Raw genomic sequence first — 272,295 nt, 5'->3', positions numbered from 1 at the left:
GGGGGACCTGGAAGTTTGACATATTACATATTAAAATCTGCAGGCAACTTTAGTCAAAATTTGAACCTGGACCAAATTGAAGTCATTTATAAGAGGACACAATTATCAGTTAAATATTTTATTTTGCCTTTTTGGGGAGTTTTGGGGGCCACACCAGCTGTACTCGGGGATGACTCCATGCTTTGAGCTCAGGGATCACTCCTGGCTGGGGTGTGCATGGAAGCGTCCAACCTGCTGTATTCTCCCTCCAGTCCTTGGACAGATACTTGCATACTTGGCTGTCTGTCAAATCAAAGCCGCTGCTGGGGGGTCCAGCTCATAGCTCACCGGTGACAGGCCTGCAGGTACGAGGCCTCTAGTTCCATCCCCAGCACTGGCCCACATACTTGTCTGGGATCTGGTGCAGCACAACCCAGGGTGTGAGCACGTAGGCAGGCACCCAAACCAGTGCACCCCCCAGGGAGCCCCAAGACTAAGTGTGGGAGCACTGCCACACCCTGATCATTTAGAGCACAGCCAAGGCAGGAAGAGGCAAGAGTGAACACAAACCGGCCCCGAGTCCAAACACTGGCAGGAAGCACGGGGAGGAAGACCCGAAACATTGGTAGGAAATGTTTCGGAACAGACGTGGATTGTACACAGATGCGTGGGGGGGGTCTGAATCTTTCAAATCCACAGACCTGGGAAATACTTCCGGAGCAGGAGCCGGGGTCAGCCCTGATGGGCGATGGCTCCAATCACACGTCCTTTGCGTGCAGGGTTGATCTTGAGGACTGGAGTCCCTTGAGCACTGCCGCAGTGACCCTGAGCATCACTTGCCATGGCTCAAAAAGCCAAAAGGAAAAGGAAGAGGTAGTTCTGAGGTAGGTAGAAACATCTTTTTTTTTTTTTTTTGGCTTTTTGGGTCACACCCAGCGATGCACAGGGGTTACTCCTGGCTTTGTGCGCTTTCCCCTGGGGATCTCTCCGGCCCGTGGAGAGACAGCAGTGGAAAGCGCTCCTAATTGGGTGGGTTCTGTGAGCGGTTCCGACCTGAAATAAAACTAGTGAGGATAATAAATAGGGGGCCCAAGACGACACATGCCGATCAAGGGCAACTTTATTAACTGCCACGCTGGTTTTATACTTTTCTTAGCAGGGGGTTGGTACATAAGTTGTCAATCATCAGGGAAGTGTCTTCTCAGACCAAATAAGGAAAGGTTCGGGGTGTATTAGGTGGGCTTACAACATTCTTCAAGAGTAGATTGAGAAATAGTGGGGAGAGGAAGGCAAGGGTTTATCTGGCAGGAGCATCTGGCAGGAGGAAGGCACAAGGTAGAGGAAGGTATTCTACTTTAGGGCTTTATGGGGTCTCTCAGTTAACTGCCCTGGGCTACTTTTACCTCTTGAGTTTGGCTATTTCCTTTGTCACAAGGGCACCTTTGCCTCAGGTCATGCAAAGCTGGTAATGGAATTTTCCGGTTTATCCAGGGTAAAGGTTTCGGGGTCCTCTTTTGTTCAGGGTCCTGAGCAGTCCCCAACAGCTTTGTGCTCAGGAATCACTCCTGGCGTGCTCAGGGGACTATATGAGATTCTGGGAATTGAACCTGGGTCAGCCACTTGCAAGGCAAAAGCCCTATCGCTTCAGCCCCTAGAAACATCTTTATGATAAAATTGTTAAGGGGAAAAGCATGGTACAGAGACGTGTAGAGGACATTTCTGTAAAATTGCAAACACTAGGACATATCACTCTGCATCGGGGTCCCCTGCACTGCTGGAAGCGACCCCTGGGCACAGGGCTACGAGGAGCCCCTAGAACTGCCAGGGGCAGCCCTGAAAGAAAATAATTGTAATCTTGGCCAGATTATGCGTAAATGCACACATAAACACATTTATACACACATATTTTTATAGGCTGGAGCGATAGCACAGTGGTTGGGCATTGGCCTTTCACGTGGCCGACCCATGTTCAATTCCTCCACCCCTCTCGGAGAGCCAGGCAAGCTACCAAGAGTATCGAGCCCACATGGCTGAACCTGGCAAGCTACCCCTGCGTATTGGATATGCCAAAAACAGTAACAATAAGTCTCTCAATGAGAGACGTTACTGGTGCCCGCTCAAACAAATCGATGAGCAACGGGATGACAGTGACAGTGACAGTCTTTTTATAGTTACATACACGCACAAGAGCACCAGTAAGCATTGGAGCAGGCATGGGAGGTGGTTGGAAAGATTCGAAATAATGGTGGTGGGAAGGTTTGATGGTGGTGGGTTTGGTGTTGAAATATTGAATGTAATAAATTCTTGTGGACAACTTTATGAAAATAAAATTAAAAATCAATAGAGAGGAAAAAGACATCATTTTAAATACACTATTTTTTATTATTTTAAATTTAAAAATTTATTGAATCACTGTGAGATGCAATTACAAAACTTTCATATTTGATAAGTACACTATTTCAAAGTAGAAAAATAAAGAAAACTGAGTTTCATAAAAAAAAAACACAAGTAAACTCAGATTTTTGTTTTTAATTTTCTATTTGTTTTTCTTTTGGGCCACACACGGCAATGCTCAGGGGTTACTCCTAGCAGTGCTCAGGGGACCATATGGGATGCCAGGGATCGAGCCCGGATTGGCCGTGTGCAAGGCAAATACTCTACCCGCTGTACTATCACTCTGACACCACGTTTCTGTATTATGAAACATCAACTCCACGTCTAAAAAGGAGAACCTGTTAACTGCAGAAGAAATTATGAATATCCTTCAATGGTGCATGACTGCAGTCTAAAAATCATTTTATGGGGGCCGGAGTAATAGAACAGTGGGGAGGGTGCTGTCCTCGGTTCTACCCCGGGCATCCCGTAGAGTCCCCCAAGCACCACCAGGAGTGATCCCTGAGTGCAGAGCTAGGAATAACAATTGAGCATCACTGGGGGTGGCCCCCAAACAAAACAAAAATCACGTAATGACTTGGAAAAGACTCCAACCCCAAATAAATAAGCGCAAGGCTCCTGACTACTAGTCCAGCTAGCCTTTACTGGACATGCCCACGAGCCACACAGTGGGACTCCCAGGGCCTGGCGGAGAGCAACGTCACCCTGCCCAGTTTTCCCAGGCTAGATGGAGGCAGAGGAGTATGGTCACATGGTGGAGTGCGGTGGCGAGGCGGGACTCGTATTTAATAGTTTTATTCTATTTTACTGGGGTATTGGGTGGGGCCATAGCTGGGGGTGCCTGGAGGCAGCTCCGGGTCCCTGGGGCCCTGACCCCTTTCCAGAGACCCTTTTACTTTTCCTTCTTCCTTGGGCACTGTTAGATGTTTCTGAATGCACAAGCAGGGGATGGAGAAATTTATTCATGGGGTGGGGAGGTCTGGGCCACACCTGGGGGTACTTGAGTTGGGAGGGGGGTCCCACCAGCTGGCGTGCAGGGAACTCTGCAGTGAGTGCCGTGGCCTTCCGAGGGCAGAACCCTGCAAACACACTAGGACAGATGTGGCCGTGTGCCAGCTCCCCAGAGGGAAGGCTGGTCCGGAGCACATGAAGGGCAAGGAGAGAATTCTTGGGGTGTGGGCTGAGTGAGGAAAACGCTCCCACAGTTCAGGATTAGACTGACCCAGAGACTCACGGAGACAGTCTAACTCGAACCCAGGCATTGGCAGGCAGGGAGGCCCCCCTGCCAATGCCTGCATCCGGGGCCCACCAGCTTTGCATCTGTTGCTGCTCCGCCTGGATCCAGCCCTCGGAGCACCGGGGTCCCACGGGGAGGTACGCCCCCCAAGGCCCCGCTCTCCCAGTCTCTGCAGAGACAAGAAGTACGAGACCTCCTCAGTTCGCATCTTGCGCCTTGCCTGGATGGTCAGTTTCCTGTGGGCCAGCACGTGGTGTACCAGTCCATGTGGCTCTGGGTGACTCCAGCCCTGCACAGGGACACACCGCCTCAGTGTCTCCGCCAAAGCCTGGCGGATAACCCCTGACCTAAATCAGCACATGTCTGGACAGACGTCACCTACAGGGTGGGCTCCAAACTTGTTCTGATCGTTCCGGCTGGGCCATAGGGCCACCAGCACCGGCTCCAAGGGGCTGATGCCTGCGGCCCAGCCTCCATGGGGAGGCCGTCACCCTCGTGAACTGGGATCTTCTAACAAGCATTTATCGTTTTGAAGCTGAGACAGGGCGTGTTCCTGTCATGTCAGGGGGCAGGACCTTTGTGTTTCTCTTCTGCTTATGGCCTTTGCTCGGTTTATCTGTGCTGCAGCCCAGCCTATTCATGACCTGGACCGTGTGACCTTCTCAAAGCTTCTCTTGACTCTGGCAAGAACTGGGGGAGAGGGGGCGGTGCGAGGGGAAGAACAGCTCACCCTAATTCAACATGGTATCCTGTGGCATACACAGAGACTAAAAAATGATAATTTGGGGGGACTAGAATGATAGCACAGCAGGTAGGGCGTTTGCCTTGCCCACGGCCGACCTGGGTTCGATCCCCGGCATCCCGTATGGCACCCCGAGCACTGCCAGGAGTGATTCCTGAATGCAGAGACAGGAGGAACCCCTGAGCATTGCTGGGTGTTACCCAAAAAGCAAAATAAATACATAAAAAATTTTAAAATATTTTTTTTTTTAAAAAAAGATAAATTTCCAGGCCAGGGAAGTCTGCAAGCCCTCCACGAGTGATTCCTGTGTGCAGAGCCAGGAATGGTCCAAAGAAGCAGTTTTAAAGCTGTTTAGCTGACATCTAATACATACACCCAAACATGTAACTATTGACGTGGCAGCCCGGTGAACTGTCACAGACAGAACACCCACTCAGTAACCCTCCCAGTGCTCCCATCCAGTGCTCACCGTTTACGGGTTCTTTTTCTTCTGTAACTTTTCTGTGTGGGTCGGTATCTTTGGCCTTAACACCAACTAATGTCACACACTGCACAGCTAACACTGCAGAGTGGAAATGAATGGAAGTTGGGGACTTTGTCAAGAGAGCGAGCGTTCCACATTTGGTCCTGGACACTGCAGAGTCCCAGCCAAGGGCTGGACGGTGGCGGGAGGAGATTCTGCGCAGGCAGGGCTCCCCCTGCTGGTGGCCAGCGGCTCCCGGGAAAGGGCCCGGGTCACTCTCCCTGGGGACTCCAGCTGGGCGGGCTGAGCAGCACAGAGGACAGGTCAGGCCTCACCCGCTCCCCACTGTTCTCCAACTCTCCAGGAAATCCAGCACCAGATAGGAGTCCACGAGAGCCAGGGGGCTGGGAAGGCGCAGTTCATCTCCCTCCCCGAACCCTCCCCACTTGCTTCTGCCCTCCGCCAAGGACCTCTGGGACGGTGCTGCGGCTAAAACCGTCTGAGGAGTGGACACTTCTTGGGGAGGGGGCGCGGCGAGCTGGCGGGCAACAGTAGGTAATGCCGAGTGAGAGGACGGCCTGGTGGACTCCCTCACTGTCCAGTGCATTCTGTGGACAGCCCCGGCCGGGCAGCGGGGGTGGAAATGCAGAGACGGACAAGTGATGGGCACTGCACATGGACGGGGCAGCCAGCCGGGGCTGGGAGCAGGGCAGGGCCAGATGGTGCACAGGAAACAGAACCACATGTCCCGCCGCCTCCCAGAACGTTGGGGCATCTATCCGGAGACCCAAGAAATGCAGGGGATAGGGGCTGGAGCGATAGCACAGCGGGTAGGGCGTTTGCCTTGCACGCGGCCGACCGGGGTTCGATTCCCAGCATCCCACAGGGTCCCCTGAGCACCGCCAGGAGTGATTCCTGAGTGCAGAGCCAGGAGTAACCCCTGTGCATCACCAGGTGTGACCCAAAAAGAAAAAAAAAAAGAAAGAAATGCAGGGGCTGAAGGCTCAGAGAGAACCACAGGGTGAGCTGAAGTCTGGTGCAGCAATAAAGCATCTCTGGTGCCGTGTGGGTGCTGGGCTGTGGCAGAACAGGAGCCGGGGCTCTTGAGTAGGGATGAGGGGCCTCCGCGGACAGTGAGGGACTAATGGGTCACCAAGGAGCATCTCCAGGCAGGAGGTGAAGGGTCACCCGCAGCGCGGTTGCAGGTCCGAGAACTCAGCCCTGGGAGGGGCTGGGGGCGTGGGGGCGGCGGGCTTGCACTTCGGGAAGTGCTGGCTAATGCCCTATCCTCTAACTGCTGTTCCTTGCTCTGCAGAAGATTTCTGTCACAGCTGGATCGTGTCCAGGGCCCCCCTCGTGTCGTGACTATTGAAACACAAACAGCACCTGCCCTGCAAACCTGAGGCTGCCCACGCACAACTGTGCGTAGGTGGTGCTGCACCCAGCGAGCACCGCCCCCACGGCGCACGCGTCTGAGCCTCCGAGCCCGAGGGCCGGGAGAACTGGCGTGCAGTGGACGCGCCTGGGGGCAACCCCAGGGACAGCGAGCACCACCGAGGGAGGCCCTGGGAGGCTGCAAATCCCGCTTGAACTTCAGGTCCTTTGGTCCTGCTGTGCTGGAGACAGCACAATTGTTTTTGGTTTTATACTCATTTAATTTTTCAGGCATGATTTCTCAATCATTGTGATAGGCCTTTTTTAAAAAAAAAATGTAGGAGTAATTGTTATTTATTCAGCTCTGGATTCAGCTGATTGAATTGGGAAAGAACTCCACAACAGCATCACATTTCTTATAGCAAACAGGGTGCCCCAACTCAATGCCATCAGGATTGTACCTGTGTGTGTGTGTGTGTGTGTGTGTGTGTGTGTGTGTGTGTGCGCGCACGTGCGCGCATGTGTGTGAGTACGTACATCTTTGGGGTGCCAGGGGGTCACAGTACCTCACTCCTACAGGCAGGTGCTGCCATCATTGAGCCACAAGCTGGTCCAAAAACTTAAAGTCTGGGGGGGGCGGGGCTGGAGAGCTAGTACAGCACATAGGACGTTTGCCTTGCACACAGCCAATCCGGGTTCAATCCCCGGCATCCCATATGGTCCCCAGAGCACTGCCAGGAAAAATTCCTGAGTGCAGATCCAGGAGTAACCCCTGAGCATTGCTGGTGTGACCCAAAAAAGCCAAAAGGGAAAAAAGAAGTTTTTGTTTTGTATTTTTGGGCAACACCTAGTTATGCTCATGGGGTACTCCTGGCTCTGCACTCAGAGATTACTCCAGGTGCTTGGGGGACCATATGGGATGCGGGGGTGGAACCAAGGTCAGCCATGTTCAAGGCTTACACTATAATTCTAGCTCCCCCCTAATTGGTTTTCAATTGGTGTTTTGGGGAGGCCACACCAGCAGTACTCAAGGTTTATTCCAGGCTCTGTTCAACCATTATTCCTGGCAGTGGATCCTATGTAGGATTGAATCTGGGAAACCACGTATAAGGCAAGCATCATACTCAGTTCATTACCTCTCCAGCCCCAGAAATAAAACTTTATTAAGGCCTTGGATTTCAATTCTATAGTTTTTAAAAATCAGAAAATTATCTTCCTATACATAATGGATGCCATTGAAGTATAATTTGATGGAATGAAGTCCCCTCTATTCCCTGTCATAACCTCCGAGCACCACATACGAGAAGAAAAAATACTGGGGCTAGAGAGAGAGCAAGCTTGGGGTTAAGGCACTTGCCATGCACACAGACAATCCGGGTTTGATATATGCCACCGCATCTGGTGCCGTGAACACCCAAAAGAAGGAAATGCTATTAAAGAAATTTTACAGCTACCATAGGTCTCTGATTAAGTGGCATTAGTATGTGCCTATAATTACTGGTCAGTTTCTTTCAGTTTTTTATATCCAAGACCCTCAGGGAAGCTCCTGCTATTTTCCATGGCTGGGAAAACCCTGTGTTATTGGTGTAAAGACAGGTCTGGCTCTTTGTTCCATAAGAGATCATGTGTTTAATAGCTTCTCTATGTCATCCTATGTCACGAGGTACCAGACCTACATAAAATGTCTTAAAGTTTCAGGTCACTCCAGGCTGGATAAATTAACTTCAGCATTCCCAAGAGGTTCTTTCAGTTGTGATTTTTTTTTGGGGGGTGGCGGGGGCAGAGGCATACTTGTGGTGCTCAGGGGTTATTCCTGGCTCTGTGCTCAGGAATGACCCCTGGCTCTGTGCTCAGGATGGCCAACTTCAGGAGACCCTATGTGGTTGGTGCTGGGGATGAAATCAGGCTGGCTGCACACAAGGCAAACACCTTATCTCCTGTACTATCTCTTTGTCTGCAGTTAGAGATTCGTACATTCCAACATTCCTGAGTAGTGAGCCACATTTTCAGAAAACATCTGACTAGAATGCTTACATTAAAATGAAATTTTGCCCTTTGGGAGCGAACAGTGGGAACAGATAGTACAGTGGGAAGGGCGCTTGCCTGCAGGTGGCTAACCCTGGTTCGATTTCTGGCATCCCCTATGGTCCTCCAAACCCACCAATGGTGACTCCTGAGTGCAGAGCCAGGAGTAACCCTTGAGCACAACTGGGTGTGGTCCCAAAACCCCCCCCAAAAAAAACAAGTTATGTACTTTTTTTTTTTTTGGTTTTTGGGTCACACCCGGCGATGCACAGGGGTTACTCCTGGCTCTTCACTCAGGAATTACCCCTGGCGGTGCTCAGGGGACCATATGGGATGCTGGGATTAGAACCAGGGTCGGCCGCGTGCAAGGCAAATGCCCTATCCGCTGTGCTATCGCTCCAGCCCCAAGTTATGTACTTTTTAATTTAATACCATAATGGGTAAAAATAAGGTAAATGAACATTTACCAAAACTGTACTTAGTATCTACTAAAAATCCTCCAAGAACTGTGTTAAGCCCTGAAAATGTTACCTATAGTCACATCCTCGTCCTGTGGAAATTTTTTGGTGGGGAGGTCAGGGGTGGTGGAGGGGACTCGGGCCATTCCCATATATTCAGGACTTACTCCTGGTTCTGTGCTCAGGGGTCACTCCTGGTGGTGCCTGGGGGACCATATGTGGTTGTTGCATGACATTGGTCTGTTCTTGCTCCTCCCACAGGGAGCTTAGGTTTAGTTACTCCCATCACAGTGCTCCCAGGGCACACTTAATTCCATCAGGCACTCATAATCCTATATTGCTTTTCTCTTTCCTTTATGTTCTTTGCATGGTTTGACAATGTTCTTTTTGTATAGACACAGGAAGACAGTTAATGCTATGCTTTTGTAACATGGGAGTTAATTGACTCTGAATAATACTTTACTCCTGGACATCCATCATATTTACTTGACTTACGCCACAGTTGCCCTTACTTCCTAACACCCCCCCCCACACACATACACACACACAAAGGAGGGTCCTGGCAAGGGACTTAGATGGACCTAGGGCAAGCAGTAAGCTACCCTGGCATTGAAAAGGGACAAGCTAAGTGCCATAAGAAATGCAAGTTAAGAGTATGGTCATGGAACAAACTGTCATAACCCCAAAAGAAGTAACTACTGGGATTAAGAAAGGCTAACCTGGTTGTTGTCAGGGATATATGGTGAGATGTCCCCAGGAAAAGCCACCCTTTAAGCTTAATAAATCTCTTTACTATCTTCAAGACTGGAGTGATAGCATAGTGGGCAGGGCATCTGCCTTGCATACAGCCGACCCAGGTTCAATTCCTCCATCCTGGGTTCGATTCCTCTGTCCCTCTCGGAGAGCCCAGCAAGCTACCAAGAGTATCTTGCCTGCATGGCAGAACCTGGCAAGCTACTCATGGTGTGTTAGATATGCCAAAAAGCAGTAACAAGTCTCACAATGGAGATGTTACTGGTGCCTGCTCGAGCAGATCGATGAGCAACAGGATGACAGTGACAGTAACAGTGACTGTGTTCATATACATTGACAAGAAACATTAGTAAGAAGCATATCGAATATGACTGTTTAAATGGATTACTAGTTGAGGAAAGGAGAAAGCAATATGCCCTTAAGATGGAATCCCACCCTTGAGCAGATCACCTAGTAATCTACAGTGCCAAACCCCCAAATGAGATTTTGTCCCTGAGTTAATCTCCTAGAGCTTCCACTGAAGAGGGGCTTTACATCTGTTTATTGTAATGTTCAATCACACCTATGTATACCCCGACCCTCTTCTATATAACTAATGCTGTGAAAAGAAACAATCTTGATTTTTTTGGTCATCTTTTTGTTCATTGCTGTTGGTTGGGAGAACGGTTCTCCTGGCAACCAAACACATGCGTCCCGAACCAGTTTGAACTCACATGGTGTTGGGGAATCAGAGTCGGGCTGGCCATGTGCGGGGCAAGTGCCCTACCCACTATACTGTCTCTTTGGCTTTGGATGTGATTTTTAACTGAAGGAGCATTTTCATATGGAAGTTTTGAAACATATATTTGGTCTTGATGCAGTTCATCTGGCAACTTTTTAAAAATTTTATTTTATTTTAATGAATCACCGCAAGACAGTTACAAACTTACAAACTTTTATGATTACATTTCAGTCATACAATGTTCAAGTACTTATCCGTCCCCCAGTGCCCATTCTCCACCACCAATGTTCCCAGTATCCCTCCTGCCACCCCACCCCGTCCCACCCCCTGCCTCTGTGGCAGGCACATTCTCTCTCTCTCTCTCTCTCTCTCTCTCTCTCTCTCTCTCTCTCTCTCTCTCTCTCTGTCTCTCTGTGTCCTTTTGGGTGTTATAGTTTTCACCTGGCAACTTCTAAGGGGAAAAAAATGCACATTTTCCTCTCTCAGCTTTTTTTCTGGGATACTCAAATATAGACAGCCCTGTCCCAACAGGGCTTTCAAGGCAATTGGAATTCCAACTCTCTTACTAGTATTCAGCATGGTAAAGGAGGAGAATCAGGACAAGCGGCTGAAATGTCTGAGCTTGTCACCCTCAAGATCACAGGGACGTTAATAGAGGACATATACCGAGTCCCACACAGTGGATGGCAGACATCACTAGGTTTGAAGCTGGAACTCCATAATTAACAGAACTTTCATCCCCCGAGTTACTAAGCCTCTGGCACGAGCAAAGAGAATCAGCAATGCTTTACCCAGGGCACACTACCTGCTTTATGTTTAACGACGCTGTACACTGACCATTTCCAGATCAGGCCTGTAGTTAAGTTGGACCAACTGAGTCACTGTCCAGTTAGAGGACTCTATCAAGCACTATGGGTGGGTTTCATCCTCTTCCTAGGGTTGGGCTAGAATCAGGTCGAATGCACATTTTTTTTGTGTGTTGCTATGTATACCCAGGACTTACTCCTGTCTCTGTGCTCAGGGATCACTCCTGAAGATGCTCGAGGGATCGAATTCCCTTCGGTCCTATGCCGGGCAAGACAGAAACTCGTCACCCACCCCTTGTGCTATCTCTGCGAGCCAAGCCCACTCAGCTGGGCAAAGCATCTCTCCCCAAAGCTGCCTGCAGAAGGCAGACGTGGAGCTGGGGGATTGGTGAGCAGAGATGCCCAGTGAGATGCAGAGAACTGGTCCTGCTGATGGAGGGGTGGGGCTCATGGCACCTGCACTTTCCCTGCTGCCATCCGCCACGCAAATGCAAAGAAAGACACCTAAAAGATCACCGGTTTAGGTTAAGCTGCCCAAATCTTTTCCCGTTTTTCCTTCAAGGTCGGCCGTGCATCCACTTCTCCACGCAGAGGGTCTGCCGGGTCTCCCCAGATTCCAAAGACCGCATGCCTGAGCACCGTGAGATTCGACGATGACGGGGTCCCTGGTCTGAGAGAACCGTGAACCCGAGGCCAGGAGTGGGAAGAGCAAATGGGGCGTCCAAATTCAAGTGTTTCCGATGCCAGCTGCAACCTCACCTTCCCGACCGAGGCCCTGTCCTGGCTTCTCTGCAGGTCCTGGACGACCCCCGGGAGGAGGGAGTGCGGTCTTAGGCTCCAGCAACCGAGGAGGCGCGATTCCGCGCCCGCCAAAGTACCACTCATCCCGCAGCCTCTCGAACCCTCCGGGTGACCGACGGAGACCCACGGAGAGGCGGCCAAGCCGCGGCAGCAGCTGTCACTCACCTGACAGCGAGCAGGAAGCGGACACGCCCCGCCGCGCTTCTCGGGCGCCGCAGCCGCCGCCGCCGCCGAGCCCGCGGGGGAGCGAGGAGAAAAACAGGAAATGACGCAGCCGCACGTGCTTCCGAGAAGGGCGGGCCTGCCGAGCCGGAGCGGGGCGCGGCCGGCGCCTGGCGCCTGCGCCGTGGCCGCCGGCCCCGCTGCCGAGTCACCGGGGTGGGCGGGGCGAGTGGAGGGGGGCGGGGCGCGCGCGCACGGCGCAGGCGCAGTGCTTCGCCGGAGGCGCGGGCCGCCCCCCCTCCCCGCCCCCCCGCCCGTCCCCGGCGCTGGTTTGGATCCGGGTCAGCCGGGCGCCGCGGTCGCGGAGAGGCGAGCCCGAGTGCGGGGACCGGGTCGGCGGCGCGCCGCCCGCTGCGTGGAGGTGAGTGTCCGGGCGCGGCGGGGAGGAGCCGCGGCCCCGCGCCTCGGCCCTGCGGGCGGTTTCCGCCCCCCGCGGGGGGACGCCCGGACGCGGCGGCGGCGGCGGCGGCGTCGCGGTGGCGCTCGCGGTCGGAGTCGCCGTCGCCGCGGCGTCCGGGGCCGCCGGCTGTCCGCGCCGGGCCCGGGCCTGGGCTCCGCGGGCCCTTCCCGCCTTCCCGCCGTCCCGCCTCGCCCCGCCGCCCGTCTCCCGCCGTCGCTTCCCCTTTCGGGCCGCCCTTTGCCCCTTCCCGCCCGTTCCCGCCCGTTCCCGCCCCGCCCCGCCACGACCCTCGGCCCCCCCGCCCCCCGGGCCGCGCCGCGGGAGTGACCGCGCCGGGCCGGGCGGACCCCCCTCCCGGGGCTCTGGACAGCTCCCCCGGGCTCGCCGGCCCGGCCCGGACAGCGGGCGGCGGAGAGCGGGGCCGCGGCCGCCCCCCCCCCCCGCGGCCGCGCGGGGTCCCCAAAGGCGGGGACGGGATTGTGATGCGGGGACGGGGGTCCTCGCGGCTCCCGGGCGCGGGTCTCAGTGCCGGGGGGCGTGGGCGAAGCGCCACGGCCCGGCCTCCTCTAGAGGTGCCCGTCGCTGGCCGGGCCGGAGGGAGCTTGAGAGGTCCCTCGGTGGAGGGGGCTTGGCACCGCGGCGGGACCGGTCCTGGGTCGAGAATCCCGGCTCTCAGGGACTTGGTGAATCGCGGTTGTTGAAGCGCAGTTCGTTTGAGTTTTTAAATTAAAAAAGAAAAAGTTTTTGTTTTGTTTTTCGTTGTTGCTGTTGCTGTCGTTTGGGGGTCACTCCGGCGATGCTCAGGGGCTCCTCCTGGCTCTGCACTCAGGAAGCGCTCCTCGTGGTGCCCGGGGGACCGTAAGGGATGCCCGGGGATCGAACCCGGGTCGTACCCGCTGGACTATTCGCTCCTCCTACTCCTAATAACACTTTTCTTTTTTTAAACCTGCAAGAGCTAAATGAGATCCTCGCACCTGCTGTCCTGCTGCCAGGGAGAACTAGAGTTCTCTGTCTCCCTGGTGGATGGGCTTAGAAATTGCCCCCGTTTTGAAAAGTTGGGGGAAATCCGAGGCGGGATTTGATTGTCTCTTGCGGTTTCACCCAAAACATCAGTCCACACAGTAACGGACCTAGAAGTGTTTGATCTAGGCTGGTTGGGTTTGAAGACGTTCACGGTGACAATGGCAAGCCCGTCTCCCCCACCCCCAGCGTTTGGAGGGGTGGGGGCTGCACCGGTCCAGCCGCGTGTCCAGCCGCGTGCGTGCGCCTCTGGATTTCAGTGAAGGGGCGGGGTGGGGGCGCACAATAAGCCTTTTGTGCAACAAGCCTCTTGTAAATACAAACATGTACGGATTTGATCTTAAGTTTGTGCTTCGGATTCACCTTTGCTCCAGGTCTCTAGACCTGAGAGTGATTAAAACGATGGATGTCTGGACACAGGTCCCGGGGAACTTAATTTATGGACATTGAGTCTGTAGCCAGATTTTAATTCTGGTCAGTCTTTATTTGTAAATAATCGTTCTTGTAATGTGTCAACAGGAATGCTAACCAAGTTTGCATTGACAGCACAGTGTCCCCTGTGACACTATTAGTGGATGATTGATTATTAGAAGTCGCTTATGTAGGTGCTTAAATGTAACCCGTAGGTGCTTAAATGTAACCCGTGAGTGCCTAAATGTAACCCCTAGGTGCCTGGAGGCAGCCTGTAGGTGCCTAAAGGTAACCTGAGAATTGCAGGAGACTCCAGTTCTTAAGGAGTAAGGCCCCCCGCTGTCGGGGAGTTTGGGAAGTGTGTGCGGAAGGGTGTTTCGCCCGTAGACCTCACCGGCGGGCCCGACCCCTGTGCGCTGACTTCCTGCGCATGTGTGAAGCGCTCCAGGGTTCGGGCGGTTTGTCCTGTGGTTTGACTCCAGGAGGAACCTGAGTGGTGGGCCCTCCATAACGTCAGGGAGGAAAACTCAGCCCTTAGCTCCACGGCGGAAGAATTTGTTTACAAGGCCCTCTGGCACCCGTTAGATACAGTGGGGCCCAGAAACACCCGCGCCTCGGGTCTGTGCTCCCCCCTGTCGGGCACATGACACGTAGGGGAGAGCTGGACTCCAGTCCCAAGGCTTAGAACAGGTCAGCTAGGGGGTGGATCGGGGATGCTCACGTTTGAGTTTCATAACCAGCAGCATCTGTGAGGAAACTTACATCCAAAAAAAAAAAAAAGAAATTTACGTTTCTTGTCTTTAGAAGGCAAAGTGAATGCTCTTCGAGCTCTTCGAATTCTTTCCGAGACTTAAAAGTTTTCCCAGAGAGGCATCCCCAGAATACCTGGTGAAGTGGGCCTGACCCCATGTGTTCTGCTATTGGGCCCGCAGGGTCACATTATAGCTGACATTGTGACCCCGGGCCCCCTGGTCTCACAATAACATCAGCCCACCAGGCCCAGATGTGAGCAAACAGGGAGTCAGAGGCCCTCAAGGGGAGGGGGGCTGGGGGGGTAGGGCAGCAAGTTAGAAATAAAGAAATGAAGTGAGTTCTTTGTGTCAAAAATGGTTTTACTTTTGTTGCACTTTTTATCCTTCTGATTGCCTCTGACATGTTTATTGATGCCGGTTTTTTACAATTCAGGATTTGGAAACTGATTTTTTTTTTAAATAGTTAAAAAAAACTATTTTAAATAGTGAAAAAATAGTTGAGTAGTTGAGAAAGCATTGGATCAAGAACCTTTAATGACAGACCCTTCCACTTTCATGCTTTTTTTTTTTTTGGTTGTTGTTTTTGGTTGATCCCCTTTCTCCCATTTCTTCTTCTTTTTTTAATATGAAAATTCTGGTGGAAGAAATAGGGGAAAGTTAAAAAAAATTTAATTAAAGTTTAGGTGATTCAGTGGAGATGATCTAAAGACATAACAGAATAATGTGTATTTTTCTTTATTTCCTATCACTGGACTTCCTTATCATTTTGATAGCAAGTATGGTTCATTTCTTTCAAGTTTATTTTCTTGTTGATAATTACAGTGTTCAGATCTTGAAAGTAAAAGCAATTCATGATATCAAGTCTTCACATTAAGGTGTGGAATAGTCAGCTATTGAAACGTTTTTGTAATATTCTCTAAAGCGTGTCTTCTTGAATTTGATCTGTGAGTCAGGAGTGCTCTGGAGAGATGGATCATGCGTCACACAGCTATAGTCAGTTGTTAGGGCTAGTTGGACACTAGCATTTTAAAGAGTCGGTGCCCTAGGGGGCACTTTCCCCCTTTCTGACAGAAAGATCTTTTTTCATTTTTCTAGACCTCTACCAGGCGTGCGTCCTCTTCCTGTTAAAAAGTTATACTTAAGCAGATTTGAGGCTTTAACCAAAGGTTTGCTCTTGAACTTGCCCGTTTTCACTTTCCCCATTTTATTTTTCAGTATCGACGGGAACTTCGGTAGTAGTGTAAAAACTTTCACAATGAAATCTGAAGCCAAAGATGGAGAGGAGGAGAGTCTTCAAACTGCTTTCAAGAAATTAAGAGTGGATGCATCAGGGTAATTAAATATTATATCATGTGGGAATTGTTTACTAAAGCCTTTACTGATAGAGGGCTCCTAGAATTTATTCCCAGAAGATGTAATTGCTAATTGTGTAACATTTTAGCAAATCCTACCAGCCATCCTTTTACTCACTCAAGAATGCTGCTGTTCTGTTAAATTTTGAAAAATAGCAACACATTTGTATTTCAGGATTGGACATTTCCCTTTCCCTTAACTTTGAATGGGGCTTCCCACCCTCCTCCTTTTTCATCAGCTATGACCATGCGGGGTCCCTTCGGGGATTTCCCATCCATCTTTAGGAAATCAGTGCTTTTCACTCCAGGCGAGTCAGCTCAATGCAGATCCATGCAGACATTGGCGATTTCATGGGTTCCGATTGCTGAGCCCGTCACTATGGAAACTGCTATTCATTAGGGTTCTGTCACGGAGATCAATAATCTTGAACCCTTTGGCCAAACTAATTAGAACACCTGCAGACCAGCTGCTGTCTGATGGTTAATATTTCACTCTTGCAAAATGTGCAGTGAAGATTCTTCTAGTCCCTATACTCTCTGCCCTAGACCAGAAGAAGTCTCAGGTTTTTTTTTTTTCCCCTCAGAAATAAGTACATTTGTTTTTGGCCGCACCTGGTGGTCCTCAGGGGGTCACTGTGGCATGGCGCAGACCGTGCAGTGTGGGGAATCCAGGCTGGGGCTCCTGCATCTCCTACATGCAAAGCATGTGCGTTCTTCCATTGAGCTTTCTCTCTGGCCCGAGAATAGTGACTTTCTGTTTTATTTATTTGTTTATTTTGAGCCACACCTGGTGATGCTCAGGGGCTCTTCATAAGTCTGTGGTCAGGGGTGACCCTGGGCGGCTATAGGGGCAGCACCAGCTGGGTTGGCCGCCTGCGTGTCAGCTGGCCTGTCTTCCGAACGCTTCTCGGGGCCTGGAGGAAAAGAAACGCTGGGAGGTCCCAGTAGAACGCCTCGCTAGTAATAATAACGACCCAGATTTATTGCCCGCTCTTCTAAGGACCCTGGGTATGTCCTCACTGTACCATAGGACTCACTTTACAGTTTAGGAGATAGAAGAACTGTATTCCAGATTTCATAGGAGCCATGTGCTAACTTTTACATTGATTAAAAATGGTAGAAAAGGGGGCTGGAGCAATAGCACATTGGGTAGGGCGTTCGCCTTGCATGCGGCTGACCTGGGTTTGATTCCCAGCATCCCATATGGTCCCCTGAGCACTGCCAGGAGTAATTCCTGAGTGCAAAGCCAGGAGTAACCCCTGTGCATCGCTGGGTGTGACCCAAAAAAAGCCAAAAAAAAAAAAGGTAGAAAAATACGGTAGGTTCAAAATTTCATTTTGTTCTGGAGCCAAATTACTAAAGTAATTTCAGTAGCTCTAAAAACTAGTTGGGATATTTTTTAAAGTTTTCAAAGATGTCTCTCTGTACAGTGTATGGTCAGATATATTTGTAGCATGTGTTCTGTGAAATTATGGAAAAAAGAAAGGGTTGTGGGGAACATTTGAGAAAACCTACGGAATAAGATTAGATGGGTGAGTCATTAGCATGACTCAGAGAATACTCTCGTGGTGTATATTTCTAGTTATTTCATATTGTTGCTGACTTACAAATGGGACATCTGAGATACTGACGCATACACTAACCAAGCCGTGCCAGGAATTTGGTGTGATCCTGTTGAGCAGGTTTTGGTTCCTAATGGTATTTGTCTTATTAGAATGATCTTGATGTATATGTTTTGTTGACAATATAAAGTAATACATAATGATACGGAAATTTATAAAAGTTAGGACAATTTACTATTGTAAACACTGTTAACAGCCGATCCCTCCATTTATAGCACCATACCTTTCCCCCCACCTAGTTGAGATCATAACTATCTATAGCTGAGTGTTCATGCTGTTCTATATTACGGGCATTTTCTCAGGTCCTTAAAAACTCTTCCTAGGGCCAGAGAGAATGCTCAGTGGGCTGTGCACATGCTCTGCATATAGCAGAGCGGGTCTAATCCCCAGGAATCTAGGGTCCCCCGAGCCCCACAGGGAGTGAGACCTCAGTACCGAACGAGGAGTAGCCAGCCCCGCAGCACCCTTGGGTGTGGCTGTCCCCACAAAAAATGCTTTGTATTTAATTGTTAATAAGTCCTTAATAGTCTATTGTGTAAATGTGCCAAAACTTTTATAATACAGTCTATTCTTTTATTAGGCATTTAGATTATTCACAGTTAAAAGGCAACTTTTATTTTAAATACGGATTTAAAAGTATTTTAAGTGATATTTCAGTGAACCTCTTTAGTAGTTTGTCTCGTTTTAAATCGTTATTATTAACAGTGTAGCATGTATCATAGGCTTGGTATAGGGTGTGTGTGTGTACACTGCAAAATATCTTGAATGATTTAATGTTAATACTGGTAAAATCTTTTTATCCCTCAATTTTTTTTCTTTTTTTTTTTGCTTTTTGGGTCACACCTGGTGATGCACAGGGGTTATTCCTGGCTCATGAACTCAGGAATTACTCCTGGCGGTGCTCGGGGGACCATATGGGATGCTGGGAATTGAACCCAGGTCAGCCGCATGCAAGGCAAACCCTACCCGCTGTGCTATTGCTCCAGCCCCTCCTTTTGAAATTTTTTAAAACCATCTTCTGTAGAACTCATTGTATAATTTTAAACTGTAAAGATTTAATTTGGTTATATTTAAGGTTTATTGTAAAATTAATATTTTTCTAAAAGTTTTTTTTTTTTTTTTGCTTTTTGGGTCACACCCGGCGATGCACAGGGGTCACTCCTGGCGGTGCTCGGGGGACCATATGGGATGCTGGGATTCGAACCCGGGTCGGCCGCGTGCAAGGCAAACGCCCTACCCGCTGTGCTATCACTCCAGCCCCTCTAAAAGTTTTATATTTGGAAATGCATACATTTTCAAGTCATACTGAGTTTTATAAAGTTTTGTTCCTAAACTGGTTTGCCCATATGAAATGACTGGTCAGCTCCATGAGCATTCGTCTTGGACATAGGGCCTGAGCTGCCCTAGATAAACAACCTAAAAGTCTATTTATAGACTGCTGCCAGTTATGTTTAAGAATCGTTCTTTGGGGGCTGGAGCGATAGCATAGCGGGTAGGGCGTTTGCCTTGCACACGGCCGACCTGGGTTCGATTCCCAGCATCCCATATGGTCCCCTGAGCACCGCCAGGAGTAATTCCTGAGTGCAGAGCCAGGAGTAACCCCTGTGCACTGCCAGGTGTGACCCAAAAAGCAAAAAAAAAAAAAAAAAAAAAAAAAAAAAAGAATCGTTCTTTGACTTAATGATTTTGTGACTGTGGACTTTAGGGAGCCTCTAATCTTGGTTTTAAAGTCAATTTTACACTAGCAGTACTTTTTAAGAAATCCAACTAGAAAGAAAAGCAAGGTATTCGTATCCGTTGTCTTCCCGTCGTGAGGACGGTGATCCCCGCTTCTCACGTGTGCCATGGCAGTGAGCTTTGTTCTGTCTGCAGGGCCATACCAGCTCTGTCCGTCGGAGAAGGCACGGGTGTCCGAGCGTCGGGCAGAACAGCAGCGGACGACGCCAAGCCCAAGACCACGTGCGCTTCGAAGGATAGTTGGCATGGGTAAGAGCTGCCTGTCCAGACGCCTTTTCTCCCCAGGTCGAAAAGTGCTGGGAGTTTCTTGCATGAGTGTCTGAGTAGAGTGGTCGATAATACAGACCCCAGGCCCGCTGATTACAAAGACTCATTCTTTGTGACGGTGATGTGTTCAGACATGCTGTGTGTATGGCCTGGCTCCAAGTCACTGTTTTAGAATTGATCCATGTGTTTCAGAAGAATGGGTCGAAGAATGGGTCTTTAATCATTCTGGGGTTCTGTGGACACAGCCATCCTGATCTCTCCATTAAATTAAGTCCTTAACTGTGTTACTTGAATCTATTTTCAAATAATTTTTTTTTTTTGGTCAGCTTGATCAAATTTTGATTAATTGAGAGTATATGAAATCTTCCCTCATGGAAAAGAATTTGCCTGTTTACCCCTTAAGTTATAATTTTTACCTTATTTTGAGGCAGTTGTTCACATAGCCTCGATTTGTACCAGTTTAGAATGTTTTCTTTCTGGTAAGCTGAGACTGTAATATATGACATACTTAGTCCTTTGTAAGGGCTGTTGTCACAAAGTTTATTTTGTCTAGAATCAGCGTAACTAACACACTTGTCTTTCAGTTAGTATTTGTGTTTCTGGGCCACACCGGGTGGTGCTCAGGAGTCACTCCTGTGGTGATTCGGGGTGACAGACAGTTGGCCGTAAGCAGGGCGGCACCTTAGCCCCTGTGTTGCTTCTCTGGCTCCTCCAGGTTTGAACGATGAATCTGAGTTTGGTGCCAGAGCTCTTGCTTTGCATTATGGGGCCCCCGGGTTGGTCTCTGGCACCGTAAGTATTAAAGAATATATATCTATATGCTTGTCTATATACAGGTCATGGATACACCTGTTTTTTATGTATTGGCAGTCATAGTTCTTGGCTGACAGTTACTTGCTATTAATAATCGAAGATATTCCTTACCTTCTGACTATATTGTTACATTGAAAAGGGTTTTTTTTTTAAGTCTATTGTAAATTATTGGTTCTTTTGACAATCATCTCGTTTGGGCTGGTACAGCAGGTACTTGCCTAGCATGCAGCTGACCAGGATTTTTTCCCCACCACCTTCTGGGGGCACCTCCGGGGGTCATTGATCCCTGAGCACAGAGCTAGGAGTAAGCCCTGAGACCTGCTTCCCAACAAGAAGCTGTTGCTGTTGTTTTTGCTTACTCTTCCTTTTTGCTGTAGTAGATCGAGATGTGGACTTTTCATTTGTCCTGTGTCTGCAGATCTCTGCTTTCATCACGAAAGTCTCTGCCGTCATCTCTTCAGATGTCATCTGCTCTCCATTCTTTGTTTTCTCCTTCAGAGACTAGACTTCTTGTTCTGTCTTACTTTGTCTTTTAATGTTTACGTTCTTATAAATTTTTAAAATGTATATGGACTCTGGAGGCCAGGCGACAGGGCCCCGGGGTAGTGTGTAGGAGAAACTCTGCCTTGCTTCCGGTGTCTGTTAGCGGCTACCTGGCTGGCGGAGGGTCTTAGGATGAGGCGATGGACCGGACCCAACTGCATGTTTTTTTATTTTTTATTTTTTTTATTTTTGGGTCACACCTGGCAGTGCTCAGGGGTTACTTCTGGCTCTGCTGAGGAATTACTCCTGGCGGTGCTCGGAGACCCTGTGGGATGCTGGGAATCTAACCCGGGTCAGCCGCATGCAAGGCAAACGCCCAACCCGCTGTGCTGTCACTCCAGCCCCCCAACTGCATGTAGAGGTGGACATGGTGCCCGAGTCCGTTTTTTCCTGCCACATAATACCCAGATCACAGCCTGCCCTGTCTTCTGCAGAAAGCCCAGCAGCTGCGGTAGGAGAGCTCCGTATGTAGCTGCGGCCAGTATGTGCCCCGGGCAGTGATGTGACACACAGCTGCTGGGTGGAGAGACGGCCTGCGGCTGCAGGGCCACCCCAGCCTGAGCTCAGGCCCCCGGGGCTAGCCGGAAGGAGCCTGTCTGTGCCACAGATCTGGCGGCTCAGTGACCCTTCCCTTAGCTGTTAGTGTGTGTGAGCATTCCATTTAGTCTCTTATTTGGAGGGGTTTTTATCTTGCTTTGGGGGCCATACCTGGTGGTGCTTAGGGCTTACTCCTGGGTCTACCCATAGGCACTCCTAGTGGTGCTTGGGGGACCACACTGGGTGCTGGGGATTGAACCCAGGTTGGCCTTGTGCAGGCAAACACCCTGCATGTTCTACTGCCACTCTGGCCCCTCATAGGTAGAGTTTTATTTCTTAACGTTTTATTTGGGTCTTTTTGTTTTGTTTTGTTATTATCTTAAAGTTCTTGGGTTTTTTTTTTTTTTTTGGGTTATGAACCTTTAACCTACATAGTGTTTTCGGTAATTTCCAAATTATGCAAACCTCAGAGATCAGTTCATCAGCTGTTAACAGTGAGAGAAAATGAGCCCTAAGTTTACCGCTCTGTGTGGTGATTGTGGCTGAGCGGCCGTTGATGGTGTCCACCTCATTGTGCCGCTGAGCTGCTGGACATCTCCAGTTCAAGGTGTCTGTGCTTCCCCCCAGGGCCGCTGCAGTGTCCCAAGTACTTGGACCCCATAACTCAGTTCCAAACTGCCCTTCCTCCCGTTTCTCTAGCCTGCTAGCGAGAGCCGTGTGTTTGAGACACGTACCCAGGCGGCTCACGAATGAAGGCCAGCACATCTGGTCAGGGGGAGCCTGAGGACCGTGGGCTTGTAGTCGGACCTGAGGCGAGCGTCCCGCTGCCACCTGTGCCCCGCGCCCTCATGCCTTCTTGTGCCTTCTGCCCTCAGGTCGACGCGGAAGTCGTCTCGAGGCGTCGTGAGAACGCAGCGGCGCCGGCGCTCCAAGTCTCCCGTCCTGCACCCTCCAAAGTTCATCCACTGCAGCCCCCTCGCTGCCCCCGGCGGCCAGCTCAAGCACAGGAGCCAGACAGACTCTGCCGATGGCAGCAGCGGGCTGGGCATCCCGGCGCCGAAGGAGTTCAGTGCCAGCGAGGGGCCCGCGGCACTCCAGGCCGGCCGCACCGGGCCCGCGGTGGAGCCTCTGCGAACTTCGGTTCCGAGGCTCCCGTCGGAGAGTCCGCAGGAGGACTGCCCCGCCGCCACCGACGGCTGCCGCGCGAGTCTCCGGGCCGGCGAGCTCTCTGACTTTCAGTCCGTCTCCAGGCTACACCAGGGCAAACCGTGTGCCTGCATGGGCGCCGAGTGCCAGTGCAGGCGGTGGCAGGACATGGAGGTGTACTCCTTCTCGGGCCTGCAGAGCGTGCCGCCCCTGGCCCCGGAGCGCCGGGCCGCGCTCGAGGACTACTCGCAGTCGCTGCACACCCGGACTCTGGCCGGCTCCCCGCGCTCCTGCTCCGAGCAGGCGCGCGTCTACGTGGACGACGTGACCATCGAGGACCTGTCGGGCTACATGGAATATTACTTGTATATTCCCAAGAAAATGTCCCACATGGCAGAAATGATGTACACCTGATAGCAGAGGAGCCGCTCAGTGCTTCCGACCAATGAAGGGTTGTCCGAGGCGGAGCTGACGGCCGACCTCGTGGCCGCTGTGTGAGAAGACACCTCCTGCTCACTGTGCTTGCAATAAAAACTTTCCTTGGCATCTCAGTACATCTCCGTTCTTTAAACTCCCCGCCGAGTTCTTACGTACCCGGCCGGGCAAGCAGGTGAAGTGTTCTGGGTGGGTGAAGCAGTCAGAACGACTGGACCGGTAGTGGTGGGTGTTCAGTTAAAAAACAAAAACCTTTGTGAAACAGTGCGCTCTCCAGGCTTGCTGACCATCTGGTAACCGGCGAAAACTAAATGCGGTTTTGTAACTGAGCATTGGTCATGCTGTGGTTGCCAGTGCAGGCTGTTCAGAGTTCCATGGTGACTGGAACCCGCTCCGGTTTGGTGTCAGGCTACTGTGTCTTCAGGGCTTCAATGTCCTCCACTGTTAAGCCAGAGATCCGAGGTCTAGACTCCGTATGAGTGAATTAGCCGGCCTGCCCTTGCCGGTGGAGAGTCACTGGTCCCCTGCAGCACCTTCCTGCACACTCTTGGGAAGCAGCAGCTCCAAGTGGGCTGCTCGGATGGCGGGAAGAGGCAGAGTGTTTGGAGCAAGGGGGCCAGTTGCCCCCCCCCCGCCCCTCGCAGCCAGCAGACGTGTTTCAGGTGCTGTAAAACTCCTGGCTCAGTTTTAACTGTCAGTGGTGGCTGTTGTCTCTGAGCTGCCACCCCTGCCTTCTGGCCAGCCATCTAAAAATTCCTTCGAGAGAAAAAACAAAACCTGTTTCCGCTGGTGGATGAATCCCAGCCCTTTGCAGGTGCCTCCATAGTGAATTCTGCACAAGCCACCAGCAGTTAAGTTCAGGACATTGTTGTCTTACCCACCAAATTTAGTGGAAATGTTAAAGCCATGTAAACATAATGTGAATAGCAAGTTTTTTTACTTGTATTTAAATTCCTAGGTAAGTTTCCCCCTCCTCCAGTTTTGTTTTTATGAAGTGGTTCATTAATTTATTACATTCAATTTTCCAACACCAATCCCACCACCATAACACTTACCACCACATTTTTTCGAACTTTCCCACCACCCAAATCTGCTCCAAAAGCAGGTCCTAGATAATATATTTTATATGGCTTGTTACGAATCATGCGTTCAAAATGATCCAAAAAAGTTTCCTTAGGGGAAAATGTGTGAAGACTGTTCTACAGTCTCTCCCTAGAGCCGTTTAGCCCTTGTATAAGAGGTTACTAATGTTGTTATTTGTTGAGCCTTGTGTGCTAGCATTTATTTATTTCCGGATGGAGCTTGATTACCTTCTACTTTAACTCCAAATGTGGTGTGCTGCTCTTGGTTCACGAGTGGGGTAGAGTATGAAGTCCTGCAGAGATGCGAACGCGGCCACGTGCTCCAAGGATTCTAAAATTTTAAATAGGGTGATACAGCTGGAGATGGCTTTGGGATCTGGAAGCATCCCTGCAGCTTGTTGCTCTCTTCTGAGATTTGTGAGTGTCTGAATCAGGGCCATTAATGAGCCTATATGGAGCCAGAGGCAGTTTGTGGGCGTGGCCACCAGACTCCGGGAAAGACAGGGAAATGGGGAGAGGTTGCCCATTTCCAAGGAGAGCCTGGAGCTTGCGGTCCCAAAAGCCTCCTACCGGGGTTTTTCAGCAGATCTATTCTCATGCTTGAGGGGCTCATCCCAAGCCTGTGAGATTGGCTGGGGGCATGGTGGCAATTGGGTTCTGGTTTTCGGCTGCCAGGGCTCTGCTGGGACCGGTGCTGGGCTCTGTGGGCCCCAGCGTGAGGTTCAGCCTGGTGCGGTGTCTGGAGACACCTCTCCCTGGGTAAGTTTTTAACTGAGTAATACATCGCATAAGCTGTAAAGATGATTTGGTTGTTTGTTGCAGTGCCCGGGGACCACTCCTGATAATGCCAGGGGTACCTGGAGTTGAACCCAGGACTTTATACACGGAGCATCAGTACTTTTCCCCCTGAGCCACACCCCCCCCCTGGGTGGGGAGGGCCGGTGTTTCTTGGCAAGAGGTCCCAACATCATCGGTAGGAGGCTTGTGGTTGGAAGCGGGAAGGCAGATTCCAGGAAAAGCCCTCCTGAGCGCAAGTCATGGAATGTCCCCAGCTATCAGTTGACTGTAGCTAAGGCTCGGATTTGGCAACATCTCAAGCTGTGGTCGGAGGGAGATTGAGAGCAAAAATGCCAGCCTCCCATCCCATCATTAGAAATGAACAGACTTCTTTCTTTCACTGTATCACTGTCATCCCGGTGTTCATCTATTTACTTGAGCAGGCGCCAGTAACGTCTCCATTCATCCCAGCCCTGAGATTTTAACAGCCTCTCCTTACTCATCTTTCCCAACGATTGGAGGCTTCTTTCAGGGTCAGGGAAATGAGACCTGTTATTGTTACTGTTTTTGGCATATCGAATACGCCACGGGGAGCTTGCCAGGCTACTTTCTTTAAAAAAACATTTTTATAGAGTTCTGGTTTCGTGGTTCCAATAGTGTTCACAGCTTGTTTGCTTTCGGGCCACACCCGGCAGTGCTCAGGCTGCCTGTTTCTCTGTGCTCAGGGTTGACCCCCCTCCTGGCAGCACATGGGCAGGGTGGGGTGGGTGTGGGGGGTGTCCACCTCCAACTTCCAGGATTGAACTGCGTATAAAGCAAGCACCTTACCCCCTGTACTGTCTGGCCCAGGAATGCAGTGTTCTGATCCGTTGAAAATCCTGCCCTGTGCCTCCGTCCACGGCTGTAACTTCCAGCGCAGTATCCATTAAGCGCCTCCGCGCCGGCCACACCTCCCAGGTGCCGGGAATAGAACTGGCTGGGGGAGAAGCTTGCCGTGCCACTTGGTGCGGTCAGAGATGCTCAAGTGCTCAGGTGACGCTAGAGCGGAGACCTCCAGGGAGTGAGGCAGTGAATTGTGCGGCCCGCGGAGGAAGGAGCCTTCCAGCCTGAGGGACAGCACGGACATCAGTGCAGCTGGAAGCAGCACAGGAGGCCCGGAAGCGGTGGAGCTGAGGCATGTCACGGAGAACCTTCTGGACCTTTTAGAGGCCCTGACTCATCCGTGAAATTAGGGGCAGTTTGGAGGGGGAGGAAAGAGCCCTGAGAGTTGTTCTTTTACTTATTTATCTTTTAAATATTTACTTATTTTTGCTTTTTGGGTCACACCTGGCGAAGCACAGGGGTTACTCCTGGCTCTGCACTCAGGAATTACTCCTGGTGGTGCTCAGAGGACCATATGGGATGCTGGGAATTGAACCCGGGTCGGCCGCATGCAAGGCAAACGTCCTACCCGCTGTGCTATTGCTCCAGCCCTGAGAGTTGCTCTTTTTGAGTGAGCCCAGCTTGTCGGGTGGGAGCTCCTAGCTGGTGAGGCAGGCAGGTGAGGAGACCCTGGGTCAGATCCGGCCACAGTTGCTGTAGCTGGGACACCTAGGAGTCCAGGAGAGAAGACGTATTCTGGAATTATTTTATTTTAGGGCTGGAGCGATCGCACAGCAGGCAGGGCATTTGCCTTGCATGCAGCCTCCCCAGATTAGATTCCTCTGTCCCTCTCGGAGAGCCCGGCAAGCTACCGAGAATATCACACCTGCATGGCAGAGCCTGGCAAGCTCCCCGTGGCGTATTCAATATGCCAAAAACAGTAACAACAAGTCTTACAACGGAGACGTTACCTGTGCCCGCTCAAGCAAATCAATGAACATTGGGACAACAGTGCAACAACAGTGCAGCGTGCTATTTTATTTTAATTTTTGCTTCTTGGGTCACACCCGGCACTGCACAGGGGTTACTCCTGGCTCTGCACTGAGGAATTACTCCCGGTGGTGCTCAGGGGACCATATCGGATGCCGGGGATGGAACCCAGGTCCTCCACGTGCATGGCAAACGCTCTATCTGCTGTACTATCGCTTCGGCCCTGGGAATTATTTTAAAGGTAGGGACAAAGGAGTTTGTTGATGAACGTAAGAGGAAGTCTGGAATTAAGGACCCCTCCAGAGGTTTTTGTTCTGGGTTAGGGGTCACACCAGGCAGTGCTCAGGGTCACTCTTGGCTCTGTTCTCAGAAGTCTCTCCTGGCAGTGCTCGGGAGGAGCCTATGCGGGTACTGGGATTGAACCCAGGCCAGGCAAACGCTCTGCCCTCTACAAACTCTCTCCCCTCCTTTCAGCCCCGTCCGAGGCTTCTGTTCTGTTTCTGTTTTTAAATAATCTGGGAATTGGTGCAGGAGCCGATGTTAGGGGAGACGGTGGTTTGCGTTTGCACCCGTCAGGACACTGAACTGTAAGGGGGAGAAGCACGGGTGGTCAGCCCCGGCTGGAGACTGCCGAGAGGGCGGCGGGGGCCTCGTAGCAGGGCGGGAAGGCCACTCCATGCCCTGGACTAGAAGACAGGCCCCAGGGAAGCAGGTGCAGGTCAGGAACCCATCAGTGGACAGAGCTGGGGATGTTCCCAAGCCCGGGGGGTGAGGAGGAAGCAGCAGGCGACAGGAGTGGCCAGTGAGGCAGGGAGGACTAAACAGGCCCCTCTGAGAGGGAAAGGCCCGGGCGGGCCCAGGTGAGAGCCCAGGCCCAGCCGCGTTGGCAGCTTTGGAGAGATGGAGAGTTTTCTCACACTATTGGGGAAAAACTTTCAAACAGTTTAGGGGAGAGCCAGCACGTCTGGGGCCGGGCAGGCACCTTCTAGATCTGCCTCCTCCTGGAGAAATGTCAGAGAAGGAAACAGAAACCGCCAGTGACGGCCCTTGTTCCTTTCCAAGCCCTTCATGAAAGCCGGGTCGGGAGCATGGGGCAGGAACCAGGCGCTATGGCCCTACACAGCCAGTAGCAACACCCCCCCCAAGCTGCTGTCACAAGAGGGCGCCCTTTCCCCAAACTACAGGGTTTGTAAGGCCTGGGCAAGCAGGGACCTGGCTCCCCACGCTCGGCCAGCGATGGCCAGCAACAAAATTTGCATGAGTGCACTCGAGCTTGTAAGAAATTACAGGGTGGGGCTGGAGCTATAGCACAGCAGGTAGGGCATTTGCCTTGCACGCGGCTGACCCGGGTTTGATTCCCAGCATCCCGTATGGTCCCCTGAGCACTGCCAGGAGTAATTCCTGAGTGCAGAGCCAGGAGTGACCCCTGTGCATAGCCGGGTGTGACCTGAAAGGCAAATTAAAAAAAAAAAAAGAAAGAAATCACAGGGCCTTTTCCCAATAATGTAGCACTGTAGCACTGCCTTCCTGTTGTCCATCAATTTGCTCGAGCGGGCACCAGTAATGTCTCCATTGTGAGGCTTGTTGTTACTGTGTTTGGCATATCAAATACGCCACAGGTAGCTTGCCAGGCTCTGCCGTGCGGGCGGGATACTCTCGGTAGCTTGCCGGGCTCTCCGAGAGGGACAGAGGAATTGAACCCGGGTCGGCCGCGTGCAAGGCAAACGCCCTACCCGCTGTGCTATCGCTCCAGTCCTTCCCAATAATGCAGCTCATCGATTTTCTTTGAAGGCCTGGGGGCATGGCTCCATATTAGAGCACCTTCCTGGCACCTGTGTGAAGCCCTGGCTTGATTTCCAACACTGCCGAGGAATAAATCATCTAGAACCGTAGGGGAATGTCGCAGAGTGGAGGGGGTGCTCCGGTGCCACGCCCTCCTCTCTACGGGGCCTTTCTCTCTTTCTCTCCCTTGGGGCCACGCCGGGCTCTGTGCTCCGGGCACCGTGTGCAGTGAGGGGATTCAAACCAGGGTCAGCTGCCTGGAAGGAAGTAGGGCCCTGCACCGCCTCTCCGGCCCCTCTCGGCCCCTCTTGCCTCTCCCTAGGCATGTCAGTTTGACAAGCAGCTGTCTCGTGAGAACGGCCCTGACCGCCGCTCCCGTTTACTCCGTGTCCACTGAGCCCAGCCCTTTACGGGTAGCTCGCCCAGTTCTCTGGTTGCCGCGTGCGCAGGGAGACAGCCCTTCCCTGACGCTAATTGAGATGGCTGCTTTTGAAGAATGGCTTTATTTTCACCTTGGGTTTGGGGCCCAACCTGGCAGTTCTTGAGGACGACCTCTGGCATGGCCCAGGGGTGCTGGGGGCAGGGCATCTGTGGTGCTCCGGGCCTCCCAGCCCCCCACCCCGGCCCCAAGACAGGGGCTTTCACAGGTGAGGGATTGGTGTCTCAGAGAAACCAGCACCTGGTCCCAGAGCGCTCAGCCCTGGACGGGCGGGACTGACACCTGATAACATTGCAAACTGCTCTCCGCCCGCTGCAGCCTAGGGTTAGTAAATGCTCGTAGGAAACTTTCCTAATTTAACAGCATGCCCTGGGCCTGGACCAGGGGAGAGTGAGATTTGTCTGAGGCAATTTTAAGAGAACGCCACTGCCCCAGTGTCTCAGGACAGACGCACCTGGTGTGGGGAGGGGTTCTGGACCGTGTCGGGAACCTTTTTCTTTTTTATGTTATTATTATTATTGTTATTGTTGTTGTTATTATTATTATTATTATTAGGCTTTTGGGGTCGTGCCCGGCAACGCTCAGCGTTCCTCACTCAGGAATTATTCCTGGGGATGCAGAGGATCGAACCCTGGTTGTCCTGTGCAAGGCAAACACCTTACCTGCTGTCCTAGCACTCCGGCCCCCAATGTTGGGAAGTTCTGGGGACGCCATGCGCCCTCCTTTGGGCAGGGAACCAGGGAACTGCTCCGGGCACCCGCCAGCTGGGAGGGGTGTCCCATCAGGACAAGCCCTAAGGCCCAGGACTCCGCTGGGGTGAAGGGGGAGGGCACCTCCGGTCCACTTTGGAAACAACAACAAAAGTTCTGCAGGGACTTGGTGGTCGGAACCGACTGGGAGCTGGAGCATGCCCGACAGGGTTAAGTCAGGTGACCGCGGGCTGATGTCTCCTGGGCCTTCTGGGCTCACTCTTTTGAGTGGTCTGTCCCCACAGACCATCTCTCTCTGTCTCTCTGTTTATGTCTCTGTCTCTTTGTTTCTTTCTATCTCTCTGTCTCTCTCTGTCTCTGTCTCTGTTTGTCTCTGACTCTATCTCTCTGTCTCTCTCTTTGTCTCTATCTCTCTGACTCTGTCTCTATCTCTCTGTCTCTCTCTGTCTCTCTCTGTCTGTGTCTGTGTCTCTGTCTCTCTCTCTCTCTCTCTCACACACACACACACACACACACACACACACACACACACACGCGTGCACATAAACACACACCCAGCCCTGCTGCCTCTTCTCAGCCCTGGCTGTCCCATAACTGCTCTAGCCTGTCCCAGCCTGTGCCCTTAGGAGCTGCCCAGCGCTGGCCGCACCTTCGCGTCCTGAGATTTCTCTGCCCCCACCGCGCCCACTGCCCCCAAATGTGCCCCAGCGGCAGGCCTCCCAAGGACAGCTCGGAAGGGCCCAGAGAGGGGACTCCGAAGCACGGACTCTTGAGGGTGTCCGAGACGGCCCTCCCGTTCAGGGCAAGGAGGGGGAGGGGCTGCCGGGGGTCTCGGCCGGGCCCCTGCAGGCTCTGCCTCCAGCTCTCCCCCCCCTCCCCAGGGCCCGCTGCCTCCGTCCCTTTCTCTCGAGGTCACCAGAGTCCTCCCTGGGGCTGGCAGGGTGCTGCCACCCCAGGCCCGATGGGGAGCCAGGGCCCCTCTAGGTCTGGCGGTTCCCTCTTCTCCCTCTGGCCCCTGGCCCCACCCCTGTGTCGGCTCCCCTGCTGCCCCACCCCCCACCCCCCACCCCCCCGCACCCCTGTCCCGGGCTCAGGGGACCCTGAGGCTGGAAGGACGCCTCTGCCCAGGGGAGGAGAAAGCCAGGGATGGCCCCAGCTGTTTGCCCTTGGCCCTCAGCCTGCCTTCCCGGCCCTCCTGACGTGCCGGGCTGGGACGCCCTGGCCCGGTTTGAAACACCCCTCCCGCCTGCAAGGAGGCTGGGCCGGCCGGGGGGTTATTTTGGGAGCAGCTTCTGAGCTCCAATGGCCTTGTTAGGGCAATGCTGACCTTTCCGTCGGGGGGGGGGGGGTGTGGGGGAGAGGGCAGGACTGGAGAGGGGGCGGGGCAGCGGCACGAGGCCCTGGACGGCCCCGCACACCCACGGAGTGGAGAGAAGGGGGCCAGCCGGCTGCAGGGACCCGGTCTCAGCCAGGGCCTGACCAAGGGAGCCGCTCCCCTCCCTGACATGCACTGGGCCCCCCCGCCACATGCCCCGGGCCGGTGCCACTGAAAGGGACCCTCCTCTTCGTCCATGACTTCATGGAAGCCGGGAGCCGGCAGCTCTGCGGGGACACGGACACGCTTCCCGCGGGCCCCCGGGGCATGGCACTGAGCCGGGGACCCCATGCCAACTCGCTTCCTGGGCTCTCCCCACTTCCGGCCCCCTCCTGCCGCCCCCTTCCCCAAGTGCAGTGGTGAGTGTGGGGGCCGCGCGCGTGCCCCGGGCGTGTCCCTGGCGCCCGCCAGCGCCCGCGCCCCAAGCTGGAGGGCCGCGAGGATGAGATGAGCGGGGGGCGCTTCGACTTTGACGATGGGGGCGCCTACTGCGGGGGCTGGGAGGCGGGCAAGGCCCACGGGCACGGGCTGTGCACGGGCCCCAAGGGCCAGGGCGAGTACTCGGGCTCCTGGAACTTCGGCTTCGAGGTGGCCGGGGTCTACACCTGGCCGAGCGGGAACACCTTTGAGGGACACTGGAGCCAGGGCAAGCGGCACGGGCTGGGCATAGAGACCAAGGGGCGCTGGCTCTACAAGGGCGAGTGGACGCACGGCTTCAAGGGACGCTACGGCACCCGGCAGAGCAGCAGCAGCGGCGCCAAGTACGAGGGCACCTGGAATAACGGCCTGCAGGATGGCTATGGCACGGAGACGTACGCCGACGGAGGTGAGGCCTGCGGGGTCCGCAGCGCTGGGCGGGGAGGGCAGGGCATGGGGGGGGCACTGGGAGGGGTGGAGAAGAGAACTCTCTGCCTGCGGGCGGGAGGTTCCGAACGTGCCACGGCAAGTGACCCTGCCTTGCTCTCGGCTTCCATTTTCTTGTTAGTGAGTGTCGGGGCCCAAATGGGGATATTGGACGGGTGGGCAGGATTGCTGCCTATGCATGCTTCCTCCATACCCTTCTAGTATGACTTGACCGCCATGGCAGCCGAGGAACGATCTTGCCGGTGCTCTTGGAGCAATTTGGGGTCTAACCCCCACTTTGTCCGTGAAATCGGTCTCAAAGAATGGATTGTGAAGTGACCATTCATTCATCTCTGCAGCACTCACTCTCCCTACACACACCCACTCCTCACCCGTCCATGTGGTCTTTTTATACTTATGCATCTATCCGCTCCATACCTACTCTTCCATCCTCATCCACTCACACACCCATCCACCCATCCCTCCATCCATGCAACCATCCATTCATCCACCCACCATCCATTTGTCCATCCATCCACCCACCTTTCTATTCATCTACCCGCCTCCTTACCCATCCATCTACCATCCACCCATCCAACCACCATGGATGAATCCATCCTTTCATTCATTCCCCTTTCCATCTGTTCATCCATCTACCCATCCATCCATCCATCCACCCATCCATCCATCCACCCACCATCCATCCATCCTTCATCCATCCACCATCCACCCATTGATCCTCCCAGCCAACCACTGGTCCACTCACCATGCATTCATCTACTCATTCCTAACCCACCCATCCATCCATCCATCCATCCATCCATCCATCCATCCATCTATCCATATTTCCACCATTCAGTGCCTGTTTCTATAGTACCTTCTATTTGTCAGTCATTGTAGAAAGGGTTAGATAAAAAGAAGAAATAAGATACAGCCATGACCTCAAGGACGTGTTTGTAGGACGTGTGTCAGAGGGCAGGCAGGTCTGCAGAGGAGGTTGGGAATGCTTCCGAGGGGTCAACACCAGCATTGGAGACAATCAAACGGGGAGGTCAAGCACTTGTCTTGCATGAGGCCAAATCCTGGTGTGATGCCCTGAACCACAAACTCCCCTGAGCATCTCTGGGAGAGACCCCGGAACACTGAGCTAGCAGTAGTCCCTGAGCACTGCCAGCTGTGGTCCCCTCCCAACCTGCTCCCAAAGAAGAGGTGAAAGCTGAGCTGGATCTTAGGGCATTGTGAGGGGGGTAGGAGGGAGGGGGAAGTGTGTAAAATACCTCAGAAGACCAAGAGGACTCCGTGGGTTAATGGGAAGGAGGAAGGGTCTGTGGTGAGCCAGCCCTGATCAGGGGCAGAGCAGACATCCTTGACCCGGTATAACAGGGAAACGGCACTGAATCTCAGCCTCAGTTTCCTCCCCATCAAATGTGGTGTTCTAGAATATCAGTGTTTGCTCAAAATTTGGTCCCTGGACAGAGAGACTTAGCATTATCTACCCACTAGTCAGACAGAAATGCAGATTTGGGGCCTCACCCAGATCTTTCAAATCAGAGGCTCTGAGAGCAGACCCAGAAATCTGTTTCAACAAGCTTATCCGGTGACGTTATTTTTGTCCGTGATCGTGTTGAAGAAGTATTATTGCTCTAATTCAGGGCCTTACAATCTACAGAGAGTGGGCCAAGCTGGCCAGCTGCCTGGATACATTTTTTTTTTTTTCAGTTTTGAGCTGGGAGAGGTTTTGCATTGTGAAATGTGCCGGGTATAATTCAAAGAAGAATATTCTTTGTGACCAGTGGACATTGTATTCAAGTCCTGACACAATATCCTGAAATTTTTGCCTAGGCCGGCCAAGTTTAAACTATTTTCTCTGTGACTTTCCAGAAAAAAAAAAAGTTCGATGGTTCCTGCTTTAAAGGGACGATTCCCTTTGTAGCACAGAACAGGATCGAAGCTCCCAGCCCGAGCCCTGCTGGGAAGGAGCTGGTGCAGGCCATTGAAAAGCAGGGCTCATTCATAATCGCTCGATTTGACGTCAGGATCCGTAGTACACAGGCGTGTATCAAGTCTCCCTCTGGGACGGAGGGCTGGAAGTGGGCAGTCTGGGGCTGGGCAGGAGCTGGGCCGGGGTCAGCAGCCGTCCGGACTGTGTCCCAGGATGGGCGGCTGGGAGGCGGGTGTCTGGATGTCAGGGAGGAGGGGTCCGTGTCATTTCTGGGGGGGGGGGGTCCTTGTGTGTGGCGTAGCCCAGGGCTGAGCAGTGCCGAGGATGAACTTGGGATCCACACTTCCTAATTTGTCGACCTTGAGCGTGGCTCCCGGAGGGTCAGCTAGGCTGGGCCAGGAGGAGCTCAGTGTCCGGCCAGGCCAGGCCACGGCTGACTGTCCAGCGCCCTGTGCGTCCCTCTTCTGCCCTCTCTGAACCCCAGGGTGGAAATTGGGGCCTGAAGGTCCCCAGGGGAGGTGAGGGGGGGATCCACTCATTCACGCCATTCCTATGACAACCCCCGCCCCACCGCCCCCAACTCTGAGTCGGATCCCATCCCACGGAGAGCACCAGGGCCAGTGAGCAAAGTGGAATCCGCAGGGATTCCCTCCCGGGGAAGGTGCTGGGAAGAAACTGGGAAGCCAAAGCGGGAAGAAGCTGGGAAGTGAAAGGAGCTGTCAATTTCCAGAAGCTTCTGGTGTTCCAAAGAGATAGGCGAGGGAGCAGTGGGGGAGAGTTCTGGATGGAATGTCAGAGAGGAGGGTGGGGAGGACGGGGAAGAGGCAGTGAGCACTCCCAGGAGATGCAGTGCTGCAAAGGCCCAGTGGCAGGAAACATCTGAGGATCGGCCAGGGGTGCGACAGGGATCCTGCAGGGGACAGCAGGGGCTGATATCAGAATTGTGGTCACTGGCCACATCCCATAGACTTTCTCCAGGCCTGCTCCAGAGCGTGTGGAGCCTGGAAAGCGCCCCCCGCCCCCCCCAACTTCTCTCCAAGCTCTCAGGGGGAGCCACTCTCCCAAATTAGACACCGCTGCTGGCTCGGAAAAAGTCTTTCGTCAATCTGTGGGTCCCCTGAGGGCCCGACTAAGGATCTACCCTTTGCTGGGGAGCCCTGAGGCCACAAGGACAAATAAAATCCTGTGATTGGGAGCAAGTCCCAAGGCCGCCCGAGTCTTTTGCCCTGGTCCTATTGTGTTATTTATTTTGTTTGGTTTGGGGGCCGCACTCCTGGCTCTGTGCTCAGGGATCACTCCTGGTAGGCTCGGGGGACTCTAGGGGGTGCCAGGGATCCAACCCAGGCTGGTCACGCGAGAGGCAAGCGCCCTACCCACTGGACTACCCCTCCAGCCCCCTCTCCTTGTTGCGTAATCTCCCAGGTGCCAGTGCTCACACCTCATGCAGGGTTTCGGATCAATATGCAATAAGGATTCATTTCTGAATCCTTATTGATTCATGCAGTAAATATTTGAGTGAAATTATTCTATTCTTATAATTCTATGATGGCTATTATTAGTATCTATCCTATTATTCATGGGCGTTTAGGACAGGGGGGAGTGTAGATGTGAGCAGAATCACATGGAAAATTGATCTGGAGGGTGGGCGCTTGGCAGGAGAGCGAAAGGGGACTAAGGGAACCAGAGGCCAACTGTTAGCCGGAGTAAATTTGGGAAGGCTTCCTGGAAGAAGTGGCAAGTGGGCTCTAAAGGATGGTGTGAACCGGGGAAGGGTGGGGATGAGGCCTGCAGGGGCAGGGGTTGGGGGAAGAACAGAGGCAAAAACTTGCTGTCCCTTCTAGTGACCAAGCTGAAATTTATATCTTAGCTCCCATGTCAAGAACCGTTAATCAAAGGATCAGTGAATTCCTTTCCTCCCCTCCCCGCCGGAACTTGCGGGCAGATGAGGCCAAACCAGCGAAGTGGAAGTTTCCCAAACTGGAGGCCTGGGCCCACTCACAGACGATAAAACCAACCCGGTGGTGCGGAACCTGCGTTTTCAAAATGACTGAGTCAAGTCAAACAGAGGAGAAGAGGAAAAAGCCCCTGTTTCATCGAGATAGATAACGCCTTGGTTCCTGGGATGTTTGTCCTGTGCAGGGTGCAGGCGTGTATGCATGTCACACGTGTGTCCGTGTCTGTCTAGACACACATGTGTTCGTGGGTCTGGCCTGATGGAAAATAATGGACTGCAGGTCATGGTAAAAAAAAAAAAGTTTGCCATCAGTGCAGCAAGCGCCTTTGCCAGGCTGCCCGGCCAACCTCTGCCTGGCCCCCCTCCTCTCTCTGCGCTCTTGCTTGGGGGCTCAGCTCCCCAGTTCTGTGGTGTGAAGGGGGTGGTCGGGGAGCTGCCACCTCCCCAGCCCTATTGTAAGTCTTGGCACCCCTCCCCCACCTATAGCCCTCATTCCGCCCGCCCGTGGCCATATATAGCCAAGCTAAAAATAGTGGCAGACTTAGAACTCCAAAGCCAGCATCCACTGACCCTGAAAGAGTGCCGGGCTGCCCCCATGGCAGTTCCCACCCCCGAGACCCCTGCATGGCACGGCACAAGGGCCGTGGCCTCTCCTGCTAGAGATTCTTGACCAGGGGGCCTGACCTCAGGGGCTCATAAATGCCCTGCAACTTCCGGCAAGATCAGAGCAGATGAACGATCTCTGTTCCCTGGGAGAAGTCGCCTCGCTAGCCAGCAGATTCTTCAAGTAATCTGGTGTTCAAATAAGTTCCAGAACCATCTGTCCACTTCGATAATCCCCGCCTCCAACTTGCAGTGGAAAAACCAGTCCCAGATGCACTCTTTTTATTTTCTGAGAAGCTAATAATAATAGTTAATGTGATAGGGTGCCTATGGTGTGCCAGGCGCTGTTCTTTTATTGGGGGGGAGGGGGGGAGGGGTCATTGAGCCATTCCCAGCGGTGTTCAGTTAGTTGCATACAAGGCAACTAAGTGCTGTAACCTTTATTTTTTTATCTCCTGCTCCCAGCCAGCTGCTGTCCTTAACATCCTCTAGCCCATGCTGTGTGTTGTTATTTTTTTTTTTTTTTTTGCTTTTTGGGTCACACCTGGCGATGCACAGGGGTTACTCCTGGCTCTGCACTCAGGAATTACCCCTGGCAGTGCTCAGGGGACCATATGGGATGCTGGGATTCGAACCCGGGTTGGCCGCGTGCAAGGCAAACGCCCTACCCGCTGTGCTATCACTCCAGCCCCGCTGTGTGTTGTTATTTGCCCCTTATAACCACTCTGTGTGGAAGTGCTGTGATTTTCCTATTTTATTTTTATTTTGCTTTTTGGGTCACACCCAGCAATGCAGAGGGGTTACTCCTGGCTCTGCACTACTCAGGAATTACTCCTGGCAGTGCTCAGGGGACCCTATGGGATGCTGGGAATCGAACCCGGGTCGGCCGCGTGCAAGGCAAACGCCCTACCCACTGTGCTATCACTCCAGCCCCGATTACCCTATTTTAGAGCCGAGGAAACTCAGATGATTTAACTATTCTCACTCCTGGATTGCTTAGCTCAGTAAGAGGTCGAGATAGGACTTGACTATAAATAGGATCATTAAATATCTCGTAGTATAAGGAGGTGTTTTGATAAAAGGGTACCCCTGAAAAGTAGTCAGGGCCAGCAACCTAATTTGTAGGACTCAGTACACACTGAAAATGCAGAGGCCCTGAGCCAGAGTGATAGGACAGCGGGGAGGGTGCTTGCCTTGCACGTGGTCCATCCGGGTTCAATCCCTGGCATTCCACATGGCCCCCCTGAGCACTGCCAGGAATAATTCCTGAGTGCAGAGTGACGAGTAAGCCCTGAGCCTCACCAGGTAGGAACCCGAACAAAAACAACAACAAAAAAAGGAAATACAGAGATGCCTTCTTGAAAACCATGAATACTTTCAAGAGAGGGACAGCAGAGACCAGGGGCTGGGCTAAGCACGAGACCTGGAGGAGTGGCATATGAAATACCCATCAGGTTAGCCTTGACAATAGCTTTTTTTGTTTGTTTACTTGCTTTTGCTAAACCAGGGAGTGAATTTATTTATTTTTCTTCTTCATTTTTTGCTTTTTTGGGTCATACCCGGTGATGCTCGGGGGTTACTCCTGGCTCTGCACTCAGGAATTACTCCTGGCGGTGCTCGGGGGACCCTATGGGATGCTGGGAATCGAACCCGGGTTGGCCGCATGCAAGGCAAACGCCCTCCCCGCTGTGCTATCTCTCAGGGAGTGAATTTAGGGCCTCCCACACGCCAGACATGTGCTCTAGTTCTGAACCACATCCGGAATCCTGACCTTGTAATCATTATTGCAGTGGTAACATTGTACTGTTACTATTAGAACAAGGATCACAGGGATTAACTGTGAATGAATCCTTACTGTATACGAGGCTCTCTGCTAAGACCGATGCACGCGGTTTGTTATTGGGCTTCCGGACACCTCTCTCATCTGCTTTCTGATTTTTATGATTCGATCTCACTCCAAGATGCACATTTCACATTGTAATTCTGTGAATACAGGCATAAATATAAAAACGAAGCAAATTATCACAAAACAAAGTTTCCCTTCCTCTACACTGTGTTTACCGCTTTGCTTCTATCCTGTTACTCTAGAATCACCATCCTATTTCTGTTGGTTTGGCTTTGGGGCCACATTCCCAGGTGTGCATAGACCTCACTCCTGGCTCTGCACTCAGGAATCATGCCTGGCAGTGCCATAGACAATGACTGGGGCTATAGGATGGCAGGAAACTCTGTAGGATGCCAGGGATCGAAACTGAGTTGGCTGCGTGCAAGGTGAGTGCCCTACCTGCTATACTATCTCTCTGACCCTAGGATCACCATTCTATCTTGTTCTCTTCATGTTTTATTGAGGAAATGAATGACTTAAATTACTAAACATCTATGTATTACAACCAATTTTTGCTAAATACTTAGAATAGAGCTTGGCACGTGACTAGTGATTTTATTATTGGCACGTGCCATGACGATAGATGACTTTTTTAAAAGTGATTAACTGTGAGTATTGGGTTAAACAATCTTCTGGGCTCTTCCGAAGCTCCTGCCCCAAGCTGATGATGGCTTAAGCTTGTTTTAGCCTGACTGACTCTACATATGTTTGCTAAAGGAATTTGTAAGGATAGAGGCTCAAGCAATAAATTGTTTCCCACTCTTGGGCTTGTGAGATGTGTTGCAGCAATATAACGTTCATATTGATTTGTTTATTTCTTCCTTAAAGAAATGCCTTTGATTTCTTTAAAAAAGGAAAAGGCTTTTTGAGGGGTGGAAGAGATAGCAGAGCAGGTACGGTAATTTCTTGACATGCAGTCAACCCAGGTTCAATCCCTGACAACCCATAATGATCCCCTAGGTTCTGCCAGGAGTGATCCCTGAGCACAGAGCCAGGAGTAAACCCTGAGCACAGCTGGGTGTGGCCAAAAACATTTTTTAAAACTTTTAATTTACTTTTTCCCCCTTTCATTGTTGTTGATTGAAGTACTAGCATTTACAATCACTGTGTCACTGTATCACTGTTGTTCGGTTGTTCATCGATTTGCTTGAGGGGACACCAGTAACGTCTCCATTGTGAGACTTGTTACTGTTTTTGGCATATCGAATATGCCACAGGGAGCTTGCCAGGCTCTGCCGTGTGGGTGGGATACTCTTGGTAGCTTGGCGGACTCTCTGAGAGGGACGGAGGAATCGAACCTGGGTCGGCCCTTGGTCATGAAAATAAGTTAGTTTGTGGATTTACAATATTGTTGATAATGGTTTCCTGTGTGTATAATTCCTAAACCATCCCCATCTCCAGGATACCCATCCCCCCTCACTGCATTGTCCCCCTCTCAACACCCCACCCCAAACTCAGTTTTGTGGATCAGTTCCCTGTGTTTCTTGTGGCGTTTCTCGGCCACCTTGCTGTGGCTTTAAGTCCCACCTAGGAGTGAGGTCACTCTGTAGCTAAGGGACGCCTGTTCTGTTTGGATGTGTTTGTGCCAATATCACGTTGCCTGGGATCCTAGAGTTTGATAGTAACGTTTTAAGTCGGAAAATCCTTCCAACTTTGCTTTTCTTGTTCAAGACTGCTTGGATGATTCCAGGCCATTTCCATTTCTGTCCACTCTGTAAAACCAACTTGTTGGAGTCTCTATAGTGGCCCCCCAGCGGGGGGATGGGGAGGGAGGGAATGTCTGTTGAAAAACGCATTTGAAGTGTTCATTGCCTTGGAAGGAACGGGCTTCTTCGTGGTAACTGGCTGTCCGATCTGTGAGCGTGGCTATCACCCACCATTATACAGGCTTGGAATTTCACTCATTCTAGAGTTTTCAGCTTCTTACACATCTCTTGTTGAATAAAATAGCCAAGATTTTTTTTATGATATTGTAAATGGCATTTGAATTTCCCAGCTGTCCATTGTGGGCTACAGACATGCCATTATTTTTGTGTGTTGCTTTTGATTTCTTTCAGCCAGCTAAATTCATTTTTAACCACTCGTGTTTTTGTTAGGTTCTTCAGATTGAAAGGGCACATCTTTTCATTTACGGTTCCCATTTTAAATTAGATAGGAAAAGGATTAAATGAGACGGAAATGAACTGTTATTACAAACCAGAGATCCTCTTCCCCAAAGGACACACACAGGGGCCTCCCAGACCTTGGTCCCGGCTTGGTTCACATGCCCACATGCTCCTTCTTAATTCTATCTGTGTGGGCACATCACATGACCCCTGAGTTTCCATGGCCCTTTTCCCGTAGGGATGTCAAAATCGCCCTGAAGACATAGTTGAAGGAATGAAATGAGAAAAACCCACAGAGAGCCCTAAGGCGACGCTCAAAACCGTGCAGTTCCCCAAGCTCTTCCCTCTGTGCTCCTGAGGGGAAACCAGCTGAGGGAGTCCAGTTATCCCCTGTCCAGGGGGAGGAGTGGGGATTTCAGCACGACGCCAGCTTTGGACCCGGGACTGGGGAGCAGCCACTCAGCCCCCACTTTGGTCCACTCAGCCCTGCCGAGTGCTGCCCGTGTCCGTGGCACCGGGCCGGGAGGGATTCCGTTTCCAGTGCGGCCTCAGCAGAATTCAACCTTCGTGTCCCAGTTCACAGCCAGGGGTCAGCCTGTCAGCCGGCAGGGCCCACCTGCCACCCAGGCCACTTCCTTGGCACCGTCCGGGACCCCAGGGGAACAGAGCGGACCCTCAGCGGGAGCGGGAAGTGGAGCATCAGTCTTCGTCGCTGGGTGGCTGTCTGCGGCGCCTGGCCAGCTGGCCACGGCCCCGCCCCGCCCCAGGCCGCCCTGTGGGGCTCGCTGCGCTCGAGGTGCCAGGACCTGCTGAGTCCCTGTCCCCAGCAGCTGTGGCCCGGGCCAACCCTTGCTGCCGCACCCTCGCGGGGGACGCCAAATCCCATTTCAGAGGACACTGGTGGAGGGTGGGGGTTGGGGCCAGGGGCACGGAGGGGGTTCCTGCCCTTCCCTCCAGTGCTCCCCCACCCCACCCCGACTGTCCCCTCCCCAGGCAGGGAGTGTACCCGTGCACTCTGCTCACCGCCGAGGGGCAGGCAGTGCAGTGGGGGGCACAGGCAGGCCTGGGGGCCGAGCAGCCCTGTGGGCAAGAGTCTCCACAGAGTATTGGGAGGGGGCACACCCCGCAGTGCTCGGGGATGACTGTGCCCTGGGCTCTGTGCTCAGGGATCGCTTCTGCAGGTGCTCGGGGGACCCCCTAGAAGGCCAGGGATCAAATTGGGATCCACATTCTTTGTATTTTTCTTTTGTTTCCCTTTTGGTTCATTTTACTGGAAGCACCATGATTTACAATACTGTGAAAGGTAGGGTTTCAGACACGGGAGGGGTGGGGTGGGTGTGGGGGAGGGGTGTGGAGGGGATTGTGGGAGGGAGGGGTGGGGAGGGTATGGGGAACAGGTGGGGAAGGGTATCACAAGAAGGAGGGATGCAGGGAGGTGTGGGGGAATAATGGGGGAGGGTATGGGGGAGGATATGGGGAGGGCATGGGGAGGGTGGGAAAGAGTATCACAGGAAGGAGGGAGGTGGAGAATATTGCAGGGGGAGGAATGGGGATGATACTGAGGGGAGAGATGGAGGTGGATACTGGGGGGAGAGATGGAGATGGATATTGCAGGGGGTGGAGAGATATGGGGGAGGATGGAGAAGGGTATCGTGGGGCAGGTACTTGCTGCAGGGGCAGGGGTCCAAGGCCCTTTGTTAGATCTGGCTTCTGCTTGGGTGAAACCCGGGACTCTAACGGTGATGTGGTTGACTTTGTCTGAAGTCCCGTGCAGCGGAGACTGGCCCAGGCCTTGCCTGAAGTGTGTGGGGCCCGGGCTCGGTCCCCGGCGCTGCTAGAGTGAGTCAGTAAACACGAGGAAGCTCTCCTGGCTGCCCCTGAGCAGGGCTGCGGCGAGGAGGGCCGGCAGGAAGGGGGAGCTGGGCCCAGGGGGGGCTTGTTGCCTCGCTGTGCCACCCCTGACAGGAGAAGCATGCGGCTGTCTTCTCTTTGGAAGGCGGCGCCAAGAGATTCTGCTGACGGGGGGCTGGAGCAATAGCACAGCAGGGAGTGCGTTTGCCTTGCACTCGGCCAACCCGGGTTCGATTCTCAGTATCCCATATGGTCCCCTGAGCACCGCCAGGAGTAATTCCTGAGTGCAGAGCCAGGAGTAACCCCTGTGCATTGCCAGGTGTGACCCAAAAAGCGAAAAAAAAAAAAAAAGATTCTGCTGATGGGCTGGACGGGGCTGCCGGGAAGGGGGGTCCGGTGTGGCTCTGAGCTACGGCCTGAGTCGCAGGTGGGACCGGACGAACTGAGAAAGGACCAGGTTGATGGGGGCAGTCAGGGGCCCACACGGGACCCGGGGTGGGATGTGAGATGCCTTTAGACAGGCACATGGCAGGGTGGCCTGCACAGCCGGGGGTCTCCTTCTGCACCCGAGCCTGGCCCCCTGAGCCCTCTCCCTGCCCCAGACTGAAACACCCTCATGTCCTGGGCCGGCACCAACCCAGGCCTGGCGAAGGGGCCCCGCAGGCGGCGCCTGTAAAGAGGCTATGTCTCCTGGTCCATCCCCTGCCTTTCGTGAAAGCTACGTGTGTGCGCGCGCACATGTACATGTATGTGTGCTTGTGTGCATGTGTGTGCATGTGTGTCCATGTGTGTGTGTGTGTGCACATGTGTGTGCATGTGTGCATGCGTGTGAGGGAGGGAAGGAGGGACAGAGAAAGGGAGAGAGTTTCCTCAGAGCCTGAGAGCTGGGTAGAATCTGTGACGCTGGGAAACTGTTGACTTCCCACTCCTGGAAAGAGGAATTTGAAGGCACGTTTAAAATGTGGAACGGAGACAGCTCCCCTGGAGCTCTCAGAGAAGCTGGCCAGGGGAAACTGAGGCTTCCTCTCTCAGTGGCGTGGCTGGACATGACGGGGCCCCGATGGACCCTGCCCAGCAGACAGAGCAGTGGGGCTCCCTGGCTTTCCCGACGGGCTGCTTCCTCGACAGGGCTGAGGGCCTCAGGTGAGCCGGAGCCCAGATTTCTTCCCTGCTCCCAGATTTAGGGAGACTGACCCCCCGGCTGGCTGGGAACTGTCCCAAGTTTAGAATGGAAACTGTCTCCTTGGGCAGTCCCTGCCTCAGATAAAACTGAGGTGCTGGGGCTGGAAAGATCCCCCACATCCCATAGGGTCCCCTACCTCCAGACTGCCAGGATTAATTCCTGAATGCAGGGCCAGGAGTGACCCTCTGAGCAGTATTGGGTGTTCTTTCCCCACTGCCCGCCATAAATACATAAATAAAATAAAAGGAAAAGGAATACTTAAAAACAAAACCCCAAACCCCAAACCTGACGTGTCGGCTTTCCTGAGATGCGCACCTGCCAAGGACTACCCCGGGCTGGGCCCTTGTGCGGCATTTCAGTCTTCACTGGACATGTGTCCACCCTGAGGCAGGGAGGCAGTAGAGCAAGACCATCCTGGCCCCAGCCCCGGGGACACACATTCTATTTAAAAAAAATTTTTTTAATGGATCACTGTGAGATAGTTATGGATTTACAAGATTTCGTGATTAGGTTTCAGTCACACAATGATCGAATGCCTCTCCCTCCACCATTCTCCACCACCAATGTTCCCACTATCCCTCCCCCGCCTCTGTGGTAGGCACATTCCCTTTTACTCTCTCTCTCCTTTAGGGTGTGTGGTTTGCAATGCAGGTATTAAGTTGGCCATCATGTTTGGGCTATAGTCTACTTTCAGCACGTATCTCCCATCCCGAGCGAGCCCTCCAAGCATCATTTATTTGGTGGTCCCTTCTCTATCTCAGCTGCTTTTTTCTTCAACATATCAGGCTGGCTTCCCAGCCATGGATCGATCCTCCTGGCCCTTATCTCTACTCTCCTTGGGTGTTAGTCTCCCATTCTGTTACTTTATATTCCACAAATGAGTGCAGTCCTCCTATGTCTGTCCCTCTCTCTCTCTGACTCATTTCACTTAGCATGATACTCTCCATGTTGATCCACTTACATGTTTCATGACTTCATCTTTTCTAACAGCTGCATAGTATTCCACTGGGGACACACAGTCTAACGGCAGAGGAGAGCTTCCGACAGTAAAATTGGCATCAGTTACAGAAAGGGGGAGACGTCAGGAATGGGTAGTGGGGGGGACTGGGCCAGCCCAGTAGTCAGGGACAGCATCCTTGAGGAAGGGGCTTTGCAGCTGAGTAGGAAAAATAGGGTCGGCAGGTAGCGGGGGAGCTGCCCTACGCCAGGCAGAAGAACCTGCACTCGGAAGCGGGTGCTAGCAGTCACCCACAACACCCCAAAGGAGAGAGAGAGAATAAAAGGGAATGCACCTGCAAAGAGGCAGGGGGCGTTGGGGGGGGGAAGGGTTACTGGGGACATTGGTGGCGGAGAATGGGCACTGGTGGAGGGATGTGTACGCGATCGTTGTAGGACTGAAACATAATTGCGAATGTTTGTAAGTCTGTAAGTGTATTTCATGGTGATTCATTAAAAATAAAAAATAATAATAATAAAAGAAAAAAGAAAAGGCTGGATCGCAGGCATTGAGAGCAGGTGAGTAACGTCAGTGAGGCCGGAGAGGGTGACTGGCCCGTCCTGAGGCTCTGGCGGGTCGCAGAGGGGAATGCGCGTTAGTCTTACAGTAGATGCTGTAGCCCTCCCAGCTCCTCTCAGGCACACGGTCCTCAGTCCCCCGGAAGTACGGGAGTGTTGGCTCTTAGCTGGGCCTCCGTCAGCCCCGGGGCGACCGGCCCCTGGCTTGATGCAGGAATGCAAGCACGCAACCTGCCTTGCTTCGCTTTGGGACAACTCTGAAGGACCACAGCAGCTCCAGGGAGCCCCCGAGGAGCAGCAGAGGCCTTGCTTGTGATGGTCCAACTTCTTCCTCGATCCCTGCTTCCTTCCCCCCCCCCCCCCCGCAGCTCCCCACATCACCGCCCCCCCAGGCCATCTCAATGGTAGTAGGTTTCCTAGGGACCCACGACAGCCTTGCTGTCTCTGGGTAGGAAGGGGGGTGACCTGTCGGATGTGCATCTAATAAAGAGATGCCAGGGACTCTGCCAAGGGTGGGCGGAATCTGGCCTCGGAGGAGGCCGAAGACTAGTGACCATGAGAGAGAACCGGAATGGCTGGAGGAAGATGAGGAGGCGTGGGGGAGGAAGCTCTGTTCAGATCCAAGCATCCCTGTCTCCATTGTTCCTTGCTGACTCCAAGGCACCTGGGGTGTTCGTTGGTAACCAAGCTAGAGGGGCCGGGGGAAGGTACTGGTTTGATTAGACGTACGCGCCTGCTCGGAGCGAGGGTGAGGCCGGCGTTGCCTGTGCTTATGGCCCTTGCCAGCCTTGTCCAAGTCCCCTGATCATTCCCAGAGTTTGAGGTGCTGAGTCCAGAGGTCACTGCCCTTCATTTTGGAGCACGTAGCAAGCACTGAGTTAGTAGGGGAGGGAGGGGATAGGGCTCCCCCGTCCTGGCCGAACAGAGGGGCCTGGCCCTGAGGGGAGTGAGCAGCTGGGGTCAGAGCAGTCATGAGGACTTAAAAAACTGGGGTGAGGGCAGTAATAGGGGACTCAGGACTCCTTGGCTCTAGGAAGCCAGAGCCAGGCGTGCAAGCCTGCCGGTGAGCTTAATGATGGGCGTAATTATTTGACAGTGTCTGGGAAAGGTGCTAGGAGTCACAGGGTGACATGGCATCGGGTGTTAGCACAGGAGGCAAGGGACAAGAAGTCGTCTTGGGGGGGCCCCCCCAGCAACAGCACAGCAGGGGGGGCGCATTTGCCTTGCATGTGGCCAACCTGGGTTTGATCCCTGAAATCCCATAGGGTCCCCCAAGCACCTCCAGGAGTAATTCCTGAGTGCAGAGCCTGGAATAAGCCCTGAGCATCACCGGGTGTGACCCAGAAAGAGGGAAAAAAAAAAGAAGAAGCAGAAGAAGTCATCTCAGATAATGACACACCAAAGCTTGAAATACCCATCAAAGTTGGCAGGGTGTGGACAGGGTGCATTGCTCGCCAAGGTGCCAAGGTGCCGGGCTGCGGGGTGGGGTGTGGGGTGGAGGGCTGGGCTGAGCCATGGCATCGTGATGTGGGAAGCGAGGGTGACACCAGGTTTGCCCCAAGGGGAGTCCAGGCAGGTGGCTGGGGCCCCCTCTCCGGCTTCAGGTTCCCTTGACCTGGGTCTCTGAGCTGTGGGAGCTGGGCAGGGCTGGGAGGCCAGGGTGGAGGCTCTGTCCGAGGGTGTGAGAGCTGAGAGCTGCCCTGGGTCCTCCCTCTGCTCCTCCAGCCTGTCTTAGAGAGCCAGGCGGGGCTCCTCCTCCTGGTGCTAGTCTGAGCCTAGTGATGAGTTTCCTAATATAGCCCGGCCATTTCCTTCCCAACGGGTGGCCAAGAGCTGCCCTCCTGTTGCAATCTCAGCTTTTCCTGGGCTTAAAGGGGCCACGTCAGCCCATCTCGCGCCAAACAGGAGGAAAAGGGAGACTGATGGATGGCATGTCACCAGCCCGTCCCACCCCGAGATCAGGTCTCGTCCCCGCAGCCTCAGTGTGCCACCGCCTCCTGGCCAGTGTGCTGTCCACAGTTATAGATGTCTTTCTTCCAAGGGGAGGGGAAGGGACATGGCTGGACAGGGGTGTGAGATTTGGCTCCAGGCGGATTCATTAGGCAAGTCCTCCCGCGAGTCTCACCAGGAACCTTTCACTACCTCCCTAGACATTTTCCTGGTCTGTCAGCAGGCGGCTGAGCCGGAGGAGGAGGTCGCTGGGGAGAGCCGCTGCTCGCTCTTTGCTCACTCGGGTCACCCTAGCTGCAGACTATCTGCCGTGGGCCAGAAGGTGGGAAGGCAGCAGGGAGTGAACAGGAACGCAAGCCCCACTTCCATGGCCTTCCGTGGTGGGGGGAGGACACTGACCAAGGGAAACCAAAGGGCCAGGGAGACGTTTGCCTTGCACACAGTGGTGGTTACCACACTGGTTTGCACCCCCGGCATCGCAGAGGGTCTCCTGAGCACCCCAGAGGGTCTCCAGGTGTGCAGCCCACTCTGCACCTGAAAGAAACACATGGATGCATATCTTTTTCTTTTTTTTTTTTTTTGGCTTTTTGGGTCACACCTGGCAATGCACAGGGGTTAGTCCCGGCTTCTGCACTCAGGAATTACTCTTGGCTGTGCTCAGGGGACCCATGGGATGCTGGGAATTGAACTCAGGTCGACTGTGTGCATGGCAAATGCCCTACCCGCTGTGCTATCGCTCTAGCCCCTGTATGCATGTCTTTATGTATACCTATCTTTGTGTAGACATATTCTCAACATGTATACTTTGTGCATGTTGTGCTGGCGTGAGCAAAAAGTAAACAGAGAGATAGAGAGCTACTGTGGAGCTACTGACTAGAGTCCTGGCATACCCAAGGTGCCAGGCAAATGCCAAGGAGACTCACTCATCAGGGACATGAGAGAGAGAGAGAGAGACAGAGACAGAGAGACAGAGAAAGAGAGAGAGAGAGAGAGAGTGTGCTCAAGATAGGATAGTGAGTTTATTAGAAGCTCAGTGCTGAGGACCCCATGTCAGAAGAGCAAGAGACTTGGTGCCCTGTTTGCTGAGAGGGTCTCTCTTTTATCCTCTAAGAGTGGGCTACATTTTACATCACTGTCACTGTATCACTGTCATCCCTTTGCTCATCGATTTGCTTGAGCGGGCACCAGTAATGTCTCCATTGTGAGACTTGTTGTTACTGTTTTTGGCATATTGAATATGCCATGGGTAGCTTGCCAGGCTCTGCTGTGCGGGTGGGATACTCTCGGTAGCTTGCCAGGCTCTCTGAGAGGGGCAGAGTAATTGAACCTGGGTTGGCCTCGTGCAAGGCAAACGCCCTACCCGATGTGCTATCGCTCCAGCCCATTACATTTTACATACCTTTTTTTTTTTTTTTATCAGTGAGACAGGAGATACAGAGATGATTAGTAAAAGATCAAACAATCAAAGCATCTTTTCCCTAGGGTATGGCCTTCAGGTGCCAAAAGGAAAACAGTTGGTGACAGTAGATCCCGCCCAGGTGGTGCCACCCTCGGGGGCCGTCTCCGCGCATTCCCGTATATTCCCGTATATTCCCGTAAATCTGGTAGCCTGGAGGGGTCCTCAAAGGAATGCTTCTTCCTCCCTTCTCTTGTTTAACGGAAGGTTCGCTTTTCTGTGTCCCAGTCCCCACTACATTTTCTTAGTTCCCATCACAATTTCAAAATTCTTATAACATTCAGTTTCTTTTTTTTTTTTTTTTTTTTTTTTTTTTTTTTTTGGGGGGGTCACACCCAGGAGTAACAGGGGTTACTCCTGGCTCATGCACTCAGGAATTACTCCTGGCGGTGCTCGGGGGACCATATGGGATGCTGGGATTCGAACCCGGGTCGGCCGCGTGCAAGGCAAACGCCCTACCCGCTGTGCTATTGCTCCAGCCCCAACATTCAGTTTCTTACTTAGCACGGCAGTGTACACAGATTAGGTGTCAGTGAGGAAAAATAAAGCAGAGAAAGGCGAGACCCCCTTGTCTCTGAGCCCCGAGAGGGAGGACCCAGTGCTCAGAGCAGGGCCGCGCCGGACTCGTTCCTCTGTTTCCGTGGCAAACCCACCGGCTCCCTCTCCTGTGAACAAGCCCCACTGAGCACACACACGCCACAGGAGAGTGAGGGGCTGAAGGGAGCCCCCAGCATTGTTCCTGAGCCCCGTCGGAGGGCAGGACTGGGGGCGGGGGAGAGGAAGACGGGGACCCTGAGATGGTCCTGGCTGCCAAGGTCACTGATTCCCAGCAGCTGGGTGGAGAACCTTCCAGGGTGTCACATGAGGCCATGCTGCTCACGAGCCGGGGACCAGGGCATGGGGAGCGCTGCCCCAGGAGATGGGGTGCTGGGCACTCTGAGGCCATCTGCCAGCCCCCGCTGGAGCTACTGACCAGAGTCCTGGCATTCCCAAGGTGCCAGGCAAATGCCAAGGTGACTCATCAGGGACACGACTAGGTCCGCCGCCACCTCAGAGAGCTTCTGTCCTCGCAGGGAGAAAAGGCCCGGGAATGAGTGAGTGACGGCAGGAGGAGGTGAGAGAGGCCGCAGGACACGAGTCCGACAGACGCCCTCAGGGCTCCCTGGGGCTGCGATTTCACACAGGCCTTGGGAGAAGGGTGCAGGGAGCCAGGGGAAGAGCCGGAGGCGGAGGGGACAGTGCCGGGGTGCCTCCACCAGCAGTCCTGTCTGGGCGGCTGGCGCCATGGGGGGCCAGGCTGGGAGGGCCCTTGGGAAGGGGCCAGCCCCTGTGCAGACCACCCCCTCTCTCCCCTACACATGAATGTGTCCCTGCACATTAGTGGCCACTGAGAAGCAGAGAAACTTCATGCCAGAGGCACAACGATGAAGATCCGGAGCCTTCTGGGGTGGTGCTGGAGGGGGCCAGGGGCCAGGGAGTGAGGGGGGAGGTGCATCAGGTGTGGCTGTGTGGGGCTGCGGGGTGGGGGAGGGGGCGCTGGGGAGAAGGCTGCACTTTCCAGGAGAATTTTTTTTTTTTTTTTTTTTTTTGCTTTTTGGGTCACACCCAGCGATGCACAGGGGTCACTCCTGGCTCATGCACTCAGGAATTACTCCTGGCAGTGCTCAGGGGACCATATGGGATGCTGGGATTCCAACCTGGGTCGGCCGCGTGCAAGGCAAACACCCTACCCGCTGTGCTATCGATCCAGCCCCTCGAGGAGAATTTCTACAGTTTGTTCCTGGAGAACTTTCTCTGACCTGTGGAGTGCAGGACCCTGCGGGACCCTCAGGAGCCGAGTCCTCTCCTGAGCGGAGCCCGCCTGGGTGTGGTATTGGCAGCTGAGCTGGTTCTTCCTCCGGAGGAGGGAGAGGGAGAGGGTTCAGTCTGAGCGGCTTTTTGGAAACAAAAAAGGGGGGAAGTGAGGGCTGGGGATGTGTTTCGGGGAGTCAGCAGGACCCAGTGGCAGTCGGGTGGGCACCAGGTGAGGCAGAGAAGGTCGGCCATGGAGCCTTGGGGTGAACAGCACGAAAGAGCGGGCAGAGGGGGCTGGAGGGATAGCACAGCGGGGAGGGCGTTTGCCTTGCACGCGGCCGACCCAGGTTCGATTCCCAGCATCCCATAGGGTCCCCTGAGCACTGCCAGGAGTGATTCCTGAGTGCAGAGCCAGGAGTAACCCCTGTGCATCGCCGGGTGTGACCCAAAAAGAAAAAAAAAAAGCGGGCGGGGAGGAGGCCCGGAAGCACTTTGATAGGTTGGTTTGTGCAGCTCAGACCCCTCACACCACACCGCACTCCCTGCTCCTTCATTAACCCTCAACCCGCCCGTGAGGTAGAAGGCCGTTATCAGCTCCATCGATCTTAGCTCCGCAGATGAGGAAACTGAGGCACGGAGAGGTGGAGGCACCAAGGTCACCAAGCCAGTGAAGCAAGAGGCAGGCTTGGGCCCGGCAGCCTGGCTGAATCCTAACTGCCACGCCACTGCTCCATAGCTGCCCGACAGCCCCTGACAGCGGGTCCCATCCCGGGCCCTGGCGCCCCCTCGCACTGGCCACCGTCCCTCACACGTGGTTGGTTCCACAGGCAACGCCACCTCCCTGGGTAGCACTCACTCCAGTCTCAGCGCACCATTGCACTCATATAACACTCAGTGCACCATTGCACACTCATTCATACTCAGTGCACCATTGCACACTCAGAGCACCACTGCACTCTCACACCCAGAGCACCATTGCACTCATTCACACTCTGCGCACCATCACACATTCAGTGCACCATCGCACTCATTCGCACCCAGCGCACCATCGCACACTTCAGAGCACACTTCCCCGTGGCTGCGGTCTTGCTGTTCCTGGTTTCAGCCACCCACAGTTTGAAAATATTGCCTCCAAGCTATTTTGGGAGAGGCTGTGTTCGTGGAAACTTCACTATAGTGGGCCCTTGTTTGCCAGGTGGGGCCACACCTGGTGGTGCTCAGGGGTCTCTCTCATCTCTGTACTTGGGGTCACTCTGGTGCTCGGGGGACCGTGAGGGGGACTGTGAGCATGTGCTCACGCTTGGAGCTGTCCCCGCCCTGTTCTGTCCGACTAGCTATTGCTGCTCTTCTCTCCCTGTGCCTCCCGCAGCAGCCTGACTCTGCCACAGGCCCGTGCAGACAGGAGCTTGGGGGTCTCCGGTGGTTTCGGGCATCCACTGGGACTCTGGGGTGTTCCCTGTGGAAAAGGGGGGACATGCTGCCCCTCAGAGTCACTGTACACACTGCCTCCACCCCGCACTTACCCGCTGCACGCTTGCCACCTCTCCTGTCCCCGAGCGGGGATGTTCCCTGGGTGGTCCTCGCTGGGCGGCCTTGCACACGCTCAGCCTCCTTCCCCACAGCCTGGCCAGCTCCTGCGACCCGCCCTGCCAGCTGTCTCGCACCCGCACTCAGTCTTGTCTTTGCGGGGACACGCTGGCCTTCAGTGCTCTCAGAAGCCCGAGGGACGCCCGTTGACACTTGGGATCTCCCCATCATCCGCTGTGCACACCCCCATGACGACACCTGCTGCCTTGCAGCCCCCCCCAATGCAGATGCTCCCTCCTTGCAGACACATTGTTTCACAATCGCACCTCCATTCATTCTCTCCTGGGAGTCAAAATCGGTGGGTGCTCCTTTAAATTCACCTTTAAACAGCCTCCCCTGGAGAGGGGGTGGGTGGAGAGAGCACAGAGTATGGAGCACATACCTGGCATGCCAGAGGCCCAATTCCATGTTGGCACCGCAGGGGCCCCTCCAGCACTGCGGGGTGACGCACCCGTAGCACTTACGTGGATCAGCGGGATAGTCTCCGGTTGTGAATCTAATCCTCCAGACACACCCCACAGAGATTACCTCGGGCCAGGCTTCCCCGTATAATACCATAATGACAGAAAAACAGCCTCATTCAGCCTCACCCTCTCTTGCCCCCAAAGCCCTCAGCGCAACCAGCAGTCATTAACGCACCATGCAGAGGGGTCCACCCTTGTCCTGCGGGGCCTGCGTAAGCCCGGCCGTGCCCGCAGCCTCTACCTCGCACAGTGCACTATTACGCGGGGGCCACTCACAGGACTCTTCCCATGGCGGGATCCACTCCTGGCTGGCCCACACCCATCCATCATCTGCTGCCCATCCTCCCACGCGTCCATCCATTCACCCATCCATCCATCTACCACCTACCCATATGCATTCACTAGCAGTTCAGCACCAGCCCGTCCGTCTGTCCATCCATCCATCCATGCATCCATCCATGCATCCATGCATCCATGCATCCATCCATCTATCCGTCCGTCAATCCTTCCGTCCGTCCCACTCCCACTCACCACCTCCCCCGCTTGGGCAGGTGCCACAGCCGGCCACGTGCAGGGATCCATTCTCACGGGGCTCTGGGTGGCAGATGGGGTGCCGGGGATGGAACCCGGGTGAGCCGCGTGCCAGGTGCCCCCCGCGGCTCCCGCCCCTGGCCTGACGCTGCCGTCCTCTCCCCGCCCCGCAGGCACCTACCAAGGCCAGTTCACCAACGGCATGCGCCATGGCTACGGAGTGCGCCAGAGCGTGCCGTACGGCATGGCTGTGGTGGTGCGCTCGCCGCTGCGCACGTCGCTCTCGTCCCTGCGCAGCGAGCACAGCAACGGCACGCTGTCCCCGGACTCGCCCGCCTCGCCCGCGCCCGACGGCCCCGCGCCGCCCGCGCCCTGCATCCCGCGCGGCGGCTTCGCGCTCAGCCTGCTGGCCGGCCCCGACGCGGCGCGCGCGCCCAAGGGGGGCCTGTTCCAGCGCGGGGCGCTACTCGGCCGGCTGGGGCGCAGCGAGTCCCGCGCGTCGCTGGGCAGCCAGCGCAGCCGGGTCAGCTTCCTCAAGAGCGAGCTGAGCTCGGGCGCCTCGGACGCCGCGTCCACCGGCAGCCTGGCCGAGGGCGCCGAGGGCGCGGACGACGCGGCGCCCTTCGACGCCGACATCGACGCCACCACCACCGAGACCTACATGGGCGAGTGGAAGAACGACAAGCGCTCGGGCTTCGGCGTGAGCGAGCGCTCCAGCGGCCTCCGCTACGAGGGCGAGTGGCTGGACAACCTGCGCCACGGCTACGGCTGCACCACGCTGCCCGACGGCCGCCGCGAGGAGGGCAAGTACCGCCACAACGCGCTGGTCAAGGGCACCAAGCGCCGCGTGCTGCCGCTCAAGAGCGGCAAGGTCCGGCAGAAGGTGGAGCACGCCGTGGAGGGCGCCCAGCGCGCCGCGGCCATCGCGCGCCAGAAGGCCGAGATCGCCGCATCCAGGTAGGACACGCGCCGCGCCGGGGCGGTGACGGGAGGGATGGCCCCGCGGCGGAAGGAAGGAAGGAAGGACTTTGAAGGACGGTCATCCAGGCCCTGACGCTTCCTGGATCCCCCAGGGACCCCCCCCCCCCGGGACCCCTGGACGGTTTGCTTAAAGAGACATGCCAGTGGCCCTTTCATCCGTCCCTACATGCAACCCCCTCACTCCACCATCCACGTTGTCCTTCCTACCACTGGGCGGAGTCCATCACCAGCCCCTCTACCCACCCCTTTATCTTCAGTCTTTGTGTGTCTGTGACAGCGGCCTGAACAACCTCACAGTCCCCCAACCATATCCTCACTGACTCTGTCTACCCATCAGCTCTCCAGTCTTTCACCCACCCAGCCATCCAGGTATCCACTCAACTGTTTCACCCATTCCAGGCTCACAGACAAATGCTCAGACGTACCTTCAGCCCCCTTCTGTCCCCCCTTCACTTGCCATCCACACCCACCCGGACAGCTTTGTTCACTCGCTTTCCTCCAGCTGCTTTCGTCACTCAGCCAGGCTTACATCTGCTGAAGCAACTTCTCTTCTCAGTTAACCAGGCATCTACCACCCATCCACCCATCTGCTGCCCACCCACCCACCCATCCACCCAACTACCATCTACCCATCGTGCATTTCACTGTCAATTTAGCACCAGCCCAACCATCTATCCATCCACCCATTCATCACCATGCATCCATCCATCCATTCCCCATCTGTCATCCACCCATCCCTCCATCCATTGATTCCTCCATCCCTCCATTCCCCACCCGTCATCATCCATCCATCCATCACCCATGCATCCATTCAATTCCCATCCATACATCATCCATCATCCATCCATCCTTTAGCCATCCATCCATCCATCCATTATTCATCTCTCCATCCATCCATTCCTCACCCATCATCATCCATCCATCACCCATGCATCCATCTATTCCCCATCCATCCATCATCCATCCATCCATCCATCCATTATCCAACCCTCTATAAAAATCCATCCATCCATCATCCACCCATCCATCCATTATCCATCCCTCCATTCATCCATCCCCCCATTCATCTATCCCCCATCCATCCATCGATACATCCATCATCCATCCATGCAACCACCTCCATCATCCAGCCATATTTCTCCCCAACAATTTATCCATTCAACCACTGTCCACTGTGCGACTCCCCTTTCATCCCTGCTCAAGCCCATCTAATGTCTTTTTTATTATCCTTCAGGAAAAGTTTTAATATCCCAAACATTTATTGCATCTGCTGTGTATATGACACTATTTCGAGTGACATGATTTCAAAATATCGATTGATTCACTCTCCTTGATGACCTTGTAAGATCAATACTATTTCTATTTCAACTTTACAGACATGCTAAGGCAGGGCTTAAAGAAACAAGGTGACTTGTCCCCAGTCCCTCAGACTGTGAGTGGCCCCACCCAAGGGGCTCCTACCCCCCTCACCTCATTTCTACTTCCCTTCTCTGGGCTCAAATTTGTACTCTGTGCTCATCATGCTGGTCTAAAATCACCTGCTGTTCTCCCTGTCAGTGGGTTTTGTGATGGTGGGAGTTCTGCAGGCGGTTCTATTGGGGCCTGGATAAGAGGCTCTGGCCTTGAGGTGTTCAGTGGGGAGCAGACGAGGGACTCTGTCGTCTTTTAGCACAAAGACTTGGGCAAATTGGTGAGTCTTTCCGGGCCCTGCTATTGCTCAGTACATTTGTTTTTCTGTTATTAGATCTAAGATCCAGGGAAGCCCGCCGATTTAGCAGAGCTGGTTTAGGACCAAGTGGTCGTGCCATGTATTATCCAAACCTCGTATGAGTAAAAGGGTATTATGATTGAAAGAGTGTACGCTTAAAGTTAAAACTTTTACGTTGGATGGGGCTGGAGCGATAGCATAACAGGTAGGGCGTTTGCCTTGCACGCGGCCAACCCGGGTTCGAATCCCAGCATCCCATATGGTCCCCTGAGCACCGCCAGGAGTAATTCCTGAGTGCAAAGCCAGGAGTAACCCCTGTGCATCGCCGGGTGTGACCCAAAAAGCAAAAAAAGAAAACTAAAAAACTTTTACATTGGAACACTTTTCTCTATATGTCTTATTTTTTATTTTTATTTCATTTTTTGGCCACATTCAGTAGTGCTCAGAGCTTACTCCTGTGTTCAGGGATCACCTTTGGTGGGGCTCAGGTCATATGTGGTGCCGGGGATCAAACCCTGGTCAGCCGTGTGCAAGATAAACATCCCATCCAGTGTATTATCTGTGGGCTCCAATTTTGGCTTTAAAATATGTTACAAAGACAGTGCAGAGAATTCCCACACTGCCGCTGATCCTTTTCTTTTTTTTTTCTTTTTGGGTCACATCTGGCGATACACAGGGGTCACTCCTGGCTCTGCACTCAGGAATTACCCCTGGCGGTGCTCAGGGGACCATATGGGGTGCTGGGAATTGAACCCGGGTCGGCCGCGCGCAAGGCAAACAAACGCCCTACCTGCTGTGCTATCGCTCCAGCCCCGATCCTTTTCTTTTAATGGTCTCGTCTTACATAATCTTTGTACTGTTGCCTCAACATTGCCTCATTACTATTGTATCCATTGGCTTTTGTATCCGTTTGCCTTGCATGCGGCCGATCCTGGATTCGATTCCTCCGTCCCTCTCGGAGAGCCCGGCAAGCTACCGAGAGTATCCCGCTCGCATAGCAGAGCCTGGCAAGCTACCCGTGGCATATTCGATAGGCCAAAAACAGTAACAAGTCTCATCATAGAGATGTTACTGGTGCCCCCTCGAGCAAATCAATGAGCAATGAGATGACAGCGCTACAGTGCTACTATTGTGTCGAATCCAAACATCAATTGAATTTTGCTAGTTTATCCGATTTTTTTTCCAGTTGTCTCTTTTTTCTGGTCCTGATGCCAGCCAGGGCCACGCCTGCACAAACCCTGGAACACCTCCCTGTGCCTCTTTGAGTCAGGCACTGACTCTCATGATCTCTCCCATCAAGCGGGATCAGTGCTCAGTCCTACTTCCCCGGGGAAACAGCCCCGCTCATACGCGTGTATGAAGCTGGACCCAGACTCACACCTTAGTCTGTCCAAAGCCACAGCCTCCGATCTTAGCTCCTCTGTGCCTGCTCACCTGAGAAATTCACCTCTTAGAAAACCCCCAAAGTATCTAGTCAGGGCTCAGGGTGGGGGTCAGGAAGTAGAGGGGCAGCAGAGAGACCAGCGGGGACGTGGGGAGGTTTGGGGTCCTGGGCACTCCAGCCACCTGCCTTCTCACGGTTTTGAATAAAGGCATGTGAGGGGGTGTGACTTAATATTAGGAGTCACACATACTGCGGATGAATCCGAGTGTCACCAAGAATCGACTTGCCTGGAGGGAAGGCTCTTTCCTTACACCTTGTGTCCCAAACTGGCATCTTCTGCACCTCTGCCCCCTCCCTCAACCCCCATTGCCAGTTTTGCTACATGCACCACCTCTGTGTTCCTTTGAAACCTGTCTCCAGAGTGACTTCCTTAGAAATCCCCGTGTTCTGGGGCCAGAGTGATAGGGCAGAGGGCAGGACGCTTGCCTTGCATGCGGCCGGCCTGAGGTTCGATCTCTGGCCTCACACCGTGGTCCCTCGAGCACTGCCAGGAGTGAGCCCTGAGCGCAGAGCCAGGAGTAGGCCCTGTACCTCCCTGGGTGTGGCCCCCAAATGAGCAAAAATTCCCTCTGGCCATCTGTCCATCAAATGCAAAGGAAGGTTTTCTAGTTACTGCAGGAAGCGGGGTGTGCTGTGGCAGGAAGTGTTTGAGTCGGGTCAGACTGGATTCCGGGGTGCTGAGCTAAGTCCTGCAAAAGAGGCAGGGGCTGTGGAGCCAGGACATGGCACAGGGCTTGGGGTTCGTGCCTTGCCCAGTTCTACCCCAGTGCCACGTGACCGCCCACCCCCACCCCAGACACTACCAGGAGCAGCCCTGGGGGCCACGGAGGTGGCCCTGGTGGCTTCCAACTCTGCACAGCCCAAGTAGCACCCCACCTTGAACTGCTGGCCTGACTGAGAGTCACTGGGGGGGTCCCAGGCCTCCTAAGTAATCCTTGGGTCCCACCATCCCCCAGTAAAAGAGACATTGGCAAGAAACAGGCAGAGAAAACATCGCGTGAGCGAGGCTTGTCCCGGGTGACCCAGCGCGGATGTGCGGCTGTTTCACGGGGTGACTCTGCACAGCGGGCACTGTTTCGGGGGCTCCCTCTGCTCTGCACACCCCCCTGGGGATCTCGAGCTGACCTGGGCTCGGGCTAAGGGAAGGGCTCGGTCATCACCCATGTTTGGGCCTGTTCTTTCATTTTTATTTCCAAACATTCTTCGCTGCTACGCGGATGGGTCTGGAGAGTATCATGCTGAGTGTGGTCAGACTGTTTTCCTTCACAAGCCTTTTGCTCCCAAGCCAGACTGCTGCCTGAGCACAGGCCGCCCCGGGGCTCCGAGGGCGTCAGCATCGTCCAGGGCAGGGGAGGGAGGACAGTTCTGGACACCCAGGGAGGCGAGAGGAGCAGAGCGCCATGCGTTATCCTAGCAGGCTTGGGAGGGTCCCTGCGGGGGCTGGGTGGTGGAGTCGGGAGGTGGGCAGCTAGAGAACAGGGAGAAGAGTCCCTCTGGCAGAGGCACGGGGTGAGACCCCAAGGGGTGGGGGTGCTGAGGCGGGGTGGGGTGGGGTGTCAGGAGGGACTTGGAACAGCCGGGCTCACCTGTTTCCCAATTGCCATTGGGTGCACGACGCTCAGCGTGTAGTTGAACCCACTCATCCAATTATTTTTTTTCTTTTTGGGTCACACCTGGTGATGCACAGGGGTTACTCCTGGCTTTGCACTCAGGAATTACTCCTGGCGGTGCTCAGGGGACCCTATGGGATGCTGGGAATCGAACCCGGGTCGGCCGCGTGCAAGGCAAATGCCCTCCCCACTGTGCTATCGCTCCAGCCCCTCACTCATCCAGTTCTAACTGTGGTGTCGAGACCTTGAAAAACATGCCCCGGGTCACAGCTCGGAAGGAGACCAGAGCTTCTGGGCCTGAGTCCAGGTTGCTAGTGTGAGGCCACAGGGCCACATCCCCTGCAGCGTGCTTCTCCTTGCTTGCTGCCTTTTCTTTCTTTTTTTTGTTAATATATATATATATACATATATATTATTTTATTTTATTTTATTGAATCACCGTAAGATAGTTACAAGCTTTCACGTTTGGGTTACAATCACACAATGATCAAACACCCATCCCTCCACCAGTGCACATTCCCCACCACCAATATCTCCAGTATACTCCTCCTTTCCCACCCTCTCCCTGCCTCCATGGCAGACAATATTCCTCATACTCTTTCTACTTTTGGGCATTATGGCTTGCAACACAGACACTGAGAGGTCATCAGGTTTGGTCCGTTATCTACTTTCTTTTCTTAAAATTTTTTGTTTGTTTTTTGCTTTTTGGGTCACACCTGGCCATGCACAGGGGTTACTCCTGGCTCTGCACTCAGGAATCACCCCTGGTGGTGCTCAGGGGACCATATGGGATTCTGGGAATCAAACCCGGGTCAGCCACTTGCAAGGCAAAAGCCCTACCCGATGTGCTATTGCTCCAGTCCCCTGTTATCTACTTTTGGCACACATCTCCCATTCCGATTGATTCCTCCAGCCATCATTTTTTTAAATTTTATTTATTTATTTATTTTTATTAGAGAATCATTTTTCTTGTTCACACACTCCGGAACACAGACTTGCTTAAGGAAATCTGCAACAACAAAGTGTGAAAAGGCTCAAGCCTCCTCCCCTCCTGCCCCCCTTTCCAGGGCTCACAGGAGAATTTCCCCTTCTTCCTTTCACTTATTTGGCTCCTCCAAGTAACCCCCCACCACCTCATATACTAGGGTTTACCTCCATGTCTTCTTCAGCTTATTTTGACATAATCGCTTTTGAGATCTCCCCGTCCTCTGCTAATTGATCCACTTCCTGCTTTCTTCTTGAGGTTTGTTGGTGGTGATCACACCCGGTGATGCTCAGGGTTACTCCTGGTTCTGCTCCTAGGAATTACTCCTGGCAGTGCTTGGGGGCCATATGGGACACCGGGGACCGAACTCAGGTCGATCACGCACAAGGCGGGCGCCCTCCCGGCTGTACTATTGCTCTTGCCCCCACCTTGTACTGCCTTTGTTTTGGGCAGAGTGGGTAAGGGGCCTACCTAAGCAGTGCTCAAGGCCGGCTCCTGGCTCTGTGCTCAGGGATCACTCCTGGCAGATAGAGGGCACCACGTGGGGTGCCAGGGATGGAGCTGGTGGGCAGTGAGCAAGGCAAGCGCCCTGTCCTCCGTGCTGTGTCCGGCCCTCCTGCCCGGTAACAGCCGAAGCCTCCCTCACGGCTGGAATATACGGTGAGTACTCGCACGGGACCCACCCCAGGGAGGCTGGAACTGTCCACAGTGTCTCGGTCACTCTGCGTGTTCTCGGCCAGGCCTTCCTGCTCCCGGTGCTCACCGCAGCGTGAGGCTCCTACACGCATCCAAAGGTCGCTGTTACTGTCCTCGGACCCTGGCCCTGAACTGTGTGTGCATCACTGGGAGGGTCCCAGGCCTCCTGAGTACTGCTTCCCCCCGCCCCCCCCCGTGCCCCCCAAGTCAAAGAGACATTGGCAGAGATGCCATCGCCTGATGCCATCTCTTGTCACTGGTTACCCAGAGTGGACCTGCAGCTGACTCACGGGTGACTCAGGGGTCCCTCTGCTCTGAACACCCCCGGGGACCTTGAGCCAGGCCTGGACTCCGTCTAAGGGAAGGTGCGGTAATCGCCCATGTTCAGTTACGGGCCGCCTCACCCGGGACCTTGTTCCACCTGCCCAAGCCCCTCGGGAATCTAGACCCCACCGACCTGCAGTTTGAGCAGGAACACACACGCACTATTGCTGCCCAGGGCTAAATTCTCTGGTCTTTCTCCAGACCAGCATGAATAAATAAACACACACACCAGAAAATGATGCCGGATTGCCCAGTCGAAAAGGATGTGCTTAAGAGCACTCTTAGCAGGAGCCCAGGTGAGCTCTGATGGATGGAGCCCGCTGACCCTCCCGGCCTCCCCCCAGTGGGGAACAGCGGGGTGTTCCATCACCCCACTGACCTCGTCAGCAGCCAGAGCCCCTAGAGTGACTCACACTTGCCTTCGTGCCAGTGTTTCTGCCTGGGTCCGGGGTTTCCGTGGAGGGGAGGCGAGGGGCTCAGTGAGCTGGAGTGTGTGCTTGATTGACGTGCAGGAAGCCCAGGTTGATGCCCGGAAGTGATGACCCGGAGCACTGCCGAGGTCACCTCCACACACAGAGCCTGCAGGGGCCCCTGAGCACTGCCCTTGCGGGCCTCTGTGAGGGGCTAACCCTACCACGTTGGTACAGTCCCGGCACCCAGACCCCTGCCCTCTGTCACGTCCCTTCCGGCCAGATGGATGGAGCCCTTTGCCCCCCAAGACCGAGGACTGGGGAGAATGGAATTTCCTGGGTGGTCACTCGGGATTCTGAGACACGGCCGGGGCAGCTGTGACCGAGGCGAGGGCTCTGGAGAGAGCAAAGCTCAGTCAGCGCCTGGGCAGCCGACGTCTAAACCATGGGGGCGGCGGGGTCGGGGGCCCGGCCTGCCGCCAAGGAGCACGGGCAGCTGGAAAAGGCCAGAGTGGGCGGCTCAGCCGGGGAGGACGCGGCCCGGGTGGAGGCAGGGAGGCCCTGGAGCAGGACAGAGACCCGGGGTCCAGGGCGGCAGGGATCAGACCACGGGGAGGAGCACACGGGAGCCCGGGACACACCGGCCGAGCCCCTCAGAGTGGAGAGACGAGCGTCTTCTCAGTGGTCAGCGCTGAAGGGCCCGGACTTGACTTGTCTTAATGACAATGGTGGCGGGAGCCTTGGGGGCAGGTAGGAGCTCCAGTCCTGAGCGAGTGACTCCCCGTAGCTGTTCTGCCCCCCCGTGTCCTGCCCGGTGGGGATCTAGCACCAAGCACGGGCTCCCAGGCGAATCCCCGGACACGCGTCATTCCTCTCATCCTCATGAGTGCGGGTGGTCCCAGAGCGACGCAGGCACAGATGCAGAGAGGAGCAACCCAGGGTCCCAAACGGCCGAAGCCTCTGGGCCCTGCCCCTGTGGGACTTTCCCGGGCGCTTGCTGCCAGCCTGATTCCTGCATCCCCCCTTGATGGAGGCCAGAGTCTCGCTGGACAGAAGGGTCGAGACTGTGTGTGAGAGTGTGTGAGTGTGTGTGTGAGAGAGAGTGTGTGAGTTTGTGAGCGTGTGAGTGTGTGAGTGTGTAAGTGTCTGAGTGTGAGGGTGTGAGTGTGTGTGAGAGAGTGTGTGAGTTTGTGAACGTGTGTCTGAGAGTGTGTGAGTGTGTGTGTGAGCGTGAATGTGTGTAAAAGAGTATGTGTCTGTGTATGTGTGGTGTGTAGTTCTGTATGTGGTATGTGAAATGTGTTTGTGTGGAGGTATGTGTGTGAGTGTGTGTAAGAGAGTATGTGTTTGTATGTGTGGTGTGTGAATGTGTGTGGTGCGTGAATACATGTGTACATGTGTGTGAATGAATGTGTGTAAGAGATTGTGCGTTTGTGTGTGTATGTGTGTAAGGGAGTGTGTTTGTGTGTGGTGTGTGAATGTGCATGAATGTTTGGATGTGTGTGAGTGAGTGTGCATAAGAGACTGTGTGAGTGAGTGTGTGTAAGGCAGTGTGTATGTGAGTGAATGTGTGTAAGAGAGTATTTGTATTTGGATGCTTGTGTGTTAGAGTGAATTCGTATCAGAGTGTCTTTGTGGATGTGTGGATGTGTGTGAGTGAATGTGTGTGTGTGAGTGTTTGCGTGTGTGAGCGACGTGACCATGTGTAAGAGAGTGTTTGCTTGTACTGGGCGTCTCCCCTGTCCTGGGGCTCCACTGCTGTCCAGGAAGCCGAGGTGGCCTCAGCGTCACCTGGGCCCTCTCCCGCAGACTCCGGTGCCCGTCCCCCTGGCATGTCCGTTTCACGCCCCTGGGGTTGGAGTTTCCTGAGCCCCGTGCGGCTTCCTGTCGCTTCCTCACTGCAGCGGGCGAGCCCCGCCCTGGGAGCCGAGTTAGGGGAAGCTTCTCTTCCGGGCCCTCAGCGGACCCCCGGCTCTCTGGGAGAGCCTCGGCCAAGGCGGGCTGGGAGTCAGCCTCCGCCTGGCTGCTGACCCTCTCTGATCCCCAGGGGTAGCTGAGTCCTCTCCTTTGTCTCCACTCCCTTCTGCCCGCACTGCCCGGCCCCTTGCAGAACCCCGAGGTTAGGGTCCCCTCGTGACTCTTCACCCCCCTCCTTCCCTCTGTCCCTCTCCGTGCAGGAGCTGGGCTGAGCTTTCAACAGCGTAACTTGGGGCCTGGGGAGATAGCTCGGAGGGCGGAGTGCCTGAGGACCCCGAGTCCAGTCCCTGACCCCCGGAGCTGGGCGGGGACAGCAGGAGGCGTCTGAGTAGTGCCCCGTGTGGCCCTGGCACCCCTGGGCCTGAGCACCATTACATCTCTAGGCACTGAGCCGCCCAGCCTGAGTGCCACCAGTGGCCGGCTGTCTGAGCATTGCTTGGAACACGCCCCCCCAGCCCCAAGTAAAACAAAAAGTGAAGTTTAAAGTGAGACGATGCTGCTGAGATGGAAGATTCTGGGGGTACCCAGCACCCGACAGGGAGATGGGGGAGATACAGGTCCAGGTGGTTGACTTTGGGGGTGATGCCAGAGCAGGAGGTGGGGAAGAGGAAGGGAGAAGGAGAAGGGAGAGCAAGGCAGGAAGAATGAGAACCTGTACAGGTGTGTGTAACTGACCAAGGTGGGCACCGGCAGTGGGCGTCTCTGCAGAGATTAGTCACTGTGTTAGCCGGGCTGCTTATATATACGGTGATGGCTGTGGGGGTAGGTAAGGCTGCCGGGGCTTCGGCAGAGTGGGGGACTCTCAACCTGCCCCCCCACCCCGAGGGGACCCCAGAATCTTCAGCTCAAAGACCAATGGACCTGTGAGTCTCATCTGCTTGGTGCCTCTTCTGAGATTAGCCAGGAGGCTGTGACCCCACTTCCTTTGGAAATAGCCCCCCGGTGTGTGTGTGGAGGATGGGGGAGCATTGCCCCTGAGCCATCTCCTCAGGCCGCTCTACCTTTGTTTAGTATTTTTATTATTAGTTATTACTTTATTTTCAGTTGTCCAAAAGTTCTCTAACCTTGCTCTGGCGGCGCAAAGCAAGGCCTCGGAGCGTTTCATAACGTTCTCGCAAGCGCTGCAGAAGCACCCTTGGTCTCCGGAGGCCCTGGCATGCAGGGGCCTTATGTTTAAGCGGGCTGGGACCTTCAGAAGTGCAGATCCCCACAGCTACGGGGACCCAGCTCCCCACCCCCCTCGCCGTCCATTAATCGAATATGCCACTACCAAGGGGAGAGTCAGGGAGTCGCTCCTACTCGCTCACCTTCCTTCTACAAAGGCCGCCCTCCTGGCTCTGCACCCGGAAGCAGGGAGTGGACATTTGGCCCCTTCCTGTCCTTACACACAGGGAGCGTCTGGGATGGACGACTCGGAGGATGAGGTCTTTCCTGTGACTGCCTCGGAGTCTAAGTTCTGATGGGGAAGAGGGAGGGAAACATCACTAGCATTTTCTACCTCCCCCCACCTCGATTTTCCATTCCACCTGCTCAGTCGCCGGTTCCGTCAGGCTTCTGCGGTCCACTAGGACGGCTTGGGCAGCTTCTAGAAAGTTCCGCCAGACAGGCCTGCGCCCTTGCCCTTTCCCCGTGGGTCAGGGTGCCTCTAGGAGGAATTCTCCCAGTGTGGGGACCCGCTCTGAAGTGCCCAGGGTGTTTGTCCCCCTGCTCTGTCCCTTCCGCCTCATACAGGGGGGGACGCTGCCTCTGTGGACATGCCTAGGACCTGCAGCGGGTCCCCGAGCCCTGTCGGTGTCCCTGGCCTTGTCCTTGGGAACAGAACTGTTCCCACATCCCCTGCGCGTGTGGCCTTTCCCATGGCCCCGCCGCGGGCAGCTGTTCTGACGTCTCTGTGGGAGAGGGACTGAGATCAAGGCCGCCCTTTGCAGCCAGACGGAAGAGTGAGCAGAGGGACAAGTGGGGACTCAGCCCCGAGGGGTGTAACGGGGCGAGGGTCCCGGGTGCCAGCCCTGACGAGCCCCCCTGCTCCAGGCTGCTCCCGTATACCCTCGGGTTTATTGCCACTCCACCGCCTCCGAAACCTCAACTCTCCTAACTGAGTTTATTTGTTTATTTGTTTTTGCCCAGCAGTGCTCAGGGCTTGCTCCTGGCTCTACACCCAGGGGCTCACTCCTGGCAGTACTCAGGGGACCCTAAGGGATGCCGGGGATCAAGCCAACCTGGGTCGGGCACATGCAGGGCAAACACCTACCTGCTGTACTGTCCCTCCCGCAGCTTAAGCTTATTTTTATAAGGGAACTTTAAACTCTCCGAAGTTTAAATGCTCATACCAGAGGAAGAGAAGTTAGGCAAAGCCCAAACCAGAGCCATCCACCCTCCCCCACCTCCCAGATGAGATCAAACACCAAGAAACCACCGGCCACCAACTGTCCCTTTGTGTCGTCCCAGAAAAGCTCAGCACGGGGCAGCCTCTCTGATCTGTGTAGGAGCGGACTGTCAGGGCCATGTTCGGGCCATTCCCACCCCGCAGGAGGCTTGCTGGTGCATGGCACTGGGCTGGCTGAAGTCACCTACGTCCCGTGATAAGCAGGGGAGAGGAATTCCTGGGGTCTAGGCAGCCGTTTCGAGCATGTTGTCTGGCGACGTGTTTTGTCCAGGCAGGAAAAGCTGGAACGCAGGGGCCTGCCTCGAGGAGACAGTTCGCCGTTCCGTGTGTCTAGACGTGTGCTAGGTGTAGACACCCCCCGAGCCTTCTCCCGCTGCCAGCATGGCAGCTCCAGCCCAGACTCGGCCGGGCCCCAATCTGCAGTGATGCTGGTCAGCCCACCCCCGTGCCCTTCAGGGCCGCCTCGTCCAGAGGCCTGCAGGGCCCGTGGGCTGGACCATCTGTGGAGCTTCTCTGTCCTCCTTGGGGCCCGGGTCTGGCTTCTGATCCCCCTGACGGCTGCCCTCAGGGACATGTTGATGGGTGGAAAGACGGGAGGGGGCGGGGCTGGAGAGCGGGGCAGCGCCCGGGTTCCGTGGGGCCATTGGGGTCAGGAACGCAGCAATGGGTTTGGCTTCTCCACGCCTGTACCCTCAGTCCCTCAGCTCAGTGTTCTTGGTGCTGGGGGCGCAGTCGTGGGCAACCCCGGAGGGGGACAGTGTCCAGCGATGGCACATCCTGTCCACTCTCTCACGTGTCCAGCTGGGACTGGAGGTGGGTCGCCGCTTCTGGTCATCCTGGAACCTGGTTCTTAAGGGGGGCAACATGCTTCCCGCACGCCTCCTCTCGCCTTTGCTGGGCCGGGCGCCCTGTCCCTCCAGGCCCACCCTCTCTCCGCGGGGCCTACCCCCAGGGTCACCTCCCTCGGCCCACACGCGACCGGACTCCCTTCACAGTCTCCGGTCTCTGTCTCAGTCTCCAGACCCCCCTCCCGGCCCCCCCCCCCCCGGGCCTTGCAGCCTAGCCCTTGAGGAAGGCCTGAACGCCTTTCCTTCCCCTCGGCCCTTGGCGCTGCCGTCTCGGTATAATCCATCCTGCGCATTATTCTCGGGAAGGCCAGATCCGTCCAGACGGTCAATGTGGGGCCCACTGTGTGCCAGGCAGGGGCCCCTGAGTTCTGGCACTCTCTGCTGGTGGGGACAGGAGTGGCTGTGTGCCCTGGGACCCGCCTGTGTGTTCCCTTTATTCACGTGACACGCTCCCTGGGCGCCCTAGACGAAGCCAAGACTGGACCTTCCTCTCTGCTCTGAGCCCTTGGCAGATAGGAACGCGGGTAATGCTCTGAACCCACGAACGTGGCGCTGGGTCCCCATGTCACCAATGGGGAAACAGAGGCACAGAGCTGTAAAGGGTACCCGGCCAGGAAGGAGCAGGGTTCAGCTGGACTCTAAGACCATCTGGCCCTGGGGACCCTGTGCCGTGCCACTCTAGGGTGTCTTCCTGGACCTGCTTTGAACTCCATATGTCCCCCAGACCCCCAGGGTTCGTGGCCTTGGCTCAGTCCTGATCGCTGTCACCTGGTTTGGGGGCAGGAAGACCGCGGAGCATCAAAATCCTCTCTGGGCCCTGGTCAAGTGTCTTCTGGGACCCCGGGGGTGAGTTTCCAGCCGGAGGCTGGCTGGGCCCCTCCCTGTGGTGTTCTGGCCCTAGCCAGGGTGGCAGCCGGGATGCCAGCGCCCCCCCCCCCAACCCCCGCCACCCCCCAGCAGATGCAGCTGCCTGGAATTCCTGCCCCGGGCTCCTTATCAGTAGCAGGGCTGGGCTGGGGGGAGGAGGGTGTCCGGGCACCGTGGCTGAGCCCCACCTGGGGAGGGGCCGGAGGCGGGGGGCGGGCTCAGGCGCCACGGGCTCAGCTGTCACATTCCTGCCGCTCCCGGAGCCTCTGGGGTGCCGTGTCCTTATTTAGGCAGGAGAGGTCTGCGCCTGGCTGGCAGGCCGGCTCACAGGCGGGCAGGGGGGAGGGGGGAGGGCACACCCGGAGGGAGCCGGCCTCTCCCAGGGCTGACGAGAGCCCGGGTCTGTGGCCCCAGAGTGGGGCGTCCCTTCTCAGCGGGGGGAGGAGGACTGAGTAATAACCAGGAACACAGAAGCTGCAGGGCTGGGGCCCACGTGTCTGTGAGCTCGGGTACCAAGCGCTGCCTGACCCCCCCCCCCCCCGATCTCGCTCCCCTGGCACCCAGTAGGTGCTTCTCCGTGTCCGGATGGGGTGCAGACGCCCTTCCCAGCCGCAGGGCGCTTGTTCCTCACCGTGGCAATCACCGTGGCACACGTGTTGTTCTCCCATTTTACAGAGGGTGCAACTGAGGCTCTGACTTGGAACACGTGGCTTGGCCGTGGGCGGGGGGCCGGGCTCTGCCCTCACAGTGACCAGGGGGCCGGGCTCTGCCCTCACGGTGACCAGGGCGTCCCTCCTGCTGTGGCCGGCTGTGTGGAACCAGCAGGTTCTCACTTGTAAAGTGGGGATGGGTAGAGGAGAGGGGTGTGGGGGTTCCCCGAGTGAGCAGCGCACTGGGGCGGGCACAGCAAGTCCTGCTGCTGCCTCAGGGGGCTTCTCTCCCCCCCGCGCTGGACGGGACCCACAGAGCATCGAGCTTTACTGGGGCAGGCTCTGTCCCGTCCCTGAGAAGATGACAGCTGGGGCTCTGGGGTTTGCCCCTGCCCTCGCCCCCCACGCCCACCCCGCCAAGAGTGGGGCGGTCCCCGCCCTGATCGCCTGGATCCCGAGACTCCCAGAGGCACCTGCCCTGGTCCCAGCCCTGGGCCCGTCTCTGTGGAGGACACGGGGGCTGCAGCGGGGAGCTCTGAGCAGACAGGCGTCTGCGTCGCGTCTTTGCTACCCGGGCACCTTCGGGCAAGCCACCCTGATGCCCAGGGCTCGCCCCCTGGTCTGCACACGAGGTGGCAACAGCGTTTGCTCCCCTAGGCCCGTGGCCCCAGGATTAACCCCGTGAGAAACCCCTGGACGGAGCCTGCCTCCTCCTCTCCCGTCTGTGGGGGCCCCAGGGCCCTGGTGACGGGGAACTGAACTCGCAATCTGCTCTGGCCTTGCTCTCCGCGCCTGCTGTTGATGTCACACGGGACGGGCGTTCCCCGGGACCCCCTCTGGGGCCCCTGCCCTTAGCAGAGAGCTGCGGAGGACCCTCAAGGCGGGAGCCCCCCTGGGAGGTCAGAGCAGCGGAACTCCGGCCCTCTGGGTGGGACTCGCGAAAGACAGCTGGAGGGAGGTGAAGTGACAGCCCGACGCAGCGGGTGGTGGCCGCAGAGAGCAGAGAAGCCGCAGCCCAGAGGAAGCAGGGGGGCGGCTGGGCTGCCCTCTTGGGTCCATCCTGCTCTGGCAGATACAACGTATCCAGCAGGCCGGTGCGGGGTGGGGCGGGGGGGGGGGCCGCCCTTCTGGCTGTGCGGCTGCCCCAGGTCCGCCCACGAGCCCACTTTCCGCCAGCCCCTGCCCTCGGCCTTCTTGGTCCATTGACTCCTTCAGTTGTTCTCTTGGCCATGTCACTGACTGTCCCCCAACACAGAAGCTCCGGGCGCGCCTCTTCCCTCACAATTCTGTGGAGCCTCTGGCCGAGGCGCGTGAGCTGCCATCCAGGAGGACAGCTGAAGGCGGTGCCCGGGGCTGCTGGCAGCGTCCAGCTTCTCGCCTGCTGTTGACTGGGGGCTCCCGGGTCTCACCCGCTGCTGTTGGCCGGGACTGACCGAGACGCTGCAGGAAGGCCCCCTGCTTCCCTCAGGAAGCGTTGGCGGGAACGCGGTGCCTCGGTGCTCCAGCCCGCGGCAGCAGTGCTCTCTCACCCTTGGGCCGGCCACTGTGCCCCGTCCACGCTCAAGGTCAGGAAAGCTGTGGTGGACACCAGGGGCCACTGCCGGGGACTGGCCCCAGGTGGATAGGTCTGAAGCAGGGGCACCGCTCAGGGGGTCAGAGAAAAGGCTCCGGGCTCACGGCCTCACGGACTGATTGCGGAACGACCTTCACCTACGATGGTTGTGCTCAGACCCAGGGATCCTCAGAAGGAGAAGAACAGCACTCTTGGGTCAGCTGCCTAGCTTCTCGGGGCGAGCATCTTTGTAACGGGCGTCCTCGGAGGGGCGATTCTTCCGGGAGAAAGAGCAGAGAGAGAGCAGAGATAGAGCAGAGAGAGAGCAGAGAGAGAGCAGAGAGAGAGAGCAGAGAGAGAGCAGAGAGAGAGCAGAGAGAGTGCAGAGAGAGAGCAGAGAGAGAGCAGAGAGAGAGCAGAGAGAGAGCAGAGAGAGAGCAGAGATAGAGCAGAGAGAGTGCAGAGATAGAGCAGAGAGAGAGAGCAGAGAGAGTGCAGAGAGAGAGCAGAGATAGAGCAGAGATAGAGCAGAGATAGAGCAGAGAGAGAGCAGAGAGAGAGCAGAGAGAGAGAGCAGAGAGAGAGAGCAGAGAGAGAGCAGAGAGAGAGCAGAGAGAGTGCAGAGAGAGAGCAGAGATAGAGCAGAGATAGAGCAGAGATAGAGCAGAGATAGAGCAGAGAGAGAGCAGAGAGAGAGCAGAGAGAGAGAGCAGAGAGAGAGCAGAGAGAGAGAGCAGAGAGAGTGCAGAGAGAGAGCAGAGAGAGAGCAGAGAGAGAGCAGAGAGAGAGCAGAGATAGAGCAGAGAGAGAGCAGAGAGAGAGCAGAGAGAGAGCAGAGAGAATGCAGAGAGAGAGCAGAGAGAGAGCAGAGAGAGAGCAGAGAGAGCAGAGAGAGAGCAGAGAGAATGCAGAGAGAGAGCAGAGAGAGAGCAGAGAGAGAGCAGAGAGAGCAGAGAGAGAGCAGAGAGAATGCAGAGAGAGAGCAGAGAGAGAGCAGAGAGAGAGCAGAGAGAGAGAGCAGAGAGAGAGCAGAGAGAGAGCAGAGAGAGAGAGCAGAGAGAGAGCAGAGAGAGAGCAGAGAGAGAGCAGAGAGAGAGCAGAGAGAGAGCAGAGAGAGCAGAGAGAGAGCAGAGAGAGAGCAGAGAGAGAGCAGAGAGAGAGCAGAGAGAGAGCAGAGAGAGCAGAGAGAGAGAGCAGAGAGAGAGCAGAGAGAGAGCAGAGAGAGAGCAGAGAGAGAGCAGAGAGAGAGCAGAGAGAGCAGAGAGAGAGCAGAGAGAGAGCAGAGAGAGAGAGCAGAGAGAGAGCAGAGAGAGCAGAGAGAGAGCAGAGAGAGAGCAGAGAGAGAGCAGAGAGAGAGCAGAGAGAGAGCAGAGAGAGCAGAGAGAGAGCAGAGAGAGAGCAGAGAGAGAGCAGAGAGAGAGCAGAGAGAGCAGAGAGAGAGCAGAGAGAGAGAGCAGAGAGAGAGCAGAGAGAGAGCAGAGAGAGAGCAGAGAGAGAGCAGAGAGAGAGAGCAGAGAGAGAGCAGAGAGAGCAGAGAGAGAGCAGAGAGAGAGAGCAGAGAGAGAGCAGAGAGAGAGAGCAGAGAGAGAGCAGAGAGAGAGCAGAGAGAGAGAGCAGAGAGAGAGCAGAGAGAGCAGAGAGAGAGCAGAGAGAGCAGAGAGAGAGCAGAGAGAGAGCAGAGAGAGAGCAGAGAGAGAGCAGAGAGAGCAGAGAGAGAGATCCCACCAGGGCTACATTCCGCCTTGGCGCCAGCGTTCTGGGTTCAGAGGTCCCAGAAGCCACGCATGCTGCCTTTCCACCTTTCCCCCCTGTCTTAACCCTTAGATTCCCTCCCTTCCCCTGCCCCCCCCCCCCACATACACACACGCACACACACTTTCTCAGAAGACGGGAATGCAGAGAGGTGAAGCATTGTGTTCTTGCAGCTCACCTGGGGTGTGTGTGTGTGTGTGTGTGTGTGTGTGTGTGTGTGTGTGTGTGTGTGTGTGTGTGTGTGTGTGTATGTGCGCTGAGCCCAGGGAGCCACGGCCTGCTGTGTCCGTTCACAGAGGCGCGCGTCACTGTGTCTGCAGCCCTGTTACGGAGTGGGGTGCCCGTGTGACTGGAGAGGAGGACTCGAGCTCGGACGTGTCTTCCCGGACTGGCCTTGGCGGCGGCTTTGAAGCACCGCACCGCGTCGTTCCTAAGAAGGGACGGTGGGGATGCCTGAAAAGGAGGTTTCCCCGAGCCGCCCCTGCCTCGCTGGCTCCGCGTGTCTGTGGGTCTGTGCGGGGGTGCGTGGGGCGGGGGGCGGGGAGAGCGGGTTGGGCCTGTGCAGGGGAGACGGAGAGAGGCATCCGACACAGAGGGGCCCCGTCCTCCATGGGGAGGAGGCTGTGCAGGGCCGGCCGGTGGGGCCCAGGCCGTTTCCCTGGCTGACCGGGAGCAGGCGTCTGGGGGCTCAGACGGGCCTGTGGCGGCTGGGGCGGGGGGGCTCGTGCAGGGCTGGCCTGAGCGCCCGGGCACGGGGCTGGCTCATGGTCCACCCCAGCCAGAGGGGAGGGGTGCGGGGCCAGGCTGACTAATTCCGGGGCCAGACACTCTGACGATGGCCAGCGACAGGCCCGTGAGGGTCTGGGCCGCCTTCCTCTCCTGCCCAGTGGGGTGTCATGGGGACGAAGTGAGACCAGGGGGGCGTTTTTACCCTCCTGCTGTGGCCCTATAGCGGGGGGCCGAAACCACCCTCCGGGTTGGCTTGCAGGGCTGGTGTGGCCGCCAGAGGCTGGGAGTGGGCTCGGGACGGCTGGTCCCTGCCGGAGGCTGAGCTGGGAGCCCCGAGGCTGGGTGGACAGGTCTTGTGGTGGCCACCAAGCCTTGACTCCAGCCCTGCCCCATCCCCACCCCTTCCCCATCTCTCTGCTTGGCTGCCCCCTCCTCACACCTCCCTGCCCCTCCTCTCCCGTTTCTAAGGATGCTTGCTCGAGATCAGAGCCTGCGGGGTAATCCCCACCACCCCCCTCAGCACGGCCTCTGAGCCCCTTCTGCCGTATAAGGCGGTGTTCACAGATCCCAGGATTAGGGCCTGGATAGGGGGCCGTTACCCAGCCGACCGCAGAGGTCAAGGACCTGGCATGTAGTTAGCTTGCAGGAAACGGCCACTCTGGGACCTTGGGCACTCCTGCTGGAATGAGCAGAACCTCCCAAACACACACACACACACACACACACACAGATGCACACACACAGACACACAGACACACATACATACACGTGCACACACACAGACACACAGACACAAACACACAGAGATGCACACATAGACACACACAGATACACACAGACAGAAACACACAGATGCAAACACACAGACACATATACATACAGATGCACACACAGACACACACAGATGCACACACAGACACACACAGATACACACAGACACATAGACACAAACACACACAGATGCACATACAGACACACACAGATACACACACAGACACAAACACACAGATGCATACACACAGACACACAGACACACATACATACAGATGCACACAGACACACACAGATGCACACACAGACACACAGATACACACACAGACACACATACATACAGATGCATACACAGACACACACAGATGCACACAGATGCACAACACAGACACACATACATACAGATACACACAGACACACACAGATGCACACACAGGTATACACAGATGCACACATATAGACACACAGACACAAACACACACAGATGCACACACAGACACACACAGATACACACACAGACACACAGACATAGACACACACAAACATACACGCACACACACACACACACGACCTGGAGGGCTGGCAGCTCTCCTCTCTAAGCAGAGGAGAAGGTCTCCGCAGGGTCGGGGCGGGGGGAGTATAGCACCTCCAGATTCAAAGCCCACCCTCCTCCCGTCAGCTGCAAGAAATCCCTTTCTACATTTTTCTAATTCTTGCCTAGGCCCAGTTCCGAGTGCCTGATGCCGTCCGCTCAGACTGTGACCCCACCCACACCACGGGCGGGACAGTTGGAGCCCCGGAAAGCGCCAGAGCTCAGAGACTCAGAAAACGTTACCCATGGAAAACAATTCTGATCACCCCCCCCCCAAGAAAAATAACAGCATACTTAAAACATGCTTCGTTTCCTTTTTTCTACAATAAAGACATAGATTTTTTTTTTTTTGCTTCAGGGACCTCTATCCAGCCCTCTACTATGTATTTGACATATTTATATTTGTAACGTGTGAGTTAAAAATTGAAAAGAAGAACATGAAGTTGAAGATTCTAAGTTGGGCTTCCCCAGCTCTTCGGCCTTGTTGGTTTTGCTCTTAAGACTCTTCACCTTGGGGCTGGAGCTAGAGCACAGCTGGGAGGGCGTTTGCCTTGCACGCAGCCGACCTGGGTTCGATCCGTGGCATCCCATATGTCCCCCAAGCACCGCCAGGAGTAATTCCTGAGCCTAGAGCCAGAAGGAACCCCTGAGCATCGCCGGGTGTGACCAAAAAAAAAACTCTTCACCTTAGACTTCCTCCCTGCAGTCTTCATCCTTCTGGGCAGGAACCAAATCTAGCTCGATGTCCCTCTAGTGACAGTGGACAAGCCACTGTCACTAATGTCACTGATGTCTCTCAGTGCCTCGGTTTCCTCATCTGTAAAATGGTGGTAGTGCCTTCCTCACCTAGGTTCTTTCCCATTTCCTCTACGGATGCAATGATCACAGATCAATATACATGAGTTAAAACTATAAAATACTTAGAAGAAAATATAGGCACAGGTATCACAAAGAAGTTCAAAGGCCCTGGGGCTGGAGTGATCATCAGATGCTCGAATTACTTGCGACCTCAACCCCATCTCAATCCTGGTGCTGCAGACAATCCCCCAAGCACGCCTAGAGTGACCCCTGATCACAGAGCCAGCCAGATGAGGCCCCCAAACCCAAACTAAAGACAACTCCCAGAATGGGGAAGAGATTTTGAAAATCACATATAGAAGCAACTCAGGTCTAGACTCTGTGAGGGAGTTTTACAACTCATTTATCAAAAGACCAAATGCCCAGTAAAAAAAAATAGGCCAAATACCGAATAGATCTTTCTCCTAAGAAGAAAGAAATGATGTCCAACCCCTAAGCCATCAGAGAAATGCCAGCCAGAACTGCATTAAGCACTGAGATGGCATCAGGTGTGCAAGTTAAAAAGATAAACATTTGGGGTCGGGGGTGACCTTCGGGTGGGGTGGGGGATGGAGTGGGAGGGAAACTGGAGACATTATTGATGGGAAATGTACACTGGTGAAGGGATGGGTGTTGGAACATTTTTTGACTGAAACCCAATCATGAACAACCTTGTAACTGTGTATCTCAGTGTGATTAAAAAAAAATTTTTTTTAATTGGGGGCTGGACAATTGGGGGGTGGGGGTGGCAGGACTCTTGCCTTGCGTGCACTGACCCAGGTTCAGTCCTTGGCACCATATATAGCCCCCAAGGCCTGCAGAAATGATCCCTGAGTGCAGAGTCAGGAATAAGCCCTGAGCACTGCTGGGTGTGCCCAGCCCCAGAAAAAAAAAAAAAAAGGACATTAGTAGGTGTTAGCGAGGACCCTCGTGCGTCCTTCCTGCGCTCCTGAGAGCATGGAATATGGTGTGGCCACCGCCCGCCCCTTCAGAACGGATCGGCGGTTCTCAAAAGTTTAAACATAGAGGACCGTCTGAGCCCCAGTTCCACGCCCAGGTCTGTACCCAGAGAACTGAAGCCATGCATCCGTACACAGCATGGCCCACACATGTTCCCGGCAGCCACATTCAGACGAGCTGGAAGGGCCGCCACCGTGGAAGAGGTGACGGCGTACGGCTCACCCTCACAGCACAGTGCTGTTGGCCGAGGTGGCTGTGTACGACTCAACCACAAAGTATGGTATTGTGGCCGATGAGAGGAGTGAAGTGTGGATCCGAGGGACCCGCTCCTGGGCGTCCTTTGAAATGTCTAAATGATATATCTTGACCTGGGTTCAGTCACCGACACCCCATAGGGCTGCCCTGAACCCAACCAGGAGTGATCCCCGAGCACAGAGCGAGGGGAAGCTCTGAGCACCGCTGAGTGTGGCCCCCAAACAGCAATAACACAATAAATCAAAGAAAAAGAAGGATATATAATGTATGGGTATTTTGTTTTGTTTTGGGGACACACCCGGCAGAGCTCAGAGCTTACTCCTGGCGCTGTGCTCAGGAAGTCCCTGGTGGGGCTTGGGGGACCAGATAGGATGCTGGGAACCAACCTAGGCTGGCCGCGTGCAAGGCCAGCGTCTTACCCTCTGTCCTATCCCTCTGGCCAAGGGCTCGGCTGAGGCTCAGTGCTTTCATAGGGTCTCATTTGAGACACCCCCCACCCCCGGCAACAATTTTGTGAGGTGAGTGTTATCACCCCCTTTTCTCAGCCAAGGACACCGAGACCGGAGAGCAGAGGTCAGAGGTCAGACACAGTCACCTCCGCCAACAATACGCACTGAGTGGGTGAGAGAGTCCTGGCCAGATGGGTTGATCTTGGGACGAGACAGGGGCCCAGAGGGGGCCCTCGCCTGCATCCTGTGGGGGGGGGGGGAGCAGGGGTCTTTCTCAGAGGCACTGTCTCGGGCAGTGGTTCCCCTCATTCCCTTGACCCCGAGTGTCCCGGGGGATGGTCTTGGCCCCCAGGAGCCGGAACCCAGCACCTGTTTTGGGGGGAGGGCAGTGCGGCAGCACCGAGCAGTCTGCTGCAGAAAGGCCATGCTCTGTGGCACTGCCCGGGCTGGCCAAAGGCCAGCGGACACTCTGCGCCCTGCCCAGGTCTCCTCACCCCGCAGGCACTCCTGAGTCGGAAGGATTTCTTTTTTCACTTCATTTATTTTTAGCTTCGCTGTTAATATGCCTTAAAATATTTTTCGAGGGCTGGAGCGATAGCACAGCGGGTAGGGCATTTGCCTGGCACGTGGCTGACCCGGGTTCGAATCCCAACATCCCATATGGTCCCCTGAGCACCGACAGGGGTAATTCCTGAGTGCAGAGCCAGGACTAACCCCTGTGCATCACCGGGTGTGACCCAAAAAGAAAAGGAAAAAATTATTTTTTGATGTATTAGAGAACCATGATTTTTTCCCCCCTAACTTTATTTAAATACCTTGGGAAATGGTGTCTTTTAATCTTATATAAATGCCACGCCACGAACAAGGTTGTTCATAATAGTTTCAGGTGTTGGGACTGGAGCAATAGCACAGCGGGTGGGGCGTTTGCCTTGCATGTGGCCGACCCGGGTTCGATTCCCAGCATCCCATATGGTCCCCCGAGCACTGCCAAGGGTGATTCCTGAGTGCAGATCCAGGAGTAACCCCTGAGCATTACCCGGTGTGACCCAAAAAGCAAAAAAAAAAAATACAGTTTCAAGCGTTCCCTGTTCCAGTGCCAACCCCGCCAACAGTGTCGTCTAAAGTCCACCAGTGTCCCCAGTTTCCCACCCAGCCCCAGGCCTGCCCCCTCCGTGGGCACAAAATAGTTTATTTTATATTGCTCGTTACAACAAAATAGTAAGTGGGTTTATTTTTAAAAAATAGTCCAGTAAAAGAAAAATTTGTGACAATCGTTCTCTCTTACAATAGCGTTATTCCAGCCATGGTTTTTGATAAAGAACCATGATTTGTAAAGTTATCCGAAAGTTGAGTTTTCGGCATACGATGTTCTGGCACTAATCCCAACTCCAGTGTCAATTTCCCTCCACAAGTTCCCCTGGCGTCCGCCATCCCCAAGCCCGGCCTGCCACCTTGATGGCACATTTTAAACTTGGGTGGTTGTCATTTGAATCTCGTGTTTTGGCTGTCGTTGACTGTGATTTGGAGATGCAGCTGTGTCACCCGCCTCCCTCCCGTCACTGACGGACCCAAGGCCCACGACCCTGTCCCCCGTTATTTCCCTTCCTTGTCTTCTGACTCCCCCTGTCACTCCACCCATTCCTTTATTTCTTTATTTAGAGCCTGGCAAGCTCCCCATGGCGTTTTGTATTCGATATGCCAAAACAGTAACAACAAGTCTCACATGGAGATGTTACTGGTGCCCGCTCGAGCAAATTGATGAGCAACCAGATGATACAGTGATTTATTGATTGATTGATTTATTGCTTTTTGGGTCACACCCAGCGATTCTCAGGGGTTACTCCCAGCTCCCTACTCAGCAATTACTCCTGGAAGTGCTTGGGGACCCTCTGGGATGCCGGGGATCAAACCTGGGTTGGCCATGTGCGAGGCAAACGCCCTCCCCGCTGTACTATCGCTCCGCCCCCCCCCCACACCCATCTCTTGAAAGCAAACAAAATCAGTTCTGGGATTTTTCTCTGAGCCAGGCGTATGTCTGTCTGCTCTGCCAAACCCCAATGGCCGTCCTGGTCCCGGCAGTCTTGCCAAGAGTCCCATGACCGCCCATCTGCAGACTCAGAACCCGGTTTGATGACGTCGGTGCTGTTCTTGTCCCTATGTCCCTGATAAGGAGGCCGGGCTAGGGCTGGCTCAAGGCTGGATGGGGCAGAGCCAGACCGTGCACCCCCCCACGCCCCCAGGCCATGTCCTGGAGCACCTGCCTTTGCCGAGAGGCCGCTCCACATGCCCTTCGAGGCTGTGAATGTGCCCCGGGCACTGGCGGTCCACAGTGGGTTTGGCTGTGTGTCCCCAGACAGCGGTGGGGCCGCGTGGCTGCTGGACCGTCTGAGTATGGGGCTGAAAGCTGGTCCACTTTCCAGCTGCTTGACCTTGAGGCAGGGATTTTGCCCCTCTGGGGTCATTTCGGGTCAGCATAGCCCAGAACTGGGCACAAAGAACTCACTAGCAGGTGGATATCACTGGGGGGGGTAGTTTTTTTGTTTTGGGGCCCCACCCTGAGTGCTCAGGAGTTATTTCTGGCTTTGCATTCAGGGATACTGCCTGATGGGCTTGGAGGGGCCACAGGGAATGCCAGAAATCGAACCCGGGTCAGCCACATACAAGGCAAATGCCCTACCCGTTGCACTATCTCTCTGGCCCCAGATATTACTGGGTTGTGTGTTTTTTTTAATTAGTATTATATCTGGCTGTGCTCTGGGGTCGCTTCTGGTGGTAATTGGGGAATCAGGTTCAGCCCAGGGATTGAACCCAGGCCCCCGACACGCGGAGCCTGCTCTCCCGCTTTGAGCCTGACCATCAGAGCAGAGAAGAGACAGTTGCTCAGTGAAGGCCTGAGAAACGGCCTGGCACACTTTCGTTCAGGACCGAGCGGTGCATATTTCTGGCCTTATGGGTCACCCAGTCTCTATAGCAACTATTTAAGATGCAAAACAAAAAAGCGTGTTGTGTTTCCGTGGGCTTTTATTTATGTGGACACTGAGATTTCGTGTCATTTCTTGTGTCAGAAAATATAACTCTTGTGTTTTCCCAGCCGTTCAGAGATATAAGAGCCATTCTTGGAGCAAGCGAGAGAGAGAGAGAGAGAGAGAGAGAGAGAGAGAGAGAGAGAGAGAGAGAGAGACAGACAGAGAAAGAGAAAGACACAGAGAGAGAAAGAGAGAGACAGAGAGACAGAGAGAGAGAAAGAGAGACACAGAGAGAAAGAGAAAGAGAAAGAGAGAAAGAGAGAGGGAGATAGAAAGAGACCGAGAGAGAAAGAGAGAGAGACAGAGAGAGAAAGAGAGAGAAAAAGAGAGAGAAAGAGAGAGAGGGAGATAGAGAGAGACAGAGAGAGACAGAGAGAAAGAGAGAGAAAGAGACAGAGAAAGAGACAGAGAGACAGAGAGAGACAGAGAGAAAGAGAGAGACAGAGAGAGAAAGAGAGAGAAAGGGAGAGAAAGAGAGAGAAAAAGAGAGAGAAAGAGAGAGACAGAGAGAGAAAGAGAGAGAAAAAGAGAGAGAAAGAGAGAGAGGGAGATAGAGAGAGACAGAGAGAGACAGAGAAAGAGAGAGAAAGAGACAGAGAGACAGAGACAGAGAGAGAGACAGAGAGAGACAGAGAGAGAGTGCATGATTGTGAACCAACTCAGGTTTGATCCCCGACACCACAAAAGGTTCCCCCAAGCCCTGCTGGGCGTAGGGGTGGTCCGGGTCCCTGAGTCCCAGCACCACAGAATCCAAACAGCACCATGTCCTTGGACATCCTCTTAGAACTGCTGGCACAGGTGGCTGAGATTTCTAGGAGGGGCCCCTGGGCCCCCTGAGCACTGCTTGGGGACTGCTCCCCGCTCTCCTGCAGAAACAAAGCCCAAAACACAAAACCAACCAACCAACCAGGCCACCGTTCTTAGCTCCCAGAAGGTGCAGAGTCAGGCTGGGGCTGGGCTTGCGGCCGGCCGGCTGAGGATGTCAGCTCCGCGGGGATTCCCGGAGGCCAGGCCTGCTCTGTACGGTGTGCGAGCAAAAGCGTCTAGCACGCATCGGCTCTTCCTCTAGCGCTGAGAGCTGAGAGAGCCAATGTGCAGAGGTGGGTTTTGCGCTGGCTTCTTTTGGCTGGGAGGCGGGAAGGAGGGATCTAGCTGGAGGCTGACAGAAGCGTAAAGCCACGAATAAGTACAGGGAGTGTGTGCCTCAGTTAGTGAGGCCAGCGGGTAGGGACAGCTGGTCAACCAGCTGAGCCCTGACAGTGGAGTTAGGGGAGGGGATGTGAGGGTGTCCACTGTGTGCTGCCCCCATCTCAGAACCACCTGCTGGAAAAATAACCTAGATGACTTCAAGAAGAGTGACTGAGCCCTGACCCTCTCCCTTCCCTTCCCCAGGAAACCCCCCCCCCCCACAACACACACACACACACATAACACACAAGGAAGTATGACCCAGGGATCTGAGGGAATCACAGAAGGGAAAGTTTCTGCACTTGCTTCCTCGCACCTCGACTCCAGGAGGGATCCTGGTGCTAGAGAGAAAACTCAAGGCTCCTCTGTGTGTGTGTGTGTGTGTGTGTGTGTGTGTGTGTGTGTGAGAGAGAGAGAGAGAGAGAGAGAGAGAGAGAGAGAGAGAGAGAGAGAAGGGGGGGAATAGGGAGGGAGAGAGGAGGCTGAGAACTGCCCCCCTGCAGAGCCAACTTTCGTATCCAACCCAGACTTTTCAAACTTTAGGCAGTAGTGGAAACATCTAGAAAGTTTATTAAGCAATTTCCTGGCATCATCCTCCAAAAATTTCTGGTTGATTTGGTTAGGTGGGGAGCCCGAGAATCTGCATATCAGGGGGCTGCGGGGAGGCACTGCAACAGTCGGACCCTCTCCCTATCCAGGCAGCCCGTCTGCCTGCGAGACCCCCTCCGGATGAGCTGGCCAAGGAACTCGAGAGCCTTGAAGGCTCTAAGTAAGTCTGAGTAATCAGGACTTCAGTTGGAGACGGTAGGACACCTGGCAGAGTTTGAGCAGGAGACGAGGCCACTGGACTCACGGGGTGGGCAGATTCTCCCAGTGGCCGTGCCCAGGACCCACTGTTGAGGGAGGCAGCCTGGATGCAGAGAGAAAGAGAGAGGGGTGCGTGGGCAGACTTTGGAGCCAGCTGTGGGGGAGTAGACTGGAAGGGAGAACCCTGGGGTTCCTGCATGGAGACTGGGGGTCTTCCCTGAAATTAGGGGTTCAGGAACGCAGAGAGAAGGGCTGGGAAGGGATTCAGTCGAGCCAGGCTAGTAAAGACGGCAGGGGCTGCCCTGCCCAGCACAGCCGTCCATGGTGCGCCTGGGGCCGGCACCCGTTGGACCCCTTGTTCTAGCTGCCCTGGGGGCTGGGGGCTGGGGGCTGGGGGGCTCCGTTGATTCTCTAGAATCTCCCGGGCTCAGCTGGGGGCTGCCTCTCCCGCCCGGGATTGTGTGTGCGTGGTGGCCTCCCAGTTCACTGGGAGGAAAATTCTCTGCTGCCATGACCAAAATAGGACATTGTCTCTGTTTGAAGGGGTGCCTGGCCCTTTCGTCCGTGCCCGCCCCCCTCTCCCCCCGACCTGGGTTTCAGGATCCAGGGAAAGCCCAGGACTTTGAGTCACATTCAGATCACCGGCTGTGACACAGGCTTCCGAGCCTACGGATGTGGATGTGTGTCTGACACCGGGCTTGGATGTCACGCTTGTCTTCTTCCTTCTCTGCCACGCCACCGTCATCGTCCCGAGCCGGGTGGTAACTTCGGTGTGCTTTAGGAAGCGGAGGGAGTTGGGGCCACTCCTGGCTCTGGACTCGGGGGCCGCATCTGGCTGTGCTCGGGAGACCCTGTGGTGCCGGCAGTTAGGCCTGGGTCTCCGTATAGAAAGCAGTGCCCAGGGGCTGGAGCCATAGCACAGCGGGGAGGGCGTTTGCCTTGCACGCAGCCGACCCGGGTTCGATTCCCAGCATCCCATAGGGTCCCCTGAGCACCGCCAGGAGTAATTCCTGAGTGTATGAGCCAGGAGTAACTCCTGTGCATTGCCAGGTGTGACCCAAAAAGAAAAAAAAAAAGAAGAAAGCAGTGCCCAGCCCGTGAGCCATCTCACCAGCGGGCGTGGGGAGTTTTGGCTGCCCCCTTGCATCCTGGAGAACGATGCCTAGCTGAGTCTTTTTTTTTTTTTTTTGCTGGGCCATGGCACACCTGGCCGTGCTCAGGGGCTGCTCTGGGCTTTGTGCTCTGTGCTCCAGAGCGTCTTCTGTGGTGCACAGGGGACCATGCAGCACCAGGGCTCAAACCCAGCCTCCCCCATGCAAACCCTCCGTCCCACTGAGCTTCATCTCTCCAGCCCCAGACACACTGACACTCCACTTTTCCCACCTGCAAAGTCAGGGGCAGTAACAACTGCCCTCCAGGCAGTATCGAGGCTGAGTGGGGTGTGCAGGGGAAGGGCCTGGCGTGGGGTCGGAGCTTAACAAATTTATCTTCCTTGTTGTGGGCACAGGTCTGTGCCGGAAACTGAGATGCAGCCATAAGCACGTGTGAGTACACACATGTGCGCGTGTGCACTCACACACACATGCACACACTTGTGTGCACACACATACACATGTGCGCACACATTCACACACATGCACACATACACATGCACACATACATGCATACACGCACATACACAAACCCATACATGTGCACACAAACATGTACACATACGTGCACACACAGGCACCAGGCTCTTTCCCCTCCTTGCACACGTCCCTCCCTCTACCTGATTTGCGGTCCTCTCCCCCACTCCTCTGGACCTAACTAGTTTTTCATTTAAACATCCCCCAGGAGACTGTCTGACCGCCTGCCTGCAGGAGTCACCTAGAGTTCCATGCTGGGCCGTATTTCTATTGCATTCTAGAATATTTGTTTGTGGAACTGCTCTCTCAGTTGCAGTCTGGGACCTTTTATTTACTGACTTGCTATTAAATTGTTCTGGCACTTTTATTTCCATTTTCATTGCAAGACCCTCCCGCTTGGCAGGGAAGGCAGGGACTGTCTGTCCTCAGCTCCTAGCTGGGCTCGGTGCATGCTTCAGAGTCTCATGCTCAGCATCTGAGTCCAGCTCTCAGAATGCCGACATCCATTTCCAACAATATCCGAGACTCCTCTCTTCATTGCAGCACAATTCACGGTCGCCAAGATAGGGAGCAGCCCAAGTGCCCACTGGTGGAGAGAGGATAAAGGTGTGGTTTCAACCCTCTGTGGAATACTACTCAGCTAGGAAAAGGATGCAGTTTTGCCATGTGTGACAGCATGGCTGAATCGTGAGGGAATGGGACTGATGAAATAAGTCAGGAAGAGAAAGTCAAATAATAACTGGGTGATATGGATCTTCTGCGGGATAGAGAGAAACAAAGTGAATAGACAAACCAAACAAAAACCTATAGGTGAGGTGGCTAGCCAGCAGGGAGAAGGGAGGGAGTGGAATGAGTTTAGGGGGTGCCGACCGCGTGGTGATGGAGAGTGAGGAGAATCCTGGGAAGGGTGTGGTAAGCTGTTTGTCTCTCCCCTCCCCCAGGAATGTTTTGTGATTTACAAAATCATTAATAGAGATGTTTCAGGCATACAGCATTCCAAACTGATCTCAACACCAACATCCCCTTCCCTCCACCAGTGCCCCCAGGTTCCCTCCGAGCCCCGAGCCTGCCCCCTCGGCAGGTATATTACACATTTATTTCATATTACGTGGTACAGTGAAACTTAAAGTAATGGCAAACAGAATTATCAGAAAATAAATCAAGAAAAGTCAGTTCGTGATGACGAACTGCTCTATGTATTTAACCTTTCTCAGTCTAGCCGAGGACAACAACGTGCCCCTTTACTGAGTGCCACGCTCAGTGCCACACGGTGGAAAGTTTCTTCTGTCCTTTAAAGAAGCTCTTTTCATGCTTCTTGCAAAACTGTTTCAAGGCCATGACTTCCCTAAGCTGTGTCCTGTCCCGTGAAACGCTGTGTTCCTTTAAATCTGAGTGCTGATCTAGCTGGGTAGAGTCTTCTTGGTGAGGCATCCATTTCAAGCCTGTAGCCTGTTGAGCAGCGCTGTCTTGAGTAGGCCGTGGTGTGGGTGGACCCTTAATATGGCTCGGGCTGTTGTGGCAGCAGCTGGGACCCCCCCCCCAGCAGGGAGGGGCTGTGCCTCCCGTGGAATTTACCCCCTGAAATGCCTTGGGCGCTGTCAACCAGTGTTCCTTCCACGAATAAGTAAATATGCGACTAAGTAAAATGTAAAGTTTGGACTTCCAAAAAAAAATTGAAGCCTAGCCCTGGTGTTGGCTGGCTCTGCAATTTAGCTCCTTAACCCATTTGTGTATCCGTGTAAAAGGGAGAAAACTAACATCCCAGACTCCCGGGCAACAAGACACCTTACTCCACCTCGCCATATAATTCCCTCAGAACCGCGCCTGGCCCCTCCTTTGGTGGGGTAGTTGGTATTTCAGTAGGTGCTTCTGTTCAGCAGAAAGAAACATCTCCCCCATTTCAGGGGGCTCCTCTGGTGCAATAAACACTCAGGGGTGCTGACGCAAACACGTGACATCCCATCGTCCAGTTGCATGTTCCGTCTTCCCTGTGGGCCATTCCGGGAGGGGGACTTGGCCCTGTGCAATAACCACACAGGGACCCAAGTTCCTCCCACTGCGGTGCCCAGGGTGGGGGTGCAAGAGTTTGGGGAGTCTGTGAATTCGGGTACGCCCTTGAAGCTGAGATGCAGATTCGGGTGCAGGTGGTTGAATGTAGGGGTGTGGGTTAGAGGTGCAGGACAGAATGGGGGCCCAGCAGACGAGCTGTGATCTTTCTTGGGGTCCCACCAGAGCCTGACTGGTATTGATTTGGCTCCTCTTGGGGCCTGAGGGGGCAGTTCCAGAGGCGGGAAGTGTCACCCGTCCTTGTGGAGGGTGGCCTTGGTTTGGGGGGCTATTGTGACATCTAGAACAAAGTGCTTCTGTTGGTAGCAGTTCTCGGGGACGGCCGTGAGCCGTAGTCGTCCATGCAGCGGCTGGAGTTGGGTGCCTTTGTCCAGTCAGGGGTGCTGGGCAGGATGCCCGAGTGACTTCAACAGATGCGGCAACTTCATCTTGGTTTCTATTTGCCTCAAACAGGAATTTATCATTTTCTTCAATGACACAAGTAGGCCATAAGCCACAGCGATAATAATCGTATACTGCAGGGCTGGAGAGTAAGTGGGTGAGGTGCTTGCTTTGTACACAGCTGACCCAGGTTTGATGCCCATATGGTTCTCCAAGCTCCCACAGGAATGATCCCTGAGCACAGAACCAGGAGTAAGCCCTGAGCACCAACGAGTGTGACTCCAAAACAAAACTATTCTGTGACTTTTCCCGTGTGTGTGTGTGTGTGTGTGTGTTTGTGTGTGTGTGTGTGTGGTGGATAGACCACACCCGACGGTGCTGAGGGCTTACTCCTGGCTCTGTGCTCAGGGGTCACTTCTGGCAGGCCTCAGGGGGGACCCTATGTAGTGCTAGGGACTGAACCCACCCCTGCTGTGCTCAAGGGAAGCACCTTGGCTGCTGTCGTATTTCTCCAGCCCAGGACTCTGCGACTATGTCACCAATGAAATCACAGATATTTTCATGTCCTACTAGAGCAGCAGTTTTGAAATATCCTTTACGTCAAATCTTTTCTCAAATGACGGTAATGAACCTTCTTGATACTTGGTAAACAAAGGGACGCTCATCATTGTACTAAACTGTCCTTTCAACTACTTTGGTAGCGGTGTCAATGCCCTTGTCTCCCTTTAGCCCTGTGTATTTTGTGCGTTTTAAGACATTTCTGGCAAAGGGATCAAGGCTACCCCAGACACAAAGAGTGTAAAACACAAAAGAGGTTGAATATCCTCTGCGTCTCCATTGTGTTCAGGGTAGGGGGGGTAAAGAGGGAGGGAGGGAGGGAGGGAGGGAGGGAGGGAGGGCATGGCGAGGGTGGGGAGGAGACAGAGGACTCCAGGAAGATTTGTTTTGTTTGTTTTGGGGTCAGACCCAGCAACGCTCAGGGGTCACTTCCGGCAGTGCCTGATGCTCTATATGGGCTGGCAGGGATCAAACCCAGGCCACCTGCATGCAGGGCAAGACCTTACCCACTGTACTCTCTCTCTGGCCCCTCCAGGGCTGATTTTAAATGGGTCAGACCCAGAAGTAGCAGATAAAAACCTCACATCTTCCCACAATGCACTGGCCAGGCCTCAGTCACGTGAGAGCACGCAGCTGCAAGGGAGGCTGGGAAATGTAGTCTCCTACGCGCACGGCAGGGAGAGGAACCCCCTGGGCCCCCCCGGGCTCAGACACACACTCACGGACAGGACTCCTCTGTCCCATCTGTCCCTCTGCAGGCTGGGGGGAGGGGAGGGGAAGGAATGGTCCTCGGGGATACTGAGTCTCTACCCTGTTGCCTCTCTAGGACGAGCCATGCCAGGGCCAAAGCCGAGGCAGCGGAACAGGCCGCCCTGGCTGCCAACCAGGAATCCAGCATCGCGAGGACGCTGGCGCGGGAGCTGGCTCCGGACTTCTACCAGCCAGGTGGGCCCCGCAGGGTGGGGCAGGGGTCCCCGGGTGGGCGTGGCGGCGGGGGAGGCGGGAGAGGCCCGGGATCTTTCCCTTCTGGGTGGGATTGGTGGTGGTGGTGGTTGGGCGAGGGCGTTGGGTAACACAACTGGAATCAAGAGACACTGAGACTCTCAGCGCTGGGGTGAGGCGTGAGTTTGTATGCCCACAAAGTCCCAGCTCACTGCTTCCCAGATGGGAGACCTCAAGCAACTTCTCGCAACACCAGAAACCTCAGTTTTCCAATCTGCAATATGGGGGTAAGAGTCATGCTTGCCTCCGGCGGGGGGCGGGGGCGGTGGAGGTTCTGGTGGAGGGGAGTGTAGCCTACGGCCAGGTCCACAGCAAGTTCTCTGCAACTGTGGGCTGTGGGCCCACGAGTAAGATTAAATTCCACTCAGCATGATGGGTGCTGGGGGTTAGAACCGGGCAGCCTCAGCTCTGGGCAGGAGTGGGGAGGGTGTAGAAAGGGGTGTTGTTGGGGAAGGCTGGGCCCGGGAGGGCGTGAGTTGAAGCCTGCAGGGCCCCACCACGCGCTCACCGGGTCAGCGGGTCTCAAACACGAGCCTGCCAGAGTTTCTGACTTGACGGGGCAGGGCTGGAGCCTGGGAATGCGCATTGCTGATAGGAAGCGGGAGCCTCGAGAACTGCGCCCACACTCGGACAACGGGTAGTGCTGGCCGGGGCCGGCGGATTCCGTGGAAAAGGCAAAGGCAAAGAAATAGCAGGCGGGCAGGGCCGGGCGCTCCCGGGCAGAACTCAGCCAGCAGGTCGGTGGAAATCAGGCTGTGGAGTAAGAAGAGATCCCGGCTGGCACCCGAGAGGGAGAGCCCCAGAGGGTGGGAGGTGGGGGTTCTTACAGTGGAGGGCTTTATGGTGAGTATAATCAGGCTTGCATTTGCTAAACAGAAAGACCCCAGGAAGCCTAAACTGAACACTTGGGCGCCAGGCGGCTGGGTGGGTGCCCGGGAGGGTGCTGTTTCCCAGTCCCGCGCGCCCCCTGCTGGTCCAGGAGGAGAGCGACAGGCTTCCCGACTTGCCTTGGGCTGGCAGCGCCAGACACCTGGTGTCACAGGCTCCCGAGCTCAGCTTATTTGTTTGCTTTTGATTTGCTTGGGGGCCACATCCAGCCATGCTCAGGGGTTACTCCTGGCTGTGCACTCAGGAACTACACCTAGCGGTGCTCTGGGGGACCCTAGGAGATGCTGGGGATCGAACCCCGGCTGGCCGCATGCAAGGCAAGAGCCCTACCTGCAGTGCTATCGCGCTGGCCCCCAATTTACATTCACTTTCTCAGTTAAGCCTTCCGGGAGTATCTGTGAGCGAGGCACGGCTGGGGCCGCTTTGCAGATATGGGAGAGGAAAGAGAGCACTGTCACTGGCAAGAGCATTTGCTCGCGAGACCCACTTGCCTGGTGCAGGTCCCGGCTCTGCACTCAGCTAGGCTGGATCTGGGCTGGAACCTGCCCGAGCCGCCCCCCAGCCTCTGTGAGGTGGAGATGAACAGCATCAGCCTCGTGACTCTCTTGGAAGTACTTAGACGAAGTGATGTTTGGAAAGTGCTGAGGTCCAGTGCTGGGCACACACGCAGTTGGGAGTGAAGGGATTGGAGCTGCTCGTACCCAGGCCCTACTGGGTCTGAACTCGGCCGGGGGGGGGGGGAAGTCAAAGACTTTACCAAGAGCAAAACGGTTGAAGCAAGAACAAATCAAATTTACTGAAGAACAATAGTGCTATTGCTGAGAGCACAGCGCGTAGGGCATTTGCCTTGCACGCGGCTGACCCGGGTTCAGTTCCTCCATCCCTCTCAGAGAGCCCAGCAAGCTACCGGGTATCCCACCTGCACGGCAGAGCCTGGCAAGCTCCCCGTGGCGTATTCGATATGCCAAAACCAGTAACAACAAGTCTCACAATGGAGACGTTACTGGTGCCCGCTCGAGCAAATCGATGAGCAATGGGATGATAGTGATACAGTGACAGTGAAAGAGCACTGTTTCGACTGACAATGGAGACCTCTAAGAAACAGCTTTCTCAAGGGGTGCTTTTTTGGGGCGGGGTGCACACTCAGTAATACTCAGAGGTTATTCCCAGCTCTGCACTCAGGAGTCACGTAGTGAGATGCTGGGGATTGAACCCAGGTTGGCCATATGCAAGGCAAACATACCCCACCCACTGTGCCATCTCTCGGCCCCTTGTGGGATGCTTTTGGCTGCGTGTCTGAGTTGCTTTAGGCAGGAATTGTCTGCTTTCTGGAGGTCCATCCCGGGAGGTGGTGAGCAGGAACACGTAGCCAATTAGGAAGAGGAAGTAAATTATAAAATAAGCCAAACCACATAAAAAAAGATGAGCACATAATTTGGATCATCTATGAAATGTTCTGAGCCTGTCATGTAGAGAGTAAAATGCACGTGAAATCACTTAAACTTATCCCGGTAGGGGGTAGCGGGGCCCATTGTGGGAATTGGGGTGACAGATGCATAGAATGTTTTGCAGGACCAAGTTGGGCAGGGGTATCTAGGCCAGTTTTAGGAACTGGGGGACAGACGGTGCATGGGCGGGGCCCCTGCAGTCTCTGTGGGGGAGCTGATGATCTAAGCAAGGCGGTGGTCTCGACGGCCAGGCCTTGGAGACGGGGTGGGCGAGCTAGGCGTTCAAAAAAAGCAAAACTTGGGAGTGTGTGGGGGGCAAACCCAGCCGTGCTCGGACTCAGTCCTGGCTCTGAGCCCAGGCATCACTGCTGCAGGGCTCCGGGGACCCCCTGGGCAGCCCGGGCTTAACCGCAGCCGGGCCACGCCAGGCTGCACGATCGCTCCGGCCCCGCAGACCAGGGGCGGGGGTCCCAGCCTCGACCTGTCGCCCCCCGCAGGTCCGGAGTACCAGAAGCGCCGGCTGCTGCAGGAGATCCTGGAGAACTCGGAGAGCCTGCTGGAGCCCCCCGAGCGGCCCCGCGAGCGGCCCCGCGAGAGCCCGCGCATGCACGAGCGCGCCGGGCTGCCCGCGTCGCCCCCCGCCACGCCCCCGCGGCCCCCGCGGCCCGGCGCGGCCGAGCCCGGACGGCGGAGCCCGGGCACCTGGAACGGGCCGCCGGGCGCAGGCGAGCTCATGGCCATCGAGGCGCTGCGGCCGCCGCCGCCGCCCGCCGCCGAGCCTGAGGTGGCGCTGTACCGCGGCTACCACAGCTACGCCGTGCGCACCGCGCCCGCGCCGCCCCCCGACGACGAACCCGCGCCCCCCACGCCCGAGCCCGCGCCCCCCGAGCCGCCCGCGCCCCCCGCGCCCGCGGCCCCCGCGCCCGAGCCCGCCGCCCGGCTGGAGCCCAAGCCCATCGTGCCCAGGGCCGAGCCCAGGGCCAGGGCCCGCCGGACAGAGGCGCGCGCGCCCGCCAAGGGGGGCGCCAAGAGGAGGGCGCGCAAGGAGGCGGCGCTCGGGCCAGACGCGCAGGAGGAGGTGGAGGAGGTGAGGCGGGGCGAGGCGGGTCTGGGAGGGAGGCGGGCCGGGGAGGTGAGGGGCGGGGCCTGGGAGGGGCGGGGAAGCCAGCCGGGTTGGTGAGGGGCGGGGCCTGGGAGGGGCAGAGAGGCGGGCCTGGGAGGTGAGGGGCGGGGCCTGGAGGGAGGCGGGGAGGGGCCTGGGAGGGAAGGGGCGGGCCTGGGAGGGAAGGGGCCTGGGAGGGGAGGCGGGACGGGGGCGTGTGGGGCGGGGCCTTGGAGGGGAGGGCGGGGCCTTGGAGGGGAGGGGAGGCGACATGGGGCCGGGGAGGGGTGGGCTAGGTTGCGGGGGAGATGAGGTGACGCAGGCAGGGCCAGGGAGGTGAGGGGCGGGGCCAAGGAGGTGAGGGGCCCTTTGGGCGGGGCCGGAGGAGGTGAGGCCTCCTCAGGGGTGGTGTCTGAAGGAGGTGAGGAGGGTCGGGGTCCCAAGGAGGTGAGACCCCCCCCAGGGCGAGGTATGGAAGAGGGGAGGGCCCCCCTAGGCGGGGTTGAGAGGAGGTGAGCCCCCCCCCCCCCGCCAGGGTGAGGTATGGAGGAGGGGCGGTCCCCCCAACCCTCCGGGGCAGGGTCCAGAGGAGGTGAGGCCCTGGGGGCGGGGGCGGGCAGCTGTGGGTCAGGGTGCCGGATGGAGCCCTGCACAGACCCTGCAGCCTCAGGCGCCCAAGGGCGTGCCAGGGCACTGGGGGGAGGGGTGATCGCCCCCACCCGGGCTGGGACATCTGGACTGGCCTCCACAGCAGCTGTGCTAGGGGTGAGCAGGGAGGGCTTCCAGAAGGTGGAGGAGGTGCCCGCGCTGGGGTCGGGGGTCAGTCAGCCCCTCTCCGCTGCTCGCAGGTGCCCAACACCGTCCTCATCTGCATGGTGATCCTGCTCAACATCGGCCTGGCCATCCTCTTCGTCCACCTCCTCACCTGACCTTCGCTGCCAGGTGCCACTGAGGGGAAGCAGGGGGGCACCCCAGCGGGCACCCCAGCGGGCCCCGGGCAGGGCGGGGTGGGGGGGAGGGCCTCCGCGGGGACGTGACAGAAGCTGCCTCTGCCTCTGCGCCCCCCAGTCACATTCTCACATGCTCCCTGTCACGCACACACACACACACTCACACTCACACTCACCACACACTCATGCTCTCACGCAAGCTCACACTCTCATACGCACACACACTTACATGTACCCTCACATACACAAACTCTTACTCCATCTCACACACAAACTCATACACTCATACACTCTCATACACGCCCTCTCACGCTCACACTTCGTCTCACACAGAAACTCACAAACGCTCAAACACGCTTGCACTTGCACCTTCTCACACTCACACACACACTGTCATGCAGCCTCTCACAAACACACACGAACCCTCACATGCACGGTCTCACACAAGCTCTCTCCCACACACTCCCACACACCCTCCCACACGCTCTCCCCCACACACACACTCCCACACACTCCCACACAAACCCTCCCACACACCCTCCCACACACCCTCCCACACACAACCCCTCCCACACCCTCCCACACACACACCCTCCCACACACCCTCCCCCCCCACACCCTCCCACACCCTCCCACACACACACCCTCCCACACCCTCCCCCCCACACACCCTCCCCCACACACACCCTCCCACACCCTCCCACACACACACCCTCCCACACACCCCCCACACAACCCCTCCCACACCCTCCCACACATTCCCCCACACACACCCTCCCACACACACACCCTCACACACACACACTCTCCCCCACACCCTCCCCCACACAAACTCTCTCCCCCACACAGACCCCCACACGGTCTCCGTCTCATCCACGAGCCCTCCCGCTGTTCGCACGCAGCCTGGCGCGGGTGGGGCTCTCGGGCGTGTCTAAGGCTGACCCGGCCCCCTTCTCCCCACAGCCCCGGAGCTCCTGCGGGGCCACCCAGCATGGACGTGGACCTGGCGCCTGGGACACACGGAGCCCTCAGGAGTCCCCGCGGAGGCACTCGGGCACCCCAGGAGTGGGAGATGCTGAGGCCGGGGGACGCTCTGCCCCTCCCCCACGCCCCTCCCCAGCCGCCTCGCCTGGTGCCCCCGCCCCTGGGCCGGCCTCCCCCGCAGCCAGCCGGGGACCCGCGGCAGTTGAGACGCGCGGACTCCGCTCACCGCACACACTCTGCCTTGCTTCCGGACGTCGGGGTGACGGGGACACGGGCCGGCCCGCTGCCCGGCCTCGGGGCTCCTGTCTCTGGCCCCGAGCCAGCCCGGGGGTCGGGACGGGGGGGGCGGGGCAGGGGCGGTCCTGCTTTGGGGTGCTCAGGCCGGTCTTCAGGGACGCCCAGGGCTGGCGAGAAGAAGCTGCTACTGTCCCGCCGGGTGGCCCCGGGCCCCAGCCAAGCCCCCCGCCGGCTGTGGCGTGACACGGGAGCCGCGGGGCTGCAGTGGGCCGGCGACCCCCCGGAGAGAAGGGACGCGTGCCCGCCAGGAGCCAGTGTTTGCGTGGAGCCTGCTGACCCGCGTCTGTTCCCCGCGGCTCTCGGCCCCGGGTGCTTGGCTGTCGGCCCGCCCGGGAAGGACAAAGGGACAGACTTCCGGGCCGGCCGTCCCCGCTTTCCCGGGGCCCGGGAGCTAAGCCCGGCTTCCCCAGGGCGCGGTGGGCTCTGCCCCTCCCCGCCCCCCCCCCCCCCCCCCGTCCCCCAACCCTGCCCCTTCGCTCAGGCTCTGCCCAGCCCTCACCGGCCCTTCTGCAGCGGGCAGCGTGGGGCCCGGCTCTGCATTTCTGTGGGGGCGTCTCCGGGCTCCGGGCGGGCATGGGGGGGTGACTGATCAGGGCTGCCGGGCCTCGCCTCTGAGGCCCTTGTCCCGCCGCTGTGCTGGGGCCTCGGCCTTTGGCCGCCAGCGCCCCTGGACTAGTCTGGGGGCTGGGGCTGGGCCGAGGGCGAGGGGGCCGCCGGCTGCAGGAATAAACGTGCATCCTCTCACGGGCTCGCGTCTGCGTTGTCTGGGAACTCGGGGCGGGCCCGGCTCCCGTTCCGGGCAGGGCTGAGGCTCAAAGGCCTGCTAGGGCAGAACTAACTTCCGGAAGCATCTCTGGAGATGCGTGAGGCAGGAGAAAGAGCCTCCCCTCCCCGCCCCGCTTTATTTTGGGGGCGGGGCACACCTGGCGATGCTCAGGCTTACTCCTGGCTCTGTGCTTGGGAATGACTCCTGGCAGTGCTCAGGAAACCACAGGGGGGACCGGGGATCGCACCCAGGTCGGCTGGATATGCAAGACAAGTGTCCTACCCACTGTGCTATTGCTCTGGCCCAAGCCTACCTTTTTTTTTTTTTTTTTTGCTTTTTGGGTCACACCCAGCAATGCACAGGAGTCACTCCTGGCTCATGCACTCAGGAATCACCCCTGGTAGTGCTCAGGGGACCATATGGGATGCTGGGATTTGAACCAGGGTCGGCCGCGTGCAAGGCAAACGCCTACCCGCTGTGCTAATGCTCCACCCCCCAAGCCTATCCTTTGAGGAGGGGTCTCCCTGGACTGTTCAACACTGAAGCGTGTTGCAAGAGACCCCGGGACTGGGGGCGTGTGTGTGTGTGTGTGTGTGTGTGTGTGTGTGAGAGAGAGAGAGAGAGAGAGAGAGGGAGAGCGCGAGAGCTCCGCTGAGAGCCTCTTGCATTTAGCCTGAGGCGGCACAGTGAGTCGGGCAGGCGGGGACCGTCCTCGGACCCTGCAGAGCTCAGAGAGGGCAAGAGCCACTCCCTGCGCCACACAGTGAGTCCACAGAGGCAGGGACCCAGGAGCCCTGGCTCTCTTCCCGGGGACTCACAGTCCTGACCATCGATCGGTTCAGCCTCAGCCCCTCTCTGTAGCGTCCCTTCTGCCGGGGAGCCCTGCGTCCCTGCCCCGCTGCGGTGTCGCTGTGCGGGCCTGAGGAACCCCGTCGCGGGTGGCCCTTAAGCCTCCCTGGCTGTGGCCCTCAAGCAATTAAAAATGGAGCGGGAGGTCAGCAGCCCACTCAGGGGGCTTATCTCAGTGTGTTGTTACGCTCCCACGTTATTGTTAGTGGCTCATCTCTCCCTACCTCAGGGATGAAGCTTTACCGTGGGGAAAATGTAGCGTCTATGCAGAGTGTGCAGCTACCTGCACCTGAGCATCCACGCCGGAGCTCGGGGACGGAGGGAGGGATGCTCCACTGGGCCGCAGTGCTCAGCCACGACCACTAGGCGGCGCCGCTGCTCCACCATATGTCCGCGCTCATCCGTTTTGCTGGCCCAGAGATGCTTGTATTAAAAAATTCATCCTCCGCCCTCTGTGGATGCGCTACCGTAATAACAGCTACTCTGAATCAAGCACTTACCATGTGCCGGGCCCTGCACTAAGCACTTCACACGCCCTAGTCCTCGTCATTATGCTCTGAAAACACAGATTTAGGAAGCTCAGGATTCAAAACTGTCTGTCTGCTCCGCTTCCGAGCTCGTCACCTTGGCCGTAGCCCCAGCACTTGGAGGCTGCAGTTGGCTGCAAGTTCTGGCCGGCCGCTGTCTCTAAACACATCGGATTCAAAGGCTGCCTGCTGGGGCCGCCTCCCCGAACCCTGTTGTCCCATCCTGGGTTGGCAAGTCCGTTTGATTTCCTTTTCTTTTTTCCTTTTTGGGTCACACCCAGCGACGCACAGGGGTTACTCCTGGCTTTGCACTCAGGAATTACTCCTGGCGGTGCTCAGGGGACCCTATGGGATGCTGGGAATCAAACCCGGGTTGGCCGTGTGCCAGGCAAATGCCCTTCCCGCTGTGCTATCGCTCCAACCCCCTGTCGGGTTCCTTTTCCAGGAGGAACCCTTTGGGGGGTGGACTTTGGGGGGTCTGAAGAGAAGTGTGGAGGTTTAGGAAGGCGCACAGCCACGGTGACTTGTGGCTCTGGCTCTGGAGTCACCCCCGAGACGCACGGAGGCAGCCCTGCCCCTCAGCTCCTGTCCCCAGCGTGTCGGGAATGTCCTGTGTGACTACCGTGGCCTTGATGTCCCTGGTGTGGGCCACGGACCCCCAGCAGAGTGAGGGAGGGTGTCCCGAGGCAGCCGCAAACCTCTTGCCTTCTGCCTGAGCCGTGGCCCGGGCATTGAACAGGCCTGGCCTTAGGGGGATTAGTCACTGGGCAGCTCTGTCTGCTGGGCACGGGCGGGTGAAGACAAGGATTCGCCCTGGGTGTGAGCATCGCTGCCTCCCTTGATGTTTGTCTCCGGGGGGGTCGAGGGTGCTGGGTCTCCGTGGGGGGCTGGAGGTGCTGTGCAAGTCCAACCCAGAGCTGTGGTCTGGGGCCTCAGCCCTCCGGGTGGGGGCGGGGGGTGGTGTCTCCCTGCCTTGGCCCACGTGTAAGAAACTTAGGCAGAAGGCAGATTTGGGGGCCACAGGGAGAGTTCAGGGGCTGACGAATGTGTGTGTGTGACATGTGAGTGTGTGCGGTGTCAGTCCCTGTGCTGTGCATATGTGTGTGTAGACGCCTGTGTCTGTGCAGTGTGGGGTGTGCTACATGCCTGTGGGCTGGCTGAAATGTGACTGTGGGGAGGTACGTGTGGGTACGTGTGGGAGCCTTGTGTGTGCATGGGCATGTGTGCGTGTACACAGGTGTTTTTGTGTGGGCACGTGTGCGAGGAATGTGCTCACGGGCACCTGTGTGTAGGGGTGTGCATTCATAGGCATGTGTGTGCAGTGGGGTGCGGCATGGGCACAAACGGGAGGTTGCTCAGCTGTCAGTGCTCCTGTAAAGGGGGCACATCACATTTCGGCTCATGAACTTGGGTGACCAGAAGAGGCCTCCTGCATGTTGCCCCTGGGGGCTGGGGGGGTCCTGGGCAGCCTCTGAGCAATCTTAGGCTGAGCCCCGCCTTCACGGGGGCCGGGGGAACTCGGCTTGTGCTGGGGTCACAGCATGTTTGGGGGGACAGTGGGAGCGGGAGGGGGACTGGGTCCCCGGGCCGGCATCACGCACAGGGGCCGCTGCCTGCAGGAGTGACCGGGCGCTGCCCTCGGTCAGGCCAGGACACGCTGGCCCCATCTGCGCTCAGACCAACAGCCCTGGGCTGGCTGGGGGCGGCCGGGGCGGGTCTGTGAGCACTCAGCACCAGCACTGCGGGAGAGAGCCAGCAGGCAGCCCCTGCTGCTCTGAGCCCCCGGCACCCCGATGCCCGAGGGGCCGGGCCTGCGGGCCTGAGGACTGGCTGCGGGGAAGCCGGCGTCAGTGAAAGAGCCTGAGGCTGCTGCCCACCCACCGGGCATGGTCAGCGCCACCCGGCCACTTCCGGGGAAACTGACAGAGCCGAGAGGGGGGCTTTGGCCCGGAGGGCCCCTGGGTGGCTGTCCTCGGGGGCCCCCAGGGAGACAGTTCGAGTAGCAGGGCCTGGAAGAGTTTGATTCCAGCCCTTCACAGGCCCCGCCCCCACCCCAATCAGAGGGAGAGAGCGGCCGGAGGCCCCCCCTGCACCGTTGTGGGTGGTCCCTGTGTTTTTAAAGAACTGAGGCGGGAGGCGGCAGTGGGCGAGCGGGCGGGCGGGCGGGAGCCCAGTCTTGGCAGGAGCTGGCGTTTAACTGCTGCTCCAGGAAATGGGAATTAACGAGGCGTGTGGATATTAACGAGGCCCACGTGGAAGCCGTGGGTATTAATAAGGCCCACGTGGAGACGATCCGGGCCAGCATGCTGGCAGGAGGCCTGGCTCTGGCGCCCCACGTGGAGGGCCAAGCACCGCGGCAGAGGGATGCGGCAGGGGCACCGTCAGGCCCCGGGCCCTGCGCCCCCAGCCCCGGAATCAGACGGCAGTGCCTTCCCTGCCCGGGAGTCAGATGGCAGCGCCTTCCCTGCCCGGGAGTCAGATGGCAGCGCCTTCCCAGCCCGGGAGTCAGATGGCAGCGCCTTCCCGCCCCGGGAGTCAGATGGCAGCGCCTTCCCAGCCCGGGAGTCAGATGGCAGCGCCTTCCCGCCCCGGGGAGTCAGATGGCAGCGCCTTCCCGCCCCAGGGAGTCAGATGGCAGCCCCTTCCCACCCCGGGAGTCAGATGGCGGCGCCTTCCCGGCCCGCACCGGCTGTCCCGGGCTGCTGCCTGGGCAGTCCCACCCTGCCTGGCTCTGAGCCCACGGGCAGTGGAGGGGCCAGCCTGGTCCTGTGGAACGTTCCACGGGATTCCTGAGCTGGGGTGCAGTCATGAGGGGTGGGGGGCAAGCGGGAACGGGGAAAGTCGGGCGTTGGGGCTGTCTGCGTGGACTCCAGGGGTGCTGCCTGCTCCAGGGTCGATCCCAGAGTCAAACAGGAACCGGGCCCCAAGCCCTCACTGTCGCGGTGTAGATTCCTGCCGGCTGACCTGACCGCGGCGTCCTCCCTCGCGCCTGCCTTTCCCCAGCTGTGTCCGGACCCACTGACTGGGCTCCACCCCCACCCCCCAAACACGGGGCGAGTGGAGTGACGGGGCCAGAGAGATGACACAGGCCCCGCGTGCAGGCGCCTCTGCCCCACCCCCGGCACTGCGGGGTCCCGAGCTCGCAGGAGTGAGCCCTGCGCACCCTGGGGACTGTGCCGGGCCCCGTGGGAGGTGCGCGGGCAGGAGGGACAGCACCCCACACCCACGTCCCTCCAGGCCAGCACCCACGCCGTCTGATCTCTCGGCCCAGAATTACTACTTTTTTTTTTTTCTTTTTGGGTCACACCCAGCGATGCTCAGGGGTTACTCCTGGCTTTGCACTCAAGAATTACTCCTGGCGGTGCTTGGGGACCATATGGGATGCCGGGGATCGAACCCGGGTCGGCCGCGTGCAAGGCAAACGCCCTATCCGCTGTGCTATTGCTCCGGCCCCAGAATTACTACTTTTTAAAAAAATTATTTTTTTTAATCGAATCACTGTGAAATGCAGTTGCAAGGTTGTTCGTGATTGGGTTTCAGTTACACAGGCTCCCGCTTGTGTTTCCCACCACTAGTGTCCCCAGTTTCCCCCCCAGTACCCACTTCCAGCCTGCCTCTGTTACAGCACTCCCTCCCTCCCGCCCTCCTTCTCCCTCCTCCCTCTCTCCTTCCCTCTCCCTCCCTCCCTCCCTCCCTCCCTCCCTCCTTCCCTCTTTCCCTCTCCCTCCCTCTCTCCTTCCCTCTCCGTCTCCCTTCCTCCCTCTTTCTCCCTCCCTCCCTCCCTCTCTCCTTCCCTCTCCCTCCCTCTCTGTCTCCCTTCCTCCCTCCCTCTCTCCCTCCCTCTCTCCTTCCCTCTCCCTCCCACCCTCTCTCCCTCCCTCTCTCCTTCCCTGTTCCTTCCACCCTCTCTCCCTCCCTCTCTCCTTCCCTCTCCCTCCCTCTCTCTCTCCCTCCCTCCCTCCGTCCCTCCCTCTCCCTCTCTCTCTTCCCCCTTCTCTCCCTCTCTCTCCTTCTCCCTCTCCTGTGAAGCCTCATCAAATGACATCAGGACATCAAGTGACATCAAGAGAAGAAGCAATTTCAATGGGCTTTCACTTGTATGAACACTTACTGAGACCCCCAGACTTCCCTGGGACTTGCCACATCACAACAAACAGCACCTCAGCCCTGGAGCCACAGCACTGGCAGGGGGTGGGGGGCACGGGTGGGCACCAGGACACACAGGGCCCTGACAGTCGCTCCCGGGATGAGCTGGGGGCCGCTCCACTGTGGAGACAGCTGGGGGTCCCACTCTCCACAGCTGGGAGGTCTCCACTCTACATAGCCGGGGGTCCCACTCTCCACAACGGGGGGTCTGCACTCTCTACAGTCAGGGGGGGTCCCCACTCTCCACAGCCTGGTGCGGGGGGGGGTTTCCACTCCACAGCTTTAGGAAGCTTCCAGAAGGCCTAGCGGACCCAGTGCAAGGAGGCTCAGACTCTGCCAACTTTTCCGGAGTTTTATTATAAAGACATCGGAGAGAAGCACTGGGCACTGAGACAGATCTTTGCTGGGGCCGGAAACAGCTGCAGACAACAAGAAGACCCCAACCCCTTCCCCATCACCCCAACCCCCCGCACGGGAGCCCCCTCCGCCTGCCCCGCTCCTGGGGGCAAGTCCCCCTGGGCCGTTGGGAAGCGACGGACACGGGCACGGGCCGGGGAGGCCGGGGGCGTCTCCCGCCAGGTCACACTGCAAAACCCAAACCACAGAGGCGCTAGGAGCCATAGAAAACGCTTCTCGCCGTTCGGGAAACTACATTTCTTCCCCCCACAAAATAATACAGAAGTCTTCAGCACAGTCTAAAAACACGGACTCTACACACACGGGCGGGCGGCCGCCTCCTCACGCTGGCCCCGGGCCTGGCTGTGCCCGGGCGGGCGGGCTCTGGGCTGGGGGTGGGGGGGTGTTGAGCTGGGGGGGCTGAGGCCGGGCGTCTGGGCCGAGGGGCAGATGACGGGGTGGTCGCGGGGCCTGGAGCAAGCGGGCGGGTTCTCGGGGGCGGGCGCTGGGCACCTCCTCGGAGTCCGGGGCTGGAGGGGCAGGAGCGTCCGTCCCCGGGCACGGGTTGCCCTCGCTCTCGGCTCCTGCCTCCCGCCTCCTGCCGGGCGGCGCTGCCCCCCCGGGGGTCCCGGCTCTGGGCAGCGCCCTTGCTGCGAGCCTCAGGGCCGAGAGCCGCCGCCTTAGGTGAGGTAGAGTGATTTCTCCCGGGGGAGCAGGCTGCGGAGAGAAGGCCGGGGTCAGGGCACCCGCACCCCACCCGCCCGCCTGCTGGGCGGACCCAAACCTCCTCCTGGCAACCCCCACACCGTGCATCCTCCTTCCTGGAGGGCCCCCGGCTCAGCCCTGCGCATGTCAAGCAGAACCCGAGCAGGGTGGGCACGTCTTATACGGGAAATATTTAGCGGGGTGGCGGGAGTGGGCTTGGGTGACGCCCAGCCGTGCTCAGGGGCTCCAGGGATGCTCGGGGCTTCGCCCTGACCCTCGAGGTTCCGGTCCCAGCACCCCCCCACTTCCTGCCTCTGCCCCCGCCCCCCATGCCCGGCCTGCCCCACACCCACCTGCAGGTGCTGACGCCACACTCCCCGCTGGGGTAACTGCTGTCCCAGTCTCCGCTGCTCGTGGGGTTCGCCGGGCCGGGGGAGCGGGACCCCGAGCTGCTGGGGAACTCCGGGAGGTGAGGAAAGTCCTGCAAGCAGGGAGGAGGCAGCCACTGAGGGAGAGCAGGGCTCCCCTGTGCCCCGGGTGTCTCTGCCTTAGACCGGGCCCCTCTGCCTGTCGATGGGATCTACCCGCCTCCCTGCTTCTCCTTTCTCTGCGGAACCCCAGCCCTGTCTTAGCTAACTGGGTCGTCAGGGCCTTTCCCTTGCTGAGCCTCAGTGCCTCCCATCTGTAAAATGGGCCCACTGGGCTGACTGAGGTCTTAGGTCCATATTCCAGCCGCCTCAGGGTCTCTGCGTCCAATGGGGTCACTAAGGCTTCTGGGTGAGCCAGGACCTCAGGCTGCCCTGGCAGAGGGGCCTCGGCCCCGTGACTGAGAGCTCAGGAACGGACAGGGCGCGAGGCAGGGGTGGGGGCTGGCCTTTCCCAAGACCCCAGAGGGTCCGTGCGCTCCTCATGGCAGCCAGACCCTGGGGCTAAACGTGGCAACTGAGGCGCAGAGAGGGAAGGGGCCCAGATGGGGGGCGCACAGCGCTGGGAGTCCCCGAGAGAAGTCCCAAGCTGCCACCTCCATCTCCAGGGGTCCCGCCCCCACCCCCGACTCACCTGGGGCCCTGGGGGCGACGGGCTCATCGCCAGCTGCACCTGGAGTGCCATGGGGGTGGGCAGGACTGGGGGCTGCGGGGCCGGGGACATGCTGACGGGGGGGCTGAGGAGGGCGCCCTGTGCGTGGGGGGCCAGGGGCAGCTGCTGGTGCAGCGGGGGGCTGAGCGGGAAGGAGGGGGGCGGCGGGGAGGCACTGAGGCCCGGCAACAGCGACTTGGAGCCGAGCGTCCGGGCGAGGCTGGCGGGAGAGGCCCCGCCACAGAAGGCCTGCAGCTCGGACGGCGTCAGGAAGGGCGCCAGGCCGGGCACGGCGTACATGGGCTGCTTCGGCGGCAGCATCTTGGCGGGCGGGTTGGCCTGGGCGCTCTTGGTCTCCCCCTGGTCTGGAGAGCTCTGGAAGGAGACACACGCACAAGCACACACACATGTGTGTACAGACACACAATGCATACATATGCATGCACATACACATGCGCACATACATGCATGCACATACACACGTATGCACGCACACATGCACGCACATATGCATGTACATGCACACAATGCATGCATGTGCAGACACATGCACATACACACATGTACACATATATACATGCACATGCATGCATGCACATATGTGCACACACACACACACACACACACACAAAGGCAGAGAGGCAGAGGTAGGGCCATGAGGCCAGGAAGGGTCTGTGACACTCCATGGGCTTGTGTTAATCAGGGTCCTTGTCCACTTGGTCTGACCAGCCCTGCTCTGAGCCCACGAGCCAGCAGGCCACCGTCCTGGGCTGGAGTGACGGTACAGAGGGCAGGCACGGGCCTTGCATTCGCTGACCTGGGTTCAATGCCCGGGCCCCCACGTGGTCTGTCAGGAGTGAGCCCTGAGCACTGCTGGGGGCCCCCAAGAATAAGCCCCAGCAGGCTGCCGTTCTGCCCCAGCTCCTTGGCCCTGCACGTGCCTTTGCCTGGCTCTCCCCTACGTCTGGACACTCGCTTAGCTGGACCCTTTCTGGCCCTGCCCGGATGCCAGGTCCTTTGTAACAACCCCAGGATGCGCCCTGGCCTCCCCCTGGCTGCTGCCCCGGCTGCAGTGGACAGAGGAGGCAGGCGGAGAGTGGGCAGGAAAGGCCACGGCTGAGACGGCAAGACTGGCTCCAGGCAAGTGGCCCCGGGTCCTGGGCACTGGCCAGAGCTCGATGCTAGGTGGCCCGGGGAGGGCCCAGCACACCCCTGGGAAGCGTCAGGGGGCCCTCCGCAGACTCGCCCACCGCTGGGTCCCCCGCCCCTGCTCCGTCCCTCCAGGATTACCTTGGAGACGAGGCTGGCCCTGTAGGCGGCCAGCGCCTTCAGATACTCCTTCTTGGCCGCTTCGGTTTTCCTCTTGTAGGCCTGAAAGATCCAAGACAGGGCGACGCTGAGAATGTTCCAGAGATGCAGCGCAGGGGCGTGAGGGAGGAGCTAGGCATGGGCGTGAGGGCAAGCGGGAGAAGGGCGAGGGCCAGTCTGGGGCTGCCCTCACTTGGGACTGTCGCCCCTACACACCAGTTCCTCCGTGGAGCTGTTCTTTGTCCTTGGTGGCACCTTCCCTCCCTCCCAGTCTCCCAGGTCAGCACCCAGCCCAGGGGTCGGGGAGACTGCACCAGGGGAAGGCATCTGTCACCATGCAGCTGCTTCCAAAGCGGCCCTGGTTCGATCCCCAGCATCACCTATAGTCCCCCGAGCACTGAGTCAGGAATAGGCCCTGAGCACCACCGGGTGTGGCCCCAAAACAACAACCACAACCCACTAAGAGACCAGGCCGGCAAGCCTGACTCATTCACGGTGTGCTAGTCGGATTCAGCTGGGTAACATCTTGACGTGGACTTTATTTTATCTTTGGATTCTTGGGTCCACCTGGCAGTGCTCAGGGATTACTCCTGGCCCTGTGCGCAGAGAGCACTCCTGGCCTGGCTTGGGGGAGGGCTGGGGATTGAACCCGGGTCTGCTGTGTGCAAGGCAAGTGCGCTACTCACTGTACTTTCTCTCTGGCCCCTGCCTTAGATTTTCTGAGCCGGCCTGCTATGTAGGAGGTCCTCCGTTGTAGGAACGCCCCCAGTTTGGGTTCCTTCTAATCAAGACCGCCCACTGTGACTTTGGGGATGGGATTTTGTGATTTTCTCCAGACAGTAGAACAGAATAGAATGAACAGAACTTTCTAGAATAGAAGTGGTGTGCGCAAGACTGGAAATGTGCTTATTCACTGCACCTCACTCTCTTGGGGCTCTGGGGACACTCCTGGTTACCAATGAGCAAGGCCAGCCTGCTGGGGGATTATATATATATAAACAATGTTGCCCCCACTGCTCTGGCTGAGGAATCCTGAGCATCTGGGACCTCCTGCACATCCTACTCCCAGAGGCAGAGCTGCTGCCTCAGTCCCCATGGCTGTCCCCTGCTGCCTCGGTCCCCATGGCTGCCCCCTGCTGCCTCGGTCCTCATGGCTGCTCCCTGCTGCCTCAGTCCCCATGGCTGCCCCCTGCTGCCTCAGTCCCCATGGCTGCTCCCTGCTGCCTCAGTCCCCATGGCTGCCTGCTGCTGCCTCAGTCCCCATGGCTGCCTGCTGCTGCCTCAGTCCCCATGGCTGCCTGCTGCTGCCTCGGTCCTCATGGCTGCCCCCTGCTGCCTCAGTCCCCATGACTGCCCCCTGCTGCCTCAGTCCCATGGCTGCTCCCTGCTGCCTCAGTCCCCATGGCTGCCCGCACACAAGTGAGTGAGCCGGGCCAAGAGAAGCAGCAACCATCCTGCTGGTCCCAAGTCGTGGGCTTTGACTTAGGAGCTCAGTCTACAGTGGCTGTTTGAAGCCAGACATTAACTTCTCGCACGTTGATAGGCATCTCAAAACCACAGGTATTCAGCATTACTGTTTTTTGCTTTTGTTTTTAATTTTTAAAATTTTATTGAATCACCGTGAGACAGTTACAAGCTTTCATGTTTGAGTTACAATCTCACCATGATCAAACACCCATCCCTCCACCAGTGCACATTCCCCACCACCAGTATTCCGGGTATACCCCCCCTTCCCCACCCTCCCCCTGCCTCCATGGCAGACAATATTCCCCATACTCTCTCTCTACTTTGGGCATTATGGCTTGCAACACAGACACTGAGAGGTCATCATGTTTGGTCCATTATCTACTTTCGGCATCAGCATTACTGTTTAAGTGCCAAGATGACACTGAGTCTAAACTTTCACAGATTTTTTTTGTTGCTGCTGATGTGTTTTTTTTTGTTTGTTTGTTTTGGCTACACTCTGTGATGCTCAGGGCTTCCTCCTGGCTCTATCCTCACTCCTGGCAGGCTCAGGGACCCCTACAGGGTGCTGAGGACCAAAACTGGGCGGGCCAAGTGCAAGGCAAGCACCCTACCTACTTTATGATCACTCTGGCCAATGAAGATTTTATTATTTTTTCCTTTGCTCTAAGTCCCAGAATTGGCTGCTGTTTTTGTTTGTTTTTAAAAGCTACGAGCAGTGCCACTTGGGAGTTCAGGGCTTCCACCCACAAGCTTAGGGGGCCACGCAGGGTTGGGGATCACTCCGGTCCTTTGAGTATTCTGCCCCTGACCAGCTTCGTGAGGCTTTAAAGAAACAAGTCGTTAGGCTGGGAATTTTTTGAGAGAAACATTATTTTTCTTACAATGTTCTCAAGACCATCTCCTTTGGTAATTAGTGTGTCAACTACTGGTATAAATAGAAATAAAATTCCTTACTATGTTAGAACAAACACAAGTGAGCAGACAGCCTTATGCTTAGCAGTGGAACCTGTGTGTGTGTGTGTGTGTGTGTGTGAGAGAGAGAGAGAGAGAGAGAGAGAGAGAGAGAGAGAGAGAGTAGGACAAATCAGGAGAAAAATATGTGACAAAACCATAAATCATCACCATTATTCACAAAAGTCATATAACTTTTTTTTTTAACCTGAAGACCCAGGAATTAATTGAAAAGTAATTAGATACTATCACAGAGCCAGGGGAATAGTTAACAAAATGAAATGAACATTAAAATATGTCAACCCCAATCTGCTGGAGAAACAGGGGCGGGGGAGCAGGTTCTGCAGGGAGGCTCCGGGGGAGGAGGGAGACCTGGTTCTTGGGTGGGAACAGGCACCCACCCGTGGGACTGAAACTGCCCAAACTGGGCTGGAGCAGCGGGACAGTGGGTCGGGCGCCTGCCTGTACGTGGCCAATGCAGGTTTGATCCTGGGTGCCACAGCAGGTCCTGCGGGCCTGCCGGGAGGGCTACTGTCCGTGAGCACAGAGCCAGGAGTAAGTCCTGAGCGGTGCTGGGTGTGGTCCCCAAACAAACAAACAAACAAACAAACAAATAAATAAATAAATAAATAAATAAATAAATAAAATGCAAAGCCACTGCCAGAAAGGGCAGTGTATGAGGTGGGTAAAAGTCATAAAACTCAGTAAGTGGAGCAGCGCAGGGGGCGGACGGTGGAGAGAGACGTCCAGGGATGGGGGGCCCCGAGGTCACTGACCTGGAGAGGAGACGCCCCAAACGCCTGCCCCCCCCCAAAAAAAACTGAGGTCTTCCTGGGGAGGGGACGGTACAGAGCAAGCCTCCCCAGCTGGAGTCCGTGTGGCAGGACGTGGCCTGCCCACATCCCAGGGAGTGGCCCCCTGGCCTGACTTGGCCCCTCTAGCTCTGCCACTCGAACCCCTGAGCCCCAGGGGGCTCGCCCACAGCCCATGCATGGCGGCTGCAAGTTCTGGAGAACTCAGGTCTTTGGAACATTCCTGCCGGCCGGCCCCGTGTCCACCCAGCACCCTCGCATCCCAGCCCCGGGGGGTCGGGGGTGTTGTGGGGGATCTAAGGCAGGACTCGGTCAACCCCGGATCCTGGCTCCCTGGGGAGGCCCGGCCCCCCCCACCCAGGGCTCACTGCCTTCAGGACTTCCGGAGGGTCGAGGCCGAGGCCGCCTTTCCCGGTCTCGCTCCCCGCAGCCCCCAGGCCCCCCAGCAGGCCGCGCATCTGCGTCCTGAGAGACGTGTGGCACTGTGGCACGTCCCCGGCCTCTCCCACGGCCGGGGAGGAAGGTGACGTTTCAGAGGCAGCAAGTCGACGGGGCTCGTGCTCTGTCTGAGCCTCCCGTCTGTCTCCCTCCCGCAGGGTGGAAGAGGGTCCCCTCGAGGGGTCCTGACGTCGGGCAGCCCACCGTGACCCCGTGACTGCCCCAGCCCCCGCTGGGCTAGCTGCCGCGCCCGTCCCCCAGGATCCGGCTAAACAGCGGCTTCCCGGCTCTTGGGGCAGAAGCGCTGTGCCCACGGCCTGCCAGCCGCCGGGCGCCCGTCCCTGCTCTCTGCTTCTCCCCAGCGCCCTGCTCCAACCCTCTGCCCCACCTGGGGGCTGGCCAGGCTCCGGAGGGATTGAGGCCTCACCTGACTCCCCACGGATGCCCGCGCCCCGTCCTGGGACCCCACGATACCCCCCACCTCCCCCAGCCCCATCACAACTGCAAGTTGACATTTCCTTGCAGGCTCTTGGCTCTAATACACTTCGCTGATTCCATTTCAACAAACAAGACCCGGGCTGAGCTTCCTGGGTTCGACTGATCGGGGTTCAAGTCCTGACTCACGGTGGTGACTTAGCCCGGAGGGAGGGGTCTCTGCTTCCTCTGAGCCTGGCTCAAACGGGAGGCCCAGAGAGGGTAGGGAGGCAGCCAAGGCCACACAGCTGACGGCTGCTCTTTCATCCCCCTGGAGAGACACCCCAGGAATACAGAGGTGGGGAGGAGGGGCAGCCGTCCCCCTGGAGAGACACCCCAGGAATACAGAGTGGGGGAGGAGGGGCAGCCGTCCCCCTGGAGAGACACCCCAGGAATACAGAGGTGGGGAGGGGGGCAGCCGGCCCGACTCCAGACTCTCGGAGCAGGGGGTGGGGACCAGATGAATGCAGTGGCTAATTTCCAGAAGGGGAGGTTAAGTCCCGTGCATGCAGCAGGGAGGGAGCAGTGGAACAGGCGGGATGGGGAGGGGGGGTGGGGGGGCTCCCGGCTGAGAGAGGAACAAGCCGAGGTCTCGGGCCAGGTCAACGGGCACTGAGTGTATGTTCCAGGCTCCGGGGCGGGGTGGGGACTCACCTGCTTCTGCTCCTCTCCCAAGCTGTCCCACATGGACGCCACGATTTTGGACACGTCCCCAAAGGTGGCGCTGGGGTTCTGCCCCTTGATGGCTGCCTGGGTGTCCCTGAAGAAGAGGGCGTAGGCGGACACGGGCTTCTGCGGCTCGTTGGGGTCCTTCTTCTTCTTCTTCTTTGGGTTCTTGGCCTTTTTCCCTGGGTCCGTGGAGGGTCTCTTCTCTCCCGAGATCTGCCCGGGGGAGGGGAGAGTCAGACAGCCCTAGAAGCCCAGGGCCACGTGCTGAAGAGCACTGTGCTCGGAGCAGGGGGCGGGGCGGGAGGGCTGGCCGGCCGCGGCCTCCACACGGGGCAGTTCAGGCCACGCACCGGGGCTGACCGTGTCCTCGGAGGGGAGGCCGAGGATGTAGATGCAAACACGCACTGTACACAGGCATGTGAGTGCATGGGCATACGTGGATTGGTGCATACACGCGATATGCGTGCACACACGCGCACACACATGCACACAGGGCCCAGGTAGGAGCCTAAGAATTAGCAGGCGCTGACGCTGACTCTAAGAACGATGAGAGGAACCAGCCACTGCCCTCCCCACCCCCCGCCAAGCCGGGACACCCTCACGGTCGGGGCCTTGGCCCTTCATTACTGTGTCCCCTGCAGACACAGTCATGTGTGTCTGCAGGGGACACTCGACTCACCACAGACTCAATCATGGGTGTCCGTCTCCCCCATTCAGGACCCACACAGACTGATACTGAATAATGCGCCAAAGAAAGGCGCCTTCTAGAAGGGCTGGCTAGGGCTGGGGATGGTAGGGGGGAGGAGGGTGTCAGTACTCAGTGCTCAGTGCTCAGGGCCACACCTAACATTGCTCAGGGTGCTACATGGGGTTTGAACTCAGGTCCGGCTGACCTGGCCCCTGGCCCCTCTTGTGGCCCAGGCTGTCCCCGACTGTGAGGGCCAGTGTCCTGCGCCACCCCTCAGCAGCCCTCTGGGGGCCAGTGAGGTGACAGTGGCGGTCACCGGAGCAGGGAGACTCCAGGCTAACGACTCCAGGGGTCGGGGGCGCCCCACAGATGCAGCACGGCGGGTCACTGGTGGGGCCCAGGGGCTTGGGGTCGAGGCCCTGATCCCGCGGGCAGATGAGGCTTCCTGCATCAAGAAGGGGCTGCGGCCACACAGCAGGAAATATGGACCCAGGGCAAGGGCCTCGCATCTCCGGGAGAGGGGCAGGGCCGAGCACGCAGGGGCACCGGAAACTCCCGAAGAGCCGCCGGAGGGAGGACATCGAGAACCCCTCGGCTTGCATCCTGGTCCCGTGGCTCTGTGGGCTCTGTGCCTCAGTTTCCCCCTCTGTCAGTCAGATCCCACGGCAGGACCGGGCTGGGGGTTGTATGGATTCCCACGGGCCAGGTCTTTCGGCAGGTTCTGCACATCTCTTAGCTTTTTGTTTTTTATTTTTGGCAGATGGGGGTGGCTTTTGGGTCACACCTGGGGGTTCTCGGGGCTTGCTCCTGGCTCTGCACTCAGACTCACTTCTGGCGGGGTTCGGGGGACCACGTGAAACACTGGGAATTGAACTTGGGTCGGCCACGTGCAGGGCCAACGCCCCCTATGGCCAGCGGTCCCCTCTCCCTAGCCTGCACCTGCTGGCGCTGCAGAGGGGGCGTCTCCCACCCGGGGGCGCTTCCCAGCAGGGGTAGAGGGGAAGGCAGAGCCTGGAGGTGGGAGGGTGGGGGGGGTGGGGGGAGGGCTCCGGACCCTGCTTCGTGCTGGTGGGGGCCGGGGCATGAAGGGCCAGTCTCGGCTCACAGGGGATGGGGGAGGGGCCGTTCCAGGCTTAGTGACGCCCCTGTAACCAGCGCCGCCCGCTGCCCAGATGTGTCCCCCACTGGACCCGCCCGAATATCTTCTCCAATAACGGCTGAAGAGGCCACGATGCGTCACCTGCCCCTCGGATTTGGCGTGGCACTGACCGTCAGGAACTGCACCTTGACTCAGCTCATCCGGACTTTCCTCGTGGGCCCCCAGCACGGCCCTCGGGGGGGGGGCTGCGGTACCCGGGTACCCAAGGCCACCGGGCACCAAGGGCAAGGATGCTCGGCCCCCCCTTCCCCTCACAAGCTTCAGGTCTCCCTGCAGGGCCCGGCCCGGCCCCCAGGGGGCGCCCTCGGGGCTCCCTCCCACCTACCTTGAAATGCGCTTCCGAGTCCTCCTCCTGGGTGGAGCTGGAGGGGGACGGGGTGGCGGACTTGCTCCCGGGGGGCGACGGGGAGCCGTGCGGGACGCTGCCGCGGAGGCGGCCCATCTGCGAGATGAGCTGCGACGGGCCGAGGGCGCCCACCGGGCCGGGGAGCACGGCCGGGCGGCCCAGCAGCGGCCCCGGCCGGCCCGCGTCGTAGCTGCCCAGGTCCGAGTGCACCATCTCCTGGATCTGCGGAGGGGCGGGGCGCGGGGGGTGAGCCAGGGCCCCCTAGGCCTGGTGCGGGGGTCAGGGGGGAGGGCGGTCTCTGGAGGGGCATGCATTGAGAAGGGGTCGCCCGCAGGGGTCTGCAGGGGACGCGCCTCTCTAAGGCACTTGCCCTGCGGCTGGCCTGCGCCCAGAAGGCCGCTGGGCACTGCTGGTGAGTCTTTTTATTTTCTTTTTGGGTCACACCCGGCGTTGCACAGGGGCTACTCCTGGCTCTGCACTCTGGAATCAGTCCTGGCGGTGCTCAGGGGACCCTATGGGATGCTGGGAATCGAACCCGTGTCAGCCGCGTGCAAGGCAAACGCCCTTCCCGCTGTGCTATCGCTCCAGCCCCAACTGCTGCTCAGTCTTAGCACAGCGGCGTGGACAGCTGCACGGGGGCCCTTTGGAGGTTGGGAGGGGGCGTCCCTCCTGGGGCATGATCGACCCCCCTCCCCCCAGCATGAGAGCCGAGAGAACCAGGGCTGGAAGCAGACAGTGACGGGGCTCCTGGTTCCCCCTTATGTGCTGGGGGGCCTCTGGCCAAGTGACTTAACCTCCCTGTGCTCCAGTTTCTTCGCCTGAAACAGTTCGGGCACTAACGGAATGTGCCTTCCGGGGAAGGATCCCGTGTGCCTGGTACCTGGTGAGCCCTTTCCGTGCGGGGTTGGGTGAACACAGAGGGTCAACGAGCCCCTTCATAGTGTTGCCTCCGCCCTCCCTGCAGGCCTAACAGCTGTCTGATGAACTACGCCTACCGTATTTTCTCCCTTTATGGGGGGGGGGTCCACAAATGGCACTGCTCAAGGTTCTTTCTCCCGGCAAGCCCTGGGGACCGTATGTGGCGGGCTGCAAGTGCCTTCACCCCTGTGTCAGTCCCCCACCCTCCGAGATTTTTAAACTGGTTATTTTTGAGATAGAAGAGACCCACTGGCTTTTACACGCCAACATTTCTCATACAATATGCGTATAGCACAGCGGGTAGGGCGTTTGTCTTGCATGCGGCTGGCCGACCCCGGTTCGATTCCTCCATCCCTCTCAGAGAGCCCGACAAGCTACCGAGAGTATCCCGCCCGCAAGGCAGAGCCTGGCAAGCTCCCCATGGCATATTCGATATGCCAAAAACAGTAACAACAAGTCTCACCATGGAGATGTTACTGGTGCCCGCTCGAGCAAATCGATGAGCAACAGGACAGGGCGACAGTGCTACAGTGCAGAGTACGTGATACCAGCCACTTGTCCACGCACACACATGAATTCAGGGAGAAGCATCGGTCAACACTCTGAATTCCTTCCATTCCTTCCACATCTGTGCTTATTTTCCATTTCTAATTCCTAAAGTTGAGTATCTGCTCTTCACTCATTTTCTTCATTAGATAACCTCATTGGTTTCCTGTTTTATTATGTGGGATTTTTTTCTCCTCAAAAAAAATAATCTCAAATTTATCAATACTATTCCTTTGTTTTCTAGTTCTCTGATGACTAATTTTGTCCAGTTTTTTTGTAGTTCTCTGATGACTAATTTTGTTAAGAACTTCTGAGTTTTAAAGATTTATTATCATTGCTTCCACCTCATTTTTGAAAAAAAAAAACAACTAAAAATTCCATAGGGGGTTGGAGCGATAGCACAGCAGGTAGGGCATTTGCCTTGCACGAGGCTGACCCGAGTTCGATTCCCAGCATCCCATATGGTCCCCCGAGCACCGCCAGGAGTAATTTCTGAGTGCATGAGCCAGGAGTATCCCTGTGCAATGCTGAATGTGACCAAACAAACAAACAAACAAACAAAAAATCAGAAGACACGATTGGAAAAATGCTCCCTGTTCAAGGAATGACAGAATTAACACTGTTAAAATGACTATTATACAGATTCTAGAAAGAGAGAGACAGACATAAAAAGACTGCACTCATTTGTGGAATATAAAGTAACAGAATGGGAGACTGATACCCAAGAATAGTAAAGGTAGGTACCGGGAGGATTACTACACAACTTGGAAACTGACCTCACATGCTGGGGAAAAGGCAGCTCAGGTAGAGAAGGGAGCACCAAGTAGAGGATGTTGGGAGGACCCATTCAGGTTGGAAGATGCAAACTGAAAGTAGACTATAGACCGAACATAATGGCCACTCAGTACCTCTATTGCAAACCACAACACCCAAAAGGAGAGAGAGAGCAAAAGGGAATTTCCTGCCACAGAGGTGGGGTGTTGTGGGGGGGACAAGGTGGGGGTGTGGGAGGGATGCTGGGACCATTGGTGGTGGAAAATGGGCAGTGGTGGAGGGATGGGCACTCGGCCATTGTATGACTAAAATGCAAGCATGGAAGTTTGTAAGTCTGTAACTGTACCTCACGGTGATTCACTAATAAAATAAACAAACAAACAAACAAACAAATAAATAAATGACTATTATACAGAGACTCAATGCAATTACTATCAAATTCCAATGGCATTCTCCAAGGGCATAAAACAAATACTTTTAATTTGGAACTATAAACTTCTTGAATAGCCAAAGTAACTCTGAGGGAAATAAAAAGAAGAGATATCAAACTGTTCTACAAAGGTATAGTATTAAAAACAGTGTGGTACTGGAATAAAATCAAACTCAGACCTGTGGACCAGAGTTGAGAGCCTAATAGTAACCCCCCTGCTGTATGGGCAGTTGGTTTCCAAGAAAGGAGCTGTGTGCACGAAGTGGAGGGGAAGAGCCTCCAAGAAACCATGTGGGGAAGACTGGCCCGTCACACAACAACAAAATGGGATTCCTACATCCCGTCACACACAAAAGCTAATTTCGTCAGGATTAAAGACCTGCATCTTAGACTCGATGCAGAAGCAACATTATGAAAACATGGGTATCGTTCTCCACAGAATGGCTTCAGTAGAATCACCAATGATTAAACTCCAGTGGCAGAGAAAAAGAAGCAAAACTAAACAAACGGGACCATCGAACACGAAAAAACTTCTAACTGCAAAAGCAGCTCTCTCCTAAAATAAAGATAGCTGGCAGAGTGGGAGAAAATATTTGCATACCGTGTATCTGTGAGCTGATAGCCAAGGTTGGTAAGGCATTTGTAAACACAGTGAACACCAATCCTCATCCAAAAATGAGGAGAGAGGCTGGAGCGATAGCACAGCATGTAGGGCGTATGCCTTGCATGTGGCTGATTGGGGTTCAATTCCCAGCATTCCATACGGTCCCCTGAGCACCACCAGGAGTGATTCCTGAGTGTAGAGCCAGGCGTAACCTCTGTGCAATGTCGGGTGTGACCCAAAAAGCAAAAAACAAAATAAAACAAAAAAAAAACCAACCCCCCCAAAACAAAAACAAACAAAAAAAATGGGGAGAGAAGTCGAAGAGACAGCTCTTCAAAGAAGACAGACAACCAATGGACACATGAAAAAAGTGTTCATTATCCCTGACCACCACTGATCAGAGAAATATCACTTAGAAATGCAGACATCACCTCACACCAGTGATAAGATCCAGCTTCCAGAGGTCTGGGAACAAGCAGTGCTGGTGAGCTGCAGGTTAAGGGCCTTATTCACTGTCGTGGGACTGGCATGGGGCAGCCTCCAGGAGGAGACAAACTGACCAATCAACCAACCTGTACCAGAACTGCCTTATGACCTAGTGATTTCGCAGCTTAGCATCTATCCAAAGAACATAAAAACATCGGTTCAAAATTTATTTGCACACCTATGCTCGCTGCAATGCTATTCACAATAGCACACATCTGGAAGGAATACAAATGTCCAACAACAGATAAATGGATAAAGAAATAAATATACGTATGTATGAAAAAACGCAGAGTCTCTTGCCTACGCGCCTGGCTGTCTTCCCCGGGGCCTCCTCGGAGGGGATGGGTTCCAGCTTCCCTCCCCGATCGAGCAGAGCTCCCGGCAGCCGAAGACCTCCAGAGCCTAGCCATAGCCATGCTCAAGGCCCCTCTCCACACATTCGGATGAGCCTCACGCATGAACGAACCGGCAGAGGAACCCAAGTGTGTGGGACCCGGGGCCGAGACCTCCAAGGCTGCTCGGATCGGGACTCGGCCTCCTCCGCCCAGATTCCCCATTTCCCAGTAGCTAGGCAGTCACACCCAGGGACTGCCCCGGGCGGGCGCGCTGTAATCCTGTCAATGGCCAGCATCCAGAGACTTAAAAGCAAGATCTGGGAAGCGCAGCCGAGAGATATCTTATAGCCTACTTCTCCCTCTGGGAGAACCTGGCAAGCTACCGAGAGTTTCCTGCCCACATGGGAGAGCCTCGCAAGGTCCTCATGGTGTATTCATATGCCAAAACCAGTAACAGTGATGGGTCTCATTCCCCTGACTCTGTAAGAGCCTCCAGTACGGCATCGTTGGAAGGACAAGTAGAGGGAGGCTTCTAAAATCTCAGGGCTTGGACGAATGGAGACGTTACTGAGTCTGCTCGAGAAATTCGACGATCAACGGGATGATGATGATAATGATGATGTATGAAAATACATAAATATATAAATATAAATATATATATAAGTTCTAAGGTTTCTTACACTGGGCTATAAGATAGATAATATCTTGCCCGAGGGCAGGGCGGGCGTGGGAAGGGTCCCAGGGCAGGGTGGGGTTCCTTACTGCTGGGCTGTAACTTCGAAAGCAGCAGGAGAAGTAGTACTGTTACACTGTTACTCTGGGAATAACAGAGTAACAGTGTAACTTTATAAATTAAATGTAAAAAACTGCTAAAGGTTTTGTTTGGGGAATCTGATATTGGTTTTCATCACAAAAATAAAAACATGGCAATTACATTTTCACTATGTGTTGAACTTTATTATAGCAAAGTGTCTTCATTTTGCCTTGAATTCAGTAGGGTCTGAGATGACGTTTACTTATCCTTTTCTCTGTGTGTATATATATATGTTTATATAAATATGTGTACAAATATTTGTTTTAATTTTTATAGGAATGTCTTCATTTCTAAGGAATTATTTTTTTACATTTCTTCTCATTTCCATGATTTAAGGTTATTAGGGTTAAATGTTGATGTTTGTGTTATGTTCAGCTCTAGAAAAATAGCTGAGATGTTTCCCTTTTTCATTCTTCCCTGAAACAGTAGTATAAATAATAAAGAACTCTTATTTTCCTTAGAGAGTTTCAAGATCTCTGAGATCCAGGACCTCTTGAAAGATTTATTTGTATGATATTTTCCAATAGCTAATGGTTCCTTTTCAGTTTTCATGCTCTGTTGGGTGGCTTAAGTAAGTTTTATATATACATAACATATTTATGCAATACATATATTTAGAAAACTTTCCATATTTTAACACAAATATTGTTCGGCTAGGATAATATATTAAATTATGATAAAAACATCATATGACTTTTAGTTAAATCCCCACTGTGACACTGTCATAGTGTGAAAGCGTGGTGCTATTTAGATTCCTTATCAAGGCTTGCATATTTTTAACTTCCTATCTAAAGATATTTTTAAAACACTAATTCGACAATTTTCCTGACCATTCATTAAATTCTGCTTTCCTCCCCATTAATGTCTACTTCAGAGAACATATATTTTCTACACAGTTTTCCAGATGAAACAGTTTATATTCACATTTTCTTTCATAATAGCAGAAGTTTCTGGGGCTGAAGTTCAAAAGGGTGATTTTGCCTTTGGGAACCCCAGGAAGCGTCTGAGTTTTGCAGGGACCCGGTGTTGGGTATTACTGCCCTCTAGTGGACAGTATGTCTCAGGGGTGCCTAGAGAGTCTACAGAGCACAGGTAGCTTCCCCCCCTCAACCCCCCCCACGCAGTTCATACACATGAACATGCTCCAAATACACCACACATACACACATGCACAAGCACATACTTACACATACATGCCCCCAACATACCACATACATACTCATGCATGTACACACAGCCCCAACATACCACACACACATGCAGAAGCACACACATGCACATACATGCCCCAACACACCACACACACACTCACGCATGTACACATGCACATAGCCCAATATATCACATACACACACAAGCACACACATGCACATACATGCCCCCAACACACCACACATACACACATGGACAAGCACACACATGCACATACATGCCCCCAACACACCACACATCACATACACACACTCACGCATGTACATATGCACACGGCCCCACCACACTACACATATACACACAAGCACACACATGCACATACATGCCCCCAACACATCACACATCACATAAACAGACACCCCCCCACTACACTCCAATACCAAGACCTCAGTAGGTTGAGGTTCAGAACAGCTGCTCTGACCGTGATCTGCTCCCCTGCCCGGGAGGAGCCTCATTGCCTCATATAAATATTTTTAAAAAGATCCCAGAGCTCGACCCGCTTTTCTCTTCCACCCGAATGCGCTCTGGAAGAACTGCCTTGCCCGCACACGTCCTTTTACGATTGTGGTTAGAGAACACGCCTCCGAGAATTTTATCCTTTGGACACTGAGTTTCCATCATGGCTTAGGATATGATCAATTTTTATAAAATTTTCATGGACACCTGAATAACGTTTGCCCTGTAATGGGCGTCACTCTGTGTCCCTGTGTCTCTTCAGCGCTGTTTGGCTGTTTCTGCTGTGGAATCCGGCATCCGAGGCCCCCTCGACTGTCCTCTGCTCTTCGGTCTTGTTACAGAATTCAAACAGTTTTTCTTCACTAGCCTTAAACTGATGAAGTTATTCATCCCCATCAATGGCCCAGGGACTCTATTTGTTCTGGCTTCTCCTTGTTCATAAAAAAAAAAAAAAAAAAAAAAAAAGCATCTTTGCTTTAACTAATGTTTCTGCTTCAAAGTTTAACTCTTTCTGTGACCATTATCACTCTATTAAAAAAATTTTTTTTTTGTTACGTGTCACTGTAGGTGTGAATCTTGTTAACAGGCTAGGGTAAGCGTTTGGTCCTGAGTTCTTAACATATTTTTATTACTGTATTAATCAAAAAGATACAGAGAAACAGACACAGTCAATTCTCTTTGAAGAGTCACTTTGCAAACAACCTAATTAAAGAGAGAGCAAAGGACTCGGATAGTCGTGACCGTGGGCAGGGGCCACTCCTGACAGTGCTCAGGAGATACTCTTGCCGAACGGCAGGCAAGCTCCCTAACCCCTGCACTATCTCTTTGGCCCTTGACTGTACATATGGATTTGGAGGGTGCAGTGGGGGACACTCCCTGCTGTGCTCGGGGTTCACTCTGTGGTACGGGGGATGGGAAACGCCAGTCTCCAGCATGCCACACATGCACGCGGCCCACCACGCTTCTCTCCGGACCCCCTGAATGACATTTTGAAAGCACGGGTCTTCAGGGAGTTGTAAGTCAGGCCCACAGTGGGCGCCCACCTCCTACAGCTTTGGGTCCTACACAGCAAAGCAAGAGCCGGGAAGTGCTGGTGACAGTGTGGAGAGAGCAGGGGAGCTGAGCACTGTGGAGAGAGCAGGGCAGCTGAGCACCATGGAGAGAGCAGGGCAGCTGAGCACTGTGGAGAGAGCAGGGCAGCCCTGAGCACTGTTGGTGGGAATGGAAACTGGAAAACGGGCAGAGGCCACTGCTGGGAGTTCCCGCCTCTAGGGGCCCACGAGAAGAGGTGAAATCATTGCCCAGACGGTGGCACCCAGAGGACCTCTGCCCCCTGCCTGGCATGAGCACAGCGGGCGGAGGACCCCGGAGGCCACTGCACTGGGTGAGGGAGGGCTGCTGGGGTGACACTGGACAGGCTCAGTCCCGTGTGGGGCCCAGAGAGGCCAGACTCGGGGGGATAGGGCGCAGGACGGTGGCTGCCCGGAGCAGCGGGGGCGGGGGGAACGGAGGAAGGTGGGCAGAGGGTCCAGGGATCAGCTTTGTGAGTCGAAGGGGCCCTGCGGACACGCACCAGGCGGCTGTGACGAGGTTCTGCTATTCCCACGGAATTGTGTCTCTTCTAGAAAACGTTTTGGAAAGTTGGGAATTTCCCATTTAAATCTATATAAGACCACCAGTTAGTGAGCCGTGAACAGCAAGTCAGGCAAGAAATAGGACGGCATGAAGTTGGGGGTGGGTGGGGAACGCTAGCTGCCTGAAGCTAAAACCCTCTCTAACAGTTTCTAACTGCTTCTAACTTCCGAAGTTAGAAACAAATGTAAAACGGTGCTTAAATACTTGCAACTTGGAGCCGGAGCGATAGTATAGCAGGTACTTGCCTTGCACACGGCTGACCGGGGGTTCAATTCCTGGCATCCCATAGGGTCCCCCGAGCACCGCCAGGAGTAATTCCTGAGTGCAGAACCAGGAGTAACCCCTGTGCATTGCCGGGTGTGACCCAAAAAGCAAAATAAATAAATAGAATGTTAAAAAATAGATTCACAACCAAAACATAGGGTCAAGGCAGGAAATACTTAAATTTCAACTTAAAATCATACAGTACATTTAAAACATAGAGTAGCATATAATTGAAATGATTTTTACCTGTAGAACCAAAAAAAAAAAAATAACTTCTGTCAATTGACATACCCAAATCTCTCTCTGCAGTTTAAGTACACTTGCACAGCAAAATTTGGTCACATTTGTTACTTAAATGATGGTAAGGGAGTGTGAGAACACGCTTTAGATGAAATCACCTGAAGATCTGAAACAAATTAACAACAACAAAAACCAAAACACCATCCCACAGGTGCTGGAGCCATAGCACAGCGGGTGGACGCTGGCTTGGCACGTGGCCAACCCGGGTTCCATCCCTGGCATCCCATAAGGTCCCCGAGCCCACCAGTAGCCGGGAGTAAGCCCTGAGCACAGCTGGGTGTGGCCCCAAACCAAACCCCAAAAGAAGGTATCCCGCAGAGCAGTGCTGAGGGCCGGGCGTGTGCCCCAGGAGATGGTGGTTCATTTCCGCTCCTTCGTTATGTAACATCCCGGGAAGGCAGTTCTCAGCCTCTGACTCCACCGTCACTCCGACCGGGTCCGAGCCTGCCTCCTTCCAGGCCTGCTCGACTTCCCGTCGACTCTCCTGCCTCTTGCAGGGGTGCTCTGGTCCCCCGCCCTCCCCGGCCTGAGGCGGTGCTTCCTGACGCTATTTCTGCATGTGGGCTGTGCTTGTGCCTTTATCTGATTTTGTCTGGGGCCGAGAAGGCTCCTCCAAGCCTGAGAAGTTTCCACTTTCCTCAGATAAGTGATATTTCCTGTCATTATTTCTTTGATGGTTGCCTCCTTCCTCCGAGGCTTTTACTTTTTCTTCTTTTTTAGAATTTCCTGTTGAACACACCCTGCCGCACTGGGCTCTATTCTTTCTCTTTTCAGTTCTAACTCTGCGCTCTTTGAACTCACCAGGTCGCTGGGGTGCAGGGTGCTCTCTGCTTACTTGCTCGGGGCTGATCCTGGCTCTGTGCTCGGGAGTCACCCCCCCCCCCAGGAAGTGAATCTCGGGCCACACGCCAAGCCAGCACCTCACTTACCTTCTGTTCTGTCACTCGGGCTCTATCCACCACTGTTTGTTTTTTTTTAGGTCACACCTGGCGATGCACAGGGGTCACTCCTGGCTCTGCACTCAGGAATTACCCCTGGCAGTGCTCAGGGGACCTTATGGGATGCTGGGAATCGAACCCAGGTTGACTGACCGCGTGCAAGGCAAATGTCCTCCCTGCTGTGCTATCGCTCCAGCCCCTATTCTTTTATTTTTTAAGTAAGATTTTATTATTGAATCACTGTGAGATAGACCTTACAAAGCTGTTCATGATTAGGTCTCAGTCATACAGTGCTCTAGCACCCGTCCCTCCGCCAGTGTCCACGTCCCAGCACCAGTGTCCCCAGGTTCCCTCCCATCACCCACCCCCAGGCCTGCCTGTATGGCAGGAACTTTTCTTCTCTCTGTCTCTCTCTGTCTCTCTGTCTCTCTGTCTCCCTGTCTCTCTCTGTCTCTCTGTCTCTCTGTCTTCCTGTCTCTCTCTGTCTCTCTATCTCTGTCTGTCTCTGTCCCTCTGTCTCCCTGTCTCTGTCTCTGTCTCTCTCTATCTCTGTCCCTCTGTCTCCCTGTCTCTGTCTCTGTCTCTCTGTCTCTGTCTCTCTCTCTCACTTTCCCTCTCTCTTGAGAATTGTGGGCTTTTTTTTTTTGCTTTTTGGGTCACACCCAGCAATGCTCAGGGGTCACTCCTGGCTCTGCATGCAGGAATTACTCCTGGCGGTGCTCAGGGGACCATATGGGATGCTGGGAATCGAACCTGGGTCGACCGCATGCAAGGCAAATGCCCTCCCCGCTGTGCTATCGCTCCAGCCCCAATTGTGGGCTTTTTATACTGAAAAGTAATCCTGTATATCCCTTTACCTATTTTTAACACCTGGTTCTTGTCCAGCGTGATCATTCCCAGCTATTATTGTCATCCTGGTCCCCTCTCTCTCTCACCTACCCTCTGCCCCCCACACCTGTGGTTGATTCTCACCACTGACCAGTTCTCCTGGTCCCGCCCACCACCATTTCTCCATTTCACATTTGAGAGGCAGGAGTTCTCCATTTCAATTTTTTTTTTCTCCTACGTGGCGGCTCTTGATCACTGACATTTGTCAAAGGGATTGTAAGACAAAAGCCAGCACTTCTACTCTGACAAGAGAACGGTGCTCGGTGCTCTCGGAGGGCGGGTGGGGGGAGAGAGGCTGGGCGTGGAGGAAGGTCTGGGCGGAGGCTGGACCTGCCTGTCCCCCTCTGTCAGGTGGGTGGCAGGCGTGGGGCCCTGTGGGCGTCTGTCTGCCGTGAATCCGGGGTAAACCCACAGCGCCTCCAGTGGGTATAGACCAAGTGGATTCACCCAACGAAGCAGGAGAGATCAGTGTCCTTCCACCCCTTGGAGCGGAAGCGCCGGCACTGCAGGTCTGGTCTGGGGTCTGGTCCCCTCGTTTTCCTTTCCCTCCCCCACCCCGGCGATGGCTCCCAGCTCTCAGCCCAGGCAGAGGTGGCTGGCCCCAGCCGGGGGACACAGTGGGTCCCGAGGCTGGGCTGTGGGGCCCCTCGGGCGTCTGCCTCCCCGGGAATGCACCGGGAGTGGGGCTGACAGTGGGCCGGGGGGCCGGGCCCCACATAAGGAACGGGTGACATGACCCACCCCCCACGGGGGCGCCCCCCGGGCTCCCCGGGAGAGAGAAGTCGGCGTCTTCCTCTCTGTAAGGTGAAAACTTAGATCCTGGTTCGCTGCCAGGGACACAGACTCATCAGATGACACACCCCAGGGGGGCTGTTGCCCCCTTCCCCCGGGAAGTGACCGGCCTCCGTGGAGGCTGCTTGGGAATTGCGGAGGACCCCACAATCCCGCTGCCCTGCACCCGCTGCTGATGGCCCAGGGCCACCTCCCTTCCTCGGGGCTGCAGCGACACCCCCAGTTGTCCAGAGTGTCCAGAGAGTCTCCAGTGAGGCCATGTCCTTGCCACCGCCCCCACCCTGCCCCCACCCCCTCCGCCGTCTTGGAGGCTCCCGGCCCCCCACCCCCCCCCCCGCCTCAGCCCCTTCCCCGGGGGGCACGTCCTCGCCCCTCCAGTAACAAGCTCACAAGCTCCGCCCTGGTCCCTGCGTCCTGGTACCACCCAGGACGATTCAATCCCCGGCATCCCATAGGGTCCCCCGAGCACTGCCAGGAGTAATTCCTGAGTGCAGAGCCAGGAGTAACCCCTGAGCATCGCCGGGTGTGACCCAAAAAGAAAAAGAAAAAAAAAAAGAAACCATGGATGTTTCAGAGATAGAAGAGAAGACAGCGGGGAGGTGCCAAAAAGAATGGACCAGAATGGCTGGGCCGGGCCGGGGAGGGGCGGTATCACACAGATGTTTGCCACAGCGGTTGGCCAGCCGGGGTAGGGCTCTCGCTGTCATAGTAACGCGAGAGCCACAGCCAGAGTGCGGCTGAACAGCGTGACGGGGCTCTGGGAAAATCCAATTTGTGAGAAGAGGCCGCGAGGGTGAGATTTTGCCTGGGGTCCCCGATGGCTGACCCGCCTGGGCGTCAGGGGCTGTGAGGGAAGCAGAAACAGGACAGAAACTCAGTTTGGGGACACACCCGGCAGTGCTCAGGGGTTACTCCTGGCTCTGCACTCGGGAATGACTCCTGGTGGTGCTCGGGGGACCCTATGGGATATCAGGGATCGAACCCAGGTCGGCCGAGTGCAAGACAAACGCCCTCCCTGCTGTCCTTTCATTCCAGCTGAGAAGCTGTTGTTTGTTTGTTTGTTTGTTTTAAATCCATAATTTCTGCCTCACGGGTGCTGCTCCGAGACCACATGTGCCCAGTGGTGGGAGAAAGGTGGGATTTCCCTCAGACATGGACGCTGGGGCCCAGGACGGTCATAGCAGCCCTGGAGCTCTCCGCTGTACACAGGAGACCTGGGGTTCCAGCCCGTGTCCCAGCCACCGGGCAGCCAGCCCTCTCCTGCTGGCCCTGGGGCCCCCTGCTCCAGGCCCTCTCTCAGCTGGCCCCTGCTGGCCCCCGGCAGGGCCCCTCTCAGCTGCACTGTCAGAGTGTCCAGGGCTGGGCTGGGCTCAGAGACCTGAAGCTGGCCAGTGTCCTCAGGCTCGGAGCTGTCACAGCTGTCTTGAGTCTTTCTTGTCTCCCCCAGGGGCCTGGGTCTTAGCTGCCGTCATCAGAACTCCTCAGGGTCATTTCACCGCCTACAGCTCTTGGTCCCAAGCCTGATCCCCACATTCATTCATTCATTCATTCATTCATTCATTCATTCACTCAACAACCCTCTCCCGGGCGGCTCTGTCAGAGTCTTGGGTCCCCTGTGGGAGACGGGCTGAGTAGACCCCGTGTGGAGCGCAGGGCCCTCGGGGGAGCAGGGAGACGCCTCACTTTCCTGAGAGCAGTGGGAGGGCCCAGAGAGGACTTCTCAGGGGCCTGGCGGGCGGGGAGCTTCTTCAGGAGAGTCTACACTGGCTCTGACAGGGAACGTCCGCAGAAACAGCCCTGGGCTCCGATGGTTCATTCTGCGTGTTACTTGGATAGGGAGGGTGGGCCGGGGCGTTTGGGCATCTGATCGAATTCCAGAACACCCTTCTGGCAGCAGCAGGGAGGGCTGAGGGTCACTTCTCCTGGGCTGGGCGGGCTAGTAGAGCGCCAGTGTGGACGGACTGTAAGGAATCGACGGAGCCAGAGGGGCTGAGGGAGGGAATTTTTGCCTTCCCGCCTGAGCGATGATGCTGGTCTTCTCCCCCGGGGCTGAATCCTACGCCATTAGCTCTCCTGGGTGTCTCAGACAAAATCTGGAGTACATCCAGGTTTCCTGGGGTCCAGGTTGGTGACTGAGATCTTGGAACTTCTCAGCACCAGAGAGATAAGTCCTTATAAGGATCTATTTACCCATCCATCGGTCCACCTGTTTGACTGCTCATTCACTGATCCATCCAAAAGTGCATCCATCACCCACCCATCCATCCACCCACCTATCCACCCATCCATCTATCCACCCACCTATCCACCCATACATCTATCCACCCACCCATCCATCCACCCACCTATCCACCCACCCATCTATCCACCCATCTATCCACCCACCCATCCATCCACCCACCCATCTATCCAAACATCTACCTATCCATTCGTTCACCCAAATGTGCATGCATCTATCCACACACCCATCCATCAATCCATCCATCCATCCATCCATCCAACCATCCATCCATTCAAATGTTGACCCATCATCCATCCATCCATCCATCCATCCATCCATCCATCCATCCATCCATCCACCATTACATTCATCCATCTGTCCGTCCATCCATCCATCCACCCACCCATCCACCCATCTTCCCACCCACCATTCCATCCATTTGTCTATCTATCCATCATCCATTCATCCACCATTACATTCGTCCATCTGTCCATCCATTCATCCATCATCCATTCATTCACCAATACATTCATCCATCTGTCCATCCATCCGTCCATCCACTCATCCATCCATCTACCCATCCATCCATCCATCCATCCATCCATCCATCCATCCATCCATCCATCCACCCACTGACCCTCTGGGGGACCCTGTAAGTGGCATGACGATGAACTTAAGTGGCCCACAGGCTGGCTCACAGGGGTAGGGGGAAGAAAGAGCAGAAGGTGGGGCTCAGAGCCAGCGTTTGGAAGAGGTGGGGGGATTATGTTACAGGCGCCAGGGTGCGAGCCCACCTCTGTGCCAGGCTGTCCTGAGCCCCCCGCAGCCCTGACTCAGGACCCTGAGCTGTGGGCCCCGAGAAGTGGGCAGGGGCGTGTCGGGGCATTCCCTGCTGCTGTAACGGGTGGCTGAGAGCAACACAAGCTCATGACCTCACCGTCCTCAGAAGCCCCAGACCAGCCCCCGGGGCCGACGCCGCGTGCCTGCAGGCTGCTTCCCCTGGGGGCTTCCGGGAGCAGTGTCCCCTGTCCTCCCCAGGGTGGACAGTGTCTAATTACTCCTTGCCTCGGGGTCCTGTTCACACGGCCCCTTCTCTCTCTGCTTCCACGTCACCTCCGCGACTCTGCTGTCCCACCCCTGACAGGGACTCCGGGTCACATCACTGCACCCACCCACACAACCCAGAATATCCCCCACCCAACCACTCAACCAGACTCAACCTGACTCAGCGGCCACGTCATCTCTGCCCAGCTAAGGCCACAGGTCCACAGGCTCTGGGGCTTAGGGCCAGTGCTCTCTTAAAAAGTGCCCTTTAGCCTCTGCCACCCCCAGTCAAAGTTCTGGGAAACCACAAACTGAGGCTCCCCCGGGGCCAACCCTCCGGGGGCACGCTGCCCTCTGCGTCCTCCACGGGTTCTGCATCAAATATTTGTCAGTGATCTCCTTCCTGGGAAAGTAAACATTCCGGTAGGAGAGCAAAGAAAACGCCCACGGAAGCCCTCCCGCGCCTCTCGTCCCGACGCCGACGCCCCGTCACTGAGGATGGCTAATAAACTTTCATGCTTGGCGGGAGATCCTTCGCACGCTGACAAATTTCTCCTGGAATTTGAGATGTCTTGTTCAGAGTAATCGCTGCCGTGCACAGGTGCCCAGCTGCTATTGCGAAATCAGTAAGCATTTAATTGAAACAAACGACTATAATAATAGGACATTATCCCTGCAGGCCCAACGCCATCCCGGTTTTAATTATTGAGTTAAGAGTCAGACTAATTTATCCTTTAAAGCAACAGCCCCATTCCCTGGTACACTGATCATCCTGTTAGGGAGATGACGGCACCAGCAGAGGGACGGGAAGGGAAAGCAATTTGCCCCCTTCCGGGCCGGTTCTGTCTTCATGGAAGGTTTGCAAACACGAGTTTGCAAACACTGAGGCTGGAGTTGTCTGGCAGTGGGCTGGACGTGTTGAGGGGGGTGTTGAGGGGGCGGGTGGGGAAGAAGGGGCGCCTGCTAGGACCCGGGTGGGTCTGTGGCTCTCCTCTCATTCCCCCCTCTCTGGGGTGCCAAGTCTCACAGCTCAGCTCCCTACCTCACTCCTAGCAGGCAGCTGGGTACTGAGCCACAGCACCCCTCCCCAGGGGTACTCTCCCCTTCTGCCCCTCTGCCCATCCCATTACCCACTTAATCCCACACACCCTCCTCTTCGCCATCCTCCGAAAACTTGAGCTGGCTCCGGGAACCTTCTCTTGGACCCTTCTCTTGCTCAGTGAGATTTTGCCCTGGGATGTGTTTTGATTGTTACAACCGGGAAATGCCCCTGGGGTGTCCTGGGGAGGTGCCAGGGCGGCTGCTAAAATTCCTACAAGGCCCAGGAGAGCACCACACCATTATATGGGCTGGAGCGATAGCACAGCGGTTGGGCGTTTGCCTTTCACGTGGTTGTGCCGTGTTCGATTCCTCCGCCCCTCTCGGAGAGCCCGACAAGCTACCGAGAGTATAGAGCCCGCGCAGCAGAGCCTGGCAAGCTACCCGTGGCGTATTGGATATGCCAAAAACAGTAACAATAAGTCTCACAATGAGAGACGTTACTGGTGCCCGCTCAAACAAATTGATGGGCAACGGGATGACAGTGACAGTGACAGTGACACACACACACACACACACACACACACACACATATAATATAGCACAGCCCCCTGGGCTGGAGTGGTAGCACAGCAGGTAGAACGTTTGCCTTGCACGCAGCCGACTCGGGTTCGATTCCTCCGTCCCTCTCGGAGAGCCCGGCAAGCTACTGAGAGTATCTCGCCCACAAGTCAGAGCCTGGCAAGCTCCCTGTGGCGTATTCGATATGCCAAAAACAAGTCTCACAATGGAGACGCTACTGGTGCCCGCTCGAGCAAATCGATGAGCAATAGGATGATGGTGATGCAGTGCTACAGCACAGCCCCCAAAGCGAAGAGCGTGGGGGACGAGGCCCCCAAAAGCCAGTGCTTGCCTCCATTCAGGACACCTCCCCACTCGCCCCTTCACTCCTTCCCCACTGGTTCCCCTCACCCCTTCCTGGTACTCCCACCTGCCCACCCCTGGGGTGGGGGGGCCGCAGCTGCTCTTCCTCCCACCTGCAAGTGCCCACCTGACCCAGGTTCCGCTGAGCGGTCAGGGCCGGGGCCCGGGTCTCTGCTTGTTCCCCAGCTGCACCCCCCTCTCAGGCCAGTGCCCCCACCCCCCAGCAGGAGGTGGGCGAGCGTCGTGGTGGGCCATCTCCCCAGGCCCGTCTTCCTCACCTCGAGGAGGGTCCCGGGGGTCCCCGAGGCCTCCACAGCCTTGGAGCAAGGAGCAATTTCACGGCTCCCCTTGACGAGGATAAAGGGAGGCCCGGCTCGCAGGTGAGTGCCATGCTGAGGGGGCTCCAGAGGAAACCAGCAGAGGGACCGACTCCCACCCAAGGGGCAAAGAGAACAGAACAGACAGAGGAAGGGCCGGCCCCCAGCCCAGCACCCCGGCCCCCGGCCCAGCCTGTGGGTTTCCCGGGCTCTAGACTTGGATTGAACACCCCCACCCCCTGCTTTCTTGGTCCTCCGGCTTGCAGAGGGCAGGTGAAGGGGTTCTCAGAGGGCAGGTGAAGGGGTTCTCAGCCGCCGGACCCACAGGAGACAGCTCCTAGACTGAATCTTCTCTTACACATACAGCACACATTAGCATGACATGTATATGCACACACACATAACATGTGCATACATATAACAACATGCATTCACATACAGATATTAAAATGCCTGTACATGCTTATATCCAACATGGTACCCCCGCATAGACATAGCCCCCATTTATGCACATATACAAACACACATGTGCTGTTGGCCTGTTGCTCTCTCCTGGACAACATGTCTCTGCATGGGCTGCTCCTGCCCCTCCAGCCGCATCATGGGGTCACCCCCATGTGCCTCCTGGCACATTCTCCCTTCCTTCAGGACCCCGGGACCCTCCTCGAGTGCCACATGCCTCACTGGAGGCCAGGTGGGCGGGGCCTTGAGACTGAACTGCACCTGCTCCCCTGTGGGGGTCTTCACCCAGTGCTCTGCTTACAGTGTTTCCTCTTTGAGTTTCTTTCTTGGGGGCCGCTCCAAGCAGTACTAAGGACGGGGTGTGTGTGGCGGGGGTCGGGGGTCCTGGCAATTCTTGGCCTGAGGGTGCGTGCTGCTGGCCAGGGTGCTGTGGCCACCCCAGCTGTTCTGAGGAGCTCTGGGGTCTGCCCTCGGCGATGCCTGGGGACCATGAATTGAACCTGGGCTGGCTGTGTGCCAGCCGTTGGTCCTAACTACTGCACCACCGCCTGCCATGTGTATGTGTGCATGTGTGCACACGTGTGTATATGTGCATGTGTTCAGTGAGTGCATATGTGCATATGTACATGTGTGCACAAATGTGTGTATGTACATGTGTGTGCATGCATGTGCATGTGTGCATGCATGTGCGTGTGTGCATGCGTGTGCATGTGTGTATGTGTGCATGTGCGTATGTATGTGTGCGTGTGTATGTATGTACATGTGTGTGCATGTGTGTGCGTGTGTGTGCATGTGTGTGTGCTTTTACTATTGCCACCTTGAAATTTTTTTTCTTTTTGGGTCACACCTGGCAATGCACAGGGGTTACTTCTGCCTCTGCACTCAGGAATCACTCCTGGTGGTGCTCAGGGGACCATATGGAATGCTGGGGATCGAACCCAGGTCAGCCGTATGCAGGGCAAACGCCCTCTCCGCTGTGCTATCGCTCCAGCCCACTATTGCCATTTTAGTTTTTGGCTCAAACCTACAGTTAGGAGCTACTCCAGCCCCAGTGCTCAGAGAAAGTGCTCTGAGTACTCTGGAAGTCTCACAGAAGTCCGCGGTGTCGGGGGTCAGCCCCAGTCCCCCCGCCCGCTGCCGAGCCTTCTCTTCGGCTCTGCTCACACGGGTGGGCGTCGCCCCTGGCTCTGGACTCCCCATCAGCTCCGCTGGCTCTCGGCACCATACGGGCCGTCTCGCGATGTCTGAGAGTGCGCAGCCTCTGCCTCGTGCCCTCCTGGGCGCTGGGGACCTGGGGACAGAGGGCAGGGCTGCCCAGCACAGGTCTCCAGGGGAGACGGTCACTGCTCAGGCCCCCGGAGTGGGCACTGCGGCTGAGAAGAGCGGTTACGTGTCACGAAGCGTCGCTGAGAAACCGCCCTGGAACCAGGGTTGGGTCCGGAACACGGGCAATGGACCCCCCTTTCCCAGGAGCGGTTCCGCTTCCACCGGGTACCTGCCCCCTGGAACTCCGCTGGAACCCCCCGGCGGACTGCACCCAACCCGGGGACAGCTGCCTCCCTCCCCCTTCCTGCTCTGCCTCACGGCCTCAGGGCTCAGCCCCCAGGGGGCTCCCCCTCACTCTGTCCCCAGTGACCCTGTGGTGGCCGTGCGGCTCCCCACAGGACAGGGCACCTCCTCTGCCCCTGCCTACCTCCCTGGGGCCAGCTCGGGCTGGGCAGGCCCCGCCCGGAGACTAGTGCAGTCAGGGCCCAACGGGGCTCCTGGGGCGGATGCCTTCAGTTCCTGGGTGTCCTCGCTGGCAGGGCTGCACACAGGGGCAAACAGGGGGTCGTGTTTGCATTTCCGAGCAATGTTGCAGCCCCCGCAGGCAGGAAGGGGAGAGACAGACCAGTTCAGAGGTCCCAGGACTGGCCCAGGCCCTCCCCGGGAATTGGGGCGGCAGAGCGTAGGTTGAGGGGGGCTCAGCCTGGCTCAGAGATTCTTGACGGCAGATGGCAGGACCCCCCACCCCCCCAGGAGCGGGAAACACAAGGGAAGGGGAGGGCTCGGCTCCCCGCCCCTCCCGTGACGCTCAGCACCCCACGTTCGGAATCAGCACACGTGCTAATTAAAACCATCTTTCCAAAGAATTTATTATAGGATATTCCGAGCTAATTATAAATTCTCGGAAGCCGATCCTGAGCAGTTTGCTAATGCGGCGTTGAAATCTCTTTGGCCACCCTCATTTAAATTATTCATCAGGCCCTGCAACAGTTGTGAACTGTAATTTAAACAGTCAGCTCATGAATATTCAATTAACACAACAAACACTGGCGTGTTTGACTGCTTTGCCGCTCAATATTTTGTATCCGCGCCCGTGTTTACATGTTTTTATGAACTCTCGGAGCATCGCGCTGAAGTCCCTGCTTAGGTGGAGGTGCAGGAGGCCCGAGGAGCCAGGAAAGGAGCAGGCGAGGCCCCCCACGGGCTTTCTCAGATGTGCTGGCAGCAGGGGTCAGGCGGGAAGGGCCCAGAGGGGGGGGGCTCTTCTGGCCAAAGAGGAAGTGGGGACCAGAGAGGGCAAAGACGGCTCCTGCACACACACAGCGGCCCCAGGGCCCAGACAGGACTTGGGAGACGGTGCCTGGGCTCAAACTTCCATAAACTAGTGACAGGGCCTGGGGCTGGCTTAGGGACACACGAGGGGACACGGAGACAGGCGGGCGTCTCCCGCAGCCGCACAGGGCCAGGGACCAACGTCAGGGCAATTGACTACGGTTCTCCCTGTAAAACTCAGGGCTCCAGGGGCTGGAGAGAGAGGACGGAGGGTCAGACTGACCCGGGCTCAGTCTCCTGGACCACACAGGGTCCCCCTAGCAGAGCCCGCTGTGCTCCCTGCGCTCAGAGCCATACATACGGCCCCTGAGCATCAGCCATCATGGCCTCAACCCAGCCCAAAGCCCAAACTCAAGAGTTCCAGCTCCCAAGCCAGGAGGCCCGAGGATACGTGTTCCCCCCCACCTCCGGCCACGAGCCTTCAGGCCCCACAGCTTGAATCAGCTGAAGTCTCTGCAAAGGGCTGACGTTCACCCTCGCGGACCTCCTCCGAGGCAGGCAGGAAGATGCCCATTTTACAGAGGAGAAGACAGAGGCCCAGAGGACGAGGGTGCTGGTCCCGGGTACAGCTCCTGTGACTCCTCCTCACACCCTCCGTCAGCCCCCCGGATCATGATTCACACCTCAGACGGAAGCCAATGCTGGAGTTTCCCGAGAGAGGAAGGTCCAAGTGTCTGTCGGTGAATGCGTGTTCCTCTTCGCGCAGGGACCTCCCTGTGATGAATGTTCTGCGGCTATGGGCGAGGAGAGACGGGCCCCGAGCTGGGGCGACCGGACAGTGGAGAGGGTACTTGATTGGCGCCTGGCCTACCTGGTTCGGTTCCTGACACCCCATATGGTCCCCTAAGCCCCGTCAGGAGTGATCCCCGAGCACTGAGTCAGGAGTAAGCCCTGAGCACTGCCAGGTGTGGTTCCTTCTCTCACACCCCCCAAAAGAAAACTCAAAAGGAATGTGGCCTCAAGTATGCACATGAAAATATCCTTTATGTGCTACAGAAGTCAGGGTGAGTCACGAACAAATGGACAATAATATACGAATAATAACAAACAAACATACATATGCAGATTGCATGTGTATCGTGCAGCAAGGCATGTCTCAGAAGGGACCGAGGGGACAGCAGGGGTCATGATGGTCATTTGTAGCCAGTGCAAATGAAATAATCTCTCATTTCTTCTTGCTTGTTTTGCTTATGTTTAACTTTTTAACAAGTAATTTTTATAAGTCCCATTTTAATTAAAAAAAAATCAACAAAGCTATGGGCTTTTTCTGGTTTGCTTGTCTTGTTTGTGAGCTACACCCTGTTGTCCTACAGGCTTACTCCTGACTCTTACTCGGGGATCAACAAGAGTAGCCGTGTGGGGGATGCTGGAAATCGAACCCAGGGCAGCCTGTACAACAGTTAAACAGAAGTGCCTTACCCACCGTCCTATTGCTCTGACCCAATCGAGTTTTGTGTTTGGAAGAAAAACAGTGAGAACACAATCTTTCAAAACAGGATTCCACTAATCAAGCTCAGCCAAAACATAGCACTGCACTGTAGCACTGTCATCCTGTTGTTCATCGATTAGCTCGAGCGGGCACCAGTAACGTCTCCATTGTGAGACTTGTTGATACTGTTTTTGGCATCTAGAACACGCCCCGGGGAGCTTGCCAGGCTCTGCCATATGGGCGGGATACTCTCGGTAGCTTGCTGGGCTCTCCGAGAGGGACGGAGGAATTGAACCCAGGTCGGCCATGTGCAAGGCAAATGCCCTACCTGCTGTGTTATCGCTCCAGTCCAGTCAAAACATACAGCCCATAAATGTTTTACTACTAAACAACCAAAGTAAATGTGACCAAAGAACCTAAAGTAAAAAATGTAAACATACACCAAAGGCAAGAAAAGCTAATACATATAAAAGGGGAATGAGTAAATTAAGACCAAGAAAAGCCATATAATATAACTATAATTTTGATAACTGGTTCTCTGTAAAGCAAATAAAATCAAGCAGAACAAGGCGATACCGGGGTGAGCGGCTGGGGAGATGAGCACATGAAGGGCGTGGTCACAGCACAAGGGCTGGACAAGGACGGGCCACTCCGAAATACAGCCAAGGGTAACGACTACGGATGTCAGTGTGACTGCAATAAGCCACTCATTTCATGAAGGTGATTCCACCTGGACGGCAGTCACACAGATGTAAGGGATTCTGTATCTTGGTGCAGAGATATTAGGAAGTTCTCTCTCTCTCCCTCTCCCTCTCTCCCTCCCTCTGTCCCTCTGTCTTTCTTCTCCCTCTCTCCTTCTCTTCCTCCCTCTCTCTCCCTTCTCTCTCTCTTCACTCTCTCTCTTCACTCTCTCTCTCTCTCAATTTTTGGGTCATACCCAATAGTGCTCAGACCTTACTCCTGACTTGGCGCTCAGAGGTCCCTCCTGCAGTGCTCAGAGGACCATCTGCGGTGCCAGTTATTGACTAAATCGAGGTCCCTCATGTGCCAGGTAAGCACTTTGCTATCTCTGGGTTCCCCTAAAGCCATCTTATAAGAAGAAAATTCCAAATCCACTTTAAAAAAAGATTTCACTTTTAAAAATATTTAAAACACCTTAAGGGAAATCATAGTCCCTGGATCCAGCTTCTTATTAACCTCGGAGGCTGGGGTCTGCAGTGGAGGCTGGGGTCTGCAGTGGATACTGGGGTCTGTGGTGGAGGCTGAAGTCTGTGGTGGAGGCTGGGGTCTGTGGTGGAGGCTGGGGTCTGCGGTGGAGGCTGGGGTCTGCAGTGGATACTGGGGTCTGTGGTGGAGACTGGGGTCTGTGGTGGAGACTGGGGTCTGTGGTGGAGGCTGGGGTCAGTGGTGAAGGCTGGGGTCTGAGGTGGAGGCTGGGGTCTGTGGTGGAGGCCCCTGACTGAGGTGACGAGGCGTTCTTTCCTCTTCCAACCACGGCCAGGATCAGGGCGGCTCGGCCCTCAGAGGCAGAGCCGGACCCTCACTGTCCCTCTGCTCACGGCCAGGCCACCTCGCTTGTCCTCTTCAGCAGAAGTCTGGGCCTCCCGCCTCTGCTCTGAGGGAGGGCGAGAGGGCGGGCGCCCCACGCTCCCAAGTCCAAAGGCACCAAACCAGGACTGTCACCTGCTTGGAGGGCAAGAGGCCCCTGAAGCTGCCATTTCCTTGTCTGCGTGGGGAAGCAGGACCGTGAGGGACAAGGGTGGGAGAGGGGTGGTCCCGGGGCCGGAGCGATAGCACAGCGGGGAGGGCGTTTGTTTGCCTGGCACACGGCTGACGCGGGTTCGATCCCCGGCATCCCATATGGTCCCCCAAGCACCACCAGGAGCAATTCCTGAGTACAGAGCCAGGAATCACCCTTGAGCATCGCCGAGGGGACCCCAAAAGCCAAAACACACACACACCCCAAAACCCAAATCAATAACCACTGGAGGGCAGGGTCCTCTGTCAACTCCGAGGGAACAGCTCTCAACATGCTCAGAATCCAGGACCCTGGACCCCAGACATATCCCGTGTGGGCTAGAAAGCATCTGCATGGCCAAAAAAAGAATTTGTTGCGGGCGGGGGGAGGTGGAGGGGGTGCGTAGAAACAAATCTGGGAGGGGTCACCCAGGCAAACCTGCAGAGAGTTGATTCTGCCCACTGACATCCCCCAGTGCAATTTCCTGGCAGAGCAGACCGGAAATGACGGGGGGAAACACACAGGCCGGTGGGCTCGAGCACGCGCAGGCACGTGGCACGGCTGTGGCTTCCACGCTGAGCGCCCCCCAAGCTCGGAGCCTCTCATTTCCGGGCGGCTGGAGGGCCACGGCCAGGGGCATCACTCCCGGCAGCTTGCACAGTCGGCTGGGGGGCGGGGGGCGTGGGTCCTGATGGACCCTGAGCCTGGCGCCACCCGGGCGCGTGAGTGAGAGGGGCCCAGGGAGCCAGCGCCCGACCAGGTGGGGGAGTCGTTCGGCAGGGTGCAGGGGGTGGGTACCAGCCCGGCCTCCCGAGATCAAGGCCTGCAGGTGGCCGCAGAGAACACACAGCCAGCCTGGGGCTGCAGCTGCCCCTTGTCCTGGCAGGCTCGAGCTACTCCCCGCTGGCCACGCCTGTGAGCGGGAAGGCAGAGGGTCGCGGGTGCCCACACAGGGCCCGGGGGCCTGGGGCTCCTGAGGGAGAAGAGAGCCCCGGGAGATGGGGGGAGGGGTTACTGTGTGTGACAGACCCGTTGGGCCCAGGTTCTCGAGAGGGGGGCAGTTCTGCTGTCCCCCACCACCTCCTGAGCCCCAGCCTCCTCCATGCCGGCGTTTCATTTGTTCATTTTTGGGTCACGCCCGGCAGTGCTCAGGCATCACTCCTATCTCTGTGCACACGGGGGGTCACTCCTAGCAGCCGTCAGGGGACCCTCTGGGGTGCTGGGGCTTGAACCCAGGTCGGCGTGTGCAAGGCAAACGGCCTCCCCACTGCACTATCTCTGGCCGCCGCCTCTGGCACTTCACCACCCTGGCAACCCTGCGGGGCCCTGGGCGTGCAGGAAGCCCCCGTAAGGCTGTGACCCGCTTTGGCCGCAGAGACGAAGCCCAGAGTCCAGCTCCGGGGCAGCACGCGGTTCAGGGCCCAGGGACCGGGACTCGGGCGCGGGGAGGAGTCAGGAGCTTCCGTGGGGGGATCACAGACCCTCTGCTCTGAGGGAGAGGTCACAGGTGGGACACCAGGGGCAGGGGGAGGGCAACACGAGGGTCAGCTCCCCGTGCACTAAGGCCAAGGGCAGCCCCAGGCCCCAGCAGGGGACAGGGACAGTTCTGGAGCAGGGCAGGGTGTGGGGGTCGCAGCTGGGGGGTCCGGGCAGGGTCCATGCGCACCTTTATGAAGCTCTCAGGGGCAGGCGGCTCAGCTCCTGTCCAGGTGGGGCCCGTCTCCCGCAGGCGCCGGGGGACACCCACACATCGCCCCCACTCCGGCTGCTGGGGCTCACACCGCCCTTGCTCCCGGAGGCGTCCGTGGCCAGCAGGAACTGTCCAGCCCAAGCGAGCGTGTGACAGTGCTGTCACCCTCACAGCAGCTGCACCGTGGCCCGTCCACGACCCCCCAGAGTGGCCTGTGGACCCAGCTGCCTGCAACAGGTGTGAGTGCCACTGGCCCTTCCCTGGGGTGGGGGGTCTCTGAGGCCGCACAGCTGATCTCCCAGCCCTCGGGCTGCCCCAGGCCTGGGTCTCTGGTCCCCACGCCCAGGGACAGGCAGTCCTTGCAGTGCCCACTCAGGAACTTAGCTGGGCACCCTCTCCCGAGCGTTTCAGAAAGGCCCTGCTAGGTGGGCTGTGTCCACGCCACTGGGGGAGAGAGGGAGCTGGCTTGGCTGGAGGCGGGGAGGGGGCGACCCCGGGACACCCGTTCCCGGGGCAGCGCCCGCAGTGAGTCCCAACCCTGGGTCTCTCTCGGTTGGTAGAGTGATGGCAAAGAGCTCACAACGGCTTATCCAGAGTCCTCCAGCCCACCCTACGCCGTCCAGCCCACCCCCCCAGATGCGGGCCCCACCCCCGCCCTCTGAAGAAGCCCTGTCCTTCTTCACGTGCTCACGGAGTCTGCAGAGACAGTCACGGGGACCAAGGGGTTTGTACCCTGCGCCCCCTCCACACACACACACACACACACATACACACACACACACACACACACACACACACACATTCTTCAACCGAAGTGACCAAATGGTTGTCTGGTTCCCTCCAGCCCAGCTGGTGGCCCTCGGAAGCTCAGGGACACGGAGGGTCGTTCCCTCTCCCGCCCGAGAAAAGGCGGCCTGCGCTGGGAGCAGAACCTCAGGCTTCTCTTCCTTGGCCCCCTCACGGCCCCTCTCTCCCAGAGAATGCAGCCCCCAACCCCCCGCAGGAACCGCCTTCCGGTTGTCACACAGTTGATTTGGAACTGGGGGGAGGGAGTTGGGGTCCCACCCTGTGGTGCTCAGCGGCTCTTCCTGGCTCTTGGCTCATGACGGACTCCCGGCAGTGCTCAGGGGAGCAAAGGTGGCACTGGGGGGTCTTGAAGCGGGGCCGGCGGCCTGCAAAGCGAGAGTCCTAACCCCTGGCTCATCGCTCCGCGCCCAGAATTCAACGTTTTGTTTCTGCATCTCTGAAAAAAAAATTGTTTGTTTTTTCAGGCCACACCCAACAGAGTCCAGGTCTTCCTCCTCGTGCTGCGTGTGGGGTCCCTCCTGGTGGGGCCCAGGGGACCACCTGGGGGTAACCTGGGATTGCCGGGCAAGCACCCTATCTGGTGTGCCCCTTCTCTGCTCCACTCAGAAACTTTTTATTGTTGCCTAGTTTCTCGTGCCCCCACCCATGCCCGCCATGCTCAGTGACGAGACCCCCAGCCTCAGGAGCCAAGGGCCAGGGCGGCATTTCCACGGCTGTCCATGGCCTGGCTGATCCAACTACGGTAAAAAGGCTGGGCCTAGGGGATAAGTGGGTCTTCATCCGGCTTGTTTGCAGCAGGGACATGGGGAGTGCGCAACAGTTCGCAGCAGCTCCACACAGCATTCATTTTCTTCATTCATTCATTCATTCATTCATTCTGTCAGGCAGTCAGACATCAAACCCGTCCCAAACACCAGTCATATGCCTCACACCAACAATCGCCCTGGACAATGCTCGCCCAAGCTGTTCCTCAGCTCCTTCTTTTTTATTTTATTATTATTTTTTTTTGGCTTTTTGGGTCACACCCGGCGATGCTCAGGGGTTACTCCTGGCTCTGCACTCAGGAATTACTCCTGGCGGTGCTCAGGGGGCCCTATGGGATACCAGGGCTGGAACCCGGGTTGGCCGCATGCAAGGCAAATGCCCTACACACTGTGCTATCACTCCGGCCCCCTCAGCCCCTTCTTACCTGACGCTCCAAATCCACGGTCACCCAGGAGGTGTGAGGGCAAACCCAGGTCCCCGGCTTGCAGCTGTTGGACCCCTAATTGCTGCCCAGCCTCACCAGCCAAGTGTCTGAAATCTCACACAGCAGCCCCCCACCCCGCCCCGCCCCCGACGTGCTCCCACCCAAAGCCGGACCATCTTGGAAACTGGAACATTCGTCTTGCTGCCTTTTAGAAAGACGCTGAACTCGGAATGGACGGAGCGGCCAGCCGAGAGGCCGCGTGCCGGGGACTGGCTTTTTATTATCCAGCCCGAGCAGGGGAAAATGACTCCCATCCATCTCAAGGTTTACGGGCTCCAGAGACGTTCCGCGGAGCCAGAGACGGGCTCGCAGTGTCGCCGGCGGTCCATTAAAAGCTCATTGGCCCACGCACGGGCCTGAACGTGCACTCGGAGGAAGGCGCCATCGGGCTGCAGAACAGGGAAGCTGCAGCCCACGGCCGTGGCCGCGACCTCCCCGCACGCTGCCTCCTGGCCAGGGAGCCGGTCCTGGGGCCTGGACTCTGCGAAGCTCGGCATCTCCCTGGAAACGGAAGTGAACGACTCGGCCCTTCCCTGCTCCCAGCCCAGAGCCCCGTGCTCTGACGAGGAGCCCAGCGGGGGGTGGAGGGAAGGACCCCCCCAGGGGCGCGAAAGGTATCAATAAATAATATAAAATAAAATAAAACAAACACCACCACAAAACCCTTTTATTTATTTATTTTCCTGCAAACCCCAGTAAGTGCAGCGATGGGGTCTGACCAGGAAATTAGGAGTTGGGGATAAAGCACTCTTGGATCACCCCCATAGGCCACTGCCTCCAGGAAGACCTCCCAGGGATTGGGGGCTGGAGCATTAGCACAGTGGGTAGAGCGTTTGCCCTGCATGCGGCCAACCTGGGTTCGAATCCCAGCATCCCATATGGTCCCCTGAGCACCACCAGGGGTAATTCCTGAGTGCAGAGCCAGGAGTAACCCCTGTGCATCGCCGGGTGTGACCCAAAAAGCAAAAAAAAAAAAAAAAAAAAAAAAGACCTTCCAGGGACACCCACTCTCCTCTCAGCTCCCAGAGCCTTTCCCCTGCCCCTTACCCCCCTTTCCGAGCTCTGAGCCCCTCACACTCCAGACTGTGGTTACTTCGGAATACTTGCTCGATGTCTGGCACACTAAGTGGGTCTCTCTCCAGACCCTGCTCCATGTCTGTATTTACTGAACACTCGGGGAGATTAGCTATTGACTAGACGGGCTAGCGCCTCAGCCTGCTGGGGTTCAAACCTGGGCGACCATTATATGGTCAAGAGCTGGACCCCCCCAGGCCTCTGTGTACCCCTCTGTAAAATGGAGCAGCAGTGATCACTCCTCCAAGGAGAGCAGGGCCAAGGGCGGAAGAGGCGCCAGGCAGAGTCATGTGCAGGAAAGGTGAACAGGTCACGCCTGATGGTGGTTCCTCTGTCCATGCTGGGGAGCTCCCGTAGAGGATGGGGGACTCACAGGACCTTGGTAAGGAGCCCGTGAGCGCAGACCCAGCACCACGAGGGAACAACAGTTCTTGAAGAGGCTTCGCATCAGGGAGCTGCCGGCCCTTGTCTGGGACAGGGATATGGGCATGAAGTGACAGATCCAGGGAGAGCCACATGGGCTCCGGGACGAGACCACGGCTGCTGTGGCCTGCCCAACTCCCCTCTGCAGCCCCCCGGCGCACCTCAGTGTCCTCTGGGCCTCGGGGCTCCGTCTCCAGGGGAGCGAGATTCAGCCCGGACAGCCCTGGGCTGAGTCGGGGCCGGAACCCAGGCTCCCGCTCGCCCCTTTGTCTCCCTCTGTGACCCTGGGCGCGGAGCTCTGTCCGCCCTGTTCATTCGCTCAGCTCCGACCCGGGCTGGTGAAAGGCGTGACGCCCTCCCCAGCCCCGAGCCAGCGGCACGGACAGACACCGACGCAGGCACCGGGACCGTCTCCATGAATTCAGACTGTCCCACCTTTATCTGAACGTCTGGTATACTGCTCATCACGGCCTTTTGCAGGCGTGTGGATCTTCAAAGACTCTGCATGACAACACGGATGGCCCTGATGGTTGGGTTCTTGGACACCCCCTTGAATTCTGTGTTTGAGGGAAGTCGCCACTTGTCCCAGGGGAACCAGAGAGCCTGAGGGAGAAGGGGATTTCTGGATTGGGTTCCTAACGCAGGAATAGGAGTTCGCCACCTGGACAAGGGGTGGGAGCCAGGCAAAGAGCATGCACAGATCCTCCTCTGGGGTGATTCTGTCTCTGAGGAGAGCAAGCAACAGAGATAGCTTTCTTTCGGTGGGGGAGAGGGGACCACCACACCCACTGATGTTCAGGGATGACTCCTAGCTTTGCACTCAGGAATCACTCCTGGCAGGTCCCAGGGACCAGATGGAATGTCGTGGGGGTCAAACCCAGGCTGGCCACGTGCAAGGCCAGCGCCCCACCCACAGTATGGCTCCGGCCCCGGGAGAAAGCTTGGCTTTGGCTTTTGTCCTAGCAAGATCTAGCAGGGTCTGGAAGGCTGGCCAGAGGCTGGGACTGGGGCTGACCATCCACAAGCCCCCCTGCCCCTCCGCCTGCCCCACCCCACACGGACAGGGCAGTCCTGCTCTGCAACACACACACACACACACACACACACACAGGGCAGTCCTGCTCTGCAACACACACACACACATACACACAGGGCAGTCCTGCTCCATAACACACACACACACACACACACACACAGGGCAGTCCTGCTCTGCAACACACACACACACACACACACAGGGCAGTCCTGCTCCATAACACACACACACACACACACACACAGGGCAGTCTGCTCTGCAACACACACACACACACACACAGGGCAGTCCTGCTCCATAACACACACACACACACACACACACACACACAGGGCAGTCCTGCTCCATAACACACACACACACACACACAGGGCAGTCCTGCTCTGCAACACACACACACACACACACGGCAGTCCTGCTCTGCAACACACACACACACACACACACACACACACACACACACACACGGCAGTCCTGCTCCTCAACAGAGAATGAGCCCCAAACACTGGCAGCGGGGCACTGAGCAAGGCTAAGTTAGGGGTCGAAGGTGGGAGCTTTCACTGCATCAGACTCTGCTGGGCTGCTCAGAGCCTTCTCTCGGAAACTGTAAGGGCGGAGGGGAGCACAGCCACAGCACTGCTCGGACATGCACCAGGGTGTCAGGGAGCGCCCGTGTCCCCTGCCTTTCCACTTTGAACATCCCTCCCTCAAAGTTCAGAGCAAGCGGGTCTGTCAGAGACGGCCTGCCTGGCTCACAGGGGGAGCCGGGGCGCAGCGAAGAAACACGTTTTGCTCTTTCTCGACCTTCCTCTTGGTGCAAACCACCAGCCTTTATCTCCCCCGATGACAGCCTGTTCGCAGAGCACCGGCCCGCGTGCTGGCTTATCGCTGGCCAGAGTTTGAACAGGGAGTGAATTTTTATGACTGAGTTATAAACCTTGACCAAAAAAAATTTTTTTAACTGAAAAAAAAAAAAACACCCACCCACCCACTGACAGTGTTTTAAGGACTCTTGCTGCTAAATTAAGCATGAGGGGTGGGGGTGGGGAAGTGCAGAATAAAAACAAAAAGTACGATAAAAGAGTTAGTGGGGGTAAAAGAATGCTCATTAAAAACAGAAGAATAAACAAATACACACACATACACAATCTTTTGTGTTCAACTTCACACTCGTACATCATAATGTTCCCGTAAAAGGCCGTTTCCCCCTGAGATAATAAAAGAATTGAATTTTTCCTTATCGGTCATCTATTTTTCTAGCTGAAGCTATTACTCCCGCGCTCTGGTTGCTAGGCAACAAGAAATATTAATAGTAGCTTTTATTAGCTTAGCTTTTGCAGCCGAGTACCAGAATGAGAAAATGGGAAACATAAATGTGTTACATAAATCTTTCAACCTTTCAGAGCCGGTGTTAGTCTCTGTTTTCATAATGATTTATTGAAGTGATGGTTCATTTATGAGAGAAAGGAGTGCAGGATAAGAAAACAGAACGGTCCCCTGCAGGAGTGTTTGAAAATAAATAATTATAGCAGGGGCGCAAAAGCTGTTTAAAGCCATTTTTCTGAGCTTTATAAAATGTAAAAGGACATATTTCTTTCGCTTATGGCCACGAAACGGGTGGGGAGGGGGGTCTGTCCTGACTCATGCACAGAGAGAAACATGGGGGCTTCTGGGCAGGTCTAGGGGGTCGAGACGTTCCTCCCCTGCCCCAGCCCCTCAGAGGAAAATAGGACAAAATATGGCTTCTGGGGAGTGCATGGCTAAGGGGGGCCCTCGCGTGCTCCGGGCTGGAATGGAGACGGACTCTGCCCGACGGACAGGAAGATTCTGCTCCGGGCTCCCAGCTTCCCCGACAAGCAGCAAAATCACTTTGCTGAGGCGTTGAAGTTCCAAGTCATGACTGACATCCTGGGGTCATTAATTTACCTTCTCCTGGGCCCCTTCAGTGGGGACCCCTCCCTGCCCCCTCCCCAGCCATCTCTCCAGCCTTTCTCAACACCGGCCTCTGGGAGCAGCCCCAGAGCTGAGCTGGTCTGACCACTGCCCAAAGGTCACTCAAGGTGGACAACTGGACATGCCCATGCCTGTCGTTAAAACAAACAAATTGGGAGGCCGGAGTGACAGTACAGCTGTAGGGCATTTGTCTTGCCCGCGGCTGACCTGGGTTCAATCCCCAGCATCCCATATGGTCCTCCCCCAGCACCACCAGGAGTGATTCCTGAGTGCAGAGCCAGGAGAGACTCCTGAGCATCACTGTTTTGGGTGTGAGCCAAAAAGAAAAAAAATAAACTGGGGGGTTGCATCCTGGGCAGTGCTCAGGGTTTACTTAAGGCAATACTCAGGGTTTACTCATAGAAGTGCTCAGCATTCACAGTGCTCAGGGATTACTCCTAGAGCGACCAGCAGACCAGATATGGTGCCAACAAAGGAAGGACCGGGGTCAGCCGCACGCAAGGCACGCGCCCCAGCCCCCCTACTATTTCTCTGGGCCTGCGCCAAAGGAGTAGAGTAACGCAGTGGGCAGCTCACACTCGCTGAGCGCCAGCTGTGTGCCGGGCACGGCCTGGGGCTTTGCCGACGCCTAGTGAGTCGTGGTGATGAGCCCCTTCACCTGGCAGAGGGGGAAGCTGGGATTCAGGGGTAGAACCCTGCATCGAGTCAAGGGCGAGAGGCCCCCGGGGAGAGGCTGGGTTTGGATCGTAACAAGGTTCATGTCCTGCTCTGGCTGATGGGGCATCAGCCGATGGGGTGTAAGAGAGGGTGAAAACCGTGAGGTCCAAATGGGGAGAGAGAGAGGGACAGAGAGAGAGAGACAGAGAGAGAGACAGAGAGAGACAGAGAGGGAGAGACAGAGAGAGAGGAGAGAGAGGAGAGAGACAGAGAGAGAGGAGAGAGAGGAGAGAGAGAGAAGAGAGAGACAGAGAAAGAGGAGAGAGAGAGGGAGAGAGAGAGGAGAGAGAGACAGAGAGGAGAGAGAGAGAGGGAGAGACAGACAAACAGACACAGACACAGACACAGAGACAGGCAGAGATAGAGACAGAGACAGAGACACAGAGACAGGCAGAGACAGAGACAGAGACACAGAGACAGGCAGACACAGAGACAGAGACAGAGAGAAGCGTCTGCCATAGAGGCAGGAGAGGGGCGGAGGGCGGGCGGGAGGGAAACGGGGACCGTCAGTGGTGGGGAAAGCACACTGGTGAAGGGACGGGTGTTGGAACATGATATAACTGAAACCCAATCATGAACAACTTTGTAAACGTGCTTATCACTGTGATTCCATTTTAAAAAAGTGGGAAAAAAAGTGAAAAAGATTTAGAGTCAATGGGAGTGGAGCTGGGGGGGATCCCTGTGGCTCAGGAGCACAGAGACGGAGGGGGAGCTTTGCTTCTGTCCCCTCAGACGTGAGGGGGCCCCACACCTCAGCCTGCGTGAGTCCAACACGGTCCTGCATCTCTCTCGCCAGAGAGCCAGCCCAAGACGGGGGTGGTGGGTGATAGCGTCCCAGCACAAACGCCAGCGGGTGTCATCACACAGGCCCCGGGGGCAGAGCCCCCACACCAGGGCTCACGGGCCGAGACCCCGTGTTGACTCCACTGTGAAGTGACAGAGGCGGCCCCTGGGGAGACGCGAGTGTGAGACAGGAAGGGGAGGAGGGTGGGGGGGTGGGGGGTGGACAGGCAGAGAAGGGGGAGATTCCCGGGGGCTATTAGAGATACGCCAGAGCCCGCTCCGGCCCACCCCCGGCCTGCAGCAGGCTCTCCTGGGGGCCAGGAAGGCAGGGAGGGGACGAGGCCACCGAGGCCAGGCTGACCAGGAGCACTGTCACGCAGGTGCCTGCTGAGAGCACCAAGGATCTAAGAGGACCGGCAGCATCTGGTCCCAGCGGCTGAGGCTGGAGCCCCTAGTCCGAGGCACGGGAGCAGGGGGTGACCCGGGGGTTCTCTGACCTCCAAGCCGCACGCTGACCAGGGTCCACGCACACTCAGCAGTGGCCCGGCTCCCGCTGGGCTCCCCCCTCTCAGACGGCAGATGGGAACACTGAGGCTGGGGGAGAGGATGTGGCAGAGGTCCCAGGGAGAGTGGCCAAGTGTCCCAGCTGTGGGGAAGCCTTGAAGTCCAGCTGGGGGCCATTCTGTGCCACCCTGAAGTCGGGGATGGGACCCCCAGAGCCCGGGAACTGCAGGACTGGCTGAGGAAAAACTCGATTCTCTGAATCCGGCTCGTTTATCAAGGCTCCTTCTCAAGTGCTCCCACGACTTTCCCTGAGCCCCCCCAAAGGTCCCAGCACCCCAGAATCTTCCCAGGAGCACCCCACCTCGTCTCCTTCCAGAAGAATCTCTCTGCCACGGAGACCAGGACCAGGAGCTCGAACGCCACCCAAGGACGGCTCCCAAATAAATGGTTTCACACTTTACAGAGGCCGTGAATAAATCCCCCTCTTCTCGTTTCTTTGAGTATTTTAGAAACTGATTTATACATACAATATCTCTCTCAAAATGAGACAATCAACACAGGATAAAATTATTGAGTTATGAAAATAGGGGTCAGATGGAGGTACAGGGCTTTAAATTAAACCGGCAAAATATATCTTTCATACTAAATTGACTCTTTTTGTCTTGGAAATGAATGTTTAATCAGTTAAGACGCTCAAGTTGGAGGAGCGGCCTTAAGCATATTTAATTCAGTGAAAGGGGCTGGAATCCAACACCAGGCCTGGCTCAGGCTGGCAGCGGGAGAGGGTTCCACGGGGACCGTGCTTACGGGCAGGGGGCTGGAAGGGGCAGTGCCCCCAGGCCGGGGCTGGGGGTGTGGCATGAATGAGCGACGGTCCGAACGCCTGGCTCACCCTCTTTGCCAAAGCAACACCCTGGAGTTCACTTCCGGCTTCAGTCCCGGGCAGGTACCACATGGTCCCTTGAGCATCACCACCCGGTGCCCCCTGGCCGTCCTGGGCACTGCAGGGCCCACGCACCGCCACTTCCCGGGGTTCTAGCTTTGAACCCACTGGATGGCCGAGGACCACCAGGAGTGGCCCCAGGCCCTCGGGAGCTCGGCTTGGGAGAGCCCCCCCAAAACAGTGACCAAAAGTCAACATCCTAAGGGCACCAGGGCCTGGGGTGGGCGTCCTGGTCAGAGGGGCACTGCCTGTGCCACCCAGAGTCCTGGAGCCGGGCCGCTCCGTTTCTCAGGCACCCGGCAGAGATGGGAGGTGCCAGGGAGGGAAGCATCTGAGGGTAGGTTCTGTCGTTCTGTCGCTGTAGAGAGGGGTGACACTCATTCATTCATTCATTCAGGACCACGGAACTGCCTGATGCCAGCCATCAGCAGCCCGTGTGGGCTCTCGGGGCTCCTGTGGGAATTCATTTTTATTGCTAAAACCCACAAAAGCAAGTACTGTTGCGTGTCTGTCAAACATCTGCTGAGCCTTTGCGCGTGTCCCGGCGGGAGCCCCTCCCCGAAACCTCAAGGCGGGTGTTACTGTGATTCCAAATAAGGGACATGAGACTCAGAGCGGGGGGCCCAGGATCCAGGATGGACCCCTCTCACTCTGGTTCAGCACCTGCACACTAACCACTACCCCACACAGCCCCGATGGACACATGCGGTGACTCTGCAGCCCAGGCCAGGGGGCTCTCCGGGGCCCTGCCTTGGGGAGGGTCACTCCCAACCCAAACGGGGCAGTCTGGAGAAGAGGGGCGTGTGCTGGGCAGTGAGCCGGGCAGCCCTCCGGCAGAGACCAGTAACCCAGCGGGGGAGAATCTCTGGGTTTCTGAGGGAGAAGCAGCAGCTGAGACGGCAGCCGGGTGGGTCCACGCACGGCCCTCAGGAGTGAAGCATCAGTTTCCCCGAAGCTCCCCAGTCCGTGGGGCTCAGGACCCTGATGCTCCAGGCTCTGCGGAACGACCTCCTGGCTCTAAGGCCCCATGTCATCCCCCAGCCCACTTGCCACCAGCGTTTATTTATTTAGTTTTTAAATTTTTTATTAGTGAATCACTGTGAGGTGCAGTTACAGACTTACAAACTTTCGTGCTTGTGTTTCAGTCATACCATGCTCGAGTGCCCATCCCTCCACCAGTGCCCGTTCTCCACCACCAATGATCCCAGTATCCCCGCCACCCCCACCCCGCCCCCTCCCCCCACCTCTGTGGCAGGGCATTCCCTTTTGCTCTCTCTCTCCTTTAGGGTGCTGTGGTTTGCAACAGAGGCATGGCGTGGCCATCGTCTTCAATCTACAGTCTGCTTTCGGCACGCCTCTCCCACCCCGAGCGGGTCCTCCCACCACACTTGACTTGGTTTACTTTGCTTCTCTGTCTGAGGCCACCAGCGGTTTTTTTTTTTTTTTTTTTTTTGCTTTTTGGGTCACACCCGGTGATGCACAGGGGTCATTCCTGGCTCTACACTCAGGAATTACCCCCGGCGGTGCTCAGGGGACCATATGGGATGCTGGGAATCGAACCTGGGTCGGCCGAGTGCAAAGCAAGCGCCCTACCCGCTGTGCTATCACTCCAGCCCCCCACCAGCGTTTTTAGATTCAACTTACTCTTTGCCTGGGGAGGGGGAGCTGTTTTGCATCCTTGCACGTGTGTAAGACTCAGCACACAGGGAGATTTTGCCGGGCCCCAGGCCGAGCCGATCCCACCGGGGCACCCCAGACGGAGCAGGTGCAGTCACCCCGCCTTCTCCAGATGGAACCCCGGTGACCGTGAGCTTATACAAGCAAGGCTCCGGCATGTGGCTTTCAGAACTGGATCTCCAAACCAGGCCCAGAAACTCCCAACTGAATCCCAACATAGAATAGCTCCCTACAGAGATGTCTCTGGAACCCGTCCATGTACAATCTTAGAATTTCAGAAGCGCGTGGCCGCGTCATCACGTGACCTTTCATGATATGCAGAACGAGCAAGAGAAAGGAAATGATCTTGCTTGCCCCTGGAAGGCAGGTTTGAATGGTGGTGGGAAAATTCGAGCAAAATATAATGCCCCCACATAGAGACAGAATATCTGAGCATTTGCCTACCATAGAGGCAGGGTGAGGACTGGGGGGCTGCCTCAGCCTGGGGGACCCTCTGGGCCCAGGACAACCTGCCAAGTGCCAACCGACGCTTGAACCTGAGCAACCCAATCACCTGAAGCTTAAGCGAAATGTCACATATAAAAATAATGTGACTGCATGAATGTAAAATGTCCACAACAGACAGACAGAGAAAAAGGATGGTGGTTACTGGGGGCTGGAGGGCGCTAGTGGGGATGGTTAAGGGAGGGACACAGGGGTTGGCTGGGGGAGAGAATGTTCTGGAATGGATTGCGTTGAGGGCAAGGCAACTTTGTGGATATACTTAAATCTACTGAACTCTACACTGTGATGAGTGGGACTGTCTGGCAGGTGAATCACATCTCAAAAAGAGCATTTAATAAATACAAGTCAAAGTGTGTTTATTAGCACTGTAACACTGTAGCACTGTCGTCCTGTTGTTCATTGATTTGCTTGAGCGGGCACCAGTAACATCTCCATGGTGAGACTTGTTGTTACTGTGTTTGGCATATCGAATACGCCACGGGGAGCTTGCCAGGCTCTGCCGTGCGGGCGAGATACTCTTGGTAGCTTGCCGGGCTCTCCGAGAGGGGTGGAGGAATCGAACCCGGGTTGGCCGCGTGCAAGGCAAACGCCCTACCCACTGTGCTATCGCTCCAGTCCAAAGTGAGATCATACTACTCAAAATTGTACGAAATAATACCAAGAAGAAGGCAGCAAGAAGCCACAAGTTCCCCACCACGCTAAGTCCCACGTGCATCGGGAACTTCGGCCAGACCCGGCCACGAGCAGAGGGTCCCCGTCAAGACATGGGAATTCTGCCCCCTCCCTGAGCCCCTGCCCTGCCACCAGTGGTGGGGGCCACAGCGCACCCCCGCGACTCACCGTGGGCAGCTGGCCGGAGAGCAGGTGGCCGTCCTGGGCCAGCATGTTGGACACCATGATGGCCGGCAGGTCCATGGCCTGGTAGGGGTAGGCAGGGAGCAGGCCGTTGGGCGTCAGGCCGTGGCACAGCGAGTGGTAACTGGCCTCGTGGTCTCCCAGGTGCAGGAGCGACGGCTCGGGGAGGTTGGGGGGCGTTATCGGGGGGATCTCATAGTCCTCGTTGCTCTCGCTCTGGCTGTTGTAGTTCTGAAACGTCAAAGGGACACGTTCGGGCCGTTAGTGACTCACCACGACAGACCCTGCTCCAAGAACCATGACGATGACGACTTCAGGTCGAAGGGGAGAAGGGACAGTAGCAGAGCAGAGAAGATGGTCCAGAGGGCCAATGGCGTCCAGTCGGACGTCCCCGTCCTCAGGACCCCTCCTGAGCATCTTCAGTGTGGCCAAAAAAGCAAATAAAAATATTAGAGAGGGAGAAGGGCAAATACCAGATAATCTGTGGTATAAATACAGAGGAACAAAACGAAAGAGCACTGAGTACTGAGTAACATGCCTTAGCCCCGGATTACAGAACCGAGAAGGGCGGGGTGGGGGTGGGGTGACGAGGTCGCCTAGAAGCTGCACAAGGCCACTGGCGGGGGGGTCTGGGGTACTTTGTAGTGGTGAAGGCGCTTTGACTTTGTTATATCAAAACCATAGATTTTGGGGCCAGAGAGATAATACAGCAGGTAGGGCGTCAGCCATGCACACGGCCAACCTGGGTCCAACCCCTGGCACCCCATATTGAAAAGGGAAGCCTCAGTTTACCCTTGCCAGCTGCTCTGAGCAGTTCTGCTTTTGGCGGGCCCATCCTGCCCTTCTGACTCCCTGCAAATTCCTGGGCTTTTCCTGATAAACAGGGATTAATAATTGTTCATCGTAAAATCCCGCTTCAGCGTTGTCGAGTCCCTTCGTTCTCTGTAACACAAAGACTTGGTTTTCCTATGAAAATCTCACAAGAAGAGCCCCAGGTAGCTCAGTCCTATGCTAAGTCCCTCCCAACTCGGGAAGCCCGTTCTCCTTTCTCTTCTACTTTCCAATAAACCTTTCACTTTCCAACTCTGAGTCTGAGCATCTTTATTAATCAATATGCCCATTCTTTTTTTTTGCTTTTTTTGGGGGTCACACCCCAACGATGCTGAGGGGTTACTCCTCGCTCTGCACTCAGGAATTACTCCTGGCAGTTCTTGGGGGACCATATGGGATGCCGGGGGTTGAACCCAGGTTGGCTGGGTGCAAGGCAAACACCCTCCCACTGTGCTATCACTCCGGCCCCAATATTTCCATTCTTGAAAATATGGAACCTGGAAATCATGAACGAACATGGAGAACCACTGCCACTTCTGCCTCAGCTGCACCAATATGATCCCCCAGCCCCTCTAGGAGTGATCCCTGAGCACAGAGGCAGGAGTAAGCCCTGTACACATCCCAGTGTCCCCTTAACCCCCGACCAAAAAAAAATATCCATAAATAGTAAGCACCATGGTAACATTATTGTGCCCATGTTACCTAAAACACAATTTTAAAATTTAATTCTAAAAAATGGGTGGGGCTGGAGCGAGAGAACAGCGGGCAGGGCGTTTGTCTTGCAAGCAGCCAGCCTGGGCTCGACCCCTGGCATCCCCTATGGTCCCCCAAGCCCTTATGAGCACAGAGCCAGGAGTAATACCTGAGTACCACTGGGCGCGGCCCCCAAACAAAACTAAATCAGTTAAAAACATTAAAAGGGGATGCCTGGTGCAGGAGTCGGTGTGGGGGGGGCTGTGACAGGGGTGCAGAGAGGCGGGGCAGGAGGACGAGCCCCCACGCACCCGGATGTGGGTGAAGGAGAGACGAGCCCAGTGCCTCATCGCCACCTCTCAACCCGGCCACACCTGCACCCCGAGAGGAGCCTCGAAATGCCCCCCCCCCGTTCCCATTTGCTGCCTCCCGGGCCCCACGAGGCCAGTGCCGGCAAAGCCCCGCATGTACCCTGGGCCTCTGTCCCCCCACCCACCCCGGGCCCTCCCCAGCGAGGAGACCCACAAGCCTGCAGTCACCCTAACCCGTGAAATGCCCCTAAAGCACCGTTTCCACCTATGGACGGGCTCCCTTCCCTCGGGTGCAAGCCAGAGGGGGGGTGCGCCCCCTTCCCTCTGCAGGGGGTCGCTGCAAGCTTCCCCCTCCCCCCAACCCTGGTCCCCACAGTGCGTCCTTCATCTCGACAGCTCATGGACACGGTCCCGCCTGAGTGGGCCCGGAAGGCGATCATCAGACCAAGCTGCTTGGGCACTTCCAGGCTCCGCCCACCCTTGGGGGCCAGTCCATAGTCCCAGACAGACGTGACCCCAGCAAGAAGGGGCTCTCTCCTGCTCTGGGTCACATACACCCTGTTCCCGCGCCCACCTCACGCTCCCCCTGCCCCTGGTGCTGCCTGCACAGCCCTGGGAGGTCACTTTCCCGAACCCGGCCGCGGAGGAGAGCGTGGAGAGAATTCCTTCCACGGAGGAAGGAGTCAGTCCTGACAGAACGAGCTCAGACACGGCCGGACCGGCTGGCCCGCTCAGGACTGCTTGGGACTGTGTCCCGGGGTCTCCTCGCCTGGAGTTTCAGAGATGCCAAGGGCTTTGCCCAAAGGCACGGAGCAGGTGACCGGCGGCTCAGCCGCTCAACATCCTCACCGGTTCCCCGCAGTTGCAAACAGCTCTGGTGAGTGCTCAGGCCCCCGTGGGGCATGTTATCTTTTTATTTTTATTTTGGCTACTGGGGGGGCAAATGGGTGGGGGCATCCCAGACGGTTCTCAGTCCACTGGGCCTTGTTTCAACACAGAAGGCCAAGGCCAAGGTGCTGTGTGGCCCTGTGGTGGTGTTTGACGGGGCCTCGGGGGGAGGGAGGGCCACCTGGTAGTGTCCAGCCAGGTGGTACGCACACCCAGAGGACAGACTGCAAGTGTAATTAGTGCTTATCAAGGCGTGCGCCTGCCCCAGGACTCATGATCTCCCGGGACATGCCAGGAGGTGAAGACGGTCGTGGATCTGGTGTCTTTAGGTGGGACTCAGCCGCCACCGGCATCACCCCCTCTCGGAGAGCTGAGTCCCAGGAAGTCTTTCCTGGGCCCCTGCCAGGTCCCCAGCCAGAGTCCCCGCCTCTCCGCACCCGTGAGCTGCTTGCCGCCTCCCCTCCGCCGCCATCCCTGCCGACCGCCCTCTGCTGCTCGCCCAGACCCCGGCTCCACGTGGGCAGAGGTTCTGTTTGCTTTGTCACCGGTGCCTGCAGCGGGGCCGCACCTGGTCCAGGCTTCATGCCAGGGCTCCCGCATCTCTCCCTCCCCCACACCGCAGAAGCCCGCCGGCCCTTGATTGGTCACTTCTGTGAACAGCCGCCTCCCAGCCTGGCCCCCTGGCACCCAAAGACTGCACACTGCACACACGAACCCGCTGCTTTCCGCTAAAAGCCCAAATCCTCCATGCACTGGAACTGTCCCAACAGACCAGAAGCCTTTTGCAAAAATAAGCATATGCCGTATCAAAATATTGGAATCACACGCCGGTGACAATTCCTTTAAAGAGGCAATTAGCACACTTAAAAATAACTAAAGATGTAAACACAGACAAGCCTCCCCCCAGTGCAACCGCGTCCCCAATGCACAACACCTGGAGGCCAGCTCACCTGTTCCCCATTCACTGGCGTCTACAAGGCCTTGGCCCCGCCCCCGCCCCCACATTCTCCAACTAGTCTGGGGGTTCTGCAAGGAATCTCTGATTTGCTATTTTGCAGGTGGACACGGAGCTTAGAGAGTGGAGGTGTCACCTGCATTCCGCAAGGAAGTCTTGTGGGGGTGGTCAGCCCAGGTCTTGAATCTCTGAACCCCACTTTTGCCCACATTGTCAAAGGTCTCTGTGAGGCTCTTCTCTCTCACGCCCCCTAGAGGAAAAGCAACGGCTCAGGGGCCCGCATTTGCTCTCTCCCACTCCTGTTGCTTCCAAGAAGAGAGGAGGAGACGCCAAGTTCTCAGGGAGTCCTTGCAGGGAAAGGCTCCAAAACGAAAGCTCTCGAGGATTTCAGCTCAAAAGCTGCGCTTCCCATTAAGGAGGCAATGACAGAGATTGATCAATTATTTATAACGTGAGGGAAAAATGGGTTTAAATGCATGCATTCTAATTGGGGAAATTTATTGAGAGGAGATTTCCATACCATCAAATTAACCAGCGTAAAATAAACAGTATTAAGCACATTCGCGATGCTCCACAACCACTACGGAGCTGCATGACATCTTCCTCGCTCCCAGGGAGCCTCCCACGCCCAGTTGTCACTTTCTAACTGTCTGCGCCTCCCAGATTACTTCCTGCTTCATCGCCTGGCCTGCGGGGGGCGGGGGGGGGGCGGTTCTGTGGGTTTACCTTTCTTTTCTTTTTTTTTTTTTTTGCTTTTTGGGTCACACCTGGCGATGCACAGAGGTTACTCCTGGCTCTGCACTCAGGAATCACCCCTGGCGGTGCTCAGGGGACCATATGGGATGCTGGGAATCGAACCCGGGTCGATTTGGCACGCTCTGCACCTAGCTTCTTTAATTTAGCATCAAGTCCTGACCCAGCTACACGGATCCATAGCTCATGGCCTTGTATTGCAAAACAACGTATGTGCCCATCACACTGTATCCCTGTCATCCCGTTGCTCATCGATTTCCTCAAGCGGGCACCAGTAACGTCTCCATGGTGAGACTTGATGATACTGTTTTTGGCATATCGAATACGCCACGGGTAGCTTGCCAGGCTCTGCCGTGCGGGTGGGATACTCTTGATAGCTTGCGGGGTTCTCCGAGAGGGGCGGAGGAATCGAACCCTGGTTGGCTGCGTGCAAGGCAAACTGTGCTATCGCTCCAGCCTGTGCCCTGTCATATGTTCCACAATTTGTTTATCCTCCCATCCACGAGGGATGTGAGACTGTTTCTCTCTTTGGACTATGAACAAATGCATCCCGGTATTCGAGTGTCTGTTTCTAGTTCTCTGGGGAGGGGTGTGTATATAACCAGGTGTGGAATAGTTAGAACGTTAATTCTGTGTTTAACCTTTTGGGGATCAGCCACTTCCCACCAGGACTGCATGATGTACACCCCCACCAACATTAATATTCCACTGCTTCATTTACAGACATCCTATAGGTGTGAAGTCGTACTGTAGTTGTAATTTAAATTTCCCTCGTGACCCATGATGCCGAGTCTCTTTCATTTGTTTCTCGTCCATCTGCATATCTTCTTTGGAAAAATGGCAACTCAATTCTTTGGCCCGTTTTTAAATTGAGTGGTCATTTTTGGTTGTGTTCTAAGAGTTATGTGTTCTAGATACTAAACCCTTATAAAATACGATTTGCATATCCCATCGTCCCATTCTGTAAGTTATCATTTAGCTTCCTTGCTTTCCCTTTGATGCACAAAAGTTTTTTATTTTTTATTTTTATTTTATTTTATTTTATTGCTTTTTGGGTCACACCTGGCGATGCACAGGGGTTTCTCCTGACTCATACGCTCAGGAATTACTCCTGGCGGTGCTCGGGGGACCATACGGGATGCTGGGAATTGAACCTAGGTCGGCCGCGTGCAAAGCAAATGCCCTCCCCACTGTGCTATCGCTCCAGCCACAGGTTTTGGGTTTTTTTTTTTTAATTTTTGAAACAGTTCAACTCATCTGTTTTTTTCTTTGGTGTTCATGCATCTAAGAGCTTGTAAACAAATACCAGGTCCTAAGGGTAACCCTGAAGTTTTCCTCTAAGGATGTTGTGGTTTGAACCAGAATCTCAGTCCTGTATCCGTTTTAGGTAAGCTTATTTTACAAGAGTACAAATATTCATATGCCATGAAGGGTACAGTGTCACCAAGCCATGTCCACCACCGAGAAGCCAATAACCCTGGGCCGCAGTCCTCAAAACCTTCCCTTCTCCCCCTGCCCGTGAGGTGGCCTCAGTTCTGTCCTCAGAGCAGACGGGTCGCCCTCACTGGACACTGTCCATTCCTCTGCGTTGCTTCTTTATACCCCAGCTCCGAGCCACATCATCTGACATTCACCTTTCTCCTCTGACCTTTGCTGAGCACAAACCCCTCCGGTTTACGGATCCATTCTGAAAGATCCTTCATTGATGGCACGAGGCAGAATCCAAGGCTATTTTTTGGACACGAGGCTACATCCAGTAGGCTCAGGACGCTCTGGTGAAGAGATTGTTCCTGCCCCCCCTGCAGCATCTTGGCACCCCTGTGGGCAATGAACTGATCTATGATGTAGCGGGTGATACCAGGGCCCTTTCTTCTCCTCCTAGTCCTTGTCTATTCTTTGCAAGGACCGCAATTTTGACTACCCTGAACTTGCAGAAATTGGGAAGGGTAAGTCCAGATTTGTTTTTCTTTCTCCAGATGGCTATGGCTCTTCGGAAGAAGTATCATAGTTGCAGAGGGAGCTGGGTCAGCAATTCTGTTCCTATCCAAAAGGCAAGTGGGAGTTTCAAAGGCATTTTGTTGAATCTGTGAATCATTTGGGCAGTGCTGCCGTCTTGCCATCACTAGCCCTGTAGCACTGTACTGTCATCCCATGGTTCATTGATTTGCTCGAGCGGGCACCAGTAACGTCTCCATGGTGAGACTTGTTGATACTGTTTTTGGCATAGCGAATACGCCATGGAGAGCTTGCCAGGCTCTGCCGTGTGGGTGGGATACTCTCCGTAGCTTGCCGGGCTCTCTGAGAGGGACGGAGGAGTCGAACTTGCCATCACTAGGTCTTCTTTTTTTTTTTTTTGCTTTTTGGGTCACACTCAGTAATGCTCAGGGGTTACTCCTGGCTCTGCACTCAGGAATTACTCCTTACTCCTGGCGGTTCTCAGGGGACAATATGGAATGCCGGGGATCGAACCTGAGTCGACTGTGTGCAAGGCAAACACCCTACCCACTGTACTATTGTTCCAGCCCTGTCATCATTAAGTCCACAATCATAGACAATGGTATTTTTTTCAAAGGTCTTCTTCAATTTCATTTTTTTCTTCTTTCTTTCTTTTTTTTTTTTTTTGCTTTGGGGTCATACTCGGTGGTGTACAAGGGTTACTCTTGGCTCTCTACTCAGGAATTACTTCTGGCAGTGCTCAGGGGACCATATGGGATGCTGGGAATCGAACCCAGGTCAGCCGCATGTAAGGCAAACGCCCTCTCTGTTGTACTATCGCCCCGGCCCCTTCTTCTTCAACTTCTTTCAGCGATGGTTTATAGCTTTCTGTGTTCAAGTCTCTTATCTCTTTGCCTAAACATATTCTTATACATCTTTTGCGGGGGGGGGGGGTGGAATGCTCATCTACAAATGGAATTGTTTTCTTAGTTTCTTTTTAGAAGTTTTACTGCTGGTGTCCAGAAACTCAACAGACTTTTGTGTGTCGACCTTGCATCCTGAAGCTTTGTTGAATTAGATGACAATAAATACAAGTTACTTTAATTCCTTTATTAAAAGATAAAAAATTAATACTCTGATTAAAATAAATGAATCCAGCATCTGACATTTATAAGAGGCATGCCTAAAATAAAACGACACGAAGTTAAGAATGAATAGATGTATCAGGCAAATAAAAAGCAGAAGTGGTAAAATTAATAACAAATTAAGTATAATTCAGAGCACAAAATCATTAAAGGATCAAGAGGAATACTTTCATTGACAAATGATGCAATCTACTAAGGGGAAACAACAGACATAAACTTTTATGGAGACTGACAAACCACAGATATAAAGTGCGAAACTACTGGAAGTACAAAGGAGATTTATCCCAATAAACATGAGACATTAACATAATAAGACTCGAACGCATCTCTTCACAAATCCACAAATCAGTCAGATAGAAAAGACCAAGAATGGGGCTGGAGGGGCTGGAGCAATAATACAGTGGGTAGGGTGTTTACCTTGCATGCGGTCGACCCGGGTTCGAATCCCAGCACCCCATATGGTCACCTGAGCACCGCCAGGAGTAATTCCTGAATGCATGAGCCAGGAGCAACCCCTGTGCATCGCTGGTGTGTGCCCCAAAACCAAAATCCAAAAAAAAAAAAAAGAAAAAAGAAAAGGCCAAGAATAACTGGGGGCCAGGGCAATAGTACAGCACTAAGTACTTGCTCTGCATGCATCCAACCTGGGTACAATCCCCAGCACCTCACGTGGTGCCCCCCAGCCTGGCAGGAGTGATTCCTGAGCACAGAGCCAGGAGTAAGCCCTCAGTTGAGCCAATGTGACCTCAAGACAAAACAAAAAAAGAATAGATATAAATAATGCCATTTACCTTTTATTTGTCCCAAGGTACAAAGAAGACGTGTGCGTGGGGTCAGGAGATGAGCTGCAGGTCCAGCACCACACTGGCCCCTGAGCATCCCTAGATGTGGCCCCCAGAGCCGAAAAAGATCAAAGTAATCTTCCAAATAACTTTTGGATTGAAGAGGCGATTGGAGCTGAAATCACAGACCAGTGATTTGCCACCTGCAAAACCTGGGGACTGGCTCCATAGGTCACCTAATGAATTAATTAGCAGGCGCATTTATCACCTCATGAATTATTAGGAGGAAAAAAGAAATGAACAGAACACTTATGAAGCTAGAAATTGAGTAACAAAACTAGCCGTGTCAGTAGGAGACTATTAAAATAGGAAAACATTAGATTTTTTTAAAAAACCCATTTTTTTAAAAGGCTAGCAAAAACAGTAAACTACTGACATTAGAAAAAAAATGGCTGACGGGGGCCGGAGTGATAGTATAGTGGGTAGAGCCTTGCCTTGCCCGCGGCTGACTTGGGTTTGAACCCCAGTACCCCAGATGGTCCCCAAGGCAGGAGTGATCCCTGAGCACAGAGCCAGAGGAAGCCCTGAGTGCTGCCGAGTGTGGCCTCAAAGGAAAAAGGGCTGGGGAGTTGGGTCAGGGCTCAGGGGTATATGCAAAGAATGTACAAGGGCCCGAGTTCAAGCCCCGGCACCACTGGGTGTGGCCTTGGAAGCCCCAAGAGACGCTGAACCGTTGGGCCTGAGCATTGAACCATCCAGCCCGACTCCCCAAGAGTTGCTGGGAGGGGCCCTGTGTCCTGAGCACTAAGGGGGAGCCCCCCCACATATGAAAATAAAAACCCAAGAGGATATCTCAAAAGGAATGAAAAAGGTGTTGATCCTTTGACATCCACATAGAACAATTTTCATACATGCCTATTAGCTTCAGGTTCATTATTTTTTTCTTTTTGGGCCACACCCGGCGATACTCAGGGGTCATTCCTGCACTCAGGAATTACTCCTGGCGGTGCTCGGGGGACCATAAGGGATGCTGGAAATCGAACCTGGGTCGGTCGCGTGCAAGGCAAACGCCCTACCCCCTGTGCTACCGGTCCAGCCCCTCTTTCTGAGCTCTTAATTAGCACGTGGCGTGTTCTTTGCCCACAAACCCTCAGAGGCTAAGCCTGGCTCGGCCCCATTTAAAGGGGGATGGGGGATGGGGGGCTGAGCCCAGAAGGTGACTTGTGGCTGACCCAGGGCCGGTCCCCGATGAGGGCAGAGGGGGTCCCCTGCTCTGTTCCCAGCAGAGACCACACAGTTCCTCGGGGCTCTGGGAATTCTGTGTCTGGAGGAGCCGGAGGTCAGAGGGTACCATCCTGCCCGACTTGGTGCTCCTACCTCCAGGCCCATTTCTCTAACTGGCACACAGTGTTTTTAGAGGATGCTTCATTGGAAAATGTTCATTTTAAAATAAAACGTTTAACTGTAATTATACAAAGTGCTTCTTTTGGTTTTTCTTTTTTGCTTTTTGGGCCATACCCAGTGATGCTCAGGGGTTACTCCTGGTTCTGCACTCAGGAATTACTCCTGGCGGTGCTCAGGGGACCATATGGGATGTTGGGAGTCGAACCCGGGTCGGCTGTGTGCAAGGCAAATGCCCTATGCACTGTGCTATCGCTCCAGCCACCTCAGGTTAACTTTGTTGTTAAAATCTTCTAAAACATTTTTTTTTTCTGCTCAACTCATCGCTTTCTGACTCAGACGGGTTAAAAATTTCCACCACAACTGCGATTTAATCAAGCTCCTTTTGTCTCTCTACCCGACTTACTTAAGCCTATTTAAAAATGAATTATTGAGAGATATACAGGGGAGCCTGGCAAGCTACCGAGAGTATAGCGATAGCGCGTGCATGGCAGAGCCTGGCAAGCTCCCCGTGGTGTATTGGATGTGCCAAAAACAGTAACAAGTTTCACCATGAGAGATGTTACTGGTGCTCTCGTACAAACCGATGAGCAACGGGATGACAGTGACAGTGACAGTGACAGTGTGGGGTTAAGGCGCATGTCCATGCAGCCAGCCCTGGCTCTGTCCCTGGTACCACACAGTGCCCTAACCACTCAGTCACTGACTCAGCCTCCCGAGCACCACTTGGGATACTGCACCCCCCAACCCTGCCCCCCCACACACACACACTAAAAAGGGATCATGGTCGTATCTTAGGGGCGGGTTCCCTTCTTATTCAATGTTTGCATGCTTTAGCCCCTCTGACGCTCTCTCGAAGGTTCTCAGACTGCCATACCCCGTTTTTCTGGCCCACCCAACGCTGTAGAAGAGAAAGAGGGAAGACTCGCCTGTCAGAGTGAATGAAGGCTGGTTTCATTCTTCTCCCGTCCCGGACCCACTTCCCAGACAAGGGAGAAAGATTCAATAGCACTGCACGCGGGGACACGGGGAGCAGCTCGGAAAAGGAGGAGCCTCTGGCCTGGGTGCTGGGGGGAGCCCCTCAAGGTCTGGAGGAGAGGCAGGGAAGTAGAGGCAGGACGTCGGAGTGACCCATTCCTGGAGCGGGGCAAAGAGGCTTGGGTTGTAAATCCCAGAACCATGGCAAGAACAGAGCAAGGGAGCAAGTCAGACCAAGCTGCCTGAACAGGAACGGGGACAGCAGCGATCAGTGAACGTCTGCATGGAGCTCCTACTAACTATATCGGCGATAGCACAGGGTAGGGCGTTTGCCTTACGTGCAGCCAACCTGGGTGCGATTCCTCCACCCCTCTCAGAGAGCCCGGAAAGCTACCGAGAGTATCCCGCCCACACGGCAGGGCCTGGCAAGCTCCCCGTAGCGTATTCAATATGCCAAAAACAGTAACAGCAAGTCTCACAATGGAGATGTTACTGGTGCCCGTTCGAGCAAATCAATGAACAACAGGATGACAGTGCTACAGTGCTATTACAATTGGTTGTATAAATATAATTTTATTAATACAAGTAATCATATTAATATAACTTAGTATTAATACCATTTGTGTTAATACAATTAGTCATAGTAATAGAATGTGTACTAATACAATTAATTGCATTAATATGCTTGCATTAATATAATTTGTATTAATACAATTAATCATTGTAATAGAATGCAATATTAACACAATTAATTGCATTAGTATGACTTGTATTAATTGTGTCAACACAATTAACCACTGACTACAACAATTATCACCTATGTCAGCAACCATCGCCTCTGCTGAATGCAAAATGTTTCCCCTAGACACTAGCCTAGAAAAGCTGTCTGTGGAGCTGGAGCGATAGCACAGCGGGGAGGGCGTTTGCCTTGCACGCGGCCAACCCGGGTTCGATTCCCAGCATCCCCTGTGGTCCCCTGAGCACCGTCAGGAGTGATTCCTGAGTGCAGAGCCAGGAGTAACCCCTGTGCATCGCCGGGTGTGACCCAAAAAGCAAAAAACTAACACAAACAAAGAAAAGAAAGAAGAAAAGCTGTCTGTGAACGGCGTTTGAAGCCCGGCCCTTTTGGCACTAGCCAGGTGGATCCGCAGGCGCCAATAAACCAGAGGGCCCGCCCTCCCCCTTATCTCTCCAGGGGCCAGTCTGGGACACGGTCAGGTTTCTGACCCGGCTGTGCTGCCAGGCGCCCCAGAAACGCTCCCGAGGAGACTGAGCGGGGAGGTCTGAGCATGGAGGAGGGAGGAGGGAGAGGCGGGCGTCGGGGCCGCGGGCCCGGTGAAGCTGGAGAATGGGGAGGCAGACCGGAATTATCTGCAAACAGGGTTTGCCGAGTCCAGGGTGCAAGCGGGAGCTCCTGGCGGGAGAGGGAAAGCCCAGGAAGGTGACTGGTCAATGGGATCCCCCCCAGACGGCGGCCGGACAGGGCAGGGGTGGCACCTCAGCAACGGGGGAGGCCGGCAGGTGTGTGTTCCAGGTCGGAGGAGGGAATAGGCAGTTCCGTGGGGCTCCTGGGAGAGCCGGCATGTGAGATATTAATTATATTAATGCAGCTAGTTGTCCGCCACCAGTCACAGGTGGACGGCAGGACGTGGACAGTGCGGACAGGAAGAAGTCGGAGGGATGGTTGGTTCAGCATTGTATAACTGAGACCTAAGCCTGAAAGCATTGTAATCTTCCACATGGTGTTTTAATAAAATTAAATTTTTATTAAAAAAAAAAAGAAGTCGGGGGGCCGTCCCCCTGAATCTCTCCATCACTCGGATCCTAAAGCCTCTAGAGCCACCAGCGGGAAGGGGCATGAAGTCAGGGGTGGGGGGTCACAGACCAGCCCCACCCCACTACAGGGCTCTGAACCCAAAGGAACTTGGGGTGAGGGTACTCAGCTTTCTTGGCTCCCCATGGACTCTAGTCAGGTGGACAGCCTGGAGGGGCAGCGGCCACTTCTTAGGTTGACCCCAGATTTCGCAGAGTTCCTAACGCTTTTGCGCATTTCAAATACCCCCTCGCCCCCCCCCCCCACACACACAAAGCTTGCAGATTCGTAGCTTACACCATCCCTGACTATTACCGTTCCACCTGCGGGAGGAACACACCAGGTTGGGGACACTCCAGCCCTGCCACTGCCTGAGGGGCCTCCGGCAATGTCCCTCCACTGCCTCCTCCGCACTGTGCTATCTACGCAACCCCACTCGTGGCGGGGAGCCAGGGAGCATCCTCGTAGGAAACACGTGAGAACATGAGGATGGGAAGGAAGCGCCAGGCCTGGGCACCCCCCGCCTCAGGGATGTGTGTTGGTGGGGAGCAGCGCGGAGGCCTAGCATGAAGCGGAACAAGTCTGCAGCCTCGTCCCCAGGGTCCCGGTGGTGGAGCCACGGTTCAGAGGGGTATCTCCGAAGTCACGCAGAAAAACTTATGGATGTGGGGAAAAGCTGCCCTCTTGTGCAGGACTATCATTCACAGTGCCCTGTCCTGTCTCTCCAAAAGTTTCCTGACTGGGGGGGGGGGGCTAGAGAGAGAGGAGAGTAGGTAAGGAGCTTGCCTTGCACACAGCCTCGCTGGGTTTGACCCATGGCATATGGTCCCCCAAGCAATGCCAGGAGTGAGCACAGAGCCAGGAATAAGCTGGGTATCCCCCCCTACACACACACACACACACACACACACACACACACACACACACACACTGTCACTGTCACTGTCATCCCGTTGTTCATCACTTTGTTCGAGCGGGCACCAGTAATGTCTCTCAATGTGAGACTTACTGTTACTATTTTTGGCATATCCAATATCTTGGCATATCTGGTAGCTTGCCAGGCTCTGCCATGCAGGCGCGATACTCTCGGTAGCTTTCTGGGCTCTCTGAGAGGGGCAGAGGAATCGAACACGGGTCAGCTGCGTGAAAGGCGAACGCCCTACCGCTGTGCTATCACTCCAGCCGCGCCCCCCCTCCCCCACTAAATAAACCAAAAGAAAAGACATAAGTGTCACCCACCATCAACCACTCAACAAGGAAAACCCGTGCCCTGTAAGAACATCTCAGCTCCAGGACCACCATGCTGCTCTCTTTGGGCTCCAACAAGGAAAATGACATCTCCAAACCGAAACCCTCCCCAACACGGGGGCACTCGATTCGGTGACTTCCGGGGATGAGGACCGTGATTTTATGAATCCAGCGGGGGAAGGAAAGGCAATTTTGCCAGGCTGCTCTGTGTCCATAATGACTGAGTCAAATTAATCATCTTGGCTAATACCCCTGTGCCACCCATCCCAGAGATGTTTAATAGAATCTTTCTGATTCATGTCCCGCCAGCCCATCAGAGCGGGAGTGTTGCCGTCCTTCTGAAAATCAGGACAATTACGCCTTCCGGTGGGGCTATCATTTTCCCGGAGCTGAGAATGCTTCTTAAAATAAATAAATAAGAGCCTGTGCCATCTATAACTGCGAGAGGACTGAAAAGCCATCCTGTTAGAACTAAATGGGGATTCTGGAGGAGGTGGGGGCGGGGGAAGTCAGAATCGCATTAAGCCTTTATTTACAGGCAGAATCTGTGAATAGGTGAGACAGAGGCAAGGCACCGAGGCTGGGGCGGCTGTGTCCCGCCTGCTGCTGGGTCTGAAACGCGTGGATCGGGGCAGCCTTACATCGCCGTGGGACCGTGACAAGTGGCCATTTTAGCCCATGTTTACTAAAAAAATATATATATGAAAACGTTTTCATTAAGAAAAGACTGCGCGGGGGGGGAGGGGGCTCCTGGATCGACAGCACAGCGGGTGGGGGGGGCGCCTGGAGCGACAGCACAGAGGGTAGGGCATTTGCCTTGCATGCGGCCAACCTGGATTTGATTCCTGGCATCCCATAGGATTCCCCCGAGCACCGCCAGGAGTAATTCCTGAGTGCAGAGCCAGGAGTAACCCCTGAGCATTACTGGATGAGATCCCAAAAGCCAAAAACAAACAAACAAACAAAACCAACCCCTCCCACTGCAAACAATTTTATAAACTGTTACAAATTTTAAAACTAACAATGTACTCGGGGCACTGAGAGAGAGCTCAGGTGTCGGGGTGCATGAGCCACACCGAGTTCAGACCCTGGTACCACGTGGCCCCTCACACGCCTCCGCCTCCAGGAGGCTCCCCAGAACCACCAGCCTGGTTGGTCCTCATGGTCCCCGGCCACTAGATCACCTGGACGGTCGGTCGGCCAAGTGTTTAGCTTCATCAGTTTAATTTTAGACACTGTGATTCACGCTGTTCGTGGCAGGGCTTCCTGCATGACACATTCTAGCACCCTGCACCGGAGTGTACACTCCCCCAACACTCACACTGTCCCTGTGCCCCCACCCCCGCCCTGTCCCATTCCCCCACCCCCTCCCCGCCTATGGTCAGCTCCCTACTGCAGCCCAACTCTCAGTGTCCATGCTCTGAGGCACTTCTGTGCCCGTCCCTCTCCTTCTGGGCTCATTCCATTCCTCAACGTGACACTCTTCACGCAGCAGCAAACTGCATGTCTTCATCTTTCCATACAGCTGCGTAGTATTCCTCTGTGTGTGTGTGTATGTGTGTGTGTGTGTGTGTGTGTGTGTGTGTGTGTGTGTGTATGCGCATGCGCCACACTTCCTTTACCCAATCTTTCTTTTGTGAGCTTGGACCCTTAGCTTGCCTCCAGACGCTGGCTGTTGTGAGCAGTGCTGTAATGAACACAGGCGTGCAGCTGTCCTCACTGGCCGAGTATTGAGGCCCCCTAGGTTTCCTTTGGAGGCCCCCCCCACCAAGAAAACAAGCAAGGATCTCTGAGAACAGATACACAAATCCCCACTCGGGGAAGCCCAAGAGTCACTCTCAGGCTCCATTTTTCTGGCTGATCCACTTGATGGTGCCAAAAGAACTTAAAGCAAAGCTGGGGGCAACTTAGGGTCACAACACGCAAGAGGGGATACTGGCCCAGGCACCAGGCATAAACTCGCTGTGCAGATGAGGAAACTCACTCTCCAGGAAGTGGAAGTTTTCTTTAGTTTAATAGCCTTTTTATAACTGCTTCTCTTTGAGATTTTCCCTTGGGCGTCTGAAAGGAGAGGTTTAGAGACTTTTTCTGAAGAAAAAAAAAATTCACGTAATAGTTTTTATTTGGGGGGGGGGTCATAGAGTTTCTGTCACAACTAGTTAACTCAGCTGCAGTAGCCTGAGATGAGCTGTGGGCAATACTTAGGTTAACAAGTGTAACTGTGCCCAATAAAGCTTTATTCATAAACAACAAATGGAGGGCCAGGCTTTGCTGACCCCTTTCCAAAAGGTGGTCTTTCTTCCCTCTCAATCTTTCACCATCTCACATGCAGTCTATTTGAGTCCCACCACCACCACCACCACCACACACACACACACACACACACACACACACACACACACAAATTAGTTCTTGCCTGGCCCCTTCACCACAATGTAAACTCTACCCATTCTGAGCACTGAACTCTCCCAAGGGCTCCTGCCACACCCCACATGAGGAGGCCCTGGGGAAACAGTTACTCAATGAAAGCATGCATGCGGGAGTGAAGGAGAGGGAAACGGGGGTCACAGTTCTATCTCTGCCACAAGGGACACTGCCCAGCACGCAGCAGGTAACTGGATACACATCTGGGGTGGGGGGGCGGGGTGCTAAGCACTGCTCAAGCCCGCTGTGCGCTGCAGTTGGGGGGTTGGGGGGTGGGGCGGCCACCAAGACCAGTCCAGCATGGCTGGGGGAGCCTCACGGGGTTGGGGATCAAACGGGGGGAGTCTGAGGCACACACTCCAGCCCTCTGAGCTGTCCCCCCGCCCCTCAATACTTTGCTAGTGGAAGAATGTACAAATGAGGGGCTGGAGCGATAGCACAGCGGGGAGGGCGTTTGCCTTGCACGCAGCTGACCTGGGTTCGATTCCCAGCATCCCATAGGGTCCCTTGAGCACCGCCAGGGATAATTCCTGAGTGCAGAGCCAGGAGTGACCCCTGTGCATCGCCGGGTGTGACCCCCAAAAAAAAGCAAAATTAAAAAAAGAATGTACAGGGGCTGGAGAGATAGCACAGCGGGTAGGGCGTTTGCCTTGCACGCAGCCGACCCGGGTTCAAATCCCAGCATCCCATATGGTCCCCTGAGCACGGCCAGGGGTAATTCCTGAGTGCAGAGCCAGGAGTAACCCCTGTGCATCGCCAGGTGTGACCCAAAAAAGCAAAAAAAAAAAAGAAAAAGAAAAAGAATGTACAAACGAGTGTGTGGAGGGTGTGCTCCGGGAGAGGGTGGCTTCGGCTTTGAGCCAAGAAGTGAGCAGAGGCGAGGAGGAGAGAGGGCATGGTAGGGTGGGCACTTGCTGTGCAGGTGGCCCCGGCACCCCCAGGGCCGCCCGAGCACGGGCGGGAACGGCCCCTGAGTGCAGAGCCAGAAGGCCCCGACCACTGGTGGGTGTGGCCTCCCACCACCACCAAAAAAAAAAAAAAAAAAAAAAAAAGAAGTGGGCGGATTTTCAGAGCCCCTGAAGCTTGGCTCAGTGACAAGCTCACTCCCCCGGGGGTCCCCGAGGGGCTTCTGCCTCCCCACCCTCATCATCATCATCACCTTCCCGTGACCTTGCGTGTCCCACACCCGGGGGATGCGAGCGTCCCCCCTTCTGGGCCTCAGTCCCCTGCCTGGCTAAAAGAGGGAGCTGGACACGCGACCCCCAGCCCAGACGCGGGCGGCACCTGTGACCCTGGTGTGCGGGGACCGGGGCGGACAGGAGGCCGGGCGGCTTGGCAGCATGCTAAAGTGATGAGTAGGCTCTCCAGTTGTTCCCGTGTTCGAATAGCTTCTGGGGGAAAAAAATTATGTCTATTTGCAGGGTCTTTTTTTTTCCCCTTTTCCATTTCTACCTTTTGAAAAGGACAGAAATAGCATCGCCTAGAATCTGCCGAGCCAGCGGGCTGGGGAAGAAGGTGCTGATGTTCCTGGGGACGAGGGGGCCGTGGGGGTGGGTGCCGAGGACCCCGGACACCGCACAGAAAGCCCCCCCGCCCCGCCCCCCGGCCTGGGCTGCTCCGAGGACCCCGCTGGGCCGGCAGCTGCCTTCAGCGAGGGGTCTGAGCGCTGCCTGGCTTCTGGGCCTGGCCAGGGCCCATCCTGGAATAGCCCCAGAGACACGGAGCCCAGCACAGGCCGCCAACGCTGCAGGCTTCTGGCCCAGCGTGTCCCCCGTCGTGCCGGGCCCGACCCCCTGCTCTGGCCTGGCCCCTGCAGGGGGCAGAGTTCGCTCTCAGGACCGGTTCATTCTCGGGTCCCCTTTCCCCTTCGCCGCTGACGCTCAGCTGTGGTCTCGGCGAGAAGCCCGGAGCAATCCCCCGAAGCCCAGACCTCTGCGCCCACCTCACTGGCCGGGTGGCTTGGTGGTCACCCCCGGTGGCCCTCAGGCTCCTCCTCCTCCTCCTCCCGGCAACCTGCTCAGGGGTCGGTCCAAGTCGTGCCTGGGGAAAGCGCGGGTGCTGGGGGTCAAAGCGGGGCTCCCGCAGGCAGCTGTGCTCCAGCCCCCAGAGCCCCGCGCAGACCCTTGCCAGCGAGCCGCAGCCCAGCTCCCTCTCAGGCCGGCCTGGCTGAGCGGTGGAGCCCTTCCCGGTGTGCTCGTCCTCCCCTCACTCGGTCCCGCTTCTCTGCCGCCTTATCGGTAATAGTGACACCGAGAGTGTCTAGGGTGCTTACGCGTGCTGAGCGCACCCCGTTCTGTGCGCTGGTCACACTTGAAACAATTAGCTGTCACTAAGCTCCCGGAGGAGGGGGCCCTCGTTAGACCCCCGGGCAGGCGGCAGGGGCCGGGAATTGGGAAGTGACCTGCAGAGGAGCCCAGCCCTGCCTGCAGGCTCGGCGCGTCTAGCCCCACCTGTGCATCTCGGGTGAGCAGAGGCGCCCCCAGACAAGCCCAGTGGGCAGGGGCAGTGCGCCCGTGGGCTGGGCCTTGACCCCCAGCCCGCAGCCCCTCTCCAGGTGGGAACTCGGCTCCCACAGTGCACAGGGCCCTGCTCCCCCAGGACCACAGCCCAGGAGTGACGTGGCCAGGTTACAGCGCAGCAATGACATGCATGCGTGTGTGTGCGTGTGTGTGTGTGTGTGTGTGTGTGTGCGCGCGCGCGCACGTGCGCATGCATGAGTCTGGGGTGTGTGTGGTGGGGGGTAGGTAGGTCTCTTGTGGGGAGCAGGTGGGGGTGGGGGAGTCCTGCTCAAAATAGCCCCCTGAAGAAGATGCAGTTTGACCCTCCCTCTGCTGAGGGAACACGCTGAGAGACACGGGGTGCCACAGAGCGAGCGAGAGGCCTGCAAGGCGTCACTCAGCACCAGACTCCCACACGTCTGTGTACAAATGTGTGTGGGTCTGTCGGGAGGTATGTCCGCGTGTCTGTCAGGTGTGAGTGTGTGGGGGGAGGTGTGTGTGTCTATAAAGTGTGCTGGGGGGGGGGCATGTGTGTCCATGAGGTGTGTGTCGGTGTGTGTCAGAGGTGTGCAAATGTGTCTCTGTGAATGTGTGGGAGAGGTGCGTGTTCCTGCGTGTCTGTGTATGCGATGTGTGACTATATATATGTCTGAGGGGAATGTGCTACTCTGTGTGTGTCTCTGAGTGTGTCTGTGTGTTGGTGTGTGCACGTCTGTGTGAGTACGTGTCTGTGAGGTGTGTGTGTGTGTCTGTGTGTATTTCTGTGTGAGTGATGTGTGCAGATGTGCTTCTCTGTGAGTGTGTCTGTGAGTGTGTTTTGTGTGTGTGTGTGTGTGTGTGTGTGTGTGCGCGCGCGCGTGTGTGTGCGCACGTGGGCATAGGTACAGGGCACTTTCCCACAACACTCTCAAATTCCCCTGCAACAAGACTCGGCCCCATGGCCCATGGCCCGGCGCCACAGAGCACCACGCTCTGTCTGGTGGAAGTTTGTACGTATTTCCAGACACCCCCCTAAGCTGCAGCCACGGGAGGGGAGGGTGGGCCTGAGGGCTGGACTGAGTAGGGACGGCCCCGGCCTCGCCCGGGGGTGGGGGCACCCAGAAGGGCCCCCTCCTTCTCGCCCCTCCCTGTTGGGAGCCCTGCCCTCAGCCCCACCCCCTGAGGCCCCTGTACGGATCCCGGGGGGAGGGGCGGGGGGTTTCTGAGCCTTCGCTGAGGGATGGGATTCCCTCAGCACTGCACACGGCTCAGCAAGCGTTTCCACTGACCGGGGGGAGGAAACCTAATGGGCACCACCAGTGCCTTCAGGCCCTTGCGATGTGCGCCCCCGCCCCCCGAAACACACACAGAGGACTTGGAGGGGTCTTCCAAGTGGGATGCATGAGGCCCAGGGGCCCTCCCGGAGGTTCACAGCTCACGAGGCCCCGGTCGAATGCAAAGGCCGGGGGGCCGACAGCGTCAGGTGCTGCAGCCCTGGGTGTGACCTGCCCTCAGGTGGGGCTCGGCGCCCCAGCACCACGCCCAGTGCTGGGGGACCAGGGGGTGCCAGCGGTCGAACCCCAGGGGGCCGGCCTCACTAGAGGCAAGCGCTGTGACTCCCTGTACGCGCTCTCCGCACCCCCTACCCCCGCCCAGGCGGAGGCCCCGCACCAGAGATGCCTCCTGGCTGCTCTGCTCTGTTGGGGGCTCAGCCCTGGCCCACAGCCCCCTGACTGTTCCTTCTGCAGAGCCGTGAACCTGGTTCCTGCCTCGAGCATCACGGATGTGCCGGATTTGTGCTTCCAGCACAGTGGGGGCCGGGCAACTTGGCAGACGTGTCCTTGAGTGAGCAGACAGGCGCGTTTCTGCTCTGCCAATACCAAGTGGAACAACCGGTCTCAGTGCTGGTGAGTCCGCAGAGGTGTTTCCAGACGAGCCGGACCAACACGCGCGATGAGCGATGTGTCTTCTCCACGCTCCGTCTTCTCATTTCTGTCCTGCTGTCTCCTGTCCTTTCTCGAGGGGAGAGTGTGCTGTCGTGCTTCCTAAGCTTCCAGGTAGTTTCTTGGCCCTGCCCCCAGTCCACGTGTGGCTCAGTGATCTGTGCACTGCTTGTACTTCCCCTGGGAGGCCCAGGCTCCATCCCTGGCACCGTGCACACACACACACAATCACACACACACAAAGACACACACAACCACACACAGACACACACACAAAATTCCTCTGTATTGATCAATAACAAAGATCCACCTGTAGCCACAACCTACCACCTGCAGGGCCATCCCGGAACCACAATGGCCCAGGTGACACGGACGGGCCAATGGCCTCCAGCCCTGAGGAAAAGCGTCACTTAGATTTCCTGGGGAAGCCTGAAGCTCCCACCTCCTTCTCCCCGCCCAGAGACGTGCAAGGCCTCCTCATCCTCTCTGTGTCCCGGGGGTTCACCTGGTCCGTCTGCCCAGCCCTAACCAGCCCAACTCCCCCTCCCCGCAATGCCAAGTGCTCCCCGGTGCCCCGGAAGCTGGTCTCTGGACCGGATATGCCGCTGTGTACCCCGACGGCTTGGGACCACCACACCAGGGGCTTCTTGCTCGCCACAGCCCAGTCTTGCATAAAGCTGTGCTGAAGAGTGGCCCCCGGCCCTCCCCAGTCTCCTCCCAGCCCCCTCCCGGCCCGGCCCCTCTTTCCTTCCCTTCCCTGAATCTCAAGTTCCCACCAAACACAAAACAAAGCAAAACCCTCAAAGGGTCCCCAGCACGATACTCTCTGTCACCGAAGGCTTCACCGCCACCCTCAAGCCCACGAGTGACTGAAGACAGCTGTCCCCGGTTTGAGCAACTCTCCCACTTTACGGACTTGGAGCTTGAGGCCCAGCGAGGTCCAGGAATTTGGCTAAGGCCACAGAGAGGAGGAGGCCCACGCAAGAGTCCCCCCTGCGCCCAGCGCGGTCCCCTACTCTCTCGTCCCCTCCCGGGAACTGGTGGGGGCCAGGCCTGGCAGCAGCCACAGCGACGGGGTTGGAGGAGGTGAGAAACTGGGGGCCAGGCCCAGGAAGATGTTTGTCAGCGTTGATGCAACATCAATCTCCAAGGCCCAGCAAAGCCGGCTGGTCCCCCGAGCCCTGGGTTGGAGGGGAGGGGGACGGGGGGCACATGCGGAGGCAGGGCAGAGAAAACACGAACCAATCTCACTCTTTGGAGAGGGCTATTTTTTTTTTTTTTTGCTTTTTGGGTCACACCTGACAATACACAGGGGTTACTCCTGGCTCTGTGCTCAGGGGACATTATGGGATTCGAACCCGGGTCGGCTGTGTGCAAGGCAAACACCCTACCTGCTGTGCTATCACTCCAGCCCCAAGGAGAGGGCTATTTCTTGATGATTTTCAAAGAAATACGGTCCCCATGCCACGGGTTCTGCCTGGGCCCTGAACATGGGACTCGCGCTTGAGAGATGGGTCTCCCCGCGGGCTGGGGTTTCGGGGGGCTGTGCTGGGCTCCTGCGCCCACCTGTTCCGGGACGGAAGACTGGCCTAGGCTGTTTGAACCTCCTGGGGAATCAGTTTTCTCATCTGCAAAATGGGGTGTGCATCAGCGCGCCTCACGCAAACTCCTGCTACCGTCTCCCGGTGCGGTAGGACGTCGGGTCTTTACAGCTCCCCGAGGTGTCCCTCGGAGCTTCTGGGGTGACACTGGGCATGGATGCGTGGACTCTGGCACGGCCGTCCAGGCACAGGCGGTCAGGATGCCCATCTTGCCTCTTCATTATCTTTACAACCCTACTAACTGACTGACAGGACCCCTGCTGGCCCTCACCTCGGGGGTTCCCGACCCTATCGGGGTGAGTCTGGCGATGGGAAACACCCCGGTTTGGCTTGTTGGACTCGGGACGCGGACGGGTGGAAGAGGCCAATCCCTGGGCCACGGAAATAACCTCGAGGGACCCTCAGAGACACTCAGTCCCATTCAAGGAGACCAAACACCGGTTCAGAGAGGGTAGGAGACCCACCGAGGTCACACAGCGAGAGGGCCTGGAAGAAGCTCTGAAGATCCCAGGAAAAGGCTGTTTGCAGCCTGCAGCCCTCCTGGGCGGCCGGACCCTGGGCTCCCAGTGCCGGCCCAGGGGCTCAGGTCCCACCTTGGGCCTTATTCCCATTTCTTGATCTTGGGCTGAGTTTACACGATGGGAATTAGCACTGTGTGCACTTAGGGGCTCCCTCTTTGCTCCCCAGACCCTGCTGAATTCCAGGTGGCTGGGAGAGGGAGAAGGGCATTGTTTTAAGGAAAACCTTTAAAATCACATTTCCAAATCTCCGAGGTTCCCTCTCCCAGCCCATAAACTTCCTGCCCCATCTTCATTGTTCCCACCCCCCTTTAGAGAGAGTGAACACTTCCTGGGATTCAATTCCTCGCATAATAGTTGGAAGGAAACAAAGTAGCCGGCTGTAAACATTCCCCTGCCTCTGGGGGAGATGGCACGAGGGCCCCCTCCCCCCACCCGCCCTGGGAAGTCGGTCACCGTTGGCCACCCAGGCCCGTGTCCCCAAGTCTTTAAACCTCTCGACACCAGGAATCTAGAGTCTCCAATGAAACATTTTCAGCCCCCAGAATGCACAGCGCAAGCAAGCCCTCACTTCTGACCACTTTCTTCAATGAAAACAAGGAGAGAACCTGACGCGGTCCAGGCCGGTGTGGGAAAAGCTCATTAGCTCCGTCTGACTCACACGCCATCCTTTCCCGACACATAGGATATCGTGGTGTTTTTTTTTTATTATTATTATTCCTCTCTCCCCTTCCTCCTTGCATTTTATTCTCCAGCTGCAAAACGATATTCAATTTCATCAGATTTGAACAAAAAAAAAATCTATGGTTTCGAAGCCGTTTCCTTTAAGGGCCCGGCATATTTATTCAGACTTCATGCCTTGTGTTCCGATAACACAACCGTAATTATTTTTAAAGTGTGATGTGTGTGGCTTTAATAGGAAATGCTTGCAAAGGGCCTTTTTCTCTTCCATGGGGTGTAATCCTTGCGGTAATCACTGCCGCTCCCTTTTCTGCGCCCGCCCCAGCCGGAGAAACACAATTTCATTTTAATATGAATCGCGAGCTCCTCACCCAGGTTTTAATTAAAGCAGTAAAAGCCACAGCATCTTTGCCCTTTACTACGAACACAGAAGCCAGAGTGCCTGGGTCTAGAATCTTCCATGTCAACCAGGGAGGGGAGGCTAGGTGGGGGCCGGGGGGGGGGCACTCCTGCCTCCTGATACATTTTCTGGGAAGTAATTTAGTGACAAAACAAGTCTCCCACGGCTCCGTCCTACTGCACAGCCCTGGTGGCATCTGTAAAATGGGCTGGTGCCACTTTTAAACGTTTTTAAACGTTTTAAAACGTCTCAGAGGACGTTTGCCTGAAATGAGACAGGTCCCGGGGCGTGGTACCCTCAGTATCGTTATATATGGCAGGAAAAAAAAAAAACCACAGACCAGCTTCCCTCCCCCCTCATCCCCACTGTTCACGGGGAGAAACTGAGGCTCCAGCAAGCAGCATCCATGGAAAGGGGATTAAGCTGAGACCAACCCGGTACTTCCTGGGGGTTCTTACACTGCCCCCTGCTGGAGGATCCTGTATCTGCAAGGCCACGAGGGCAACCAGCAACTTGGTCCTCTGGCTTCCGGGTCAGACCCCGCCCTGAGCCACTCGAGGTCTTCGCCTGATGCAACGGTATGCAAAGCAGCCCCTGGCAGTCCTGGGGAGGGATGGTGGGAAGGTGCCGCATGCCCACCGCAGTGCTGGGTACCAAGCAAGGACCTGCCTCCCTCCAGGTCTGGTGCACCTGCAGCGAGTGTGAGGTGTGGTCCAAGCTACGCAGGGCAACCGGGAAATCCGCACCTTCGGGGTGTGACAACTGCCCCGGTACACATCCTGTGGGCCCATCAAGGAAGGGACACAGACGGTGCCCAGGGTGGGGGGAAGGGGCAGGTCCCACGCTGGGCGCTACTCAGTCCTGGGGCTAATCACAGCCCATGGCCCCAAGGTTCTTAGGGAAGAGCCCCCCCCCCCCCCGTGGAAGCCCCTGAGCCCTAACGAGGCGCTTGCAGAACCCCCTCCCTCGCCAAGAGCCACAAAGCCGCCCCCTGGCTCCCCCGCCTCACGCCGGCTCCCCCACCCACTCTCGGGGCCGAGTGCCCAAGTTCCTCCCCAGAAAGGGGCTCTCACACCCTCCTCCCTGTGTGGTGTCCACTGCCTCCTGCCGTCCCACCCCCACCTACTCAGCTCCCAGCCCCAGAGGCCCCCGCCCCCCCCAGGCTGTCTCTGTTGGGCTCCCTCCCCTCTTCGGCCATTGGGGGCTCTTCCCACCACAGCCTGACTCCCACCCTGATGTGGGGCCCTTGGGGGCGTCTCTCAGGAGCTTCTCCGCTGAGTCAGCCTCCTCCTCCTCCTCCTCCTCCTCCTCCTCCTCCTCCTCCTCCTCCTCCTCCTCCTCCTCCTCCTCCCCGACACACCCAGAGCCCCTCCATGGCCCAGGCTGTCCTCCGGGAACCAGCCCCCTTCCCAGGCTGGGACTGCGGCCCCTGCCTCGGGGGACTCCCTGCACCCAGGTCCCCCCACTTCCCTCCAGACCCAGCTCAGAGCCCTGGGCCCTGCACACCCGTTGCTCTCGAAGGCAAAAGAGCTGTCATTCACGCGCCAGACCTGGCTCACTCGCCGCCAGCCTCCAAACCCGGCACCGAGAGCTGCACCCAGACCTACCCTGGCCCTCGGTCCTCCGGTCCTGACTCCCAGCAGGCCACCTGCCACCCATCCCCGCCCCCCGGGAAGATGGAGCAGGCAGGCACAGTCCCCGCTGCCCCGTCGCCCGTCTCCAAAGCCAGCCCTCTCTTCTGGGGCCTGCACACCGCTGGCATCCTCATGTCAGCCCCGCTGCCAGCCGCCCTGACGCCAGCCTGGGCCTGTCTCCTCCAAGCAGCTGGTGGATTCTCCCTGAGACCACCAACACCTCCCCACGCTCACCCAAACAGCCCTACCAAGCGTCTGTGATTGTTCTTGTAAACATGCGGTTCCGTTTTCAGATGCTAAAAAAATGTCTGTGGCTTAAATGCCTGGAATATACAATGATAAAGGGCCCTGTACACCTGTCTGGTCTCTCTCTCTCTCACATGCACGCGCACACACACACACACACACACACACACACACACACACACACACACACACACACTAAAAGCCCCCTCGAACAGCTTCTACAGATCCATCAGTGTTACTTTACTCAATCCAAGCACACTGAAACGTACATTTCCCCTGCCTTTTTGCACAAGTGCTAACACTGTGTACTTACTGTTCTCCACGGCTATTTTTTCCATGAGTAATGCATCTAACGAATGTCTATATCCTTCCATTTCCTCTGTTTACAGCCACAGAGCATTCCATCTGATAGATGCACATAATTTCTTTAACTAGTCCCGTATTATTGCTCATGGGGTTGTTTCCAATCTTTTGCCATTACAAATCATACCAACATGAACAATCTCATATGTCATTCCCCCACTTTTTTTTTTTTTTGGTGGGAGAGGAGGGGTTTGATCCACACCAGGCTGTGCTCAAACAGACTCCTAACTCTGTGCTCACGGCATTGTATGTAATGCCAGGGATCAAGCCAGAGTCAGCCACATGTAAGGCAAGTGCCTTAATGCCTATATTATCTCTCTGGGCCCTCGAACTATCATTTCTCTTTTTTTTTTATAACGACACCGTGATTTAGCAATAATACAGTTATTTCAGGCATTCAATATTCCAACACCCGTCCCACCACCAGTGTGAACTTCCCTCCACCAATGTCCCCAGTTTCCCACCCACCCCCCACCCTGCCCCCTTCCCTGGCACAAACTGACTTCCTGTCGTTTGTTAGAACACAAAGGCAAAGTTAAAACACAGATCAATAGGGGCCAGAGCGGTAAGACAGCAAGTCGGGCATTTTCCTTGCATGCAGCCAACCCGAGTTCAGTTCTCAGCACCCCATCAGGTCACTCAAGCACCACCAGGAGTGCTCCCTGAGCACAGCACCAGGAGTAACCTTGAGCACTGCAGGATGTGCCCCTTTCCAAAAAAAAAAAAACCTCCAAAGATCAATAAAAGTCCATTTGTGACCATTATTGTATCTCACAATGATGCCACTAAAGTCATCGGTGGAAGATTCCCAGTGCTGGAGGGTCCCTGTTGAACCTTCTGTATTGTTTTGCTCAGTGGGTTTGGCGGGCTTCTACACAGCTTGCCCGTTAGACTTGCTGGGATCCGACGGGTCTGTGCTACTGTGAGATTTGGAGGGGACACACGGCCACACACGCAGCCAAGCGGTTTCGTAACTGTGGAGCTGAGACGGTTCGGTGGCCCGGCAGCTTGGTGAGAGTCCGTTGTGCAGCTGGGCCGTTTCTGTGGTGAAGGGTGCTGGGTGTGGGCACCGGAAGGGGAGTCCGCCCGGCCCCTCCTGCGAAGGCCCCAGAGTTCCCGGCCTGGGCCAGTTAGTAGAAGATCCTACAGCCTCATGCTTTCTGAATTGCAATTATTTTTTTTTGGGGGGGGGGCACGCCTGGTGATACTCAGAGGTTACTCCTGGCTCTGCACTCAGGACTCACTCCTGGTGGTGTTCGAGGGACCACACGGGATGCCGGGGATAGACGCAGATTGGGTGCATGCAAGGCAAAGGCCCTACCAGCGATGCTATCGCTCCAGTCCCTGAACGATAATTTCTTTTTTTTCTTTTTTTTTGGGGGGGGTTCACATGCAGCAATTTTCAGGGGTTACTCCTGGCTCTGCACTCAGGAGTTACTCTGACGGTGCTCAGGGGACCCTATGGGATGCTAGGAATCGAACTCGGGTCAGCCCCGTGCAAGGCAAATACCCTACCTGCTGTGCTATCGCTCTGGCTCTGAAATATAATTCTTACATGTGTAACTGAAGCCAGGATATTTTTCAAAGGGGAATTTCTGGGTGAAAGGTCAATTCACTTGTGCTTTGGACAGATATTGCCATTTTTCACGACCTCCTTCCCACTCTGCATGGGGACTCTGCCAGCCTTCCAGCCCTCAACCATGGAGAAAAGTTCCGCTTGCCCACGTGGAGCCTTGTCAGAACTTTAGATTTTTGCTTATCTGATAGGCAAAAAGTGTTGTTCTAATTTGCTTCTCTTATAAACTATTTTAAAGCATCATTTCCTCTATCTCAGACCTATCCCTGCAAATAAATGGCTCATATCACTTGTCCATTTTTTTTTTTCTTTTTGGGTCACAACTGGCGATGCTCAGAGGTTACTCTTGGCTCTGCACTCAGGAATTACTCCTGGCGGTGCTCAGGGGACCACATGGGATGCTGGGAATCGAACCTGGGTCGGCCGCATACAAGGCAAACACTCTACCCGCTGTGCTATCGCTCCAGCCCCTCACTTGTCCATCTTATAACCAGGGCTTCTGGAATTGATTTCTGGGGACTCTTTGTATTAGGGTAATCAGACCTTTAGACCTTCATCTATTAGCGGCCGGAACTCTGCTTGCCCAACTTCTCACTGTCTTTGAACTCTCTGTAAGTTTGGACCTTGCGAAAGTTGTTTTTCGTCTTCTTGTATGGTCAGATATTCGTCTTTTCTCAAAGACTCTGAGTCATACAAACGTTCTTCCCAATCCAGAGTGGGTGCATTTAGTGGCTTGGTGGTTTCCTTGAGGGCCTGCAAGTAGTCTCTGATTTATTTCAAAGTGACTTTCTAGGAACAACATTGATCCTTGGGGAAAGGACCTTTGGCCCCAGCACCGTTTCCCCGGCCCCCTCCCGCCTCTGGAAACTCCCACTCCCGCTTCTCCCACCAACGCTCTCCAGCCCCGCCGACGCCTCCTCCACTCACATGTTGCCATCGAGCCTCTTCCTCCTGCCTCTCTCCGCACGACTTCACCCACCCAGGTTTGGGTACCCCAGGCTGAAGCTACTTCCTCCATGAGCCGCAGCCTCGGGTGGCCCGCTACCCCGCAGGGCACCTCCACCCCCCGGGGGGCTGCCTGGGCTCACGCCAGAAGCTGGGTGACCTCCCCCACCCCCACACACAACCTTTTCCTCTGTCATTTTTTTTTCACCCTCAGTGTCCAGCATCCTGCAGACCTCCCCACTGTATTTCTCAGGTCCCTCTGCCTCAGCCTCAATCTATGACAATATCATCCATCTCTGCCTCGTGTCACCATCCCCCTCCACACACACACACACACACACACACACACACACACACACACACACACACACACACACACTTCCGCTGGTCTCCACAGCCACTCTCACCACGGAGAGTTTTGGAAACTACAGACTGCATACACATACCAACGAGTTCTTTCAATAATAATTCTTAGGGAAAAAGTGAATTCTTGAGTGTTGTTTTTTTTTTGCGGGGGGGGGGAGGGAGAATGGGAGTCACACCCAGCAGTGCCCTGCACATGGGTCAGGGTGCCCGGGGACTGGGGCACCATGTGTAGTTGCGGGGGCTCAAACCCGGGTCAGCCACACGCTGACAAGGCAAGTGCCTTACCCACAAAGTGTGAACTCTTCCGCACAAGCGGCCTTTAGCGTCACCGGCGAGGGGGGGATTCCACCAGTGCTGGGAAGGCCACGCCGAGATGACCCAGAGGAAAGGAAAGAGCCGGGTGGAAATGGCCCGGGGATTCCCGACTGCGGAAGCAGCTCACAGGGGCGCCGAGTTGTCAAAGAGCAGGAGAAGGAACCGAGATTCCCCTGGTGCGCGTGACACAGTCCTGACAGTAACACAGACAATGGGACGTGGCCTTGTCTCCAGCCCTGGCGTCCCCACCGGCTCCCTCACAGCCAGCTGAGATGGGGGGGGGGTCCTGCATGAGGCTGAGAAGGGAAGGGCGGGGGGAGCAGCAGGCCCGGGAGGGGCTGAGCAAGGAGGTGGGTCTCCACGGATGCCCCATCAGAGTTGAGAGCTGCACCCCCTGAAGCAGGGGACCTGCCATCTTGGACCACCCCCTCAGCCGTGCCGGGTTCACGGTGCCCCACGCTCCAGGGAAGGGCCAGCGGCGGCCAGTTAGCTAACGGCTAGGTCAGAGGTTCCCCGGCAGGGAAAGGTGCTCTCGGAGATGCACTGACAGCGCGCACCCTTCCCGTACCCCAGCCTTTCAGGAGGTAGGCAGCAAGGGGCCTCAGAGGGTCCTCCCACTGGATGTGTCCAGACCAACTAGGTCCCAAGCCTTCCTCGTGAGCCTCCTGCCAGGAGGAGGCCACGTAACCAGGAAACAGTACGTGGTAATGCCCGGCCAGGGTCTGCACTCATACGCACATAACTCACACATGCACACACATGCATGCATACACATCCACATACTCCTACCTACACACACACACACACACACACACACACACACGCACGCACGCGCGCGCATGCACACATACACAGCAGGCCCTGCAGAGACAGGGCGCTGGGTGGGTGACAGCGTCAGCAGCTATGTGGGTTTTATGCAAAAGTTTTATATGAACCAGATAGTGGAACACGGATCTGCAAAAGGATTATCGCACTCCAAAAGAGACAGGTTTGAGAGTGTCACCAAAGGGACCCGGTTGGCGAACACGGTCTCCTGGGAGAGCCTCAGTCTCGGCCCCAGTTTCTGAATGAAGAAGAGGTGGGGTTTCAGGAGATGCGTTACAGCTGAGAGGGGGCTTGGCCCAGTGGGGAGATGCAGAAGTCACCGTCTTCCAGAAACGCTTCCCACCCCCCCCTTCCGCCCCGTGCAGAGCGTTGTGTGTTACTGGTGTTACCGGTGCCCAACAAATAAAGCAGAACAGGCAAACCCCATGGCTGTCCACAGTCACACAGAACATGCTTTCTATGCCATTCAGGCTGTTTATTCTTGGGCAGTACAAAAGCTGCAGGTGATGAGGTCCCACCCCATGGAGGTGCATGTATGTGTGTGTGTGTGTGTGTGTGTGTTCGCACACACGTGTGCGCATACGCATATGGCTGCCTTCCAGTTAGTCCAGTGGAAATCCCGGAAGGAAACGTACAGAGCTTCCACCATTAGGAAGTAGAGGCGAGGAGTGGAGCCCACCGAGCCACGGGAGCCACAGACCCCAGAGAATGTGTTATCCTTCAGCAAAGCTGCGTGAACCCCACCCCACAGGGGTCCACGCGCGGCCATTTGTTAGGTCACAGAACACAGCTCCTCCCATACCAGGAAGCCTCTGGCCCCATCCCGAGAACCTGCCCCGGCCCTGCCACTTGTCCCCGGCACTCAGACGTGATGCAAGTCGTCACGAGCCAGTTCTGAGCCTGGAGAGTCGTGGGGCTTTACTCCCCGGCGAGTCTGGGGGACGCCAAGAAGAGACTCAGCTCCCCCATCCCTCAGAGCCCCGAGGCTACCGGTACTACCTCAAGAAGAGCCGCCCAGCTGAACCCACCCGGACAGCCATCAGGTGACCATCAACCAGGCCTCGATGAGGCGGGGGCACCCAGGAGCTCAGCATCGTGACCAGTAACGCAGTCAACTCAGCGAACCCTGAGGGCGCCTTCTTTCCCTTCCTTCCTTCCTCTTTCCTCTTGTCTTGGGGGCACAGCCAGCCGGGCTCAGGGCTCACTCCCGGCTCTGTGCCCAGGGGATTGTATGTGGTGTCAGGATTGAACCCGGCTGGCTGTGTGCAAGGTAAGTGCCTTCAGCCCTGAGCTACCGCCCCAGCCCCCTTGATGCCTCCTTTATGCAGCATGAAGTTGGGGAGACTGACTGTGAGACCCTCGGGGAGTAACCCTTTTCCACTATGGTGGGAACTAAAGTTCGAGAAGGAGCCCCGTTCTTTCTCTGGCTGAGCCCACAAATACCCAAGTGCTCCCAGGGCACCCCCCGATTCAACTGCACTTAGAGGCCAGAGAGACAGCACAGAAGTTAAGGCACATGCCTTGCACACAGCTGGCCCAGGTTCGATCCCTGGTATCCCATATGGTGCCCAAAGACCCACCAGGAGTGATCCCTGCATACAGAGCCAGAAGTAAGACCTGAGCACCACTGGGTATGGCCCCCCCCAAACAAAATCAATAAAAGAGAAGAGGCCAGGCAGTCTGGTGAGCAACACGGCCGGAGAAATGCTCCGGACCCAAATCCGGGCCAACAACACCAGGGATCCAGACGGAGGAGGTACAGCTGGTACACCTTCTCCGGATGGGGCCCTGGCGACACTGAACAGCAACTAACACGGCTCCGGGTTGCGGGACTGGAACACATCCGAGCCGCGCGGCCGCATCAGCAGCCGCGCGACCTTTTCTAAAAACTGAAAACATACAATCTTTTAATGACAAACCAATTATCAAATGCTTCCTTAGTAGGGCTGTCTTCCTTGGGGGAAAACTCCAACAACAATAGTGAGTTTTGTTTTGCAATATGGAATGTAATCAAGGTAGAGAGAAAATGAAGTGAAATTCATCAGTTATACAGTTGGGGGGGGGCTGTGGCGGGGGTTATACTGGGGATTTTGGTGGTGGAATATGGGCACTGGTGAAGGGATGGTGTTTGAATATTGTATAACTGAGACATAAACCTGAAAACTTTGTAACTTTCCACATGGTGATATAATAAAAATTTTTAAAAAATCAATAAAAGAAACTGGGTGGAAGGAGGGCAGCTCCCCTCTCTGAGGGCCGCCCCGAGGATGGGTGGGGACCGTCCCTGAGGAGAGCGGCCACCCTGTCAAAGGCTGGGCTTGCCGTCCTGCCACCTCCCCGGAAGACTGTGCACCCCAGCCCGGAGAGAGCAGACGGGGCATCCCCCAAGTCTCCCTCCTTGGAGAAAGCCCTGCACCCTCGCACCCTCTGTGTTTGAGTGGGCACACAGCTCATCTGGGGGGGGGTGGGCCCCGAGGGGGAGAGAGCGGCTGGAGCAGTGGGACGGGCCGTGGGAATCTGGGGGTGTAGGGCTCCAATAACCACATTTCTGGGGCCACACATCGGATCACAGCTGATCGCACAACTTCAGACGGCTCTTGCCCAACGTGCATCCCGGGAGCTGGGGGGAGCTCACCGGGCTGCAGGCTGGCGCCCCAAGAGCCGATCAAGGTAGCCCTGCGAGGGGCACGGCCAGGAAGGGTACAGTATGCCTCCCCTGCCATCCAGAACTGAGCATGGCACCCCCAGGATGAGAACACCCCCCCCCCCCAGCTAGAGTGCCACGTCCTTCCCCTGACTCTCTCCTCTGTGTCCGCACAGAGGGCACGTCCATATTTTGATCCACAGATTCTGGTCCCCGGCTGGAAAGTGTGGGTGCTGCCACCCCGCTGGGACTGCAGCCAAAGAGGGCCAGCTCCGGGGATGGGTCTCAGGTGCCCCCAGTCTCCTGGCCTGCCAGCAGCACCTTCGGCAGCTGCCACCCTGCGGGTTCCGCTGGCACTGCCCTCCGGTGCCCCACTGCCGGTGGCAGCCCCGGCCTGCAGCCAGGACCCTCCCCGGGCCCCCAGCACCCTGCCTCTGTCTCCTGGGCTGCCGGTGAGAGCCGGGGCTGTGCGGGTCCATGAACGTGGAACCCGCCTCTGAGGGTCACCAACGTGCAGGAGTCTCAACTAATGTCCATTCTGCGAGTGGACGGGAGTGGGCTGAGCCCCGCCCCGGAGCCCCAGGCCAGAGCGCACTTGGGGAGGACGGGCACCCACCTGGCTGGTTGCTAGGAGCTCCGGGCTTCCGTCACTCATCCCCACGGAGGCACCGTCACCATCCAACTGAAACAAAGAGAGAAGCAGCTCTGAGCAGAAGGTCCTCAGGGGAGCCTGGGCGTGCGGCCAGAGGAGGCCCAGAGGACTGGCTGCACGTGCGGCAAAGGGCCGGGGGGCCACGGGACAGAGGTCCAAGCTCCAATGCCCAGGGCCCATTTCAGCAGGGCAGCCCTCGGGAACGCTTACGGCACGGCAGGGGGGCTCTGCAGGGACTGAGCTCCCCACGCCTGGGAGTCTGCAAGCACCTCCCAGGGCCAGCATGGCATCAGGCCCCCCCGAGAGCTGGCGCTACAGTAGGGCTCCAGGATGATGCCGACTGCCCCCCCCCCAGTCTATCCTCCAGGGCCGAGCATCCTAAGTGGCCCTACCCCTGAGCGGTCACAGGTTAGAGAGGGCTGCGGCGATGGCCATGGGCCCCGCTGTGTTCTGAGGAGGCACCAGGACGGATGCCGGACGGACGCTCTCCCTGCAGCTGGAACTGCGGGGCAGCCAGTGCTCGAGATCGAGCATCCGGCCCTGCTTGGCCCTGCTCTGTCAGAGGGGGACGGCCGTGGCCCCCTCTCCACGGGGCGCCTGACTGAAGCAGCGGGAGCAGGTGGGTCCTTCCCTTGGGAGAGGCGTCTCCCCCCAGCTCCCCAGAGGCCAAGCCCGGGGCTCTGCAGGGCAGAGAAGGGAGCTGAGCAGCGACACAGCCCAGCTGGAGCCCAGCTGGTGCTTGGTCCTGCGGGAGCTCTGGGGCACGACCACCTGGGGCATGACCACACCACAGTAGGTCCCGCCCAGACGCCAGCGGTGGGTCTTTGCAGCCCACAGGAGTCGGTCCCTGGCTCGGGGCTGCCCTTGGGGAACAGCAGGAGGCAGACCCTTCTAGACCCTTTCGGTGCGCGGTCACCCCGTTCGCCCAGGGCTGGTTCTCCGGAGAGGTGTGCCAGCTGTGAGCCTGCAGCAGGCGGTCCTCCGGGCAGCTGGTAGAGGGGTGCGCTGGCCAGCTGCAGGACCAGGTGGGGCACCAAGGCAGCTGGCCATCCTATTTTCATTGGACCTTTATTTTTTTTCCCATTGGGTTGTACTCGCATGCTGCAAACTTCCCAGCGCACACAAAGCAACACAGTGAAAAGTTTCCTTCCCACCTCACTTCCGCCTGCCCACCCCTTCTCCAGAGCCTTCCACGGTGTTCCAGCCGCCTGGTACCCCTAAGAAAGCGTCTCCGCAACAGGTGCAGGTTCGTCATTTCTTTCGCACCAAGGCTGGCACACTAGACGAGTTGTTTTGCACCTTATTTCCCTCTTAGTCACCCATTTCGAAACGTGTGTTCTATGGGACCTCGCTCTGGCTGCCGACACCGTGGATTCTGCAGTGTGGACGCACCGTGTGTTTAGCCGGTGGGGTGCACGGGCAGTTGAGCTGCTTGCAGCCCTTTGTTACTTTCAGTATTTTGTCTTCTCACTATTGTGCTTGGGCGTGAGCCTGTCCACGGTGTTAGCTGGGGTCACCCCACAGGTCCAATGCATGTTGACCCGATGGGACCACGGGGTCCTCCTGGGGGTGGTTACACTCCCACCTCACACTCACACAAAGTCTCCTGCGCCTCCTCCTGTGAACAGCCCTGCTACACGCAAGCACACACTCATGCCCTCTGCCTTGGGGGGCACTGGGTACCCAGCACCTTCCCTGCCCTGTGCCTCACCCCACATGGTCTTTGTCGACAGTTCCGGACTGTCTAGCACTTAACATCATTCACTGATTTACTTACTTCCCAGCTTAGAGTTCACTTTCCCTTCCTACAGCAGAGGCTCCTGGTGGTGAGGAACTCCTGCCTCACTGCACATCGCTACTTCCCAAAGACTACAGCCTGGCACAGAGCAGAGGTCCCATGATGCCTGTGACTTGGTGGGTGGGTAGGTGAATGGGTGGGTGGATGGATGAGAGGATGGGTGGATGGATGATGGATAGAGGGACGGGAGGATAGATGGATGGATGGATGGATGGATGGATGGATGGGAGGATGGATGGCCTGGAGGATGGATGGTTGGGAGGATGGATGGATGGGAACGATGGATAGGAGGATGGATGGATGGATGGATGGATGGATGGATGGATGGATGGATGGATGGATGGATGGATGGATGGGAGGGTGAGAGGATGTATGGATGAATGGTTGGGAGGATGGATGGAAGGATGAATGGAAGGATGGATGGATGGATTGATCGATAGATGGGAGGGTGGATGGGAGGATGAGAGGATGTACGGATGGATGGTTGGGAGGATGGAAGGATGGGAATGATAAATGGGAGGATGGATGGATGGATGGATGGATGATGGATGGATCAATCGATAGTTGGGAGGGTAGATGCATGGAGGGATGGATGAGCAGATGGATAAACTGATGGATGAATGAATGGGTGGATGGGTGGGTGGATGGACAGGTGATGGATAGGTGAAAGGGAGGATGGATGGATCTATGGAAACTAAGCAAAATTTGAGAGGACAAGCAGTTGTCTGGATGGTAGGGTTAGAGAACTAGACTTCAGGGCAGGGTCTGTGCTTCCCCTGGGCCCCTTTGGAACCCAGACTCTGAGACCCCCGCGGAGCTCTGCTGAGAACCAGAATAGTGCAGTTCTGCCTCCCCACCCCCAGAACCCATGTGCAAAAGCACTGTGAGAGGCTGGGGTGGGATCATCCGCAGAGAATGGCCCTGGAGAGAGGACAGGGAACTGTGGGCTTTTTAATTTCCTTTTTGGGTCACACCTGGCGATGCTGAGGGGTCACTCCTGGCTCTGCACTCAGGAATTAATCCTGGTGGTGCTCAGGGGAACCACAGTGGATGCCGGGGATCAAACCTGGGTCAGCCGTGTGCAGGGCAACCGCCCTACCTGCTGTGCTATCGCTCTAGCCCGACTGTGGCTGTTACGTGTGTGTACCGAGGAGACAGGTGCAGGGCCCCCAGCGGGGGTACCCAGAGGTGCCTCGGTGGGAGAGCTGGCTTCTCGGGGGGCAGTCCCCGGGACAGGGACAGCCTTGGACTTGGTGATCAGGGGGTGCACACATGTGACCCACCCCCTGGAGTACACTGGGGGTGAGACCACTGCACAGCCATGAACAGAAGCCGCAAAGAGGGCAGGAGAGCTGATTCACTGTAGTGCCGCACCCCGGGGGAGGGGAGGGGTGGAAGGTGGAGCGCGGACCCCAGACTCCCTCATTTGGTCCCAGCGCCCTCTTCTAAGGGTCCGCAAGGACACGTACTTCGAGGGGAGAAGTCACCCAGCCGCCTCCTCTGCGTGCACAGAAGAGCCGGGGATGTGCTTCGAGTGTAAAGGCAGGTGGGTCCATGCCCTGGCTGGACGGCGGACGCACCGCAACGCAGGGGCAACTCAAGCTGCCAGGTCATGCCTGCAGAAACCCACAGGAGGGCACACCTGCCCCTCCCCGCCCTTCCCCGGGGTGCCCACTCGGAGCGGGCCTGGAGGTGGACACACACCCCTGCCTCTGCAGCTGTGGGAACACAACCCACCCAGACGACACACACAGGGACGCAGGCGAGGGCAGAGACACACGGAGCCATCGGGCGCGGCAAGCCGGCGTGCCACCAGCCCCTCCGCCAAAAACCTCTTTTCACAGCACACAGCCTTCTCGCTGCTTCAAAAGGTGAAAAGAAAAACTGTGGAGAGCAGCAGCGACCTAAGAATTTCCATGAAAGGCCAGGAGAACATCCTCTTACCACGAGCGGGAATAGATTAATTTTCCCCCATTTCATATTCTAATTATAATTCCCTTTCCCCTTGCCTTGCTCAGTCCTCATTACAGCTGGGAGATTGTTCTGCAGAAGCCCAGCCTTCATCTTCTCTTCCCAAGAGTTTTGTCATGGAAATGAGTTTTGGAATCTGAAAGAACCCATATTTCTGCAAATATCGCCTGCTTGGGGATAACCCTTTCCTGACGGCCCCCTGGGACTCTGATCTCAGACATCTCAAGGGCTCTGTCCACTGCCCGAGGCCCCTTGGCCAGAGTCTCCTGCATCATATTCCAGCCCATTCCTTCTTCTAATTTTTTTTTATGGGAATGTGGCAAACAGGCAGCCAAGGTGAAAGATAAGAGATTTTTATCCCGGGCCCGGCTCTGGGCCAAGTCAGGCCAGCTCCTTAACAGCCCCAAGCCTCAGCTTCCTCATTTTTATGGCCCAGAGAACCACATACTTGTAACAGTGAAAGATAGGATGGATGGCAGAGAAGTGACAGTATATGTCATCACAGCCCAACAGAAACATAATTGAAGTCACAGATGTAAGAGTCAAATTTCTAGTAGTCCTAGTTAACCAAATAATATGCATAGGTAAAATTCGTTTAGAGGGTGTATTTTATTTAATTGAATGACTTGCATATGATTTCAAAATGTAGTCAATAGAACAATTATGATTGTGATGAATTGACACTATGGGGGAGGAGGGTACAGCCTTTGAAACCAAGTATGTTTGTCATATGGTACACTTCAACTTAGACTAGCTATTAGTTCAAGGGTGTATGGTTGCCATAATGAACAAAGCAGGAAATGATAGAGATGGGTCAGAGGAGGAGGGCATGGTGGGTCAGTAGTGAGGAAGGGAGGGAGGGAGGAGGGAAGGAGGAAAAATGAAAATGAAGAGGTGTCCTTTGAGGAATGAATGGAATATATGGGTCAGTTAGTTTATTTAGTAGATATCTTTTATACAGATTATAATAGAAGTTAGATGGAATGAATGGATGGTTAGTTGGATGATTGGATGAATGGATGGATGGGTGGGTGGATAGATGGATGGATAGTTATATGGATGATGTTTGGGTGGATAGATGGTTGGATGGATGTTGGATGGATGGATGGGCAGATGAATGGATAGACAGATAGATAAATTGATGGATGGATGGATGGGTGTATTGGCAGATGAATAGATTGTTGGATGGATAGATGGATGAATGGATAGGTGGATGGGCAGATAAACAAATGGTTGGATGGATGGATGGTTGGATGGATGAAAAGTTAGATGAAAGGGCAAATGTGTGGTTCAGTTTTATTAGCTAGATGGCTGAGATCAGAGGGATAAATGAATGGGTAGATGAGATGGGATAACTGCCTCGCAAATACCGGTGAATCAGAAGATGTATGGGGTGGTGGGTAATATAAACAGTGCATGACTGGGAGGGTTGTGTGGGATGCACAGACAGATGCCTGAATAAGGAGAATGACTGAATGAAGTGTTGGATGGGTAAGAGGATTATGACTTCTTGCTCATGCTTGTCACACTTTTCCTTAGACCAGACGGTCCCAAACTCACTTTGGTCTACTGTCCCCTTTCCTGAAAAAAAAAAATCACCCAGTGCCCCACTGGAAATCTCCCACCTTTAAGCTAACGAACAGAACCCCCCAGACCCACACACCCAACTGCATCTCATACTAGGACCAAACACCCCCCCATCATGGTTCCAATGGGGTGCCATATCAACCCACTCTGGGAAACATTCCCGGAGTCCCACCCGCCTTCTCAGAGCTGTGACATGTGACTAAAGCTCCAACGCTCATCTTCAGGCAAACAACCACCAGACTCCAAGGTACAACGTTCCAACGGACATTACCCCATCTGGCCCACAAACACTTCAAACTCCACACACCCAGCACCATATCCATGACGCCTCCAGGGCTCTCTGTCCAGTGCTCCCCCCGCAGGGAAGAAGATGTCATTTGCAGACAGTCCCAAGTAAGTGCTTTGAACTGGACACTAAGCTCCTCCCTTCCACGTCCCTCTGGTTCAATAACCTGCAGAGAGGCTTTGGGCTCAGCTCCCCTCCCCGCCCCCACCCCCACCCTTCACCCAATCCATCTTCCGGTTTGGCTCTTGCTGCCATCTTTATTATTATTATTATTTTTTAATTAATAAATCACCGTGAGGGTACAGTTACAGATTTACATATTTTCGTGCTAGTGTTTCAGTCGTACAATGCTCGAGTACCCATCCCTCCACCAGTGCCCATTCTCCTCCACCAATGACCCCAGTATCCCTCCCACCCCCACCCCCGTTCCATCCCCCGCACCTCGCCTCTGTGGCAGGGCATTCCCTTTTGTTCTCTCTCTCCTTTTGGGTGTTGTGGTTTGCAATAGAGGTATTGGGTGGTCACTGTGTTCAATCTATAGTCTACTTTCAGCATGCCTCACCCATTCTGAGCGGATCCTCCAACCACATTCTAGTTGGTGTTCCCTTCTCTATCTGAGCTGCCTTTTCCCCCCAGCATGTGAGGCCAGCTTCCAAGCCACGGAGCAAACCTCCTGGTACTTATTTCTCTATTCTTGGGTGTTAATCTCCCATTCTGTTGTTTTATATTCTGCCGGTGAGTGCAATTCCTCTGTGTCTGTCTCTCTCTTTCTGACTCATTTCACTTAACATGATACTTTCCATGTTGATCCACTTATATGCAAAGTTCATGACTTCATCTTTTCTAACAGCTGCATAGTATTCCATTGTATAGATGTACCAGAGTTTCTTTAACCAGTCATCTGTTCTCGGGCACTCGGGTTCTTACTGCCATCTTTTTTACCACACACTGCTCTGATCAAAACCCTGCAGTACTCTGCACCTGAACGCCGCTGTCAGGCCCCGGCAAGACCAGCGGGCCCCGGCTCTGAGGGTGACCCTCAATGCTGCAGGAAGCTCCCGTGTCCCTGCCTTTGCACACAGTGTCTGAGCTTGGGACACTTCCTCCTGCCGTTCTCTATCCTTTGAAACCCAACTCCTGCTGGGGCTTTTTCCTCTTCTCTGGCTACAGGCTCCGACCTTAACTGTCTTGCTTGCTCATACAACCCCCGTCCTCTTGGTCTAACCCCCAGGCTTCTAGTCCAAGTTCGCTTCAGACTTAACTTCTGTGTGCCAGATGACAGAGCTGGCCGCACTGATTCTAGAAGCTGAGTATTGGTTCCACCCCTTTACTGCTGCCAACTCCCCTTGAATTTGATGCCCCCCACCCCACCCCTTGGCCTCAGTGCCCTCAACTACAAAATGCTAACAATGACCCATGAATTATTCCCACCTAGTGAGGCTCCTGGCGCATCATCCGAGATGCGTGAATGTCTGTAACATAATGTTTAGTGACAGTAACCGCTTTGGACAGGCGCTTAATCAATGTTGTTATTATTGTTATTCGAGGATAAATGGGCTGGAGCCATAGCACAGTGGGTAGGGCTTTGCCTTGCACGCAGCCGACCCGGGTTGATTCCTCCGCCCCTCTCGGAGAGCCCGGCAAGCTACCGAGAGTATCTCACCTGCACGGCAGAGCCTGGCAAGCTGCCTGTGGTGTATTTGATATGCCAAACACAGTAACAACAAGTCTCACAATGGAGACGTTACTGGTGCCCGCTCGAGCAAACGGGTGAGAAAGGGGATGACAGTGACGGTGACAGCGATGATAAATGCTCCCCCACAGTAGTCACACCCCCTTCAGCCCAGCACAGAATCGCGGCCCCTCATTCTGAGGCATTCAGACAGCCCCTCCCTTTGCTCCTTCCTCCCCCCCTTATCTAAACTCACACCCATCCTGACCCTCTTCTCTCAAAGGCGTCCAAGTGAAGTGTCGCTTCCCGTGCAGGGCCGACCCTTCGCCTTGACCCCCGCCTCCCGGGCCTCCTGGCCTGCCGCCCTCCCCCCGGCTCCCTGTGCCACAGCAAAATGCAGCCAGTCTCCGCCTTCGCTGCCTCACACCCACAGTGTGGCCTCTGCAGTACAAAGAGCTCGTCCCAAAGTGCTCGAAGGAAGCCAAAGGCTGTCGTAAGGGCAAGGCTTGTTCCTTGCTGACCAGTACCTGGTGAGGGCTTGCTGTGTGTGTGCGACCCTCGAGGCAACCCAGCCCTGCCCCAGGAAGCCTCCGTCTTTGGAGGAAGCTTGGGGGAAGGAAGCATTTCTGGTTCCCAAGTCTGCAAAAGGTTCCTCACTGGTCACACCAGACGGGAACCAGGACCCGCAACCACGGAGCTTGTCTGCGACCCAGCCTGACTGGGGTCCAGGGGGTGCCAGCCTCTCGGCCCTTGCCTAGGAGAGCCCAGAGGCTCAGGACTGGGGCCAGCCAGCCCCAGGACCACCCGCTCCTGCAAACCCCCCCTCTGGGGACGCCACGCTTCCCCGGGCCCTGCACACACCCGCCCGGCTTGGTTTGGAGACAGGAGCTGGGCAGAGCCGGGAAGAGAATCCAGCGTCTTGTTTCAGCCGCCTGAGAACGGGCTGGTCTTGAACAGGGAGGATGACGGTGGGAAGAGCCTGAGAGAGGGACCCTGGGACAGGGGGCTGGCCAGCGCCATGGCAGCAGACACGCAGGTCTGGCCAGAGGCAGCGAGTCTGACAGACACGGCTGCTGTGAGCACAGAAGAGCGAGCACCAACTGTCTACCACAGACCTCCTCCCGGAGCTGGACCTGGTCACCTCAGAGGAGCACCCCAGACACCCCGAAGGCCAGGGGAGCTCCTGGCCGGCAGGGGGAGCTTTCCCCAAGCCTGGCCTCGACGGTGGGTCCCCGAGCAGCTGCCGTTCTGTGGAGGGCTTGCTGGCCGGGACCTGCTCAGAGCTACAGATCAAAGACCTGGGAGCGCGGAGCCCAGCCCAGCAGTGAGCGGGGCCTCCCCGAGACCTGGAGGGGGACCATCAAAGCAGCGCGGGCCCCCGCCGTACCGCGCCAGGCCGTGAGAACGCTTGTTCACACGGATGAAACACGGCCCTGCAGAGAGAAGCGGGGCGGGGGGGGGGGTGGGAGGAATGGGGGGGTGGGAGGAGGGAGGAGTGGGGGGGTGAGGGAGGTGGGAGGTGGGAGGAGGGAGGAGTGGGGGGGTGGGGGAGGTGGGAGGTGGGAGGAGGGAGGAGTGGGGGGGGTGGGGGAGGTGGGAGGTGGGAGGAGGGAGGAGTCGGGGGTGGGGGAGGGGGGAGGTGGGAGGAGGGAGGCGGCCGTGCCCCCCCTCCCCCCGGCGGAGACGGAGAGTGTGGTTTAACACAGAAGCTTCGCCAAGAGATGCACATCGGGGAGACGGAGCGGGTGGGGACACGGCGCCGATGACGAGACCGCCCTGCCGGCCCAGGCCAGCGGCCTGCGAAACGTGACGGCGAAGCAGTGACAAACACAGGCCTGGCGCCAGGCTGCCTAGAATCGAGCTGAAACACCTTTGCAACCGAGTTTGGGACTCTCATGTTCCTCATCTGGAAAATGGGTCTAACTGTCACGGGAATGAAATGAACCAACACAGGAAAGCTGCAGAGCACATGGCCTGCTGCCGAGGGAGCACGGAAGCGCTGTGAGCTGCTGCTTACGTACATCACCGGGAACCCCGTACCGGCACCCCAACACCCCCACCCCCACCCCCACCCCCAGAGGTGCGGGTGTGGCTGCTCTCTCCTGCAGCTGAAGAACGGAGTGCAGAGTGTGACACTTAGGGGTGTGTGGAGGGTGGGGAGAGAATGGGAAGGAGCAAGGCTGGGCAATGCCCCGAGTTCATTCCCTGGCATCCCCCCGTCTCGTTCCCTCCCCAGGGTCATTTGTTTGTTTGTGTGTTTGCTTTGCTTTTAGGGTCACACCCAGTGATGCACAGGGGTTACTCCTGGCTCTGCACTCAGGAATCATTCCTGGCGGTGTTGGGGGACCATATGGGATGCCGGAATCGAACCCAGGTCTGTGGTGTGCAAGGCAAATGCCCTCCCCGCTGTGCTATCGCTCTGGCCCCCTCAGGGTCATTTTTGCATTAAAATCCCAGGAAAACGCGCTCAGGGGCTGGTCTCTCCCCCTGTTTCTGAAGTGTGAAATGCCAGTTTCTCCCCCAAAGTCTGGCGACCACACACTGCCAGGTAAAATGCTCCTTTGTGCACTGGCCGCTGAGAATCCCCGAGCCAAGACCGAGGACTGGAGAGGTTAGGGGCCGGGGTAAGCTGAGTCTGACGGCAGGGTGCCGCCCCCTCCACACACACACTTCGGCACCCCCACCTGCATTACCAGGCTTAGCAGGCCTGGAAGACGTGAGCACCCCCTCAAGGGTCCCTCGGCCCCGCCACCCCTAAGAGGGGGGAATCATGGCCCCCCACCCCATTTTTCAGGTGCAGAAAGAGCCACCCCTCTGCCCCACCCCCCAGTTTGCTGCCCAGGTGGTGTCCAGGCCAAGATGACCACCCAGAACAAGGGCCCTGCATGGTCTGCACTGACCTTGCTCATACGGGCTTTTGCATTTGGAGGAGGAGGCTGGGGTTACACCCAGCAGTGCTCAGGGAAGACTCCTGGCTCTGTGCTCAGGGAGCACTCCCGGTGGTGCCCTGGGGACCATATGGGATTCTGAGGTCAAATCAGGTTGGTTGCGTGCAAGGCCAGTGCCTTACCTGCTGGACTCTCTCTCCAGCCCTTTTCAATGTCCAGTTTTGTGGGGCAGAGAGAGGACAGGAGGTGAACACTGGCCTTTCGAGCAGCCTTGGCTGGGATAGAAGCTGGGCATAGCACACGGTCTGCTGAGTAGCGCCGGGGTCACTCTTACCACAGAACCAGGAATAACCCTTGAACAAGACTTTGGGGGGTGGCCCGGACACCACAACCTCCACCCCCATCCCTGCATAAAGCCAGTTTTATTATGAAATGTTTTAATTGCTGAAAATACATAGGGAAAATAATTGTACGTGCCCACACTGATCATATTTGGTTGCGGGAAGTTAGCCACTGTTGCCTTGCCCAGCTCAAGTCTTTTTCCCTTAACCAGAGAGTACATCCTGCAGAGCAAACCCTCAATAGTCTATTTTGGCAAGTCTTTCCTTAGTCATTGCTAAAAGCCGAGAGCACTTTCTTAAACAGAATTCAATTAGCCTACCTAAAGATGACAAGTAATTCCTTAACATAACTTCCCACTTACCCTATTTTTCAAAGTTCCCTGAATTTTTCCGACTTTATTGATGGATTCTTTTTTTTTTTTTTTTGCTTCCTTCAAACTGAGAAGTGTTTAAGTATAAATTACACATAGGGTGTCAAAGCCTTCAAATAACAAGAACAACAGAGAATGGAAAATGGCTCATCAATATATTTATCCTGGTTCCACGCTGGCATTTGGAGCACATGAGTTTGACTGAAATGTGTTATTAAAACGAATGTCGCTTGTCTCTCTTTGCCTCTCTTCAGATGGGCCACTAAGAGAACTTCAAATCACCTCCAGGGCCAGCACGTCCTTTCCTGTCCCCACCGAGCCCCTGGCCGCGGGAAGGCCAGAGCAGCAAGAGCAGAATCCAATGCCCGGGGGGGGGGGGCAGTTGGGGAAACTGAGGCCCACGGAAAAACTTACTGGAGGCCAGAGGCTGTTGCACTCGATCCTCCAGAGCTAAGTGGAGCTGGGGACAGCAGGGACCACGACAGGAAGTCACGTCTCCACCAGGGGTGCCAGGCCGGCCTCCTGGGCTGCACGCGGACCCCCCGGGGACCAAGGGCAGCAGGTGGCAGCTGCAGCGTTGGCTTGAGCACTGCAGCCTGGAGCCTGACTCTGACCCAGACCGAGCCCCGCCCCAGGGGAGGGCTAGTGGCAAGAGCCAGGAGGATTGGACAGGCCCGGCCGGCCGGCCCTGGTCTCCACCACTCCCGGCAGCTCGCCCGCCGGCTGCATCGCTGCAGATTTATGGCAGAAATTACCCTCTCTCAGCTCCATTTAAAGCCATGTGGCGCTCACTCCCGTCCCCGATTATAAACCTAATTGCACATTCCAAACAGACAAGCGCTCATTAAGCTTTAATTATGCACATGTTGTTTTCAACAAACATTTTCATTTGGCCTCAGCGAGGGGGGCACGGTTCCAAGGGGGCTGCGGGGAGCAGGGCCCTGGGAAGTGGGGCAGGTTGCTGGTCTCCCCCAGGGCCAATCTGTGTTCCCGGGAGGTCTCAGCTGCGCCCCCGGGTGCCCAGAGCCCGCCTGGGCTCTCTGGGGTGGGAAGAAGCCAGGGTAGGGACCCTCCTCCCAGCAGGCGCTGGTTGTGCCCAAGCCTGGTGTGGGGGAGGAGCCCCTGCCAGCCCCTTCCTCCTCTTCCTGCACCCCTGCACTCCTGGATGCACCCTTAATGAGACAGAGGGGAGAGGTCACAACCCCGGACCCCTGGTTGGTTCCCCCAGGTCACACCCCTCCAAGCCTCCCACCGACCCGCCCCCTCCCTCCGCCTCACTTGGGGAACAGTGCAAAGCCAGAGTCCTCCTCAGCCGGCCTGCCGCTGCCCTCCACACCCCACCCCTCCCCCGCCTCCCCATCAAGGTGCCCTCCCCAGGCTGGCCCCCCACTTTCCACCCTAGCCTGCCTTCTCTCCTCCCTCCATGCAGTCATCCACCTGCATGCTGCCTCCTCCAGGAAGCCAGGGCTGATTCCCCCTGCCAGACTTGCCCTCTGTCCTGGGTACCCACAGAGGCCGTGACGGGGACCCTAATGCCCCAGTAATGCCCCACCCCCGGGGTGAGGGGAAGAAAGAGGCTCCTCTCCCCGGGAGGCCTTTCCACTTTGAGCCTCCGTTTTCTCTTTTGTGCCAGGAAGGGACGGATGGGGCGGGGGTGCTCTCTGGGCGCCCCACAGTTCAGCGAATTTCCGTAGTTCGTCCTGAGGTCACAGAGCAGACAGACCGTCCCAGGCCCCCGAAGGCAACTCTGTCCCCGTGAACGCAGGACAGGCCCAGACACGGGGGGCAGACAGAGGGAACCCCAAAATCACGTCTCCAATGGCTTCTGGACAGGCGAGCTAGTGAAGGGAGGGGGTGACTTTGTTAGTGGTGACTTTTGTGTTGTTTGGCTTGGGGGCCACACTAGGCAAGGCTCGGGGGCCACTCCTCGCTCTGTGCTCCAGGGTCACTCTGGGCAGTGTATGGGGGGCCATGCCATGCTAGGGTTTGAACCTGGGCCCCCCGCGTGCAAAGCAGGCTCATGGCCCAGTGAGCATCTCTCTTGCCCGTGACAGAGCATGTTGAAGACGGACACTGAAGCCCAGCCAGGGGCCAGGGAGGGGCTCCGAGAGCTGACGGGAACCCTGGGTTTGATCCCCGGCCCCGAGTGGGCCCCCAGCAGCCCCAGGAGTAAACCCCCGAGCACTGAGCTGGGAGCAGCCTCCCCCTCCAAGACAAAGGTCCAGAGCCGACGGACCCGTGCTGCTTCCGGCAGGGACAGCAAGGTGGGAAAGGCACTGACAGCGTAGCGAGACAGAGGGACAACGCGTCATCAGGCCGAGGCCTCGCCCGTCTCGGGGGCAGCGGGAAGCTGGGGTGGCCCCGCAGAGATGTCCCGAGTTGGGGCAGGTCGCCACTGCACTGCCCGGCGGCCAGCCAGCAGCTGCCCCACTGCCCATTACTCAAGCAGGGGTGATTACGGCCCCTCCTTCCACTGAGGGCAGTTCTCGGCTGGGAGGGGGCCTGGGGCAGCCCCCTCACCGCCCCCACCCCCACTGGCAGGATGAGTGTCACGCAAGGAGCAGGCGGGAAGCTTGGGACAGGGTCTGTTACACCCACCATCCTGGCCTCATCTTTGTTTGTTTGGGGGCCACACCCAGCGATGCTCAGGATTACTCCTGGCTCAGCACTCAGGAGTCACTCCCTAGAGGGGACCCCAGGGGGTGCCGGGGATCGAACTGGCCACGTGCGAGGCAAAAAGCACTATCCACCGTACTCGTGCTCCTGTGTCCTAACCGCTGTGCTGACTTCTGGCCATGCTGGTTTCTCGCTGTGACAAGTCTTAACTCACATGATCCGTAGCCCCCTCCCCCACCCCCCAAGGAGGTGAGTGACGGGTGCTGAGGCTCTCCTCGACCGATGAAGAAACGGAGGCCAGACTGGAGCCAGGAGCCCCGGAGGGACAGAGTTAGGCTTCCAGGCCAGCACCAGAGCCCCAGGCTAACAGGTACCTGGTCCTACTGGGGTCACCGCGCTGTCCCTGCCCAGTAAACCCCTCCCCTGATGCTGGTGGTCTGCATGTAGCAGGCTGCCTGGAGCTGCCGGGATTTGTGCCTGACAATTATCTGTCATCCAGGCTGCTGGGAACAAGTCCCAGAGCCGATCCTTGCCAAAGACGATGAATGAACCAGAAGCCACATGAGTGTGCGGCGGGGGTGGGTCTGTGCACGAGGGGCTGCGGGGTGCGGGGGTGGGGAGGGGAGGGTGCAGGGGGGAGGGTGTGACTGAGACAATGCACGGCAGATGATCTCGGAGATATTTTCTCCGCAGCGCTACAAAACAAGTGCTCAATCACGCCACAAAGGGCTGGTATTGTCGGGAGGGAAGTATGTCAACGACAGCCCCCCCACCCAGCATGGAGCAGTGGGGGAAAAAAAAAAGAAACTGGAGAGAGAAAAGAAAGAAACATCTTTTGAAAGTGTCATTTGACCCAGAAAGACTTTTCTAGGTCACCGGCACTTGGCACTTGGGCACCTAACCCCAAACCCTGCAGCTCGAACCAAGTACTCAGCCCCCTGCCTTCAGCCTGGGGGCCCCCCGAGCACGCAGGAAATGGTCCTTTCCCGGGTGGCTGCTTTGTCCAGGGCCACGGGCGGGGGACACTCAGCCTCTGTACCCATGACCCTCCCTCCGCACAGGCCTGGACCCCCTCAGACCCCCTTGTGCTACAAGGGGTGGATCCATGTCACCTGGGCAGTGCGCGTCCCCCAAGGCATCCTAGAAGCTCCCCACCCCCACCCCCCTTCCTTCTGGCCTCTCAAACTCTTATACCCCAGGTCCGAGCCCTGCCTAGGGACAGGGAGGATCTGAAGGAAATGGGGACCCGAGAGCAGAGTCCGAGGGGGCCCGGAGGGAGGAGAGACACCAGCACCCAGGAGTCCTGGGGGGAGACGGAGCACCAGGCGGAGAGAGGTCAGGGCGAGGGGAGCCGGGGAGAGGCTGTGGGGAGGGCGGGAAGAGGGGGTGTGGGGTGGGGGGCCAGGGATCAGGGCCCGCTGGAGAAGCAGGCGGTTAGTAGTGATGCTGAAGGCTGAGAGAGGGCAAAGGGGCACAATGCCAGGCGCCTGGCGGTGCCCACCAGAGACAGGGAGTCGGCGTCCCTGGGTGAAAAGCAGAGGAAACCCAGGTGGCTCGGGAAAACGCATGCTGGTGCCCAGCCTCAGGCCACCTGCTGTCCACCTGCCGTCTCGCCAGCCAGTGAGGACAGCAGCATTGGGGCTGAGGTCAAGAGCTGCCTCTGAGCAACAGGGGACAGGGCAGTCTGCACCCTTCGAGGTCACACCGTTGTCCCCCCTCCCAGGAAGAAAGAGACAAAAGCCAGCTAAGCCGTCATCAGGAGGGGGGGAGCAGGGCCCCCTCTCCCGCCCGGCGTGGCGCGTGGAACCAGACGGCCATGGCAAGTCACCGCCAGCAGGTTAAAGAGTGAGGCACAAGAAGTCATGTTCCAGGGAAATCGCAGAAAAGAGAAGGGGATGTTTATCAGATCTGTGGCAGGCAGATAACTTCCTCAGCCCTTGAAGCAATCATGGAGGGAGGGAGATTGACAGATTCAAATATACACGCGTTAATATCTTCTGCAGAAGGAAGCATAATAAAGGCAAAATGAAAAGGATGCCAGACTAAGAAAATATCAGCACCAACGACCAGACAGTTAATATACACCATGTTGGGACGGCTGGATCAAATTAAAGAGAAAGCAAGATGTCGAGAGACAAAACAGACAGGGGCCTCCACAGTGATGCTCAGGCCCAGACACAAAGACACGGGGGTGGGGGGAAGGAGATGTGGGCGCGGGGAAGTGGCTCAAGAGTTAGAGCAGGGGCCTGGCCTGAGGGAAGGAGGCCCCGGGTTTGAGCCCCAGCCCTGTGTGGCCCCAGGCATCTCCGTAGCAAAATGTACAACTGAGTCTATGACTCTATGACAAGGAGGCAAGTAAGCAAGAGTCGCATCCCACTGTCTTGAAACCGGGTGGTTCGTGGCACTGCTAGTCTGGGGAAACAATTCCCAGTGGATGGAAAGCAATATGGTGGCTGCCCAGAGGACCCCAGGCCCTGGCCCCACACTGGCCGTTATCTCGAGGACACCCCCGTCTTGGCTTGGTGGCGGGAAGCTGGGGGAGGCTGTGGTGCTGGAACGCTTGCTGCATGGAACCCTGCCATCACCCGTACTGCAAACCAAATCACAGCGCATGACAATTTTAAGAAGGAGAAGAAGCCTTGCTTATCCCATCGACTCTGTGGCTGCAATTTGTGTTGACTGCATAACATTCAAGTGTGAGCCGCCGACGGTACGCGCCGGCATCCACGTGTTAAAAAGAGGGGAGCAGGGGCTGGAGTGATAGCACAGCGGGTAGGGCATTTGCCTTGCAAGTGGCCGACCTGGGTTTGATTCCTCCGCCCCTCTCGGAGAGCCCGGCAAGCCACCGAGAGTATCCTGCCCGCATGGCAGAGCCTGGCAAGCTCCCCATGGCGTATTCAATATGCCAAAAACAGTAACAACAAGTCTCACCGTGGAGACGTTACTGGTGCCCACTCGAGCAAATCGATGAGCCCCGGGACGACAGTGACAGTGACAGTGACAGCCCCTGGACTGGGGTGGGAAGGGAATTGAGGAAGACAGGACTGGCTCCTTTTAGGAAACCAGAGGCAGACTGCTGAGAGGATCTCGGCGCGGGATCCAGACACAGAGATGGAAGCAGAGAAACACTTGATTAAGCCACACTCAGTAGAGCAGCGTGGCTGGGACTGAGAAACGAGCATCTCTGTCAGCGGCCGGAGAGAGGAGGAGCAGGGTAGGCACAAGACTAAAACCCATGCCGGTCCCCCCCCCCCCCCCCGACACGCGCAGCCCCGAGTCTCAGAGATGAATGGAAGCCGGTGCTGAGAGCCAGCGCGTACCCCGGAGGCAGAAAGGGGGTGACTCACGCCACCTGCAAACCCTCGTTTCCTCCCCGGGGTCACGTGCTTCCTTCTGATTTCTGTTTCTGATGACTCATAAGAAAAAACAACCCCCCTTCCCAATTCAAACCAGAAATGCATGTGCACCTGACCTCGCCCTCCCCAAATCTTCGCCTCTGCCCCTGAGTCCACCAGACCCCACCAAAACCCCGGTGACCCCAGAGGTACCGGCCACTGACAAGCCCAGAGGAAGCGTGAGGTTGTCGGAGGAGGCCCCTGCAGGCCTACGGGGCCCCAGGGACCTTCCAGAGTGGGTCATTCTCGAAGGGTGGGGGTCTCCTTGGATCTCAGGCCGGGGAGGGAGCGACCGGAGGGGAGGGAGGGGGTTGGGCTTGGGGCAAAACCTGAGGCCAGTCACCCCATCCTCGTTCTGCCCTGCATTCTAGAGCAGTCACACAAGGGGGCCAGGCAAAGCTTAGAAAAAGAGCGTGTGGGAAGACAGGACTCATCTCTGGTACTGCAAGTTCCCAGGCACCGCTGGGAGTAGGCCCCGAGCACCACCAGATGGGGTTCCTAGACCAGAAAAAGCAAAAAAAAAAAAAAAATCAAAAAAAAAAATCCAAACAGACCCAGGGAGTCTGGAGAGGAGTGTGTTGGGAGGGGGTTTGAGCACCTGGCAGCGCTCAGGGAACAACACATCCCTCCACCTGCCCATTTTACAGGCGAGAAAATAGAGGTTCAGAAAGGCAAAGCAAATAGCCCCGACGCCCATGGGTCTTCAGTAACTGAGCTGGGCTGACTGCTTACCCCACACAGTGCTGAGGTTGTTCCCTAGCCCAGGGGCCCTGGAACCGGGGTGGGGGGTGGGGGAACGCCTGGGAAGTCTCTGCAAGGTCATCAACCTCTTGGGGACACCAAGCCCAAAGCCCCCCCACCCCCAACACTCTGCAGGCCTACGGGAGCCAGAGGCACACCCCGTACCGCAAGCACAGAGAGCAGTAAGCCCTGGCTGTGACAACGGCTATGATGCAATCAGCACAGAGAGATGATGAGAGACAGAGACTAGAAAAGATCTCTGCAGAGCCCTGGCCGACGGTCTCATACACGGAGGTGGACGTGTTGCAAGCAGATAGCAGCACGTGCAAAGTCCCTGGGGTCTGCACGCAGCAAGCCCCTGGAGGGGAAATAAGGAAGCTGGAGCCCAGCGGGCAGAAGGGATGAGAAGGAAATCAGAGCAGGGCAGGCTCGGGAGCCACAGCAGGACTGCGGTTTCGTTGGAGGGGGTCACGCCTGGCAGTGCTCAGGGAACACAAGGTGCCGGGGATCAGACTTAGGCCTCCTACATGCAAGGCAAGTAAAACACATTCGGACCCTCTCCCCGGCCCTGGAGCTTGGACTTCGAGCCCCCCGGGAAGCGTTCGTCCGGAGAGAGTTTGCAGCGGCACAGGCTGTGGCGTGCAGAGCCGAATCTGCGTGGCTGCTTCAGGGGTGTGGGGCGGCCCGGCCGGGCCAGCACTGAGGGCGCAGGGGCAGGACCACACCAGGAGAGGCCGGGCTCAGGCCCCCAGGCGCGCCCCGCCCGGACCCCCCTCCCCAGACCCCCCCCAGGCTCCCACGGCACAGGACCAGAACTCGCCTCTTCCCGGGGTGCTGAGGCCGCTGCACCGGGCCAGCCCCCCCCATCTCATGGACCCCCGCAGGCAGACGGCCCTGCCCAGACGCCCAGGACCCCGCGGCCGCACCTCCAGCTTTCCCGCACCCACCCGCAAACGCTGGGCGAGCCGCCAGCTCTGCCACCCCACCCCAAACAGAGGCTGACGCATGGTGCGTGTGGGGGTGAGTGTGTGAGTGTATGGGGGGGTGAGTGCATGTGTGTATATGGATGATGGGTATGTGAGTATGAACGCGTGAGTGTGGGTGTGCACCTGCATTCAAGTGTGTGTATATGGATGTATGAGTGCACGTTGTATGAGTATGTATGAACACGCATGTGTGAGGGTACGTGTGAGTGTGTGTACATGTGAGAGTGTGTGTATGTCTGAATAGGTGTGTGAGTGTATGTGTGAGTGTGTATGTGAGTGTGTTTATATATTGTGTGTATGTGTGTGAGTGTGCGTGTATGTGTGTGAGTGTATGTGAGTGTGTATGTGCGTGAATGTATTTGTGAGTGTGTATGTGAGTGTGTGTATATATAGTGTATGTGTGTGAGTGTGCGTGTATGTGAGTGCATGTATGTGTGTGTATGTGAGTGTGTATATATAGTGTGTGTACGTGTGTGAGTATGAATGTATGTGTGAGTGTGTGTGAGGGTACATGTGTATAAGTATGTGAGTGTGGGTGAGTGTGAGTGTGTATATATATATTGTGTGTATGTGTGTATGTGTGTGAGTGTGTGTATATGTATTGTGTATATGTGTGTGAGTGTATGTGTGAGGGTACGTGTGCATGTGTGTGTGAGTGTGTGTGAGTGTATATGTGAGTGTGTGTATGTGTGTATGTGAGGGTACGGGTGCACATGTGTGTATGTGCATGTATGCTCATGCGCACGTGCACATGAAGCCAAGACCCCCACGCCCAAGCCTCAGTCCTCAGTGGCCGTGGCCTGGCCGGCTGCCCGGCTCTAGGCCGCGCCTCCCGAGGGACAGGCTGGGGCCCCGGGAGGCCCCGGAAGGCGGCCGTGAGCAGGCGACACTACCGGCCCCCGGAGGCGCGGGGTCGGTGAGGGGGTCGGCCCAGCAGCATGTGGGGCAGAGCAACGGGGGCGCCAGGGAGAGGGGCAGCGCCGGAGCCGCCCCCAGGTGGCACCCCTCCCCCCAGAGGAAGGAGGAAGCGGGCTCTTTTTCCGAGGCCTTATCTGATGCTGCGGTCCGGGGCAGGGGCGGGGGCGGCTGCGCCAGCACCCGGGGGACCACAGCGGGTCGGGCAGCTGACAGCCGCGGGGCGTGCGGCTTCCTCTGCGGCCCGCGGGGCTGCCCGGTGCCTGTGTCTTCCTTGGCTGGGGCCCTACACGCCAGGGGCACGGGCTCAGATCTGCTCTACCCAGAGCCCAGGGGAGGGGCCTTCGGACGTCCCGAGTGTCCACAGCTGCCGTCCAGCGGGTGGGGACGCGGGTGGGGACGCAGGTGCGGCCTGTGCCGGACACCTGCGGGGCTGAGGGAGCTCGGGCGGGCCAGGGCCAGCCTGCCCCACGGCGCCCCGTGTCGGCACGTTCTCAGCATTGCTGGGGGCGTCAGTGCCTCCCCGGCCCCCCTCAGCGCCCCCAGCATCCAGGGAGGGCCGCTGCCCCAGATACAGGACCCTGGCCCCATCTGGCTGGGTGGGCCAAGGAGATGCTCAGAGAAAGCTCTAGAAAGTGGAGCAACCACCGTGGGCCCCCGAGAGCCAGTAGGTGTGTGGGGAAGCGGCAGAGCTGGATAAAGGCCGCACAGACGAACCCAGACAGCTCCGGGTAGCTGGGGGTGAGGAGCCGAAAGCTTGGCCGGGAGATCAGATGGGGTGGGCATGTGCCCGGCTGGGAACAGAGCCCAGCAGCCCCAGGGAAGCTTCCCATGGGAGGAGGCAGGAGGGCCGGGCGGGGCCCAAGGCTGGGGTCACCCCAGCGACAGGCTACGGGCTGACAGACAGACGTGGCCAGAGCCACAAAGGCACAGCCCGGAGCCCTCATGGGCGGACACTATGCAGGGCTGAGGCAGAGAGAGGCAGGGGGAGGCCGTGCCACAAGCAAGGAGCCCCGAGTCCCTGTCCCTTCCTCTGGGGCCAGGACACACGCATCAGAGCCGCCTGTCCCTCGGCCCTGCCCTGACACCCCAGGGCTCTGGGAGTCCCTCGGGTGCCACCCAGGAGGAGAGGGAGAAGGTGGCTGCAGCCAGCCGGCCCCCGACTCCCACCGTGTCCTAGACCAGCGATCCTGCCCATGGCCACCACGCACAGGAAGTGCAGGCAGGAGAGGCTGAGGGCACACGAGGGTGGGTGCTCTCGGGGGGCCCTGGTCCCCCAAGGCCATCCAAGCAGCAGCCATAGAAGTGGCAGCCCTGAGAGTGCCCGGGCTGCCTCCCGGGGACGCCCACCGCCCGGCCTCGCACCCCCTTTATTAATTGCTGATCTGTGAGCGCACCGGGCAGCAGGGCGCCACGGAAGCTGCTGGGCGCAGAAAGGAAATTAATTTCAGACGCGAGGCTCTCGTCCTCAGGAGGCTGCGTGCTTGGCCCGACTTCCAGCACCCAGGTCGGGGGGAAGAGCAGGTCCGTGGGACCAGCTGGAGCGAGGCCCAAAGGAGGCAAAGGCCCTGCCCAGGTCCCAAAGGTGCCCCAGGGGCACACCCACTCCGTTCCCAGCCCGGTACCTCCGCTTCCCACCCTGTGCAGTGGGGACAGCATGGCCAGCAGCCCGCGGCCTCCACCAGGACTCCTCAGGGCACCCGCCCAGGGGCGAGAAGCCTAACTTCCTCCGTGCCAGAGGGATGTTCTAGTGACCTACTCCCAGGGGTACTGCCGACAATCCGGCAAGAATCTATCTCAGAGACAAGATGACTTGTCTGAGGTCACACAGCAGGCAAGGGGTAGGGGGAGAGAGAGACAGAGACATAGAGAGACACAGAGAGAGAGGGAGAGAGACACAGAGACAGAGAGAGACACAAAGACAGAGAAACAGATGAGACAGACACAAAGACAGAGACACAGAGAGATGAGACAGCTATAAAGACAGACACAGAGACAAAAAGACTGAGATACAAAAATCGACAGATAGACAGACAGACAGACAGACACACACACACACACACACACACACACACACACACACACACATACACACAGATGCCAAGGACAGAGCCGGGGCTCCAAGCCAGTTCTTTTGGGGACAGGGGTTGTTTGGTGACACCTGGCAGCACTCGGTGCTACTCCAGGTCTGTGCTCAAAGGTCACTCCTGGTGCCGGGACCAGCCAGGGTCAGCCGCATACCCGGCAGGAGCTCTACCCCCTGGATCCCCTCCCTGGCCCGTCCAACCCGATTCTTAGCCCAGCTCACTGCCTGCTCCTGGGGAGGGGGCGCAGAGCTCCCTTCCTGGACCCTCTTTCCCTCCCGCACAGCCTTCCTCCCCCAGGGTCTTCGCAGACAGGCTGACACCTACCCGCACACACAGGCTGCTCAGAAAGTTCCCAGCAGGAGGCAGCCCCAATTCCCGCTGGCCAGGGGGCCGGGGACTAACTCTGTCTTAGGGACTCCGAGAAGGAGCGCCATTGAGCAGGATCGGGCATCTCTCTCTCTCCTTCTTCTCTCTCTCTCTCTCTCTTCTCTCTCTCTCTCCCTTTCTCTCTCTCCTCTCTTCTCCTTTCTCCTCTCCTCTCCTCTCCTCTCCTCTCCTCTCCTCTCCTCTCCTCTCCTCTCCTCTCCTCTCCTCTCCTCTCCTCTCCTCTCCTGTCTCTCTGTCTCTCCCTCTCCTCTCCCCTTCTCTTTCTCCCTCTCTCTCTCCCTCTCTCTCCCTCTCCTCTCCCCTTCTCTTTTTCTCTCTCTCTCCCTCTTTCTGTCTCTCTCCTCTCTGTCTCTCCTCTCTCTCTACCTTTCTCTGTCCCTTCTTTTCTCTTCTCTCTCCTTCCCTCTCCCTCTCTCCCTCTCTCTCCCTTTCTCTCTCTTTTCTACTCTGTCTCTCTCCCTCTCTCCTCTCTTCCTCTCTGTCTCTGTCTCTCCCTCTCCGTCTCTCCCTCTCTCTCTCTCCCCCGCTCCTCACTTTCTCCCTCTCTGTCTCTCTCCTCTCTCTCCCTTAATCTCTCCCTCTCTGTCTCTCTCCTCTCTCTCTTAATCTCTCCCTCTCTCTCCCTCTCTCTCCCTCTCTCTCTCCTCTCTCTGTCCCTCTCTCTCTCTCCTCTCTTCCTCTCTCTGTCTGTCTCTGTCTCTGTCTCCGTCTCTCTCCTTCTCTCTGTCTTTCTCTCCTCTCTCTCTCCCTCTTTCTCCCTCCCTCTTCTCTCTCCCTATCCCCCCTCTCTCTCTGTGTCACACACACACACACACACACACACACACACACACACACACACACACACACACACACACACACACACACACACACACCCTCTTCCTTCCCAATGGAGCTGGCTACTTGGGTCCACGTCTTCATTCACGCGGTGCTGCCGGAGTCCCATCACAGAGAACCCTACAGGCACCCCACCGCAGGGAGCCCCTCGGCGTCTGCTGCCGTTCCAGCCAGTGTGGACGGACCGGGAGCATGGAATGGACATGGAAACGCCACTTCCCAGGCCCTCTCCGCTCACTGGGACCCCTCCAAGCAGGAAGCAGGGGTGGGGAGAGGGGCTTCTGTGTCGGGGACCCCCAGCCAGGTGTGAAGCTGGGCTGCATCAGCCCATTGGAAGCCCCAGGCGTCCTGCTCGGCTGGGCACGTCCCCACAGTGCATCCCTCTACCCCCCCCCCCCGGCCTCCGCCCCCTCCCCGCAACCCGCAGCAGGGACCCTCAGCGTGAAGCCCCGCATCAGGACCATCACTGCTAGGCGTGTGCTCTCCCTGAGCCGGTGACGGGCTTCCTCTGGACCCGAGGCTCCGCCACCTGCTCCTGCAGGACAGCAACTGGACACCCCAGCGAACCCCCTTTCCCACAGCCTTGTCTGACCGAGCGCAAAGGCGCCACTCCGAGGGGGACACGCAGAGAGACAGCTCTGCCTGTGCCCCAAACTTTCAAGGAGCACGCAACGGGAACTGGCGGCTGGTGACGCCCCCAGCTAGCTACCCCCCCTGCCCGCCTCCTGCCCGAAACGGCCCAGCGAGGCCCCTGCTTCCCCCCTTCCTGCCGCTTGCCCCCCCCCTGTAGCTCCTGGACACCTACTGAGCCAGGGGCCAGCCCCATTACTGCTTCTGCTCTGAGCTGGCCAGTGCCCCCTGCTGCTCCCAGCTGACCGGGCCCCCTGCCAGGTGCACTGAATGGATGCTGGGAAAAAGTCCAAGGAGGGTCCCATAGTGAGGTGTGTGTGTGGGGGGAACCCAGCCCCATCTTCCCGGGGGGAGCCAGTCCAGCCACTCCCGGAACAGCCACCGACGGTGGGTGGGCGTCCTGGACACTCCAGATCCTCAGGCACCTTCCTGGGTCTCTGCCGGCACCTCGCCAAGCCCCCCCTAACCCCCACCCCGGGCACCCAGACCTCAGTCTGCCAGCACCCCTGGAGCTGGCGGGCGCCCGCGGCTTACCTCCGCCGCTGCCACGCACCTGCACTGCGCCAGCCGGGGAGAAGCCGGGGAGAAGCCGGGGCCTCATCCCCCAGGAGCCGGGCAGCCCGGGAGCGCGCCCGCCACGGCCGCCGTGCAAGGCTGCTGCTGCATAATCAGCAGAGGAAGAGAAGAAGAAGAAGAAGAAGAAGGAAAAAAAAAAAAAAAGACACGCCAGAAATAGCTCCATAAGCCCTCCTGACAACTCTTGGTCCTCTATTGGCTGGAGGCCCGGCGCCCCCCGCCCCCCACCCCCTCCCCAGAAGGTGAAATGGGAAAAACCCTGTTATTTAACCTCTTTGATCAAAAATCCATCTTCCATCCCAAATTGGGCCTGAGTGTTGAGTGCGCCCCGTGGCGGACCCCACGCCCGCGCCAGGCAGGCAGCTCGGTGGGCTGGGCAGCTAGCGAGGCCTAAGAGCTTTCCCCACTCAGGTGGGGGGGGGTCACCTGGAGGGGTTTCTGGAAGGCAATCTGGCAGCACCTGTGAACAGGGGGGTGGGCTCGGGGGCTCTTTCATCTGGTAATCAGACTTCCCGGCCTCCATCAGACTGAAAGACCCTCATCCCGTGCACTCAGCCGGCCGGGGCAAGAACAATCAGAGGTGGCTGGGGGCGGGGGGGGGGTGCGGGTGTGGGGGGCTCCCACAGTGGAATACAGCAGTACAGCTCCGAGGAAGGTGTGTAGATATGGACTCAGAACCAGCCGGGAGGAAACGCCCAGGGCAAGGTGCGTGGAGATGAGGCCTATGGGCGTGGGTTTGGAAGTGCTGGGAAGGAAGGTTCTGAGTACACAGTGCCGGGCGGGAGGGGGGCGGGGAGGAGTGGGGCTCACACTCAGCTGACACACCCATCTGTTTTTGGGGGGTCATACCTGGCGATGCCCAGAGGTTACTCCCTGCTCACGCACTCAGGAATTACTCCTGGCAGTGCTCAGGGCACCGTATGGGATGCCGGGGATCGAACCTGGGTCAGCTGCATGCAAGGCAAACGCCCTCCCCACTGTGCTATTGCTCCAGCCCCGTCTTATTATTATTATTATTTTTTAAGGAATTGGGGTTGAGGCACACCCAGCAGTGGTCAGGGTTTACTCCTGGCTCTCCTGGATCACTCGGGTGGGGGGGGCTTGGGGGACCATGTGGGACGCCAGGGATGAAACCCAGATTGGCTGTGTGCAAGCAAACACCCTACTCATCGCACTATTGCTTGGGTCCCATGTCTTGTCTTCTTCTATCTTCATCTTTCCCATCACCCCCCCCTCCCCAGCACGGATTGCACTGTCATTGTCACTGTCACTGTCATCCCGTTGTTCATTGATTTGCTCAAGCGGGCACCAGTAACGTCTCCATTGTGAGACTTGTTGTTACTGTTTTTGGCTTATCGAATACGCCATGGGGAGCTTGCCAGGCTCTACCCTGCAGGCGGGATACTCTGGGTAGCTCGCTGGCTCTCCGAGAGGGACGGAGGAATCAAACCAGGGTCGGCCACGTGCAAGGCAAACGCCCTCCCCGCTGTGCTGTTGCTCCTTTGGGATTCCCAACAGCGCTTGGAGGGGAGATGGTGCAAAGGGCTCGAGCAAACGCTTTCCCTGTGGAGACCCCAGATTACGTCCGTCCCAGAACCACCAGGCGCCATTCCCAAACCCTGAGCTGGGGGCAGATCCTGAGCACCCTTTGGGTGTGGCCCAAAGACAATGACGACAACAACAACAACAACAACAACAGCCAAACAAAGACACCCGCCCGCTTCCTCCCGTTCCTGTGAAGTCTGAAGACCAAGGGCTGGGGTCTTGGTGAGGGACCGGCCTGGGCCCAGGCGCTGTCGCTGAGACATGGTGGTCTCTCTAGCTTCCCCATGAGGACAATCCGGGATCCAGGACAAAGAGGATTCTGTGATCCAACACGCGGGGGCTGGCAGCCTCGCTCTGGCTGCCCCAGCCCCGCCCTCCGCGGCGGGAAAGTGGGTTAACCAGACCATGCACTGCCTTGCATTGTGCCAGAGGCCACTCGGAGAGTCGCCCCTTCCTGGACTCCAGCGAACACCAGAGGCACTGAGACCCCCGAGACAGGGTGAGAATGGTCCAGAGGAGAGCCCTGGATGGGGCATGTCTAACAGTCGTGAACGATGTGGCCCAAAGAAGGACGTGGGGAATGGTCAGCAGCAGCACCGCTGCCCGTGGGCGTGGAGGAACAGGCGGATGGTCTTGCTCTGATCCCTGGCGCCCACCTGGGTCCCTGGTGCCCACCTGGGTCCCTGGGTCTCTTGCAGTCCCTGGGCCGGGGACACCCTTCCCGCCTCTGAGCTCAGTCACACCCACATGCCCCTCGCCCCTGCTGGCGTCCCCCCTGCCCCCAGGGGAAGGACCACCTGGATTCTTCCATCTGTGGGCCCCAGGTCCCAGCGCCTAGCAGGTTGCTGCACAATTAGGAAAGACACATGAGGCCGGGGAGGTGGCCTGGGTTCCACCTCCAGCCCGAGCACTGTTGTGTGTGGCCCCTGCAAAAGCAAAAGCCAGCCGAGAAACCAAGGGCACAGAAGCTGCAGCGTCAAGGCCAAGGTGAGCACCAAGGTGAGGGCTGAGCACAAAGATCACTCTGGACGAGAACTGAGTGTGGAAAGCAGGGAAAGGGGCACACATGACAGCCGCTCAGCATCTGTCTTGCAAACCATACACCTAAAAGGAGAGAGAGAGAAGAGAGAGGAGAGAGAGAGGAGAAGAGAGAGGGGAGAGAAAAGAGGAGAGAGAAGAGAAGAGAGAAGAGAGAGAAGAGAGAGATAGAAGAAAGAGAGAAGAGAGAGAAAAGAGAGAGAGGGAGAGAGAGGAGAGAGAAGAGAGAAGAGAAGAGAGGAGAGAGAAGAGAGAAAGGAGAGATGAGAGAGAAGAAAGAGGGAAGAGAGAGAAGAGAAAAGAAAGAGAAGAGAGAAAGAAGAGAGAGAAGAGAAAAGAGAGAGAAAGAAGAAAGAGAGAAGAGAGAGAGAGAGAGAGAGAGAGAGAGAGAGAGAGAGAGAGAGAGAGAGAGAGAGAGAGAGAGAGAGAGAGAGAGAGGGGAGAGGTGCCTGCCACAGAGGCAGGCGGGGGTGGGGGTGGGGGTGGGAGGGAAACTGCAGACATTGGTGCTGGGAAATCACACAGGTGGAGGGATGGGTGTTAGAACGGCGTATGACTGAAACCCAGTCATGAACAGCTTTGTCATGCTCTATCTCATGGTGATTCAGTAAAAATTAAAAAAAATAAAAAGATGGGTGGAAGCTCCTGACGTTCTGAAGACCTGGTGACACGCCAAGAGCTACGGGGTGAGAGGAGAAACCACCTCGGCAAACTCAGATAGGAAGGCTTAGGATGGGGGCCGGAGACAGCTCAGAGGGCCAAGCACAGGCTGGCACTGCGTTTGGGCCCCTGAGCACTGCTGGGAGCACTCCTGAGCACAGAGACAAGAGTAGCACCTGAGCACCTCCAGGTATGGGCTAAAAATGAAACAAAAAAGCGTAGGAGGAGCTAGAGAGTTAGGACAGACGAGGCAGGGCGCCGGCCTTCCATGCGGCTGACCTGGTTGTACCCCCAGCACCCTGTACAATCCCCGGAGCACCACCTGAGTTAGATCCCTGAGCACAAGGCCAAGAGTAAGCCCTCAGCACCACCAAGTGTGGCCCCAAACACAAAAACAAACCCAAAACAACTTAGGCTGGGAAAGGACTTTCTAGGCCTGAAACCGGATGGACAAAGAGACTGTCTTTCTTGATTCCAACATTATTTATAAGAAAATTAAAATGACAATACAGCCCATTGAGGGGGGATTGGTTAAATAAATCAGCATCTCCTGCTATGGAATGCTGCGAAGTCACCAAAAAGATCAACATTTATTAATCTGGAAAGTGAATGAAATTGCTTGTGGGGTTGTGGGCTGTGTGTGTGTGTGAGTGTGTGTGTGTGTGTGTATGTGTCCAGAGATCAATGGGCCTCACACACGCAAGCTAAGTGCTTTACCCCTGAGCCACCCTCCCAGCCCTCCCACATTGCTGAATAAACGTTAAACTTGCCAGTGTGCCAGAAAGCACTGACTCTGGCACGCAAAGGCTAGAAGTGTGTGACTGTCACAGAGAAAGCGGGGCGGCAAGGTCCTTCCGTTCTCCCGTGTTTTTCTCTCATCCCACAGCTTTCTCTAGGCTCTGCCGATCTTTGCGCCCTAAGCCCTCCTCGAGCAGACGGGGCAAGAGATCCTAACTCACGGGAGAGACGGGCAGCGTCACTGCAGGAGGTCAGTGGTTATGGAAGGGCCCCGGGGCAGCCCGCAGTGAGGCTTCCCAGAGGCATCCCTGAGTCAGGGCGGGAAGGCAGGGCAGGGTTTGGGTGTGAAGAGGAGAGGCAGGAATCCCACCCAGAGGTGCTCAGGGGACCATATGTAGTGCAGGGGACGGGAGTGGGGTGCTCTGCCACAGGCCAGGGCAGTGCCTTACCCCCTTACGGGGGGGGGTCGAAGCTACGCTCAGGATTGCTCCTGCACCCTGGGGGCTGCAGACCCAGCAACGCCCCCCACTTTCTGTCTAGCCCTAGGAGGCCCCACCGCCACTTTTATTTTTTAATCACGGGGATCTAACACACACGAGCTTCCTTGCACAGCCTTACGCACCAGCCCGACAGCCAAACTTTCTGTTCGCCACCTGCACTCCTGGCTCCACCCTTACCATGCCGGCCGCCCTTTTAGGCGAGGTGCCATGACAAGGAGCGACAGCACAGCAGGTAGGGCGTTTGCCTTGCACGCGGCCAACAAGGGTTCGATTCCTCCATCCCTCTCCGAGAGCCCGGAAGGCTACCAAGAGTATCCCGCCCGCACGGCAGAGTCTGACAAGCTCCCCGTGGTGTATTCGATATGCCAAAAACAGTAACAACAAGTCTCACCATGGAGACGTTACTGGTGCCCGCTAGAGCAAATTGGTGAACAACTGGATGACAGTGCTACAGTGCCATGAGAAGGAAGCAGAGTGTTTGTCCCTGCATTCCCCATCCCAAGATTACCAGAAGCCAGAGTGCAAGTGAGGGCTGGGATGGGGGGCGCAGAGGTACGTAGGACCAGAGTGGGGGTGACAGAGGACTCTGGACCTGATTTGGCCACAGGTGCTGGAAGAAGGTTCTTGGGTGTGACCCCGTCACCCCAAGCAATAAGAAAGCAACTCCTCAAGTCTGACTCACTCACCCAGAGCACTGAGCAACGAGCACCGCAGTATTGCTGGACAGGTGGGCGGTACTGCGGGGTTGGTAGGAGGAGCTGAGGGGTAAGTGGGCGGGGCTGTTGGGCAGGTGGGCGGGACTGTAGGCAGGTGGGCGGAGCTGTGGAGCAGGTGGGCGGGGCTGAGGGGCAGGTGGGAGGGGCTGAGGGGCAGGTGGGAGGGGCTTGTGTGAGTTTGCAGGTGCACACGCCTGGCAGTGTGGGAACCGAGACACAGCGCCCCCAGCAGGTGGGAACTCATCACCGCCTTCTGCTTTACATGGGGTCTTAGGGCCCAGGGACTTCAGGCAGGCAGGGCAGGGGGCCCAGCGCCAGAGCCCTCCTGCCCCCCTCCTTCCGGGGTGCAGCTGGGGAGCAGCGGTGCCCCTGAGGGGGACTCAGCATTTTTCAGTCGTATTTTCACTTCTCTGGTCCTGAGGCAGCTCGAGCGTCTGGTTGGAAACAGAGAAATGACTCAGCTTCCTGTACAGGAGCGCAGCCTTTCGGGAGGGATTCTGGTCTGCGTGCTTAGGCTCGGGGCCAGGGAGGCCACGCGTCCACCCCACAGGGAGGGCTCGGCCAGCTGGGCGAGCATCCCGGCTTCTCCTTTCTCTCCGCCCAGCCTCCCCGCACTCACTCACACACACACACACACACACACACACACACACACACACACACACACACACACACACTTGAGTCGCCCCAATGTGGGGTCTCTGGGTCACACATCAGCCTGCAGTAGGGCCGGTCACGTGCCCAGCACCATGGACGTGGACAAGGACTCTCGGTCGCCCTGACCACAGCCACCTGGGCAGTTCATCCTCACGTCACCTGCATACTTGCCCCGCCCAAGCTCCCATTTTCCAGATGAGAAAACTGAGGCTGAAAGCAAGGAGTGGGCAGGTGCTTCCGTTTTCCCATCTGCAAGTGTGCGCTCGAACCCCAGCTCGACTTGGGCTGAACTTGGAGCAGGAGGAGGACTCACAGGTAGAGAGCCGGGCCCCCGAGTTCGACCCCTGGCGTGACACAGTGCTCCAGCACCTCGGGGTGTGGCCAGGCCCGAGTGCTGAGTGCTCGGGCCCGGCAGTGCTCCTCGCGGCCCTGAGCACTGTTTGGGAGGCCCTTAATAAATAAGCGCTAAAACCCGACAGCATGGAGGCCCTTGCGGGGAGCAGGTGAGAGCGAGTAGCACCCCGCGCCCGCTGACGTGCTCTCTGACAGAGCAACCTTAATAGTAACTGCCTAATTTTAAACCCTATGATTACCGGGCTGATTTCCACGGAACCTTCCTTTCACGGCGCCAGCACCCCGCGCGCGGTAATTGCCGAGTTCAATTTTAGCTCTGTCATCGCCACCGCCGGCGCCCGCGAAGGCGCTGCCGCCCCGCCAGGTAAGCGGGCAATCACGTCGGCTCTGCCGCTGCCTTTCACAATATTGTGATGCCCCGTCAGCACCTGTAAGCGCTGAGAGGCGCGAGCGTCTATTAAACCAGGCACCCAGCCTGCGGGGGCGGGGGGCGCAACCACGCTCAGGGCCGCTCCTGCGCCCTGGGGGGCCGCGGGCCCACCAACGCCCCCCACGCCGGCCACCACCACCACCACCACCACCACGGGGCCAGGCCACACCCCCTCCGCCTCCCACGCTGTGCGGCTCTCCCCGAGCCCCTCCCATGCCCGCCTCGACACTCAGGGTCCATCCGCAGCCCAACCAAGCCACCACGCTACCAGGCCAGCCAGCACCCCGCGGGGCAGCTGAGCTGTGCGAGTCCCCACCCGGCCCCTCCCCCATCAGGAGGCCAGGCCAGAGGGCAGCAGCCATGGGGGGGGCGGGGGGGTGTGCAGCCCAAGGGGGAAGCACACGCCTGGCAGTGCAAGGTGCTGGGTTCAGTCCCGGGCACAGAAGGGCCCCTGCCCGGCACCACTGGGCACAGAAGAGAGAGACAGTGGGGGGGAGGGGGGAGGAGGATGGGAGAGGGTGCAGAGGGAGGGAGGGAGGGAGAGGAGACAGGGGGCAGAGAGGGAAAGAGGGGCATGGGGAAGGGGGAGGGAGAATGGGCAGAAGTGGGAGGGAGAGAGGGGGATGGGGAGAGGAAGGAGGGAGGGAGGAGAGAGGAAGGAGGAGGGAGAGGAAGGAGGAAGAGGGAGGGTGGAGGGAAGGGAGGGGGAGGAAGGAGAGGGAGGGGGAGGGAGGGTAAAGAAGGGAAGGGAGGGGAGGGAGGGGAAGGGAGGAGGGGGGAGGAGGAGGGAGGGGGAGGGAGGAAGGGAGGGAGAGAGTAAGGAGGGAGGGGGAGGGAGGGAGGAAGGAGAGAGTAAGGAGGGAGGGGAGGGAGGAGAGGGAGGGGGAAGGAGGGGAAGGGAAGGAAGGGAGAGGAGGGAGGGGAAGGGAAGAGGGGGGAGGAAGAGGAGGAGGAGGAGGGGGAGGAGGAAAAGGGAGGGGGAGGGAGGGGGAAGGAGGGGGAGGAAGGGGGGGAGGGAAGGAGGGGGGAGGCAGGAGGAGGGATGGGGGGAGGACTCTCTCCAGGCCTTGGCCAGGTGCTGTTCTCTGGCCCGGGAGCAGCTGCCCTGTGGGCAGGGTCAGAGGCCGGTGGACCCCAGGGGCACCGTGGGCAGCCCGAGGTGGCCTGCTGGAGGGCAGGAGGCCGCAGGAAGGGCTTGACCTGAACACTCAGCCGCGCCCCCCCCTGCCCCCTGCCCCCCCCCAGGAGCGGTAGAGACCCCCGCCCTGCCTGCCCAGCCCCTGGTCCGACGGCCTGACCGCCAGCCTCGCGCGTCTGGCCTTGGCGGGGCCCAGCCGAGAACCGCAGGAGCCCGGGCAGCGGGCATAGTGCGGGCTGCGGGCGCGGGGCTGGCTCTGAGCCCCGCCCCTCGGCCGCGCTGAGCCTGCGCCGAGCACTGGCCGAGACGTTCTGAGCCTCAACGGGGACACGGGAGAAAGCTGAGCGCCCCGGCCTCGGGAAGGGGCCGTGCAGGCGACAGGCCGTCCCGCGGCCCTCGGGCCCTGCACCGACAGGCTGGGCCGAGCAGGCGGCCTGGCTCTGAACTCGGGCCGTGCGCGGAGGCGGCAGGGGTCCGCGTGCAGCCCCGCGGGGCACCAGCGAGGCTCGGGCAGGACTGGACACGCCCACGGCAGCACAGGACCCCGGACTGGACAGCAGCACCGGCCCAGGGCGGAGCGGGGCTGGAGGTCGGGAGGGCGGGAGGAGGGGGAAACTTGAAGGATGAAAGGGAGGGGCGAGACAAGAGGTAGTGAGGGGCTCTGGCCTCCCCTTTCAGACTCCACAGCCCTCCCAGCCCACCTCCTCCCTGGGGGTCACGGCCGGGGCCTCCCCTCCTCTGGCCTCCAGGTACTGCCTACAGCCTGTGCTTGGCCACCTGCCAGGCTGGCTGCTGGTTCGCTCCCTGGGCAGCGACCGGTCTTAGCCACATGGAGATGCCCCTTCTGCCAGGAAGCCCTCGGTGAACACTACAGGTCTCAGAGATTCTCTCTGTACCCCTCTATGTCTCTCTGTCTCTCCCAGTCTGTCTCTGTCTCTGTCACTGTGTGTGTGTGTGTGTGTGTGTATATATGTGTGTATGCGTGTATATGTGTATGTGTGTATGTGTGTATATGTGTGTGTGTATGTGTGTATGTGTGTATATGTGTATGTGTGTATGTGTGTATGTATGTGTGTATGTGTGTGTGTATGTGTATATGTATGTGTATATGTGTGTATGTGTGTGTATGTGTGTGTGTGTACACTCCCACATTTCCAGAGCCCTCAGGCCCATCCCCACCCAAGGGCAGGGCCCCGGCCAGCCATGACAGAGAGAAGCGACCCCCCCACCCAGGTCAGGACAGCATCCAAACAAGACCGAAGACCCACTGCTACCCTGTCCCACCCGCAGGTACACTCCGGGTGACAGGTGGCTCACAGGGCCCCACCCAGGCCCCTTTCTGGGGAGCCCCCACCTGCCCCCCACATGGCTGCGAGGGCTGTGCCCACAGCTGCCCCTCCTGGGCGGGACTCGGGAGGGGCCAAGGCCCAGATCTGACCACTAACCCCGGGACGGCGGCGACAGTGGGCACAGCACTGCCACTGCTGCCCAGGGACCCCCCAAGGACCCCCAGGGACAGACCCCCACTCCCGTTCCCACTGACGAGGGAGCACTCCAGTGTCACTTCCGTGAAGTGTCCCCCCGTCTGGTCGAGACGCCAATCCTGTCCCCCTCTGCAGCCACCAGAATCACTTGCCGTCCACACCAAGTCGTGCCTGAGCCCCTCCCGGAAGCCTTGGCGTCTTCCTCCCAAATGCAGGGCATTCCCAGGGCATTCCTGGGGCGGTGCGGGAAAGAGGGGTGGGTGCCGGGGGATCTGCTCAGGAAGGGAGCAGTCGCCCCTCTTCTCCCACCCGCCCCTGCCCCCCACCCCGGGGCGAGGGCCCCCCCACGGCCCCCCCAGGGGCTGCGCGTGACCTTTGCAGGACTAAATGCAACAGCACGTGCTTGGGCGAGCGGACCCCCGGGCCCGCCCCGAGCAGCAGTAATCCAGATGTGTGTTTGGACAGGAGCCACGCGGCCGGGCTCGGTCAACTCTGCCTGTCGCCCGGCGGGGGAAGCGCCTCACCTTTCGCTAATCGCCCTAATTCATTTTTTATTACGAACCTCCCTGTTTTCTGTTTGCCGTCTGATTGAAGATATTACCAAAGGCATTTAGACAGCACCGGCGCGCGCCACGGCGGCAAACATGCCTCCCGTTATTGAAATCTGCATTAATATACATATAATTCCCTGACCACAAAGACCTCAGGGGCCCCAGGCCCGGCCCACCGCGAACGCAGATTTGGCCAGAGAAAAAGGCCCCAGGAAGGTTTTCCCAAAGATACTAAGCCGGGCCAGGAGGCTGGGAGGAATGGGCACTGTCGGGAGGGCACAAGGCCCCGGGGCTGGGCACAGGCTTTGCACCAGAAGGCCTGGGCCATCCCGGCCAGCCCAGCCCAGCCCAGGCCTCAGCCCCAGACCCCAGCCCAGCCCCGGTCCAGGTCTCAGGCTCCATCACCGGCCCCAGTCCCAGCCGCAGCCCCAAACTCCATCCCTGGGCTCTATCCCTGGGCCCCATCCCCGGGCTCCATCCCCCGGTCCCATCCCTGGACTCCATCCCTGGGCTCCATCCCCGGGCTCCATCCCTAGACCTCATCCCTGGGCTCCATCCCTGGGCTCCATCCCTAGACCTCATCCCCGAGCTCCATCCCCGGGCCCCATCCCTGGGCTCCATCCCCAGTATCCACCACCAGGTTCCCGAGTGGCTCTGCCAACAGAAATGGGTCCTGTGTACCCACAGAAAGATCACCATGAGGCCGAAATGTCTCCTCTGCGCCTCCCGACCAGTGTGACCAATGACTTTTGTCCTGGGACAGTGAATGTCTTCAATATCCAAGGGAATCACCCCAGCTAAGCACCCCGGCCAGCAGGCGGGCAGGCGGGCAGGCGGGCAGGCGGCAGGGCCTCCTTTCAGATAAACAAGGCAGAGCGGCCAATGACACGACTGTGTGGGCTCCAAGCCGGTCCTGCAGAATGCCTCGGCAGGGGCGTGGCTTGTTGGTTAATGCTGAGCCATTAGGAAAATACAATTAGGTGCGTGGTTGGGGCAGTAAGACCTAATCCATGCCTCGTGCGCACACTTGGAGTCCAGCCAAGGAGAGGGGGGCCGCAGCAGAGCGGAGCAGGGCACACACGGCCTGGCAAGGCAGCCCCGGCCCGACCAGGTCTGCTCGGCCTCATCTAGAATGAAGCGGGGGAGGGGGGGGCAGGGTTGGAGCAAGTGGGCCACAACCCTCGCCTGCCTGGCATGCACGGGGACCTGGGTTCAAGCCCCAACACAGCCCCCCAAGTACCACCCAGTGTAGCCTTGGGAGCTCTCAACCTCATGGGGGAAGCCCCCCAAAAGAAGAAAATAAAAATAAAATCAAAGCCCTTCTCTCAGGCGCCCCCAGATTGAGCTGGTCAGAGTGAACCCAGCCAGGGGCTCCCGCCTCGGCTGTCCTACACGTCCCCGTGCCAGTTTGCAGACGAGGAAACTCCCCGAAGCACCCGGCAGTGCTCAGGGCTCACTCCTGGCTCTGCTCTCAGGAACCACTCCTGGCAGTGCTTGGGGGATCGTACAGGATCGGATCGAACCCGGGTCACCCGCGTGCAAGGCAAATGCCCTCTACCAGCTGTGCCCTCTGGCTTCATCTATTTTTATTTTTGATTCAGGCACTGTGGTTTACAATACTGATAAGGGTAAGGCATCACGCATAACACATCCCAGACCCACACCGTCCACCAGCGTGTCCACTTCCCTCCGCCACTGTCCCTGGTGTCATCTGCCACCCCCGACCCGCCCCTTGTCCCCTCACTGTGGCCAGCGTCCTCTGAAGGCCAGAAACTGAAATCTCCAGACACTCTCCTCCTCCCCTCGCCTCTCCGAGTGCTGTTCCTTCTGCCTGGACCACCTTCCCTCCTTCCGTCTGGCTGATTTGGCTTCGTGGACCAGCAGCGCCCCCTCCTTTGGGACGCTCTCTCTGGCAATCCCAGCCTGACCTATGCCCTTCTGAAGTTGTTCTTGCTTGCCTGTGTCTCCAAGAAGACAGTGACTGCTCGAGGATCGGGTCTTAGCCGACTGCTCATGGCCGGCACTGGCCCCAGCGCCCTGTCTACAGCTGACAGCGAATATTCTTTGGCTGAAGGAATGAATGAACAAACGAGGGAACTCGTAGTAAGTTTGCCAAGCCAGGAGCGGGTCCACTTCAAAGTCCGCCCACTGGCCAGGGTCTGTGCGGCTCCTTTGACAGAGGAGCCTTTGGTGTGTCCACATGCACGAGGGTGGCTAGGCATGCCGAGGGCCCCACGCAGCCCGCTGGAAAGGGCGCCAAAGCGTCAGCCTTCAGGGTCAGCAGGACCATGAGGTTACGGGGTACGGGCTCGCTGGCCCTCTCCCGCTCACAGGGCAACACCCTGCTTTTCTTAACTGGCTTTATTTACTCACCCGGAAATTTGACGCAGGAACCATGAGACTGCAGCTACGAGGCAATTCCTCGCAAAGTGAGACCTGGCACTAACTGCACCGGGACTGGCGGGAACCATAAATAAGTGATATATATCCTACTGAAAATCCTGCTCTGGGTTTCTGCTTAGCAGGTGTGGTGCTAAGTCACCACACTTAGCACCACACCTGCTAAGTGTGGTGACTCGTGTGTGTGTGTGTGTGTGTGTGTGTGTGTGTGTGTGTGTGTGTGTGTGTGTGTGGTGCCAGGGCCTCATCCATGCCTACATGCATGACACGTGCACTAGCGCTGAGCCACACACAGGCCCGACTCTTCAGTGTGGAGGCTCCCGACTGACAAGTCCTTAGAAGGACTCTGAAGTTGCTATGAGAGTGGTGGGTCTGGGGCCAGAGAGGTGGCTCAGTGGGTAGAGCACATGCTCTGCATCCAGGAGGCCCAGAGTCCACCCTGGACACTGCCCACTCTCCCCAGCACCTCCATGAGTGATTCCCAAACACTGAGGCAGAAGTGGCCCCTGAGCATTGCAAAGTGTGACTCCCCCCAACCCATTTTTTTTTTTTTAATGTGAGTCCTGTGCAGCAGAGAGCTGAGAAGCCAAGGTGGCTTCCAGAACACTCCATATGAGTCCTGACCCTTTGCACCTGTACGACGGGGAAAGAGCTTCCCGAAGGAGACCCGGCAGTCCAGAGGCTGAGTGCAGAAGCCAGGGCAGACTGCCCGGGTCGTGAGCCCGAAGGAGCTATCGCAAGTGGCCCAGCGCCTCTGAGACCATGGCCAAGACTTGCCTCTGGCACCTTCCGTTGAACCTTAGAGAGTCCCTGTGCCTGGGGCCAGAGCCACAGCCTGGCGGGGAGGGTGTCTGCCGTGCCTGTGGCCTGCCTGGGTTCGACCCCAGGCTTCCCATGTGGTGTCAGGAGCACCGACAGCAGAGCCAGGAGTAATCCCTGAGCACAGCCAGGCGTGGCCCCCAAATATAGTCCCTAGCATGCTGCAGGGAGGAGGAAGAAGAGAGCTGGGAGGCCAGAGACCGTCCCCTCGGGCCCTCTGCCCAGCCCTGCTCTGACCAGAAGCTCTGCAGTCACGGCCACCCCCCCCCCCCCGTCAAAGAGGCCAGGGAACCTGGGACAGAGTCTCTGCTACTGGCCCCTGCTACTGGACCCTCAATTGTGTGGACAAGGGCCAGGAGGGGAGAACATCTGACCTGGTCTCTTCCCAGAGGCTACCCACCTGGGATGCAAGGGTCATGCGAGTAACTCGGGGCTCAGAGAGGCTACATGACAGGTCCAAAGTCACCCAGCTTGCCAGTGCCAGGAGAGGTAACTAGGGAACAGCCGTCAGATGCAGAGTTATGCGCTCTTGGGCTCTGCATAAACATTAAGCTATAGCTCAAGGGGCTGGAGCGATAGGACAGTGGGGAAGCGTTTGCCTTGCACTCGGTCGACCCAGGTTCGGTTCCCAGCATCCCAACAGTCTCTCATCTCTCTTCGAGTGGGCTAGAATGAGAGAGGAAGCAGACACACAGGTGTGTACTCATCACACACCCGAGCACCGCCAGGAGTAACTCCTGAGTGCAAAGCCAGGAGTAAGCCCTGAGCATCACAGGGTGTGACACCCCCCTCAAAAAAAAAAATTAGAGGGGTTGGAGTGATAGCACAGCGGGTAGGGCGTTTGCCTTGCATGTGGCCAACCCGGGTTAGATTCCCAGCATCCCATATGGTCCCCTGAGCACTGACAGGGGTAATTCCTGAGTGCAGAGCCAGGAATAACCCCTGAGCATCCCTGGGTGTGACTCAAAAAAGAAAAAAAAAAAAAGTTAGAGCTCAAGTGGATAGACAGGGTAGAGAAGGGGGGGTACGGGGTCTCCTTAACTCATTTAGGGTGCACTGAGCAGACACTGAGGGAAGAGTGCAGAGGAGACAGGGATGTGGGCCTGGTCCCACCTTCCACGTGATCGAGAAGGGCCCGAGTCTCAACAGCCAAGGGAGCGACGGAGCGTGCGCACGAGACTGGCCTGGGTCGTACTGCTGAGCCGATTCCTTTCCAGCAAGTTCCTAAATCATTCCTGCAAACGAGGCCCAACTTCAGGGTGAGCGTGAGCACGTTTCAGTTAGCCGCCGCATGCAGGCACTTGATTCAGCAAATGAAGCTTGAGGCTGGAAACCAAGACAGGAGGCCCAGGTGGGAGCACCTGCCCCCCAGAAGAGCCAATGCAGGAGCAGTGAGATCCCACAGGGCCCTCCATCCCGGCAGAGACCACAGGTGAGAAACAGGAAACACAAGCCCGAAGCACCTCGACTGCCCTGCAGGAACAATTCGGGTCTCAGTGGGCTGGAGCGATTGTACAAATAGGGCGTTTGCCTGGCATGCAGCCAACCTGGGTTCGATCCCCGGCATCCCATATGTATAACCCCCCAAGCACTGCCAGGAGTAATTCCTGAGTACAGAGTAACCCCTGAGCATCGCCGGGTGGGACCCAAAAAAGCAAATTTAGGTCTCAATTTTCTCACCTACTAAAGAGGACAGGCGGGATACTCTCGGTAGCTTGCCGGGCTCTCCGAGAGGGATGGAGGAATCAAACCCAGGTGGGCTGCGTGCAAGGCAAACGCCCTCCCCACTGTGCTATCACTCCAGCCCCTAGACTCTACTTAAAAACTAGCTTTGAACTTAAAAATAAAAGTGCAGGGGCTGGAGAGATAGTACAGCCGGTAGGGAGTTTGCCTTGCACACAGCAGACCCAGGTTCAACCCCTCTGGCCCCTGGAGCCCTGCTAGGGGTGATCCCTGAGTGCAGAGCCCGGCACAGGCCCTGAACACTGCCAGGTGTGGGCCAGAAACAAAAGCAAATAATAAATAGATAAAAATCTGTGAAAGGGGCTTTTCGTCCAGGATGGCAGACAGAGTATCTCTTCTCTCTTCTCGTGGGCTAGAATGAGAGAGGAAGCAGACGCCCGGGGGTGTACTCACACAGACACATCACTCAAGTGGACGAATGGTTGGCCGGCCGCATCAGTGGGAAGCGAATGGCTCCAGAAAACCAGTTCTGGGTTTTGAAACCCCCTGAGAAAGTGCCGGTAATCAAGGAGACAGACGGACTGAGATGTAGCATCTCAGCTCCCAGAAACCAACACACCTATTCTGGAAAAGCTATGTTCCTAGGGGCTGGAGGCATAGCACAGCGGGGAGGGCGTTTGCCTTGCATGCGGCCGACCCAGGTTCGATTCCCAGCATCCCATAGGGTCCCCTGAGCACCGCCAGGAGTAATTCCTGAGTGCAAAGCCAGAAGTAACCCCTGTGCATCGCTGGGTGTGACCCCCCCAAAAAAGCATAAAGCTATGTTCCTAACTGAACCCCTGAAAAACCCCTGAACACCTGAAAATTGAGGCAGCAGGGGCCCCAAGCCCTGGGCAGGGAGGCGATTGGACATCTGAGCTAGCCTGCAGCCTGAGAAGTATGGCTTGGTGCGGGGAGCAGGGGTGAGGAGGAGGAGGAGGAGGAGGAGAAAGAGAAAAAGAAGATGAAGAAGGAGGAGGAGGGGGGGGAGGAGTGGGGTGGGAAACACACTGGTGAACAGACGGTGTTGGAACATTGTTTAGCTGAAACCCAATGAGCAACTTTGTAACTGTGTATCTCACAGCGATTGGATAAAAAAAAATTTTACAAAAGAAAAAGAAGAAAACTATGATGTGATAACGATGATAAAGATCACTGCGATATAAGTTCAAACAGCAACACAGAGTTCTGGAAAAATGAGAGAATGTTCACAGAATAGCCGAAGTAAGCATGTTAGACGCCTTGAACTGAAGAAGGCTGGGGATTCTCCCCTCAGGATCGCCTCTGGGGAGCAGAAGGAGATGCAGGCAGTGAGGGAGAGACAAAGAGGGACCCCCACTTTCCTGCATTTTTTTTTTTGCTTTTTGGGTCACACCCGGCGATGCACAGGGGTTACTCCTGGCTCTGCACTCATGAATCACTCCTGGTGATGCTCAGGGGACCATATGGGATGCTGGGAATCGAACCCGGGCCGGCCGTGTGCAAGGCAAATGCCCTACCCGCTGTGCTATTGCTCCAGCCCCTTTCCTGCATATTCTAACCTGCCTCTGTGCATTTTGCAAGAAACAAAATCAGTGTGAGGGGGGAAAAAATGAATGGCAGGAGGCCAGAGAGCGAGGGAAAAGACAGGCAGGTGGCTGGAAAGGGGCTCCAGCTCCGAGGACAAGTGTCCCACTCATCTGCCTCTGAGTCCCTGAGAGCAGGTGAAGAGAGCGCGCAGGGACAGCTGGGGACAGGCGCTGGGGCAGAGCTCCAGGCTGAAGAAAGAGCCATGGTCCCTGGCCCGGGGGAGACATCAGAGACTTATCACTTAACCCCTCAGAACCTGTTCTGGAACCTTCCCTCGCCCAGAAACACGTGCGCCCCTCCGCGAGAACTCTGGGACAGTCGCCTGGATGGTGGGGCATCTCCTCAGGCCCCCAGAACACCCCCCCCCCCGGCCTGCACTGAGGAAGGGGCTTGCTCACGGCCTGACGCACTCGAGTCTCCAGAGAGTGGCTGGGGGCCTCTGACCCTCAGCCGGCAGCCCCCGACTCCCAGACACCCAGAGGAAAAGCTAGTTTTCTCCCCAAAGGGACACGGCAACACTCCCCCCTTCCTGCGCCTTCATACCCGCCCCCGACCCCAGCTTCTGGGAGGATCAGTGGCGGGGCCCAGAGCTGGCCCCCAACCCTGGACACTGCTCTCTGTCCAGGCCCTCCAGACCAGAGGTCTTCCTCCACTCTGTCACTGGAAGAGGCAAGAATCAGTCCAGGCCACCCCTTGTCTCAGAGCGTGACAATTCCGGGCGCCAGCCCAGCCCCCAGGGAAGGTCCTCGCCAAAGTGAGGGAGATGCTCCCCATGACCTCTAGGGGGCAGAAGAAGACAGGGGTCTCAGGGACACCGAGCCTTAGGCCACCTGCCCCTATTTCAAGGCAAAGGCAGGTGGGAGGGTGGGGGGGGTCCCTCCCCCATTCTCGCCTACAGAACCCCTGGAACTGCTTTTTCCCAGCAGCTGAAAGTTCTCAGCCCCTCGTAGACCCGCTGAGTCAGGCCCTCGGGGCGTGACACCCAGTGCCAGCCTTCTAACTGGGGGAGATGGTGCTGTGGCACCCCTGGACACGGGATGGGGGGGGGAACCAAACACTAGCCATTCAGCTTTCCCAGCCGGCAGAACCCCCGTGCTGACGAGGCCTGAGGGAGCACACTGAGACGTTCCCAACCGTGGCCCAGCCTGCTGCCAGCGACCCCACGCGCAGCACCCCCGAACCACCCGCCCAGGCACCTGGCACGAGCTGCCCCCTCAGCCCGCGGTGCCTCCCCTGGGTCAGAGCGATAACCCCGCGGGGAGGGTGCTTTGCCTTGCGTGCTGCCAACCTGGGCTCGGTCCCCGGCACCCCACAGTGGTCCTTCCCTTGAGCATCAGAAGTGATTCCTGAGTGCAGAGCCAGGAACAACCCCCCCCCCCCCAGCATCCCCGGGTGTGCCCGCAAAACAGAAACAAAAAGAATGCCCTCCCTTCACTCCCATGTGCCCTCCCCCGACCCGTGACCCCCCCGCCCGCCCACCCACCCACCTTTCCTGTAATACTCTGCGAGGGAAACTTCCCCGGGCCCGCCCGTGGCGCTGTCATTTCCCCAAACCCCCTCCTGTTTCACTATGACTCGGCGTTCTGGGCCTGGAGATGACAGATTTGCACGGCCTTTCATGTCGCTGTGAGTCTCCGCCGGCTCCCCAGAGCCTTCAGGCCAGCACGGGCTCCTCCTGGCACGGCACGCAGCAGGGGACTCGCCCAAACGCCCTCACCCGGCAGAGGGGCCCCACGTGTGCACGTGTGTCCTCACCGCCTGGAAACCCGCAAGCCTGTGACCAGAAGTCGCCCTTGCAACAGCAGCGAGTTTGGGCGCCGGGGTAATTGATCCGAAATTTACGATCCTGTGTTCGACAACATGCTTGCGCGAAGACGCAAATGACAATTTACCATGTCTCATTAAGCTGATAATTGGTTGCCATATGTTTTTACGGCTGCTCCCACTCCACGCTGGGAAAAAAAAAAATTTGCCATAGAGGTTTTTGGGTCCGTGTACGTGAGAGACCCGATAAGCCTGTGGCCTCGAGACGGAGTGGGGGGAGAGGGGCGCGGCGGGAGAAACCCGGACACAGGCACAGGCCCCCTGCCTGCCCTCCCCGCACCACGCTGTGGAGAGCAGGAGTCTCACGCAGGGGGGAGGCCAGGGATCAGTGGGCACAGGCCAGGGAGGCCGTCACAACCTGTGGGGTTCGTGCCACAGCCCCGTGAGCAATGCTAGTCTCGGGGCCACAATGCCAGATTAGGAGCAGGAGGCAGGGAAGCTTCTAAATCACAGAGAACATTCATGTCTGCCCCTTTCATCTGCAGTGCAACTGAAGGAAGGCCTTAGCCCCGGCCTGAGGAAGGTCTTCACCTCAGCCTGGGGAAGGCCTAGCCCCGGCCTGAGGAAGGTCTTCACCTCAGCCTGGGGAAGGCCTTAGCCCCGGCCTGAGGAAGGTCTTCACCTCAGCCTGGGGAAGGCCTTAGCCCCGGCCTGAGGAAGGTCTTCACCTCAGCCTGGGGAAGGCCTTAACCCCGGCCTGAGGAAGGTCTTCACCTCAGCCTGGGGAAGGCCTTAACCCAGGCCTGAGGAAAGTCTTCACCTCAGCCTGGGGAAGGCCTAGCCCCGGCTGAGGACGGCTTTCACCCTAACCTGAGGAGACCTTCCTATCCCTCTTATCAGGCAGGACAACAAGGCCAATGAACTGTCGGGGAGAGGGGGTACACATGAGGTCACAAGGGCCCTGCTGGGTGGTACAGCTGCCATCCTAGTCTGTCTTCTCGGCCTGCTGAGTCGCCCTTTCCTCCCACACAGATTCAAGATGGAAACACAGAGGCCCGAAGGACTCGAGCCACGGCCAGAATCCTGAGCGTTCCAGTCACAGGCTCCTCCAAGCAAAAGTCCCAGGACACCAGCTCTGGGACCGCGGCCTGAACAGGCCTCCCGTGGCCGGTGCTGAGACAGGGAACCCGCACGCCTGTCTCAAGGCTTGACAGGCAGGACGGGGACTCCTGACGGGGCCGGGCACGGCAGACACAAGAGCCCAATTCCCACCCGGCAGCCCCGCCGGGACTGTGTCCCTCTGTGTCCCCGTGTCCCTTCTGCCGCTGAGGAGGGTGAAGCGCAGGGAGGGGGCCGCTGGCGAGGGCAGCCCTCCCCTCCCACGCGCCTGCAGTTCCCAAACCTGCTGCTGTCATCCTTGCCACCCCCCTGCCCACCCCCTCTCCCCGCCCCGGCTGGTGGCCCCACGGCAGGGCGACCTGGGGGCTGCTCTCCCGGGGGCCCTTCCTCCGGGCCCCACCAGGCCCTAAGCCCCTGAGCTGCTCCTCTCCAAGTGCTCATCACCAAGTTGGCAGGTTCCCAGAGCCAAAGGATGACGCTCAGTTCCTCAAGCCCCGTGACAGTGGGGACATTCATTCATTCATTCATTCGTTCTGCAGCTATTTGCCAGGCCTTCTCTTTATGGGGAACAGGCCCCGTGCCACAAAGTCTACAGGCCTGCCACCCCACAGAGCAACACCCCTTCCTCCCGCCGCCCCCGACCCTGCAGCCGGAAGAGACAATGTGCCCAGCCTTTCTCGCACCCTCCAGGCTAGCCTGGTGGCAGAAACAAGCCCTTGCCGCCCCACGACACCCAGAGAAGGACACAGGGGCCCAGAGAAAGACCCTGCCCTGCTCCCGCGCATCAGACAGGGTCCGGCCTGCCCCTCGAGGCAGTGAGAAGGCACAGAAGGGGGGGTCCCAGAGGCCCCTTGCAGGCTGGCACTAGGGAGGGATGTCAAGGAGTGGGAAAGAAGAGAGGGAAAGGAAAGAAGAGATGCGGGGGTAGAACGATACTACGGCGGGGAGGGCGTTTGTCTTGCACACGGCCAACCTGGGTTCAAGCCCCAGAGTCCCATATGGTCCCCTGAGCACCACCAGGAGTCATTCCTGAGGGCAGAACCAGGGGTAACCCCTGAGCATCGCTGAGTATGACCCAAAAAGAAAAATAAAATAAATAAATATAAATAAATAACAAGGAAAGAAGAGATTCTGCTGAGATGGGGCATCCCCTGGCCTACGGCTGGCTGCTCCCGCCTGGCCCCGACCCTCCCAGCCGCCTGTGTCCTGGCAGAAAGAAAAGACACGCCCACCCCTAGCCAGGGTGCCAAGCAGGCCCCGCTGTCCTCATCACAGGGAGACCCGCCCAGCCATTCCTGAAAACTCAGCCCGGTCCCATGGTGGGGGGCTGCACCCCGAGCTGTGGGCACCCACTCTCCACACTGGCACACGCTGAGTGATTCTGGGCCGGGCACGGTGCCAGGGGCTGCCTGCGCCACAAAGCCCTGGAGACAAACATCCCAAACCCTCTGCGGCGGCAGCACTGAGCAAGGAGCCAGCGGCTCTCACCTGGGAGCTCATTAGACATGCAAATTCTCGGGCCCCCAGCCCAGAACAATTGAATCCAAATCTCTGGGGCTGGAGGCCAGGAACCTGTTTCCTAAATCTGGCCAGATGATGCTGAATGTGTTCATAAATTTCAGAAACAGGAGCTGGAGATAGTACCGTGGGTAAGGTGCTGGCCTTGCACGTGGCAGGGATGGAACCCAGGGTTCCATCCTGGGTACCACATCTGGTCCCCGGGAGTGGTCCCCGAGCCAGGAAGCAGCCCTGAGCACCTCTGGCCCCCAAATGGACAAACAGTGTTTGGAGGAATATTGGTCTAGACCAAGCATTTCTCAGCCAGGGGCCATACCCGCCCCTCCGTGGGCCCTTGGCTGTTCCAGGTGAAAACAGGTGAAAACTGCATCGGTGAGGGACTAATGAGACCAGAGGGTCAACGGGTCACATTGAGGGGGCCCAACGGGAAGGAAACAAGTTGGAAGGGGGCCACAGGAAGAAAAAAAGGTCGGGAAACACTGGACTAGACCACAAGGCCTTCCCCAGCCTCACAATGTAAAACTGCAAGCCAGCCCCAAATCTTGGCACCCCTAAGGCTCTTCTACTTCTCTGTTATCCGGAGCTGCCTGACCACCAGTGCCACCGCCATATAGTTCGCCCACATGTCCTTCATGTCCCGTTCCAGAGGGCGGCACCTGAAGTCACTGTGTTCACGGCTGTAGCGTCGGTGGCCGAGCACAGCTGCCCAGCACAAGGGGTGCTCCTGTTTGTGGCCTGAGAGAGTCTCGGTCTACGGCTCCATCCCTGAGGCTCCAGGGCTGGGGAAGCTTGGAGGAAGAGAGCAAGCCAGGAGGACTGCCTGCAGAAAGCAGTCCCCAGGCAGGCCTTCAAGGGTGCTCGAATCAGGGAGGAAGACCGCTTGGAACACAGAGAGGAGGATGTTGTCTTACTGGCGCAGGTCCTCAGCGGTGATACTGCCCCTCTCTTAGGACATGCCAAGAACTGTACCAGCCTACATCACCTCACCCGGCCCTTGAAACTCAGAGGCAGGCAATGTTGTCCAGAAGAGGGCAGTAAGGCACAGCTACACACACACGCACACACACACACACACACACACGCGCGCGCGCGCGCACGCGCGCGGGAAAAATCTAAGCTCCCATCATCTGGTAAAAAAGATAGATAAGGCAATTGTGTTATATTCATAAATGGAATATTACTGAGCAATGGAACAAACCAACCAGGTATGTACACAACATGGCTGAATCTGGAGTCACTGGCTTGACAGGGAAGAAAAAATATACAAAAACCACACACACTGCATAGGAGATTCCAGAATCTAAACACTTATTCTGAACTGAAGGCAGCCATCACAGAAATACTCTAGAAATTGCAGGAAGAGGGATTTGCTGGCAAGGAAAGTGAGAGAACTTTCTGGGTCATGGAAACGTCCCATGTCTGCTCTGAGAGAGTCGCTATGGGAGGCTTCAGACTTGCATTTTAAAGGGTGGTGGCAAGGTGTCATGGTGGTGGGATTGGTGCTGAAATATTGAATGTAATCAATTATTGTGAACAACTTTGTAAAAAAAAAATTTTTTTTAAAAGACTTGCATTTTATCGGGTTTTTCATTGAGACTCTATGGTTTACAGGGCTTTTCATACTGGTTTCTCGTGCACATCACTCTAACACCACATTCATCACGTGAGTGTACCCCTCCCTCTCCCCCCGGGACTCCCAGGACCCTCCCTCCCAACCCCCCCCACTCACTTGTGTGGATCAGTTCTCCCTTGACATTGCCTTTGGATCTGTGTCTAAGATTTACATTTTATTGTACATAAGTCTGTATCTCAGGAGAAAAAAATAAGTGGAAAAAAAGAAAGTCATCTGTCGGGTCGCAAAGCCACACCTGGAGACTGACTGAATCTGCCACACGGGGCAGATAGCCTTGGGCAGTCCCCGCCCCCACCCACAAAGGGCCTGGACTCGATGCAAATGAAGGGACTTTTCACAGCTTGCACCCACAAATCAAGACAGATATTGCCAGGGAGAACAGAGACACACCAGTGTCGGGGGCTCAAGGAAGGGGTTTGGGTCTCCACGGTGTTCTTCACTTGCTATGGAACCACTCCTGTGACTCAGTTTCCCTTTCCGTGAAGCAAGGAAGGAGGGGACTCCTGCATGGTTCCCAGCCTCGGGCCAGAAATCCGAGGGGTCAGCAGGCCACAAGCCCCCGTGCCCCTCTGACACGGTTATCACATGAAGGAGGACCTCGGGCCAGGTAAGCTGTTTCTCAGACGCGCGCTAAGATGCCTTGTGATTAATAAAAATGCGTGTCTCTTTCAGAGCAGACGTGAAAGCCGAGCAGCGTTTTTGTCCCTGTGTATTTTCTCAGACAAAAGATACCAAAAGAACAGCCACTGCTCACGACTTGGGTTGAAAGAGGCTGAAATCTCTGTGTGCAGGATTGCTAAGGGGACAGTCGCCAAGGGAACGGTCGCCAGGGGCCCTTCCAGGTCAACTGCCCTGAGGTTCTCTGGCATGTCCAGGGTAAACTCGCCCTTGTGTTTCTCAGGCCTGGATCCCGGTGGGCCTCTTGTCAGGACCCTTGGGGGGACCGACCCCCACCCCCGCCCCATGGGCAGGCTGCGCACCTCCCCCACCACCCCGTCTGCATTCTAGTCGAGGGGCACTAGGTGTGTTCACTGTGGCACCGCATGCCTCAGTTTCCCCTGCAGTTCTGAGCGGGACAGAGTGGAAGGATGGTCACTTGGGCATCTCCCTCCCCAATCCTTCACCATGGTCAGCCCATGCTCCCCTCCCCACCCCCTTAGCAGCGCTGAGGGAACTGTCCACTTCAGATGGGCTCCCTGGCCGGGCCCAAGGAGGCTGCCCTTGTCCTTCCTCCAAGCCCGAGACCCCCCGCTTCCTTTCTGGGCTCCGGAGGGGGGAAGGGGGTCTGCCACACCCTCCCCTCCCGCCAGGACCCAGCGCCCACAGAAACCAGAACCCGGTTTCTCTCTCATCCCTGCACAGCTCCCCCTAGGCCTGGACCCGAGGTGCTGAGTCAGAGCTTTCAGAGCCTCCGAATAAAGCCGGGGGCCTCGGGCTGCCGGCCCCCCCAAGGCGCCTAGCCCAAAGCCCCACTCTGTGCGACCTCAAAGACCCCACCTCAACCCGGAGAAGCATGGGGCTAAGAGGCTAAGAGGCACCCCACCCCCCACCTCTGCCCAAGGCAGACTGTGAGGCAAAACACCGCGCCCCCACAACCGTGCCCCCCCCCCACAACCAGAGGCTGGAACCAGGCCAACTTCATATTTTGAAAAAAGAGAGAAAAAGAAAAAACACAGAGTCAAGGGCAGAAGATGGAGCCAGTGCCCCACGCCCAGCCTTCCTCTCGCGCAAGACGCCGCTCGCTACTTTTAATCAATTTTCCCTCCACCAGCCCGGGAGCCGCGGGAGAACCTGCCTTCCCCGCCACCAGCTTCCAACTTTGCGGGTCTCCGGACAAAAGATCAGCAGCACCCACCCCCACGCCCCAGAGGAAAACCGCGCCCGCCGCCACCGCCCCCCCTCCCCGCACCCGGCTCAGGCCAGCCCCCGGGCCGGGGGGCTCCCCAGATCTCAGCCCCGGGGGACTCTCCGGAGCGCTCCGACCCCCTCCAAGTCCAGAAGCCGCTCCCCGGGACCCGAGGACGCGCTCAGCCAGACCCGGCCGGGGAGGTCCCGACGCCCCCCCTCCCCGCAACATCCCCACATCCAGCAGTTTGACAAAAAAAGTCCCCTTCCCCCGGAGCGGGCTGGGGGACCCCCGGGAAGCCCGCCGACCCCGCCATCCGATGCGCACTCACCACGCATCCGAAGCCGCGCGTCTGCGCCAGGGCCGCGGGGAAACCCACGCGCGCGGCTCAATCCGGGCTCCGCGTGACGAAAAGCCGCGCTCGGCTCCGGCCCGGCCCGGACGGACGCGCAGAGCCGCGGGGCGCACGGGGCGTCTGAGCCCCGAACTAAGTTGCAAAGTTCCCTCGGAGCAGAAAGAGGGGCAAGAAGCCGACGGCGTAGCGGTCCCCAGCCGTCCCCGGCTGTGATGGGGGGGTCGGGGGGGTCCGCACCGGGAGCCGGCTCGGACGACTTGGGGTGCGGGGTTCCCCGCGCGCAGTGGCACCGGGGGGACCTGGGTGGCGATGGGGACGGCGGTCGCGGCGGAATAAAAGAGTGGGTGGGGTGGGTGGGAGGTGGCTGTCTTTCACTGCAGCCCGGGCCTGCAGGGACGCCCGCTCACGGGGCCCGGGAGGGGGGGGGGGACAGCCCTCGATTGGCCGCTGCCAACGCGGAATCCGAAGCCCCGCCGGGCAGTGACGGCCAATTAGTGAGCGGCCCGAGCAGCGCGCGCCGCGGCGCCGGGAACTTAAAAACCCCGACGCGCGCGTGTGGCCGGCCCGGTGGGGGAGGGGCGGGCCGGAGACTGGGGGGGGGGGGTCCTTCCGGGACATCGATCGGGCCCGAGGGTCCCCGCGGCGCGCTGGGCCGCGCGCCCCAGGGTGCCCGGGCGTGAGCCCCCCCGCAAGGCGAGGGCGCGAGCGCGTGTGACTGTCGGAGCGTCTTTGTGTGCTGGGCGTGACAGCAGAGGGGGGCTGCCCACGGGGTGCGTGGCCTCGCTCGCGGGCGGCTGGGCGCCTCGTCTGCGGCAGCGTGACAGGGTGTGTGCGTGGGCGACTGATCGCGACTGGCTGTCAGAGAGCCGGGGATGGGGGGCGGGGGGGAGTTGGGGGTATGGGGTGTGTGGGGGGGCCGCGAGACGGGGCCAGAGCAGGGCGGCGCGCGCGCGCGTCTGTGCGGGTGGGTGGCCGCTGGCCAGGCTGTGCGGGGGGCCTGGGTGAGGGTGAGTGTCACCGAGTCGCCGTCGGAAGGGCTGTCGCGGGACTTCTGCCTGGAAGCCCAGCAACTCGGGCCGTGGGTATCACCGCGCGCGCGGGTGGGGTGTGAGCGGCATGTGCCCGTCGGCGGGGCCGGGCCGTGCGCCTGTCCCTGGGCGCGCGCATACACACACACACACACACACACACACACACACACACACAGAGCCGTGCGTCCCCGGGCCGGCAGGGGGGACGGCTGGCCCCGCGCTGCAGCCCGGGACGCGCGGGGCCCGAAGGCGCGGGCCGGCCCCGCCGCTGCCCCCTGCCCGGCCCCCGCCTACCTTGCCGCAGTGGTAATAGTCCAGGTGTGCCAGGCCGGCCGGCTCGGCCCCGGGCCGCGCGCCCACCGCGGGCGCCGAGGGGTACAGGCGGACGTCCATGGCGGGCGCGGCGGCGGCGGCGGCTCCCGCGGGCAGTGCCTGGGCTGGCGGCGGGTGGGAGCCCGTGTGCGGGCGGGTGTGCGAGCGCGGGGGGCGGGCCGGGGGCGGTGCCAGGCCCCGCACCCCGCCCCCGCCCCGCCCCGCCCGCGCGCGCTATTGTTCCGGCCTCGGGAGCAGCCGAGGGCCCCCGGGCGGCCGCGCGGGGGGTGCAGCTCCCTCCTCGGGGCGGGCGGACCTCCCGCGCCCTCCAGCCCCGCGGGGTGGGCCGGGGCTGCGCGCGCCGCCGGACGGCGCCTTTTGGAGAGCCGGGAGGGCCCGGCCCCTACGACACTCCTCCCCAAAAGTGGGACACTCCCCGCCCCCCCAAATTTAAGGGCGCTGCGGAACCCCCCGCGAGGCGAGAGGTGGGAGCGGGGGCGGGGGACCGGGACACTGGAAAGGGGCGCAGACCTTCCCGGGCTGGGGGGGCGTCGCGGCCCAGCCTCCGGGTCTGATCCTAGATGCCCTCCCTCGGTGTCCCTCTCCGAGTCACTTCGGAGGGGGGGAGGGCGCGGGGAGCACTGCGCTCAACTCTCACTTTCCGTGGGCAAAGGAGCCGAGCACCTGTGCCCGCGGTGATGGCCAGGTGAGTGGGCTCCGCGACCCCAGACGAGCCGGGGCGGAAGCCTCGGCCAGAAGGCAGGTCCCGGACCCTTTAATGAGTAAGAAGAGTGGTCTAGAAAGTGAAGTTCAGAGGAAGAGGTGCAGATTCGGAACACACACACACACACACACACACACACACACACACACACACACACGGCCTCCTGCAGCGTGGGAAGGACGGGACGGCTCTCGCGGTGGCGCAGAGACGTGTGAGCAGGCCCGCTCGGCTCGCTCTCCCCAAGTGACCAACAAAAAGTCCCCCACCCCCTCCGCAGCGGGCAGCGCGGTCGCTCCTCCCCCTTTCTCCCGGGACCGGGCGGCCGCGCGCAGCGGGCTCCTCGCCTCCCCTGATGCTCCACCTCCGAGCTCTCCCGGCCCCGGCGTTCCCAGGGTAAGGGGCAGGAGGGAGGCAGAACGGGATTCTCCAGCGCCTCTAACTGGGATGCTCTTTGGAAGAGGGAGCGTCTTGGCCTCTCAGGTTTGGTCCTGGTCTCAACCTAGGACCACGCCGTTGGCCATCAAGACGCCCCAGTACTAGAGAGGTGAGGGAAGCAGACGTCTCCCAAGGTTTGGGAACAACAGAGAGAAATAACAGTTCGGAAAGGAAAGAATGTCGGAGTAAGGGTCAGCAGTCATTGTGTCTAGATATACATGGCCACACCTCCCCAGAAGGATGTCCTGCTCATCCCTCTCCCTGCCCCTGCAACCTGGACACACCAACGCGGTTTACTGAAGGATCATCTATCTGCAGGTGTGTGTGTGTGTGTGTGTGTGTGCGCGCGCGCGCGCGCACGTGCGCGCGCTCCTGTAGTCTCACTTTCGTTGTTAATCAGACAGTTCGCATGCACACATGAGACTGTTTCCGGATTCTATAGTCTATTTCATGAGCCTGTATTTCTCTCCTTGAGCCATTATCATACAGTTGATTACTATAGATTTGTAGTAACCTTTTAATGCTCCATAGAATAAACTTGCCCAACTTTTTCTTCAAAACTCTTTTGATTCTTTTTGATCTTTGCACTTCATCAAACATATTTTTAAATTAGTTTTCTGTTTATACATACATACAGAAGCACACGATCCTGTGAGGGTTTTGCTTGTCATCACTTTGACTTTCTAGGTCAATCTTGTTAAAATGGACACTTTCATTAAAGTCTTCCTATCCATAAACATAGTATACCCTTTGTGTATCTACTGTACCTCTTTTTGTTTTTTAAGGTCAGCAATGTTTTATAGTTTTCCATATGGACTTAGCCCTGGGTATTCTATGTCATTGATACTATTATAAATAATTTTATATGGTTTTTAATTTTCTGTTTGTTGCCAGAATGGTGTGGGTTTCAGAACTAGTCAACATCTCCTTTCAAAAGCTTGGTCTTGAAATACACACACTCCTCAAACAACTAGGAATTGAGCTTCCATTCAAATCAGCAATTCCACTCCTGGAAATATACCCCAAGGGCCCAAAAACAATGCAGAAAGACATCTGCACTCCTGTGTTCTTTGCAGCACTCTTCACAATAGCCAAAAATCTGGAAATAATCCAAGTGCCCAAGAACAGATGACTGGATAAAGAAGCTTTGGTACATCTACACAATGGAATACTACTTGGCCTTTAAAAAAGATGAGGTCATGCAATTTGTTGATACATGAATGGATATGGATAATATTGTGTCGAGTATAGTCAGAGGGAGAGAGACATACTATGGGCTCTCTCACGTGGGATATAAAGAAACTTAGTAGGGCAATAATAAATGCCCAAGGGTAACAGAAAAGATGAGCAGAGAACTGGTCTTCAGTAGGAAGCTTGCCACAGGGTGAGGTTAGGGGTGGGATAAGTTAGGGAAGGGAACATAGGAAATAGTGGAGGAGAAAAGTGTGTGCCATAGAGGCTTGGGTGGGGGTGGGGGAAGGGCAAAAGGGAAACTGAGGATATTGGTGAAGGAAGTAGACACTGGTTATGGGATTGGTATTAGAACATTGGTGTTGCAGCCCTGAGAAACATAATAATGAATATTTTTATAACTCTGTAATTCATTGTGATTCAATTAAAAAAAAACAGACTTTAAAAAAGTATAAGTAAATGCTTGGTCTTGGTGAATGTTTTATTTTGGGGACACACTCAGCATTACTTCGGGGTTAGTATTGGCTTGATGCTTCAAGGACCCTGAACTACCAGGGCTTGAACCCAGGACTCCAGCACGCAAAGCACGCAGTCTGGTCCTTTGTACTGTCTCTCTCTACAGCACCGGTGAATGTTTCTTACCAAACAGAATACAGCAGAAGCTCTGCTTCATGACTTCTGAGTTTAGGCTGTGAAAGTAAACACCTTTTTGCCTGGCTTCCTCTCTTGGGATACTAATCCTTGGAACCCCAAATTGCTGTGAGAAGTATTTAGCTGGGGCATTTGCCTTGCACATGGCCGACCCGGGTTCGAATCCCAGCATCCCATAGGGTCTCCTGAGCACTGCCAGGAGTAATTCCTGAGTGCAGAGCCAGGAGTAACACCTGTGCATCGCTGGGTGTGACCCAAAACAAAACAAAACAAAAAAAAAACAACAGAGAAGTATTCAGCTAACATGCTTTGAAGAAGCGTAATCGAACCCCAGCAGAAACCAGAGGCAGGGACCCTGCAACTAAAGAAAGGAAGATAATAAACAGCCCCGATGGACCAGCACCGGTTGCTCCAGGTCCTCCACTATTTGGCTGCAACACTGACACCTTTCCCCTAACCCTCCCACCCCCACCAATGCATCCTGTTGAATCTTCCTGAATTTGAATGCACTGAGATCACGAGACATGATAATTTTTATTTCAAACCATGAAGCATTGACGTGATTTGTTTCTCAGCAATAGATGTGGAACTGCAGAGAAACAGAATTTTAGATAGTGTTCTCTCCAGTAGCATTGCCAAACTCACTTATCCATTCTAACAATTTCTTCACAAATCTTCCGGCTTTTACAAATATTTATATACTATTTTTTTATCTTATTTGTAAAATGTATTAGGGGACCCCCTTTTTGATCCTTCGACATTATATCTATTTTCTTTTTTTTTTCTTTTTGGGTCACACCCGGCGATGCACAGGGGTTACTCCTGGCTCTGCACTCAGGAATTACTCCTGGCAGTGCTCAGGGGACCATATGAGATGCTGGGATTTGAACCCGGGTTGGCCGCATGCAAGGCAAACGCCCTACCCGCTATGCTATCGCTCCAGCCCCTATATCTATTTTCTTACCTTATTGAACTGGGTAGTGTCCCCAGTAGGATGTTGAAAAATAACAATAATAAATAATCTGCCCCCTTTCCTCATTCCTGATCTCAGAGGGTGAGTTATCAACATTTTGTCTTATTTTCCATTGTTGGTTGTTTAATGAATCTATTACATGTTCATGAAGAATACATAGACGTTACTTCCCTTTGTAATTGACATGACCTATTTAGTAGTAAGCAGAATAACATTCAAAGTTCACTTGGTTTGAAAACCACATTTCACCTTTACTATAGTTGCTAATATGCTTGATTTGTGACATTCTCGTAGATGATACATCTGCAGGTTGGGAGCCCAATATTCACAGCGATCCTATGGGTCTGAAAATAAGACTACTTTGGCTATTTTGCAGATAAAAAAAAAACCGAGGTCCATGAAGGACTGTTCAATATTAGAGAGTCAATAGCAGGTTCATGAGCAGTACCTAGGCCTGAAAGTCCTATCTGGGTCACATCTCACTGCCTCTATTTCCGGTCTTGGTCGCACTTGCTTTCGTCAGGGCTGTAGAAACACATCACCAGAATAGAGTGGTCCTTCATCCAGTTTCAGTCTTTGGCTTCCCTGGGACCATCAGTCACAGCCATCGGCCACCTATGTCCATTCCTTTCCCTAGATACAGAGAGAGCACCAAGGAGGCTTCTGGAAAGACCATCAGCCTAGCCCTGCCCTAGCCCTACCTTAGCCTTTGCCCTTTCGTGTCAGCAGTGGGTCAGATAGGAAGTGGTAGCTCAGTTTCCCCAGAGAAACCCTGCCTCATGGGCTGTCTTTAAAGAGTGGAGCTAGGGGCTGGAGTGATAGCACAGCGGGTAGGGCATTTGCCTTGCACGCGGGAGACCCAGGTTCGATTCCCAGCATCCCATATGGTCCCCTGAGCACTGCCAGGGGTGATTCCTGAGTGCAGAGCCAGGAGTAACCACTGTGCATTGCCGGGTGTGACCCAAAAAGCAAAAAAAAAATAATAATAAGAAAGAAAGAAAGAAAGAAAGAAAGAAAGAAAGAAAGAAAGAAAGAAAGAAAGAAAGAAAGAAAGAAAGAAAGAAAGAAAGAAAGAAAGAAAGAGTGGAGCTTGCACCCTCCTCTCTTCTCCTTGACCCCAGGGATCGTCTGTGAGAGTCTCCGTCAGTGACCTGCTGGCTCAGAACAGCTGGACCGTGTGTCCTGCCTTCAGCCACCCCCTTGGGGGACACAGAGTATCTGCTTGTGTATCTTCAGGTTTTTCGCTTACGGTAGAGAAAAGAACAGAAAAATCAAACTACAGATGTGTCTTAGTGAGTTTCAGGTATGGGAAGGCAAACCAATCAAAAGCTGGTTGCCACTGAAAAGACAGTTTTATTACTCACCGCTCCCAAGAATAGGAAAGGCTGGAAGCACCAGCCTGGCTCAGGAGGCAGAGGGTGAGGGAGATGTATGAGTAAGAGTGTTTATTGTGATTTCCTCTGAAAGGACCAGGCAAGACGAGAAGAGAACAGGAATGACAAGTCTGCTGTCCCTACTTATTGAACTTATTGAATCTGCTGTTCCTATCTGGTACCATCCTGGGGTGATTAGGACAGGTGGATGGCAACCTGGGATGTGACAGCCCATAAAGGAAGTGGGGGAGGGGCAGGAGTGGTGCTGAATTCATTTGTTTACATTTGAAATGTACTTGTCCAACTGATGTGATTACCAATCAGATCTAGTGTGCCTTAGAAGGGGCAGCCCTCCCAAGGTCTACAAAATCCCAGATGCTGAAGCATCAAATACAGAGAAGGTATGGTTTGTAAAGAATCCCTCCACTTACTCAAGGGATCCCAGTAAAATCCTCTAACTATGATCTTTTGACCTAGGGAATGTCCCATTTAAGAATTACATACCCGGGACTGGAGTGTTAATACAGCGAGTAGGGCATTTGCCTTGCCTTACTTGACCCTCCAAATCCCATATGGTACCCAGGTACCACCATGAGTAACTCCTGAGTGCAGAGCCAGGAGTAAACTCAGCGCTGCCAGGTGGGAACCCCAAACAAAAACAAAACAAAGAATTATATAAACCTGTCCTGGGAATCCTTGGGGCCGATCATGAATATTCTGTCTCTGTTCCTTATGAGCACAGGGTAGAATTATACTTCTCTTCCCAGGTGACTGTAGGGATGTGCCACTTCAGCCAACAGGAGTGATGTATGCCTCTTTCCTGTGGAAGCTGTCAAGGTCAAGAACATTAGTCTCTTTATCTTAAAACATGAAAACCCTAACAAATTTCCGTTTATTCTGCACCCTCATCCAGTTTAAGTTAACCTTCGGGAAAGTAAAGACTTTTCCAAGAATCCAACTTATTGTTCTAATTTGCTGCCCCCCCCAAAACTGTCCATGGGACACTCACCAGAGTCTCATTTTACCTGTATTATTCCTGGTTTCATGATTCCAGCTACCCTGGACAATGGCAGTTTGAAATTATGTCTGGCAAGATATATTGAAAGAAAGGCAACGTTCACGTGACCTTCATTGCAGTGTATTGCTATCATTGCTCTATTTTACGTCTAGTGGGTATCATTACTAAGTCCTTTACTGTGGCTAATTTACAAACTTCATCATAGGTATAAGAGGAAAAAGCAGGATGGGGTTAGGTACTGCCCATGGCTTAAGGCGTTTTCGGGGATCTTGGGAAAGATCCCCAAGGATTAAGGGGCACCACTGTATCAGTTCACTGAATGGGAGCTTTGCCCTGTGAGTCTCTAGATGCAAACAGTGGTTCCATCTTGGTGCCCCATAGCCAACATAGGGACCTTTGGAGCCGGATGCTGAATGCTCACGGGATGGCTGTGCCGTTTTCAGGGGTCTTCCCTTCTATACACGCCCTCCCCCAACTTCAGGAAGAGGTAACCTCTGAATGGCTCAGAATGAGAGGCACAGATGGGCCACACCAGCCAGTGCCTGGAGATTAGTGCACAGGGTCGAGGCTGGTGGCCTCTGCGCCCCAACTCTGATCATCCTGCTTAGTCGTCAGAATTCAGAGGCTCTGTGTCAAGTTTAGATGCGGTGGAAGAAGTTCAGGTGGGTCGGGATGCAAACGACAGGGCTTACCGGGCAAAAGCTCACCTCCTCTCTTTGGGATCTCCGCTCAAGCCAGAGGCTGGGGTCTAGTGCAAGGAATCTACAGAGAGTGGCCGCAAGACATGCAGGATGGGTGGTGGAGAAGTGATAACTCAAGTCTGGGAAAGATGCATTATCAGGCAGGAGAGGTGGCCCTGGTTAAGACACACGACCCCCACGTGGCCCACCCTGGTTTGATCCCCAGCAACGTGTGGTCCCTGTGCATCCCCGTGTTCGGCCATGGAGGTCTGCACACCTGGGGAACCGAAACAAAGCCCAAGGTATGCCAGTACCACAGGCCTGAGCAGCATCCTTGGGCCTCATGCCGAGCTGCCAGCTGGGTTGGCAGAGAATCAGGATCACTCCCCACCCAGGCCCACCCCACACCCTGCCAATTCCCTCCTGGCCTTCTGAGCTCCCCTTGGAAGAATCCATACACCCCACCCAAAGGGCATATCATCCAGCAGTCTGTGGGTGTTAATCCCACTGGGATTCTGGGATGCACCGAGGCACAGGTTGGGGAGAATGGAGTCGGGTGGGTGAGAGGCCAGTTCCGGAGGGCAAAGGGTCCTGGGCAGGGAAAACTGGGGTCTGGCACCCAGAGAAAGTCCATGAACAGAGATACAAGTTACAGAAGGTGGAAGTGGAGTTCTGTGGGTAGGAATGAGGGATTTTGTGACTGGAGAACTGGCCGTGGTCACCAGAGGGATGAAGTGAACCAAGGAGCTGTGCAGAATTCTGCTTCCCTTCCGAGCTCTCTGCCAGTGTGGCTAGAAGTGGGGGGCTGACTCTGACATCTTCAGGAGCGAGGCAGGTGGTCCATGGGGGGGGCATTGCTGCATCCCCCCTATTGTTCTCCACAGCCGCACTGCAACCTATTTCCAACTGTCCAAGGCCGGGTACCGGTCAGACCAGGAGTCCGGGAGATGGTGTGTTCCGTGTCTGTGTTGGAGACGCGGGCCCTAAGCTCTGCTTGACTCTGTCAGTCCCCGCTACACTCACAGCCTCCTGTTGCCGCTCGTGCAGAACACCTCATAGGTCCCTTCTCAGGTACCAAAGCACCAGCCAGCTCACAGTCACCCGCTGAGAGGGTTTCCCTGGCTGCGCCTCTCCCCAGCTTCCCACTCTGGCAATGCCACAGCCCCACAGCCCATCAGGAAGACCTCACTCCCCTTGGAGTCGCCTGGCGAGAGGAAGAGGGGATGGGGAGGAGAGAGAGGGCGCAGAGTCTCGGGAAAGGATGGGCGTTCACCGGGAACCTGTTAGGAACCAGCTCTTTAACTTTGGGCAGCCTGCAAGGAGCGGGTGGGGGTGCACGGTGATCAAAGCCCTTTTAGCGGGTGAGGAAACTGAGGCTGAGAGACCAAGTCTCTGAATGTCAGTCACACAGCCAGGATATTGGCGGGGGGGGGGGGGGGGATGCAAGAGCACATCCTGAAGTGCTCCTGGTTCTGTGCTCAGGGATCACTCCTGGCAGTACCATATGGGGTGCCAGGGATCAAACCCAGGTTGGTCACACGCAAGGCCAGCACACTGCCCGCTGTGCTATCGCTCTGGCCGCAGAGCCAGGACTTTCTGGAGCTGAGATTTATGCCTGAAATCTTTCTCCTTCTCTAAGACACCATACTTGAGTTTAAATTGCATTCGGCAGATTGTCTCGAATACAGCGAGCTGGTAAAGGGACATCCGCCCCGAGAACTTTCAAGGTCGCTGTGCCTTTGTCTGCGCTGTCCACCTCTGTACATACAGACGGAGTCGGGGTCTTGGGGGAGAGGCCACTTCCGGCGGGCAGAGAGTCCTGGGCAGGTAGGACAGGGATTTGAGTCTGGCAGGGAGAACTGAAGAAGAAAACTGAGAAACGTTAAATGGAAATGGACCCTACCCAAAAATAAAGCTCTCTCTGCAGCTCTTCTGACCATGCTACACGCTACAGGCCGGTTACCCTGTCCTCCTCTGACTCTCCACAACAGCGCCATGAGCTAGGCACTGCTTCATGCTGATGTCACAAATAAGCTGGTGGCACACGGTCATGTAGTTACCGTCCTAACTGTACGAAGCTCACACCCCCAGCCATGAGACCTGACTATATTTCTCTGCTCTTACCTATCCACTTCAGCTTAAGTGAAAAAGAGAACCTTGTGTCTTTCGATCAAAATTACATTTAGTGATCAAATTGAATGAGCATCAGGAAAATAATGTTTTTTTAAATAAAAAGTCATTTGCCTATTGAGATCACTAACTTAGGAACAGTATGAGGATACTATTGAAAATTTGAAGGTTTATCTTATATCCGGAAAAGTTGTTAGAGTCTCTTATTCTAAACAATTTTTCCCTATAAATTCCCTTGGGTGTTCTGCATAGGTGATTGTGTTCTGGGGACTGGGGGAGGAGGGAAGAGAGAGATTGATTGATTTTGTTCTTTTGTTCTTCCTTTCCAATCATTATACTACTTCTTTAGCCTTTCTTATTGCATTGTTAGGTAGAAATGCAGAGAGCAGACATTCTTGTCTCTTGTTTCAATAAGAACCCTACTTGCATTTCACGACTAAGTCATGAAGCAAGATTCTTATAAACTTCTTATAATATTTTATCAATCAGGGGCTGGAGCAATAATACAGCAGGTAGGGTGTTTGCCTTGCACATGGCCGACCCGGGTTCGATTCCCAGCATCCCATATGGTCTTCTGAGCACTGTCAGGGGTGATTCCTGAGTGCAGAGCCAGGAGTAACCCCTCTGCATTGCCAGGTGTGACCCATAAAGCAATATATATATATATATATATGTATATATATGTGTGTGTATGTATATATACATATATATGTATATATATAAATTAATAAAAACTTTATTCCTAGTCTCTTTACAGACATCTTTACCTCTTGTTTTTTGCCACACTTGGCTGTGCTCAGGGTTTAACTCCTGGCTCTAAGCTCAAGGATCACCTCTGGCAGGGCGAGGGAGAACACATGGAGTACTTGAATTAAACCCAGGTCACCATCATACAACACAAGCGCCCTACCCACTGAACTGTCTCTCCAGCCCCTTAAGCATCTATTTAAATAAGCATCTGGCTTTTATCATCTATTGATATTGTATATAATATTAATAGTTGTTACTTATGTTAAACTATTCTTGAATTCCTGAGACAGTTGTTCTAACTTTTATTTGCTCATAATTTACTTTGTTTTAATTTTGGGGCTACACTCAGTGTTGCTCAGCAGTTACTCCTGGTGCTGCACACGGGAATTATGCCAGGGATAGAACCTAGGTCAGCTGCATGAAATGCAAGCGCTTTTCTGGCTGTGCTCTCTCTCCAGACTCTCATAATTTATTTTTTAAGCACTTCTTTTTTTCTATTTTTTTCTTTCTTTATTTTTTAATTAGTGAGTCACCGTGAGGGCACAGTTATAAATTTACCCATCTTCGTGCTTGTGTTTCCCTCATACAATGTTCGAGAACCCATCCCTCCACCAGTGTCCATTCTCCACCACCAATGAATCCAATATCCCTCCCACCCTCCAATCCCATCCCCCCACCCCACCCCACCTCTGTGGCAGGGTATTCCATTTTGTTCTTTCTCCATTTGGGTGTTGTGGTTTGCGATAAGGGCATTGAGTGGCCATCATGTTCAGTCTCTAGTCTACTTTCAGCACGCATCTCTCTTCTCAAGCGGGATCCCCAACCACATTTTACTTGGTGTTCCCTTCTCTCTTCTCTGTTGGGGCTGGAGAGATAGTATAGAGGGCACAGTACTTGCCTTGCACAGAGCATACCTGGGTTTGATCCCTAATCCGCATGGCCCCTCAACACCACCAGGAGTATTTCCTGAGTGTAGAGCTGGCAGTAACCCCTGAGTTACTACCACCTGAGTGCACAGCCAGGAGTCACCCCTGAGCATCGCCAGGTGTAGGCCCCAAACAAAGCAAACAAACAAAAAAAACAAAGCACTTCTGTTTCATTTGCAATGATTTCACTTATTATCTTCTGCATCTAGGTTGGTAATTGAAATTGATCTCAACATTTTTAACATTGTTGCCAAGTTATATGCATCAATTTTATATTTACTTTTTAAATTCTATTTCTGGTTTTGGAGTCATGCCCTTCAGTTCTCTGGGCTTACTTCTGGGTCTGAGTTCATGGGTCACTCTTAGTGGGGTTCAGAGAACCATATGAGGTGCCCGGGATTGAACCCAGATTAGCCACGTGTAAGAGAAGTCTACTACCTCTCTGACCCCTATGCTTATTTTTCCAATGAGTTAAGAAAGGAAAATTTTGGTGACTGATTAAAATTATTGCATTTTAGTTTGACCATTATGCCATAGTTTCAGTAAGGTATACTTTATAGAAAGTTATTTTTCCCCTAATTTTTCAAATATATTGGTGTAATGTTTTAGTTCTATCTTGTGCTTCTTAAAATTGTACTGTATTTATTACATAAACATTTTCTCTTTTTTCTTAATTATATTAAAGGGTTCTCTGTCAATATAATATATTTTCTAAAACCTTTATTATCTATACGCTACTCCCCAAATTTTCTAAACTGGTTTTGAAAAGATTAACAATTGAAAATAAAAGATGATAAGTGTGAAATGTCTGACCCTTAGAAACTATTTTTAAAGTGCTGGTTAAACTGATGTAATAAAAATATTTTAGCACATACAAGAGGCTAGATATTCAATAGTAATCAAGATATGACTTGATTATTAGGAAATCAAGTGTGCTCGAAGCTGAATTGATGAGACCGACAACAAATAGAGTACAGTGTGAGCAACAGAAGAGAAGTACATGCCAAGTGAAATGGGCATACACAGGAGGGCTTCCTAGAGGAGGTGTTGTTGAACAGGGCTCTGTAGGATGATTAGGAGTTAGGTGGGTGGAGGAGATGGGTGTCTCTTGGCTCTGCCTTTGGGCCTGTTGTTAGTCGACTGAGCTCTGCACACGGGTGAACTGTCTGAACTCAGCAATCTGTGATCATGAGATTCGCTATTCCCATAGGAGAATATCAACTAATGTTCCCCTTTTGCTAATGCTTCATTGGGACCCAGAACCTTCTTCTACCTCACACTCTCCATCACTTGCAATGATGTACAGATTTAGGTGAGGCAGAATAAGATAATGAGGGTGCTACCTCTCTCTTTGAAGGTGACTTGACAAAGCCCCTTACAATATGGCAGCTTTCCAACGGCCAGGGTTTTGTAAAAAGTCCAGTTTGGGGCGTGAACTGTACACGTACATTACAATCAAAGATATCACTGTCACTATCATCCCATTGCTCATCGATTTGCTCGAGCGGGCACCAGTAACGTCTCATTTGTCCCTATCATGTTCAGGGTCAGGGGAATGAGACTCATTATTGTTACTGTTTTTGGCATATCGAATACACCACAGGTAGCTTGCCAGACTCTGCCATGCGAGATTTTATATATGTACAAAATATATTATATATAAACATATATAAAATGCTTTTATATATTATATATTTATGTATATAAATATATATATTTGGAAATCTAAATTTCCATACAATCAAAAAAGCATTTCGAAACCACAGAGATTAGACACTAATGGTGGAAAGGTTCAGTTTCAGAAACTTTAGCTGTAAAACCCAGTAAAGGTGATCACTGCTAAGTATAAATGGAATTAACTCACAGACAGGGAAAGGGTTGACTCTAAATACTCACAGAGTATTTAGCCAGTATGTCGCATTTAGCCAGACTCTAAATACTCATGGAGCCCTCCCAGGTCCTGTTTATGATTTTCAAGAAACCCCGCCATTAGCAGTATTGTACAATGGTACAATCAAAGATAAACATATTTAATTTTTTTTCTTTTGGTGTTTTGGGTCACATCCAGGGATGCTCAGGGATTACTCCTGGCGGTGCTCAGGGGACCATATGGAATGTCAGGGATCGAACCTGGGTCAGCCACATGTGAAGCAAATGCTCCACCCACTGTACTCCTCACTCCACCCCAAAGATAAATATTTCTCTAATCCCTCCCTCTATTTTTTCTCCGAGGTAAATGAAGAAATCATTCTGCAGAAACCTAAATATCCAGGTCCACGCAACCACACATATGCGGGCTCTCTTAGGAACCATTTACTGTACACTACGTGTCTGACATGTGTAACTGATCTTATTTTCCCAGCCCCCTGTGAGGTTGCTGCTGTCACCACCCCCTGGCTTATGGGTCAGGAAAGTGACGCTCAGACGATGATCTGTGCTATAAAACTCTGAGTTTGGGCTGGAGAGATAGTACAGTGGGGAGGACGCTTGTCTTGCGGTGTGGTCTACCTGGGTTCTGTCCCCAGCATCCCATAGGTACTCTGGGCACCGTCAGGATTAATTCCTGAGTGCAGAACAGGACTAATCTCTCAGCATCACCAACTGTGACCCAAACAAAGCAAAACAAAACTCTGAGCCTAAGATTCAAACTGAGACACCCCAGTTCTAGATCCTCTTACACACCAACATCATAGGTTGGTGTGTAACTCCCCAATGTCTAGGTTGTCTGAAAAGACCTTGGTTGACTAAAGAATAAAGCAGATGAACAGAAAAAAAATTCCAGGAAGCAACCTGGGGAAAATTCTCCTACTATACTGGGAAGTGAAAAGCAAATAACAAAATGGTGTGTGTGTGTGTGTGTGTGTGTGTGTGTGTGTGTGTGTGTGTGTGAGTATGCATGTGCAGCGACAGTGCTGAGAAGACATTGCTAGGGTGAATCTAATGTTCTCTATCTTGATAAAGGTTTGGGTTACACAGGAGGATGTAGTTGTCAAAACAGCTCTTGTACATTTAAGATTAGTACATTTCACTGCATGTACATTTCAAAGCATGACCAAAACCTTAAACAAATATCGGCCCCCTACCTGATACACATGCTGACGTGGGGGGGAGGGGTGGAGGTGGTGGGGACAGGAGAGCTGCGGAGGAGATGTTTTTCCCAAAAATAGGTTAATGGATGGCTGGAGAAATGGCTAAATGGATAAATATGCAATAAAGCCAAGACAGTGCGCTGTCTGTGTTTCAATCCAGGAGGTGGATATGCAGATGCCCACTGTAATATTCTTTCAAAATTGCTTATCGAACTGTCATAATAAAGGGCTGGAGGGAAATGTCTTGTGCGCTGTGATGGGGGTGGTGTGAAAACATCAGAGCCGGGCACTTCCTTGCCTGCAGCCCTGCTATGGATGACGCTTTCCCCTCTAAATGCAGGCAGAGGGCCCTTCCTTCCTTCCTTCCTTCCTTCCTTCCTTCCTTCCTTCCTTCCTTCCTTCCTTCCTTCCTTCCTTCCTTCCTTCCTTCCTTCCTTCCTTCCTTCCTTCCTTCCTTCCTCCCTCCCTCCCTCCCTCCCTCCCTCCCTCCCTCCCTCCCTCCCTCCCTCCCTCCCTCCCTTCCTTCCTTCCTTCCTTCCTTCCTTCCTTCCTTCCTTCCTTCCTTCCTTCCTTCCTTCCTTCCTTCCTTCCTTCCCCCCCTTCTTCCCTCATACCATCCAGCAAACAGCAAGGAAATGCCAGCACCAGTAGTAAACCCCTTCTTCTCGGGGTCTCTTTCCTCCATCAGTCCCTCCTGACCCCTCCCCCACACCGCATCCCTTAGTCCCCCAGACGGACGCCTGCCCAGACTCTGGCTAAAGGTTACGGATGGTTCTATGGCGAACACAGGGCGAACCCCCACAATCCCATCAACCCGAGACAGCAAAGACCCTGGTGCATATACGCATCTTTCACCTCTATCCTTGACCTGGTCATTTTGGAAATGCAGAGATGGAGTCCACAAAAGGGTCCGATGTCCAGCAGGTGGAATTCCAGATCCCCCCGAACTTTCTCTCCTGGTCTCTGATACCCTTTGAGCCCTGCAGAGCCCACAGCTCGTCCTGATGCCCTGGGCCTGGCCTCTCTCCCCTGTGCTCCTCTGGAGAGGTGGAAGCGCTCGCAGCCGTGTTTGTTTGCGTGGCTCTGCTTCTTGGCTGGCTTATTTACTTTATTTCCTTTTGTGTGCCGTGGGCTTCCTTTAAAATACCCAGAGAAGGAAACCCCGCACACACAGAGAAATTTGAATGTTTGAATGCCCGCTTCCCATCTGAAATGTCACTTGCACGTTAAGTCTGTGTCCCTGAGTTGCTGTGGTAACCTCAGCAGCACTCTTTGCCTGGGGTGACAAAGGGGCCCTTTGTTAGCTGGGAGGCCAGGTCTGGGTGCAGGGACATCCTATTCAGCCCTGGTAACAAAGGACCCCACGGCCCCCTCTCGGAGCCGAGCAGCAGTGGACCGATCACGCCTGCACGGGGACAACCGTCCGTGGGGAGAGCAGGAAAAGACCCCCCAACCCCCACGCTGTGACTGGCATCTTCGGACCAAAGTTGTTGGTTTGTGGTTGTTTGTTGCATTGGTGTTTTTTTTTTTTTCCTGCTTTTTCCTCCCTGTGCTGTCTTCTGTACAAAAACCCCTGCAAAGGGCCCCAGTCCTGCTCTTGCAAAGAAAAACACCAATTGTGAGCCTCCTTGGAAGAGGAATGAGGCTCCCAATCTTAATTGAATCTCCGAAACTTGGTTATTAAAATGGCAACTCCAGCAGCAGTGGGGGAGCAAATGGGTTATTGGGATTTTAGCAAGCAACCTGGCTTTGGACCGGGATGCCTTCCTGGCAGGCCCTAGGCTTTGGGGTGATCTCTCCAACACACACGCAAGGGGGGCTGCTCTCAGCCCTCCACCCCTCCGTCCCCATCCCCCCATACTTGTATCAAATTTGGGACCCGTGTTCACTTAACCTTGGAATTTCACCCCATTCAAAATATCTCAGAGATGGGCACGGCCTTGCCCAGCCAGGCCCCTGAGAGCATGGTGGGGTTAAGAGCAGCCTGGCTTCCCAGCCTGGCTTCCTCAAGGTCATAGGTGAAGACCCACCCGGGTCAGGCCAAGAGCTAGCGTCCCCCCTGCTCCTCGAATGCCTGAGGTCCCGCCAGCACCTGCAAGATGCTCCTGACTTTGCCTCTTGTGCCTTTTGCCTCTCCTCTCCCTCTGCCGCCCCCACCCCCCGCCCCAAGACACGCCTTCATGGTTCTTTTTTCCAGGGATCGCTGCAGAAGCTCAGAGTGGAAGCGTCAACATAGCCACAAACAGAATCTGTTCTCAGCTGTCTGTCGGGGCCCAGCGCACAGACACACCCGGGATGAGCGAGAAAGTGTTTGTGGAACCGTGGGCTGGAGCGAAAGCACAGCATGTAGGGCGTTTGCCTTGCACACGGCCGACCCGAGTTCAATTCCTCCGTCCCTCTCGGAGAGCCCGGCAAGCTACCGAGAGTATCCCGCCCGCACAGCAGAGCCTGGCAAGCTCCCCGTGGCGTATTCGATATGCCAGAAACAGTAACAACAAGATTTTACTGGTGCCCACTCGAGCAAATCGAAGAACAACAGGACGACAGTGATACAGTGAGTCACCCGTGACTCAGTGTGTGACTGAATGTGTCCCTGTGGGCTCCTTTCTTCCTAGGCCCTCCTCTTGGGGCTGAAAGCCACTACCCCAGTTAACTCTGGTCCCCACTGTCCTCTGTTGCCCTGTCCAGGACAGGTGGGCTCCTAAGGGGTCGGGCGTGGGCCTGTCCAAGGCGGGTGTGTTCACCTAAGATGGTCTCCTAAGTGTGCCAGGAGCGATCCCTGAGCACAGAGCCCGGGGTCATCCCTGAACTTCGCCTGGTGTGGCCCAAAAGCCAAAAATCAAACCAACAGACAAAGTAGGCGGTAGGGGGGGCCGTGAAGGGTTCCGTCACTCGGAGAGTCTGTTCCCAGAGGTGGTTGCGCTGTCCTTGTCCACATTTCGGCCAGGAGCCAGCAGGTCTCAAAGAATCATGAGGGGCCGCTGGCTGCCGTGGCATCTGAGTGTGTGTCCGTGTCCCTCACCCACTGATTCTACCCGCCGCGCCAGGGGTGGGGGCAGAGGCAGAGCACAGGGCTGCAAGGGAAACAAGCTCCAAGGTGTGTCCAGATTAAGAGGGAAAGGCCGGAGGAAGAGCGGACCGAGAGAAAGGGCGAGGCTTTTGTGGAGGGCTCCGTGGAAGGGGGCTAGGGGGCCGTGGCAAGGCAGACCGAGGCTCTACAGCGAGGCCTGCAGGTTGGACACGTCCGCTGAAGATGGGGGTGGCAGTCCCAAGTGGGGGACCATCTCTCTGGGCAGTCAGTTCAGAAGAGCCTGGGAGAGGAGCTGGGCCGCGGGCTGACGGGCAAGAACAAGGTCGCAGGCCAGCAGCTGGCCTTGGGGCCAGGCCACCGTCACCCCAAGGAAGGGGAGGTGGCATCTCCATGTGTGCCAGTGCCCGGCCCCGCCCCCGGCTGGAACGCACAGGCAAGCACACGAGAGGCCTTCTCCACTGTCCTTGAATGTCGGCCAACCCGCCGGGGGAGGCGCAGACGAGGCATGTGTGTATCTTTTAGGATAACGTTCGGTGTGATAACACAGAACCCTCAAGCGTCAGGGGGTTCCCGTGAAAATCTAACTCTGCTGCCAGCCCGCGGGAGAGTTCCTGTGGAACTTGTCACTGGCGACAGCTCTTCGTGTACTTATGCATGGACTCAGGATCCTTCTCTCTTGCCCTCCCCCACAAGCCCCTCTCCGGGACCTTGGAGTTCTTTGCACCCAAAGGACCCGGAAAGGCCAGCAAGACGGGAGAAATCTCTGCATTTACAAAGCCCAGTGAGGACATGGCAAGAACCCTAGAAGCAGCTGCAAGGCAGGCTGGGAAATAGAGCGACTGATTGGAAAGAAGACTCCATGGAATAATGCCGCACACTGACGGTGAGAAAGTGGGGACCCAGACCCCAGCCTGTGGTGGCGTCTGAGGACTCAGTGCCCTAAGTTCAGTTTATATCCTAGCCTGAGATTCTGGCTGGGACCTGGGTGCGGGGGGGAGGTGGCCCACCAGTGCTACGTAGCTGCTCACTTAATCCTGAGCGGAGTTAACCCTGAATTAAGGCAGGATAAACTCGCTCCTCTTTTCCAGCCAGCTCTACATAATTTGGGGCCTTGTTTGTTTGTTTATTTGGGTTGTGGGGTGCTGATCACACCTGGAGGTGCTCAGGGGCTACTGCTGGTTCTGGGCTGCTCTGGGGACCCAACGTGGTGCCCCGGATGGAAGTTGTGTAGGATGGAACACGAATCAGATCAGTCGTGTGCAGGACGAACAGGGTCAATTCTTCCACTGTTTTCAGCAACTCATTAAAAAGTGTAAGCTTGATCATGGAGGAGGGGGGGAAGGGAGGTGTTTGTTGTTGTTGTTGTTTTAAAAAAATAGCTAATATTTGGAATTAACCTAGATGTCCAACAACAGACCAGTGGATCATGAAGATGTGATATATAAGCACAATGGAATACTATGCAGCCATGAGGAATGATGCAATCATATAATCCGATGCAACCTGGATGGAAGTGGAAGGTATTATGTTAAATGAAGTAAGCCAGAAGAAGGACAAACACAGAATGATATCACTTATATGTAGAACTTAGAATAACTGCATGAGGAAATGCAATGGTTTAAAGAAGCCTTGTTCCCAAAGTATAGGGAGAAGAAGGCAAGACAAGGCATTGAGGAGATGAGGCAGTGAGGAGGGAGGGGGCGGGGAGAGAGAGACAGATAAAAAACAGCAGGGGATAAGGGCAAGGTACACTGGTGATATTCAGGAATGAGAGAGCTAAATACAAAATCATGAGACCCCAACAAAACCACACATTATCAACTCTGCCCTGTGTCAGCTACATTTTTATAAAATTCGCCTTCCCCCACTCTTTTCCTTTCTTTCCTTCTTTTCTTTCTTCTCTTCTTTTCTTTCTTTCTTTCTTTCTTTCTTTCTTACTTATTTTAGTTCTTTCTTCCTTTCTTTCTCCTTCCTTCCTTCCTTCCTCTCTTTCTTTCTTTCTTTCTTTCTTTCTCTTTCTTTCTTTCTTTCTCTCTCTCTTTCTTTCTTTCTCTTTCTTTCTCTCTTTCTTTCTTTCTTTCTTTCTTTCTTTCTTTCTTTCTTTCTTTCTTTCTTTCTCCCTTTCTTTCTCCCTTTCTTTCTTTCTTTCTTTCTTTCTTTCTTTCTTTCTTTCTTTCTTTCTTTCTTTCTTTCTTTCTTTCTTTCTTTCTTTCTTTCTTTCTTTCTCTTTCTCTCTCTTTCTCTTTCTCTCTTTGTGTCTACTGTCCTTGGGTGTCAGTCTCATATTATGAAAAACGCACGATATTAATTAACCCTTTCCCTTAGTACATGTAAAAATTTTTCTTCCGGGGCCTGAAAGTACAGTGAGCTGGGCATTAGTCTTGCATGCAGCCAACCCAGGTTCGATTTCCAGCACCTTGTAGGGTCCCCCAAGCCCCATAGCAGTAATTCCTGAGCATAGATCCAGGAGTAAGCCCTGAGCACTGCCAAATGTGATTCCCCCAAAAAGCACCCAAAAACTTTCCCTTCACATTGGCACTTAGCCTTTCATTCCCTGGCATGAAATTTGGCGCTGTAGATATCAGTAAGTCTATGGGTCTTTAGTTTTCCTAGAAATGGCTAAAACGTTATTTTATATATAATGAATTTGGTTTTTGTTGTTCTCCTCTTTGATCTCTTTCTTTTTTTTTTTTTTTTTTTGCTTTTTGGGTCACACCTGGCGATGCACAGGGGTTATTCCTGGCTCTGCACTCAGGAATCACTCCTGGCGGTGCTCAGGGGACCATATGGGATGCTGGGAATTGAACCTGGGTCGGCCGCGTGCAAGGCAAATGCCCTACCCGCTGTGCTATTGCTCCAGCCCCCTCTTTGATCTCTTTCTAACGTTTGCTTTGGAGTGAGATCTAAGCTCGGCCTTTGGCTTTACGTTTTGTCCAAATGCCCACTTGGATACTGTATTAAGAATAACCCTTGATTGCCTTTCAGAGTGTGAAGTCAAGACTTCCTTCCGTGCTGAATAGCCATTGGTCCTTGAGTCCTTCTCTCCTTCTTTGTTCATCCTCCAAGCTCCTTCCCCACATTTCACCAATATGTTTGGGGAATGGAGTAGGCAAATCCCAAATCCCACTCATTATGTTTCCACTTCATGAAATTCCAATCTACTTTTTCCGGTTATTCCTGATTGATAATAATTTTGTTTCATTCCCGCCAACTTGAAGGGAGTTGTTTTTATTGGAATTGCATTAAATTACAGACTACTCTGAGAATGAGCACCCTTATTATGCAAAATTTCCAATGCAGGAGAGGAATTCCCATTACTCATTGTTATATTTAATTAAGTTCTATTTTATATCCTTCTGTGTAAATTTATTGTTTTCCTCCCAATGAGACCACTTCCTCCATTGAAGTTCTCATCACAAGAAAAAAAAAATTGTAACTGTGAATTTTGAGGGGGTGGTTTTTTTTTTCTGCCAGTTTACTTTTGGTTTTTAGATCATGCCCAGCTCGGTTGGGGGTTTACTCCTGGCTCTGTGCTCAGGGGTCACTCCTGGTAGTGCTCAGGGGCTCGTGCTGGGGAATCAAACCCAGGTCAGCTGCATGTAAGACAAGTGCTCTACCCACTGTGCTCTCCAGCTTCTGAGTTCTGACGGATGTTACTGTGGTTACTTTTTTTGCAACATACAGAAATACTGGATCATGTTATATTCCTGAAATGACTCTTAGTGTTATGTCAATTATGCTGCAATAAAAAAAGATTCTCTGAAGACCATTTCCTAATCTTGTTCTAGAAATCCTCTTTGAGGCACTTAAAAAAAAATTTTATGAGAGCAACATGGCATTATAACGTCATCTAAGTATAAGAGGTTCATCATTATAAATCAATGTCTGTGGATAGCACATTAAATTCACCACTGAAAGCTCAATTCTATTCTTCACTGGGCAATTGACCCATTACCCCGTCACCCCACCCCCAGTACACCACACCTCCCTACTTTGCCTCCCGTGCCCCTCGGAGGAACTGACTTTTTTTTTTTTTTTTTTACTGGTTCCTCCTCTGTTCTCAGACTCCTTAATACTGGGCCTAGAACTCATACGTATCACTTTTAAGAATTCAACTGAATAAGCAATTTGGTAATCGATGTCTCTGGACAAATTAATCTTCAAATGGTTTGAGTATATTTTTTCCCTTTATGGTTCCCCAAAGGCTGGGATACTAAGCAAAAAAAAAAAAAACATGGAAGGGACAAATCCTCTTCTTGCCAGCACCGAGAACCTGAGTACACAGATTCCTGCAGGTCGGCTGGTTCCAGTGCAGGTCACTCTGGGAAAACTGGAACAAGAAAGTCACCTGGTCTCAAGGAAGGCTTCTCCGTAGATCTCTGAGAATGACCTTCTCTATTTGAAATGCAAATGCAGGAGCTAGATGAAGAAGGAAATTGCGGTACACTGCAGAAATATTCCTTGTCCACGTGTACAAAAATGATCTCTGGAGTAGGATTTTTCCTGGCTTCTAAACTCAGTTGCTCTAACTTACAGGGTGACCTCTAGGAATGAGACATCTTCAGAACCCTCTGTGTTCTGGTGAGCAAAGCAAAAAAAAAAAAATCATCATTGTGAATGTCACAGCAATATTGTGGGCATTTATTTATCCTTTCATTCACAAATATACCTATTGTGCCTGTCAGGAACCTTATTCATGGCAACACTAACCTCCAACATGGATAAACAGAGGTAAAAAATCCATGACTTATGCAACTTACCTTCCAGGAGAGGAAAGATACTGAAGCAATGAAATCATAAGAGCTGACGGTATGTGCTAACAAGAAAAATAAATCAGGCAAACAAAATCAGAGGATTGCTTCTGATGTGGAATATTCTGGAAGAATTCTTGTTGACATTTGGCTGGAGCAAGGGTGGAGCCCTTAAAGGCTGATTCCTACCTCAAATTCTGGGGGACAAGGCAATTGGGATAGAGAAGGAAGCACTGTGACAAAGATCGTTGGAAATGATCACTCTGGATAAAAAACTGTGTGCTGAAAACAGGTAAGGGAACAAACGTGATAGCCTCTCAGTACTTGTACTGCGAACCATAATGCCCCCAAAGACCCGAGAGAAAGAGAGACAGAGACAGAGAGAGAAAGAAGGAAAGTATCTGCCACAGAGACAAGTTTGGGGGTGGGAGATGCACATTGGTGGAGGGAGGGGTGTGGGAACACTGTATGACTGAAACCCGACCATGATTAGCTTTGTAACTCAGTATCACACGGAGACTCAATTAAATAAGTAAATAGATATAAAAAAAAATGCGGTGACCAGCATTCAGGAGAAAGGATGGTAGCTTATCTGAGAGAGAGAGAGACAGAGACAGAGACAGAGACAGACAGGGAGAGAGAGAGATAGAGAGAGAGACAGAGACAGAGACAGAGAGACAGAGAGAGAGACAGAGAGAGAGATAGAGAGAGAGACAGAGACAGAGACAGAGAGAGACAGAGAGACAGAGAGAGATAGAGAGAGAGACAGAGACAGAGAGAGACAGAGAGAGAGACAGAGACAGAGAGAGACAGAGAGAGAGACAGAGAGACAGAGAGAGAGATAGAGAGAGAGACAGAGACAGAGAGAGACAGAGAGAGACAGAGAGAGAGAGGGAGAGAGAGGGAGAGAGAGACAGAGACAGAGACAGAGAGAGAGAGAGAGAGAGAGGGAGAGAGAGACAGAGAGAGAGACAGAGAGAGACAGAGAGAGAGAGAGGGAGAGAGAGACAGAGACAGAGACAGAGAGAGAGAGAGAGAGAGAGGGAGAGAGAGGGAGAGAGAGACAGAGACAGAGACAGAGAGAGAGAGAGAGAGAGAGGGAGAGAGAGACAGAGAGACAGAGACAGACAGAGACAGAGAGCCCTGGAAGGGCAAGGCTAGCTTCCAAATGCCCGATCTAGGAAACTTGAGTTGGTTCTCCATGAAGTATGCTGCCACTGAGATTGAAGACGGTGCAGGTTTGAAGGCGATCAGGAAGAAGGTGAGGACAAACTGCAGCTGAGATGTGTGTTTACCTTCAAGTGGAGGGAGTGGACAGATAGGTAGCTGGAGCTTGCAGGGCGAGTGGCCCTCAGGAGAAATACAGAAGCAATACAAATGAGGGATTAAGTAAACTAATGGAATAGAGTGTCTCGGGCAGTGGGAGTCTTAAAGTGACAGGCCTGCTCTGAGCACTGCTCTAGGCTTACTCCCGGCCAGCTTGCACTGACTAATCCATGAGAATAATTGAAAGGGATGATCCTGCACAAGCCCACGTGTTGATACATCAAAGTCCTTCCAGACCTCCCACAGACAGGCCAGAACAAACTGTTCCATCTGATGGCCCTGCAGAATTCTCTCCAAATACCCATTCCCCAGAGTCGGCGTCCTTATATATTTCAGCTCAACTGCCCGCAGGTGCTGATTTGGCAAAACGCTTCCCAGCTGGTGTGTACGGGACACCCCAAGTCCCGTCCACTGGTGGGAACCTGGAGTGTTAACCTCAAGAAGGCTGTGAGGGGCTGGAGTAATAGCACAGCGGGTAGGACATTTGCTTTGCACGCGGCCGACCCGGGTTCGATTCCCAGCATCCCATAGGGTCCCCTGAGCACACCGCCAGGAGTAATTCCTGAGTGCAGAGCCAGGAATAACCGCTGTGCATCGCCAGGTGTGACCCAAAAAGAAAAAAAAGAATGCTGTGAAAAGGGGGAAAGGTGGGGACCGGGCTCTCCCAGGAGGAGAGTGGGGCACGCTTGTCCTGTTTCGGTGATGACACGACTTTCCTGAGCATCGCAGCACCGGTGGTTGGACGTGACGCGGACTTGAGTGCTCAGAGTGTGTTCTTGTCACCACACCACCCTGGGGCTCCCTCGTTCCCACGGAGAGGGGGAAGGTCAGCCTGACAGTTTGAGCGACAGATCCGTGCCAGGAGGAAGCCCCTCCCTTTTCGCCCACCCTTCAGCCTGAAAGAAGAAAGGGTTTAGTCAGTGCATCTCAAATCCGGGAATAATCAGACCCGCAGAGGACCCTGGCGCCCCGGTCCCCCCGAATTATGCTTCATGAGACCACGTGAGAAGCACGGAGTTCGCTACAAAGGGCCAGTTGACCAAGCCCCAGTACCCACTTCATGACAAAATCTTTCTCCTCCCTTCCCTCCGCAGCAGATCATGAGCCCACCCCCCCCTCAGACCCCCCAGACCCTGGCCCCAGCTTCCCACCCGCCACACAGCGCTGGCCCTGGGGGTCCTGGCAGGAGAGGGTTAATGTCCTGAGAACTCTTCTCTCATGAGAATGGAATGTGGAGGGGAGCTGGGCTGTCCAGCGCTGAGCTGGCCATTGTTACAGGACAATTGACCCCCAGGAACAGAACAGCAGACGCTAATTATGGGACACTTGTGTCCTCTGTAATTACGAGGCCTCTGTGACCATTAGCATAAGGCGCTGCCTGCCGGGGCTGGCTTTCCCTGAAACGGCTCTGCTCAGAGGTTGATCAATAAAGAGGCAGAAATCTAGACTCTAATTTAGAACGCCATGGTGGATCCTGTGAGAAGCTTTGGGGGAAAAAAGTGGAATATCTTTGGATTTGGGGTGCCGACAAATTTCTGGAAGAGCAGTGCTGGTTGGCGCTGGGGTCGGCAGGGTTTGCAGACCACGTGCTGCCCACAGGAGCACACTGCCCACTGTCCGCCTCACCAGGACGTGCTCAGGGCCTGGCCCACCAGGTGCTAAGTGCAATGTCTTAGTACTAGTCAGGCCGCCATCCTATTTTTTTTTTTTGATTGAGGTCTAGAGGCCACGAATGTGGCTTAAGCGGTAAAGCATCGACCCTGTATGTGTGCATCCCTGCTTCTACCCCCAGCACCACGTGGCCCTTCAAACACCAACAGGAGTGGCCCTGACGAACAATGAGAAATGTTTGAGGGGCTGGAGCCATAGCACAGCGGGTAGGGCGTTTGCCTTGCATGCGGCCGACCCGGGTTCGATTCCCAGCATCCCATATGGTTCCCCTGAGCACCGCCAGGGGTGATTCCTGAGTGCAGAGCCAGGAGTAACCCCTGTGCATCGCCGCGTGTGACCAAAAAAGAAAAAAAAATGTTTGAGCCGGTACATGTGCTGCCGAGCCCATGTGGCCGAGCACACATGGCGCCTGCCTCTCCCCTCTTGAGTTGTGGACTTTCATGCTTCCATGTCTGGTGCTGGGATGTGTGTACGGGCTCTCTCCGTCTCTGGAGAAGTCCCCGTTCACTCTTATTTTTTTTCCGCTTTTTGGGTCACACCCAGTGATGCCCACTCCTGGCTTCGCACTCAGGAATGACTCCTGGCGGTGCTTGGAGGACCATATGGGATGCCGGGGATCCAACCCGGGTCAGCCCGCGTGCGAGGCAAACGCCCTACCTGCTGTACTATATCGCTCCAGTCCGCATGTGACTCTCTCTCACTTTCTCTTCCTCCTTCCCTTTCCTAAAAACCTCCAAAAAAAAAAAATCTGTTTTTACTTCCAAAGAAACCCAAATGTTTGAGGTGTGATAGACGTAACACTCACCCTTTGAAGTTGCATGGCTTCATGGTTTTTAATACATTCACAGACGGAAGTCATCACTGCTATCACATTCCAGAACATTCTCATTACTTGAGCAGGAAATCCTGTAACTCTCGGCAGTCCCTCTTCCTTCACTCCCTGGCAACCTTGCGTCTCCTTTCGATCTCTGGAGTCACCTTACCTCCATGGAATTATCCAGAAGGTGGCTTTTTTTTTTTTACTTTTTTTTTTATATGATGTCAGAGTTTGAACTCAAGTCCAATGAATGCAAGGCGAGCACTCTTCTCACTGTCCTATTGCTCTAGCCCCTTTTCACTTTCTAATCCAGGGGTCAATACTACCAGTGTTTGGGGTCTGAGACGACTCCTGAAAATGTCTGATCTGCCCGTGTGGGCCTGGAAGCTCAATGCTGAGGGTCCAAAGGGCCACATTCAGTAGTGCCCAGGGGCTATGTGATGCAGGGACCAAACTCAGGGCCTTGTACCGACCACGCACTATCCCCCAAGCTCCTTTCATTTTATCAGCAGTGTCACTGAGGCAAAGTCTTGATGGGGTTGAAGAGATAGTACAGTGGGGGGAGGGCACTTACCTTGCACTCGGCTGACCCAGGTTTAATCCCCGGCATCCCATATGGTCCTCTGAGCCCTGCCAAGAGTGATCACTGAGTGCAAAGCCAGGACTTAATCCTGAGCACCACCAGGTGTGGCCCAAACATAAAAACAAACAGACAATCCAAAAAGTTGGCCTTGGGGCTGGAGATATAATACAGCAGATAGGGCTTTTGCCTTGCACACAGCCGACCCGGGTTCAATTTCCAGCATCCCATATGGTCCTCCAAGCACTGCCAGGAGTAATTCCTGAGTGCATGAACCAGGAGTAACCCCTGAGCATCTCCAGGTGTGACCCCCCCAAAAAAAATTGGTCTTGATTACATGAAATCATTTTGTGTAATTATCAATAGGGTAGGGTTTGATATAACTAAGGTAGGAGATAGCAGATTATTGTATGTTTATATCATTTTCGTTTCTTAAAACATGGTGTGCTTCCCCTTTTGCTTTCTGTCTTGTCATTATATATAAAGCTACTACATATCCATACCTAAGTGTACATATAGATATAGAGGTTTTTTAATGATTTTCCTAAGAATCATAATTAGTATTTAACTTAAACTATCAAGTTTATGGGGCTGGAGCGATAGCACAACGGGTAGGGCGTTTGCCTTGCACGCGGCCGACCTGGGTTCGATTCCCAGCATCCCATATGGTCCCCTGAGCACCGCCAGGGGTAATTCCTGAGTGCAGAGCCAGGAGTAACCCTGTGCATCGCCAGGTGTGACCCAAAAAAGCAAAAAAAAAAAAAAAAAACTATCAAGTTTAGATTAGTATACCTTCTACCACTTCTATACTATTTTTGTCACATAAGTTACAGCTCTATACATCATATGTGCATTAACATAGATCTATAACTTTTATTCCTGTAGTTTACTTTTTTTTTCTTGATCTTTGGGTCACACCTGGCGATGCACAGGGCTCACTCCTGGCTCTGCACTCAGGAATCACCCCTGGCAGTGCTCAGGGGACCATATGGGATGCTGGGATTTGAACCCGGGTTGGCCGCATGCAAGGCAAACGCCCTACCCGCTGTGCTATCACTCCAGCCCTCCTGTAGTTTACTTTTAAATAAGAGAAAAAGGGCTTGCAGCTATAAAAATAAATTTATCTACTTCATATATTAGCTCCCGGACTGGCGCCTTTTATTTGGGGGCTCACGGGCCCAAGGGTCACGCTGCCTGTGATATTGCACCTGCAGGGACAGGAAAGTGTTTGAACTCAGTGATGTGGAGATTCTAAGCCCAGCGGTTCTGGAGACCGGTAGGTTCTGGAACATTCCTCAACAGTGCTCAGGGGCTACCAGGACCAGACCCGGTGGTTCTGTGAGGGCAATGCAAGGAATAGACTCGGGCCCCTGAGCATTTCAGGTGTTGCTCCAATCTTTGGGATTATCTCCCTGAATCCCTTTTTAATTCATTGTTATTTTTTGTATTAATTTGCCCTTTGATAAATTCTTAATGTCCTGGACTATTTCTGGGAGATCTGATGTGCTGCTAAACAAATTGTTTCAGTGTATGTTTTTCTCAAAATATCATAATCACTGTCTCATCTTAAAAGGATTGATTTGTTTTTTCTTTTTTGTTTTTGCTTTATGGGTCATACCTGGCAATGCATATGGGTTACTCCTGGCTCTGTACTCAGGAATCACCCCTGGTGGTGCTCAGAGGACCATATGGGATGCTGGAAATCGAACCCGGGTCGGCCATGTGCAAGGCAAACTCCCTACCCACTGTACTATTGCTCCAACCCTAAAAAGATTGATTTGTTGGGAATAGAATTCTTGGTCAAAAGTCTTTGTTTTTCAGCACTTTGAAAATGTTTTCCTATTGCCTTTTGATTTTCGTTGTTTCTGATGATCAGTTGGTAATCTCATCTATGTGGTCCCTTATTTGCAACGAGTCACTGAAGTCTCGCTGCTTTCAAGGCTATATCTTTGCTTCCACAGCTTTATTATGATTTGTCAAGGCATGACTCTCTTAGAACGTTCCAGCTTGGAGCTTCTTGAGCTTCTTGGACAGATGGATGGATGAATTATTTTTAAAATTCATTTTAAATAAATAAATTACTTTTTTTAGCTGCAAAAAACTTTTCAAATTTGAAAAGTTCTGGCCTTTTTTTATCTCCACCTTCCTCTCTTTATTTCTTCCTTTCTTTTTTGGGGGGGGATTGTTTTGTTGTTTTTTGTTTGAGGGACACACCCAGCGGACACACCCAGCGGTGCTCAGGGCTTACTCATGGCTTTAAACTCAAGGATCACTCCTGCAGTATTTGGAGGACCATACACGGTGCAAGGGATCCAACCCAGGTTAGCTACCTATAAGGCGCCTTATCTGCTGTACTGTCACTCTGGCCTCAAAGTCATTATTTCTTCAGATAATTAAAGCTCAGCTCATTACTTCTCATTATTTTTTCCTTTCCATTCTTTGAACCAGGGTAGGGAATATCCAGCCCATGAAATCAGGCTGCATGGTATATGGTATAGAACAGAGAAGGATGTTTCAAGTGTACGCAGTTGGACGTCTCCATCCCATCTGCTTGTACTGGGGAGTCCATGAATGAAGTTGTGAATATCCAGATGACCCTTGGAAATAAAAGGTTTCTCTACCCTTGCCTGGACAGATCAGCTCGCTTTACCTATCATCGGGTTTGTATGTTCTTTCTTTTGCCTGTCCATATTTTTTATTGAAGTCTACTTTTCAACCTCGGAATTAATTTTGGTTGTTTTTTTTATCATTTATAACCATTGAGATTCTGTTTGCTAAGGTAGCATCCGCATACTCTCCTTTCTAGTTCTATCGAGTTCTTATTTTTTTTTCTTTTTGAGTCACACCTAGCAATGCACAAGGGTTACTCCTGGCTCTGCACTCAGGAATTACTCCTGGCGGCGGTGCTCAGGGGACCACATGGGATGCTGGGAATCGAACCGGGGTCGGCCTCGTGCAAGGCAAACACCCTACCCACTGTGCTATCTCTCCAGCCCCTAGTTCTATCGAGTTCTGTGAACATGATTGTCACTATCTAAAAAGTTAAACATCTGGACTTCCTTAGGCATGATTGCTATTACTACTCCCCCCAACCCCACCCTGTGGATAGGTAGGCAATACTTTCTGGTTTCTTAGCATGTTCTATGATTTTTTGGTTGAAAAATTGGGTCTTATACATGGAAAAGGTACTTGCCTTGCATGCAATGGATCCAGGTATGATTCCTGGAACCACATCTGGTCCCCCAGCATTACCAAGAGTGATACCTGAGCACTTCCAGTGGTGACATTTAAAAAAAAAAAAGAAAAGAAGAAAAGATAGGAAGGAGAAGAGAAGGGAGAAGAGGAGAGGGGAGGGAAGGGGAAACGAAGGGAGGGGGAAGGAAGGGAGGGGAGTGAAGGGGAGTAGAAGGGAGGATGGGCCTTTTAAACATTAAGCACGCCAACTGAAAGTCATATTCTCTACTCCTGAGTGTTTTACAGCTGTTTTATTGTTTATTTTTTTGGTTTTTTGGGTTTTTTTTTTCTTCAGCTATTTGCCAGTTAATGTTTTTTTCTGACCTAATCTGTAATGGACTGTATTCCTCACAGACTGATACTGAAGTCTTCCCTTGCTTAGTGGCAAGCTATGATTAAACAGATTTCGTTAAGTGCCTCCAACTCCAGATCCCCTTGAGGCTGTGTGTGCCTGTTGGAACAAATCCTTTACACTCTGCCGGGAGGCAGATAAAGATCTTCTGAGACAAAATCATTTCCTTGGAGAAAAGCTTATGCTCCCCAAATTCAGGAATATGTGGGATATTGGAAATAAGACGAGACAATAAATGATAATTCGGTAGAATAAGATGAAAAGAGCCTCGGTTTAGATGCCTTTTCACTGCAAGAAAACAATAGAACAGGGGCGGGTGATAGAGAGCTTACCTATATCACCTGGTAGATTGGTGGTACCACAGCTGGTAGAGTGCTTACCTTGCATGAGAACAACCTGGGTTTGATCCCTGTCGTCCCATGTGGTCCCCTGAGCCCAGCCAGGAGTAATGCCTGAGTGCAGAGCCAGGAGTTATCCCTGAGCATCACTGAGTGTGACCCCCCACACCTGCCAAACAAGAAAGTAAAATAAAATATAAGAAATTCATGCTGCAGCAGAATTTTAAACTATAACCAAAGTCACAAAGCACTTTAGTGAAAGAGAGAATGTCAAAGTATCAGTGTCAAGAAAGAATTGGGGGCCTGGAGCAATAGCACAGCTGGGAGGGCGTTTGCCTTGCATGGCAGCCTACCTGGGTTCGATTCTCAGCATCCCATATGGTCCCCTGAGCACCGCTGCCAGGAGTAATTCCTGAGTGCAGAGCCAGGAGTAACCCCTGAGCATTGCTGGGTGTGACCCAAAAAGCAGAAAGAAAAAAAAGGAATCAGAGGGAGAAACTGTGTGAGGTCCAGGCTAGCCTACGGCACTGGTTGTTTGGGGCTCTCTCGGCTGCTGGGTACATGGCCTAGCACTGCCATCCTGTCCCTGTGTCCCAGTTCTTCACACTCTGGAATACCTATGCCATGAGGAGGCTAGCGCCATCCGATGACTCGGTGAAGTCATGACAAGGAATTACAGTACACACCGAAGGGCGTGTATTGGAGAGATTCAGGTTCTTCACTACCTAACACCAAAACTCTTAGGTACAGACTTTGATGTTTAAGAACACAACATAGGGGTCTGGAGTGAAAGTGCAGCAGGTAGGGTATTTGCCTTGCACGCGGCCAACCCAGGTTCAACCCCTGGCATCCCATACGGTTCTCAGAGCACTGCCAGGAGTAATTCCTGAGTGCAGAGCCAGGAGGAACCCCAAGCATCACCAGGTGGGATGCACAAGGCCAAAAACTAAAAATAAAAAAACCCACGGAGTTAGTTTTCTGTGATTCTATTTGGATTCTGGGGAGAGGGTACTGGTTGATGCAGAGACCAAAAGCAATAAGCAACTCATGGAACACATAAAAAAAAATTGAGGGAAAGACAGAAAATTCTCAAAAAAAGAAGAATAAGGAAGGGGCTGGAGCAATAGCATAGCAGATAGGGCATTTACTTTGCATGTGGCTGACCTGGGTTCGATTCCCAGCATCCCATATGGTCCCCTGAGCACCACCAGAAGTAATTCATGAGTGCAGAGCCAGGAGTAACCCCTGAGCATCGCCAGGTGTGACCCAAGAAGCAAAAAAAAAAAAAAAGAGCAGGATAAGAGGAAGCTCTCACCTAGCCCCCTCTACCCCCAGGAGTACCATGTGTCAGTACCTATGAGTGGAGGGGCAGGCGCCCTGCCCAGGCCTGGTGCCATCACCCAAGGAGAAGTGCTGAGCAGAAATGCCCAGGATAAAGGTTCCAGGACTCTGTGGATTTCCTTGGTCCCAAGGTAGCTCCTGAACCTGTCCTTGCAGAATCTCTAAGCATCGTACCTAGCAACGAGACAGAAGTGGGGATGGCGTGAGTGTCTATAGCTGAGATGCTAAATAAATCAAGTCAATAAAACACCTCTTCATCCAAAAGGAGAAGGTGGTGTCAGGGACGCAGTGCTAACCAGGATAAAAAATTATGAGCAGAAAGAGGAGAGGCTAGAGACCAAATATGTGAAAAACTGGTGTTTCTACAGGAACAAGAACAAAGGTGTCAGAAAAAATCAGCCAAAATGTAATACAGGAATATCAGAAATGACAAACTCATAATGTCCCCGTATGTGGCCCTTGTCACCGGTCGAGTTTGAAATCACCTCCCAGCTGCTATACCTATCCATTCATTCAACAAATGATCATTGAGCACAGGCTTTCTCGGCACCGAGAATGAAGTATGAATCGGAGGTTTTGCCTAATGAAGTCAACATTCTAATAGGAGGATCAACAATAAATATGTGTACTGCAGAGAAGGAATATTTACTTAACAGGAAATCAGGGACATGTCAGTTGTTTTGTCAACAGTGCTCCGTAAAAGAGAAACAGTGAAGGAGATCCAGGGGGACGGGGACGGGGTGGTAGTTGGAGAGACGCCTCTCATCAGAGACTTGAATGAACGAGCGAGCTCGTGGAGAGCTGGAGGGAGAGATTCCGGAAGGGGAGACAGCACGTCAAAGGCTCTGAAGATGAATGTGAACTTGACATTTTCCAGGAGATGGAAGCAATGAGGTGAGTGGGTATGCACGGAGGAAGAGGAAGAGGAGAGGGAACATATGTGAACTGGAATTCAAGGACACACTTGCTCCAAGTAAGCCGGGGGACATTCTGCACCATGTGGCCGCTTCACAGAGATGCTCAGGCCCCATCCCAGACTTTGGGAATCAGAATCTTTGTCTGAACACATTCTGGCAATTTATATGCCCATTAAAGGTGAAAGGGCATGTTTTGGGAGCCACCTAAAGGACTGTAGGTTTTACTTGACTTATGAAGAGGGATTTGTGAGAAGGTGAGGCTAGAGAGACAGCACAGCAGGGAGGGTGCTTGCCTTGAATGCGGACAACCCGGGTTCGATCCCTGGCATCTTATGTGGTCCTCCGAGCCCTGCCAGGAGCTTTGCCCTGGGTGTAAAGCCAAGGAGTAACCCCTGACCACTGCCAGATGTGGGCCAAAAACAAAAAGAGGGGATCCGTCTGGATGCGTTGTAGACAGCAGGCTAGGTAGGGTCAAAAGTGAAAGCACAGTCCAGCTTAGATACCTTTTTTGGACATTTTCTGAGTCCCAGAGAGAACAAGAGAGATTAGCAGCAGGAACCAAACTGAGTGTAATGGAGGAGGAGGTCAGAAATGATCTGATCAGTGGTGAATTTTGGCGAACGAATTCATAGAACTTGGGGCTGAATATGTGGGGAAGTTGTTGAGGGAATAAAGAAGAATCAAGAATGCCTCCCAAGCCGCAGGGAGAGAGGGAAGTGGTCACGCTGGATGAGGACTGGGTGCTGAAAGGAGGTAAAGTGAGATGCATGATTGCCTATCAGTAACGTTATTGTAAACCACAATGTGCAAAAGTGGGCGGGGGGGCAGCAAGGCCCACAGAAAACAAGAGCCTGCCAGAGAGGCAGGTGGGATGAGAGGGTGGGAGGGAAACTGGGGTTATTGGTGCAGAGAAGTGGACGCTGGTGAAGGGATTGGTGTTGGAACCTTGTACATCTGAAACTCAATCATAAAAAACATTGGAATTCATGGTGATTCGAAAACATAATTTTTTTAATGCTTCCCAAATGTTTAGACCCAATGAACAAAATGAATGAGGGTGTCATTCACCAAGATAGGCAATACTGAAGGAAGAACAACTTTGGGAGAACTGAATTTAATTGCCACGTCTACATGAGGGGCTGGAGCGATAGCACAGCGGGTAGGGTGTTTGCCTTGCACACGGCCAACCCAGGTTTGATTCCTCCATCCCTCTCAGAGAGCCCAGCAAGCTAAACAAGAGTATCCTGCCCGCATGGCAGAGCCTGGCAAGCTCCCCGTGGCGTATTCGATATGCCAAAAACAGTAATAACAAGTCTCACAATGGAGACGTTACTTGTGCCTTGCTCGAGCAAATCGATGAACAACGGGATGACAGTGCAGTGCTACAGTGCTACATGAGCTGGGGGCGTTGTGTTGCCAAATGAATACATAAACTGAAGATAAAGAAAGAGCTCAAAAAAATGGAGGTGCTAAAAGGAGAGGCATCACCATATGGAAGCGAGACAGAACTCTAGGACTCCAAATGCAGAGGCTGTCGGATCCACGTGGAATCCAGGAATAAGACTGAAGACCCGTGAGGCTGAAGTGATAGCACAGCAGGTAGGGCATTTGCCTTGCACGCGGCAAACCCGGGTTCGATTCCCAGCATCCCATATGGTCTCCTGAGCACCGCCAGGGATAATTCCTGAGTGCAGAGCAGAAGTGACCCCTGTGCATCACCGGGTGTGACCAAAAAAAAAAAAAAAAAAGACTGAGGACCCGTGACGAGAGATAGATGACAAGCAGCAATGACAATGCAATGGGGGAACCGGCTTCCTGGGCACATGTGCCCACTAACAACACTCAGAGAAGAAACGCTCGCTCTCCATTCAAGAGCTCACAAAACTTAGGGTGGGGACACAGTCTCAATTTCTGTCATCTGCACCCAAACCCTGCTGGGGGGGATGAAAGCGCGACAACATGAAATGACCTCGATCAATGCTGGTTTGGGGTGATGAGAGCAGGCACCTGACAGAATCAGTAAATAAGGGTGGCGGAGAAATTCGACACAGGTTTAGTAATTATTGCTGGAGGTATCGCCTCCTCGCAGTGGCAAGTGCCGGCTGCCTTTGTAAACAAGCCTTTTAAAGCTGCCCTGGAAATCGATACAGGAAATGGTTGTCTGTGGACATCGCGCACAGACACTCCCCGGACAAATGAAACAGCCCCAGACCTGACCAGACTTAGCAGGATGCTCGTGCTCGGGACAAGGAAATTCCATGAGAGCAAAAACAAGGCTATGGGTCCCAAGCTGTCACAAATGCCACCCATGGGTAAGAGCAGGAGGCACACAAGGGATGCTGTTGAAAAGGTCAAAAGTCATGCCGCTGATGCCAGAGACATCACAGACTCGGGGGCCAGTGGAGCTTCAACACTACTGTTTTGGGGTCAGAGATATGTTTGTGGGTGAAGCATTGACCTCGCATGCAGCTGGCCCAGGTTCAATCCCTGGCACCCCCACTGCGAGAAGTGATCCTTGAATACAGAGCTGGAAGGAAGGCCTAGGCAAAGCCCCAAAACCAGAATCCAAAAGAAAAGAAACACTGAAAAATGGATAGAATGATTTCTTAAAATAGGATTGGGGAAGGGGCTGGAGAGGTGGCCCAGCGGGTCGGTGATGACCTTGCATGCAGCTGTCTCAGGTTGGATCTCTGAAACCCCTTACGGTCCCCCAAGCACTTCCAAGGAGTGATCCCTGAGCGCAGTAGGGGGTGTTCCCCGCCCCGCACAAAAAAGAACTGAGCATACAGGGTGAAGTCTATATGGCTATAAAATTAAATACAAAGTGATTTAATCACATCTCCAGTCTGGAGGTGTGAGGAGAAAGACAGGGATGGGCCGGACAAAATCCAGAGGCCTGCCTGGGCAGGAAGCTCAGTGGCAGGACGTTTGCTGAAAAGTGTCAGGCCCTGGGTTCATTCCTGGCGCTGAACTCCAAACAAAAGAGTAATAAGTGAGGGGCTGGAGCAATAGCACAGCGGGTAGGGTGTTTGCCTTGCACACGGCTGACCCGGGTTTGAATCCCAGCATCCCATATGGTCACCCAAGCACTGCCAGGAGTAATTCCTGAGTGCACGAGCCAGGAGTAACCCCTGAGCATCGCTGGGTGTGACCCCCCCCAAAAAAAAAGAGTAAGTGAGAATTCACTTTCCTATATAGAGTTCTGCACCCACTGAAATGGGCTGGCCAGTGTCCATCCCTACCCCCATCATCTCTGTCTGACTCAGAGTCCTAATTCCACTGACGATACACTCCAGAAAAGAAAAGAACCAGGTGTGCATATCACACACACACACATACACACACACACACACACACACACACACAGAGTACATGTTATCTGACAGAGGCAGAATTAAGGCCAACAGGAAAAGTGGTCTGGGAACTGTTTTCACAGCTATTGACCGACATCACCAACAAATGCCCATTGGGATGATAACATTCTTGGATATCTCTTCACACAAATGACCCAGGATTACAAGTTTTTTCTTACCCTTGACATCTCTCTTATATGGTCAGTCCAGTCCCCCAAAATGGGGGGAATGTGAATTGAAAGGGCACCTCCAGTGGGACAGGGGCGCACTGCACTAAGGCTTAACAAACACAGAAGACGCACTGGTGAAGGGACGGACGTTGGAACATTGTATCACTGAAACCCAGTCATGAACAAGTTGGTAACTGTGGATCTCACTGTAATTCAATTTGAAAAAATACAGGAACAAAATAAAGGAATTTCACAACAGCAGTATGGCGTATGTTAAGGAGGCCCAGTAGGAGAGAAGGCAAGAACAGAATTTCAGAAGCTGGAAAGCGGACAAGAGAAACACACTGGTGCAAACTGAGAAATCTGAGTTCTAGGACAGCTGAGGGTAAATCCAAGAGTCAATCCAATTCACAAGCCCACCCCTGGCAAAAAAAATTAAAAATTAAAAAGTAAGCATCTCTGGAAATAGGTAACAAAAAAACCAGAATATCTGTGATGAGGCCTGAAGATTAGAATGGATTCCCTCAATGTTGTGTTTTATTGGGGGAAGAAATTGAACCTTGAAAAAGGGTTGACACAAAAATAGCACAGTAAGTCCTGATAAAATCTGTAACTGGATTTACCAAATATTATGCTCACTCTCGTTCTCTCTCCCTCTGTCCCTCTCTCCTTCCCTCCCTCTCTTTCTTTCCCTTCTTTCATCTTTCTCCATCCTCATCCTCTCTCCCTACCTTCTCTCTCTAATCTGAGTCCAGGGATATTCTGTTAATTTGGCTTTGCGGAACCATTTAAAAATCAGTTGCAGACACCTTAACTTTTCATCGCTAGTGTGTGAACATCACCGTCTAAAGGAATAGGGCTTTCTCCTTCGTACCATTGCCATTTCCTCTTCTCGCTGCCCAGCCAGTGTCCACTGAAAGCTTCCCTAGTGGACACTGGCTGGGCAGCCAGAAGAGATAGCCCATCTTCCCACCAGGGGCTTTTCTAGCTCTGTCTCTTCCCTCCAGCATTCATGAGTGCACGCACACACCGACTACATAAATGCACACCACAACATCATCACACGCTTATCCATTACACACATTCCCCCTCACGCACACTCCAGCTCAAGGCAGCCTTGAGACTCCCCAGGGATTTCTAAGCGTTGCTGTAATTCTTCATATTCTTACCCACTTCCTACATTCTATGTTTCTCCAGGATAGAGTTTGAGGGGCTGGAGAGAGACCAGCAAGTAGGGCACTGACCTTGTATGCAGCCGACTCGTGTTCAATCTGCAGAATCCCGGATGGTCCCCTGAGCTTCGCCAGGAGTCATCCCTGAGCACAGAGCCAGGAGCAAGCCTTGAGCGCTTGCTGACTGTAGCCCAAAAACCAAAGCCAAAACAAAATAGAATAGAATTTGAAGGCAAGAGCTGTTAACCTCAGCTACAAGGTCACCTTGACAAGAACTTGAAGGCTGTAAACCCCATCTATAGCCATTTTATAGCATAGATGCATTTGACCAAATCTCTCTTGATAAACCAACATTTAGGCAAAATATAACAAGCCTGGAAAACTGAAAGCAACACTCCTGCAAAATGGAGTGTGACCATGATTTTGTTCGTAGCGTTCTTGGAAGTATATAAAATATTTCATTACTGAAAACAAAGACTGAGTCACCTCAGTTTTCCATAATCTCACTTCAACCTGGGTTTTTAAATGTTTGAAATGGGATTGGAGCGACAGCACAGCAGGTAGGGCGTTTGCCTTGCACACAGCCAACCCAGATTTGATTCCTCCGCCCCTCTCGGAGAGCCCAACAAGCTACCAAGAGTATCTCGCCCACATGGCAGAGCCTGGCAAGCTCCCCGTGGCGTATTTGATATGCCAAAAACAGTAACAAGTCTCACAATAGAGACATAACTGGTGCCCGCTTGAGCAAATCAATGAGCAATGGGATGACAGTGATACAGTGATTTATTTTAGATAAATAAAAATTTATTTTAAAAGTATAGCATGAAGTCAAACAATGAAGAAGATGCAGAGATGACTAAATATTCTGAAATGGTATTTTAAATGATAGAATACAATCTTTAAGATAGCTTTAAATTTTTCTTGAAATAATTCATCTTTCCCCACATCTTTACCATATTAAATATTGTCAGCATTTTAATGGCTTCCCCAATTTGATGTGCAAGGGACTATATTTCTGTGCTGCTTCAATTTGTATTTCATTCAACATCAGCAAGGTCAACATCTTTTTATATGGTAATTTAGTTACGACACATTTTATCTGATGTTCATAATGTTTGCTCATCTTTTTAGAAGAAATTTTAAAAGAAAAAGTTAGCAGTCACTTTGTCTCTGTCTCTCCCCCTTCCCAATATTGGATTAATTAACATTTTCTGTTGGTTTTATATCCTGCGAGATCTTCCTTTAGATGCATCCAAATATCTAGGCACACATGGTTTTGGAAAGATGATTCCAAAGCTCATCAGACACTTGGAGGTGGGTGAGAGGAGGGGGAATCACCAAGGAGAATCAGCCCCTGGTAGTTTGAGGCAAATAAAAATCCTAAATCAAATCCTATTCATAGATGGAAAGAAAAGGAGACAGAAGCATAAGCCTAGCAACAAAAGAGAATGAAAGAATGGCAGCATAGACTACGATTCTATAATTGAACCTATAAAATAGAAGAAAATTTGGAGCAAATGTACATTCTATTCCCAATAGTCTTCTAAAATTGGAGAGTCTAGAATTAGTCATCATTCAATTAATTCACCTAAAATAGAGAAACTACGTATGATCACTAACTTAGTTTAAAATCATAAACAATACATGGAAAGATATAAAACTAAAAAAATACCACAGTCCAACAATAACAACCCAAAAACCCAAGAACAGGTTTTGTTTTTGTTTAGGGCCACACCCAGTGCTCAGAGCTCACTCCTGGCTCCATATGCAGGGACCCCTCCGGGCGGGCTCTGGGGGCCATAAAGGATGCCAGAGATGGAACATGGGTCAGCCATGTGCAGTACAGCACCCAGCTCGTACAGTGTATGGATTGTACTATCAATCCAGAACCCCAATATCATGTTTTTAGTTTTAGATACAGACTTTTAAAAAAATTTTTTAATTGAATCATCATGAGATACAGTTACAAAGCTTTCATGATCAGGTTTGTTGGGACATACAATGTTCCAACACTCATCCATCTACCACTACACATTTCCCACTGCCAGTATCTCTGCACTTTTCCTCTCCTTCTCCCTCCCCCTCCCCCTCCCCCTCCCTCTCTCCCCTCCCCCTCCCCTCCCCTACCCTTCCCCCTGTCTCTCCCCATCTCCCTCCTCCTCCCCCTCCCTCTTTCTTTTTCTCCCCCTCCCCCTCCCCCCCTCCCCTTTCAGGTTTTATGGTTGCAATACAAACACTGAGAGGTCATCATGCTTGGTCCTTTACCCACTTCAGCACACCTCTCCCATGCAGAGCAATCCCTTCCAACCATCATTGTCATAATGGTCCCTTCTCTATCCCAACTGCCCTCTCCCCTAGCCCTTGAGGCAGGCTTCCAACCCTGGACCATTCATCCTGCCCCTTGTTTCTACTGTCCTTGGGTGTTAGCCTCATACTATGTCGTTGTTGTTATAAATATATAAATATATATATATATATATATATATATATCCCACAAATGAGTGCATTCTTTTTTTTTTTTTTTTGCTTTTTGGGTCACACCTGGAGATGCACAGGGATTACTCCTGGCTCTGCACTCAGGAGCCACCCCTGGTGGTGCTCAGGGGACCATATGGCATGCTGGGAATCAAACCCAGGTCGGCTGCATGCAAGGCAAACACCCCCCTTCCGCTGTGCTATTGTTCCAGCCCCAGAGTGCAGTCATTCTATGTCTGTCCTTCTTATTTCACTCAGCACGATACTCTCCATGTCCATCCATTTGTAAGTGAATTTCACGACCACTATTTCTAACAGCTGTATAGCATTCCATTGTGTAGATGTACCATAGTTCATAGTTTCTTTAGCCAGTCATCTGTTCTCAGGCACTTGGGTTGTTTTCAGATTTTGGCTACTGGAATAGTGATGAACACACAAGTGCACATGTCATTTCTGCTGTGTGTTTTTGCACCCTGGAATTATATTCCCAGAAGTGGTATTGCTGGGTTATATGGAAACTCAATTCTAGTTTTTTGAGGAATGCCCATATTATTTTCCCAAAAAGCTGGACCAGTCAGCATTCCCACAAACAATGAATGAGAGTCCCTTTCTCCCTGCATCTGAACCAGCTCTGGTTGTTCTTATTCTTTTTTGATGTGTGCCAGTCTCTGTGGTATAAGGGGATATGTTCTTGGTGTTTTGATTTGCATCTCCCTGATGATTAGTGATGGAGAACATTTTTTATGTGTTTTTTTTGCTATTTGTATTGAGGAAGTTTCTGTTTATCTCAAGAACATTTTTAGACAGCAGTAACTATGAGGATACTAAATAAAAATGAGATCAACATACACATTAGAGAAAATCTGAAGTAAATACAAAATAAAGCTCCAGAATGACTCCAAACACGTAAGCAGGGCATAACAATCCTGAATGATCATAAGAGAGAGGAAAGCCAAATTTCCCCAGAAAAAAGCAAATAAGAAAAAAACAGCTGCAATATGAACATTAAAGCAGAGACCTCTCAAATATAGAAGGTGCACCACTGGAACAGTCCAGATATTTAATGAGAGCCAGAGCGATAGTACAGCGAGAATTTGTCTTGCACACAGCTGAACTGGGTTCGATCCTTGGCATCTGAGAGAAGTAATTCCTAAGTGCAAAGCCAGGAATGACTCCTGAGCATCATTGGGGGTGTGCCAGATAGGGGGGGAGGGAAAGTCTGTCTTCTAATGTATAATTAAAGGAAAATTCCAGCTATTTTTTAAAATTATGCAGGATAATATAAAAATGCAGGCATCAAAAAAAGCAACATAGCCAGCTCTAAATACACATGCAAAAGTAAATAAATATCTTAAAATTTAAAAATAAAATAATAAATAAATAATTAAAATAAAAACTTTTTTCCAGGGGGCCAGAGCCATAATATAGCAGGCAGTGTTTGCCTGGCACACAGCCAACCCGGGTTCGATCGCGGCATCCCATATGGTCCGCCAAGCAATGTGAGGAATAATTCCTGAGGTCAGAGCCAGGAGCAACCCCTGAGCACTGCTGGGTGTGACCCAAAAAGAAAAAACAAGTAAATAAATATTAGCAAACAAGTTACATGAATAATAAAAGGAGAGGAGATTAATACAAGGTTGTCCAGAACTTGATAGACTGCCAGTACAAAAAAGAATCATCTCAATAAATAGCCCAAAACAACCAACTTTGAAGTGGAACCTCTATCCTTGATAGTAATGTGTCATAGGATCAGGATTGAAGGATGGTTTTGTACTGTGACAAGTCAGAGTGCTACATGCCAACGCCAGCCCCATGCTCACATTCTCCTTCAATCACAAGAAAAGACAAAGGAGTCACAATTAGCATCGTTTCCTGCTTTCTTAAAGGCACTAGGCAGAGAATAAAGTCAGAGATATAAATATTCAAGAAAACACAAAAGATCAATATTTGCACATTGTATCATTTTCTGCTGTAGAAAAAAATCCAAGCAATTAAGTAAAAAAAAAAAAAAACCTGTTAGAAATAATAATAGTTTCAGTAAGTCAGATGGCTGAAATAATCTAAAATCGATAGTTTTCTAGCAACAATTTCCGGTTTTCTTAGAATTCTAAAAGAAACTTTAAATAATGTTTCAACTAGCACAAGCTATACAAAAAACAAACAAACAATTACTTAACTTTATCCAAGTGTTTAATAGCAAAGAGATTAAAACAGCTGGTTCAGGGATAAGAACATTCCCTGGGAGGTACATATTTCCCCCCATCTTTTTTTTAAGTTCTTTTTTTTTTTTGGCTTTTGGGTGCAGGGGGGGCCCACCCAATGATGCTTAAGTATTCAGGAATTATTCCTGGCTCTGCACTCAGAAATCACTCCTGGCAGGGCTCAAGGGACTATATGGGATACCGGGAATGGACCCTGGGTTGGTCACGTGCAAAGCAAGTGCCTTATCAACTGTACTTTCTCTCCGGCCCTGGGAGGCATAAACTTTAAAAAGACCATTTGATAAACAGTTTTAGAAAATAATTTTATAGTGTTTATCAAAATGGCAAATGCACAGATTCTTTGTCTCTAGCAAATCCCCTTCTAGGGACCCTACAGAAATCTTCCTACAAAGCACAGAATTACCTTTTGCAAAATGACTCAAGAATTTTGAGCTGAGTAACTGGCTGAATCACAATGCAGTTTCCAAAGTTTATCAAGTTGGCCACATGCAGAAGTGTCCTGAAAAAGGGGCTTCCCTTGTGAACTGGTGATTCCCCACTAAAAAGAAAGGGGGGACAGAGGGAGTAATGAACTGACGATCCCCGCCTTGGCACCTACTGGCTTAGGAAATAACCACAGCCAGAAGTTATTTTCTGGAAAATGTATTGCAGATTCATAAGAATGGAACAATGCGAACAATTTTAATGTTCAAAATATTGTGGAGTTTGCAACATTTCTAGGGATGAATATTCAATGATATAGAAAGATATACATTCTCCATGTATAATACGACTGAAATTCTTGGGGAAAATCTATAGGGCTATAATATGAATATTCCTAGAAACTGCCAAAAAGCATGCCAAGGAGTCAGTCACAGTTGTTTCTGGTTTATAGACACGAGTTTTCATTTCCTTCTGTCTATATGTTCTCCAATAATTGTTTTTTACTTTGCTAAAATAAAATCTTGCAATATTGGGGCCAGAGCGATCGTACAGCAGGGAAGGCACCTTGAACTTGGTACCCCATAGGGTCCCCCAAGCCCTTCCAGAAGTGATCCCTGAGCACAGTAGGATGTGACTCAAAAACAAACACACACAAAAAAAAACTTTTCAGACTTGCCTTTCCCTTTGCCTTTCCCAAGCACTCCCTGCCCTCCCGACAGAGAGAGCGCTATGTGATTTGCAGAAATCCTTTTTTCTTCCAGGAGTCAGAAGTTCCTCGTCTGCAAGGCAGAAGGATGATGGTAGCCAATGGCCAATGGCCTTGAAGTGCCTGTCAGGCTTTTGGACTCTTTAAACTGCCTTTAAAAAAAGAATTGCATTAAAAAGTAAAGTGAAAATAAAGT

General features: G+C 55.3%; 3 protein-coding genes across 8 annotated transcripts; 2 read left to right on the top strand and 1 right to left on the bottom strand.

Annotated features, from left to right (window-relative positions):
* Window positions 1-12,201: 12,201 nt before the first annotated feature.
* OSER1 (oxidative stress responsive serine rich 1) lies at window positions 12,202-23,126 on the top strand. The gene is made up of 4 exons (XM_055139026.1): window positions 12,202-12,336; window positions 15,774-15,890; window positions 19,405-19,518; window positions 22,305-23,126. The coding sequence occupies exons 2-4, from the start codon at window positions 15,814-15,816 to the stop codon at window positions 22,987-22,989; spliced, it is 876 nt and encodes a 291-aa protein (XP_054995001.1). The 5' UTR covers window positions 12,202-12,336; window positions 15,774-15,813; the 3' UTR covers window positions 22,990-23,126.
* Window positions 23,127-31,097: 7,971 nt separating this feature from the next.
* Window positions 31,098-92,270, top strand: JPH2 (junctophilin 2). The gene is made up of 6 exons (XM_055139502.1): window positions 31,098-31,852; window positions 52,863-53,646; window positions 85,954-86,072; window positions 88,963-89,552; window positions 90,416-90,509; window positions 91,481-92,270. Exons 1-5 carry the CDS (start codon window positions 31,474-31,476, stop codon window positions 90,494-90,496), a joined length of 1,953 nt encoding a protein of 650 aa, XP_054995477.1. The 5' UTR covers window positions 31,098-31,473; the 3' UTR covers window positions 90,497-90,509; window positions 91,481-92,270.
* Window positions 92,271-98,526: 6,256 nt separating this feature from the next.
* TOX2 (TOX high mobility group box family member 2) lies at window positions 98,527-229,418 on the bottom strand. Of its 6 annotated transcripts, none has more exons than XM_055140682.1 (9): window positions 229,263-229,418; window positions 179,262-179,327; window positions 145,940-146,185; window positions 108,556-108,798; window positions 106,369-106,596; window positions 101,555-101,635; window positions 100,247-100,639; window positions 99,541-99,668; window positions 98,527-99,199 (listed from the first exon to the last, which is right to left on the bottom strand). In XM_055140682.1, exons 1-9 carry the CDS (start codon window positions 229,359-229,361, stop codon window positions 99,163-99,165), a joined length of 1,521 nt encoding a protein of 506 aa, XP_054996657.1. In that variant the 5' UTR covers window positions 229,362-229,418; the 3' UTR covers window positions 98,527-99,162. The 6 variants fall into 6 exon arrangements, with proteins under 6 accessions (XP_054996657.1, XP_054996658.1, XP_054996659.1 ...); XM_055140683.1 differs by lacking the exon at window positions 229,263-229,418 and adding an exon at window positions 203,359-203,441; XM_055140686.1 differs by lacking the exon at window positions 229,263-229,418 and adding an exon at window positions 227,914-228,162 and having other exon boundaries at window positions 98,528-99,199.
* Window positions 229,419-272,295: the final 42,877 nt, after the last annotated feature.

The sequence above is a fragment of the Sorex araneus genome, chromosome 5, assembly GCF_027595985.1.
Source record: "Sorex araneus isolate mSorAra2 chromosome 5, mSorAra2.pri, whole genome shotgun sequence".
NCBI classification, from domain to species: domain Eukaryota; kingdom Metazoa; phylum Chordata; class Mammalia; order Eulipotyphla; family Soricidae; genus Sorex; species Sorex araneus.
Note: the sequence above shows the minus strand (reverse complement) of the source record. Positions and strands in the feature narration are given on the sequence as shown.

What these genes read in the sequence shown, in the direction of transcription:
- OSER1 (XM_055139026.1), top strand. Translation starts at nt 15,814, where the DNA reads ATGAAATCTGAAGCCAAAGATGGAGAGGAGGAGAGTCTTCAAACTGCT. An exon ending in TTAAGAGTGGATGCATCAGG is followed by an intron (nt 15,891 to 19,404) that starts GTAATTAAATAT and finishes TTCTGTCTGCAG; the next exon opens with GGCCATACCAGCTCTGTCCG. An exon ending in TCGAAGGATAGTTGGCATGG is followed by an intron (nt 19,519 to 22,304) that starts GTAAGAGCTGCC and finishes TTCTGCCCTCAG; the next exon opens with GTCGACGCGGAAGTCGTCTC.
- JPH2 (XM_055139502.1), top strand. Translation starts at nt 31,474, where the DNA reads ATGAGCGGGGGGCGCTTCGACTTTGACGATGGGGGCGCCTACTGCGGG. An exon ending in GGAGACGTACGCCGACGGAG is followed by an intron (nt 31,853 to 52,862) that starts GTGAGGCCTGCG and finishes CCCGCCCCGCAG; the next exon opens with GCACCTACCAAGGCCAGTTC. An exon ending in CGCAGGAGGAGGTGGAGGAG is followed by an intron (nt 89,553 to 90,415) that starts GTGAGGCGGGGC and finishes CGCTGCTCGCAG; the next exon opens with GTGCCCAACACCGTCCTCAT.
- TOX2 (XM_055140682.1), bottom strand. Translation starts at nt 229,361, where the DNA reads ATGGACGTCCGCCTGTACCCCTCGGCGCCCGCGGTGGGCGCGCGGCCC. An exon ending in CGTCGCCCCCAGGGCCCCAG is followed by an intron (nt 99,669 to 100,246) that starts GTGAGTCGGGGG and finishes CCCTGCTTGCAG; the next exon opens with GACTTTCCTCACCTCCCGGA. An exon ending in TGTGGCGTCAGCACCTGCAG is followed by an intron (nt 99,200 to 99,540) that starts GTGGGTGTGGGG and finishes TTCTCTCCGCAG; the next exon opens with CCTGCTCCCCCGGGAGAAAT.